Source organism: Numenius arquata, chromosome 3 (assembly GCF_964106895.1).
Source record: "Numenius arquata chromosome 3, bNumArq3.hap1.1, whole genome shotgun sequence".
Taxonomy (NCBI): Eukaryota; Metazoa; Chordata; class Aves; order Charadriiformes; family Scolopacidae; genus Numenius; species Numenius arquata.
In genome coordinates, this window is record NC_133578.1 from 71,605,270 (window position 1) to 71,893,627 (window position 288,358).

Genomic DNA, 288,358 nt, shown 5'->3' on the forward strand with positions numbered 1-288,358 from the left:
GAGATTTTACGATTTAAAGGACAGTCAGGTTGCCTTCCCCTTTCCTATCCAGACCTTATCCAACCCTCAGGTTGCCTTTCCCCTTTCAAATCCAGACAGCTGTCTCGGCTAAAACAAAGTATATTGTAACTTAGGGGAGTTAAACTTTGCCATTGTGCACCTGCTTGGGGGATGCAACCCCCCCACAGTCTGGATGGCTGCAGCATCATAAACTGACTCCCCTCAGGGTTTCTGATGATGCTTCTGAAGAGTCTCCTACCTGCATAGGGCCAGAGCCTGGGGCAAGCGTAGAGGACACTGGCTGTAGGACTCTTGAAATGGGACACCGGGCTCAGTTGATCATATCCTAAGACAGCACTGACTTCCAAGTTGGGAGCAGGGTGGAGTATCAGAGTCATAGAGGAGGTGAACATTCATCATGCCTGTTTTTTTCTGTTTTGTTTTTATTTTGCTGTTTCCATGGAAGTGACTGTCATTTGCTGTAACCAATTTAACTTACCTCTTTCCCAGATTTCAAGGCAGGAAATTATACTAACACCCCTTGGAGAGGGTGATGTGATTTTCACTTTACAGTCTTCAGTCTTTCTCCCAGATTCAGCTTCCTTCACAGGGGAAATTGATACTGAAGTGATATTTTAGTGATTTAAATAGTATCAGATGGTTTTTGCTGGAGAAAAAGAATCACAAGTAGCAATTTACCCTCTACAAGAACAAATCTGTTCTGTGTAAACAACAGCTTATTTCAGGATTTTATATAAACTGATGCCTGGTTAAAAGGATTTTCCAGGTGGCCACAGTGAATGTAGCTCCATCCATTAGCACTCCTGACGTGGTGGGAGAGTTTTTTGTAATGTGAACGGAACACGTGTTTTGTTGGATCACCTCTTTTCTGTCCATACCTGCAGGGCATCTTGCCCTGACACAGCTAACAAGCATTGAAAGGAATTCACGTTTTTGAATATTGGTTGGAGTAGGTGTCTATAGCAGAATCTGTCACTGCACACAAGCATGGGGCTCTGCTTAACAAACACCAAAAACTCAGTGACAAGATAAAATCAAGCTTCTACTTTGGAAAAAGCTTTAAAAATCCTTTTGAGAAATGTTCTCGTTCACAAAGCTCTAAGTGAAAAGCTTCCCATCCTGGGGAGACTACATGATGAGGGATCATGCAGATACTGATACATATGCTGGTTTCTAACTTCTGAAGAATGACCCTGCACTTCTCCCGGTCCTCCTGCAATACATGTTGATTTTGTACTTATCAAGGAGCTGCTTGCTCTATCAATCCATTCATGAATCCAACAGGGACTGTTTGGGTTATATTATAAAGCCAGAGTGACACTTCAGATCTTTGGTGATGGTCTTGATCCCCCCTTAAATTATTTCCATTCATTGGAAAGGATGAAACAACTCGGCCAAAAAATGTGGTCCTCATAAGCCTCCCAGTCCTTATTCAGAGATGATTCTGGAACAAGGAAATGCAGAGAAGGACAAGGAGGAAGACCGAAGCCAGGCCAGAGTCTTGCCTCTGCCTCCAAAAACCTCTCAGCAATGCTGGGTAAGAAGAGTAGGCAACTCAGCTGGGGCCCCAAGGATTCAAGCTTGATCTTAAAATCCTCTGCGAAGGTTACAGTCAGAGCACTGCTCCACTGAGCACCTCACAGGCTCTTTTGGTGCTTACAGGACTCTCTAAGACAGATTCTTTGTTAATGCCATTGCCTTAATTCATCTATCAAACATGCTGAATTTCAAGCCATCTGCTGGCCACATGAAAGTCTTCAGCGCCTCTGACATAGGGACCATCTTTTAAAATCGTGCTTTTAACAAAGCTATTCTCCAATTTTTAACTCTATCTTTAACCCAATTGGATTGATCATGTGATCTAGTCCTCTTCTGGCCTTTGAGGTCCCTTTGCCTTTCACGGTGCTATTGATATTGCTTATTTGAATGTATGATTTGGACGCAATCCTCGACGGGCTGCTGGCACCTGCCCTCAATGATCCGACCACACTTTCCCTTATTAAATCTGCCATCCCTTTCATTCTGCTGTTTTCAGGTGTTCATTTTCCTTCAGCTTTGTCCAAGGATTAGATTCCCCCTGACATGGAGTTATCCCACAGGATACACGTCCGCAACTGTCAGTCCTGATCCAGATGGTGGCTCAGAGGTGCCTCCCAATCACGGGAAATCTGTACGTATTCACAGATGTGCTGCAGCTCTACTCCCAGACTCCTGCACATTGTATTTATTATTCTGGTGAATAGGTGAAAAATAATCACCAATGACTGGTTTTAGTGGCGAACCATAAAGAGTATTATCTGAGAGCCATTACAGGATATCTGAGTCACAGCTACACTGTTTTGTGACTCTCTCTGCTTGTCTTAATCTCATCAATATGGTGTTCATAAACCCAGAAGGAGCTCACTGTTTTTCCCAGTATGCACTGAAGGCAAAGCATGTGGCAACCTGCTCCCACACCGTTACAGTCCTAATAAGATGTTGCAGCAGGAGATCAGAAAAGAAGAGCTAAGAATCAAGTTGGACAGGGTTTTACAAGTATGTTAGAGAAGTGGGGACAACATAATGAAATTTGAAATTTCAGTTCGGAAAATCTGGGGTGTATGGTTTGTCCAGTAGACCAAGTGCTGCAAGTAGGATTTTCATCCCAGTGGACTGGTAGAATTCAAGACATTTCTGGTAAACACAGAGATGGAATTGTGCTCCTTTCCCAGATGAATCACAGCAATCCAAGATTGAGGTCATTGACAAGACAATCTGGGACACTCCTGGTTGGTGAATAAAATCAGTACATCTGTTCCCTGCAAATATAATCCCCTAATCTCGGATTAGATGTTTTATGCTATAAAAAAAATCAAAATAAACCCCAAAACCCCTACAAACTCTCAAAAGTATAAGCAGTCATTTCATCTAGAAATAGAAAGAAATCTATTCAGTCATTTCTGTTCCTAAATACCCCCCAGCCAACTGAACAAAACCCATCTGATATAATTTAAATCATTTACATGCAAAGGTTTTTCAAGGTAATTCTGGATATTGCCTATCCTGAATGTAAAAACTACACTTGGCAATGTGGCTTCATTTCACCTTCCTCTTCTCTCCCTTTCCTTCCCTTTCCCCCTCCTCATCCTCTCTCCACCATGCTATGGAAGTGGGCTCTGATTTTTCTTGTTAGAGGAGTACTGGAATGGGACCACAATGCTGGGTCTTCTTTTCCTGTTAATAATTACATAAGATAATATGAAAATATGACTAAAGGCAGGTTAGCTTGGCTTTGGGTCTTCTCTCTTTCATGCAGGCCAAGGTTTAACTAGGAGGTATCCCAAACCTGGTCTGAAGTAGAATCCGTGCCATAGTTCCCTCTGAGGAAATGGAGGAGCGATGGTGCCTTGCGGTGGCAGAGTTTTATGTGTGCCTATGACTCGAACATCACACATCAGTACTTTGCACTAATACACTGGTCTAGTAAACAGCCCTAACATTCCTAGAAGACTTCACACCATCCCTGTACTATGCCTGCTCCAGAGGAGTGTTTGATACCAGATGTCCACCTAGAGTGGAAGGCCCACAGTTCCATCCCTGCTGCTTTGTGCCTGACCCTGCTTTGTCACACTTGTCCCAGAACTGCCACTGTTTTGGCTGAGCTGAGCGTCCCTTGGTTGTTCCCACCTCTGGAACTCTGATTAGTAAACTAGGCATCCCTAGCCTAACTGGAAAAGAAATTTCCAGTTAATTTTAAGTCAAAGATACTTTATATATACAAGGGATGGCTTTCAGGCATGCTCTCATCAGTACTTCCTAGTAGCTGACTTAGTTCTTCCCTCACCATAGAGCAATTTTAGGCCTCTGATGCCAAGTTCATGCATTCACCTACATGACAAGAAACATAAAAGTTAAGTATTTACATGGTTCAGTAAACCTCACTCCTAGAACATTAAGCTTACTGACTCTGAAAAGGTGGCTCTGATGCTTTCTTTTAACATAAAAACCAGAGCACATTAAACTCTTACTTATTGCTCCAGCGGACTTTAGTGTTGTGGGTGGAAATAAAAGCTTTGCTACTAGCTTAAGCATGGTGAGAAACCTCCACTGTTGCTGCACTGTATCCTCTGGGCACACTTTCCCTAGGGCTATTCCCTTTGCTTTTCCACAGGGTCTATGCCAGCCCCATCACCAGAGCATCTGGATGCCTTCCAGTAGGGGATTAACAGCTGTCACACAGCTGCTTTCTATCTTGTTCTCGTGCCTGAGGAAAACCAGGCTGTCAGCCTGGCACAAGTACCATATCTGACTTAAATCATCATTTCCCAGAAACAAGATCACTACTCTTGTATTTAAATTAGTGTAAAGAAAATTACACTCTACTAAATAAATCAGTCTTTCTTCCTCTCTTTCTCCTCCCTCCTTCCCTCACTGCCTTCTTTCTTCCTTTCCTATCTCCCTTCCTGCCTCCTTTTCTTCCTTCCTTCCCTCCCTCTGTTATTTCCTCTCTCTATCCCAGATGTACAGATATGAACTGATTGTTGATTCTACCTGCAAAACCCGTTGTAAGCTATCAGTGAAGTTTCTATAGAAAGAAACAGACACATAGTTACTGTATGTTTCATGATATCTGTGGCAAAGTAATCACACACAACCCTAAACAGAGAGATTCCTAAGTAGAGTACTGCTAAAAGATGCTGCAGGACTGGGATGGGAATCAGGACATGCAATTGGCTTTTTCCCTTTTTTTTTTTTTTTTTTTCCCCCAGAAGTCTTTCTGTGAACACTGTGAGAAAATAAACTAGTCCATTCACAGATGTAGCTGCTTTATTAAATCCATCTTCAATCAACCACAAAAGTGAAATGTAATTCACCCTCCTCAGATAGAACTGACAGTTCAAGAAAACGTTGAGGGCTGGCGACTGACCGAGGACGTTAATGCATTCCACCTTCTGCTGTACGTTCTTTCTTCTTGAAAGTCATCACCCCTGACCTGACCCAATTTGAAGAAAAACATACCCAGAAGTCCACCTAATCTTGCGAGCAGGCATCGCAGCTCTGATGAGGGTGACAACTTCTCAGGGAGGAAGGTAAAACAGGCTGATTTGTCCTGCCACATGAGCAGCAGCTGCACGCTCTTAAAGCAACAACTGACATCGGATGTGCGGAAGGGAAGAGCAGGATTTGTTCCCTGTCTCCCCTCTCCTGGCAGGTGTCACGGCAATATAAATATGTCAGAAGACTTTGGCTGCAACAACAGCAGAAAAAAAAAAAAGTGGGGAAAATCTGTCAAGGAATTAGAAATGGGAGGATAATGTATTTTTTGTTTTCACCACAGCTTTGTGTATGTGTCTCTGTGTGTTTAGAAGGGACAGAGAGAAACCAAAGAAAAAAAAAAAAGAAAAAAGACACTTTCCTCTCTTAAAGGTTTTCTTAAAAATGTTTCTTGAAAACTCAGTTCTCCCCACACCTGGTATCATATAAGAAAAGTGTTTTTCCTTCACAGTGAGATCTCAAAATTAGTGCTTACCAATACAGCACTTATCATCAATCATGCATTGTCCATTCTTTATTGAGCTAGTGTCTTTACCACGCCAATATTTTCATATTTTATTAAACTCTCTTGATTTTTTATTATTCATTCCCTCAAACACTCACTTCCTCACAGTTTGCTCTGGTTGTGGTTTGCAGCATTCAGAAGAAATAGCACAAAACATCCAGCATGTCAGAATCAAAGAACTTTCCTTCAGGAAAAAATCCCAAATCCCAGCAAATAAAGCCCTTTATATAATACCTTTTATATGTCCTCCATAGGAAATTCACTGTCACACAGTCTTCTTCACTCAGACATTATTGTAGTTTGGATGGAGAAGGACCATGAGTACTTCAATATCCCATCCTTAATCTCCTAAGATTAAGCCTTAATCATCAGGCAATGAAGTATCCTGAAGGGAAGGGAAAAGGAGAGGGGAGGAGGACATAAGCAACTCAGTTGCTTCATGGAAACTCTTGCATTTTAAATTAAAATATTTACATAGTAATTGAATTTCCATTCCCTGTTTCACAAGGTGACTCTTATCCACATGGTAAAGGTCTTTCTCGCCATGAGAAGGCATAGCAGGACTCTGGCTTTACTGGTATCCTGTATCTGTCAGACATGGAAAGATGGGGAATCGAGCCTTCTTTCCATTTTGTTAGAGAGTTTGGGCATTGAATTGCCAAAATAAGTGAATCCTGAGAAGAGAAAGAAGAGTCTGGGAAGCCCAGAGCTAAACTCCCAAATCTCTGAAAGAGCTGTATTTTCAGCTGCCTTCTCAGCACTTGGCTTTTGCTGCTCTCTGTCCAGGATAATGTCTTTTGCAGGTCCCATTTCTGTGTTCCTACATCTTCATTGTCACTGTGCAGGGAATCCAAGCATCTAATTCAGGGTTGTGAATTAATTTAGGAGCCGGGGAACCTGAATCTCTTGAGATGCCCAATGTTCATTTGCTCATGCAGAATCCTGGAGGAGTGATTTCACCTTTCCTCTGCCCTCACCAGGAATATACACCATTTTAATAATCTCTAAGACTTCAGAAGGTACCAGAAGTATTTAGAGCAGCATAATGTATTAGCTCATCCATAATTTCTGACAGAATTTTACTGGTTTGTGGCAGCGACAGGAAAAGAGAAGGTGTGTTTGATACTAGCCTCTGTCTAGAAGAGTGCAGTTACCGTTGGACCCAACCCAAAGCTTCTCAGAAATATAGGTAAACCTGTATTACCACCAACACCATTATGAAGAGGTACCAGCATCCAGCCTGCCTTTTCTGGGCTCCCACAAGAAAGCAATGCTTTGCTGCTGCTCCCAGCAGTCTGCTCTGGACTTTATACATGTCTGGAGCAGGTCGCCTTGGCCCTTCACTCCTCAGTGCTGAGGAACTGCCACCCCAGGGACTAGGAGAGGGCTCTCACACCCGTTTCACAGCTACACTGACCCCAGCATCGGTCTGGCACTACAGAGCGGTCATGGAGAGACTGAATGTGCACATAGACTTGGCTTACGAAGGCAGAGGGAGAGCACAGTCAGCCAGAGGGAGAGCAGCAACACACATAATTACATGAACAAACTGAAGCATCCCCTTGCTTTTTGACCCAAATTGGCAAGGATTCTGCCACAACCAGCATGTAATTTCTCCCACTAACCAACCATAAGAGGAAGATAATATCAGCTCAGTAAAGACAGGAGACTGCTGGTTCCTTCAGATCATAATTTAATTAACTGTAACAAGCACTTTTCTTCTTTTTTCATTACTACAAAGAAAAGGACCCAAGGCTGATCCCACAGGCTTCCAGGCTTTAAGGACAATAACAACTTAATGAGAAAACTGCTGTTGTGTTTATCCTCCTGCCGCAGGCACAAACACTCCCCGGGCTGGAGGGGATGAGCTGAGAATGGAGCCAGCCCACCTAGGACTCAAGATGCAACTCAGACCTTTTCTGTGAGTGGCGTCCAATTTGGAGCCAAATTATCCCGAGGTTTTTTCCTGTTGTGGTGTTAACAGCCCGGGACCTTTTTCAGATGTGTAACTGTTTAAGAACCTGGCAAAATTAAAAAATGTAGATTATTTTGCCAATGGCCTCCAGTCTGTCCCCCTTTATTCTCCCCAAGGAGACGCTCTGCTGTTTCTTTTCTGTCTGGGGTTTAGAGGGGGGCTGTTGGAAAAGTGCGCCATCATTTTAAGTTAATAGTGCCATCTAGTGATATAAGGGACACATGCACCTCTGAGCCAGGCAGCATGCAACGCTCAGGGTCTTCCCCGGGAATTAACCATATTTAATAATGTCTCTGTGGCATCAGGGTGACCCGTCCCAGAGGCAGGCAGAGTCTGCACACACTCCTGACAGCTGCCCTGGACGTGGGAGCAAAGGTGAGGAGACAGTATCCAGAGCCTGGGAAAAAAGAAAACCCATGGAGGTCTGTGTGTGAGGTTTCCAGATACTCTGCTTAGCACCTACAGGAGCCGGAGAAAATAACGCAACTGGTCCAGTGGTGCCCTTGAATATTCCTGCTCGATACATACACCTACGTTCCATAGATATATATATATGGATATTTGTGAATATATGCAGCTGTATTTCCCCAGCAGCAAATATAAATATCTCTTGAATCCTCAAAAATTAGCAACCTGATTTCCAGAGGCTGTCTTTCATTAATTTATTTCCAAAGAGTGGAAAAAGGTACGTGGACACACAGACACAGAGCAACCAATCCCACATGACAGCCATATATATATGCATGATCATTTGAACTATTTCACTATGGCAACATAACCAAATGTATGTAAAATCTCAGGGGCTCTTTAATACGCCGCAGAATTTGAATTTTCAAGAGTAGGTACGATGAAAGTTTATTCTCACTCCCATTTTGAAGCTTTTTCTCTATACTCTCTCCATGTGCCGTTCAGAGTTTGCCTTCCTGCCTGTCCCTTAAGATATGAATAAATATCCGAGGACCCCTTTTTAAGCCCAGAGCATGCAATGACAACACTCTCTGTGATTTATTTTAATGATAAGGCAGAGAAGTATTACGAAGCCAGACTCCAAGCGAATCTTTCATTCCAGCTGCTGAAGGGGTATGCTGGATGACACCTTTCTGTGCCTCCTTAGAGCTGAGGGAATGAAATGGGGTACAAAGGTGTTCTCATTTTCCTAAATAAAAGGAAAAGTGGGTCTTGAAAGAAGGTCTGCAGGGATTTGTACCAGTATGCTTGTGTCAAAACTCTGAAAAGAGACCTGGCTGCTCTTTGCTTGGCTTGTATTTATTGTGTACCTCATGTTTCGCGGTTTCCCCTAATGACTTCCAACCACTGGGGCAAAAAAAACAATCTGCCTCTTTTCCTTGCCCTGCTCATCATTTCCTTCTGTTTTTAATTACAGGTGGAGTTTGTTTGTTTGTTTCCCACTGACACTTCACAGTTTACCCAGGGGTGCAGGGTGGGATGTGCTTATGACAGGAGCGATACAGGAATTCCTCCAGAACCTGGATGGCATTTCTTCAACACACACTCAGGGCTGAAATGAGTTTCAGGCTGCAGGAAGAAGGGAATTTGTGGGACAAAGCTCTGCAGACCTGCAAAGTATGGTTTGCTTCTAGAATCATACATGAATTTTTCCTAAATCATCGCCGGCTTTTGCAGGAGGTGAGTATACTGGCAGTGCTCAACAGCTCTCACATTTATTTTTTTTGACACATATTTGGAAATTTTGGTCTCTCACTATAAAATTTAAGTTTCATGTAGACTGTTTGAAAGTATTTTCTGCCCCAGGGTTTGAAGTATACGTTCTGTGGACCAAACATTAATTGCATTGTTTCCTGTGAGTTTGAGGACTGGACTTTATGACCCTGAAAGTCGCCTTGTACTCCTAATATAATTTTCCTTTCCTATTATTTTTGCAGCATTGTTTTCTTTAAATCTTAGAATAGCTACAGCATCTAGCTTGAAATCAAGTTGAAAAACTAGGTTACGATCAAAGAAAGCCTGGAGATATATATCCAGGGACTTGCTTTCTGTCTCTCCCCTCACCATTTGTTGCCCAAGACTGCAGAAAATAAAGGCACTCCTGGAAGACTCGGTCTGAAAGGCTCATCTAAGGAATAGCACATGGCTACAGTGAGGAGCTGCAGGGTCTAACTGTTCTTTGCATGATTCAGACAGGGAAATTATGTATATATGTGACACACAAAGGCTAACTGCAGTCCTGCAACCTCTAAAGATCCTGTCGGAAGAACCTTCATGCATCCCGCTGTGTATAATTTATTACACAGTGGCCTTGGGTTTTAATAGCTATGTGTGTCTAAAAAAAAAAAAAAAATCGCCCCCCAATTATCCTCATCGGTGGGTCTGCTGGGTGTAAAGAAAGCTCTGATGTTTTTTTGGAATTAGGAGAGAATTTCACACCATTCTGAATGCTGTTTGCCTGCAGGTAAGGTACGTTACTATACCAATTAGAGCCAATTACGAACTGGTTGACCTGCGGTGACATGGAGACGTCAGGCAAGATTTAGTTTGCCTTTACAGAACAAAGGAGGTAGAACCCACACCGGTGTGCAGGTATCTGGGGTATTTGCATATCTGGATCTTCTACAGCCTTTGGATATATGTTGCCTGACTTCATCTTTACAGGGTCCTTCTTTGGGCCAGGTGAAAATGTACCGGTGTGTGATCTTGTAGAGGATCATGTCTTCATGAGGGGTTGTCGTGCTCTGTGTTGTGGCCAAGGCCATGCAGCAACACACCGATTGCCTTCTCTTTCCCTTCCCAATATGGATCAGCATTGCATCTGTCCCGGGTGAACAGACATGTGAAGATAAATATCTGGCTGTATTTCCTGCAGATTTTTAGAGCTGATTTTCTGTCTAAGGTCAAAATTGAGAACCAGACCCTGCCCCCTGCCCCACACAACCTCAGTTCTCATAGTCCCATCTATTTTGTCAAGATCAGTGGCAAATCCATTATGTGAGGATTTGAGGAGGGGGAGTTGTGTAGCTTATAATGTTTGGGACTTGGGGTTATCTAGGGTTTTTTGATGGGATGCCACCTTCTGTTTGCTCTTCACAAAGAGTGTCAGACAATAGGTTGGTAAGCAAATGCCTGCAAGCGTGTCAGCCCTGTGACTGTGACACATATTGCTCTTATCCCCGAGTGTGACATGTGTGCTCAGTAACTGTTGTTCCCAGCCTTTCCCAAAGTACTCGTGTCAGCTTTCAGAAGAGGAATGTGCTGCCATGGAACTGAATGAGGTAACACTTGTGTTTGGAGGAGTGGGTGTGAAACATGGCTACAGAGATGAAGCCACTTCTCTAAAATACATTGCACTTAGTTTCTCTATGTCTGTGCTTTGGCTTGTTGATTTCTGTATTAATGAAAAGATGAGGGACTGAACATGGTCTCCCTGTATGTGCAACAATCTCCCGTAGGTTCTAAGCGAGGGGAGGACTGAAGCTGTGCAAGCTGGTGGTGGAGCAGTTGGAAGGCCAAGACTCAGACCCAGACATTCCTACCCCTTTGCCACCACTGCTCTGCATCCTGCAGGTCTCTCGGGGTGTGAAGCAGGCAGGGCCGTGCCACAGGTTACCTTATTCTCCTCTGGGAGAGTCACACTAATTAGCATTCACAGGTCTGGGCAAGGACTCTTTCTCATCCTCACAGCTGACCAATGGCCATTGTAGCTTGCAAGTCATGGTATCGTGCCCTGATGAGAAATAAAAATGTCTTGTTCACAGAAGGTTTATTGGGTTCAGAGGGGTGGAATTTTACCTACGGCCTCCACCAGTGTGGCTTGAAGAGTTAGGTATCCATCTAGGATAGCAATTTAAGAGGGTGATTCACCTGACCTGTTTTAAACATCAGTCTTAGGACAACATGATTCACCCTGTGGAGGAGCATCTCTCTGTCTGTCACAGACTACTGAGGAATCCTAGACACCTACCTTGCATCTGCTGAATGAACGTGTGTGTCTACCATGCCGGTATCTCCATATGATCGTCACACTACGCTCCTTGTATGGTCAGATGTGTCAGTAGAGTTTAGGGACCTCCTACCTTCGTTGATTGTATGAAATTATCTTTGTTAACTAAAATAACAATGAAGATTCCATGTGCAGACACTTGCACAGTAAACATACAGCACTGGATGAGATGAACCCTGCACTAGTTTGTACTAAACTCCACATCTTTAAATGGATAATGTTAGGTGAGAAGAATCCCACTCTTTGTGGTCATCCAGCTACCATATCTGAGAGGTCAAGTTTTTAAAGCAGAATGCTCTAGGCAGGACTATGGTCTTCAGTTTACATTTCTACTACTCTGCACAGCTGTCTCATATGCTTTATGGAGAGGATGAGATATATATAACACAGGTACAAAGGTGTCAGAGTGCTAAGACTCATATCCTTTCCCACTGACTTCAATGGAAGCATGAATTACAAAAAACACCACAAAACAAAACAAAACAAAACCAAAGCAAAACCAAGAAGTGAAACTGTAAATAAGTAAAAACCTGAGTAAACACAGAATCTGTTTCTATGACTGGAACAATAATCGTCCTTTCAATAATGCAGTATCTTTGGATCATCAAATCCATTTTTTGAAAAGAAATCCTCTTTGGAGCAATTTCAAATGTGTGTTGTTAGTCTAATTAGCAATGGGTTTGTCACACTCCCAGCTTATTCACAGGAGAATGCATTCTAAAGGGTTGCTGCCTTTGTTTGAATTCATTAAGATTGTATGTGAAACTACAGTTACAAAACTTATACTTTTGCTTATTCTTTGGGGAAAAAAAAAAGTAGAGATCTTCTTGGAATAATCTCTGACATATTCAGACCGCATAAATAAGTTCTTTTATATATTCATGATGTCAATACCTTGTCTCATTTGTTCTACTTCTACCTACATTTATAGGAAACACCTTCAGCCCAGAGCTAACAAATACTACAAATATTACCATTTCTTTACCGTTTGATAGCTCATGAAAGAGAGCATTTACTAGCATAAGTCTTGCTTTTCACAGGACTCTTATCCTCATTTTCAGCTATGATGCCAGACTGAATTGCCGCTGAGCAGGGCTACAACTCCCCCTAATGCAAGCTGTTTCCCAGCAGCCTGGAAGCAGTTGTACAGAACTTAATGGAAGGCATGAACTAATATGGATAAGAATGCACCAAAATACCTTAGTCTTTAGTCTCAGTGCTTTTTTATCCTGTTACAGACTAGTGACATTTTCAGACCAAAATATCTTAAAAAATATACATGTAAACCCAAATCAGCAGTTTATTTTTGTCATTTTCCTGTCTTTACATTTTTTTTAATCTTTTCTTCAAGAACAGGATGGTATGTACAGAACAGTGTATATAGATACATGCATTTACAGTGACACCACATAACTGAAACCTACACACCTCTCTTAGAACGTTGTTCTGGGACGGTAAAGACACTCTTTATTCCTTGAATCCTAAGATAAAACAAGACAAAAGATGGAGAGGAAGACAAGGAAAATATGAGAAAAAGAGATCACCAAAAGCAAACGACTTCCCTAAAAAAGGTGTTGATACACGGAAATTGAAACCAAAGCACATATAACAGAAAAAAAATCACAAGCATGGCAGACTGCCTGTATTAAGACCCGGCGGAATTTATTTTCCGTTTATTTGAGTGGAATTGGGATTTCAAAGCATAGTCTGCTGCCACTGAAATCACCAAGAAATCTCACAGCAAATGGGAATATAATTAAATACATTAAGGCACCATGGGTTAACTAGGACCATATTAGAGGTTTCTACAAGGATGGACTCACAAGCTCCTTTTAGAAGGAAGAGGTAGCAGGGTGACCATGATGGACACCTAAAACAGAAACAGCCGGGTAGAGACCTGTATCTGCAAAAAGGTGTGAGCAATACTGAAGTGATGGTAATACCCTTCAACACATCCCTCGTTGAGCTAAAGTTCTGTAGGTGGACTGCAAGCTTCTCGGAATTAGAAAACCAGTGACAGAGAAAGGAGGAATCATAATTCTTTAGCCACGTGTGAAAAAGAGAGAGTAATGAATACCTAAAGTTTTAAGAAGAAAGAATTCCAGAGATCACTTTTTATTTAAAACTAAGGAAAGAGTGTATTGTGAACAAAGAAAAGGATGCCATTAATGCAATTACAGCTTTAGATTCATGTTGCAGTCAGAATTGGGCCAGGTGTTACCAAAAAACCCAACATTTATTATAATTCATTTAGAAAGGAAAATCATGCTTCTGAAAACTCAGCAAGCCAGTGGAAAGGAAGTAGGACCCGGTGAAAAATAGTAAAGGAAAGATAATCAAAGACCCAGCCAGAGCTTCATGTCACTCTTGTTTCATGGCTTCAGACCCAGATCCCGAGGAAGAGTCACCTTCTCTGATTAGTATCCATATTCCCATCTTGTACCCTGGAAAATACCCTTAGGTAAAAAATAGATTGATACTGGGAGAAAGAAGAGAAAGCGGTCATAATTTCTGTCAGTTCGAAGGAAAAGAACTGAATATATCCATGGTATGCAGATGCTTTGTCAGCATTAAAACAGCAGCCTCTGCCTGTTTCACCAAGGATACACTCAAACACTCCTCTTCATGACAAGTGTAATGATGGTTTTAAAGTCCAAAGCGTTGATTCAGTGGGAACTGGAAAAAACTGGTCACGTGTCGCTTAGTGTATGGAATAACAGGTCCTCACTACTGTTTTTTAGTCTGTTCTAGATATGAATAAACGGGAAGAATGGTGAATGCATCATGAAAAAGAAAGGATGGCCAGATACTTTAGGGGAAAACTTGTTGAGTTCTGCCTTTTTTTTTTTTTTTTTGTCTAAAACATTACTTTCTTTTTAATAGTTTGCATTATCCACATATTTACTATCCATTCATGCTACCACACTGAAATCAGTTTGAATAGGAATTTCTTTGCATATAATTATAACTCTTTTGTCATGTGTTAGTGGCAGGAAAGACAACAAATATCAGTCGCTCAGGGTGGGTATTTTATTTTTAAAATAAATAAGATGAGAGATCAAGCCATTATACAGCCAGATTCCCTTTTCTGTCCTGGGGAAACTGAAATTTCACTTTTCTTGATAATATTTGTAAATGTCTCCTTTTTCACAGTCACTCACAGCTTTGAAAACATGAAAAACTTATTTTTTCCTGCTTTTTTTTTTTTGAAAAAAAGATAAAAACAGACAAGAGAAATATGGAAGCCATGTAGATGGATTTAGGTACGATTTCAGGTGTGGACACCTCTGTTCTGCATTGATCAAAAGGCTTGACTTCCATGAACAGAAGGCAGGCAGAACTCTTGTTGACATGACTTCTTTGTGTGGCTTCATGGGAAATATATTTGGGATACAATCATCAGAAATTATTAGAATTTAACGTATTTTAGTCATCTATGCTCAGTTGAGCATGATAATTATTTCTCTTTTCAGAGGCAAATTCTTATTTAGGTGAGTAAATGATTTTCCTTAAATTCTCCAGCCTCTGTGTTTTCAGATAGCAATGAAAGTCTTTGCTTCCTTTCAGTCTTTTGTGTGCTGTAGGATCCTGTTTTGCTAGAGAACAACTGCTGTCATCTGAAAAATAACTGAAAATGTCCCAGAAAAAGAGAATGAACCCAAACTAATTGTGAGCCTGATTGTCTGTGGCTATAGACATTAGCCCTTTCTAAAATTGATCAGAGCCTCAGTGCAGGATGACATGTTTCAGCACTAAGCAGACCGCTTTTCTCTTAACCTCTTCCTTTCTTGCATGTGCTCCATGTTGCTCACATGAGCGTGTACGTGCATGTGCGTGTCAGTGTGCGTTTTTGCGCCTGTGCGAGTGGTTTGGCTGAATTTGGGCTCAAACAATAGACCACAGAGTGGTGGTAGTACTTCCGCTTACAGCTCCTCAAAGCCCTTCAAGAGGGTTTATTTCATTCCTTTGCACAGTGCTCGTACCAGCAGTATTGGCATTTTAGGGTCCTGTTATGGCCTAATTCCTAAAGACTAAATACCTGAGGAAATCATAGCTTAGCTTATTGAAGCAACGTGAGAAAGAAGTACAGCTTTTTCATCCATATTTACCCAACATGCTAATCCTTGTGTAGTAGATGTTGGATGGCTCATGCAGTTATCTACATCAGGCTGTGACAGCGTGCTTCCCTCCAGACCCCAACCTGACCTTGATCGCCCATAACCCTGCCCAAACGATAACCACCTATGGTCATCACAAGGGGTGCTTCTAGTCGTGGTGGCTCTACCTGGCTCAAACCACCTGGTTTTGGGGAGACAGGTAACAACACAATAGCCAAGGGCTAACTTGAGCAATGTGCCCACCTCACTACAATACTGGTACTGTGGTCAATATGTAAATATGACTATCGGTCAGTCATCTTACCCCCATAAATAGTGAACAACCCAAGAGCACTTTAAGCTCTCCTGCATGGTAGTGGTATGCACACCAGGATCTCCCCTTGAGTAGGGACACCACTCAAGGTTACTTCTCGAAATTGAGAGATTCTTTGCCATGACAGATCCTCAGTAAGTGGCATGCTAAATTGAAACCTTTGCTAAGTGTTATAAAGATTTGATTGCACATAAATAGTCTTTTAGACATAGACCATTGACCAAGTCTGGGACTAAGCTGCACCCTGACTCCTCTCTGAGAAGGAGTTTAAAAGCAAGGGGGTCCTTTCTGAACCTTGATTCAATGGGAGAGTGTCCCTGACAGTTCTGTGTGACTCTGTCCTCTATGCAGCAAATAACCAAATAACCAAGTGTGCCTTGCTATCAAACCTTGTTAAACACTGTCACATTTAATATCAAACTTTGTTAAACCCCTGTTTTATATCAATAAATGTATCACTGCTTCTCTTTACAAGTGAAGTGCATCACTCCACCCGTGACACAGTGTACTTAGAGAGTTGGAACCCTTCGCCTCCTTTTGTGCAAACTGTCTCATTAAATAAATTTGTGTTGCTATGGAAACACAATACCTAGCACATGAACTGTGTTGGCAAGGAAAAAAGGAAACCATGCATTCCTTTAAACTTCCTAAGGGTTGACCATTCCCGTAGGGAGGATCTGCTGCAACAACATCTCTGACTCATTTATATATGTCATTGAAATCCCTACAGGAATCACAGGACTGGATGCTCTCCTCCACAGTCCATCTTCCCCCCCCACCGACTGTTTATCCTTCCCCTGTTTTAGACCTACAGTTAGTTCAGAGAATTGGATCTTCTTGCTTGACTTTTAGGACGTGAAAGACATTGATTACAGTCACTCTAAGGCATATTTTTATAAACTTAATGAGTCCACGACAATGTTTCTTTTCAAAGAAAATTCAGACAGAGACTTCTAAATTATTTGTTTTCTCACATTTATCAGAACCAGTGTAGATGGAGTGAAAATACAGAACTTTCAGGCACCACCCCTTCATTATCATATCCACAACTCAGAACACACCCCTGTTTTGTTCCAGCAAGAAAAAAATTACCATACCTCCTCCAGTTACCCATGCAGGACATGAAATATGCACTATGAGAAAGTGCTTATCAAATCTGAACAGAAGTTGATGTAAAATTCTGGAGAAACAGCAACTGATTTCTTTTAGTGCAGCACAGAAATAGTACAGGCAGCACAACGCAAGCCTGGAATCCAGAAAGCTGCTGAGGCATTAATGTAGAGGCAATGGCAATGAAAGGACTGCGCTGAAGTCTTCAAAACATAAGAAATGGTTCACCTTAATACTTATGTTTACACATTAGTAATGGATAAGAAACTGAACTACTTCATTCTTCATTATGACAGCTGCATGCATTTGTATTCATCATGTTTTATCAGTTGAGAGCAGACACTGAAATAATTTAAGAAGTTGTTTAAGAATATGTAGCAAGCCAGTGGCGTAGCCAGGAGCGCAATTTGGTAACAGCACTATACTACCGGAGACCCAAGCCTGGGCTAGCAGCTGTGTAAGCACATAAGATGTGCTTTCTTCAAAGAGTTTGTGCTGATATCGTTATGTGATTAAAGCCTAAGCAAAGTAAACATAAGGACCCGGCAAGGATAAAAGGAACAATGACAGGTGAAAGAACAACAGTAACCTAAGCAGTGAAAACCTAATCATTGAAAACCGGAGCCCTGAAACAACTGCTCCTCAACCATCAAAGGAGGACTAGATCATTGTCCTGATGTGGAACCTACCATGAGGAGCCAGCCAAAGACAGTACCTCCACAGAAATCCATGAAGACTAAAGGGGTTATTCCCTAACACAGTTATCACCATAGGGAAATGTTGCTTTATCCTTTATCCAGCAAAAGAATCATACTTTAAACTGTAATGGACATTCAGCATCTTCACTGTCCCCAGTAGCTACACTTAGCTCTCAGCGGATTGCCTGAGTTGCAAAGATGAGCATCTATTTTCATCTCTGGTCTGGAGGCAGATGTTGATGGGCTAGAGCCTGGATTTGTAGTGATGGTTTAGAGGAAAACCTAGTTACCTGAATCTTCTTCTTGTGTTATTAAGATAGCTTATTTTGTTGGTACACATGTACTTTCAAAAACAGAAGTAAAAGCATTCATTTTCTTCATAAAATATATATAAAACAATAATTTAAAAAAGAATTTCAGATCTTAAGCTCAAGAATGCCTCCTCAAATAGTTCCTCAACAGCTTCTTCCACAAAACTTTATTCTTAGGCATTTAATTTCAGATTCTGCGAAGTAGCACAGTGTCATAATCACCATTTAATTGATGTTTTAATCCTTCTGTTTGTCTGAGTGATGGTAAAGGGAATGCCAATTAAACAGTAGTTTTGCTGGTATATTATTTAAAAGCCTTGTGAAAAAAGAAAATAAAATCTTTGACATTTCACAGCACTGACACCTACCTGAAAATATGATATTTAATATTTTAGTGAAATATGCAGTGAAAATGCTTTTTTTATGCAGTATACAGTTCTCAGTTGAATTGCAGATTTTTTTGTCCTTTGAAAAGAAAATGCCAGGACCTGTTTGAACAGACCAGAGATTAGGTCATAGACCTAGTGCATGCTGTTTGTCAAATGCATGGTTCTATTTTCTTGTATAACTACGAGAAACTTTCTTTATTGCCGTTTTTCCACATAACTTCCACATATAAAATGGAGAAGGCACTGACCTGATAATGTAATCTAATGATACATATTACAGAGAAGATAAATAATTTTTGGATGAGAAGCTGGAGAGGAGCCTTGTGGAAAGAGATCTGGGGATTTGGGTTGCAAGTTCAGTATGAGTCAACAGTGTGCCCTGGCAGCCAAAAGGGCCCACTGTGTCCTGGGGTGCAAAAAGTACACCAGAGCCTTCCAGTCAAAGGAAGTGATTGTCCCAGTCTACACTGCACTGGTGCAGCCCCACCTCAAGTACTGTGTGCAGTTTTGGGCACCTCAATATAGGAAGGACATCAGACTATTAGAGAGTATCCTGAGGAGGGCGACCAAGATGGTGAAATGTCTCAAGGGCAAGACTTAGGAGGAGTGGCTGAGGTGACTTGGTTTGTTCAGCACGGAAAAGAGAAGGCTGAGGGAGGGGTGACCTTATCACAGTCCACAACTTCCTCAAGGGGGGCAGCGGAGGGGGGGATGCTGATCTCCTCTCGCTGGTGACCAGCAGTAGGACATGAGGAAATGGAACGCACCTGCATCAGGGGAAGTTCAGATTGGACATTAGGAAAAGGTTTTTCACTCAGGGGGTTGTTGGTCACTGGAACAAGCTCCCCAAGGAGGTTGTCACGGCCCCAAGCCTGTCAGAGTTCAAGGAGCATCTGGACAATGCTCTTAGTCATACGGTTTAGTTTTAGGTAGTCCTGCAAAGAGCAGGGAGTTGGACTCAATGATCCTTATGGGTCCCTTCCAACTTGAGATAGTCTATATTTTTCCTGTAGGCAGCGACTGAAGTTTTTGCCTAAAATTAGCTTTGGCTTAGACATTAAAAAATTCTAGTTATAAAACATTTCTACATATATATTTATTATAACTATCTGGTTGTAGTGATATTTCAGAATAATCATTCTGCATTTTTTTCTTTCTTGTCTGTGGAGTGCTACTCAATGCCACCCAGGTTTCAGTTCAGACCATCCTGAAGCAGACACCAAGATTTAGTCACTTCTGTTTTGTCAAAGAAGATTGAAGGATATTTTGTTTGTCCTTGCAAAACACGAGATGAGAAAAAATATGATTAATGACAGAAAAAATGAATATGTAGTTAACTCTGAATTAATGTAGGATATTTTTTCTGATAATGAGACCAGTATTGCCATGGAACATCTGACGCTGTCTAAAAAGTTACTGCTTCACTTCATTTGGGGCTGTTTGGTGACTCCAAGAATTGCATATTACATTAAGACTGATTATTGGATACTCGGTACTTTGTAAAATTTGAAATGCTTTGCTTCCTGCTTCTGAAAGAAATCTTGATCCAAGTTCCTTGTAAATTATAAAATGAAAACAAGATAATCATGTTCTTTTTTTTAAAAAAAAAAATAAAGATAATTTACCAAAATGTGAAAATGCAGGTATTTGCATTTATGGTTTATATCCCAACCTTTTATTTCTGAATGTAGACTGCTCTCAAGCAGGTAAAATGCCATGTATTTAATTCATTCCTTTTCAATTTGATTTAAAAATTTTGGTAAATACAAACAAAGGTGGTATTATTTAACCAATGCAATTTTAATTATTTTTAATTAGTCATCTTGAATATCCCTCCATCTAGAATGAGTAATATAAGCCTAGTGCCACCAGTAGGAATGCGAATTTACAAGTGGACTGACCATGGGATGCATCTAATCTAGTGGCTTTTCCTTTCACATTTGTTGGAAGTTTTTTTTCCTGTATCTAAACCTCCAGTGTCACAGTGGATCAGTACAAGCTTCCTGGTTTAAAAGGCCAACTATTGTTAATGCTGTTTGTATGCAATTTGAATTGTTGTATAGCTATCTATTAATTTGCAGTTAGCTTTTTTTTGTTGGACTAGACCTTGAGATGCACTGGCATGATGTTTTTAAGATCTGTGTGCTCAGCAGCCATGCAGAAAATAAGTAGATGGGCTTTTTTAGCAGGATGGAACATACGTAATTAAGACTACATCATTCACATTAGACAGGACAAGAACAGCAGATATTATTTTTTTCTGAAATAAATGTTCAGGTAATGGGAAGTGAAAAAATACACTTGTTGAATGGACTGATGATGTACCAGGATGTCCTGGTACAAATGGACAAAACACTTTTCCTTTCTCATATTTCTTCTTCCCTTGTTATCCCCCTGTCCCTGAATCATAGAGCAAATATAAAATAACAATACCAGTAGCGAAATAAAAAAGGGCAGCCCTCTACAACGATCACCCGAAGTTCTCCCACACACCACTGCCTGCTCCTGCCCTCCCCTCGCCCCAATAACCGAATGTCGATCTCTTTATATAAGCAAAGCCTTGTATCTCAGGAAATAGCCCGGCTGCTAAAAATCAGCTGAGCTACTTACAGCAAAGTGGATTTGACTTTATCACTAAATCGTAAAAAAGCAGGATTAAGGATTGTTTCCTTTTCAATTTCTCAGGCTTGTGCTTCAAAGCATGCAGAAGCCTACCATGAAGCATGGCTTCAGCGCTGAGAGCTAATCCCTTTCCTTCGTGCAGTGGTAGGGGATGTTTATTTATTTCACTCTGAGATACTGCCTTGTTTTTACCCATCTCTGCTGCTGTCACTAAACAAGTTTTCTTCCTCCTCTCATCCCTCACCACATGGATAAGAATCCTGTCCTCTGCCTGCTTCATTAGGCATCAGGCAGCCCCAGTGAGGGTGGTTTTTTTCAGGGGAAAAAAAAAAAAAAAAAGAGACCATCCTAGTGAAAGACATAAGGAAACTGTAATTCTGAAGTTACGTTCCTGAGCGGGGGTTTGAGGGATGCGGGGGCTAACAGGGGAAGAGGAACCATTAGGGCCACTCAGAGCATGCAGACATCAAAGTCTCCCTACACACTCAGGAGCTCTCGGAGCCAGAGCATGCTGTTAGCTATCTCGGCTTCATGTATTATGCAGACTGAGGAGACTGCTCTTTGATCAGGGGGAAACTGAGAAGAAAAAGCACAGGAAACAGCCCAAGAGGGTTGCTTTGCAAGTGAATAGCTGCCTGCTCTTCTGCAGTCACCTCTACTTTCAAGGCTTTCTCCCTTTTGTCTTACCAAGTTCCAAAGGACGGAGAAGAGCAGCTTTGTGTGTTTATCCCAGGTAAGGTCCCCTGGAAGAAAAAAAAACCCACGGAAAACCAAAAACAGCCAAGGAAAAAGCAGAAGACTGAAGGCCTACTTCTGTGAAAGTGTTTGTGTTAGCTTCTTTGCTTATATGTATTGTCCTAGTTTTAAAAACACGTGAAAATAGGCACAATTTAGAGCAGAGGGGGGCAGAAGAAGGTTTCCTGCAAGAATCATTTTGCAATCCTTTGTTATTGCCCTACCTTGCTGCCTTGCCTGGGCAAACAGCGGATGTACATGGGGAGGGAACAAGACTCTTTTGAAGGATGAATCCTAGCTGTCCTGGCCAACAGCTTTCTTGCAACTATGTGTTATTTAACAGATTTCCCCTTAGGAAATACAACATCCACAGCACCAGCCACCTGCTGTATCAACATACTTCAATTCATTTCAGCTCTTTGGTTGACTTCCTCCTGCCATTCCAGCTCTGCCTTTTCGGCAGTGTGGCTATTGCAAGGGGTGGACTCCACCTGCAAAGGAAGATTCTTGTATTTTGCTCAATGCTGGTCCAATAAACCCTTCGAAGTTTAAGGACTGTTGAAGCTGGGTCCATTTAAAAGCCGCCTCCACTGAGGTGGGTCCATTTAGAGCAGGATAACTTCTGGTTGCCCCAGATACTTGGCAGCCCTAAAGATCAAGAGCAGATAATCAGGCCACTGGTGGGTAAATATACATCTGTTTGTTGGGCCATTTGACTATGTCTATATTCTACTTAGGCAGTGGCAGCAACTGGCTGTAGTATACTGTTGATTTGTTAAAATAATGTCTGACACAGTTTTGGTCAGGACCAGCTAACACTCTCCAGGCAATTCCCAGGCACTTAACCAGTCAATGTGGGCCACGGGCCATTTCCAAGAAGCATATTACATGCAGCCATCCTGTTTTGGAAGGCAGGAGAGTTTAATAGTATTGATATTGACCACTCCATGCCAGTAGTATCAGTGCCCGAGGAAAATCCCAACACATTTAATTACATGTAGCCTTCACTTATTTCTGCTAAACAAGCATTGGCGACCAACCTGAAATAATCCAAGGGCAGGGATGAAAACTGAATGCTTCCATCCCTGTTGATTATCCTCACTATGAGTTTGTGCTCTTTCATGATTGTTTTCCTCCTGCAGCCATACATTTCACATTCCCATGTCTGCAGTATCCCAGATTCCTCCACAGGGAGGATGGTAGCATCTCTACCCAGACTCTGGGTAGCTTTGGGGTTCTCCTTAGGGATATGAGAGATCTCCAGTGAAAGAGGGCCTAGGACTTGCCCCTCTGAGCTCTCCTTTCTGAATATTTTTGTACAGGGTCTGGTTGGGATGGAGTTTATTTTCTTCATAGCAGCTCGTATGGTGCTGTGTTTTACATTTGTGACCTGATAATGCTGATAACACAATCATGTTTTACCTATTGCTGAACAGTGTTTGCACAGCATCAAAGCCTTCTGTTTCTCCCCTTGACCTCACAGTGAATGCATTGGGGGTCCACAAAAGGTTGGAAAGGACACAACCAGGCAGATGATCCAAACTAACCAAAAAGACATTTCATGCTATCTAATGTCCTGATCAGCAATAACAAGGGGGGTTCAGGGAGGTGAACCATCTCTTTGACAGGAACCTGCTGGGCATCAGTCTGCCCATGGGAGGTGATGAGTGATTGCCTTCACATCACTTGTTTAATTTCATTTTCTTTTTCTCCTCTTCCTCTCCTCCTTCAGCTATCAAACAATTTTTATCACAGCCCACAAGTTTTCTTGCTTTTTCTCTTCCTTTCCTCTTCCCTTTTTCCGTTGTGGGTTGGAGGGGGGAGGTGAGTGAGTGGCTGTGTGGTGCTTGGCTGCCCACCTGGGATAACCCACAACAATTTTACAGTGCACAGGTGAAATCAACACCTGAAACCCTACTGCAGGCTTAGTACTGTGAATGCCACACCTGGAGCTGGGCACCTAATTCCTAACTGTTGGAAAAGAGAACAACTTTTTATTTAAATTCATCCATTTGTTTCTGGATTCAATCCATTTTCCCTCTATTTCCCCTTCTTTTTACAAGAGTAACTCTGCAGAACTGCAGCAGAAGTAAAGCAAGTACGAGTTATGAAATTCTGAAAGCGAGGACTCTAGATATTTCAATTCTATCAATTTATAACATACATTTCTTGGATTGTTTAGAAAATTCACCTTAATCAAATGTTCAGCTATTATAAGTATTAAAATGAGTAGAATAAATAATATCCAACTCACCTGGAAAGCACTCATTACAACAAATAGCATATGCCAATCTACCCCAATAATAATATTGAAGTTTACCAAAAAAAAAATGAAAATCTCCATGATGTTATTTGTGAGGCACATTTACAGAAAAAAAACATGATGTGTGCTCCCCACTTATTTATATTTTTTAAAGGACTTGACGGCTTCTTTGCTTGCCGAGAAGAGTCCCACAGCAGATGTCTAATGGCACTTACTGAGGTCCTGGAGACCAAGTTGATAATAACTAAAAAGTGCAATTACAATAATTTTCTCCAACTGCCACTGGGTAAAATCCTCCCTGTTACTGTGCACAGGCTTTTAAGCAATTTTCAATCTGTGCCTCATTACACAGTTAGCAACATGTTCTTTCTCACCCTCAGCCATTTGGAAAGATAAGCAGGAGTGGAAGGGCTTTTACCTCAGCACTATTTTCAGGGTTATTTTCCCATTTCATTGTGCTGATGAGGCTTTTCTCCCAATGTCTACAGATTGCATCCTGTTTTGGTCCCAGTGGAGTGAAATCAAACTCGAGAAGGTAATTCAATTGCACGTCTAGCACATGAAAGCTGACAGTTTTCTCCTGCGTAGATTGTTCCATTTCTGAAAGTTCCCAGTTACCTCTTGGTCATACTTTGAAATTGCAGGGACTTGAGGGCAGAAACTGCCAGTTATTCTTTGTAACTTTGTTAAGTTGCAGTGTTTAACACAATGCAGTCCAAGGGTGGACAAAATTAGGACATAATGTATTGCAGCAGCAGGTGAAATTTTACTGTTGGTAGAAAATTCCCTGTAGAGTCTCAGTGATTCCTGCTGGGCATAATATTTGTCAATGGGTCCAAAATGCAGCTCTTTGAGACTAATTTTAATGGTATTGCATGCATGACTGGATGGTAAATTACATATCCTCATTGATGACCGGTTGAAAAGGCAAGTTAAATTTTCAGATCATGACATAAAGATTGAAACTTGAAAGTCCAGGGTTTTAAGTGACAGATCAATAAACACAGTACCATGTAGTCATATACATGTTTTAGCAGGCCTAGTAATTTTCTTTTTTGTATACTGTACTGCACTAGTATGTGTTGAAATGACTGTAAATAAAATTTTTTCTTAGTGGCAAAGGATTAGGAATATTTCAAGTCAGCATCTCATATTCACAGCTTTTTCTGCCCTGACACAGAGTGCTGTGAAAGACAGCAGCATAAATGAGAATTTATTTTTTTTTAAGGTATTTGAATAATGTAGATTTCTGGATCTTTTTGAAGGCAAACAAAATTTTGATTTTCAAATAATTACTTGAAGACAGGATTTGAGTTAAACCATTCATGTATTTTGCAAACTGAAGCCATGAATATCTTTCCAGAAAAAAACCCTACTATTCTCTTGAAGCAAATCTCACATTTCAACTTATTTGTGAAATTTGTTATGTTTGCCAACTGTGAATGTTTCTATTCTTTCTTCTTCACTCATAGCTGATCATGACCATTTTTGTAAATTGTCAATATGAGTTTCCAGTCTCACACCTTTTTTTTGCTATTCTTGGCCTTTCTTTTAACATCTGAAAAAGATTTGCTGAATGGGGAAAAGTTCTCTGCTCTGAGACACAATAAGAATGAGATTGTGATTCAGAGAGACAGGTCTATTTAGGAGTATGATATTTGATTGAAAGGGATTCCTTAGCTTGTAGAGCTCAGCTTACTTTTATTGCAGAAAATAGTGTCCTGGTACCTCCATTATAAAATCACCGACCAACACCTTGGGGCAAGCTCAGCTTCCACTTCCCTTGACTCTCGCTGGAAGGCTGTTCCAGACCATAGTGCTTGGTAGCTGGAAGCCTTTTTTTTTTTTTTTCAGCCAAATTGCATCCATAGTTAGTTTATAAGAGTTTCTTTTTTTTTTTGTATTCTGTTGTTTTTCCTACAACAAAAATAGCTCTTCTCCCTAAGCGTTAGCTCCTTATCGTTTACAGGCAACATTCCTTCACAATTTACCATGGGTTTTTTTGGTGGTTTTTTTTAGACTAAAGCCAAGCTCTTTAGGTCTTGCTCTGTTTTCATGTTAGTCTATTTATACATTCCTTCATCTCCTTCTTTCAAATAATCATTTTTGAACATTGATTGGACAGAAGTAGCCAGAGCCATACGAGAGCCAGAGCCATTTCAGACGAGATTTCACTAGTACCTGATATGACAGATAAGATCTATGACCTTTTCTCTGTCTTTTAAATTAATTGCTGTGTTATTTTGTCTTGGCTTTTTGTTGACTTCTGTTGAATTTTATCTCAGTTTTGCAAGCTCCCTTATCTTTATTCTTTATCCTTCAAACATTGCATGCTAATCAGATGCAAGAAACTGATTTGTATCTATTCAGAGTTACTTCTTTGCCTCCAGACCCACTTCTGTCCTGTGAAGACATGCATCTAGAATGTATGTATAGCACTTTGAGAGCAGCTCAAATCTACTCCTCCGGAGCACACTGGAAAAAGGGGAGGAGGGCCAGGTGCTTCCCACCCGTTGCCTTTTTGTTCCCACAGGAAAAGAAGAACATAATGCTGCTGCAAAACCGACTCTTCTTCCTCCAGCCTGATTATTCAAAAGAGAACATTTTACACATCCATTGTATACATCCTGGACTTTTTTGTATGATAATCTCCATAGAGTAGAAGCTATCTTCTTTGGTTATCTGCTGTCATGCTTTATCTGCTTATTTTCCCTTCCTTCCTTCCTTCCTTCCTTCCTTCCTTCCTTCCTTCCTTCCTTTCTTCCTTCTTTTCTTCCTTCCTTCCTTCCTTCCTTCCATGACCCCTTTTTCTCCTGCTAGAATAATCTCAATAGTTCTTTTAAACATGCATGAACCTGAGAAACCATGAGGTTTTGATCAACTCCCCCGTAATAGATGAATCCTCACAGTGAGAGGAACAGCAGAATCAGCCAGCTGTTTGGGATCTGGTTTGGCTTCCCAGTCACATCTTGTGTGTCCTCAGACACTGACTGACTTACGAACTTCCCGTTGTGTTCTAAGGAAAGTCTGCAGGCAGCCTGACAGCATGAGGACAGGGCCAGCCGGGACTGTTGAACAGGCTATACGTTATTATTATCACATGGCCCTTGTAACAGCAGGGATGGGACAAAATAACTCTGCTTCCTGGCCAGAGGAACAGGCACAGACCAGGTAGAGCCATATTCTGCTCTACTGAAGCAAGCACGCTATATAATTTAGGTCTAGTACTAAACAATTTACAGTCCTCCCCCAAACAGCATTTCATTTGTGAGGATTCCCAGCCAGCTCTGTCAGAAAGCATAGTTATTGCTAAGCATAAAAAAGCCCCAGAAGAGAAAAGATAACACAGACAGTTTGCTATTCATCATGCCACAGTGTTGTAGAAAGTAACAGCCAGGAAAGCTGATTTAACTGCCCATTATACAAAAGCTACCATGCCCATGCTACAAGCTTATCATCGGCAGTCTTCTGCATCTGAGAGCTTTAACGGACACAGGGACTTTGTCAAAAGTCATCAGATCCAGTTTGATGGCAACCAAATAACAAAGCAGGAGTGGGTTTTGTCTCTGGTTTGGCTCCAGGACAAAACTTTCTCAAACCTGGTGGGAAGGGACAGTAGGTCAGGCTGACAGTACTGACCTGCCTGTGGTGACAGCGGGAGCTGTGAGGTGAGGTTTGGGTTTCCCTCAGCCTTTCCAACACAAAGTAAATATTTTGATTCGAAAACACGCAGCTACTGCAGTGAAGAGATCGAGTACCCTGAACAGACAGGTATCTCAGGAAAAAAATTTCTCCCACTTGCATTTGGTGTGGTTGTTTATAATCCCGCAAAGGGCATGTGACACACTGATCAGTGAGGACATTATCCACCTCTGCCACTGGTGAAGGTGGAGTGGATGAACAAGATCTTTGGTGACTTTTGTAGCCTTTTTCTTTATTGCAGAGCGAGAACCAGCCACCTGTGAGCCCAGACTGAACGCAGCAATACGGGACATCAATCAGAGAAATTTTGGAGCTCGTCTTTTGCCTGTATCTTTTACCTCTTCTATCTTTCCTCATGACATACAAATTTTAACTTTGTAGCATCACGAGATTTTAATCCCCTCAATATATACGTAGTGTACGTTAAGGTTGGTTTAGTGTTCAGATGAGCACAAGTGGCAACTCAGCTACTAATGCCAACTCCTTGCAGAGGAAAAAAATATTGCCTGCTTACTAGCACTACTAGGGCAGATGTGTTTTTAAAATTTAAGGGGGAAAATGAGAGAAAGAAGAGAGATCACTTAAGTTTACTTCATCACTTAAGAACCCTGGAACTACTCAATAAGTTTAGATATCTTAATGTTAGGCATTAATTTAAAAGGCAATAAGTAATTATTACTATAAACTTAAGTCTATATTAATGTTGTTACTCTGCTGCTATTAAAAAAAAATGAGCAGATGAACATATCTAATAAAGACAAAGCTTGAACTTTAATAGTTTTTGGTTGGTTTGTTTGTTTGTTTTTTTCTGATGGTATCTCCTGCTTACAAAAGAAGTGAGAACTTAATACTTTAGTCAATTCTATCCTCCCATCAAATTGAGATTAAATTTGACTCCAGCTGAAATGCTTAGCAGGACTGCACGAGCCTCATTTCCTCAAGAAAATAGTCTGCAAAATAGCTGGGGGAATTCTGAAACACTTTTATTCTGAGAGCAAAAGTGGAGCATTGATACTTGTTCACCACCACTCTACTCCTTCAGGATTGATTGCAAACCTCTCCTGCGTACACTGGCAACCAGAGGATGTGGTTAATTGATTCCACTTTTCCATTTTTGTCTTGCTCAAAGGAGGGGTCAATATTTGCACTGATTGGGGAACCATTGAAGAATCTCTGTTAAAAGCCTTTAAACTGGAAAACCTACAAACACTCTTGCCTAATAGGAATATTGCTTCAAAATCACCCCAGTGAAGATTAATCAGGTGGTTAAAACATTGTGACTAATATGAGTGTTTTTAGGGTCTCTCTTTTTTTTTTTTTTTGTTCCCACTTTTCTTGTTTCTTTTAGCACTTCAGCCTAAGAATGTGTTTCTTTCCTCTGTGAAGGGTGGGCACTGCAGAAATATCTGAAACAGTTTTGATTAATGTGTCTGAAGCTTTAAAAACCTCTGGCAGAGTCTTGACTGAATGCTCCTTAAACAAAGACCTTTTTTTCCTTTTTTTTTTTTTTTTTGTTTCCACGTGAGCTTTTGCTCTACTACAGTATTCTTTATCAATTTCCACTACTCCATGTGTTTCATTCTACATTAGGACTGCACTTGGTCTGGCCCCTGATATCTTTTTTCAGCCTTTTGCCATCTGAGTTGGAACAAGGAGGATGGTGCACCTAACCCTTGAGGAAATTGCACTTGGTTGGACCTACAAAAATATCCTATCAAATAAAAGCTAAGGGAAGCAGAGCTTTCTCAGTGCAGATCTAAAGTTGTACCACAAACTCTGCTAAGAGCCAAGGACCACCACGTAGAAATTGCACTCCTGGAACCCGCTTCTTCCTATAAACTCATGGTAGAGAATGGGAATAAAACTGATAAACCCCTTTATAGTAAAAACTGTCCTACTCAAGGTACCGAGTTCCCCTCTGTATAATTAATGACTAATTTGTACTCCTGTGGGAAGTGCACTAGACAAGAGGGAGTTCAGCACATGCTGCTGGTGAGGGCCATCCTAAAGAGGGAGAGAGAGTTAGAAGTATGTTTTGGTGTTTGGGTCTGCATAATGGGACCTTGATTATGTGGTGGAAACTTTCTTCCAAGACAAACTGCAGGGCCTTGCAGTATGCCTAAAATGAAGGTAGAAGAATTGTGTGCTTGGGAGTACTTTTCATGGCTTGAATTTCCCTTTTCCTTTTATTTGTTTATGAAAAAAAGCCCATATGCAAGCCTTTCCTAGAGAAACTGTAGCATTCACTATTTTAGGTTGGTTGAAAGCAAGATCACTCCTTTCACTTGTCCCTTATAGGAGTAATTCCACTCTTGCTGTTATATCCCAGGGTAATGCAGAAAATAGTGTCTGAATCCTCCCTCCCCCACCCTGGACTAAGAGGGAATGGAAGAGGAAGAACGGTGGTATAGATCCCATCATATACTGAGGAAGCCAGAAGGGCTGAAGTACTTCCACTTTAGCTCTGACACATGTTGACTTTGGATTTCATTTCTGGAGCAGAGCTGTTTACTGTGACACTTGAATCTGACCTGACCTAAGGATGCCAGCCCAGTAATTGGGCTAATGGACTTGTTCCATCTCCGATAAGTCAGTAATATCAAGGCTTTTCCAGAATGCTTCAAGAGAACTCTAGCTTGGAAAGACCTCAGTGTTTCTAACAGCCATTAATTTCCTTCCATTTTAACAAAAAGAGAAGGAGACACCTGGAAAGCTGTTGTGATACCCTTAGAGAACAGCCAAAGTGGTTGCTGATGGCAGCAGAGGAACAGTGAAAAGTCATACCAAATGATGCATCTGTTTTTCCAGAGAAGACCAGACTGAAAGACTTTTAAACAAATAAAATGCAAAAAAAAAAAAAAATAAAAATCTAATATTAATCTAAAATAGAAACTTGTTGCTTAACTATAACAACTCCAACAGCTGGCTGCCTACTAAAGGGATTTAAGAGGATTTCAGTATTTAACTATGATTCGTCTTGTTGTTTGTGTTTATACTGTCAAAACATGGCAACAAAGAAAACATGAGTTTATATACCATGAACAACAGAGTTGTTCTAATGCACTGCTAATCTTTCTCTGTGTAGGAATCATTATACAGGAAAGGAAGTGTAGAGCACCAGAAACCCAAGAAGTTTTACAGAATGTATCTAGCATATGCTTTCACCTGAGCTTTGACATGTTACCAGTAGAATGGATTAAGCTTTTCAATACAAGCTCTCCAACATAATTTCTTAAAAAGTTGACAGATATTCAAGCCTGAAGGAGAAATCCAGGAATAGAGTAGCCGAGTAACAGATCTGTTCCTTTTCCAGGCCCATATTTGCATGCTCTTCAATGAAAAAAATACATCCAAGCTTTCGTATAAACTTCATGTCAGACAAGTATTCCCTTCTGCTGGAGGACATGTCCATATCAAAGTTTCACTGGCCATTTTAATGGAAGTCTGTAAGAAGCACAAAGGTGGTATTTGACTAATGCCTCATGGCAATTCCTGTGTTAAGAGTTTGATCCATTGAAATCTTTGTGTTAAATTCCAGCAGGCTCTGTGCCCTCATGCTTTTTGATAGTACGATAGCCTGAGCTCACAATTTTGTTAATAAGAAGCAGCAAGTGCTGAACAGCCTGTAAAAGAAATCAGATTTGTAAGAGCTCAGTGGATAACTTCTAAGAAAGTCATGAGGTAAAACACAAAGCAAGCCCATGGGCACTAAGCTTAAATTTGCCACCTGCTGGGTCTGAATCTCAAGTTTATATGTGGTCTGCAGTTGAAAAAACATAAGGAAACAGTGATTCATATACCCTTGGGATACATGGTGGGAGTCTAGAAAAGAGAAATGATTTGCCAGAGGCGAAATAGCACATCAGAAGAACACGCAGCTTTGCCTTTACAGCCATCCTGTTGTGCACCTGGTTCTGTGCTTAGGCATTGTGTGCCACCTGCCTGGGGTTGCTTTTAACATCATATCCTTGGCCTGTCACAGTCCTACTAGAATTACACGATGACAGTCAAGGAAATGCACAGTTAATTGTATTTGTATGAACTAATACTGACATCGTGTGGCTGCCTGGCAAGAGGAGGAGTTGTCTTCCTCGGGCTTCTCCTGTGACTGCCCACTGACTCTAGGACTAACAATCCCTGTGACTTTTAAAAGCATCCGTTAGCGATTTGCAGCATGGTAAGCCAACATAAAAGTGACAAAAACCGAGTCTTCCCTCCTGTTTTCCTTCTGAAAATTTCCAGTGGCAAGGGCGATCCTTTTTGTGTCGTCACAAATGGATTGTGTGGGTTATTGTGGGACGGTAGCGACACCCCCCTGATTCACCTGTGTAGTAGGTGGCATGTCAGCTACGAAGGGAATGACAGGGCATGCAGGTGCTGTGCTGCATTCAGAGTTTACTGCAGAGAATAGAAACAAAGATTTGCTGCCTGTTTAGCCATGCCAAAGACGTTCCCTTTCAAAGACGTTCACAAGGAGACAAGGCAGCGTTCCACTTTCACAGCCACATCTCCGTGTAGCACAAACTGCACTTGGGAAAGTTCACATCTAACCCAGACACGGAGAGTCTCCAGTTACTGTTACTGGTGATTTAAAATAACTTTCATTTTGACTAGCTGTGTCTCCCTGCCAGGTAGAGATTGCTTTTATGATTTATCAAAGCTTCTTAAGGATGTTCTTTCTGAGCTGCCTGCTGCGTCTTTACAGTTAGCACAGTAGTGTATGGCACTAGAGAGATATTGCTGTGTATGTTCCACATTAAAGATCAGACAGGGTAATCCCTAAATAACTCTGCAGCTAAAAGGCTTGTGGCAGCTTTGGATTACACAAGCAGGCAAGATGTGTGCTCGCGGCAAGAGGTTGTACAAGTTAAAGCCAGACAATTCTATGATTTTCATGTCCAAGTCCACCAAAATAATTTGCAATTTGGTAGAGAAGTCACCAGACCTGTCTAACGAATCGATGGAGCCCAGTCAGTGTTTCCTGAGCTAATCTATCCCTACTGCACAGGACAAGGCAGACTCTCCAAATGTCTATAGAATAACACCGTCACTCTCTGCAGTCCCTGCAACGAACCTTGTTTTGAAATCCCAACTCATGCTGCTTATGGGATGAACCTATTCTAGATGCAGGAGCAACAATTGCCGTTGATGATTAATTAGTGACTGAGCTTGAATACGAACTGCAGTAGGCATGCAATGAGAGGGAGAAAAGGCAAGCAATGATGAAAGACGGCATTTCCAATTTGTGTGTTGATTCTTATTTGCAATTTCATGGCTGGAGGAAGAAAAGCACAGCCCAAGTTTCATCTGCCTCTCCAAATGTGTGCGATTTTGTACGAATATGAAGCTATTAGTTGCCTATGGGGACCAAGGCCTACAGCAGAATTAACTCTAAGTAAAGTAGATGCTAATGTTATCTCTGTGTGCACGTGTACGAGTGGGTGTGAATACGTCTCACTCCTCTGACTCAGAAAGGAAACCTCTTTGGGGCATAATGAAAACCTGATGAGGCCACTGTGAGCTTTTAGGAGCCATCCAAGCTGAAGAACGGGTTACTAATATCACCACTGTACACGTCAATGTCTGATCAATGACACCTGGAAGGATGAAATGCAGAAAATCCAGGCTCTCATTCTTCTCCTGAGTAATTAGGCCTCAGTTCCAGGAGAGTAATGAACTCCAAATCCACTAGACACATTTTGGCTTATTAGTTTGCTAATTACTGCCTTAATTGTGTCAATAGGTGTTTGGGTCTGCACTAATTCAATCTCTTGAATTTTAAATTTGCCTCCTGACTTTTTAGTCGATTGTCCATCACGCTTTGTACTATCCTTGGTAATGGGCAGGGAAGAAGGGTGTGTTTGGGTTGGGGGCACAGGTCGGAGGAAAAGGAGAGAGAAAGTGGGATATAAAGATTATGGGAAGGAAGGATCACAGATTGCAGCTACAGGTACAAGTTACATCTGGGAGAACAAGACCAAAGCCCAGCCATACGCAGGCTGGTGCCGTGCAGAACACATTCTGCTTCCAGGTGTTTCAGAGGCTTTAGACCAAATCCACTTTGGGCTATATACAGTAACATTTTACTAGCCTGCCTCCTTGCTTTTAGCTCTCCAACCATAAAGGAAAAAAACCCAAACCACTGACTGGCCCTAATCTTGAGAAGACAAGCCCATGTGACCTGTTCTCTGCTTCACATCACTGCTGCCTGCCGTGGAGTTATTTGTGATTCACCCTGTGTCTCAAAGGCATACGTGCCCCTTGCTTAGTTATACCCCCCTAAGAAGGTATCCAAAGGGCCAAACAGAGCCTTTGCCCACATATAGGCATCTGCCTTTTAGGAAATGGGGACCTGTCTTTCAAAACATTGCTCCCATCTTGCTTTACTGGTCTAGGAAACCCACGGGTCTCTGACGTGCAGATTAAAATCTAACAAGAGTGTGAACTGTACCTACTTCGTCTTGGACAGTCATGGCAATAAATCATGGTGTTTCTTCACTGGGAGACCCCAGCACAACACTAGAGTCTGATGAGGATACAGTTTACCATAGCTGCCACCATTTTAATAAGGTGTACTTAGCTTTTTTTTAAAAATAATGGACTGAAAATACCAATTTGCACCAGATATGATGAATCTGGCACTGGTTTGGCTTTCCAGCATAGTTGTGGCAACAAGTGTCTCATGATATTGACAAGAGTATCTGCTTATTTGCTTACCCTAATCGCTTTGAGGTGTGTTCTGCCAAATCCCAGAAAATTCCTGTTACATTTTGAGGATGGACAAATGACTTGCTGGCATTAGGGTGAGGCCAACTCATCTTCTGCCCATATGAGCGGAATGTAATTGTAATCAAAAGATAAATGCATTTAACCAGTGCAATATTTATTCTCTCCCTGCTGCTGGTCCCTTTGTCACTTAATATGATAGAGAAACGAGTCAGAAAAACCCCTATCTAACCAGATACAGGCACAACACCACAGCCCTTTGTTGGCTACTAATCAGTTTGCAACACGAAGGCAGCAATCCCCTAAATTTTCCACTCCCTCCCTTCTTGTGTCCAGGCTTCCATCAGCTTCTCCATGTATTTGCTGGTTTTTGGAATCTCTGTGGAAGACACCATTGAACGGTTCTTTTTCCACAACAATTGTCTGAAATAGCATAAAGATACAGTAGTTAGGGTCAGGAAATTTCTTCTGGGACTGTGCTCTGCTTCACTTCCTTCCTTTCCGTTTCCCGAGATGACATCCCCAGCGGTGGATCCCAATGTACCACACTACACCACTGATGCCATCAGCAGTCTGTGAATACCTCTGGGGTAAAATTACACAAATAGACAGAGAGGGATAGAACCTTGCTACGAGGTAAGGATAAACAGATGCTTGTGTTTCTGATATACAGCTGTGACTAATTTTAAGTACAGATGTATTTTTTCTGGAAATTCGTGGAGTAAGACCAGAATTTATGGCTGTCGTCCCTGTTCACTTGGTTGGAAAAAAAACGGAAATGTTCTTTCCTTGTTCTACCAGCTGATATAGACATTGGCATAGAAGCATGAAGAAACGGCAAACCCTCCCAACCCCACCCCACCAATTTCTGTCACCTCCTGATGACAGTGTACAGCTGCGTGTAAGGAAGTTCGTGGCCTCGATGTATGGGGGCTGAGAAACTCAAGTCGTCTTATGAATTACATTTCTGAAACAAGTTCTTAAGCATCAAACTCAGAAAGACCTAGAAAAAAAAGTGTTCAAGCATTTACTAATTTGCTGCCTTCAAGGTTTTGATGCTTCAAGGTCGCATTCATTTAATCGGTCAACAAGAGCCCCACGTTAAAGGACATTTAGGCCATGATTAGTTTATTTAATAACTACTGAGTCAGTATCTCAGAGCTGTTTGGCATTCTTCAAACACGACAGTCTGAATCAGCCATGGTGCTTCATACAGCTCATCTATTCTCCTGCTTCAGACTTGAGAATGTTTTCTTCTGCTTCTCTTTATCATTGTCATCGTGTTCGCCCCATGCTACATGGACAAAAAGGAGTTGGGGAACTTCCTGTCTAAGCATCAAGAATCACACAAAGTCCAGACAAAAGGAAGCAAAGATTTTATTGACATTTCTTTACACAGAACACAAGCTACACAAAATGCCACAATAAAGCATATGTAGAAAAATAGTAGAATCATATTGGCACTGATGACTATTATTATTATTATTATTATTATTTTTATTATTATCATCATCTTATTATACAGGTTTCAACATAACCATAATAAATAAGCATTAAAATTTCACAGTGGCATTATAAGCTTTACATTCATGATCTTATTTGTACAAGGGACCATGTCAGATTTCTTCAGCTTTTTTGTATGATCATGATTCAAAGTAGTAGATTTAAAAATTAAAAGCCCTTTCCCTTAACCTATAAGGATCTGTCCACATGAATCCATTGACTTGATCCCTTGGAGAGGTCTGCATTTGTCTAAAAAGACGTTACTTTGAAAACAGAATTGACCAACTGGAAAATTGGCCTTAAAAAGAACCCAGGACGTTTGCTGTCTTCTGGTGGTCTGCCTGTGAGACGCCGTGAATGCTACTGGCTGCTGTTTGCCAGGATCCTTAGGCTGCATGAACTGCTTTATCAGATTAATCCACACGAGGATCTGGCCCGTTATATCAAAAGTGCATTTGAGCAGCATTTCTCAGGATCAGACCTTTAGTCAAGACCTTGTGAATGCTGTTGACTCAGAACCCACATTTCAAGAAAATTGATTTGCATCTCTGTTTTTCCCAAAATGTCATGGAATTGACTCAACTTCATTTGTTTCCACTTTGTGAGTTCAGTTTTGGTTTTTTTGATATGTCTCACTTAAATCTTGACAGACATAGTTAAAGAAAATGGAAGTGTATGGCAGTTGACAAATGTTCATTAGGGAAAGGGAAGTAAATTAGAGAGAGGCAGAACAGAGCATGTGTTGTAAATCTCGGTGTCTTAAAAATAAATAAAGAAACAGCACAGATCTTCCAAGCTCTCAGCCTCTAATTATTGCCTCTTCTGTCTGAGTTGAAATATAATTTGTGAAAAACGTAATTGCCTCAATCAAATATAATAATGTGTCGTTTAAAAGCGCAACCTCTAGAGTCACATGACAGAATCAGTTGTACTCACATTCAGACCAGAGAAATGGTTATAACTGAAAATGTCATAGACTGCTCGTCTGCAAAGTTCAGCCTCACCATAAAGTTCCTGTCTTTAAATCCAAATTTGCAGAAGAATTTGTACCTACTGTTACATGCACCGGTTACACCATGCATATTGCTTGCCCTCAACAACCAGCCTTAAAGGAAATACTTGGAGAAGGACACATCTCTGATCGCCGTGTGCACAAACATGGGCATGTACACCAACGTCAGTATTTTACATCCACTATGCATGGGTCCAAATGGTTAGTAAATCCAGGGCTCAGACTCTTGATTTTTTATAGGTTTTTTTAATGAAAAAAAAAAAAAATTGACCCGCTGAAAGTTGAAATTAATTACTTGAAACTCAGCCTAATAGTATTCATCAGTTTCTTATTCGAAAAAAACATATTATTTATTTTTAAAAGTTTTCTATCCTTGTCCTTGTTAACCAAAACCTGTATGTGTGCTTAAAGAAAACCACTTTCAGAGATAATTACTTGCAGGAAACAGTACGTTTTAATTCTAAGGGAAATCTTATCATTTCATAAAATAAGTAAAATATAACTCTTTAAAACATAGGATAAGGATCTTCACAGAACTGTGATCCTGTCCACTGAATTCTATTCCACATGTCAGTTGAGGAACAGTGAAGGTCCAATTTTAGGTGTTACCATCGCGCTGAGAATTAATCCGGCAGTGTGAGGTGTTCCATTTGAATAGATACTGTACAACAGAGAAGTTCCTTCTGATGACGTTGCTAACTTTAACTGTTCAAAAGTTAGAGCCTGATTTTGAGGGTTACAATTTTAACACACTTCAAAGAGAGTCTCATCAAGGTTTCCAAGACTCTCAAACCAAGACAATGGTTTATCAAACCAGAGTAATTGTGTTTGTACGTTGCATACAGGGAAAGATATGGCATCGATCAAGACCTGCCTCACAGTTACTTTTTATTTGGAATATAAATCAGAATTTTCTAATTTTAAGTGCCAGAGTGTAAATTTGCAGCGTTGAATAAGAGAGAGGACAGCATTCATCTATTTCCTTGATTTGTCTAAATGAGAGACCAATTACCATAAGCTCCCTCTAAACAAGAATGAAGGTCCCCCAGCAGGCAAGTCTTCCCAGTTAAAGCTTGTACTGTTCACTGAAGGTAATTCTGTCTATAGAGAAAGCTTCATTTTCTGATATCTCAGATGATGTGGCTAATTATCTAAGCATAAGTGGAAAGATGGAGATTTAAGATCAGATTTTTTTTTTTTTAAAGGACTTGAGTCTATATTAAGGGATTTATGAAAATGATTGAGACCTGAGTCTAAGACCGGCTAAAAAACCCCTCACTAATAAAGGGATTCATTGTTCAAGACCAAGAAATCCATTCCTAGGTTAAAATGCTCAGCATTTAAGAAAGCTTACTATTAGAGACAAATCCAAGTAACAAAATATAGACACAAGTGTCAATTTATTTCTGAACTTTTGTGTTTTGGAATATACTGATCTGTGTTTTGATTTTGACCCAATACTTTTCCCAAATATACAAAATCATATTCCGGAAGTATTAACTCTGATGAAGTGGATAGGGTTTGGGAAAATGTTCTTTTTGCTTTGTCATTACTGCCATCTTGGTGGGGTTGACATCATAGACAGAAGGAGGATTTGTCCTGTATCTTTGCTTTCTCCCATCCTTAGTCTATCAGAGCTTATCTGGATTATATCTGGCTTCTTACTCAGCTGGAGACCCTAAAAGGCACGGGGCAAACCACCAGTGTATCTTCTTTCTTGGCAAAACAAACACAATGGAAAATAAACATAAAAACCACTACAGATTACTAGTGGGGTTTTGGTGGGGTTTTGTCCAGACATGCAGTCGCAAAAGAGTACCGTGTCTTGTCTAGACTGATCTCCCTCATACCACATAACAAGATTTAACGGCAGAAGAAGGAAATAGCTAATTTCCCAAACTAGATGCATAGTCAAATATATGCAAGACTAAAAGAGAAGTCGAAAGCTGATAAATCATTGGTGTATCACCTGAAAAATGAATGCTTGGTTGAAGAGGATGGATGTCAAGCAAAATTAAAAAATGGCAACAAGCTTCCTGTCTCAGGAAATGGGGCAGCTCAGTGTGACATGTTGCATTGACCATGGGAACCATGGAGGTAGTAGATAACACACATCAAATTCAAGACTGCTTAGATAAGATTAGTCAACTAAAGGTGTGCCAAGAGGGTGACAAATCACTGTACAAAATAATCGCTCTCCTCCCATGAGGTGGATGAAGCCAGGAAACCCCTCCTTCACAGGAGCTCTGGAGGATAACCAAAGTAAACTCCCCCAAAAGGAACAGAAACCTGTTAGATTCAACAATCACCACCGGCTTTTGAGGACGGTACGACATACATAGACTGCATATGGGAACACACATTCATTACGTATGTGAATATAACATACATTCCGTAAGGGAAAAGATATTTTGTGTACACATATGTATGTAGGGTATACCACACATATGGCGATTTTGCCTTATCATTTTAACTGAAAGTGATGACATACCTTAGATCAAAAAGGTTCCCATACTCTCTTCAACCTTTCCAGTGCAGGTACCTGCATATATGATAATGTACCAGAAATGCCTTGACATCTTTCCACGGCTAGGAATGATGCAGGTAGTCTTATCCATATGAAAACAGTAAAGAGTAAGAGAGCATTTGGGACAGGTAGATTTCTACTACCACTTATGCTTTCAGGAAGGAATGAAAAAGTTCTGAAATTAGTTGCTAGAAACTGCTATGAAAATTGAAATATTAGGGCTTTCAGCAGCAGAAGCTGTTATACTTATTAGCGTAACCCCATTTACGGGAAGGCTGTCACATTACTCAAACCACCCACTGCAAAAAAAAAAAAAAAAAAAAAAAAAAGAGTTGTTTGAGACTGGACTTTTATGTGGAGGAGGATTTTTTTGTTCCTGTTATAGGATAAGCTGTTTGTGTTTGTAGCTGATAGGTTTCAAAGACTGAAAAGCATGCTGGATTGCAATAAGAGTAGTTCTATTCACTGTGTCACAGTTTCATATTTTCAGAGGCAGAAGCTAATTGAAGATGCGCAGCTCCATGCACGTAGCCAATGGACTTTTGGCACATATATGTATGTGTGCAAATCAGGTTTGGACAGATGTGGTTAAGTTCGCTACACAGATAATAGGATCTTGCAGCACGTTGGGTGAAAGCAGAAAGCTCAAGTTTCAAAAGCAGAGAAATCAAGTTTCAAGGTTGTAAAGTTAATTTAGTCTGACCTTTTGCATAAGAAGAGTTTATACATATTTATTCTTTATGCTTTTATCCTGTGCAGGGAAGGACTGACTCATCTGCATTTAAAGCAACTCTACGCTGATTAAACTGTTTCCATAAGCTTTTCTATTCCGTGTGTGGATTTCTTTTAGGGAAGTGCATATATATTATATAGCCTTACTAAAATAGAGAAGAAACGGTGGCAGCAGCAGTTCTTTCAAACCAGAGGCTGTGAGGAACCAGCACACCATGGACCTGATGATCACAAGAAGTGATCATCCCTGTCTGTCCTGCAAGGGTGGAGCAGACTCACATCAGGCTTCCTCACTATTTGTGCCTAAAGCTCACCAGCCACTAAGATGGCCTCAAATAAGATGTGCAAAACCAGGAGGGAAACAATTAGCACAGCAGTGAGCATGCTGAGGGTGCAATGAGGAGCCAGACGTATTGTGTGCTGAAATAGAGGCCCATAAATGGGGTGGTATGCCACACGTCACAACACTTTGCCCTTGCCGGTGCGATTACCTTAACCAAGACAACACAGGAGCAAGAAGTAAAGTTGAACTCACAGGGCAATGTAAGATGGAAACTTGCAAGTTGTGTCAAGCAGAGCTCTTCAGATTAGAACCTGATTTAGGAAGAGGGCGTGATGAGAACCAACAGCCAGTGAGCCCCTCTTGCGCAGGGAAAAGGTACCAGTCTGCACCAGAGCTGTCATCCAAGGAAGTTTTCCAGTACCTGTAGCCTCCTAAACCCAGTTCAGGGATGAGAAACTGGAAAGGGCACAGCAAAGGGCTGTCAAGATGGTCAGGAGCCTAAGCACATGGCTTCATGGCTTCCGAGGAAAGCTTAAGAGTCAGGCTTCTTTGGTCTGGCAAAGAGGAGACCAAGTGACAACCTAAGAGCTGTCTGCAGGTATTAAAAAGGGAGTTACAAGTACATCAGAGACAAGTTCTTCCCCACAAAATAAAAAGGTGGTATAATAAAAGGTAACAGCAAGAAGTTGCAGCTTGGAAAGTTTGAATTGGATTTTTAATTACTTTTTTTTTTTTTTTTTTTAGGAGTGATGTGCAACAGTTGAAAAGATAATCCAGAGTATCCAGAGTAGTTGGAGTATGTACATCACCAGAGGTTTTCAAGACTCAGCAAGACAAAGACATGGCTGACCTTAACACTCAGGTTTTTCAAATGCAGAGGCAGAAACTTTTTTTAACATGAAGAAAACACCAGAGGAACCTACAAATGCTAATGAAAACTTGGCTTGAAATCCCAGTTTTCAAGTCGTCTTGTGATAGCTTTCTCTATCAAGCATGGCTCTTCTCTGGCAAGTGAACAGTGAAAAGGATCGGTCAGTGGATATTTTTGAAGTGCTTTGAAGTAAAATAGTGCTCAGTATTCCTGTTAGTAATTTCCAAACCTCTGTGCTAAGATTTCAAGCCTTTAGAATACAATCCTTTAGAGCTAAGCAATTTCAACTTCCTCTATTGCCAGTGGATAGACCTGATTTTGAAAACAAATTAACAGTTTCATTAAAGAGAAAATGGGCATCCATTGGAGGCTGGGAAAAAAACCCCACATTTTCTGCCAAATTTTAAAGGAGCCTGATTTATCTCTTCAGTGTTTGTTTTTTATTAAGCTGGACAGTCAAATCTTGCACCAAGGTATGAAAAACTGAAGTGCTAATAATTAGGGGTGTTGTCCAGTCCACAAATGCTGGGCCTCTACTTTTTGTCTACCTCTTAGACACCCAAGAAGTGAGTCTTATAATAAGTTCCCTGGTCAGGGAAGAGAGGTAAGTTACCCTGAACGCCACCAAAGCAGAAAACAGGATCACTCCTGCAGACTTTCAGTAGTACCTACCTGTCTTCACTGACTACATAGAGAAATTAAGACATATTTTAGTAGAAAAAAAAATATTTTGCAACTAATTTTAAAACACAAATTAGGTGATGAAATTAGACAGGCTGTATTCTGTCCTCGAAGCAGGAACACCTCCAGAAGTTTCTCCAGGTTTTTATGCAGGTCAGCATACAACTATTATCGAGAGATGGAAAACCAACCCCTTGAAAATCCTCAGCCCAACTGCAGAACGAACTAGCTGTTCTGTCCCTCATCTACTCACACTTAGTCACTGCTGCAATTTTGTGTCCATCCGTATTCAAGAAACAAATCTTTCATTTCAGAAGAGACTAAATTATTTCAAAAGTGGAGCTCAATGGGCTCTAGGAGTCCCATAATAGTGGAAAAATTTAATCTAGCTATTAATAAAGTCATGATATCTGCTGAATTGTTATAACCACACTCTTTTCAAGTGCTTCAAATTTTTTAAAATAGTTAATGCCTGTCTTTTTAAAGGCTATGGACTGCTCTTATATAATTTTATTTAAAGATGAAGTAGAGACTGAAAACAAGTCAAGGCATCTTTGTGGTTTTTACCTTCTATGAACTTGTCAATAAAAGTAGGTAACATCCCATTCAAAAGAACGAAAGAAGAAAAAGAGGGGGAAGCTATTCTGAGAACCTTAAAACGAATGCTCAGCTAGACCACTACTGTCAGTATTTCCCACAATGTTCTATCAGCATAAGGAAGATAAAATCTGCGTCTCATCATTTCACAGGAATGCCATCTCCCAGATATTTCTGAGGCTCCACAGAAGCTCTCTGCCATAGCACACAAGGAGCAAGTTGTATGGACAGAATCCAACTTCATGTACAATCCAACTCCAACTCTGAAGTCAGACTCTCAGCCATGGAAAAACACTGTACGTACAGGAACATGGAAACCTTTAGGTATGTTAATCCATCAATCAGAGAACTGATAGCAGTACAGAATGTGAAAGTGAACATATTGAAAGGCCCACTAACTTCTGCAGCAATACAAAAGAGACCTTTTTGACATTTCCCTTCCCTCACAGCCATGCCAACAGAAGTCCGGGAATGCTGTCTAACGTACAAGGCAAGGCAAGAAACCACCCATCTGAACGTCAGACCAGCCACACTGGTGTATTGTCAGACTCAGTAAAGTCATGATTGAGAAAGTTGGGGTGTGAGACCTTAAAATAAACACACTTCTTCGTACAGACTGTGTGTGTACACACTGTGTGTGTATATGTATGTATACATATACACACACATATGCATTAGGTACATATCAATGTGTAAACTAACCTTTCTCTTAACATTTTTCAAAATTTTCTGTTGGCAAATTCCTGAACATTTTCTGAAAGAGAAGCAGACCCTCATATACCACACTGAAGCTTACTGATGGGTAGAGATTGCTTTTCTATCTGTTTTTCACGTACTCCCTAGAAGTCCATGTCTGTGGCCCAAAACACTGCACTTAGATTAGATATCAGGAAGAAATTATTTACTGTGAGGGCGGTGAGACACTGGCCCAGGTTGCCCAGAGAAGCTGTGGATGCCCCATCCCTGGAGGTGTTCAAGGCCAGGTTGGATGGGGTTTTGAGCAACCTGGTCTAGTGGGAGGTGTCCCTGCCCATGGCAGGGGGGTTGGAACTCGATGATCTACAAAGTCCCTTTCAACCGCAAACCATTCTAAGATTCTATGATTAATCTACATGTCCCATTATATTTAAAATTCTGTAAACAATTTACCAAGGTAAAAGTAAGCTGTGATATGTAAGTGTAGATGGCACTAAAATGTTGAGGCCAAGAAGTGACAAAGACTTCCCAAACAAGAAGTGGGAACCAGAAGTTCTTGATTCCTGACAGAATTTATTTGTTAACTGCGTAAATTCAGCTTTTAGCTTTAAAATGTCAATTTATAAAAGGGGAAAAAAGAGAAAATAGTATCTACCTACTTAATTCCAAGTACTGAGGTAATGTTTAAAGTTTAAAAAAAATTGTCAATGTTGAAACACACAATGTAACTGTTTCTATACAATTTCTGCCCCTTTGAGGGGAAGATGATTGTTAAGTGCAATATACCTTCCTATTTACTGGTGATCTTAATTTCACTCCTTTGTATATTCTTTCTTTCTCCTTTCTATTTTAAAAACATGCCTAGATTATCAAACCAACCTTGTTCTTTAGCAGCCTTCAACAGTTTGGTCGCAACTCTTTTCTTGAATTAGCTCTGTGTAAATTTTCCACTTTTCTTCTTTGTAAAAAAAAAAAACAAGTTTTACCTTTTGCACGTACAAATATTTCCCTGTGGTTGCGAGGTTTTTTGTTTTCATTTTTCAACTCTCTCATTTCAGACATCTCCACTATATTAGGGTTAGGGTTAGGGTTAGGTCTTGATTTACTGATGAGAGTCTTGACACCTGAAACCATGTTTGTGATCTTTTTATAGTCTTTGTCCCAAGATATAGGAGACTGGTCACTCCTGTTTTCAAACAAATTATGTTTGCATTAAAAAATTGCCTGCCTTCCAAACAAAAATAATGGTGAAGAATTATTCACTTTCTCTTTTTTGAAAAAACTGTTGTGACACTGAAAATTTATCAAAATGGTATGAAAATGTATAGAAAGTTATTGAAATTTTTCATGTTAAATCTGATAACTTTTTGATAGAAATTTTAATTAAAAATTTGGGGAAAAGACCACTAAAAAAGTGAAAAATGAGTTATTTTCTGAACTCTTAAAAATAATTTGGATATCTTTGTATGAATAAAGTTTTAAATGTTTCAAACAACTGTAACCATACAATAATTAGGACCGTATATAGCTCTGCCAATGGGCATTTGTAAAGCTTCAATAGAGCATTGCAGAGAAGCCTAAGAGGACATCATTATGATTTTGATGCTTTCCACAGTCCTTACCACTCTGTGTCTCCAGCCTATTTTCATCTGATTGACTGGGGATTTTTTAGGGGTATGACTGCTTAGATTTTGAATTACATATCAGAGTAACAAATTTTAAAAAAATAAAAATTTTGTTGGGGTAAATGTACTTAGATGCAAGTAAAAATTGTACCTCTAAGGTGATAACAAGCACAATAATGATCCTCTATAAATGTAAACAGAAGAAATGTTAAGAGATGCCACTGATATTTCACAAGTAATCCAATAGACTCCTCTTGGTTTTGTAGCTTATAACTTGAACCAAATTCTTCCCAACGTAAAGTTTGGGTTTTTTTAAAAGACAAATATAAAGTTTTCTTCATTCTATGTTAAATATTTCACTCCTTTCCAATAGCTGAATGTACGTATGTTACAAATTATTACCAGTAATGGAACCATCCAAATATTTTCTTTCAACGAACAGAAACACTGAAACTTTCATAAATGTTTTTCAGACTTCTCAGTTCATCACAAAGGAGGTTTTAACCTGAGTTCATATATGCCTGTTTCCTCTTGTGTTAACTACCCCAAAAGTGCTACAAATGTATAGCTTTGTTAATAGGTAAATAAGCATTAAATCAAGGACAGCCGAGTTCCTGGGTGTATTCAGGAGAAATGGGAATCATATTGATCCAATCACATTTAGAGAATTAGCCTTCTTATTCTGATTCTGTACTTCAGAAGTGTCTCATGTCTTTATGTGGACAAAAACCATAGAAACTGAAGAGGAATATTTATTTCTTCCAAAAGCACCAATATTTGGAAGCTTGAACGCCTTAAAGCCATAGCACTTTATTCTCTGAAACAGAAATGGAAATGGAGAGTTTGAAAGTCCCACCTGATCTCATTTCTAACACTGCACTCTTTTGGCAAAGGGATTCTCCTCCACTCGATGAAAAGTTTTGCCTCTGTTATCCCGTACTTCAGGCACTATTTGAAGTAGTTGAGTCCTGCCACGAGGAAAAACTTCTCCAGGAAAAGTTCAGAGTCCAGCACGGCAATGTGGGCAGCTCGGCCTATCAACGTGTTGGCGGTGTTTGGCAGAGCGTGGAACACGTTGTGCCTTATCAAAGTGCAGTCCTTCGCCCCAATCAAAGGCTGGAGCAGGTTGTTAATCATTTCTGCATAAACAGGACCTGCAAAAGAGTTTAGACGTCACACCTACGTGACAAAGCTGCCGGATCCCCTCTTTCCTTACAGTTTCGTTTAATTGCAGTCACAATGAGAAGGAAAATGGAAAGAAAATTTCAAAGATTTGCCAAGTGCTTTGATGTTGTTAATCTAATGGAGGCATTGGTTATCTGAAGAGGTGTGCTGAAGGTGCTAGCACGAAGAGTGGGACACTCCTCAGCATCTAGTCTCATTTCCTCTGTGGTGGAAGAAAACACACTTGTTTCCTTCAGGGGAAGGGGGCTGGACTCATCCTGCCTGTGAATTCAAATGCTAAAGGGGCTGGCAAGACACAGAGGTCCATTCAGGTTTCTCTGGGGAATCTAATGCATCATGCAGAGATGAAGAGCATCATGAAGAGCACCATGCAGATAGTTGAGGAGCTGACAAGGAAAAAACAATGGCTCAGGACATAAATGATCTACACTGAATGTAGATCCAGCTCCTGCTAGGCCAAACATCTCCCTGAGGAACTGGAAGAAGGTGTTAGAAAATCACCCTTTAATTCATATCTGAGGTAGGGTAGAAAGAGCTGTAATTTAAGTAAGATGTGTGAAGGCAACCATGTTGATTAATGGGCCTGGGTATCTCTTTCTGCTTCCAAAAAGTACCTCCATTTCTAGGTAATCACATGTGTGAAACAGGTATGAAATTACACTGAACATTATTTCTGGAAGTGGTATCAAACAGAGGCCATGAAACATTTTATAAATGAGGGAGGGTGCTCATAACAAAGGCCAGACTCGGGACAATACACAGCCTTAGCTCACAGGAGGGCTAGGCCTCTGATGGCATGATGGGCTTTACAGATCTTATTACAAACCAATATGTTTATAGATCTGTCCCTGAAATTACCTAGCAATCATGTAAACACTATTGAAAACAAAGGGAAAACCCCCTGACTTTGGATGTGCTGAGAGAGATTTCATTATGTGAAACAAACGTGAGACAATCCTGGCAAATCACTAGACTACAGAAAAACATTGTCAAGAGCTATTTCTATTATCATCACTTTAAAAAAATAAATTAGAGGGAAGGAGAAGAAGCAGTAAGAAACCTTTGATTATGACCTGATTGAAAATTGTTTTCATCAGACAAATAGCTTCTTAAAGAGCTTCTTTTATTGATTTCAGTAATTTGCTGAGGGAAGAGAACACTTTCTTCCTTATCAAATAAACATTTGAGTTTTCATCATGCTGATGAAAAACCATTGTAATGCAATGACCTCAGTTACACAAAAACATCATTCCTCAACAGCTTTGTAAATACAGAAAGGATCTTAAACATACCTGTATGTCTGTCCTTAAGTGCATTTTTGCACATTTCTATTCTTGCAGAATGAAAGGGGACGTATCTGTCTTGGGGCGAGGCCACTAACACAACATTTTTAAAGTACTGAAGACCTGTGGCAAATGCATTAAATACATTTATCACAATGACGCACAGTGATGAAAATACATACAGTGTCAGCATGACTATTTCCCGTTCAAACACGTTTGAAAACCTACAGTGCAAAATAGATTATAAGAATTAAAACATGCAACACAAGCTTGGAAAGATTCATAATAGCTTAAACCCATTTTTGCTGCTTCTGAGAACTATTTGTTACTTATCAACACTCATACAGCTTAATTGTATGTCAATAAAAAAAGTAAGAACTGTCTGTTCAAAAAAATGTTTGATTAAAACCTTAATCTTGCAAATATTTGTGCCTCTTAACATGTACAGCCCCCCCATGTCAATGAGTGGTTTTGGATAAATAAGTGTTCACAGGAATGGGGATCACATTAAAAAATAACACAACAAATTACTACAATTTTCAAACAAAATAGAGAGGGAGGAGGAATCAGCTTCACTGCTATAATGTCATACTAATACATCAGTGTTGAGGGAACCTTGGGATCCAGCCCCTGTATTCAGCAGTCCCTTGATAAATGCACACTGCTGGTACACGGACTGGAAACCAGGAATCTTCCCTCTTCCCTGGAGGCAATGGAGCCACTGGTGGACTCTGGAAACAGGGTCCCGCTGTTCACCCTGTCAGGCAAACCCACCCACATTCAGCCAAAAAGGAGAAAAACAGGCACAGATGATCTAGTCTACTAATCCAGAGAACATCCTGAACACAGAGGAGCTGTTGGTTTGACCTTCATCTTTCCCTCCCCTTTATAGGAAAGGGGCCCAGAACCAAGTCCTTTGATTTCCAGATTTTCATAGAAAATTTGACCATCGCCACCACAAAAAAAAGTCCTTCTGGATGCCTTTATTAAGCCTGGCTGAAGCTGTCTGTCATTTTCTTCTTGTGCAATCAAACCAACTCAGTTTGTGACTTGAGTCCTAGGTAAAAGGTAGGAGAAGCAGCAGTGTTACAGTATCTAAAATATCATGTGAAAAGTTTCAATAAGGAATAATGTGGGTTTTTTTTTTCTTTAAAGACAAACACAAGGGACATTTAACGAGATTGAAAAGTAGCGGGAACTTCCACTTTAAGAATAAAGCCAGAAATTGCTGGAGGCTTAAAGAGTTATCTGGGAAAGGAGACACAACACTGCTTCTGATATTTCTCCCAGTAGGTTCTCTCAATGACTTTGGGTGCTAGAGTAGTGGCACCTCTATTTCAATTCAGTATCCCAGCTCATATGTTCACATCTGGACCTACCTACTGAAGATTCTGACTTTACAGACAACCCTCTTCACATTTAAATTTCTGCTTTCTGCTTTTGCAAGGACAACACCTTCATTTATGGCTCCTTAGATCTCCAGTCTACCAAGCTAATGAACAAAAATTCGCTTTGACTCACAACACATGCTTAGGAATTCTTTGCTTGGGAGGGAAGTTTTGATGTGAGCATCCTGTGTAGACCCAACTGTCTTTTTGAACATGACAGCAGTAAAGCAGACATCAACTGTACTCCACAGAAATGAGAGCCAGGGAATCAAAAGTAAAATTCAAATACAGAAATTCATTAAATGCAGCTTCCAGTCACTGATTATGTCATGTAGTGTGCTCATAGAATTATGAAACAGCTCTATGTCTGTCAGACTAAGAATTAAGAAGTTATATTTATCTTAACATAGTCTGTTTCCTATTAGCAATACACCAAAGTACGAGAAAAGAATTAAATATCAAGCAGTAACCTTGTGACTACACACTTAGCACCACTTTGCTCACACACAATATTAAAAATAACTCTTAAAAGAAACCATTTACTTGAACAGAAGGATCATGCTTGTTTTCTTTTCTTAAGAAAGCCTGACTTATTTCACTGAGGGGGGACCTCATTGCCCTCTACAACTACCTGAAAGGAGGTTGTAGAGAGGTGGGTGTTGGCCTCTTCTCCCAAGGGAATAATGACAGGACCAGAGGAAATGGTCTAAAGCTGCGGCAGGGGAGGTTTAGATTAGATATCAGGAAGAATTACTTTACTGAGAGAGTGGTCAGGCACTGGAACAGCCTGCCCAGGGAGGTGGTGGAGTCGCCATCCCTGGAGGTATTTAAGAAACGCGTAGACATGGCGCTTCAGGGCATGCTCTAGTGCCCAAGATCATTGGGGGTTATTTTTGTGTGTGTATGGTTGGACTTGATGATCTCAAAAGTCCCTTCCAACCATGAAGATTCTGTGATTCTGTGATTTATTCACGACAGACCAAGAAGGATAAAAAGATCTCTATTTAGACATCATTTTTCCAGTGTGAGGCCATACATCTCTCTTTGTAGTACAAAGTTGTCACAATAGACATGAATAAAATTTGCTCTTCAGCTGACAGAGTCATATTTCCTAGAGACAAGAGATGTAAAACTTAAAAAAAATAATAAAAAAGGAAAAATGGTTTTCATCTAGCAGCATAAATTAAGCAATGGTGGCCTGTCAAGAATGATATTTCTTGCTTGCAGACTATAAACTTACGTGCATGTTTACTACAGCACGGAGGTCATATTTGATGCTAACAGTTGGGCAAATATATTCACTGATAACTGGCACAGAAAAAATGCACCGATAAAATAGATATTAGATAGAGCAGCCCTTCTCAAAAGGAACGATCGTTAAAGAAAGACTATTAACAAACTGGAGGTCTCCTTTACTCTCTGGAGGACCTGGCAATCCGTCACAATCCTTTGGAATAGCCCTTGATATTTGCACAGCCACATCAACCCCTACTCACCCGTTTTTTGGCTGAGCTGATAGAGGAAACACTTGCGCAGATCTGCATTGTCCCTGAAGGTCAGCTGCAAAAGTGACCCTGACTTTTTCAACTTCTGCATGAGCCATAGACCTGAAATGAAAATCGATGCATATTTTTATCCTGTTTGCTAATTATCAACCACGGGGATTAAAGATGTGCCTACAGTAAGGGCAGTGTTGTAATCCAACGGAAGATTTTGTTTCCTCTTGTATTGTTAATCAACAGGGAGAAAAGTATAAGGGTCTCACTTATTTATCCATGTCATGGTAGCACAAACGCTCAGGAAGGCTGAACTATGAGACATTCCATTCTCATAGCACTATAAGTGTCTTCTCTAGCCTTGCAGATGCCTCTTTTTATTGGCATTATACAGTGTGAGCAAGGTCATCCTTCACTGCTGCACACCCTTTGGTTTCCCAGGGAGCGCTGTGCTGGACCTTGTAGCAGATACTGAAAGCCCCTCTCATTGCAATTTTTTTCTGTGTGGGTTTGAAGTCTTCAGCAAATATTTCCCACAACTGCAGTGTACATGTTGTCATGTTGTTACGATTTATTGCTACCTCCACGTGTTGCTGTCTCATGCACTCTGCCGTGGACTGCAGCTACTCATAGCTTTCCCATGAACTCTTACCTGTACTAACCAAGGTACTGTTGTTGTAAAGGGTTCCCAGGTGAGGCCCAGAGAGGGACAGGAAGGTGTGCAATTTGTTGAGGTAATAGCGAAACCTGGGGCGAGTTAGTACCGATCGAATAATCACGTTACCAAGGGAATGTCCAATAAAACTGTCGGGAAAGAAAGAACTACATTAACACAAAAACCATCTGTATTTTATTTAAATTAAACATATGAGTGGCATAAATTGTTCTTGACGAGATTCTATCAGGGTCTAGTCACCATATCACATTTTTTTCAGCCTAGTATATACTCTTCCATCTATAACAATGTAAAAATTCATTTCACTGATTCAATGGCTTTTGACACAGGGCACTTCTGGAAAAGCTAATTTCACTGTATATTGCTCGTGTAACTCAAACAGTTACAGACTGTTAACTATCAGAAGGCTTACCTTATTCGGGATATGGAGAGGTTGTACAATTGGATATGCTGAATAATTTCATCCAATAATCGGTCAGTCATTGTATCAAAATCAGCAAAAGTATCAGTCTGGTGAAAAACGGAATGAATTAAAATATATTGCACATATTGCAGACTGATGCTATTTTCAAAGCAAAATGCAAGCAGAAACATAATAACCAGTCCAAATTTTCTTCACACATGCTCAAGTGGGAAGGAGAGGGGGAATTTTTCTCAGTCTCCAGGTCCTCTAAAAATTGAGATTCTCCTTTGAAAAGAAAGTCACGAAGTTTCACTTTAAGTTTATTGGCAATAGCTTCCAACTCATACTGCAAACTTACTCAAGCCAAGTATTTTCTTTCCCACAGAGCATCAACAGTAACAACAGGCCACAGGTCAGGATGGGTCCCATAGCTATCATTACAGCCCATGTGGAAATTTACTGTCTTCAGTGAGCTAGTAGGTAAGGCAAGACAAAATTCTTTGACTCTGTATTGTGCCTTTTAGCTTCAGGAACACAATCTGAGAATTCAAGTTAGGACTAGAGGAACCTGACACTTCGTAGGGCATGGAAATAGGGCCCTCTAGAAGGCAATTCATAGTTTAAGGGGATTAAGTTACCGCCTGTGGTTGCTCCTCTTTCTCTACTGACTGCCTCTAACTTCAGCACACGTCATGATAGGATAAACCCAGACCTACAGTTTATTAATGGTAAGATTAACAATATTAGGCTGAGTGATTCCAGAGTCATAAGTATGATGTTAAAGCAGCCTCACTTGACACTTGTAAGAACTGGTAATGCTCATCCACTCTAGACACTATAGTCTGCACACAGAGAAAAAAAAAAAAAGCTTTTGGCATTTAGGATTTAAAAGATTACTACAATAAAATAGTTTACAGCATTATACACTGACACACAGCTTATGCTGATGCTACAGATGTAATCACAAAATTATTTGGCCGTCTTAATGAAATGCTGTGTGTTTGTTATTCAACAGTTATCAGTAAGAGAATGAGTGCTAGAGAGAGACAATTTTTTCCTTGCAAGAGTACTGCCAATTGTGATACAATAAAACAAATAATATATTGTCCAGTCTATATGATTGTAGGCAGATCTTATTCAGAACTGTGTCATTTGGCAATCCAATAGGACTCTAAATCAAATTTGTAACTAATGAGATGCCACAAAAACGATCATCAAATGTTGGAACAGCTATTCAGAGCAAACAGATCAGTAATTAATGCTTTTGTGACACAATTCATCTTGCTAATTGCAGCTCTTGCAAAGGAAAACATGAGGATATTCACTTTCCAATATGGCCTTCAAATAAATGTTCTCATAAACTACAAACAGCCCACTAACCTCCTGCCTGTTTGTTTTGCTTTTGTTAATAATTAATGATTTCCTCCAAGGCTCATTATCCCAAATCTTTCAGGTTATTTAGAAGTGGAAGAATACCAGCCTGAATATTAATCATAAACAAAACACATCAAGCATCATATTTCACCTGGTTATATCTCCATCCTTCAGTATCATCTCAGCCTGATTGAGTTTGTCAAATGTATCACAAACGAATGCCTAAAAAAAGTAACTTTCATTTTCTTCTAAAAGGCAAACTCCAGTTAAATGACTGATTTCTCGGGTCATTTTCAGTGTGGTTCTCAAAGGAGGGAAAAAAGGGTGACAGGATGCTTTACAGCATCCAAATAGTCATCAAACCACATCGGTCCAATTTCGATGGGAACTTCCTAGCCTTCCCAAACTATAAGAGCACTCAAAGTTCCCATTATAGGCTCTGGATAATGTTAAATAGAGATGTTGTAAGATGTTTCATCCTGTGAAAGGACAAGAAGAGGCTTTGATGCAAGTCTGAAGTAGCCTTCCCATTATTTTCATCTTGCTCATGTTCACTGTGCAGGTCTGCTGCTGGCAGAGGTGTGCACTGGAAGGTGGCAAGTTCACAGACTAACACCAACCAGCCACTTCAAAATATAAAAGCTGTTGAACAAAGAAGGTTGGACAGTTTTGACTCAAGTTTCTCAGCTGCTCATAAATCAGAATAATGTTTCTTGCTGGGCACTGGAAACCCTTATTTTGTGCATAAAGTTAGGCCTCTGTGTCATAAATATGGGTTCATTGCAGAGCAAAGCACAGAATTCATTTCTGTTTCTCTGCCTAGACTAGCAATGAATTTTTCTGGAAGACATTTCTTTATCATTCAAGGAAATAAATCTCACAAACACTGCAACGGGAGAAACAACGGCTGATGCAGCAAAGGAAGCTGGCAACACCTGCTGGATATTCCACATCCTCCGGAGAATTTAGCATCACTAAACTTTCTGCTTTCTGCCGGTGCTGTGTTTCCTGGCATCCAACAGGCAGAGGCACCAGGCCACTAAGTTTGCAAACTGACAGGATAAATCGATTTTCTCCTTCTAAGGTCTAATCCTGTAAGTACTAATGTCACTGCCTTTGACTTTAATGCCAGGAACATTTTCTGGTGGGTCTGAGCACCCTATCAAATTAGACAGGAACAGGAACAAGCCTTTGCACTAAATACGACATCAAATTCCTCGAATTCCCCAGTGCTTTTGCTTCATTCAGCTGGTGAAAAGGCTTTGCTGAAGGCCCTGTTTCAGCAATGTCAACAGCATGTAGGAGATCTAAGGGAAGACAGAAATTAGCTCTGTACTACCTGATTTCTTTCAGACATTAGGAAGTCCAGTTTTCCACCAGGGAGTCCCAGTTCTATAAAAGTCTTTACCAGCCGCAGATCTGCACTGTTACCTAGAAATTAATGGCACTTTATAAGATGTAATTCAACAGAAAAATAACTAATATAGAGTCAATTTAATACATTCATCTTCCTACAAACCTTGACACCAGGAAGCTCTTGCTAAGTGCTGCTAATTCAGCTCACCACACCATGGGATCGTGCATCGAAACAGTGGGAGAGCAAGAATAACCACAGCCTGCACAAGGTGGGGCTGGATCCCCTGCTGCGGGGGACTGCGTAAATGGAGGGGGAAGAAAGGGCGAAGATCAGGCCCAGAATAACTCTGTCTCCTCTTGGCTGAACAACAAAGGTAAGACAAAAGGACAAAAAGCTGAGGTCTGTCCTTCAGCCTTCACAGCTGTTGAGGCTCCCAGGGGACTCTGCAGCCCTGCCAGGGACGCCGGCACATGTGCTGGGGTATAGGGCTGCACCTTCAGATGTAGAGCAGCCTGACTCTGCGTATTCACAATTAGAGATGGTGCTGAAATACTTTCAGGCTCCTAGTATTTTGGGAGGTGCCTGATTCCATACGAGGAAATTTGAAAGTCTTCTGAAATGTTTTGTTGGAAAACATTTGGCTGAGAGAGTTGGGGTTGTTCAGCCTGGAGAAGAGATGGCTCTGGGGAGACCTTACTGCCCCTTCCAGTACCTAAAGGGGGCCTACAGGAAAGATGGGGAGGGACTCTGTCAGGGAGTGTAGCGATAAGAGAAGAGGTAACAGTTTTAACCTGAAAGAGAGTAGATTTAGAGTAGAGACAGATGGAAGTAGATATCAGGAAGAAATTCTTTACTGTGAGGGTGGTGAGACACTGGCACAGGTTGCCCAGAGAAGCTGTGGATGCCCCATCCCTGGAGGTGTTCAAGGCCAGGCTGGACGGGGCTTTGAGCAACCTGGTCTGGTGGGAGGTTCCCTGCCCATGGCAGGAGGGTTAGGACTAGATGATCTTTCGGGTCCCTTCTAATTCAAACCATTCCATGATTCTATGATGTCCTGTGCAGGTTCCTTGACCTTACTTTGTTTTATGACAAAACCATCTTTCAGAAGGATTTGGACTATTTTCTTCCCTTTCTCAAAAACTTCTTATGCTATTTTACTTTCCTTAGACTCTCCATTCTTTCATACCTGCTGAATATCTGCCCTTTTTTTTGTTTACACCAAAATGACCTGCAAACAGCAATTCCTCCTGGCCTTACCATCCAATCCATGGACACAGACAACCAGGTGGATTCCATCTTCCAAATTTTCTTCCTCTTCCTCTGGTGGAAAATATGGGATATCAGAAGCTAGTACCGATAAGTCACTGTACAGAAATCCTTCAATCTTCATTTCTTTTTTAAACTTTTCTTTGGCCTGATAAAAACTGGAGAATACATTAATTAATCACAATAGAACTGGGTGTTCAAAAACAAACCTTCAAACGAGAAACAAGAGGGCTGGTATTTGCAAGAAGTTATATTTGCAACTTTCAAATAGAGACCTGGATACTATTCTTTATCTATTCTGATTGAGAGAAATCAGGATGCAGGGAAGAAAATCTGTGTCTCAGTGATTTGGCTACATACAGGTAACAGCTAAAGCCTATATGTTGGAACTCGATGATCTTTAAGGTCCCTTCCAACTCTAACCATTCTATGATTCTATTAGCACCTCACACCTGCCAGAGGAATGAAGGATTTAAAATACCATTTTCTGATGGTCCATAACAATGAGACTAAGATACAGAATTAGCAATTTTGCTTCTTAACAATGTCATCAGCCTTAAAGATACTGAAATGCAACATGTATCATTTTGCTAGCATCGGATGCATTTATAGGCAGGTAGAAGGTGTTCTCCCTATTCCTCAGACGGTGGAGTTAAAGGATGCACCTCATATGGTAGATATTTTTGGTTTTGTTTGGTTTCCAATTCTTTTGAAAACTTTTAGTAGCTACGAGGAAAAGTAGCTCAGTGCTGAAAGAATTAAGCTAGGCTCTACAATTTGGCACACACAAATTCACCCTGAAGCGTTCTGCTGGCTGAAGATGCCAAACTTCAGTGGCTTTTAGGAATGAATAATCACAAAAGTGTAGAATTAAGTAGAAAACTGGGATGGACCAGGTTAGGAGATATAAACCTTTAAAGGTTGGGGATTGCTTAAGGCCACAATATAATGGTGAGCAATTATTTACATCAGTCCTACTACTTTAAAGGGACACAAAAACGAAAAATCTAGTGTTTCGGCCATGGACCTGGAGGCCCTGGATTCATGTGCATGAAAACACGCTTAATTATTTTGCTTTACAAAGAAGGAGCAAATTTTGTGCTTAGATTAATCAGGATTTACAGCAGGGTCTATAAAAGGAACCTCAAGGTTAAAAATAAATCCTTGGGTCACAAATGAATGCACATGCAGAGAGCCAATATTTTGGGTGGCTCAATGGGCTGAGAAATTCCCATGCTACAGTATTCCCTCAGCACAGCAGAGACCCCAAAATATAACCGAAGTATACACGTGCTGTGTGTCAAACTGTGAAACGGGCCACTGTGACATCAAAGCCATGATGTGGCAGTTTTGCCACGGGCAATGAAACAAACAAAAAAACAGGGCCTCTTCTCCAGCTACCCAGGATGCCAGTTCTCCCATTATCCAGCTTGAGAAACTGAAGCTGAAACCCTACCAGCCAATCTCTGCTCCTGTTTCGTAGTTAAGCTAATGAGTGCAATTATTGAAGCAGAAGATTAAAACAAGCTATGGCACTGCCATAGTGAACTGACTGGGATCAATACTCAGATCTGGGTAACCTTCCCTTCATGCAGGAGGGCCAGACCTTAAATGTTATTTAGGCACCTAAATCCTACTGATTTTCATGAGGATTAAGGACCTAATGACTTTGATGGTCTCAGTGTTTCCATCCTTTCTGTCTATTTGGATTATTTATTCTATATAAACCATTTGTCTGTTTGGATTATTTATTTTAGATGACTCTGAATGCAGGCTTGCCATATGCTTACTCTGTTAGGGCCCTCAACTTTGTCAGGGTATCTTGGCATTACAGTAACACTAACGAAGAAAGCAATTAGACATTCTTACTTCAGCATCCTTTCATTGGTCTCTTCATCCACCTCATTTGAATTCGAGGAGACAACTCCGAAAGAGCCCAGAGGCTGGCGTGTGATGGGGAAGGCAGCCTGCTTTGCAGAGAAGCCGACCATAGCAGGGGTCTCTTTGAGCACAGAAGAAAAGGGAAGACACGTGGCTGTGCAAGAGACGGACAGGTTGACCACATCAACAGCCTTTCTGCTTTCCAGGGCTACTCCCTCTGTTGTCGCCGAATGAAATCCGGTGCCGTTAGCTACAAGTTTATGCTCTTGGCTGTTGGGTTCGTGAGAATGTTCAGACTGGTAGGATCCTGCAGCAGGGTCTGCTGAGGCAGGTGAGTCGTTGAGCTCAATTTCTTGTAATCCCTGCATTTCTGCATACACTGCCGGGCTCTCATCAGCAAGAGAGCTACCACACTCTCCCTGCATTGAGCCAAATTCGGTCGAGGTCTCCGAAGGAGCTGGAACGGGATAGCAAAAATCTGGTACCAGCTTTATGCTTTGTGAGAAACTCTCCTCTCCTGAAATTCTGCTATTTGAGTAAAAGCCTTGTTGTGTTTTTAAACTGTCCAGCTGAAGTTTATCCTTTGGATCCTCGATGCATGTATCTAACTTACCTATATTTTTGTCCAAGTAATTACAAGCCCTTGGTGTTTTTAAGTTGCACTCACCATTGCTCTCCAGTGACTGGCATTCAGAGATGTCATCTCTGAGCTGCTTTGGACAAACGGGTGGTTTTCCACTTTCCAAACTACAGAAAGTCTCTGGAAAATCTTCCTTCTCCTCCTCGCCTTGTAACTCAATGTTACTGCTACCATGTTTGACAGAGGGTTCAGGATGTCCTCTTGGTTCTAGTTGTCCACTTTCAGTGGTGATTTGACACCCAGGAAAGTCTACGACTAATTGCCCATCCTCACCATCTGTTTCCACGCAACTTTTTAAGTTTCCTCCTGAATCTCCTGAGGATACTTCACCGTGTTTGGATATATCCACCTCCTCTGCAGGCTCTTCTGGGCTACTGATCTGAGGAGCTGAGACGGATTTGGTCAGCTTGGTAAGCTCCACTTCCCTCTCATCCTCCTCAAAGGGCAAAGAGCTAATGGATGTGAGCGATGCTTGGATCCCACTGGGCAAGCTAGTATTGCTTTCTGTGTGGCCACCCTCCAGGGAATTTCGGTGGATGGCGTGCCTCCGTACCAGGTGGTGCAGGATCTCTCGATCGCTGGGCAGCTCCAGTGCCCGGCTACGAGCATCAGACCACGCCACCGAACTTGGTTCACTTTCAATGCCGGAATCGGATATTATGGAGGAGGATCTTTTTATAACCCCTGACATCATGGTAAATTCTTCACACTCCTCACCTCGTTGCTCCTTTGTGAACAATTTCACTTCAAAGCTGTGTGTGGGCAAAGTTTTCACAACAGGGAGCAGAGTCTTGGTGTCTGGATCTCCTGTTTTGTCAAGACTGGTTAATTCATTCAGTGCAAGCTCAGATGAAGCGAGATTATTCTCAGATTGACTAGATTCGTCTGTTTTATGTATTTCGGTCCTGTCTTCCAAGCCATCAGTTCCACACGCTCCGCACTCATACTGAGCACTGACAATTAACATGGGCTCACTTTTGAGGGAATCCTTATTGCTAGGTTTCGTATCTTTACAGATAACATCCGCCACAAGTCTATGGTCTTTTAGTAAAACTTCCTTGGATGTTTTAAAGCCTTCTGATGTGCATTCTGTACTGCCTGGCTCTGAGTCAGAAGTAGTTTCCCTACTTAAAACAAAAATACTTTCAGGTTTCCTTTGGCCTTCTTTGTTCACTGTACATACCTGAGAAGTGGAGTGCTGGTTTAAACCTTTAGCTGTATAATCAGCACCTTCAGTGCCACTGTATATGCAGGAGGAGTTCCCGTTTATCCTATCTGTGTGTATTATCAGACTACCTTTCCCAAAGTCTCCTTTCATTACTGCAGCAGCATCATTTGATGTAAAATCTTCGTTGTCACCTATTACATCCATTTGGGTATTTGCAGGAACCTCAAAACCTGGGAAAACTTCCAAATTCTGATCTGAAAGAAAGAAAAAAAGAAGTGGTACTTGCAAGAACACAACAGAATACCCCAAGGTGATGTGGAACTTTGAAAAGTGATTGTAAGGCCTAAAAAAGTATGTAATATTACAGAAATTATACATACATTAGAGGCATATTACATAAATGCCAGAGTGCATTTAACTGGAATTATAGTCACTAAACCATTATAGTTCAGCCAAAGAAGAGAATATCAATAAAATATACTTTCCTGAGTATAATTGTATCTAAACAGCTAGTTTCTCCAGCATAGGTAAGGGAAACAGAGCTGACACTTCTTTGTATTCCTGCTGCCTTACGACATTGTTCATAGTACATCTCTTATCTCTTGCTTGTGAGTTAATTTAATACCCAGTTTAATAGTTTAAATATTTGTAATGAGCACTGTCAAAATTTATGCAGTTGGATAACGCTGGAAGAGAGCAAGTTTTGGACCACAGGTCATATTTACTAGAGTATGGTCACCTATAATATTAATAAATTTTGCTTCCTTGCTTCTTAATAGTTGGGTAAAAAGAAAAGGGAGCAAAGGGCCATGAGGTTTTAGTAAAAATCTGCAGAACTGAATATTTTTTTAATTAAAAGTTTGATTTGGATACTCAAGGGAAAAATTATTTTTATTTGGAAAGCAATGCTGCCTTTCAGGGACAGTGTTGGACTTCATGCTAAAATTGTGGGGTTTTGTTCTGAGATTTCTTACCACTAGATGTCACACTGGGGATGAAATTCATAGTGCCGTTTTTCCTTTAAATTTGTACTGGAACAAAAATCCAAAAGATTTTGTTTTCTTCCTAGATTTCGCCTCCAGCTCTTGTAATTTAACAGCTTACTTTGAAGATGAAAAATACGAAGTTACAGGAAATACTCTAGTTTGCTACTAGGGAAAACAGAAGGATTCAACTATATTACATAGCGGATCACACACTGATCCAAGCCAGAGTCAGACCAAGGGCTGTGAAATCGCTTACCTTGGGCTGGGGAAGTGAACCTCCCTCAGCTCAAGCTGTCTCATGAAGCTGTACCTTGTGGTGTTTCACTCACCTTTGCAAGGCATATCCATGTACCTATCTTCAAAGATAACTGGGAGCGTGTTCCAGTCCCCGTCTATGTCGAGGCATTCTGCCGGAAGCGGGGGCATGCTGGTGAAGTACTCCGAATTACGAATTTCCATAGAAATCTGTCCATGACTTTGGATCCTGGCAGCAAAGTACAAAAGAAATGGAGTGTTTGAGTAGTTAACGTGCTGTTTCTCCATCACTCCGGCAAGCCCAGCAGCAAAGCTGGGTGTGCGGGCAGAAGACAGAGGCAATGTGCTTGAAAGGAGGGGACAGTAATGTATGATGAGGGAGTTCCCAGCCCTTGTAGGAGGTCTCCCATCAGTTCATTTCTTTCTCAGTTAGATACCTACAACTTGCACACTCCCTCACTGCAAAACCTCTGTCTTTTTTGAAAATTGTTCCAGTTGCTCCTGCCACAGGCTCCTGTTAGCTACCATAACTCATTGCTCTCCTCCCAGAGGTCACTGGATCTGTCAAATAACTTCCTGGTCAGCAAAAGAGGTCCGCCACTCTGGCTGTGGCCAGGGTTTCAAAACCCAGGGGCAGGAAGCAATAACCAAAAATTTGGTTGAGCAGTATAGGGAGGAATGAGGCCAAGAAGGACACATGGCAGGCCCTCTATCTCACGTATACCAGTCCTCAGAGCACTGCGGTATCTCACATACGTATGCATCTGGAAGAGCTAAGATACATCAATTCAGCTACTGCCTGTTGACAGAACTAGGATGACTGTTTCCATCTTTTGGGCGATGTAAATTGCCCTCTGGCTTTTATCAAGGAATGTGACGTTAAACTGGCACATGGCTATGGGCTTGGCTATAATAAATACAATAATTTTTACTTCTCATGAGCTTTCCTATGTAAGCATCTTCCTCAAAAAACGAGGAAAACGTCAAAGTTTGTTTATTTGTGTTGACTCTTTGATGAATTAGTCTGTTTATCCTAAGGAATAAAGAGGAAGGCAACAAGCTTTTCATAGCTGGTCAGCTGAAAGCAATTCTGCACAGGTCCCATAGGACAGCACAATGGCAATATTTCAGATTATCATTGGCAGAAGGCAGGTAATCACCACGTGGCAGTTAACTGGAAGAGACACGCTTTATACATTATGAAGCAAAACTCAAACAGATTTGTAATTCAATTGGTCTGTCCTCATGCCAGCATGGAAGATTCCTACGTTCAGACACAAATATCAGCTTAAACTTCAGAACTTAACAGTTGCTGTCTGTCATTTGCTCTTACCTGTAGGCCAGTTATTTTTTCCTCAAAGATAAGCAAATCATCGGTTGCTAAAACATGACTCAGACAGGAATCACAACTAGCTAACTGCTCATTATTGCCTACAGCAACACCTGCGTGTTTGGAGTTAACTCTTAGAACCATAATAGGTTCTCACTGACTTATTAATTAATGGCATCAGTGTTTTACTAAAGACCAGATGCAAAAATAATAAACTAAACTTGCTTCGAGACCAATCTCTGGCACAAAAGATGAACCATTGATATTGATAGCTGTGGAAAAATTCTTTTTTTCTGTAAAATACTGGAAGGATATGTCACCTACTAAAGCTTCCCTCCCTGTGTGATACCCAGCCTATTGAAAATGGTGTGTCTTCCATCTAAGCAGTCAAATGCTGCCAGGCATGTATGTGCGTGGCCTCACACAGAACTCACAACAGTGTTATGGGATGCAAAAAAAAGCTCCTGTCTGGCAAGAAGGAAGAAAGAACTTGGGGGAAAAACTGTTAGTGTTTGAAGTGGCTGCACAGCACCTGGCACGCTGAGAGCTGAGCTCACCTGGAGACGCTGTAAACCTGATTAATACTCCCTAGCACCACCCCCAACATTAATAAGACTCTGGCAGCCAAGACTCTGTTTTTCCACCTACATCATCTAGCAAAATCAAGAAGAAAACATGATTCTGCCATGATGCCTGTATAGACGAAATTTACTACATGGACCAACTTTTATAGTTTTTAAACTATTTTACTTTATTTTACTCAGTCTCCTTGCTAATCACTGAGGAAAAATTACGTTTATCTGTAGGAAATGGGCTAGTTCTGTGGCTGCCTGGAGAAATAAAAGCACTGCATGCAATTAGGCTTCACCCTGGGCAGGGTTATGTTTGCTTGAATGGGGCCAAAAGTGTCCGTGCCCTCACCCCAGGATCCTGACACGGGGTTTTCCTTGTACGTAGCTCACTCAAAACCTGACAGGGGAGGACTAAGTGAGCACAGCTGGGTCCCTGCAGCCAGGGTGCTGCTCTAATTTGGCAGAACGAGGTAGCCTTGTACAACACATCCACTAATAAAGTCATGGCCCTTTCCACCAACACTGAATAAGCCCTAATAACCCTAGTGACAGCTCTGAGAAAGTAATTTTCTGCTTTGCACTAGGTCAGAAGCAGATGTCTCACTTAAGCCTTATCATCGCGACAGGACCTGATGCCATGGCCTTTAAGCCCCTTCTGAAAGACGGGTTTCCATGCAGGTAATGTTGTGGTCCCCCCATGGTGACAGGCTGTGTCACTGCACAGACAGTCCTTCATTATTCATAAATACAAATCTGAGCATCTTTCCTTGAACTCTGCATTCAGGGGTCAGGTCCTGAGTATCATCCATGTACTTGGGATTATTGGCTAAAACTGAAGGCAGGATTTGCCCTGGTCTAGCTTTAAAACTGACTCCTCATACTGCCCAGCTTGGCTCCAAGCAAGAAGTATCAAGTAGAGGGAAATACTTACCTCGCCAATTTTTTATAGCATATTTTTATGAATACAGCCCAGTACAACATTTGTGTTCCTGGACTATTTTGCACTTTTGATTCTTGGTCAATTAATTATCAGCCCTGAGCTCACATCACTCCCACAGCTCCTCCAGCTAACGTGGTGGTATTCCCTATTACCATCTTCAACTGCGGCATCTAATGAACATTCACAACTTTGCATTGGATGTTTAATCTCCTCGCTGCATTTAAATATTCTTTCTGCTATAGAAAGTAGGGCTGGACTAAACACCAAAAGAAATCCATGACTGCCTACCCTCAAAACTGTACATTAGGAATAGTAAAAAGCAAAATTTTAAATGTTAAGCTTTTGTTGCTTGTCAGCAGTTATTTCGCATTAAAAGTGTGAGTACTGGATGTGGTATAGTGAGTTTAGGAAGTTAACTGAAGAAAGACATCAAAAATTATTTCTGCCTGCCCTGAGGCTGGTGGTGTTGGTGGAGATACGCTCTGAAGAAAAACACACGCAACTGAGAAGAGAAGTGGGGAAAGAGATCTCCTGCATCCTATCCCTAGAGTATAGGAATCTTGAAAGTAATAATCTCCGGGGCCTGATCAGAGTCATTTACTTTTAACAATGATTTCAATGGTTTTCCACTGAGCTAGAACAGAACCAGTGGCTTCTCTCAAACTAAACTCCTCCATACGCAGCAGAAAAGACCTCAGTCACGATTGCAAAATGTTTTAAACTACATTTGCAGTCGTTCCAGGGAAGGGTCAGTGGGATACTTACAGGCCTTCCTGGAATGTGAGCACAGCGAGTTTCTGGTGCTCGGTGTAGAAGAAGGCTTCTGAGAATCTTCTCACCTGAGGTAGAAACACACAAGTTAAACTTAAGACCTGCCGAAAGGTGCCAAGGACAATCAAGCTAATAACAGAGCAGTGACTGTCAGGCCCAGATTCCTCAGTGTGCTCTGGCTGCTTTGCACCACTCTGGTGACAGAAAGAAACAAAGAGCAAGCTCAATTTTGCTTTAGTCTCCCAGTCCAGCACAAAGCATCTGGTGTCACGGTGTATGTTTCTGGGAGGTAAGAAACGTCCCTTGACAGTAAATCAAGATTTGCTTATGTGCATCTTCTGACCACTTTTCTGAAACTTCCCGTTTTCCCCTCTAAGCTTAAAATTGGGAAGCTTTTCTCCTTTCCCACCATGCAAATCATATGGCAGCAGTGGAGTGAGTTACTAAATTAGAACAATTCATAATTGATCATCTCTTCTATGGGAACATCCACAGTGACTCCCAAGAGAGTCAGGGACGCCTTATACACCAGCCCAGAGGAGAATAAGCCCTATCATGGTAGAAACACATCTGCCCATGTCATGGTACTTACAAATGAGAGTTCTTCAAATCTCTTCATGGACATTAGAGCTGTTCAGCATTGGATAATCAATTACAAAGAGCCACATATCTGAAGTGGCTGGCAGAGCACAGAGTGTGAAATAAGCTATAAAAAATTCAGTGCTGCTATCTGCCCTGGAATAAGCTTTGAGTTTCAATGAATCAAGTATAATATGCAATCAAATGTACTAAGCTGTTAAACTGCAGCCCATACATTACTAATAATATTTGTAAAAGTGACCTCTGTTACAGTGTCAGAAAACGGTAGTGAAAAGCATACGTCATAGCATCTCTCTAAATCCCAGCTGTGCTTCAGCAAACGACCTTTCTAAAAAAGGACTAGCATCCCTTCAAAAAGATTGCATCTTAATAGTAAGTCTTTTCATCTGGGGCTCTCAAACTGTTTTCCAAAGCTGGGAAAGTATCATTACACACAGGTTATATGAGGAGGAACTGAAGCACAAGAAGGTATGCAATTTGCCAAAGATCAAGCAGGCAGTCGGTGTCAATCGAGGCTGGAACCACAGACTGGGATTCGCCTTGCATGGAGCTGGGAGCCTACAGAGCGAGTTCCTTTGGCTGAAAGTCAAAATAACCAGGGGAATCTCAGCATCAGTCACCTCTTCCTGAATTCTGTGTCTCCTTTTTGCAAACTCAACCATGCCCTTCAGGAGAGCAACCAGAACATTTTACTTGTTACTCTGAGGAGTAACTGGACCTCTACTGACTTTGACAGGAACCATCTACACTGTAGATGCCTAAAGCTAAGCAAGGTGAATCCTACCCTTTTCTTTAATGATTAGATCAGACTATGAGTTCAGTTCAGGTGATGTGCTGAACTGATGGCTGGTCAATAACCAAACCATCCTGATGGAAGACAAAGCACTTTCTGAACTAACCAGATAAGCAGATCTGACAAATTTAGCTCATAAGACAAGTGCTTTTGTGCATTCTTTGTTATTTACCATGACACAAGTGCAAGAAACAATTTCCACATGAACAATGTTAATATTTTGTTGTGTGCACCTCACCAGGAGAAAGGCAAGAACTAGCTATACGTGTGTGTATATATATATATATGACATAGTGAAGAAAACAAATCTATATTTCTCATGGTAGTTTTGTAAAAGAAGTTTAGATAAATTTTTTTCTGGTTATTCGTCATTGTGATGCTTGTGCTTTTTAAAACAAATGTTTATGATTTATGGATATCTAGCACATACAGGCAGTATCTACCTCTTCCCACCCACCTCCTCTTCCATGTTGGATTCTGGTGTTCAAAGTGCACTCATTTTACATAGGATCCTGGGTCCCATAGAAGCAATGGCCTTCATCTCAGAAACGAAAATCTGTAATTTCAAATTTCAAACCTCTCCTTCACCTCTTGTCCTGCTCACCTCATCTCCAGTAAATACTCATATGGGCAGAATAGTATTGGAAACATATACCCAGATAAATCATTAATGTCTATCAGGAGGTTGCCATTACTGAATTTGCTTTTAACTTCTTAACGTTACCCTTAGCATGTGATGTTCCTGAGTCAGATAAGCTGTGACTTCTGGATGGAGAGTTGCCACCTCCAGGAACTGGGTCCACAGGGCCAGAAGGTGGGAGCAAAGCCAGGCAAGATCCTTGCTTATCTGTTCTGCTATCTTCTCTGGATTGCTCAGCAGCTGGAGGAGAGAAAGGACATTTTGAGATCAAGACAGTGTCATGAAGGAAAATCAGTTCGTAGGTTAGATTAAATCCTTTTAGGCACAACAACAACAAAAAAAATTCATCTTGATTTAGAATTATCATTAAAGCTACTTTTTATTTTACCTCAAATAAAGCTGGTGAGACTTTTGTTTTTACTCTTTAAAAGCCACATATTTTAGCACAAAGTGTCTCAGTTACACAACTGCAGAGTAAGGAATGGGAACAGCCTCAACTTTTGCAGACACTTTACTGCAGATGTAGCAACTGGGAAAAAAAAATCAAAGACAGCAGGTTCCAAATTATCCACCAGATGGTGCTGGGTGCTCTGAAATAATAAACCATGGCCCCCGTCATCTCCTTTCTGGTAGCAAAAGAAGCCTTCTCAGCCACGTCACACTAGGATACCAGATGGGCGATTAGGAGGGGTGGGGGATGAACAACAAACCCCAAACCAAAACACTGTGTCCTCAACACATGATGAAAACAGACATCCCAGAATCTGCTGTTGCTTCTCTCCCACTATAGGAGATACTGGGGCCCTCCCTGCCCCCCAGCTCTGGGCTGCAATTCTGCTTTAAAGCTCTACAGTCCAGGAAGCGCATGTCAGCAGCAAAGTCTCTACATATCCATCCCCCTGGTTTCACAATTTCTTTAACAAGAGACAGACACTGCATTTTACCTCCATGTTTTGGTATAAAGAGCACAGAACTGAGCCTTCATCTATTCCTAGAGTCCTTACATGCTTCCACGAGACAGGTAATACTACCAGAAATACTCCCGAAAAGATACCAGAGGAATCACTTAGCAATTCTTAGCCAGGTTGTTTGTTTTCGTTTTTTTTTTTTTTTGTTAGGTCTGCAGTCCAGCTGAAAGCCTGCTTGTTTTTCACATTTTATTATGCAGGTAGTTTCCAGGTTGGTGACACTGCAAACTAAGCCATGATTAAAAGCAAATCGTCTGTGTGAGAGAGACAGAAACACAGAAAATGTGCGCGTGGACAACACAGATATTGTCAATGAGTTTTCATTGTTTGGATGGTATTTGTTTTTAACAACTTGTAAAAAATGGTACAAGCTCCAGTACCCATTCTGGTACTGGAAAAATCAGAGGGATACTGGTAGACAAAAGATCCTGCCCAAACATTTCTCTTTGCAGAGGCAAACCAAACTCATGCTCTTTATCTACTGCATTCAATTTTATATGCTGTATGTCGATTTTTTTTTTTTTTTTTTTTTTTTATTTACAGAATCACAGAATGATATGGGGTTGGAAGGGACCTCTGGAGATCATCTAGTCCAACCCCCCAACCCCTGACTTATTTATTCAGTAAGCTGCCCCTTACACCAACTGAAAGCACAGTCTTCAAAGAAGATGCATTACTAATGCAATACCAGGAATAGGTGTATGATGGCTATTTTTCTAGTTTATTGCTTCTTAACCTTTTGAACATATTAGAGAGGAAGGCAGGAAGACAGGAAGGAAGGAAGGAAGGAAGGAAGGAAGGAAGGAAGGAAGGAAGGAAGGAAGGCAGGCAGGCAGGAAGGAAGGCAGGAAAAGACAATGCCTACTTCTAATTGTGAGACCCTTCCTGCACTGCCACACACAGGACAAGAGTTTGGCAGCGCCAGCGACGCAGGTCACGTCCCAGGGACTCAGCTCCTCAGAGCAAAACCCAGCAATTAAAATGATCATCAAATGTGATTCTGGCTACTCCATTCACCTACCTGCTGCTGGGCTGTTCCCTGTGACTGCACCTTTCAAGCCCCACTCAGGTAAGCCTGGCTTTAACAATACTGTCACGCAAAACAAATTGAGAGGGTTTTTTTTGAGGAGTTATTTGTTGACAAATCAATCACAATTACAAAAATATTTCCCTTCCACTTTCTCCTGCATTGAATAGCTGCTGTGTTCTTGGGCTGAATACAAAGCTATGGCAGGTTAAACTCACTTTTTTTTCTTCTTTTGTTTATGTTTAATTTTAAAAATGGGCCTGGTTCTGGCAACACAGTGGTAATGGGAGACTAACCCCACAGGCTTCTCTCTGTATGGTTTTTAATAGCATTTTCTTCCTTTATAAATAACTGGTTTCTGTATGTTCTGCTGAAAAGAAATGGTTTCAGTTGACATACTCCTAGAGGCAAAATACAGGGAGAGCATTGCCAATACTAATCTGTACACCATACAGAGGCAGATGTGACTTCAGCAGTTACACTGCAGGGATGGTCGATGCTGGGCCCATGTCCCACCAGTATTGTACAAGAACTCAGCATTTATGTCTTGAGTGTCTCCAAATTCACTGTCTTTGTCATCAAATCATGCATAGATGGATCAAACCTATCATCCCAAGGTGCTAAGACAGAACGTTTTCATGGCGTACAGGAAAACCGAAGGTTTTATAACACCCCAGGTGAGCAGCTGTTCTAGTTGTTGTGTTCAACTATCTGTTGTTACGCTGTTCCCAGCAACTACCAAACAACAGTCAAAGCAGTCTGGCTTTATTTACACTGTCATGGAAAACAAGTCAATAAGGTTTTTGGGAGAACAAGAATTGGACAGGAATTTTAGAAAATACAGAGAAATTAATGCTGGCATTTTCTGATGTATGCCAAGCCAATTTGGACTTTCCAAGAGAAATAGAAAGTAAGTCCAAAGGAGACATACATAGATTGTATGGCGTGACCTCCTATACCCTTACAGCTTCTAAATCCAGTAGGGCTATATTTCTCTAAATTAAATTTATATTAAATCAGATTTCTTGCAAAATATTCAGGTTATGACTTAAAATTTTAAAATTTGCCATTTCAAATATTTTTTCACCTATGGGCGACAAAAATTAGCCCACCATTCGTAACTGGAGTGTGAGTGTACTTCCAGTTTGGTTTGGCTTCAGCTTCTCTCTGTTAATTGTTATTTTGTCATTCTTCCTTATGTTGTCCCTCCTGCTAATAAACTGAGCAAATCAAATCTATTAAATCTCTGATTATAAAGCATTTTCCCCAGTGATCAGCCGACGCTTGCATTTTTTCCTGGTACCATTGACGACTTGTTTGCATATCACTTGAAATAAACACGGCAGAAGCAAGTTCAAGAGAGTAGTTCAGTTGCTTCTGTGCCAAAAATCACTTTTTTCTTCCCATGAGCCTCCCTACACATTTAGGCACTTTTATTGGAAAAGATATGGTTGTACAACCTACCAAAGGACCTTTTCTCCTCCTTACATAAAAGCTGTAATTGCAACCTAGCCCCAAACCATTTCTTTCCGCATGCTCTGATACCCAGGACTAAGCTACTCAGGGCTAAGCTACCCTACTCAAGGTTAAAGCAACCCAGCTGGTGACTTGTTAAAAGTGACAGAAACATCTTGTAAGTGACTAATCAAAATGATGTGAAATTGTTGGTGGAAGAGAAACATTCAACAAACTTTCTGCTGGCACCAAATTTCCCTTTCTCCCCGCTCTGATATGTGACTGGGCTGTCTCATTGCACTCCAAAAATGGACTTGAAAAACATATGGGCAGATTCTGTTGAAGAAAATACCTGCAGCTCCGTACAAAGCTGAGATAACGTCTCTTCCACAGATAGCTCCTCTAGGGAAAAAAACACAAAGACAGACATCAGGTTTGAGAACAATAAATCTGAAATGTTAATGATCTGCTGTTTATTCATGTGAGGAATAGATCATTTTATATTCTTCCCTGACAGACAAGTTTCTGTTTGGATGTGGGCACTCCACAACCCACTTGTACTGGTGCAGATACAACTTCTACAGGTTTAGTGGTCCAGGTTAAACGAGCAGAAGTTCTGGAATGGTGTCAGGACAAAGACAACAGAATTTATCTTTTCATTTTCTACCCTTCCTTTTACTAGAAGGTTACTTATTAGCTTTTGATATTTATGGCCAAATCCAGAACTGGAGTCCCACCAGCCTCTGTGCTGCCTTGTGCAGTGTGTAGTACCTCTCCATCCCTACAGCAAAGCAGCCATACTTTGAGGTAGTCCTGAGAGAATCCAGCACAGGAACACTCCACTTTAAATGCACCACAGACTATAAGGCAAAAGAGGACATAAATCAACTCTCCGACTTTGGCAGCTTGATTTTGCAACGCGGAACTTTCTAATAGCATCCGTAAAGAAACAAAGCAGAACAGCCAATGGGTCAATCCCCTCCCCAATCCCCAAATGACTCTTCTTAAATAGTACTAAAGAATGGGAAAGGACAGACTGAGATGGGTAGTGCCTTGAAAAGACCCATCCTCAGCTGGTCAAATTTGGGAAACAACCATTCCCACTTTTAATGTCTAAACAAGGCTATTGTTTTTTTTAATATGCTACTCAGGGAGCTAAAAAAAAAAAAAAGAATTAAGAAAGTCTGCAGAGATTTATAGTCTTGGATTTCTCTTAACTATCTTTAGAAACCTATGACGAGATTAATCTGACCAATAAAGATGTTTACAACTGAATGAGTCATTTACACTCTCTCCCTGATCAGTGGAGAAAAATGAGCAAATACAAGGTGCGGTTCATGCCATCCCAAGGCAGAAAGCACTACTTGTCAGATAACATATTTTATTGTCCTAAATAGGCCTGTTTCTTCCCAATGACTGTAAGGAGACAGATACAAAAATTTGCTTCGTATTTGTCATACTGGGTGAATCTTACACCCCATGATTTTGCTGAGCTTTGCAACAGGCATCAGAAGATTAGCCTTAAAACTAAATCTTCAGAAGTTTTTCAGACTGTGAATAAAATGATGCAAATAGCACTTTGCTCAAGAGGCTAAAAAGGGTATTTGAATTTAGCAAATTTGCATGCGTTACAACAAGTACATTTGCAAATTAAGTGCCTGCTTCAGTACCAGTAGTCATTTGAAAACCAAGCTAATTGTAATTAGAAAGCCCATATGTGCTCTGGTGTAGTTCGAGTTGCGGTCAACCAAGCATACATAACTCTGCCATCTCCCAACCTATAACCTGTGCAGGTGAGACACAACTCATCTATTATATCTGCCTGATAACCAAGATGCCTGAAGCATGAGTTTGGTTGCATGTTGGATTCTGTCCAAGAGCTCATAAATTGCAAATAAAAATGCTGTAATTTATTTCTTTTCTTGTAGCTGGACTGAATAACACAGTATGTGCTCTTCCCACCCTAAGAGTTTTAGCTTATCTTGAAGGGAAATATATGTAGGGCAACAAGACATGAAGTGGAAAATAGGAGCTATAAAGCTCATAAGTCTGTAAAGTACAATGTATTATGTTTGATAGTTCTTGTACACAAGCACTACACAGCGAAACTGGAAAACGGTTTTTACTTCCTTTTTAAATCTACTGGCCAATGCAATCGACTCTCCTAAAATAATTGTCTCTGCAAAATAACAAACTGATAACTTCAAAACCTGTATTCAGAAATACAAAGACATAAAAACACAGATGTGAAATCATGAGCCACATTCCTTGAATTCATAGAAAGAGGTGGGAGAGCAAGAATTCGTCAGGGACGTGCCTCATTTTCACAGGAGCTCATGCTGTCATTACAAACATGACTAAACACAAATTACAGAGCTCTGTCACACAAATCCAGCCAGCCAGCACTTCCACATTGGACCCAACATGCCTGACCAGCCAAAAAAAGCTTCTGCCAAAACCAGAAAATCTATTAAACAATCGAATTAGGAAGAAAAACAGAATCATTTTAAAAAGCAAGTTGCAATTATGTAATTGGCAGGGAAGAAATACATTGCAAATTGTAGATCAGGGAATATGTTTCAAAAACACCCATATCACCTTTCAGATTTTTCTTTTCAGTTTTTAAAAAAATGTTAGAGTCTTCCCCAGATCTCATGGCAATTCAGAACTGGATGTTCAAGTCTTCAAAAAGCAACTGAGACCAAAAATCACTGAAAGGCAAGTATTTTGACAAATTTATCAAAACATTTCACCCCTCTACACATTAAGCCACCTTCAGTTCTTATAAAAGGATGTACATAAGCTGAGAAGGCACGTCTAACAGTGTGACAAAAAAAAACACTAATCAGAAAACAGGGATAAAAATCCTCTAAAATCTATGAACAGCCCAAGAATTTTGGGACTAAAATGTGTATTGAAAATGCAGCATTATACAATATTTAGTGATTTTAAATGTCTGTTCACCTACCCAACTTCAGCTGCGGTAAATCAGGAATCTCCTTCATTATGACAGTGTAGTACACGTGAAGTCCTCTTTGAGCATTCAAGAGCAGAAGGCAGAGGTCCTTATGCCATTTGTATGCGTGCTGCATGCAGTTTTCAGATGGGACGTAAAAGCTGCCCTGCGTAACAAAAGATCAAGAAAATGAAATACAGAGATTAAAAATTCACGGTCTCCATTTGCCCTAGAGGTTTCCACAAAAATCCAGTTGTGGGCAGCCTTTCATTTCTAATCAAGCAACAGAGAGAGATTTTAAGCATCCCTACCTCCTAGCCACCTAACAAGCTACGTGTTACCCTAATAGTACCTCATTTTACATTTATGTTTTGCCCAAACCATACTGAAACTATCATAGAATCACAGAATGGTTAGAGTTGGAAGGGACCTTAAAGATCATTGAGTTCCAACCCCCCTGCCATGGGCAGGGACACCTCCCACTAGACCAGGTTGCTCAAAGCCCCATCCAGCCTGGTCTTGGCTATTAGGCCCCAGCAGCGCTGTTACATGTACAAGGACCCTCAGTCCAAACAGTCCGAGAAAGAAGTCTGTTTCTGTCCTTCATGCATGTCCCACTGTGGAGTCGATGTCTCCCCACAGCGTAGGTAGTGCTGTGCAAAAACACATCCTCTCTGGTATAGCAGGAGGGCTGGAAAGGACTATAAGGATGGCTACATTCACTTTCCTTTTTCCTCATATCCTCTTATCCCCTTCTGCTAATATTGTAGCTTGATGGCACGAGGGTGTGCTTTGTTATGATTATTAGTGAAAAAATTGCATATCAACTAATATGAGCCACTCTGTACTGCAGGATCAAAGTCTGGATTAGTGTATCTCTTGTGGGAGAAGATGTAATTAGACAGATCACAATGTGTTTAATACAAAAGTTTCCCAAACAACACATTTACACTTAGAACATAAGGTGAGTTTGCATTAGGATGCCATAAATCAAAAGTTTTCACTTCTGTCAAAAAAACACTTCTTCTATAAATTACTTGTATTTGAAATTTGTACTGCTCAGATTGAAAATAAAACTATTTATCAATCTGTGGTTTTGTGCCCAGGATTTCATGGAGAGTTGGAAGGAGTAGTATGAAAACTATCAATAAGAGCTCATATTTCTGAGGTCTCTGTATATGCATCTTATAATTTTTATCCAACGATGCAGTAGAAAAGTGTGTGAGCACTTGCAATCAGTGCTTATATCTGGTTGTTGTTCCCCCAAACAGAAGCAAGTTATCTGTATTGCAGGAGAAGAAAGGGTTATGAAAAGAGCAGTGAGAAAGCCACCAAAGTGCTCTGTCCTTGAACTCTATGAAACAACAAGTAAACAGAGAGTATGTCTGGATCTGCTTTTTACAGCATATGGGCTGCACCAAGGCACCAGGATAGGACTCTTCACTGTTGCACGACTATGGAGAAACATGAACAATCTGCAATTTAGTCCACTACTGATCACCGATGGGGTAAGAATACAATTCCTACATACCAACTAGGTTCTGACTGCCCTTTTGGACCCTGACAGTCCCAATAGCTATGCGTCTCCAGGAGCAACAGTGAAGACTCACCAACCACACACCAACACCACTCCTGTGTTGTTAGAATCATAGAATTGCCTTGGATGGAAGGGACCTTTCAGATCATCTAGTCCAACCATCAACCTAACACTGACAAAAAACATCACTAAACGTATCTCCAAGCACTACTATGTCTACCTGTCTTTCAAATACCTCCAGAGATGGTGACTCAACCACTTCCCCGGGCAACCTGTTCCAGTGCTTAATAACCCTTTCAGTGTAAAAGTTTTTCCTAATATCCAATCTAAATCTCCCCTGGCGCAACTTGAGGCCATTCCCTCTTGTCCTATCGGCTGTTACCTAGGAGAAGAGACCAATCCCCCACCTCTCCACACCTTCCTTTCAGGTAGTTGCAGAGAGCAATAAGGTCTCCCCTCAGCCTCCCTTTCTCTAGGCTGAACGACCCCAGGTCCCTCAGCTGCTCCTCGTAAGACTTGATCTCCAGACCCCTCACCAGCTTAGTTGTTTTCCTTTTGACTTTCTTAAAACCTGTATTTCATGCCTCTCAGCTGGAGCTGGGATGTTTTTCTAAGCTTTCTCATGCAAATCTTCAAGATGTTAACTAGCATTCTGTGGTAGACACAAAGAGAACTGCTCCTCTTGACCCACAAAGAAATGGCTGATGATAATTGAGGGAGGTGGTTGTTCTTGGAAGGTTTCAAAACCCCCAGCCTCAGCATGAATCTATTTTACTCTCACCATGGAATATAGAAAAAAGGAGCATAAAGCAATGCTGCTGGAAACAATAGAAAATTGGAAGTGGATTGATACACAATGTCATGAAAAAATGTCCTCTTTTATAATCCATTGCTGAATTTTTCAGGCAAAAATTACTCTGGCATTTAAATGCTGCACTGACAAGCAGAAGAAAAAATGTGGGATAATTTCATAGTTCATACCAATACTATAACGTGGCATTGTTGTGCAAGGCTACACTTTAATAGGTCTATTTTCAGCCTTTCTTGGCATAGATTACTGTTTAAAACTAAAAATAAAAAGTAATAGGAAAATGCAACTGCACTCAAAAAATGTGTGAATTGAAGGTTTTGAAAATCTGTTTTAAATTCTTTAGTATTTGCCCACTTCTCTTATTGCTTTTTCAAATTTGACCTCAGTTGAATTAATGAAAATTCTTAGACACCAGATAGTTCAACCTACCGAAGCACAGGGTTTAGAAGAGTACACTTTGCAAAGATTCACACAGTAGTAGAACACAGAATGGGGAAAGAACCGTTACAAAAAAACACATAAAACCAGTTCATTGAGCACTGTATGTTACCAACATAACTTGGTCATTATTGTAGAAAATTAGAATAATTTAGGCCTGGAGGGACCTCTGGACATTATCTAGTCCAACTGCCTGTTTAAAACAGGTCCACTCCGATCAAGTTGCTCAATGTTGTGTCTTGCTGAGTCTTGAACATTTGTGAGGAAGTAGATTCCACCACCTCTCGTGTTTCAGTGTTTTACCACCTTCACAGTATTATTTTTTCCTTGAATCAAGTAAGAATTTCCCAGATTTCAACTACTGTGTGTTGCCTCTCATCCTATTGTCATGCACCATCAAGACAAACATGACTTCATCTTCTCTTTGTTCTCAGAGAGTTGTAAACGGCAGTAACATTCCCCCTGATTCTTCTCTTCTCCAGACTGAACAAGACCAGTTTTCTTGGCTTCTCCATGTACATCATATGCCCTGCCCCCTGACTATGTTAATGTCTTTTCATAGAACCATAGAATCATTCAGGTTGGAAAAGACCCTTGGGATCATCGAGCCCAACCATCTACCCTACTCTACAAAGTTTTTCCCTACACCATATCCCCCAACACCACATCTAAACGACTCTTAAACACGTTCAGGGATGGTGACTCAACCACCTCCCTGGGCAGTCCGTTCCAGTGTCTGATCACTCTTAACTGTGAAGAACTTCTTCCTAATGTCTAGTCTAAACCTTTTGCTGGACTGGATCCAGTAAGTCTATAGATCTCTTGTATTGGAGAGCACAGAACTGGACACAGTACTCCAGATGTCTCACCAGGGCTGAGGAGTGGGGAAGGATCACCTCTCTCAGACTACTTGTAATGCTCTCAGGGATGCTGCCAGGACTTATCCTTTTTGGCAGCACTGTTATCTATACCAGAGAGCTTGAAACGTATCTGCTTTTGTTGAGAAGTATTTAAATTTTACTGAAAAGATGACTCCTAGATCTTCTTTCTCTTCCTGTCCCAGATCTCTGGGAGGAATATCTGTGTCAAAGAAAGGTTCTGTGCTTTGGGAATACCATTGCATGGTGGGAACAGCACTGGACAATTGCAATTCAGGGCAATATCGAACTGGCGCAGTCCAGGCCATGCCACGGATGAGTAAGAGGCCATATCATTAAGCTGAAGGATTTTGATGAAATTGTTAAACGACAACTGACTTTGAAACCCTGTTGTTTAATAGGAACATCCATCCTAATTTGAAAAATCATCTTGTCAAGGTGGAAAGTGAGCGTGATTGATAGAAAAAAAGACACCAAGCTCCAAATCTCTGGTCCCTCAGTGACTTTAAGATGTTACTGCTCTCACAGGACCGTTTCTTCTGAAAGTTGTCACACACACAGAGGAGGCAGAGCAGGACACAACAGTGATTATTAAACCCACCTCAGGGACAGTTTAAGCTAATGTGAACTAAGGTCTGAGCATCCTCATCTGCAGGGATCCCAGCAGGACAGGCATCTGTCAGATGATGCCACTACAAACTGCTTCAGCTAAATCAGCTTATCTGTCACCATCCAGTAAGCTGAGAAATGTCAAGAAATGTCTTCCTTTGGGATGGCCCGAAGATTGCAAACCTGCCACATTTGTGATTTTAATTGCATCTTCTTCCGTGCATTAATTTAGGTGGTCCCCTATTTCCTAAGTTATAGCCTGAAACAGACACTCAGTCTACAACACCAACAAATCAAGTTCAGTAACAAACATGATACACGCTATTCTAAGGAAAAACACTGCTGTAAAACTAGCAGTCAGGAAAACGAGTGGTTGTGACCCATTAAACAGCTACAAAGTGTTCAGTTCTCTGGGTTTCTTCAATCAGGAGGACAGGCATCTTATATTCCAAAGAATTTACTTCTGGTTAAGACAAAACTCCTATGGAAACAGAAGTTCACACTGAAGCTGACAATGCCAGCTTCTGCAAAGCATGATGGCTGTCCTGGCCTTGTAATATCCATTGTAAAAATACAAGTTAACTTCCTTTGTAAAGAACCTCATGACCTTCTGAGTTACTTCCTTCAGTCTACTGTTATTTTAATCTCATTAATTTGTAGGTAGACAGATTTTTTCTACGCTAGTTGTAAAATGCACCCGCATTGATTTCCTTTTCCCAGACCCCCTCTGTCTGTAACAGCAGACTGTATCTCTGGCTTTTGCCCTTTTCTACTTCTGAAAATTTGGGGAGCAAATGAATGCCTGACAAACCTTCATTTCAAGATTTACCACCTAAAGGTACTCTGATAGCAGTGATGGATGACAACGCAGAAGCTAATAGTACTGACACCAGAGAAAAGTATGACTTCTATTGTGCCAACATCATCAGAGGCAAAATAGATCAAAAAAGCCAAGACATGATGGCAACAGAGGCAGTCAGGAAAACAATGCAAACAACTGCAAATAATGTGGATAACTGTAGGCTCTGCACTGATTTGCTTAAAGAACTGTTCCTGGGGTGTTTTTTTTTCCTGTGATGTTTGAAAGAACATCAGCTGTATTGATCCCAGATAACAAAAAAATAAAACAAAGTTGTCCCATCAGCTGCCAAATGAGATTATTTTCCAGCGCCTATCTGATGAACTCAGCAAAGATTCCTTTCTTGGTTGAGCAGGTTACCAGCAGGGAGGTAGGCATATTACCAGTACTGAACTAGTCCTGTGAGTATTAGATTTGAAAAGATGGAGACAAGGAGGTTGATAAGGTTGTAGTTTGTCTAATCTCCAATAGAAAATGATTATTTTTGTTGTGGTCCCCAAACTAAAAGGGATGCATCAAACTGAGTGTATTAGATGGAAAGTAAAATTAAGAACCTCATCCTCATCCTTGATCACTATGTTACCACTCTGCATATCATAAAGGATGGAGATATATCCCCATATAATAAAAGATGGAAATTCTCCTTAGCCCTACTTTTGTTGTGAATGTATTTATAGAAACATTTTTTATTGTCTTTTACAGTAGTAGGCTGATTAAGTTCTAATTGGGCTTTGGCCCTTCTAATTTTCTCCCTGCAGAACCCCACAACATCTTTGTAGTCCTCCTGAGTGGCCTGCCCCTTCTTCCAAAGGTCATAAACTCTCTTTTTTCCTGACCTCCAGCCAAAGCTCCCTGTCCAGCCATGCCAGTCTTCCCCACTGGCTCCTATTTCCACAGATAGGGATGGCCTGCTCCTGCATTTTTAAGACTTCCTTCTTGAAGAATGTCCAGCCTTCCTGGACACCTTTGCCCTTCAGGACTGCCTCCCAAGGGACTTTGTCAACCAGGCCCCTAAATAGGCCAAAGTCCAGAAGTCCAAGGTACCAATTCTGCTAACCCCCTTTCTTATGAGAATCAAAACCGCTATCATTTCATGATTGCTGTGCCCAAGACAGCCTCCAACCATCACATCACCCACAAGTCCTTCTCTGTTCACAAATGACAGGTCCAGCAGGGTGCCTTCTCTAGTCAATTCAGTCACCAACTATCTTTCACACACTCCACGAACCTCCTAGATGGTTTCCTCTCTGCTATATTGTATTTCCAGCAGATATCCAATAAGTTGAAGTCACACATGAGATCATGGACTAGGAGACTTCCCCCAGCTGCATACAGAATACTTCATCTGTCTCTTCATGCTGCTTGAGCGGTCTGTAACAGACTCCCACCATGACATCTGCCTTGTTGGCCCTTCCTTGATTCTTACCTATAAACACTAGACCCTTTCATCACCATCGTCAAGCTCTAGACAGTCAAAACACTCCTCAACATACAGGGTTACCCCACCACCTCTTCTTCCTTGCAGAAAGTCTTCTAAAGAGTTTATAGCCATCTATCGCAGTGCTCCAGCTCTGTGAATCATCCCACCAAGTTTCCCTGATTGTAACTATATCATAGTTTTCCAGCTGCACAATGGCTTCCAGCTCCCCCTGTTTGTTGCCCATGCTGTGTGCATTGGTGTAAATTCACTCCAGTTGGGCTACTGATCCCACCACCTTCACTGGGGAAGAAGCCCTAATTCCTATCGGACTGTTCTCAAGTACTTCTGTGGTTTCTAGTGCAACGACAACATTTACTTCCTTGCTGCTGTATGTATCTCCATGTATCTCCATCCCCTGAGTTCAACTTCATCATGTTCTGCAAAGCTAAATCCCAACACAGGACTGTCACTATCCCTCGTCCATCTCTCTTCTAACATCTTCTTCTAGATTTACCCAGCCAAGTGAAATAGCCTACAAAATCAACAACTCCAAACAAACTGAATATTCTTGACAGTATCCCTGCTGAATACATTTAAATAAATCAGCCTTTGAAATGAATAGGTGTCCTGTGCAATGGTCTTTTCAGTCAACAGATTTCTGCTATAATTAGAGTGTATTACTTTATAAATGTACTTTTCCTTTATTAGAAGAGAAAGGAAAATTACTTGAGAAAAGCAAACACTGTAATTAAATAAGGTTCATGCCAATTCATTATTCAAATGCAGAGAACAATTTGTGAATATCCACTTCCAGTGTAGTAAATCCATCTAATATCAAAAGGCACCAATTGGATTTTACGCTTTGTAATATACAGTAAGTTGCTTGTATTTGTTTTGTATTAAAGTAATTTCACAAGCTACGTTAACTGTGCGCAACGTTCAACAATAGAACTAACAGTTGGTACATCAGACCCTTTATATTTAATCTAATTCAAAACAGCATTTCATAATTCAGATTCAAATTCAAATTGCTTGTCGGGAATTTTAAGATACTAAAAAGCCATTCAAGACTAAACAGACAAGATATGCAACCTCCAGCGGTATTTCATATGTGGCAGAACTAGCCTAGTTTGCCTACTTCTGGTGAAGATCAAGAGAACTGCTAGAAAGAGAGGAGCAAATCTCAGCATCCCGAGATGAGTGCAGTTGCTGAGAGCACAGTGTCTGCCCATTTGTCTGCATGCCCATGTTGGTCAGCTAATATATAAATTTTGTTCTAGCTTCAAACCCACTGACCGAGGAGTTTCTTCGTCTTTACTTTGGAGAGCGTTTTCTAAGATAGGAGATTTCCTGTTATTTGGTGGTTGGAAAGGAAATTATTGTTATGGCTTGAACGAATACATTAGTGTTTACACCTCATTATCATTTTTTGAAAAAAGAAAGAGGATTAAAAGATAACAATTTCTGGTAATTAGGGATATGACTGAAGCATACGAGCATGTGAATACTCTTTCACATGTGTAGGAACACAAGTGACAGAAAGAGATATTTTTATTTTATAATTAAGAAAAAAAGGGCAAAATCTGAAACCATGCCATAGTTCAGAGACATGAAAGTCCAAAGTGGCCAGCTTGTGGATGGCATCCTGTGGTGACATCTCCTTAGCCTGGTTTCCTCAGCAAACACCGCACGTTCAACCCTGATCTCTGTGTCTGTGTCACTCTGACAGGGCAGCCCGCAATTTATTCTAAACGGTGGCTGAATTTAACCTTCTTAGAGAGACATGAAGAAGTCCCCAAAACATTAGATGTCTAAAGGTGTCATGAAAATGGGCAGCCAAGAAAGAAAAGGGACTTGAAATATTTGTCTAACAGAAAGACTGTAGACTATATATAACAGGCACAGTACACAAACCTTGATCCTATCTGACGGAAAAACAATACATCCCTGTGTTCTCCATCTGTCAGCAGCAGATCTGTGAACACAGAACTTTCTCAAGGGATGGGTGACAACCACTTAAGCCAGCTCCTATAAAACTCATTCCTCTAATAACTGCTAACAGGAAGACAACATGCTGATGGGAGAAACAGTTAACGGAAAATTGGGAAAATTAAGTACCTTCCATCAAACAAAGTGAAACCTAGAAACAAACATGTAAGATAAACAGATATACCGGACTAGGATGCACACTAGAATGTGCGTATTCTATCAACATAATCAACTGCCTTTCTTGTATTGATTTACAAGTCTGTTATATGACATGATGGTTCATTACCCAAAGCTCTAAAAGAAAAATAAAATCACTTTATTATATTTACCTTTGATTTATATGACACTAGCAACACTAATCAAAAGTGTCCATAAAGGACAATAGTTAGAAAGGCATTGACGATGTATGGAACGATTTATGCTTTGCTTCTCACTAAATCTGTTATGTAAGAAAATGGTATTTCATAAAATACAAGATGCAATTTAATACTTATATTAACTCTTAGAGTTACTTTGTCAAAACCACTGGGATAATAATACAGTAGAAAAAATATGTGAGATTAGAGTCAGATTTTGTGATAATTTACACATTGTACAAAATTAGCAGGTACAAAGTATTTGACTTGAGATCCATGAAAAACAGGAACCATTAGGTTTGAAAAAGAGCCATCCTCTGAACAGGCAGAAGATAATTATCCTGGTCAGGTCTAATGGTTGTGTCTCAGGGTTTCAATACTCTAGGTTACTGTTCAAAACACAAGCTGTAGGTTACTACATTACAAGTGACTGAGAAAAAAGTGGTCAAGAAAGTATTTGACAGGAGAATTTCCATCTAAAAATGGCATTCTAGCAAAACGAATATGCTTCACAGGTCACATTAAAGTTTCCCTTAAAGTCCTTCTAGAAGAAAAATCTACTGAAACACTGATAAAGTTCCAAATGTCTCACATTGACACTTTTAGAATAAATTGTTTTGATTTGTAATTTTAAATACAACTTTTGGCTTTTTTTTTCATTTTCTATTTCATCAAGATCATGTTTAGATAGCAGGATATCCTACAGTTTAAAGGTCCAAAACAAAACGAAAAGCTTTCTTCTATGCACAGGAGTTTTTGTCTATTGTGTTTTTTTTCCAGATTTTTCTTTTAGGGGGCACTTCACAATTTTTTAACTTCTATTTATTAGAAATGAAGCCAATTCTGAAATCTGCTCAGGTTGTATTAAATCTCTTTCCCACATCACTTTGAAAACTGACTGGATTCTGGAAGTCAAGTTACATCCTAATATATAATCACAAATGTCTACAATCGTGACGGCTCTTCATATAAAAGGACACATGAGTATTCTATAGAAGTCTTAAAAAGTTCTGATGATGATGAGTAAGAAGGGAAAAAACTACACTTCCTCCACCTGATCTCTAGGGTTATACACCACCACAGGGAAAATTAAAGCCATAAAAAAATTTCTTTAGCAGTAAATTAAGCACTGGGGAAGATGCCTCATGAAAGTTAGAGCAGGTGTCTGACAGGAGGCATACTTCTTCCAAGAAGAGCACTGAATCATCTGGCACAAGAAAAGTCATATGCTTTCCTTTCCCTCTGTTGGATATATGCATGAAAATTAGACGTATTAGTCCATATTTTCATCTTGTTGTTATTAAGAGTTTGTGTAGGGAACATTCACAAAGCACACTGAAGCATACTTTGACTAAGAGGTGATACAGCAATACTAAATAGTTATTTTATGGGGAAAAACCCAGTAGTTGATTTTCAAACAGCTTGACAATAATTATTTATGCAAAAAAGGGGTCAGCTTAGATGTATAGATAGAGGCATAGACAGATATATACATATACAAAAGCTGGTCTTTATATGTAATTTTCAATTTAATATTTATAAGTACACACACAGACACACTCATACAGTGTGTATTCACACCTCATAAACAAAGTAACACAGAGGAGGCATCAAAAAAGGGCCTTAATACGTTGTCCTTTCTGATTAAAGAGAGTCCTTGCTGCTCACTCGCAGATAAGGAAAGCAAATCCACTCCTGTTGCTGCGATCAAACAAGGACCCCTGAGCTGAAGACCTGTCTTGTTATCACACACCGCTGCAGGCAGCAGGCATAAAACCAGTCAGGTTTTAAAAAGGACACTTGTTAACATATTTTTGTCTCTCCCACCTGAAGGTACACGCTCACACATACAGGAGGAGATTCTGTTCCGTGGCCAAGTGCAATTGTGACATTAAAATTGGCATTCAGGACAACAGAAAGTACCAAAAAGGTTTCGATTCAACTTTTACACACAGCAACAGGGAAGGATACGTTCCGCTGCTGCTCTGGCTGGGGTGCAGGTTGCTTCACACTATGAGGTTAGCAGCTGGAGGAGGAATTTTGCTCTTTGCATCAATGCTATGGGCTGCCTGATACTAAATACATGAATAAATAAATAAATAAGTGCATCCCAGGATTTTACAGCATCCTAATAGTTTGGTTTTGTTTTTTTTTTTAAACTTTGCCATCAATTACATAGATGGCAATGATCAAAGCTCTGACATATATCCCAGTTTGCTCACATAGGAATAGTAAGGTTAGTTGCCAGCAAAACTTTGGACTGTAAAAATGTCCAGCTCATCTTATCACCCTGGACTGCCTCCATAGCACATAGATAAGCAGGTATTTTTGGAGCATTGTTCATCCCCTCTGCTTCAAATATTGATGTTATAATGCATTATTCCCTAGAAATGCTCCTTGCATCCTTCCACGGACTGTGTATGAAGGAAAATTAAACTAGAAGCTTGGCTGCAGACAATTGAGAGATGTGCAAGAAGTTCCACCCTGGTGCTTACTTAAAAAAAAAAAAGGAATTCATACAGCTTTGAACTGTCCTTTCTTAGTGATCTGTGACATTTTAGGTCTTAGAGGTAACAGAGCTTTTAATTTAATTTACTTTTTTAATTCTCCAGCTTTTGCAGCAAGAAATCAAGATTTAATTGAGCGTTTGTATTTATGTCAGCCTGGAAATACTGAAATATCAATGGCAATGAAAACAACACATGAAGATTAACAGGCCCTGTTTTTATATAGTGCTTGTCATTTATAATATCTGAAGTGCATCATAAATAAGTCAGTACCATTTTCGGTGCTTTACATTTGAGAAAACCACTGCTCAGAAAGATCATCTGAGCAACTCTTTTCAGGTGCAGGCAGAGGGAGAGACCTGCAGGACACCCTGAATTTGAATAGATATTTTCTTACCTCAAGCAGTAAAAATGTTTCAGACATAATGGTGCAGATTCTTCACCCAGTGGTAACCGGTGACTCCAAGAAGGTGACAACCAGTCCCAGGGCACGTGTCTGTCTGAGTTTCTTGGAAATCCTCTAACTTAGAGTAAAAGCAGGAACCGGAGGGACCTGAGACGGAAGTGAAGAGGTGTGTAGGGAAGTGAAGATCCACCTTGTGTTGTCACCGAATTTCACTGAATTTCACTGAATTTTTTAGAGTTGGAAGAGACCATAAAGATCATCTAGTCCAACTCCCAACACTGTCCTCACAGTGTTGCCTGCAGGAGGGTATGGCCATGGCTGACACAAGAGCCAGCTGAAGATACTCTGCCAGAGCACGTGGGCTAGTTTGGGCCTGACAAACAAATTAGTTAAAACCAGTTCTCTTGCAGATGCCATTTCTCTCATAGTCTTTGGCATAATATGCTATTAAACATAGAGAACTTCTATCATACTGCAGGCACCAAACTACTTGGCTCAGTGTTGCTTTCTGACGCACAGAGCCAGAGCAAATGGTCACTCTGAAATGCTCTTTATTTAATAAAAGCAACAACGAGGACCACAGCTTCCTATTTAGAAATTCCAGGCTCTATTAAATACTGCCAGTCACTGCCAGAGAGTAAGTGACTTCAGGCTTGGATTTCTATTCACGGATGACTAGAGCTACAGGAATAATTGATTTTACAGTTCGATGCCCAAACTGAGAAAGTAAGATCCAGTTAGGTCAACTCAGAAAGTAAACAGTTCCTTGTTCAGAGTGAAATGAAACACACTTCTTTTTTTCTTCTTTTTTTTTTTTTTTTAAAGACATTTTTAATAGTGGTTGCAAGATATGTAATCCTTGTGGCTTCACATGTCAAGACTTTTTATTTAAGCACCATAACAAACTTTGCACGCTCTCTTAATGCACTACATATGCAAATTAAAACATATCTGAAACTCATCTCCACATTGTGAAGCTAGATAAATTGCCATGTGCTGAACCATGTAACATAGCACAGGATGCAATAGCAATTTTTTAAGCTGGGGAAAAGTAAACAGTAGGATCCAGAGAGGATGTTCCTATGGAAAATATATTCCAATTTACTACAATACATGCCTACTTCACAGTTTCCCACAAAGGCGGTAGGCTGAACTCAGCAATCGCATCAGCCCTTCCAATGTCTGACCACAGTATTTGGGCTCTCCCACTTGTTAGGAAAATGGCATACGCATGGGCTACAACATATATGAGAAGAACTAGGCTGACACTGCATCATCTGACTGTCATTCAGTTTTGAGAAATAACCCAAGTCGCAGAGCAACTGTTTCACCTCTACTCCATTTGGGCTTTCTGAAATTTGGTTCCTTTTTTGTCCTTCCAAAATGTTCGCTTAAGTTGCCTCAAAATCCAATTATCACAGTGACCAAATACTTGATGAGTCCTATTTTTAAGGTGGAGTTTTATAACTGGGATCAGAGGAAGAGCATCCTGACTGATATCCTGCCACTAAGCATAGGATCAGCTCAGCAGCCTCATTAAAGAAATCTCCCTATAGCAACCAAGCTCGCCTTGTTTATGCAGCAGATCATGACAATGAAAACTTAGCTTGGGCACAGAGAAACTTCCCAACACACTTTGCTTGAGTTGTGTGAAGACCTTGAGACAGAAGCACACGAAGCTGCCATTTTAAGCCTAAAAACCACAACCACTTTGCATCCTGCTACTCTATTACAATAAAACTATACTCAGCTACAAATATATCCATATATGGTGGAAGAGTCAATTAGTTCAAACACTGGAGCACCAACTTATAATAATTTAAAGGATGGATTTTTAGTGTTACTACAGACTGAAAAAAGTTGGGGTTTTTTGAAGAATATGTTCCAAATCTGGAGGTCGAGTAAATGATATCATCCAAGAAGTTCTGGTATTTATGACCCTGGTGGTGTGCAAAACATGGCCAAGTTATACACAGCAGTAGCCCGAGTTAGAGAAATGTATTTGAATTGAAAGGCGAACTCACTGGTGCAGCCCACTGACTATGTTTCAGCATTACCTATAAACTGAGCAGAGGGAAGAAGAGCCCACAGGTAGCAAGCAGGGAATTTGGTGACCAAGTGGACATGGATCCTGATCTACGGAGAAATTAGATGGAGACATAAGAATGGAGTCTTATTTTGTAAGAGGTATAGTAAGAAATGGGAGGAGATGGATTGCTGGTAACTCCAAGAATTAGTATTCTGGTTTTGTATCTCTTCTTTCATGACTGATGTAAGACTTACAAGTAGAAACAGAATTTGCTTCTCAGATATCATTGAGATGGGTGTGTTTGACATTTCTGTAGAAGGGAAGATTCGAAGGCAAAGACAGGGATCCTCCTGTCAGGACAGAATTGCAGAAAAGATACTAGAAAGACTATAAAAAAGAAAGTCCCGCTTTAAATAAGGTGATGAATTTCCTCATTTCCAGTTCACATTTTGCAGAAGACATCTTTACGAGTTTGATGCTGCCACGAGGAAAATCTGAGGACCGTTATTCAAGCATCATGCATTATAAAATAAGAGATATTTCCTTTTTTGGGGGAAACTTGAATACAAAGAGGCTCGACAAAAAACAAAACAAAACAAAAACAACAAAAAAAAAACCCAAACCAACAAAAAAACAGAAAGACAAAACAGGATCTCCATGCATTACAACATTTGTATCTATATTCCCTATCAAGCTAGCAGCCTGAGCCTTTTCTTTAATCAAGACCCACTGCTATTAGCTGTGGGGAACACATATCTACTGTCCTGCAACATGGCATGGTGACATTAAGAAACCAAGAAGGCTTATGACTTATTTAATAGGAAGAGTAATAGGGACATGAGCCTCTTGGGATTTGTGATATGTTGTCATTCCTGCCTATGAACAGGACGTTTAAAATTGCACTGTTCTGTTTTCAGGCTACTTCTGCAGGTGGCCAAGACGTCTTTGAATCCCGTCATTCTACTCCCACTGGCTTGGCTTCTGAAATTGCTTTTACAATTGGTATTATCTGAAAATAGCTTCCTAGTGGATCATTTTAGTTCTTGGTCACACAGAGCCTCGTAGGAGAGAAGGGATATGGCACCAGCCATGTCCACCCTAATCTATTTATTTGAGAGCTTTTTGCAGAATTTATTGTGGAGATCTCTATAATCAGGGCAGTTGCTGCATGCTGGCTAATTAGCTTTGTCTTCACAAATGGAGATAAAAATTAGAACAATCATAACATTATTTCTGATCTCTTTCTCAACTTGGTAAATTTAAACATTAGTAACGCTGTCAAACAATGGCTAAAGAGGAAATATTTAGTTATCATTTGGCAGTGACAAATTACTTCAACCTTTATGGGTTCATTTTTTTAAGCAGTCTGACATTTCGTTACTAAGGCAGATCTTTTATTTTATTGTTTCTTTCAGTCTGTTCCACAGCCACACTGCTACCAAGTAGATTCCAATGACTCATATGCAGGTGGGAAGAAATCATGTCTCTATTGATAGAACTATTATTTTTTTATTACTATTTGCAAATTTTCTTGCACATTCCCCTCTTTCTACTTGGTTCACGATAGACTTTTTTCCCCAAAGATGTGAGCACAATATGCTGGTTTGTATAGGGTCTGTCAGACTGGATCAGGACAGATGTCCAACAAGTCTTGTGTTTTGCAACTGATCACAGTTAAGTATCAAACACTCACTGAGGAGACACAAAGAAAACCCAAACCTAAGCCCTGACAGCTTCAGAAATTGCATGCCTTCAGGAAAAGTCTTCCTCAGATTGCCCAAATACTGGGTTATGCCACAGCCCTCACAGTTCCCATCCTTTCTGAACAAGGACTGTAGGAATTGTCCATGCTGTCATTTTGCACAATTGTGGCAAATACTATAAAGTTCACAGAAGCATCTTCTGTGATGAAGCAATGAAGCAATGTGTTATACCAGCTACCTTATGGTCTATAAAACTTGAGAAAAAATTAATCCTTTTGTTGATTCTAAATATGAATCCTTTTGTTGGTTCTAAATATTTTATTTTTCAAGTTACCTGAATTTTGGCCATTCTTGTATTGTGAAAAATAATCAATAGATCTCTTGGAAGATCTTACTCCAAGGTTTGTTGTAAAATGAAGTAAGATAAATCAATTTCCATTCCTTTCACAGTTATTTTGGTGAAAATAAATGTGTGGCTCAGAGAGTTTCATCACTCAGATAATTCAAGTTTTCAAAGTGACCAAATGAGATCCATTGGCATTTTCTCTTAGCAAAGCCTCAAAACTGGTTCTTTCTGGAGTATGACTTTTTATTTCAACCAATCACACCCCAGAATAATAATTTACAGCCCTGATTACAGGCATCTTCCTTCCTTCAAACAATTATTCTGCATAAAAAATGCTCCGCTGTGGTCTAGGTGTTATATTGCTGGTCTGTTTTCTTTGATGTGGGGGGATGTCTCTGCTGCCAGGAAACAGCTCCATGTCTAGCGCTGTCATTATGCTGCATTCCTGAAGTCTTCACTTATGACACTCTCAGGCAATGAATCATTTATAGCTCTTTGACATGCATGCAAACATATACCAATTCGTAAAGCCAATTTTACAACAATATACAGTCCTTTTTATCACTTGAGAAATCCACAATTTTTGTTTAACACTGAAACAGAAGTAATGGCTAATCAGAAACTTTCCTGGGCATGTTACTTTAAGGCAATTATATTAATTTTCTATAATTTACTGTGACAAAACGGGGAACTTCTGAATAGCTGGAGCTGTATAAATTTGCATAAGTATTACATTTTCACAGCTTCATTTTCCTAGCCCAGTAGTTACCTCCTGTATTATGCATAGTACATATACCAGCCCTCAAGTAATTTACACTCAAAGACAATGAAATTTCATGAGCCATGAGTAGCTTACCATTTATTCTGCAGGACATCATTTTATGGTTTTAAATAAAATACTTCTAGTGAGTTTAGTAGAGGAGAGGCCATTTTTTTTCTGTTTCTCAGACTGCTGAAACTTGGCTGATCCTTGGAGAACTCATCAGCACATTGGAGCAGGGACAGTTGTTTATGCACAAGCTGATGTTGTGGGGACTGTGCGTCCAAGCTTTCCACCCAAGCACTGCACCACAACTTATAACTCATATTAGCTGTGAAACTGATTCTTGGGTCAATATGACTAGTGTGATGGCTTTGAACAGAGGTACAGGCTTTTACTGTCACAAGAAGATTTGTTCCCACAAAACAAGACAAAGTGGTTGGAAAAAACGGGAATCTCTTTTCTCATTCCCCAGTCCCTGAGCTGATGGCTGGGACACTTGCCAATAGCAAAGAGTAGTGAGCTTCCAGATGATGGATCTTGACTGTGCTGTTGTTGGCAACTGTGCTCCTGTTGGAAAGGCCATCAGCTGGGAAGCTATGAGAGTTGATTAGGTCTCCTTTCAGGAACCCTCTCATCATCAGTCAGTGGGAATTACTGTAGTGTTCTTTAGGGCATATGAAGATAATTTTTCAATGAAGTACCACTGGGAAAAAATACTGAGAAGAAAGAAAAACTGAATCATAGAGCAGTCTATCAAAAGGCAGAGAGCAGCCAAGTCCTAAAAAGTAAAGAGTAGAAAGACTGTTCCTGCTGCTCGTGAGCTCCATTTCAGGGAAGAAAGAAAGAAACATCTGTCCCAAGCCCCCTCCTATAAAATTCCTCAGAAATCAATGCTGAAATCTTTAGAAAGGGAAAACTTTCACTGAAGGAATGTCAGTCAAGTTAATGACTGTACAAACCACATCAGTGGATTTCAGCCCCAAAGTCAGAAATTATGGTGATGGAAGTCAAATAAGTTCTTCAGTATCTAACTGTAATAGCAGCTGTAAAGAGAAATAAATACTCCATGCTTAATCTGCCTTTTACCACTCTACTCACAGCTACTCTAAATTAACCATAAAATACTTTTTTTCAGTTATACAAGTCTAGGTGTGATCGACTTTTTCACAGTGGTATGCAGAGAAACAGGGAGATTTGTAAAGAGAATGCAGCTGTCTGATTGCAGAAAAATAGCAAAATATAGACATGAAAAGTGGAATTTTCTATGCAGTTTCTATTGATTTTCAAAAGGAAACAAATATCAGTCCAATATGAGGAATTCCTGAGGATTTTCTCCAGAAGGAGACTCCATCACCTTCCTGTCTGGAGTTTCACACAAATCTCCAGGTGATTGCATGACAGTTCATTGAACACCCACAGTGAAAAGATTAGAAAGCTTTTTCAACACGTTTTAGGCCTAATCCCCAATTAATCTCAGTTTTGAACTCTATCATAATGCAGATGATTGCCTTGCTGTACCCTGCATATGGCAGATCAAAAAGTAAGAGCCACAGAAAAGAAATATGCCAATGATTAAAGAAACCAGTTATTTTCACATTATTAGTTAGCGTGTTTTCTGCTGCAGCTAGAAAATCATTTAGTTCTTTCTAAAGATCAGCCGTTTATCTTCAGGCAACTGAAGATTAAAGACTTCATCAGTAATTATCACAAATACTGCCCTGAACACACTAATTAAAGATACTTGTCATTATACCTTATAAAGAACAGTATATCAGCTCTCTTACTATTTCAGAATAATTATGTGTTGGACACCTGCTGGAGTCCCAATCACAACTATTCACCATTTGCAGAAGCAAGACACTGAAAGAATCCTCTTACTTTAAAACCACCCATTACAAACACATGCTAACACATGAAAGACATGCTTTCTATACCACACACACCAAAGCAGAGAAGTTCGAGACCAAAAACAAATCTGTTTCCTTGTAAAATTAACAATTCTGGGTGAAACTGTGATCTAAACTACACTTATGCAGTCTGAATTAGCCTTTTGCAAAGCTTTAGTTCTTTTGAAATGCTAACACCTTTATTTCCCTTCCCTTCCCTTCCCTTCCCTTCCCTTCCCTTCCCTTCCCTTCCCTTCCCTTCCCTTCCCTTCCCTTCCCTTCCCTTCCCTTCCCTTCCCTTCCCTTGCCCTTTCTCATACAATTTTGTTTTGTGGTCAGATGCCCTGGGGGAAAAAAAAGAAAAAAAAAAAAAAGGAAGAATGGGATTAAGTTAGAAAGATGTCTGCTGTGCCAATAAATACAAAAAAGGGTGACAGGAAGCTCTACATTAAGGTTCCTATGTCTGAAGAGGAATGAAGTTTGCAGCTATGTGTTCCTCTTCTCCCAGCTAAGCTGGGATTTCAGGGCCTATTACAATTCCCACAACGGATCCTACACAGGCTATTTTCTGACGCCTGCCCTTTTTTTCAAGAGCTGAAAAAGTGAAGTATTGCGGCCAAAGAGCCATAACTATACAGAAGAAAAGAAGAATAAAACACAGATGACTCCTGTGTGACATAAAACTGCAGGTTTGAATAATGTTTTGGTGTGAGGCTGAAACACCCTGGTTTTTTCACATGTTGCTGGAAAGATGAAAGTATTAGCAAACTGTCTGTGGAAAAAAACTCTTATCATCAATGCAATTTTATTTGAACGACACTCCTGATTCTTGTATTACGCCAGGCATAAACTCGATGTCTTTTGGGATAGGTCCATCAATGCTAGATGGAAGAAGAACACTTCTTATCAAACACTAGTGCCTTATTAATGGGAAGTCACATGATTAATCAATCTGATTACTTAGAAGTCAATTTATCTGCAGCGCAACTGCTATCCAAATGAAAATAAGATTACCGTGAGTACAGTTTATTAATAACCACCAGTATGTCATTGACTCAACTTGATTATAACACAGCAGGCATGTGAGGCACAATATTACTAAGACATTAAACCAGCCCGACAACAGCGGCTACAGAAGAAGAGTATGGTACAGGGTAAGGCATAAAACTCCTGAAGTGCAAGTGACCGTTCAATTTTCAGTTCTGCAAGGAACATTTTCTTTTTATTTTATTGTAGTTGTAGGATCTGTAGATATTTTTCAGTGTCCAGCTCCTGCAGCTGCTGAGATCACCTGAAAGCATGAGTCAGCGTGACATTCAGAAACAGACCTTGTAACATCCGAAACAACCCCTTGAACTTCCTCACAGGGAAAAGCAATTTAGCAGACCCAAAGGGGAATTCAGATGCTCCTGAGGGAAGTCAGTCACAAACAGCTCATGAGTCTGTTTCACCCCACTGGATCTCCCAAGCCTGCAGTAGATATGATCCTATTTTGAACATACTGTTAATCTGCTGTGATATATATTCCCTGTGAGTAAAGGTTATGGGCTGAAGAGAGCTTGAGAAAGTATTGGCACATTTTGTTATTCTGTAGGTTGTTCTCTACTAGCTTTTTGACCTCAAAAGCACTTTCCCTCATATTTATCTGACAACAAAAAATTCTCATTTTAATAAGAAATATCTTTGTTGTCTTATGCTTGAAAGGAAAAGTGTAATATAGATAGAAAATAGAGAGGTAGAGAAGGAGGAATAGAGAAAGACCCATTTGCTGCATAGAGTGGGAAGAGTGGAAGACTTAAAAAAAAAAAAAATCACCAAGGCTTAAACAGGATTAATTATTATAACTACTCTGCTAAGACGGGATATGAGGAAACTGTCAGTGCTTTTCAGAAGTCGCTTGGGGAGAGCTACAGAAAATGCACATGTACAGTCTAAAGCCGCTGGCATTTAATTAGTCTCTGCACTGAGAACTCAGAAGCACGGAACGAGGAGCCTTCAGGATCTATCATTAAGCAGTGGCCCCTCAGCAGCCCAAATGCAGAAGATTAGCTCAGGAAGTGGCAAGAAGAGCTGACAACTGATACGGACTTTCTTTAGAAATGAAGGCAGTCACTTATACCTTCAGTAAGTAAAAAGCAAATCAACTACGTAAACTAGATGAGAACTTCCAGTAAACTACATGAGAACTTCCACAATCTATGGGCCTAAAAATAAAATTAGCTCTCTGATGCACCCATGTTTTATGAGGAAGAAGGAGGTAAAATGGGATGTATGACCTAGAGATGATACATCAAAGAAACAGTCCTCAACTTTGTATTCAAGACATGTCTGGAAAACATGACTTGGCAGTATTGACATCAGATTTCATCACAATTCTGGCTTACTACTGTAAATAGAGCCACTACTCTACTGAAGCTGTGTCTTCAAATCTTGTCTGAACCACGTGTGGTGGGTTGACCTTGGTTGTCTGCCAGGTTCCCACCAAGCTGCTCTATCACTCTCCTTCCTCAACAGGACGGAGGGAATAAAATACAACAAAAGGCTCATGGGTCAAGACAAGGATAGGACTGGATGGATTGCACTTACCAATTACTGCCATGGCCAAAATATGGGGAAATTACTACTTGGGGAAATTGATTTAATTTATTACCATTAAACAGAGTAGAATGAGGAATAAGAACAAATCTGAAAACACCTTCCTTCAGGGCACAGCCACCTGCTCCAGCGCGGAGTCCTCCACGGGCTGCAGTGGGGCAACCTGCATCATTGTGGTCTTCACCACAGGCTGAAGGGGAATCTCGGCTCTGGCACCTGGAGCACCTCCTCTCTTCCTTCTTTGCTGACTTTTCTGCCTGCACTGTCGTTTCTCTCACATTTTCTCACTTTTCTTCCTCACAGCTGCTGCACAGTATTTTTTACCCTTTCTTAAATATGTTATCACAGAAATACTACAAATGTTGCTGACGGGGTCAGCTTTGGCCAGCAGTGAGTCCACCTTGGAGCCAGCTGGTACTGGCTCTGTCAGACACAAGACCAGCTTCTGGTGTCTTCTCACAGAAGCCACTCCTGCTCCCATCCCCTTCTGCTACCAAAATCTTGCCAGATAAACCCAATACACCACTCCACTAGTCCATCTCCTGAGTATGATGACATTAGTGAGGGCAAAGTTTACTTTTGTGAGCCAGTCTGTTTCGTGACGTTGTACAATTTATGCCAAACCTATGAAATTGAATAAATTGTGGAGTTAGTAAGTGCCTCACTCAGTGAAACACTGGGGTTTTAAGCCATGCATCTCCTAGATGAGGAGAGGGTGCAATAGGAATTATTTAGAGTTCCTACCAATTACAAGCTTCCACTCAAATGGAAGTATTCTGGAAAAATAATCTGGCTACAACTGTGGGGGAAAAAAGCTCTTTTTTGTTTACTCACAATAGGTAAACCTCAAATAAGGAAAGTCTCAATTGTTTGCTGTCTTACAGAGAACTGAATAATCAGGTTCAGTTCCCTAGAACAGACTTCAGACAGAAGGCTCTTGCCCAGGAGATGCATCTTAAGAGCTTAAGCCTTGAGACTTCTCAGATCAAGGAAAATACAGAAATGTACATGAAAAGTAGAAGGATCCAAGCTCAGCTTTGCAGAGATGAAAATAAAACAAAACAAAAGAAAAAACAGGATAGACTAACATTAACTGTTTCACAGCATTTTATGACATAAAAAGGAACTAACCGAAGTCTATTTAAAATTAATTTTCCCATGTGCTGCCCAACGAAGCTTCGTCTGCCTTGGAAGACAAGATGCCTTAATTGTTCTAGCCTAGATTTAGCCAGTTGTATCAAATCAGAGTAGCTAACAAAGAAAAAAAAAAAAAAAAAAAGCATGGTATGTCTTGAGTTAAGGTATTCAACAATTACTACTTTGGACATGCACTAGGCAAAGTCCAACAAAAATATAAAATAAAGTGAGTAGAAAGGCCTGCAGTTTTCATTGAATGTCCAGACCGTGATTGCAAAATTCCCCAAACCTAGGCATGTCTATAGTCCAGCTGAAGTTACATTTAACAACCAGGAATGGAATGTACAAATTTGTAAAGGGAAGTAAACTTGACCCAGTGCAAAGCATTGCAGCACTGTAAGAAATAATATTATTCCTCTTCCTTCAATCCCTTATGGCTTGATATAAACTCCCACATAAACCAGCAGTCAGTCATAAGGCCCTCACCTGGAGTTAGGTTTACCCCCACAGCAATTTCTTTTCAAGCTCCGAATTCTTATTTTTTATATTAAACCAAGAGAAATAGTCTTCGCTCATTATCATACATCATGGATAGCATATGCAAAAAGGCCATCACAATCTATTAAATTAAAACGCTCAGATCAAGAGCAGATGTCATGACGTATAGAGGTTTTGGAAGCTAAACAAATGCACATCTGACAGTGTGGAGGTGGAGTCTGCAGCATTACATTTATGATTGTTTGGTGTGTGACATTCTGATGACCTGCAGGGTAGCAGAGTGCTAAAGCCAGTTCACGACAGAGTGCTTCCATTTTGGTATTTAATAAGTCACCTGCTAGGATAATAATTATGCTGTCATTTAAAAAAAAAAAAAAAGAAAAAGAGAAGAAAAAAAAGCCTACAATCAAACAAGATCAGTCAACAAGGACAGGTAGAAAATAGAGTTTGCAGCTAAGGAAAACATTTGGGAAGGAAATAAGGTTTCCTAATCACAGCAGACTTAAGATTTTTCCATGGAGAGTAAAAGGAAAAGTGGGAGTGGAGAGTCAGCCTTTCCATCTGTCTTCTTACAATAGAGTTTTGTCCAGAGCATAATGAAAAGTAGGAACCACTCTCCGAAGAAACCTCTCTCTTGTGTAATGTACAGAGATTAGTCTACAAAGACAAATGCTTGAATCAGTTATTTAAATTTATATGATGTGACTGTCTACCAGAGAGGCAGAGGCTGAGGTCAGCTTGTTTGCCAAAAGCATACAATGACCCAATGGTCCAGATAGCAGCCTCAGGCCAAACATTCTCTCTGCCTGAGTTAATTCCCTGGTAGTTCTTCTGCACCAGATGCTCTAGGCTAGCATATTTTTAATATTTAGACAGAATAGAATAGCTTCAACAGGAAAGGTTGAGGGAGGCTGAGGGCAGCATGTTAATCAGAACCCTTGAATTGGGGTTTCTGAACAAGTGAAGTTGGGTTGACTTTCTAGATCTGAGGAAAGATTTCAGACAAAAAAACACTTCAAAGCTAGCACTTTAAAAAAAAAAAAAACCAAGAAAAAAAAAACAAAACAAACACAAAAAAACCCAACAACAACAACAACGGCCAAACCCTAATTAATCATTATTTTCAAAACGAACAACTTTGTACTAAAAATGGCACGACAAGCTCTCCTCTTCACCTATAGGAAGACATACATTACCTGTGGGACCTGCCTTGAGTAAGGCAGTGTGTGTAACACCCCATCACCAACACACACAATACTCAATACTCCAGACACAAACCCTTCCTTCAAATATCCTTAATAACGACTCAAGTCCTCTGGCTGTTGAACATGACACCTGAAAGCAAGGATCTTGTACTGAATAATTAATTTCACCTTACAGCAGACACCTGGTCAGGTGAATCCCACCTGAAAAGTGTCACTGGCAGTCAGGGGTATATCCATACATCTGGAACTTTTCCAAAATGGTTCATGTAGGTGGGGGCTGAACACCCAGGAACTGTGTATCCAAGTCCCAGGTAGTTCATGCAGAAATGTTTGAAGGGTTCTTCTTCCAACAAAATCCTTCTACTAGCAATATAAACCAGATATTAACAGATAATGTGGATGCTCTGTGTGACCAAATGGAAGAAAGACATCATCATTCACCCTCCTTACCTCTGAAGAAGTGGGTTTGCAGTAGCCAGCTCCAAACACTAGATTTTCTAATGACATACTGGACTGGTCTGGTCCTGCCTCCAGGTTTCCCTTACCAAGCCATGAACCTTTCCCTGGACGAGCAAAGCTAAAAGAAGAAAAATTGAGAAGAAAAATAATGAGAGTACTATTGTTACAGAAGAGTAATTGTTGTCTCAGTGCTATTTCCTTCCTTAGAAAATGTTTGCTGATTTGGTTTTGGTGGCGGTGGTTTTTACTTTTATTTATTTCAAGCTGACACTTTAAGTCCACACATTTTCCTTTCAAAGTGAACATTGTCCAGTATGCACTAGCTCAAATGATGTGAATGAAATTTGCTTTCTTCACATTCACTCCAGTGGCTTGAGTGTTATCTCTCACTCAGTTCTTTCTCCGCTGTCTTACAGATCTTTTTCCAGCGTAACATCTCAACAATACAACCGTTCCATCTGTCCATGTAGATAATACTCTTATCTGACTTCTCCTCAGCTTGTATCTTAAGTGATGCAACATCCTTCTCTCTGGCTTTAACCATATCACCCTTCCTCACTGAATTATGCACAATCTCTGTCCACTATAAATGTCCTTTATAGCTCATCCCAATCTTTTTTACAGATTGGAAGTTTAGTGTCCACATAAGCTTCCAGCATCAAAATGACAAGACTTAAGCCCAAAAACTGCATTTCCTTTTGATGGGTGCAGTCCATTCACTTGGGATGTGTTCTCCCATACCCATGTGCAACATGAATCCACTGATACTCAAATTCTTCCTCAAAAACCTGATAGAATTTAAGTTGGCTTAGTGCTGAGGTCATTCCCTCTCAGTGCTGAGTATTATGGTCATGGTGTTCTCTTCTGACTGTATCATTATGTCTCCTCTCTTACAGCATGAACCCATTAAGAGTGGAACATCTTGTTTGGAGTTTTCTCACCACTGAGCCCACCAGAGGCCTGATGCACAGCTAGGACTCTTACTCTGGATTAATCTGAGCAAATGTCTACATCCCAGTTAATGATGTAGGCTGCCTTTATATTCGCTGGAGGTGAATCGACATTTCCAGGGTATGAGTCATCTCTTTCTGGAGTAGTGATATCAAACAGGTCAGATGAATTTCACCCTCAAAGTGCTTATTTCTTATTGTGGGCCATAAAGAGAGGCCAGGATGACTGCCTCATAAACAAATGAATGTAGGTGAGATAAACCCCACTGTTAGTCCCTGTGATAACATGTTTCGTGCATAAACTGCATCAAGATTTCAAGAGAGAAATCAGGCTACTTGTGGCAAATACAATGAGCCAATTTACTGAACCATAATGGTGATGCAAGGAACCATAAGTGTTCTTAAAAAGCATGTAGGCAAAGGTGGAATTGTAATAAAGAACTGCTGAGAAAAAAGAAAACCACATTTGTTGTTCATACTCGGTGCAGGGGTGATGCCACTGAAATTGTGCTACAGCTTTCTGACAGGGATCACCATCCACAGGCACATGATGCCCATCCAGGCATCCCACTTTACATCATACCCGGGAGACGGACTCTCCTTGAAACACGAAAAGCCTTCGAGATGGGAAGCACAAAAAACATTTTGAAACAATAATGCGCCAGAAGGCACAAAGCAGTGACAATCATTCTGCCAAGACTTTCCAGTCTGAGGTTATTCCTCTATGTAGATGTGTATCACGTGGCCGAGTCAGCTCAGATCAGCCATAATTCATGAATATCTATTCCTGAATCAGTTTTTAGAGACAGATAAAGAGTCCTGGCTGCTGTACAGAAACCCATAACAAAAGAAAGGATGCTTACGCTAAGGATAAAAGACAAAGGAAAGGTGCAGCAATACTTGTTATCACCCAAATAACTGGTGAGGTTCTGATGTGCAGGGAAACTCAGTGATGTGTGCAACACCAGAAACAGTATCTCAAGCAAAACTAGGAATTTGACCAGTTTCAGGAGATTAATCGCAAATCCCTGCCTCGCCCCTAAGTCAAAACTGTTGCTTGTTATATATCACCTAGCATTCATATACTGACAAAAACGACAACACGTAACAGGGAGGATGGTGTAGAAGACCTTAGCATGTATTTAGCCTTGCTTACGTCTCTACAAATTTCCGTGATGCAAGAAATTTCCAGCTGGCTGCTTCTAAGCAGTATCAAGTCTTTCCATGTATTTCCTACATGCAATGTTTAAGATAAAAATAAATAAATAAACTAAAGCAATTTCAAACAGCCAAGAGATAAACACAGCTCTGAATAATTTTTGCTGTTATTGGATGACGTTGTCTGCCCTGGTCTGCTGGAAAGGCTCAAGAAGCAGAAATAAAAAATGATTGCTGTGGTATCAGAGAGAGAAGCTTAAACAAATGTTGCCTGCAAATGAAAAACTCCTCATTTGAATATTAGCAAGGCTTTCAAAGGTTTTAAGGGGCAGAAAAGCACTATTTAATGCTTTTTTTATTTATTTATCTTTTGCTTTTACAACAGAGAAGGGATTTTAATCTGTTGGTTTTATGGAAATTGATTTCACATAGAACCATAAAACAAAAACCGTTTTTGGGAAACCTGCCAAAATGTCATTTGTCTGTTGAGGGAAAGTTTAGCTGGAAGGTTTACAAACTGCTGAGGTTCCCCTAATGCTTCCTGAAGTACATAGTACTTGAAGAAAAGTTTTATTAGCAATAACAGGTTAACTTGCTAGACGAAACTTTGTTTTCTGTATTTATTTTTTCCAATTACTGCTGCAACTATGCTCATTTTTGTGAATCTTGAACCCTGGTTATTTACACATCCATTTGGACTATCTATTTAATAGCATTGATTTAATATCAAGATTTAGATCTTTATCCTGTGTGTTAACTTTAGCTTTATTTGGAGTCAGGATAAAAAAGGTCAAAAGAGGTAATATGTGCATGTGCAGAAGAATGAACATGTCTACAGAATTATTAATATTTTCAGTGAAAGAAACGCATTTTTTTGAGCTGCATTTTTGATGACCTTATCTGTGAGATGCCTTTATCCTGCAGAGGATTCTCATAGCTCTTATAGCAGCCATCTATGGATGCAAACTATAGTTAGCTGCCTTGAAAAGTCCAGTTTTTTTCCTGTGCTATAACCTGCAAGATACCAGCAATCAAAATTGAAGAACTTTCTGACTTAGAGATTATATTCAGGGAATTCTTTCCAGCAGCCATGGTTACCTTCTATGAATTTTTGTCCATGGCTTTTTGATTTGTACTTTTGGCCTCTGCAATATCTTTTGGAATGAACCGCATGTTGTAATACGCACTGCACTTTCTGTTTGTTCTGAACCTGCTGTTGGAGAATTGAATGTGGCACTTCTTAGCTCTTGTATGGCACAAAATATTAAATAATCCTTCCCTGTTTTTTATCTTCTGTGGACAATTCTCTAACATATAAACAAGATGACAGTTCCCTAGCATACGAAATGGATTGGCCTTGATAAATGTTAATTTTAAGGTGTGATATTGAAGTAATTCAGAATAAATGTTTTTTTCCAGTTTAATAAAACATAGTATTCCCCTTGAGATTAAACTGCCCCAAAATGAAATAACCTTTTTTAATTTTGTATTGACTTTTTTCCAGTGAATGAAAATTTTCAAGACCTTTTGGCTTTTTTGGTAAGCAAAACTTAATTTCTTCAGGAATTGTAGTTTCCAGCAGAATGAGGCAAAATATTAACAGATTGGGGTCTGAATCTCTCTTGGGGAAAAAAGCTATCTTGCACTGTATGAAATGTTGAAACTAAAAAAACCAACCAAACAAAAACTACACAATCATCACATTTCTAATTCCAAGAAATTATGACTGTGTGACTGAACCAGGAGTGGAAAGTCAAGAAATGAACTTGCATCCCACTGAGGCCAGATCCTACAAAGAAATCACTTCTTTTTCCCTCAGTCCCTTACGCATAAAACCTTAGTGATTTAAAGAATGAAAAATATAGGTAAGCCCCATAGAAATAACACATCTCAGAATCAAACTCTCACATCCTCCACTGACAGCACTGCTTGCTTTTCACCAGGAACTTCCTTCTAATTTCCCCCAGTGTTTTAACTGAAAACTTTAATATATATTTTTTGGCAAATTACTACTTATTTTTGAGAATAATATGTGGATATTTACATATTGTGCTCATCTAGACACGTTTTTACCTTACACAAAGAGTTTCAATAAGGTTATAATAAAATCAGTGACTGTAAAACACTCTGAGCTTCTTGGGTAAAAGTGATAAGATTTATTAAAATAAAACTTGTAATGTAAACAGGTATCTCTCCCTAGATCCCAAACAGAGTCAAGGGCAGAATGTGGCTTGATATCTCTAGTGATTTTGATTGCTGGAAAACGCTGGTTCATTTGTGCTGAACTTAAACTTAGTTGCTATAAAACTTGAAAGCAGGTAAAGTCACGTGGTGATAGTTATTTAGCATTGGGTGGGAGTTTTTTGCTTTTTGGTTTTGGGGTGGGTTTTTTTGAAAGTTTGCCTCAAACAGTCAGGTTTTTCTTATGTGTCTTCTCAGCTGGTAGCTCAGGAGAATGTCATGTCAAAGTGGAGGTTTATCATTGCAGATACGTAACAAAAAGTAACACATAAAAGAAAATTCAAAGGAAAAGGGAGGGGAGGGGGAGGGTGGGGAGAGGAAGCAAGGAGAAAAAACAGTTGTGGGTAGACATAAAGACAGTTTAGTAGAACAATAACAGAAAAAACAAAATAACAATAATAATAGTAATAATGGTAAAAAAATATACAAGATAAAGTAAAACAACACAAGTGACTCTTGGGAGTGAGTGTGTAAAACAACACTCACACTCTGTGGGATTGCAGATTCCCGCCCCCCGGCCAACCTCCCTTTAAATATTGAGCCTGACATCTGTGGCCATTCCATCATTCTGCCTCTGCTCCTTCTCAGCTTCTATGGCAAGCTGAAAAAAGTCCTTGAATGGTATAAACATCCCCTAGCAACAACTAAAACAATATGCATAATTGACATTCTTTTCATATTGACATTTCTTTTCCACAACAACCCTGTGCATTGCTACAGGCTTGGGGAAGTGTGGCTGGAAAGCTGCCTGGAAGAAAGAGACCTGGGGGTTCTAATTGACAAGCGGCTGAATATGAGCCGGCAGTGTGCCCAGGTGGCCAAGAAAGCCAACAGCATCCTGGCTTGTATTAGAAATAGCGTGACCAGCAGAAGTAGGGAGGTGATTGTGCCCCTGTACTCAGCACTGGTGAGGCCACACCTGGAGTATCGTGTCCAGTTTTGGGCACCTCAATACAAGAGAGATATTGAGGTGCTGGAGCGAGTGCAGAGGAGGGCAACGAAGCTGGTGAAGGGCCTGGAAAACAAATCATATGAAGAGCGGTTGAAGGAGCTGGGACTGTTTAGTATGAGGAAGAGGAGGCTGAGGGGAGACCTCATCACTCTCTACAACTACTTGAAAGGACACTGTAGAGAGGTTGGTGATGGTCTCTTCGCACAGGTAATTAATGACAGAACAAGAGGGAATGGCTTAAAGCTCCAGCAGGGTAGGTTTAGACTGAACATTAGGAAAGAATTTTTCACAGAAAGAGTGGTCGGGCATTGGAATAGGCTGCCCAGGGAGGTGGTTGAGTCACCATCCCTGGATGTGTTTAAGAGACGTTTAGATGTGGTGTTGGGGGATATGATATAGGGAAGAACTTTGTAGTGTAGGGTAGATGGTTGGACTCGATGATCCCAAGGGTCTCTTCCAACCTGGATGATTCTATGATTCTATGATTCATACCAAAGCTGGAACATCGAAACAACTAGAAAGAAAATTAACTCTATCCCAGCTGAAACCAGGACAAGAGGGAAAATAAGTCATGAACTTTACTACCCAAGATTACATCTGTGGCAGTTTCAGATATAAGCTGCCCATAAGTAGGTGCCAGCTACACTTACAATTGTGGGAAAATTGACCTGCATAATCTGCACCCAGATTCAAGGTGCACAGGGTAGTACAGCATGTGTAACACATATAGATATATCAGTCATGCTTTTGAGGAACAGGAGGATGCCTGGGAATAAAAGAATTTGGCGAGATGAAATTGCTCAAGAATGGCCAGGGTTGACCTCATTCCTCAGTGCAGTGGAGCAGAGAAGAACTAGGTCAGGGCCGAAACCTTTAAATACCCTGTGTCCCTTTGATTCTCTTTCCTCTTCCCGGAGCAGAACAAGCTCAAGGCACTGAAAAATTCAGCATCTGTGTCTTGGTTTCTCCACATGCAAGATTTGTATTATATTATTTCCCCATCTCGGATGCCACTGAGATTTCTTGTGTCTCATACAATGATTTGGATGTGGGCAATTAAGAATTCAATGTTAACAATTAATATCCTGAAGTCTACTTTGTTTTTTCACACAGACATATGTATGAAAGTGAGGAAGAGAACAGAAAGTTGAGGAGAATCCAGAAAGCTGAGGAAATGAAACCCTTTTCTTGTGCAAACAAGAGAAAATAGGTTTGCCAGCTTCCTGTGATGAAGGATCTTGCTTTTTCTTTTTTTCCACTGGGAGATTTTTTTGTGTGTTTCATTTAGTTTTGTTTCAGATTGAAAATGTTTCCAGCTGAAGCCCAAAAACCAAAGTAAGACTGCAGGTGCTGTGGACATCGAGGGAGCTTGGATTCTGCACAGTCCTTAGACAAAGCATGGCTTTGGGGAGACCAGCCTGTACAGATAGCAGCAGTCTATGTGCTGAAACACAGCTCTGCATTTCCAGAAAGCTTTCAGGGGAAGAGAGTGTATACCATCTGAAGTCATTGGATAGATTTTCAGTAGAAGACATGCCAACCAGATCCAATTGTCCATGATCCTTAACAGGAAATACAACATATAGGGCACTGTTTTCAGTGTGGGGAACTATGTGTGTGTGTGAAACGATTTATTGGGGTACTTGTTTCAGAGATTATTTACGATTATTTATCTTTTTACTTATAAACAGTAGCATACGGTAACTCCTCTCGGGAAAGAGGGGTGCAGAGGACGATGGAATTAATGAAGCAGGTAACCATGTTTCTTGCTGTTTTGCTGCCTAAATGAGTCCAATATAAGAAAGTCACTGAGCTTGGAGCATGTCTGAGACTAAGTAGACCTGTACAACAGAGGCACGGATGGATCCCTTTGTGAAAAGCAGAAATATTTCTTGAAGTCTGAACTATCCTGGAGCAAAGCTCTTTTTCTAATAGCTAATGCTGGGCTAATAAATGCTGGTTCCACTTACAGACTAGACCAGTTGCGAAGCCAGTGACAGGGAACTAAGGGAGAAGTCAGTGCCTCAGGCCAGAAACCAAACTGATGTATACAAAACAGAAAACTGGAGTCCAAAAGCCCTAACTCCTCCTCACCTTCCTCCTGCAATTATCTGCTCACAGTTAGCCTCTGGAGCTTGGGTAAGAGAATAAAAAATGGTATTTAAGCAGTTTGTAGAGGCTAGTGCATTCAGCAGGGGAGTACTCTCGAGCTTGAACATCTTTCACTTTTTCCGTTTATCTTTTGACGGACTTGCTGGGATTATCTTCTGTCATCCAGGCTAAAATGAGGTCACCAGAGGCAAGCGCTTTACTTTCCAAAGAGAACCGTCACTTCTGTGATGTTAGGAGAGACGTGCCAGCCAACTCCTGCTCTAGATTCTCCTCCATTTCTCCCTCATCCCAAAAGTCAGAAAATACAGCTCCAGGATCTGCAGCTGCCAAAAGCATTCCCTGCAGATGCTATCGCCCTGCTCAGCAGCTGTCACCATGGGAGAACAAGGGGCTTGGGGTCTGCAGCACCACAGCTCCAACCCTGTTGCAAGCAGCGGTGTGACAATGTCCTGCCGTGTCTGGTGGAAGGGTTTGGGTGTAGATGGGTGCAAGACGCAGGTGAGGGGAGCAGTATTTCGGTTCGAGACAATAGTTATCCCAACCACTGCACCCTACATCCTGGTTCTCCCCTATTATTGCACTCCTGCCTGGAAAACCAAAGTTTTGGACTTGGGCCTGAGCAGTCCAGCTTTCCCAGCCACTTCTGGGGTGATTTTTAGAGAAATCAAAAGGTCAATGTGAGAATTTTTAGCCAAGCTCTGGCTCAGTGCTCTGTAAGGACAAGTCAAAGCCACCCAGCTCCTTCCCTGCTGCTCAGAATCCCCTCACTCAGAAGGATGCAGCTGCCCAAGAAGCCAAGAGAGGAGGTGATCCAAGCCCCAAAGCACAGAATCATAGAATGGTTAGAGTTGGAAGGGACCTTAAAGATCATCAAGTTCCAACCCTCCTGCTACGGGCAGGGACACCTCCCACTAGACGAGGCCTCAAAGCCCCATCCAGCCTGGTCTTGGAGCATCCCACCATGCTCCTGGTCTTCCCACATCTAGACCAAATATGATTGCTGTAGAGATAACAGAGCTGGAGGTAACTTGTCTGCGTGCCTATCTCATCACCTTCCTACCCAGTCTCTCACCTCCTTAGTAAATGCATAAAGCAAAAGCAGCTGCCATGAATTGGGACCCCATTAAAAAGCTGAGGATTATACTCTGTAGAAAGGCTGAATCACAAACTTTCCATCCAGAGCCCTGCAAAGGATCCCAGAAACATGAATTTCACTCATTCTCAGTTTGGTAAGAGGTGAGGGCTTCAAAGTATCAAACCTAATGTAATATTTATTATATAACAATTATTAACCAGGACAAACATCAGTATCAAGATGTTCACTTGTCAAACAACAGGAGGTAACGGAGGCACCCCGGCAAGGTTTGTCCAGCAGGAGCTATTTGGGGGTGTACGTTACCCTGCAGGGAAAGGCCTGAATCAGTCTTGCTGGTTGCTCTACTGTTTTCACTGTTTTAAGTACAGGCAACAGGGAAGAACTTTGGGGAAGAGTATCTAATTTGCCAACAGAGCTAAGAAAATATGAAAAGCTGAGTCCACAGGGCATGTGTAAACAGATAGCTCTGCTTCAGGCAAAGTTGGTTTCCAGGGCAACTTCAAGACACCAGTGAATTTCAATTTTATATAATGTGTGATCTTTATTTTCAGGGTAAGTCTAGAACTGTTGCTGTTGTTTTACATTTAAGTGTATACATATGTAGAAATAATATGTATATACACATAAAGTATGTACTATGATGGAACAGTTCAAGGTAGCAAACTAAACCAGAGTGAAATACTGCATAGATATTTTTCCCAGACAATGTAACTATCTTGTATTTAATTTCACTATAATATGACAAAAATAGACTTTCCAGTCATTCAGGTTCGATTGTATCAAAATAAAGATCTGATTTTACAATTAAATCTTTTTTTTTATGTTCCTAGTACCCTCCAATGATAAGTGATAAGCAGGAAAGCTCTGAGCTGTGAGAAAAATAAGTTTTAGTTGGTTGGTTTTGTTTCAGAATGCTCAAAATTGGCATTTCCTTGAAACTACTGTCTTCATTCTGATTTATATTTAGAGAATGCATGACATAAAAACTCTTTGGGTTTTGAATATTTATCAAGAAGAAGATAAATCCTCAATATCACACTTTAAACTGATTTTACTGGCCTAAGCAAATGAGATTCTACATTGTGTTGTCAAAATTCTTCATTCCACTGCATTAAGTAAAAATATTGTATACTTCGTAAATGTCCAGAAAATCGTATTTTAAAAGCTATAATGATCTATGTTGCTCATCATGCGATTTATGCCTAGTAACAGTAACAAGTCTTTGCAGCCCCATTCATTAGAGGATAACAAAGCACTGAAACCAGTGATTAAGCCTGATAACTGTTGTTCTTTCATCCTTTTACACAGTAGAACAATAGGCAAATTATCTGAGCAAAATTATCTGGTTAGAAGTAGTCTGTTACAATCTAATTCACAATTTAGAAAGTCAACACATAGCAGAAGGGAGATAAAGCAGTTGCCTGTACCTCAGCAGCAGAAGAAAAGACAGATATTTCACTCTGATCTACTAATACTACTCACATTACTGTCACAACTTGACCTCTTACAATCTTAATTCATTCTATGGCATCGTGTACAACCAGTGCCTTTATACAAATGGAGAACTGAAGCAAAGACGTATCAAGTCAAAACACGAAACCTGAGAAAAAAAGGGTATACAGGTTCATCTTGTCTTTTCGACACAGTGCTCTTTGCACAATATTTGCCAAAATTAAGAGTATCCTGGTAAACAGCAAGGACTTGCTGGAGGAAGGGAAGCTGAACATCGCTGAACGCTGCATTTTGCTTCAGGACCAAAGGAGCTCCCTCCCTCTCAGCACTCTTTATCTCACACGATGACAAGATTGGACACAAAGTAAATTGCCAGAAAGACCTTTGCTTCCCCTCGCCTGCTCTAAATATTAGAGGATATTGACCTCCAGCCTTGTTTTATTTGAAGGAGTTCTGAATTATTTTCTTGTCATTACGAATCAGATAACATAAATCACACCTAGACACCATGGCAGCTAGTATTATACTGCTGCACGCTTACATCAGATGATGCTGCGAAGGGAAAATTCAGCAGAGCCTTATCCAGGACTGACTCATGCATTCCTCCTTCTAGTCATGTTATGAGTTATGCTAATGCACAGAGGCCACAGATGAGATTAGAGTCCAACTGTCCTAAATGATTTGCAAAACAACAGGTGAAAAAAAAGTAAATGCTTTTAACTGCTGTTAGACTAAAGAGGAAAAACAGTCAAGAGGAAGAGAATTTTCATTTTCCTCATGTTACAGATGGGGAATAGGGAGATCAAGACTAATCAAAATTTCTGAGCCTCTTCCCAAAGTTTTTGCTAGTTTTTGATCACACCCCAAGTGTTTTATCAACGGAAGGAGCCAGTGTGAGAGGCTGGCTCTAAACCCTAATCTCCAGAATCCTAGCCCAGGACCGAAAAACTTGAAATTAAATTATCCTCTCTGCTTCTCCTATACAATAAGCAAATGAACCCAGAAGAGGAATCTCCTCTGCCTTTCAACTGACATTTCTGTCTCCTTTACCTGATCAGAGGCTGGTGTAATGCTACCAGGGATGCGTGCACCGTGACGGATATCACTGACAGGTGGAAATAGTCAAACATGACAGGAACATGATGGTGCAGACCTCTCCGGGGGTGGAAGTGAAGACACAGTGTGCGGCTGCTGATCATAGGGATTGCTGGGACATCTCTCAGCCTGCAAGAGAAAGGGGTTCAGAATGGTTAGTGAAAGCTTGAGTTGTCACAGCCTGTAACATGCTACAGGCAGCAGACTGGGAGATGGCTTGAGGTGAATTTTTATCACTTCCCAGCTTCCTAATGGTCTACATAACTGATGAGTATCTTGTGTTGTACTTGTGCCTAGCAGAAATAAATATAAATATAAATATAAATATAAATATAAATAATATAAAGATGCATACACATGTATATACACATGTAATGATACATACACATGTACATGTATAGATACAGAAATAAATAATAAATAGCAGATGTAGAGATATCTATAAATATACAGCATAAAAGAAAACTAGATGTGATGTAATTCCAGTTTCCACTGGTTACTGTCCTTGATGTCAACCTATGCACTAGTTCTGGGGACATCAAGAACTAAGTAGCAGAAGGAAATCCATTTAGCAAACTGCTCAGCTTATTCGAGGACAGCTCACTACTTGTGATTTTCAGTGTAAGAACAATCAACTCGGGCAACCTGTGAAAGTCAGCAGCAGTCCTGTGTCAGAGAGCTGAAAATATTCAGAGTAGCTTTCCAGAGAGCTGATCTGCTGAAAAAAAACTTCTTAAAAGAGGCAAAAAAAAAAAAAAAAAGTAGGTGAAATAACTGCAGAGAAATGATACAAGTTGGACTGGCTTCTCCTCTTTCCAGTAAATAAAAACGAAGACTTTAATTTAAAGTTTGATTATAACGATTCCAGAATAACTTTCCCAGTGTGCAGTCAACCACATGACATCTGAGTCACCTATAGGGCAGGTGATTGAAACATAAACCTGGAACATGCCTAATGAAATCCTCCCAATGCAAGTGAAACTCACTTCTAAAGAAGAATTCTTTTACAGTATTAAAGACCCTTTTGAAGCCAACTGTTTCTCAGAACTAAGAAAACTTACTATGAGCTTATTATGAGATGGTTGAGTATGGTACACGGTTAGTCCCAAGAAGTGTTTCACTGAGATTTGCAGAACATCCTTTTATAAAAATCACTGGTTTTGTTTATAGTAAATAGGATTAATTGTTCAGATGATAACAGAAATTATATGTATGTGTTAGAGCACAATTTCATAACTTGAAAACTTTAGCTCTTTTTATCCGTGGTTATCACTTCATGTTTGCTTTTTCTCTCTTCTAGACACATCAGCATCACAGCTGATGACTGATGGTGCAGTCCCCCCTGCCTGAGAGAACAAGTTTTCGCTTTTTGTATTTTGAAGAAAAAGGAAACATGTTCTTGAAATTTGTTTACATGGACATGAATAAAATCACATGGGGACAGTCTGGGTATGAAACAGTTCAGATGATTTCTCTGCACCTGCTCCCACCCCACCCCCCCCATAAATTCTGCTGAAGTCATTGGAAGCCTTTTCTGTGATTCAGAGAGGTTGAATAATGTCTGTGATCACACTTTCTGCTGTGTCTCAGGAAGGGATGCTACTCCCTCTTCACGTAAAATTATGGAATCAAATGCAGTGGGAAGCGATCAAAGTCAATGAGAAGACTCTTTCCTCCTGAAATATAGAGCCAGCTTTGGTTCTTATACAAGAAAAGTGCTTAGCACATTCATATACTCATCTTCAACCAGAAAATACTTTGCTGTCTCCTGAAAGAAATGCATTCCTGAACCACAGCCCCTGTTCACATGGAGGTCAGTGATGATATTCCCTTTGGCTTTAACAGCAGCAGAGATAGAGCAACACTTAACACCTTTGAAAACCTCACACTTAAAGGAGAAAAAATGTTGTTCCTTTAAAGAGGATTATGAGATACACTCTTCAAACACAGAGAGGAGAAACAGAAGGACTTCAACACTGAGGCAAAGGAGAGACTTATCAAAGCTATCCCTTTTTTCAAAGGGCTCTCACTTCATCGAAGTAATTTACCAATTGAACAAACCCCTGCATTACCAACTGAGCTTTAAAACAGCACTTACTGTTGTTCGCTATCAGTGAAGTGCAGGTCCAACTTGAGCTGGAAATCTGCCTCAGTCAATGCATCTTCCACCTACAAAAAGAGTAAGGCGAGGTTACCTTTAGAAGTCAGCACCTACAACACAGGAGGCAAAGGTGGATGGGATTGTCTGCTAAGAGGAAAGTCAAAAATATGCAGCAACAGCAGCACCCTGCCAAAGTGGTGGAAAGGAGCAAATGAGACAGCAAGTCAAGGTAATTGCTGAAGGAGGCAGAGGGAACCAGAGCAGTCAGAGGTGTTATCTGCTCCCGGGTGTCCTGTCACATCAAAAAAAAAAAATCACTCCAGACAAGAGTAGCCAGAGTATGTAGAGCACAGCATTTGTTGGATGCTCTTTGCACATGACGAGTCAGTGGAGTATTTCTGAAGCGGAGCTCCCTCATCGAGTGAGTATTCACTTGGGTTCTCTTGTCAGCTGAATGAGAACAAGGACCAGGTTTTCTTGGCTGAGAAATAGGCACAAATCCTTCTGGTCACCTGCCTGTAACTAATGCAAGGTTCAAAATTTACAGCTTAAACCAATCAGTAACGGCTCAAATGATTCTGACGATTTCTGATCTTTCACCATTAGCCTTTTAGTTTGTTTCTCAGCAAATTGAGGCTTTCCTGTCTCCCAGTCTCTCTTTCTGGCCTTGGACAGATTCATGGAGGAAGTTTGTCATTGGTTCTCATCTAGACCATGCAAAACTCAAAGGCTTTTGTTGTTTTTAAAGCTTCAATTAACAGAAGCTTAACTGTTCACTTTGTTGCAGGGTGCTGAGCATATTTATACACGGTAGGATTCAGCTTGCTAAATGCACTGAAGATACCATGTGTGACCACAGGCCAACTGACAAGTACCTTCATCTAATATGTCTCACCAGCAATGTTACCCTTCTTTTATTAATAGAACACTTTCCCTGGATTTTCTGAAACAGTACAAGAAGGGGGCTGTCAGATCATAACCTTCACCTGGAAAGGACTACATTGGATAATGCGTCTCAGCCTGGCACATTTAAAGCAACTATAATCAATGGAAATAAATAATTTAGAATGAAAGTAGGATGAAGCTGCCCAGCATTTTCTCCTTCACTCCTTTGAAATGTCTTTTCTTCCCCAGCAATGTAGGTTTAGTAGAATAAAAAACGTTCTTCTTTCTACCAACCTAAATGGAAGTATGAACAAAAAAATCCTTCATTTTATTACCAAGATAGTCTTGTCCTGTGATTGTAAACATCCTTTTATTGTATACCAGAGTATAACAGGAGATGCACAGGAATGCGGGTGGAAAAATGGAGTTGTTCACTGGGGATAGGGTATTATAAATACAACTTCTTTTTACCCACTTTTTGCCAGAAAAAGGTGGGGTGAGACCTCTAGGTTCTGTCTTTTGTTAGTGGAAAGCAACAAGCAGAAGCATAGAGTGAGCCAAGTCATCCCGAGATACACATCTGAAAAGGACAAGTGATTTCTGTTGGTGCCTGTCTCTTTCCACTGACAATAGATAGAGCCTAGAGAAATGCATTGGTCTAGATACACTTGAATTTTAGACAGCTTCAGTTAGGCAAGATGAATTCTACTTTCTCCAGCTGATTAGCACCTTCTTAGCTGCAGACTATACCAAAAATGCACTGAAGGCAATGGCAGAGGCATTTCCAAAGGGGAAACTCCATCTACAGTGTGTCTTTTTCTGTTAAAGCAAGAAAATGGAGAGTCAGGAATTGATTGTGCTTTGACAAAGTTTATCAAAGATGTAAAATTTAAATCTTTCTGAAGTAACATGGTATTTCTTCTAGCATGACCACAGGCACAGAGATGTAAGGAGAAAATTCCAGCTTTTGTTTACTGAAAATGTGTTTTCTCTTTTGTGTTTATCGCAAAACAGCTGGAAGTATGTCTTTCAGAAAAAAAAAGAGACTTTTTTAACAAGTTGTTGTGACTAAAAATCACAGTTGCTGGCAGTTGCAAAGGAAATAATCATTATTGAAGCTACAGTCTGAATTTAAACTAGGAATTCAACTCAAGTATAGTGCTTCAGACAGAGAAAACCTCATCCTCCAACAGAGGGGATGAAATTTTGGGTCTGTGCCTAATACTGCTGAGCACCTGCAACTGTCACTGAAATCTGAGTCTGTGTTTAAAACAAGTTCAATAGGAAGTGACACTAACTCAAAACACCTTGAGGCAATGAGCAGATGTCTGAGAGACTTGGAGATGCTCATCACCGCATGGGGTCATGCATTAAGGTGCAAGTATAGGATATTTTTAATCTCCAAACTGTATTGAAATCAGTCTGCTCAGCATCGTGCAAAAACCTGCATAAAATCAAAACACAGTTCTCACTGCAGAGTTTACATATTTTTTTTTCTTTTTGTACATTGGAGGTATAAATATTAAGACAAGTGAAAATTGGACAGTTGTTCAAAAATCACGGAACTTTTCATGAGAAAATATCATTAAAAGACTTATACATGGGTTGAGACACAACAGAATTACGTACAGTAATTACATGACAGAAGTTACTATACAGCTTTGATACCTGCTGAACTTTCCTGTGGTTTACTTCCACTTGTTAGAACCACAGGTGTGTAAGATCCTTTAACTAGGAAAAAATGAAGTGGCCTTTCCATAGCTCATACAGAAGAGGCACTGAAATTTCTATCATTCCTCAGTCTCCTGTATGAAATACTATTGTCCTTAAATGAAATAATGGCAGCATATTTTAGCACTACTGGGATTACTATGGTGTTTTCCACAGTTCTCATTTACAGACTGTACAATTTTCCAAAAGTTTGATAGACTATCAGATTTAATTTTTTTTCCCCCTGAAGAAAAGCTTTAATATTTCACACTAACATACTTAAGAAATTAGCCTGAAAAATTTCGCTGGAGTATAATTAGTTCTTGACTGGCTAAGCCAAGCAGTGTCCTCCCAGATACTCTGTGAAGTGCCTTCCAGTGGCTTTTACGAAGTTTTTGACCTTTCAACTGTGTTAATGATTAAAATCACAACTCATGAAAGAAAAAATGAAAATCTGTGTCTGTGGAATACATTCATGGTAAACAAGGAATATAATTTGGTTCTGTAATATTCCACTCACCCAAATAAAATTAAAAGGAAATTCAGAATGTCTGACCTTTGGGAAATATTATTGTGTTTTACATTCTGATCTCACCTCCACTGAAAAATAAAATAAGTAAAGACAGTTCTGAACAAAAATTTTGAAAGCTTTCTTTGAAATCGTACATGCATTTCATTCTTTTTTTTTTTTCCCCTAAAATTAATTTTGTCATTTCTGATTTGATTAATTCTTCATTGCTTGCATCAGCTTAATATTACTCTGCATTTACTTGTAACATCATCCCGTATCTTGTGGAAAGTAAAGTCTGCAAACTCAGATCTCGTTCTCGGTTGCTGGGGTGTGCCTACATTTCCCCTAGTGCTCCCTCCTTGGGCCTCAAAGCTTGTGCAAAAAGACCCCATATTCATCTATGAGCAAATATAATTTTGCAGAAGGCAGCATCGGGAATTCAGGCTGCTTTCTAACCTCCACCTCTCTTGCCACAGGGCTGCACTGATAGGGAAATGCATTTTATTAAACACTGTTTGGAATCTGTACAATAGAAAGTATTTGTACCCCAAAGCTAAAAATATCTATACAATAAAAGTATATGCAAAGCAAAGTACGCCGATTTCTGTTGAACTGGCCTGGAATCAAGTGTATCATTTCAGTTTTGAATTCTAATTTTTCAGATTTACGTTTACATCTTTGGTTTAGATTTTAAGAGCTGCAATAACAGTTATAACTGAAGTTTCCATAATACTTCGTAATATTCATCAATTTAGCCAGAACGTCAGACTGGATGATCCAGATATCCCATCTCACTTCAACTTCTCTGGAAAGTACAAAATCTAATATACTGTGCTATCCCAGCATGCCTCACACTGTCCTCTCCCTGCTATTAAATTGTCCCTGTATGGAGCCAGCAAGCAAGGAGACAGACAAGTTACCTGTTTTATTGCTTGATGAAAGAGGCAGAGCTCCTTCTTCAATAAGAATGAGAGAAAAAGCTTATGAAAATAAATTAGACTTCTTTGTAACACTAAAGGGTGCCTCAGCCCTGCAATATTGTTTCCTATGAATTCAAAGAGTTCTGTATTCTGGGATAATATAGAAAAAGGCATCTAATAAACCAGAGAGTTTTAAAGCACAATTTCTACGGTCAAAGGTATGCTCAAATTCTAGGTGTATAATTGAGGTTTCTTCCATTTAATGCCAGACAAAAAAGATGTATTTCCATATTTAAGCCTATCTAGGGTTATGCAAGAGGAAGGGGGGGAAAGAAAAAAAAAAAAAAAGAAAAAAGAAACCAGTAGCAATAATCTAATCTGGACATGCACATTGAGTGTTGTTTTTGAGGTTTTTTTTGTACTGAGGCTATCTCAGCAACTTATCTCATCAACAAAACTACCCTAGAACCATGAGGAGAAAGCACACTGCTCATTTTGGTATAATAGTTGATAATTCCAGCTCTCACAACAACAGAAACTACATGGAGCATGTAAACTCAGCACTTCTACTATCCACTCTAACTTCCTTGTCTATTTATCATAACTTCCATTTACAGAAAAAGCAGTGAACAGATCCTTCACCCTCAACCAGAAAAACTCAAGACAATTGGCCTGAAAAGGATTTGTATCTGTTGTGTGTTAAAGAAGTTAAGAAGGTCTGAACAGAGATAGTATTTAAAACACTTTACAAATCTTTAGGTGTTTTGCCAACGCCACATTGCAAGGATCTCATCCCAACACATGAGATGACATGACAGAGACGCAAAACCTTCTCTGAACAATAGCTCCGGACATAGCAGGTTTCTTCTGAGCATGGTGTCCAGTGGAGTGGCACATTTTAGTCTCTCCCATATTTATATCAAATTTTTAAAGTTGTGGAGGGCAAGACATCAAAGTAGGCCTGGGAGCATTAAGAAGAAGTGAACTGTGTGAATCTGCTCAACATGCAAAAACTTTTACGGACTTTTATTTCTTGCATTTGATTCTTTAGAGTTTCTTCAGCAACTCATCTGGGACAGACCTGTTTACCCCCTTCTTCTACACACCTGAAAACCCAACGCAACTTCATCACACAGAGATAAAGGAGTTTTAGAGGAGTGCAAAACCATTCTGTAAGTACAGAATTGGGCAGCTGTGCTTTTGCCAAGTGTTCTCCCATGAAAAGACAAGGGCGATGCACACAGAACATCGAGAGTCAGAACGCGGTTTAGCTGCGAGGAATCTTGCGGGATTTATTTTTTTTTAATTTTGTCAGGTGCACGACTTTCCTGAATATTAATGCAGAAATCATCAGAAATCATCCCTGCTCAACACAGCAGAAACTGCTATAATTTGAGAGCAGGGACTTTTAATCAGAGAAGTTCCACTGAGAAAGCATAAAATTAATATTCAATTAAGCATGTTGGAACATTTCCTTAACGAATATTGATAAATTCACATTTAGTATTTTTTCATAAAAGCACAAAACAACAATTCTAGGGAGGAATAAACTGATGACACTATGTTAAAAAAAAAACACAACCAAACCAAAACACCAAGAAAAAGGTGGGAGGGAAAGGGAAGCATGTGAAATCAGCTTAAATTAGGTTCTCCTGCTGTTTTAATTTAGATCTTGGCTTATCTTTAGATAAGCCACGTATATATGGGTAGAAATGAGACAAAACAGGAATTTTAAATCTCTTCATGCTCCGAGACAAACTTATATAAGGAAGGACAGGTGAGAATCTCTGGCCCCAAGTTCAACACACAGCATTTGATTCACACTGGCTGTATAATTAATTTTGATGGCATAGTGATTTTGCAAAAACAGCTAATATCATAGAATCATAGCATTGTCTAAGATTGGAAGGGACCCTTAAGATCATTGAGTCCAACCACCCCACCAACCTAACACTGCCAAAACCACCACTAAACCATGTCCCTCAGCACCATGTCTACCCGTCTTCTAAATACCTCCAGGGATGGTGATTCAACCACTTCCCTGGGCATGTGTCTCTCTACCAACAGAAAGCAAAGGGGTCGTACATGGACTTTAGGGAGTCTAAGCTCCAGCAAATCTGCCATGCACTCCTGCAACCAGGAGTGGTGGAAAGGGACTGTAGCAAAAACCAGCCTTAGGGAGGGAGGAGAAGGAGAAGGAGGAGGAGGAGAAGATAGCAGTAATGGATGGCAGGAGTAGAAGCTGGTCATAACAAGACGCAGAATATTCCTGGTTTTCTCAGGTGAGGTTGATCTACATAGAAATGTAGAATGAACGATCGAGTGCACAAATGACAAATTGTGGTTGATACGTTTGAATTTCTGATATACTGATTTACCAGTATATGTCAACATTTTATTCCACCGGAAAGACAAAGTGTAGACTACCCTTCCTAACAGGCACAGTGCATAGGGTCTATCTGAATAATGCAGATGCTCGTACAGTTGGCATTTACAAATAAACAAATCACCCCAGGCACCCTTGTCAGCATAGGTAATGATGGGTACAGGATGGTCAATCGCCTTCTAATGCAGATGCTGGTATTTGGTCAGATAAATCATGCTTTTACCTCCACCAGCTACATCGATGAGACCTGTGACAGCACAGGGACCCCATGACAACTTCTCAAACGGAGATATCTGTGCGATGGACACCTAAAGTTAGGTAAGAGGAATCCCAGCCCTCCTAATTTTTATGTGCATCCCAAGACAACTCACCCTTTCGCCATCCAGAAGCAGGTGCACTCTGAAGTTCATTGATTCATTCAGAATGATCTCTTCGTTTCTGTACAAAATCTGAAATATTCTGCTGTAAACGTTGTTTTCATGAACGCAGGCTGAGCAAAGGCTGGAATCACCTGCACAAAACACAGACAGACTCCTGGTGTGATTTCTGCAGGGAGATTATTTTTTCTCCTACACTTTCACTCCAGGATTATCTAGGCCAGTTGTATTAGTACTTGTAATTAAACACTTGCATTCTCAATAATTAATGGCAATGGAGCAGATTGATATGTTGGTTTCAAGTTCCCAAACATGGTATTTAAAGAAAATAAATATTAAACTGTAGGCAGGCTGGATTTCAAAATGAGAATAGCTGACCCTGTAACAGCAATTACCCTATTAACTTTATTTCTAATGACAGCTAAAGCATCCAATGTCTTCTAGGGACGTTTGCTACCCAGCACCATGAGGACTGCGAGTGTTCACCTGTGAAATTTCATCTTTTATCTGCAATGGGTATCTTTCAGAAGAGGGCATTTTCTTGTCATCTCTGGTGCACCCAGAAGCTACTACCTGAGAGGGGAGAACAACAGCCAAGACCACATCTTGAATGTAGAGCCTGGAAGTGCAGAGGCATCTTAAATTAAAATACAGAAAAAGTAGCCATTTTTTCAAGTTGCCAAAAGTCCTGTGCAATCCTTCAGGCCCTTGACCCATGTTAGAGCTGCAAAGTTGGCCAATACAATTGGGACTTACCCGAGGAACTCTAGAAGTAAACCCCTAAGCTTCTGCACATGAATTCAGACAGTCAATAGCTTCATCCGTGTGCTGATGTATCACAGCATCACAAATGAACTTCACATAAACTCAGGTGGGATTTGTCCTTCCTAACTTTTAGGTGCCTCCAATGGTGTAACCTTCTTATGGTTACAGTGGAGACTATGGAATTTAAGACATCATTCATGTAACGAAAAAAGCGCAGATTGAGGCAAATTTTCGCTTGAAGTCCAGTGCTTATTGAGTAATTCTTCTTTCACTAACAGGAAAAGAATGTGTACAAAGCGACATTGAAGGCAAGAATGTTTACAATTAATTCCTTCTAGAGGAGTCTGTGATGCCTGTGTGACTATTTAATAAACAACTGGGCATCAGAGTTGGGATGGGAATCATGTACTTTCAAGATGTGTTTTGGCTATTAATCAGAATCCCCTGCTATTTCCACTTCCATAGCCCCTGAACAACAACTTCTTGCAAAATTTACTCAGAGCCAGTTTTGTTCCTTTCCAACATTCGGTGCTGCAGGAATCTGAGCTTTTGAAATACAGCCTTTTAGCAAGTGGTATTTTGGAACTCTCTTAATAAGATGTGCACAAAAAAAGGTGTAGCAGATTCAGTCCTTCAGAGAGAGACAGATCTGTGATCATCATCAAGAAGCCAAGAGGCACATGCTTTTTACAAAGAATAATAGCTTTTCAGAAGGTACTTCCAGGAATTTGGGCCTTTGCAGAATTGTTTTGAGTCCATGAGCTGTGGTAAGATAAAAGTCCAGGTCAGAAAGTCTTAGGGACTGCTGTTTTTTCAAGAGTTTGAAATCAGGACAGGTCTATTCTGCTGTGCTAAAGCTACTGCTTTGCTTTTAAGTGGAAGACTAATACGTAATTTGCAATCAGAAGTCAGTGAGTTGAGACTGACAGAGAACTAAAGATTTCCTGAGGTAAGTTTTGTTTAGGAGGAAAAAAATAAAGAAAAGAAGAGAAAGTACTTTTTAAAAAAAAAAAAAAAAAGTATTAAAGGCCCTGGTAGACAAGTGAATGGAGCTTTGTCGTTATAATGATTAGTTTTTGTGGCGTCGGTCTGCTGGAACTGGAATAGTGCAGACAAAAAAAGCACCTTCTCAGTAAAAACCAAAAATTACATGGGGCAGAAAAAAGAGTTGTTTAAACACCAACAAGACCAATAAGACTTGAGCTAATTAATTAGCAGAATCATAGGGCTGTCGTCCAGACTGCATTCAAATCATTTTCCTGTTACTGACTTTTACCAAGCACACCCAGGAACACCCTAAGTGTCTCACCCTGCTATTGTCTTCCCATCACACATCCTGCACAACAGTTACGCGTAAGTCCCGGCAGCCTAGAAAACTACACATTTATTTCTTTGTGCTACACCACTTAGGCTAGAACGTTTCAGCCTGATTAGCTCTTCAAAAGCATGCAGTCATATTTATTTTAATTTAAACCTCATCGTATTAGAGACACGGCAAAAATCATATTAGATGTATAATGCATTCTTATTCCTAGCTGGCAGACAAAGGAAGCTTTATATTATTTGATTTGGATATTGATATACTGGTACTCTTCTAGGACGGAAGGTTTAATGTCATTTTCTTTCCAAACACAGTCCTGTGCAAACCACCCCTAGTGCGTAATTGCTTTAGGAGCGAGATTTGCAAGGTGGCATAAAGAGTCATTTCTCTTGCTGGAAAGGTCGAAGTCAAAGACATTCTACAATGCTTGGGGTTGTCTCAAATCAGTGAGTGCATGTGGTACTACAGGGCCAAAAATTGCTCAGTTTTAAGCACAGAGATCTACCTTTGAAGAGATCTGGCAGAGAACTACAGCAGATGAGTGCCTGATCGTCTCATAACCACAACCCATCCCTGCCTATTTCAATGGCCACAGCCTGCTTCTTTCCCTCTTAAAGCACGACGTAAGGCTGTGGCAGGAGGTTCCCCAGAGGAGCCCTTGGCAGCATGAAGGTAACTCAGTAAAACTGTCAGCAACGCAGGCATCCTGCCCCTCAAAGCAAAGCGGAGCGATAACATCTCCATAGATACCACACTTCAGGCAGTAGCACTCACTGATGTATTCTGTGCTTTAAGGTACAGACAGGGATTAGGCTGTATGACTGTGATCAAGCTTAGCCTGGAGAAGAGAAGACTGAGAGGAGACCTCATCAAGGCTTACCAACATCTAAAGGTTGGGTGTCAAGAGGATGGGGTCAAGCTCTTCTCAGTGATGCCTGTTGACAAGACAAGGGGCAACGGCCAGAAGCTGGAACATAGTAAATTCCATATGAACATGAGGAATAAAATTCTTTACTTTGAGGGTGCCAGGGCACTGGAATGGGCTGCCCAGAGAGTGTGTGGAGTCTCCTTCTCTGGAGACTCTGGGTGACCCTGCTATGGCAGGGGGTTGGACTAGGTGATTTCCAAAGATCCCTTCCAACCCCTACAATTCTGTGATTCTCTGATTCTTTCACTAACAAGAAGTGGTACCTGCACCACTAGGATTGGGACTATTTTCTTCTCTTTCTCAAAAGCTTCATCTGCTGTGTTGCCCCATACGATGATGTTATCAATGTACTGCAGCGTTCAGAGCTTCACCCTGTTCCACTGCAATCTGGATCAGTCCATTGCAAATGGTAGGGCTGTGTTTCCACTCCTGGGGCAGTTAATTCCACGTGTACTGGATGTCCCTCCAAGTGAAAGCAAACTGTGGCCTGAACTCCGCTGTCAAAGTGATTGAAAAGAACACATTAACGATATCAGTTGTGGCATACCACCTGGCTGCCTTTGACTCCAATATGTTTTGAAGTTCTGGCATGGCAGCACGCAGTGGTGGCGTGACTTCATTCAGGCCATGATTGTCTACTGCAAGTCTCCACTCTCCACTGGACTTTCACACTGGCCTTATGGGACTGTTAAAGGGTGAGTGAGTCTTGCTGATCACTCCTTGGCTCTCGGGTCAACAAATCAGCCTAAGGATGGGAATCAGGGAGTCTCGGCTGGTGTGATATTGCTGTCAATGCACCGTTGTGGTAGTGATTGGCACCTGTTCAGAATCAGAATCAGAATCGTAGTGGTTGGAAGGGACCTCAGAGATCATCGAGTCCAACCAACAGTAAAAAAAAAAAAAAAAACAAAAAAAAACCACCACAAACAAAACCACCACCCACCACCTGAACACACAACAACAACAACCAAACCAAAAACCATCACCCACCCACACAGCACCCCACCACAAACCAGTAATCTTGGACACTAGAGCATGCCCTGAAGAACCATGTCTACACGTTTCTTAAATACCTCCAGGGATGGTGACTCCACCACCTCCCTGGGCAGCCCATTCCAATGCCTGATAATGCCGATGTTGTTCTTCGACCCTCAGCAACCACACAATAGAAGGGTCCTCCGAGAGACCAGGCAAAGTAGACAACTGTTTAAGTTCCTCCATCTCCAAGGCCACTATACCAAAACCCAATGGCACCCTTTTGGGTCTTTGAAATACCCTTTCCTGAGACCGCCTATGCCAAGGATGCACAGAGCCTCTGGGCCAGTCACGATGGGGTGCATTTGTCATTCATTCCCAGCTAGGCTCGCTTCAGTCTCTAACACAGTCAGCTGTTACAGGGATCCCCCATCACTCCAGAAATACACATGGATTCTGACCATTTATATCTTGATGACATTAGAGCAGACTGCCCACCAGTGTCCATGACAGCCTTATTCTCCTGAGGGTCCGATGTGCCAAGAATATTCAAAATTCTCAAGAGCTATTGTAACTAGCCTGGAGGAGAAGGGGAAGGTGAAGGAGCTGGGGAACATTTTCTTCCTTGTCTTCCCCATAGATTGGCTCGCCAAGGAGAAAAGGTAAAGAGCGTAATTATTAATAGTTTCCGAGAGATGGCTCCCGAAGTACAGAGGTGACAGCAATGCTTAGAACAAATATCAGATCAGTCTCACGACTGGTAATTTTATCATATCATAAAACAGTGTTACACAGTACAGCAAAATGATAACCTTAATCCAGCCCCCAGAGGTGATAAACAGCATCACAGGGGGTATATACTGCAAGTAAGGTGTTGAATAACACAACTGACAACACGCCCTGAGAACAAATAAATCGACATTGTGACCAGCAACTACTAAACTAACATAATGAATGCTTATAACAAATTTGTTTTAACACAATCTGGTCAGGTCTCTCAGGGTCTCAATCCTTGTGCCCCACATTGGGTATGAAAAAGGGCTGTTGCGGTTTAACCTGCCAGGCAGCTAAACACCGCACAGCCATTCACTCACTCCCCCACAGTGGGATAGGGGAGAGAATAGGAAAAAAAGAAGGTAAAAATTCATGGGCTAAGATATAAAGACAGTTTAATAAGAAAGAAAAGGAAGGGAAAACAAGAATTATTATCATTGTTACTGTTGTTATTACAAAAGAATATACAAATGATGCACAGTACCATTGCCCACCACTCACCCACCGATGCCCAGCCAGTCCCACAGCAGCGGCTGCCACCCGCCCCAGCCAACTCCCCCCAGTTTTATGGTTGCATGATGTCATATGGTATGGAATATCCCTTTGGCCAGCCAGGGACAGCTGTCCTGGCTGTGTCCCCTTCCCAGGTTCTTGTGCAGCCCCAGCTTCCTCACTAGCAGGGCAGTGCGAGAAGCTGAAAAGTCCTTGACTTTGTGTAAACACTGCTCAGCAACAACTAAAACATCAGTGTGTTATCAACATTATTCTCATCCTAAATCCAAAACACAGCACTATACCACCTACTAGGAAGAAAATTAACTCTATCCCAGCTGAAACCAGGACACTTTTACAAATTTCCCCTTGTTTCTGGGATACCTTCTGACACTCCTGCCTCTCTAAACCCACAGACTTGTCTGCTAACAGAGAATGGCAATAAGGTTCATTCGCCACAGCTGACATTGTTCAGAGACATAGCAGATGTACACCCATGTTCACACAAGCACAGGATGTTGTGAGAGAGAAGCTCGAAACTACAGGCTTTCCCAAGTCTCTTTTTAGCATAATTTTGCATACGCAACCAACTCTGAGCTGTGCCTGCACTGTCAGCGGTCACATGCAGTCCAAGGAAGACAGACGCAATGCGTGGAAACTGCTGGGAGCTCTCACTCCCTGGTGAGAGCTGGAACTAAGACTGTATTGACCTGCATTTAGCATTTTTTTCCACAGTTTCAAAGGCTTGATCTTCAGTGAACTCAACAAGGAAGGCCTAATTTTGCGGTAATGAGCTTCTACTCAGTGAATTTCCTTGTTAGGAGATTTATTTGTGACACTTGCACTGTCCCTTGAGCTAGAAGGAATCCTATTTTCCTGTCTCATTTTCGTAAGTGGCTATTCCATTTACTGCTTATCTTCTTTGGGTTGAATAGGTCTTCAAATTATCTGGAAAGTGCAAGAGTTCTCAGGACTGTAAGAACCATGAACAAGACAGCTGTGCTCCATAATGATTCGTTTAAGAGAATGGGCAAAGCCTGTTGATGCAGGTCTGTCTCTCTCTTCTTCCCACAGGAAATATATTCCCATCCCACCACCACCTCTAGCAAACCCTTTACAGACTATGAAGTAATGGCATTTTTAAAAAAAAGGAAGGGAAAGAAGGCTCTTTGCAGTTGTGCGGAGTTTCATACACATAGCACAGGCTGCCTGTACACACCAGTCAGTATATCATGTCCTGCTTCCCCACTGTCTCCATCTCCAGTCTACCAAGCTCCACCAGATACATACTAGTCTACCTAACCTTCCTAATCTGGAAGTTTCTAGAGATGGAGATTTCTAAATATTATTGCAGCATGTCATACAGAAATTGTTCATGCCTTTAAAGAATCAGAGAGAGACATTCCTATCTAGATCCTGAAGGCCCCTGAAAACATCTGTCCAGATAATCTTACAAGGAAGAAACTGATGGACAGGAAAAGAAAAAGTTTTGCACAATGTCTCGGAACGTATAACAAGGGTTTGGACAGGAAAGTAGAATGAAGTAAGCAACGCATAAGAAAATTGAGTTTAACATCTTCAAGAAAGAGCACCAGAACCAGAAGGACACCACCATCGTCCCCTACAGAGTTATGTGACATCTGGTCAAACTTACTTAACCACAGCTTTGCAGTTGGTAGTAGGTATAATTTGATAAAGCTGATAATTAAATCAACTTCAGTTAAATAATGTGCTACTCTATTTGTGTTTTGAATTGGTATAATAAGACAGAATAGCTTTCTCTCCTACTTGAAGGACCCACTGGTTCATCAACTGAAAGCATTGCCTGGCTGGACTGGCAGCATCCCTCAGTTGGTGCAAAGCTGTGACAGGGACCTACATTTCCTGATTTTCAAATGTTCTCATTTGTATTATTTTTCCCGACAGCACCCTCACACCACTTCTGTTCATGTGAGGAGAGGAAAACATTTCTGGGGAAAAGTAGTCAAAGATGCTGATAAAATTCTCTGACCTTTCTAAGATCCTAATACATACACCAGACAGATTATTACTCCTTCTCCCAAACTCCAGTGGCCAGTTATCCCAATTGTCCTCTCCAGATAACCCACTGTCTTCTTTTTCAACTCTGAGGTTTTATAGCATCCTCCTCCTGTTTTCACCATGACTAAATTATCTCCTTTCTTCCCGTTAAATCTCCTTTATTTGAACCATCCTTTACTTACTTTTTTTTTTTTTTCTTTTTAACCTCTATAAAAATGGTTTGAGCAGTTTCATATTTGGTTTATGTCAATAACATTTCCACGGAGCAAGCAAACAATGAACTCACCTTGGCAGAATCAACTGACAATGACACACGCATATCTCAACCTCTGATTTCTGTCAAGGAGAGACTTTGAAATGGCAATGTCTTGGTGTACCTGAGACTTGATGATGAATTATTTCCCCAGAGCCACCTAAGTCATATGAACCCTTGCTATTTGCAAAGCAATAGGATTGGCCAGTTTTTATGCCCTCTGCAATCTGTTTGGCATGTAAGTGATTAGCACATTCCAATCTCAACAGCTAGATTCTTTCCATAATTATATTTTCAATTGTGCTTCCTCCTGATGTCTGTAACTGCCAAAGAAAACTGGAATTAATGTTAACCGACAAACCTTTTCAAGGATAGCAGACATTCTGGTCTGAGACCTAGATTTGCCCAAGAGCATTGGTATAATTTCACCTTTGAGAAATGCTGGAATTCTATTTATATTAATTTTTTTCAGGGCCTTAAAAGATGTAAACGCTTAATCACACAGCCCCTAACTCAGAACTCTTGCATGAGGTAATGTTCCTACAACAGGAGAGTATCTTCAAAGCTATGAGTGAAAGGCAGTATGTTTTAGAGGGTTTCTGAAGAAAAAACAAGTCAGAAAGGAAAAGATTCTCATTTGTAGTACTACAGAGACCACGCACAGCAAGCGTGATCATCAATACATCACTTTGCATTACTTTCTAACTCTGCTTCCAACAGGTGCCAGAAGCATGAAAAAAGCCTTGGAATTACGTCCTCGGTTTATTTTAAAATTTACTATCTTGCTCAGAGTAACTTTAAATAATGTTAGATTTCCCTACCTAACAAAGAGCATGAGATCTAAACAATGTGTGAAAAACTGTGTTCTCCAGAGGAAACACATTAAAACCTCCTTTACAGCAAATCTTCTCCTATACAACTTTTCTGTTAAACTTGTAGGACTTGACTAATTAGAAGTGAAAATATATTTTTATATATATATATAAAAAGTGAAATATATTTATACCCCTCCATTTAGCATATTTCAGCTGCTGGGTTTGACAAAGAAAGCACAGAGATAGGATTTACCCTGAGTCTGTCCTGTCTTCAGGAGCCCAGAGAAGTAAGATTAATTACTACTTTTTCAAAATAAGGAAGGAGGAAATGTGACGACTCAGTCCTGACACTGCTGCTGGAGAGATTACATCACTTCCTATCCCCCACGCAAAGCAGAGAACAAAGAAAGTCATATTTTTTTTATTCTAAATATAAAATTACAGCTCCAGGGAATATAGCCTTTTAGAAAGATGACTTCAGGTTTACATCCTGCACTCACCAGATTTATCTCTCTACGGCTTATTGAGCATTGTGCGACAGGTCTAAAATGAACAGGGAGCGATTATACAGTCAGGAAAAAATCCATATGGAAAACAGATTTAACTTCAGATCTAGCCTCTTTAATGCCTTTATGACTATAGCACTGCAAACAAGATAATTACTCAATTGCTGGCAACTTCTTGAATCTCTCTTACTGCCTGAGAAAAGCAGTACTATTAGGCTGCTGTTCATATAAAAAGAAAAGCACGGTTCTGCTAAGTTTTGCTTTAATGAAAGAGATGCTCTTCAATAATGTGGGGAAATCAAGATGCTGCAGTTGTAAAGAGAGCTTTACTCTAAATATTTCTTTATGAATAACAGCACACACTAAACATTCATATTTCAGATTAATTCAGAGCCACAGGAAGTATATCATAGTCTCTGTACTTGGGCTCCCACATAAGAACATCTCAGAGTCAAATGATAACCTGAAACGTGGATGGGTTCATTCTCCCAGATCACTCGTGCACAGACAGATGAAGGGCAGGGCAACACACTCACTTGAGAAAGAGCAGTGAGCGTTTTGAAATCTTCCTACCCACAAACCTTATGCCACTGCCCACACAGACATGTTGTGTCAGCGGTTCATGTGATCTTTCCTAATCTGCTTCAGTGGAAAGTCAACTGTTGGTAAATCACAGCAGAAGGCAGTTTAAACTGAGCTAGATCTCCTTGCCCTGAAGCGAATGGAAAGCAATCACATAGTCTATTAACAGAGGTGAACAGGGAGGGCGATAATAAACGGGTATACAGTATTGCCTTTAAAATCTCAGTCTGGACTAGCTGTAGCCCACCGACCTGTAATCTGAGTGATCTCTACAGCACACACCGTCTTGGTTGGTACCACCATAAACATAACCCAAATCTATCCAGTGGATGCCTACCTCCCTCCCCCATCCAGACACACGCTTTGGGCTGATCTCACTATTGGTCTTCAGCACCTGAAATCCCCACTAGTTTCACAAGGAGAGCTGGTTCTTGTTCAGAGTCCCTGCAAAACAGGTATGGATTTTCTAATTTCTAAGTTTCATTGTCATCTAATTTCTACTCTTGACAAAATTCTTAAACACTTGCAGGCCATACTAATTTTGCTATTTTTTAGAGAAAATTAAGACGTGGGCATTCCTCGAATGAACAGTATGCCATCTTGCTAGAACTTAAGCACTGTACTGCAAAATATAACCAAATGAGACCAGAAAATCTTGTGCAAATAGCCCCGTTGATCTAACTTGCTTTTTTTCCTTTACCATCTGTTGGAGCCATATGCCTCCTTAAATAAGAGCTAATTATAGGTCTCTACCGCAACTGATCAAATACTGGTAACTGTTGCAAACTTCAGCTGGAAATATCATTTCTTCTTTATAAAAATTCCCCCAAAACCAGACACTGAGCTGGTTGCTTCTCTAGTTTTCTGGACTTGGGTACACAGTAGTTACAGTTGATGCACATATGCCTGAGTTAACATATGGGAGACATTCATAACAAGCTGGAGAAACAGTAAGAGCCAAAGTACAGTTCCCGCCAAGCATATTAGGAGGGGTGACTTTGGGACAGAAAGTGACTGTGTCTAATAAATATCCACCGACAGCTACTGTAGCAGGGCTCTTGGTGTTTTGAGTTTTCCTTTACTGCCCCTGTGCTGTTGTACTGAGTGAAAGAGAGAAAAAAACAACCCCATCACAAAATTATCTGGCTTCTAGCACTGAGGAACTGGAGCAAAAAAGGATCCAGTACTAAAATTAAATTTTGGAAGAGAGATTCCAGCCCATTTAGAGAACAATAAATCTCCTAATGAGCTCAAAAAAGACGAGATTTCACTTTCACGTCCAACGGGCATTTGTATAAATGTCCATTTGTATAAATGTCAATTTACACCATTCAGGCAAATGTTTTATAACTGCCTCCGGTATCAATGTCACTTTGCATTGCTGTGTAATGTGAAAGGACTGAAGGATAAAAATTAATCCAGTCCTAAATATAGCAAATAAAGAATTGAAGTGCCTTTTACAAACCCCAAACACTAAATAGCTCTTTCAGCATCACAAGACTGTGGCAATTTCAGGCTGACACGCTGACCTTTCAGGAAGTTTTGAACTGTTCTTGCAGAAATTAGGATTTAAATAAAAAAAAATTACAAAAAAGGGGGGAAAAAAAAAAGAAAGGAAAATGGAAAGAATATGTTTTAAGTTAATTCATTCCAGCCATCAGGCAGGCACTTGTTTCCTACTATAACTGCCACAACCTCTTGGCGCAAATGAGTGGTGTGTATAGAAGAAAGACAACACCTCCAGGATTTCATTTCAGCCAGTCTTTCCCTCTGGCTACCAATAGGAAGATTCCCTTCCACTTTTCTCATCACCGCTCACAGGATGTTTTGACAGCCAGAACACCACAAATGTTTAAAGATCCAGATACGTAAGAGTTGAAATAGATATAAAAAATATGAATATATGCACTTTATGGACACTTCAAGCACGTATGTAACGTTAGGACCCACCTGTTATTCCCTCAGTGCCACACAGCATATCTGCCATCATCTCATCGACAAATCATCAACTGAATCAGAAAAGTCCTGAGCTAAAATCACACACTTTGTCAAACTGGAAATTAAAGATTTCCCAGATGGGACTGTAGCACTTTCAAGTCCTCTGATCAATGGTATGGATTGGGAACTAAATGCTCTCCTAATATACTTATGAAATGCCTGCTGTGTTCAAGAAGGTGATGGATGGTGGTTGTACATTTACCAAACCTTTATCTTCAGCATTACGGCCAGTTGCACTTTGCTCAGAGGGTACATTACTGTGAATTAAATATGTAAAACATTTTGTGACAGTCTAATAAAAAATCTGAAAATAAATCTAATTTGTCAGATGTAAGAGGTAGTCCAGAAGATCCCACTGTGAAATAAAAAGCCTGAGGATTCAGAGTGAAGGACCTCAGACTCCCACTGGAAGAAGCCACCACTGCTGGTTAGTGTTTCTGAAAAGCCAGAGAAGTTATCTGGGTATTTACATACAGGTTTCTGAACCCCACTCTGGATCACAAAAGTAAATATAAAAAAAAAAAAAAGGCTTCTTGGTCCTAGAGTTTTTTTCCTCTTTGAGTATAATACCAGTCAGGAGGTCTTTTATACCATTTCTATGATCAATCTTCAGAGTTCAGTTAGATACAAGAGACCTGATTCCTCAGCTGCAGCCGCTGCAGCCAAGGATCTTCTATTTTACAGGCTGCAGGTTCAATTCCTAGGGTGATGTTCAAGGCAGGTTTGTCACATCCATGTTTGTGAGGTGATCGCTCCATATTATGTTCTTCCCCCACGTTCAGGTGGACCTGATCAGAACCCTTGCTTATTCAGGAGAGACCTGATCCTAGTGCCCAGGTGGTCTTTGGTTCTGACCACTGGATTTGGTATTTGTATGCAGTGGGAGAGCGGGTAGAAACACATATACCTCCATAACTGCCCATGGATGGAAGAACTCGCTGAGTTCCCAGGGCAAGATAATGAGCTATAAAATCAGATGCTCCTCTTCTGACTCCAATTCTTTCCACAAACTGCTATACAGTCTTTGTTCTGGAGACATCTCGTATCTATTCTCAAGGTGAAGAAATACAAACCAGCCTCTGGAAAGACAGTCAATGTGATGGAGATTGGCAGAATCAGACCACAGGTAAGTTATGTCAAGGCCTCATATTTTCAACACAAGTGCAATCACAACCCTCGAAGCAGACGGGTGGTGCTTAGATATTCAAGCAAAACTGTACAAAGACAATTTTGTCTGCTTAGTAAAGAGGCTAAAGGAATAAAATATACTAGCACACATGCACACAAAAATAAATTGCAGTTCCATTTGCTGAAAAACAATTTCTGTTAAATATAGAAACAATGTCTTTATAAAGTAGCTTCCAAATAAGCAAACTATATTGCTAATCTGTAATAGGAACTGTTTCCATATAAGCCATAAGCTTAATTGAAACCCAGAATGTTCTTCTGTATGTTTTGTATCTTTTAAATGTTCCTTTGAGCAGATATTTTAAAACTTCCCATCCAGCTGAGACACAAGATTGCTCCTTTCCTAGGTCAGCCCGCTCTTGCCTGATTAGTGTTTTAATTGCTGAACTGTTTATATAGCTCAGCACAAAAATGCAACAGAATTATTTTTTCTTATTCATTTATTTCTCCAATTTGTTTCTATCAACCTCTGCCACTGCATCGGTAAATATTTTTTTTCTTTTTTTGCTTTTTAATTATGCACATTATCTCAACTGAAATCCTGTAGCTTCATCTGGATCACACATGCACATAAATCAGCAAGAGACCGATCATACTTTGTCGATGCATGTCAGGCACAAGCCATTTGGCTTTCTGTCTCGGATTTCATTAAACTCCATTAATGTTCTCTCTGTCTGCAATGTGCCAAGAGTATCATTAGCTGTTCTCTTTCTTTGGGCAGTTTTCTGGTAAGGCTATTCATTGCCTTCAGTCTGAGTTAAGGGTCATTCAAGAGAAGGATGTTATCACTTTCTCAACAGTCTGTCTTTTTATTTGGCATAAACTTTGCATACATATCACAGTCCTGCAGTAAGCTCTTAAATGGACTAATACAAGACAAAGCGTCCTGAATCTAATCCTACTTACCTTCCTCCACAAAACCCATCTAACACTTTGAAAATGAAATGGCCCAAACCTTGTCTATCCAAAAAATCTCACATAAACTCCCCTGAACTCAAAATTTTAAATGCCTTTACCTCTCTGAGAAAAATAAAGGTGCTAAAAAAGTCTTATTACCACCACACTACAAAGAGTAAACTTGCTCAAAGTTATGGTAGATTGCTCAAGATAATCCTGAAAACAACAGAAAAGCTGGGAACGAACTCGAATCTAGCGCAAACAAAATCCTGTATTTACTACCAAACACACACACTGCTGTTGTATTAGACATCACATTGTAGGGGTACGTGGCCACACTAACTCTGCTTAGACAGCACTCGAGAGATCTGGATTCCCGTCCTATCGCTGTCTTCTTAAGAGACATTAGACAAATCATGAGGCATCTCTGTGCCCATTTCCCACATATTAATTTCTCCTTCGCTTTGTATCTCATTTAACCAGTCTGCGGCTGCCATTTTGAGCTCTGGGGTTTATTACAATACTTACCACACTGCTCTCAGCTGTTACATCTAACTCAGTTGAGAAATCCCACTGAACCCAGAATGCAAGTCTTTAATGGCTTTCACAACAGATAAATTGTGCAGATATTTCCCTAGATATTTTTTTTGCCTAGCGACAATCATGCTCACCAGTTTTTCTAAAGATTTAATAAATTCTTGGCTGTTTTTCTTCATCCTCTAAACTTATCCATCAACATTCCTAATAATTTTGGAAGTAATGATCCCAAGTGCAGTCCACGGAGACAAAGAGACCTCCCTGACATGAGCTGATGATATTCAAGACACATGATTTGCAAGATTTGAATTGAAGTCCATGGGATCATTTCCTGGATATATTATAACTTCTTACAAGGCTTGTAGAAAATGATAGATTAAGCCTGTGTTGCAGTTGCTTACAGGTCCCTAAACTCTTTCCCAAAGAATAATAAAATGAATAGTATATATTCAAGTGACATAACTTTGGAAACAACCCATCATTTCTGCTGCTACGTTTGAATTAAGAAAAGGAACATGTAAGTGCCTTGTACCTCTGGATATCAGTGGTAGGAAAGTCTGAGAGAACAAGTATTGGAGATCCCAACTAGCAAATTTTGCACTAGAGTTACCAGAAAGGTACCTATAAAGTAGGGTAAGAAGCCTCAAAACTAGTAGAAACAAAGTTCCTTCTCTTTTCAATATTTTTACAAATGCTGGAAACCAAGAAGAAGTTGTTTTCCATTACCCAGGGAATAGTTAAGGTTAAGGTTATTCTATAGATATTAAGAAGGAGAAAAAAATTACAGTGCATTTTGCATAAGGCTTTTCTACATGCCCATATCCTTGTAAGGACAGCTGTCCTTGAAAATGAGAGCTATGGGAAATCATATAAGAGCCCGTGGATATGAATCACGGGGAAAAGACTAAGAGTTAGCTTGTTCTTATTTAAAATTAATAGAGGGAATTTAAAGACTTGATGGCAACTTTTCACGGAGGCAGAAAGAATGAAAAACTGTGGGGAAAGTGGAAAGCATCCAAAATAGGTTTGGCAAGAACCTTTAGCAGAAATGGTAGAAAAGCTTCATAAATTATAAGCAGAATAAAAAAGAAGAAAAAAAAGGGGAAAGCAAGCAAGGAAGGAAGATTTTCATTTTTCTCAGGACTAAATCATCACTGCTGTATAACAAACACCTTATTACATGAGGTGTTCAAACTTCCCTGGTTTCTGAGGAAAGCTGTGGAATACTGTACTGGACATCTACTTGCTTCCTTAGTGTTCAAGAAGCAGGTGCATTTCTTGAGGCGTCCATATGCAGCCCATCAGTTCACTTTACTTTTCACATCCCTATTCAGGTATCGGGATATTTTTATGCATCTTTGTCCACTGTTACTGAATTCAACAGTACTTGGTGTCAGTGAGCTTCAGAGGCTCTTTATCTTGCGAAAAAATTCCTTTGATGATGCTTAAGTGTGTGGTGTTTCAGCATTCTGTATACTTTCTGTCTGAAAGGTTGAATTCAGAGGTCAGACATGATGTTTTTTACAAGAGAGGTGCAGACAACAAGTCATGAGTTGAAGGAGCTTAGCAGCTACAGACATTCAGAACTGCAGAGTTTATCCATACAGCGTGACAGCCATTTCCGTGCAGGAGTTAATACTTACCTGTTATAGACTTTCTGGACAGACATTTTAGAAACTCTAACTGAAATTCAGTAGTTTTCTATCACATTGCTCTTCCTGTGTTACTCTTATTTTCTTGCACGCTGAAGCCAAGTACTTCCCCCTTGCACTGCCTACCACATATCTACTTTATATTTTAAATCACACTTCTGTCTGGACACTTAGCCTTGAGTAAGTAAACAGCAGCAGAGGCTTAACATATCAGTCTAAAACAGTAGATGTAACTTTTTGCAGATAGCTCTTCAAGAATTTCCATCACATTGCCTCTCTACCAGTTTGTGAGCCAACCTTGTAATGATAAGCTAGAATAATCTCATTTTTGGAAGATGACAGTGGGCGTTATTGTGAAACCTCTTAACAAAATAAGCTTGAAATATAAGACATGCACAGTCAGACAGGTGCTTAACCGGTGTTTTGTGAAGAGTTTGTACTCCTCTCTTATTTATTACAAAAAATACAGAGTTGAGAAGGACAAAATAAAACCACGGCACAAATGCTAATCCTGTTCCAATGACCTCAGTACTGAACCTGAAACTCAAAACTCCTGTTCCAGCTTTATCAGATACTCGATCTAAGTAATTTACTTGTGACTGGATTAAAATCCTGGCTTCATATTACTAAAGCTGGATCGTTAATACACACCTCCTCACCCAATACTCTTCTACACCCAGATCTGGGCAAAGGCAACGTATCATGGTTTTCTGAAGCATTATGCAGCCAGTAGACCTTTCTGGAGCCAGAGGTGGTTGTTAGAAGCTCAGGACTTTTGGAAAAGTTTTCAGTTCAGTAAACTAGCACCAAAATAAATCAATTAGGCTCTTTTTTTATTTGAAAAAGAAAAACATTCTTTCTCCGTTTTTTCTTAGTTGCAGCTGAAGTTCTGCAGAGGCTAAAGGCAAGAAGCTTCTTTGCAGGATTGAGTCCTGCAGAAACTGTGTCTAAATCAGCCGGAGTTAGGGCTAAGCAGCTGACTGAAACTTAATTTCTAAAACCACATGAATAATTTAAAGCACACTAACATCAACACCTGGTAAATGTTTCTTTAATATCTTGTTGCCATTTTCTTAATTTCTACACTTCTCTTACTCAAATTCAACTATTTTTCCCTCATACTTTTAATTTGGACTTCAATATCTTTTTGAGAAAATACCCTGTCAGGAAAAGAAATATAAGTGCATCAGTTTCAAGCATAATTTCATCTAAAGCTGGGTCAGCACCTCTGAAGAGAGCTCATGTTGGAACAGCAACTCTTTCTTCAGTGCAGCTGTGCTTCTCCTGATTGAGAACATTGTCGAATCATTTATGATTGGGTCATTTCTGGGAACTCTCTCAAAATATATGAAAAAGAGATGTTTTTTCAACTCAAGCCTGCAGTTTTAAAGAGTAATCCTTAGTGGAGTGGTTTTTTTTCTCTTTTGCTACAATCTACTGAGATGTTTCATAAGGTTGAACTCTTCCAAGCTGAGGATGATTTTTCCCTTTCAGCCACACTTGTATACTAAGGTCTAGTTTATACTCAAAAAAATTGCAACAAGGAGTTGCTGATCATCTGGTGAAAAAAAGTAGACACTTTGGTTGACTCATCCAGTCACGTTTGTTACTCATCCTTTAGCTTTTCACTTGTTTAACTCCACCTTCTCATTTTTTAAATCAAGGATACTGCTGAGGTCCCCTTTGACTATGTTGAACTATATTTGCAGAGATGACAGTGATATCAAAATCAGGTGCCTTCAATGTGAGGTTTGGGTCAGAGAAGAATATGATTTTCAGTGGACTATAAAGTACATGAGCCCCATGACTAATCCCTATGGAGACACTGCTTCCTCCTGTATTCTTTTAGGGAAAGAGGATGGAATTTGATAATTTCTTGTTTGTACAAAGGCACCACCAACATACTGTTTACCCATCCCCTGGTGATGGATCAGCCAGTTGAATCAAAAAGTGAATGCAATGAAACTTCTGTGCAGGAATAGGCTGGATACCTCAGGTGTCTGCATTCCCCCTTTTCCCCAGGCTGCTGATTAAGCCTTTAGGTCTAAGAAGGAGGGGGTTTTATCCAATATTATATTCTACATCATGACTCAGGCTAAGCAGCACGTATTTAGTTTATGGTGATCACACTGTGTGAATCTTCCCATACTTCCCCAAGTTTGTATTCACCATCTTGTTTTGCTGTACAAGTGCAGTCACCAGGCTCTTGTCTACAATCACCAGGCAAGCAATTTCCCAGACACAGGCAAGCACTAAATTCAGATCAATTCACTTGTGTTTTCATTAATTGGCTGGCTAACATGAAATGTATCCCCTAAGACCACCCACATCCTGCAACTGAACATCACGTCAGGGAGCACTCTCTCTTCTGAAGACGTTTGTTACTAATGAGCTCAGATTCCTTCCTTGCATAAGCTAATTTCCCATTCCACATAGCAATTATGTAAATAAAGGTGAAACTCCTGATAGCTTCCATTGGTTCCTCTCAGCTAATAACTAAAAAAATGAAAACCATTAAATAACTTTAATTTCAGTCTATGGAAAGAGCTGGCTACCCAAACAAACACACACAATAATTTTTTAAAAAGGATGTTTAAAAATGGGCTTTCCTCTTTATCCCAAAAGGAAAACAATAAATGGATAAAATCCCACCTCCAGATGATATTGTTCAAAGAGCTTACTTCATTGTGTGTAGTTATTCAATTTCCTGTTCAGCTAACTGCTGCCAAAATCAGGCACTGAGCAACGTAAACAGTGAGCCACATTCTAGATGAAATTTATTTGATATGACATGAAAGACTTCAATAGTGTTCAAATGGCTTAGAGGCAATCCATCATGTGAACATTTTTATGGCCTTCACCACAACCTCACAGAATGAGTTCTTCACCTTCTTCTTTATCTCTCACAATGCTAATTGTACACATTGTTCATACCCCTTTTACAGGTGGGAACCTGAGGCAGAGCATGACTTTGGCCTGTCTCCTCAGGAATATTCAATATAAGCCAATGTAAATTAGGCCTTTGAGGGACTTAGAAGATCTGAATCTAGAGTGTCTTGCCTGTTTGATGGAAAGCCTGTTGGAGAGTAGGAAATTGAAGCCAGATCTCACAGTTCAGCGACAGTCTAGACTCCCTGTTCTCTTCCTCTCTTCCTGATACTGTATAAACTTCTATTACTGGGAATTAAAAAAGACGTAACAATTTGCAGTTTAATTTGGTTTTATTAAAACCTAAAACCCAATTAAAAAAAAAAAAACACAAAACAAACAAATAAGAAACAACCCCAGCCTTCCTATTGTAATCCACAAACAAGAGAAATTCATTACACAAGTCTAAAACTCTGCTTTTGTTTCCTGTGTGCAACCCTAGTACAAAAGCACAGGGCAATTCCTTGGATCCTGTCAGAGATCGTTTGTAGTCTCTTCTAATCTAAATCTTGAGACTCTGAGCTCTGGTGAGTGTATTTTCAATCAAGTATTATTGTCTAGTAACACTGAGATCCTTATTTTATTTGTACAAGAGGTTTTTCATCTCCCACAAATATAATACCTGCTTTATTAGTGGTCGAATGGAGTTATTACACTACTTCCCACTACTTAAAAGGGAAGGAAATAAACCTTGGTATTTCTGACGAGGTCACACGGCGGAAACTCAAATCCTAACTTCCACATACTTTTTAGAACAGATCCTACTGCTGAGACTCCCCAGATCCGCATCATACCACAACTACCACTCAGTTGCACCCACTAGAGTTGAATAAAATTCTTAGTGTGGGATCTGTCACGTCTCGTTTTAGTCACAGAAAAGGCAGGCAACTAATTTAATTTGATTTATTTTGTGATCAGTGGAGAAAAATCACTGTAACCTAAAATTCATTCTTCAGATATGTGGAAACTTGCGCTATCATCTTAGGCTACTCCATCTAAGACTATGCAAGTCTGTAATTATTGCTAAGATCATGCGAGAAACTGCCTTTCCTCCTCCTGAGATTGTGAGTTGAATTCCAATGCCAAGACCAGCAGAGATGCAAGAGATTCAACCCTACAGTGGATATCGTAAAAACTGTAGACACATATGTAAAAACTCAACTCCAAAGCAAAGCGATACTCACTTTTGTAAACGGTTTCTAGGTGAAGTGTAAGATGAGAGGTAACAGATGGATAGACATAAACAGTCAAATCCAGGAAATAATGAGACAATATTAGTCACCATGACTGGAACTAGTCCCAGCACAACAGTAGGCTGGACTTTCATGAAGCCTTCATGTTCATCAAAACACCATTACTGTTGGAAAACCTTGTAATATTCAGTGGAAAGACAGGAGGTTCAGGGAGAGTTGCATTAAAAAGCCTCACTCAGTACTTTCCATTATTTCCATGAATAAAACTTGACCTCCAGTTATACCGTTTTCCAGCTTCTGGGATGGCTTGCAGACAAACCACAAAATTTTTGGCCTACATCTGTGTGGGGCTTTGGATGGCTTTTTTTTGGTGAAAATTATGGGGAAAAACTTGGCATGATACTAACAACGGCACAACAGAGCATGGTGCAAATACACCTAAGATGACAGCCAGCAAACTTCCATCTGAGCAAGAGGTAGGACGAATAATGTACAACGTGCTGATGAAGAAACATTCAGCACAAGTGCACTGCTCTCAGGGGGTAAGATAGTTTAGAGAAGGTGTTGTATTAGGTCACAGAATGCACCAGGTCAAAGCTAGGCTACAGATCTTCAATACGGTCTTGAGCTTCGCAGTACAGGCATAAGCTCTCCTCTACTTACAAGAATTTGGCTGAAACTCATAATAATAGGGCATGTTGAAGTGTGCAGATGGAAAGTGCTATGCAGAAGTGCCAAGACCTAGCAGCTGTTAATGAGAAAATACCAAAAATCCTTAATCAATGTATCTGAGCTGTTTAAAGAGTTCTTTGTCCCCACATTTTTAATTGGTTTGCTCTGTTGCTTCTGAGGGCATAAATACACATCTTCCTCCATATACATGACTGGCATTAAGTTTAAGTTTCCCAGAAAGTGAAAGAACATTGCCCAGCAAACAGGAAGATGTCATCTGCCCTAAGGTGAAGAAGGTGTTAAAGAGAAAATATCCACCCAGATAGTATCTTCCTGTATATATTATGCTACTCACCGCGCAGAAGAGCTGTAGCTAAGCTGGTGGGGGAAATAATTTTTGCTTTTTGAGGCTTAAATGTCCTTCCCTCTGGATATCCCTTAACTAAACACTCAACTGGTCTTTGTTTCATATTCAAAACAAATTGCATAGCCACAGCGTCCCTTCAGCTTCAAGCTTTGATGGGCACAGAGGGTCATGGAGCAAGTGAAGTAGTGTAGTCTCCTGTGATGGGGTGGCAGCCAAAGCTCCAATGAAGCTCTGCATTCAGCTCTGAGCTCAGGCTGTGATTCACCTCCTGGACCTGGATCCAGAGGTGTCCATCACACACAGCAGACACTCTGAGGCACCAGAGACTCTGACAGGAGTCTCCCATGTTGGAGTTCAAGTGAATTGACAATAGTTTTGATGAGCAGATAGAAGAAGTAGTTTTATATTTTCCTTTGTACATAATAAAAGAACAGGTCCTAGACACTCCTCTACTCCCCACTCCCTTACAATGCCACCTACGCTGGAATGCTTAGGGTCAACACCTTCCATCAAACTAATCCTCATTTCTCACCGTGAAGGACAATGAGGCTGGTGACACTACAGAGCCAGTGTGTATTCAGATTCTGAAAAGCAGAAGCTGGTCCACTGCTGCAGATTTTCCACATGCACGTTAGTTATTTCTGGCAGGTTAAAGTGCAGAGGTGGGGGAGAAATATTTTCACAAACAGAATTATTCTCCTAATTTTGGATGTGGTACAGCAGGTATGATGATGCTGCAGCATACTTCCATTTAGGACATAAGCCATATTCAAAAACCTCCCACCTAGAAGAAAAGTCAGTGGTTTTAATTACATTAACAGACTCCCAGATTACTGTTATTATTGCAACTCATTATGCAGTGCGTGGTAGAAATAGTAGGTCAAACATTTCCCTCTTTGGATCCACTGTATTACTCTCTAAAATGTGAACCGACCATAAAAAATTTCAAGACCATAAATAATTCTCTGCTCTCCTACACTGTCACATATCCAAGAATATCAAAGCTCTTTATATTAAGTAATTAAGTTTCACAATACCCTTATGATACAGATACAATTAACCCCATTACACATACAGGGAAACTAAAACAGAGGGAGGCTGATTGCTTAAGATCGGGGGAGGAAAAAGAGCCCAGCAATCACAGGAATTAAGGACTAGTAAATCCTTCTGGGTCCTCAAACCCTCCAGCTATCATGTGCCACATGGGCACTTCTATAACTTCAACGTGGCTCAGTGCTGCAGACACTCAGGGGTTTTGTTTCTGTTAAGCTTTGTCCTGAGGTTTTGTTTCTGATATTCACTGGTTTGAGTGAGTACATTGGACGTGTCATATTGGACATATACTTTGTCTGCTATCCATATGTGCCACAGTTTCATTTTTGTGTTATTTATTTGCTTAACCAGGTGAAATGCCAGTAACACAAGGATCTTCTCTACGCTATACTTTAAAGTGAGTTTCTTTTGTAAAAGCAACAAATGCTGAAGTAAGTTTCGCTGAACTAAATATGAGTAACACAATTTCATCTCCAGAGGTCCCTTCCAACCCTATACCATTCTGAGATTCTGTGACTGTTTCTTTTAACATGAGGAAGCTTTATTCTTACTCTTAAGGGATATAGTGTTTATTTCCTGGAGTTGTGTGTGTTTTGTTTTTTTTTCCCTAATTTACTTTGTTGTGGTGTTTGGGTTTTTTTCTTTGTTTAAATATCAGCTTTTGTTACTAACATCTGATGCCTATTAGGTAATGTGCAATTTCATTTCTTTAAGAAGACAAAACAGAAGGTAGAGTACCACCCCTCAGTTATATGCTTTTTTTTAATAATACGTTTTCTTTTGCTCCTCAAACATCATTCACAGAATTTATAAAATACTCTTGTGAAACAGATCTCTCAAAGTTATAGCCTGCAATACTAGAGTGAAAAATTATGGCCTGTAGTGGCTGGAGACTGACTTTACCACTTTCTGCTCTGACACAGAAAGATGTAGTGAGTTGTCTACTCTACTGATCTACCAACTTTACGTGCCATCCCCGGGAGGCACATTTAAATGGACACAGTGAAGTTTCAGGGAGTTTATGATCTTACCAATGGAGGGTGTTGTGGTAGCAAATTTTTAATATGCATTATGACTTCCCCCACATGTATGCTAGGGAAGACTACGTTACACGGTAGAGGCAATAGGAAGGTGAGTTTTTGCCAACTGTCTGTGAAAGCCAAGTCTGTCATTTTGAACTTCCTTAGTTTCTAGAGAATGCATGCTGTTACACCAGGTATTTTTATGCCTCCAGCTACATAATTTGAAAGCAAGGTGAAAACAGTTTTCCTAACATTTATCCCTAATCTATCAAACCTCTAAGTAGGTGCTTATTCAATAAATGAGCAGGATCTACTTAAGCCAATAGGATTGTTTTCAAGCTTTAAGTCACAAACCAGCATTTTACTACACAGAATTTTAGAGCAGCCTCCAGAGAAAGTGTCTGCTTCTGACAGATCAGGCCATATTACAGAATCACAGAATATTTTTGGTTGGATGGGACCTTTGAGATCATCGAGTCCTACCAACAAAAAAAACCCAAACAAACAAACAAAAAAATCCCAGAACACCAAACACCAAAACAAATGCCCACAACCACACACCACACCACAAACAAACAGAAACCAACAGTCTCAGGCACTAGAGCATGCCCTGAAGTGCCATGTCTACACGTTTCTTAAATACCTCCAGGGATGGCGACTCCACCACCTCCCTGGGCAGGCTGTTCCAGTGCCTGACCACCCTCTCAGTAAAGTAATTCTTCCTGACATCTAATGTAAACCTCCCCTGCTGCAACTTCAGACCATTTCCTCTGGTCCTGTCATTATTCACCTGGGAGAAGAGGCCAACACCCACCTCTCTACAACCTCCTTTCAGGTAGTTGTAGAGGGCAATGAGGTCCCCCCTCAACCTCCTCTTCTCCAAACTAAACATGCCCAGAATATTCAGAGGCTCCACATAGTCTGGTGGAAATTGATTGTTTACGGAACATGAAAGAGTACCCAAATTTACATGACTATAGATACAGAAAAGAAGAAAACATCAAAAAAAGTGTGGGTTTTGTTTGGTTGGTTTTTTTCCCAGGTGGCTTGCACCTGTTTGAGCCATTTGGTTCATTATCCTGCTTCAAGTGCTTTTAATCATTCATGCAGGTGCAAAGACAATGCAAATTGTTCCCTGTTCAGGATACACATCGCTTTTAATCTTCGGCAAAGGTATGAAAGGTTTGCATGAAATCCAAGTCAAAACGGGTATTTAAGTAAATGCATAAACACACACACAACATCACTTCTGCCTGCAGAAGTCTGTAGGAAATGAAGTGTTGAGCTCCAGCACTACCTGCAGGCTCTGTGGTGTCACACCAGCAGGGAATGCAACTGTAAAGAAGGAAGAAGAATCATAGAATGGTTTGGGTTGGAAAGGACCTTAAAGATCATCGAGTTCCAAGCCCCCTTCCCTGGGCAGCGACACCTCCTACTAGATCAGGTTGCTCAAAGACCCATCCAGCATGCCCTTGAACACCTCCAGGGATGGGGCATCCACAACTTCTCTGGGCAAAGAAGGGTTTGAATTGTTCTACTCTTCAGTATGTTATACAAACCCGAGGTCTCATTTACCTCAGGCCTCTGTCTACTTCCCCAGTTTGTTGTAGCTCCCTTGACTTCCTAATGACTCCCTCTCAAGTTTTTTTTTTTTTGTCAGAGAGAGGTCAAGATCAGGCCTCGTAGGCAGCAAATGGTTCAAGGCTGCTGTTCAAACCAGATTCACTCCCCACGCGAATCGATGCTGGCAAGCAATGTTTAAAGCAAGACTGGGGTTTTCCCACTGGGACATATGGTCCAGTTCCATGATGGATCAGTGAATCATCAGTAGGTTGCTAGCCACTGCTGGATGGGTTGCCTACATCATGTCTTAAAGGTCCCACTACAGATGGGAGATTGAAAGATATGAGAGCACCTACACAATGAGGTCTTTCTTTACGGGCAGTACACACATCATTAGTGAGAAAACGATTTAACTCTAGGCAGGGTTTTATACCATCACACACATCCCATCTGTGCAACTTAAACATCAAAATGAAGTGGAAGTACTTAAAGGGCGATCTCAGTCCAGCAAAAATGCTTATGCTTAAATGAATCAATTTATTTACTCATTTCTTCTCACACTTAATAGGTATATAAGGTAACTGTAAAAAGAAAATTGAAATTACTGCATTCAAACCCATATTCTTTGTTCATGCTGTTCATGACAATTCATACTTAGAATCATAGAATGGTTGGGGTTGGAAGAGACATTTAAAGTTCACCCAGTTCCACCCCCTCTGCCATGGATAAAGACATCTTTCACTATATTAGGTTGATCAAAGCCCAGTCCAACAGATTGTATCTGATTTTTTTTAGCTTCTTTCAGCAATAAGGAGAACACGAAGAAGATTAGCTAAAATCACAAGGAGACATCAAATCTCTCTTACTACAGCTGCTAGAAAAGCAATGGGTGTTCCACTTGTTTCTAGTATAAAAAAATATTCATAGAAGGCAGACAAATCCTTTCTCTCAAGTGGAAATAAAAGAAAAAATAAATAAAATAACACGCCTCTTTCTTAAAAATTAACATTGAACATCCTTCTACGAAGATATCCCACCACTGACTGAAGTTCTATGACTTAGGTTCAGAGGGCATCAGAGGGTATGTCCTTTCTGAATATGAAAGAATCGATGAACAAATCCCCCAGAGCTTTTCCCTCTCATGGTGACATCGTTATCCTACCTGGGACATAGCTTTTTTGCTGATGGAAGATTTTGAATTACCTGCTAGAAGCTGCATCTCTCTAGTTGTTTGGATTCCTGTTATTTATCTCACACTTTTGGAAAGTTAATAAGTTACATATATATATTTGCATCTTTGAAGCAGTACCATCATTTTACAGATAAGGCAGTGACAAGGACACACAGTTTGTTCTGCTGTCTGTGTTCCCTGTTTTAATCTGCAGGCCGCAAGACTTTTCGGAGCCGTCCCTGTCAGTGTTATCAACGGGAAATTAAATCAACCAGCATTCCTTGGCTGGAATAGTAAATTAAGCAAACACTTCTGAAAGGCTTATGCGAACACTTAAATGCACAGATAATTATCTCATTTTTCTAATTTATGGTCCCATCTAATACATAATGTTAAGCTTTAGAGCTACTGACCACGGCATAATGTCCTAGAGAACCATCGATAGCACAGAATGCTTTGCTGAACCTCAAATTCAGTCCCTGGTTCATCAAAATTCAAGCCTGCCTTACATTTCCCAGTATCTTCTTTGTTGATCTTTGAAATTTATGGTCAAAATATAATCATAGTTTTAGTCTTACAAAACAGAAATAAACAAACTACACCACTTCCACAATTTCATTCTCAATGAATAAATCACTGTGTCATTCCAGAAGGAAAATGTGAATTCATTTTTGAACATTTAGCTTTTTTTTTTTTTTTTCTGCCAGGGGAAAAATGAGGTCCAAAGAAAATAAGAAAATTGTTCTCACACTGGAGTCTTTTCCATGGTCTCATTTTTTGCCCCGAGAAACCATTCAAAAGCATTATGCAAAATCTCAAATCAAGCTATCACCTTTGATTATTTGCTAGGAAAGAAAAGGGTACCATTTTCTATCTCTCTTGACTGTGTCACCTTCCCTACTTTTTATTATTACTTGCCTAATTTGCATACATACATAAAGCCACAAACTGCAATCACAGTCTTTTTGTGCCAGGTCTTTTACAAACACAATGAAAATGTCTCTCTCTGCAGAAGTTCCTGCAACTTCTTCGATAGTAAATGGACAGAAATAGGTGTGATTCAACTCATCTTAAAATAGATATGTTAAATTACTCCCTCAAATTACCTGTTTCTCTCCTCTGACTATAAAGGGAGACTGGTTGATTAGCTTAGGTGGAGACACTTACAGCATAGATATTAGCAGCTGGATAAGGAGATTTTTACCCTTAGTCACAGGTTCCCAGGACTGCTTCCACCTCACAGCCATAACTCAGGTTAGATGATTTTATGTCCTGCCCTTAGAATACAACTGAACACATCATTACAAGACAATTATTTCCTGCTAGTATAGAAAACTTGGTGAAATAAAGTTTCTTAGAAAGCTTATATATAAATCATGTAAGATACCATCCCCAGGGCAGAATCTCTGTGTAACAGTTCAGAGCATATGCATATGTTTTAACTAATGAATAACTACTTCTTACACAGCAACTGTCATCTATAGATCTCAGGATATTCAAATCCTAATTTTTTTACGATCTTCTATGTCCCATAGTCACTAGGACAGCCTGACGATCTATACTGTCCAGAAGCCATCATTCCCTGCAGCATGTCTGTAATGATTTGCAAAGCAGAATACTGGGACACAATCCACCACTCATAAGTATTTTTAAAGAAAGGCTTAGAAATACTTGTAGTCCCCACAGAAAAATACAGTTGCACCTTCCTGAAATTATAGTCATGTAGTTCCTACAAAGACCCCAAAGTTTTTCAGCTCAGATGACTGGCGAGACATCGTATTTATCACCTTAGTTGGATAGCAAAGTCTTCGACTCAGAATTACCTGCTAAATCTAAAGGTAAAAGTTATGAAGAGGCTGAGGTGATCGAGACTCTAATCATGCCAAACAAGGTCCTTACTGGGGAACCCCTCTAACACATGGCTACAGACATGTCTATGACCCTTCTTTTAGGAGCTGAACTGTCTAAAAACTGTAGCAAACATTCAGTTGCAATGATTGCTTATTTCTTAGCTAACATAAATCCAGCACAGTAGCACCTTCTGCAGAATTTTCTCGTATTTTTATAGACGTCTATTCGGTATGTTGTATTCCCTCTGATACATCTTACCTAGAGGGAATATGAGGTTATTACAGCTGTCAGTTAAACGTGATACTGTCCTAAATTCACACTGAATTCAAGAGATACAGGACAAACTTTCAGTTTTCTCTGTTATATCTGTAGAAAGACAATATATTTCCTATTCAGTCTTAGCGCTAACTGCTGTACCATCCTTTCAGGCACTTGGAGCTCACAGGAATTTATAGCTCACATGAGCTACTAAGGCAAACCCATTCTGGTTTTGGCTCTGATGGCAGACTTGAAGGAGCTTTGCTGGTAAAACAGGGTTGTCTCCTGCTTAGAATTCGGGGTACATTTTGTGGTTTTTTTTCTCCTGTGATCTATTCAAAATTGCTATATGCTAGTTTGTAACAGTCGACTGTCAAGATTTTCATGATTTGTCGCAAGCTATCCAGTTTTTAATGCCACTTCACCTTTTTGGCAATCAGTGAAAAGAAAATCTTAGATTTTGGTGCAGATTTTAAGCTGTGGTAGGTTATTCAGTTAGCACACTTTGATATCTTGGTTTCAGAAGTACCTTTCAGTAACCAACCAGTGACTTCTAAAAATTTAGGTTCTAAAGGCAACAAACCAGGGTTGAATGTGCCATATTTATCTGCATGTACTGAGTAGCACATCTGCTTTTTAGGAGGCTTGAAAACTCAGTTGCTGAAGTTTGAAAATATGCACTCTTTAGGAGAAGAACACTCGTGCAGACTCTCCATTTTTACAACTGAGCTAAAATAAGTCTACTTTGAAAGTGCAAAGACAACATTTTCCAGGCACAAACTCTTTCAATGCCTCATCATTTTCCTATTTAAATGTTTGAAGAGACTTGTTTTAGTTTTGAAATATTATGTTTAGCATATTTAAATTTGGAATAAATGCAGATTTTATATTTAGGATAAATAATTTCTAAAGGAGAAGCCATTATTTTTAAATTGCTTGATCAAAAAGTTCAGAATGTTTTCTCCCTCATTGTGACTTTTGATTAAAACTGCACATTTCTGAGATAAATCCTGTATCTTAACCTTGCCTTTTGACATTTTGAATTAGCCTCATGGAAAGAATTACATAAAACTGCCTCTCTACCCATACATAGATTCAGTGACGATAAAAAACAAGATGTCCTATTAATTTCCTTGTATGAAAGAGCCTAACATAAAAGCAGTCTCTTATCACTGTATTGCTCTATAAACCAAGGTTCATTTCTCAGACATGCTGAAATGTGAGATGATAGAATAACTGACCCACTTAGCATCAGCAGAAAGTTTTGTCTTTTCTTTCTTTGACTATTTCATGTCAGAATCTATGCTTTTTGTAATGTTTCATTTCTGTTTCAAAACTTATTGCCAGTCCTGTAAGAGCCTTGTTCAGTCTGAGAATTCACTTCTGAAAATAATTCTGTGCTTTGGAAACTTAGGTGAGCAAATATTCATTTGTTGTGTCACCTACCTGTGTAGCTGTCACTCCATATATTTATTCCAAGTATTAGTTCAGATGAGAAAATCCCCCAAGTAAAGTACAGGACATCACATACGACACCACAGTTTTTTTCATCAGTGGAGAGCAGGAGGAAACAGTTCTCTAGACGCAATTTATCTACTGAATTATTGTAAAAGACTATTCAATATTTAGGGAAGTGGTGGCTTTTAAAGGACTTGCAAGATTAAACCTTACATTGGACTGAAGGCAGTAAGAATGTAGGGAAATCAGAGACATGTAAGTAAATGTGGAAGAGAAGAAAGCTCTGTGAAAGTCCAGTTCACATTGGAGTGGCAGGTCTGAAAAAGCTGTATTGCCTATTTAACCACAGAGCTGAAGCTCATTCCTGGCCTTAAGCAGCAGAAATATTGTGTCGGATCTCTGCATCTGAACAACTGGATTCTGTTTCTACCATACTTTCAGGTGGCCACTGATGATGAAGTTTTGTGTCTCAGACTCAACTCTCTAGAGGAAGAGACTTGTGGCATGTGCTCATATTTACAGGCCCTTCCTATTTCTGGCTTTCTCCACTGACCAGGTCTCTATTTTGCGTTGGGATACTCTTCAGCATCTCCAAGACCGTGGCCTGCCCCACTGCATCTGTGTGATCTGCCCCAGCTTCTGAAGGGAGGACAGCAGGGTGTCCCGGAGACCACAGGGTCTGCAATGGAAAATCTCCCAGTCAAAAACACATCTTTTCAGCTTCCATTCTTTGAGGCATCTATGAAAGGCCTTGACTGGAGAAAGACTGAGACACGCCTACAGAAGTAGCGTGTTAGTCTGCAATAACTTTGGGTTCATTCTTTTCACCTTTTTTCTCCGTTTCTTTCTTATCTCTTGGAAGAACATGGAATTAGTTCTGTTTAGATTGTGGATTAATAACTCATAAAAAGTCTCACCATCTCGTAGGACTCACAGCTAATAAGGTTTTCTAAGACAACTCATCCTCAAAATAACTTCTCTCACAATACAGGTCCCCTCTAGATATAATTTGTATTTGTCAGGTATGCTTGATTTTACATATAAAATACAGATTTATTTTCAGATTAATAAGCTCTCAAAAACAAAAGCATGTGTTTGCTAAAACATGAATCTCTCCTCCCTTTTCTCATGCTTCAAAAGCAGTAAGCTTATCTTCACTTAATGGAGGAAGAAATTACCTTTCAAAGAGTGATTGAAAGTAGTGACTGCAATTTCATATTGTTCCACAAGTCATTGTGCTGTTTCTTCTTGCTCTAATGAGCAACTAACTGCAAATGCTTGTTTTGACTGCATTAAGAAGCCATTTACAAGAAAAGGTTTTTCTTTAATAATCAAAGTAGAATTCCTTTACCAGTAACTTCTTTGAGATATCCAAACACTAATAAAGAGATTAGTATCACTAATCGTTTATTAAAACCAGGCACAAACAGTTAGTTAAGGAGCATATCAGAAACATAAATAACCCTTCAAATTAAGTCTTAGGTGCAAGATAGTCACAGATCAACATTTAATTTACTGGAAAAGGCATTCAGTGTGGGTGATCATGAACTTGTACAGCACAAAGGAGAGGCAGGTTACAGCAATGTTCTTCATTTTCTGATGTTCTCTCCTACCTTCCTTTTTGCACATCACAATTTAAATCATGCTAATTTTTTCTTGTCACCTAATGTCAGATTCTCCAGATGAGAAAGCATCAGAACTGTGTGTACATGAAACATCTCTACATCACCAATCAAAACAGTTAATGTGTCATGGCAGTCACAGCTACTTTTCTTAACTTCTTTGGAACAAATATTGCATCTTTACTCCCCTGCCTTATATGAGGTAGATGAAGAATGAAACACATTACTTGTCTGTCTTTGGCTTTCAGCACTCTTAGACAATAACCCAATTTTGCAGACTAAAATTAGGTGGAACACTGCTTCAATCTAATAAAGATTAGCCTGACAGGTAATAATTTTTCTTAAATACTTTGTATTACTTGCGATTAGATTTTCAGGCCAACTTTTCAAAAATATCTGTCTATTTGAAAAGTTTTGAAAATTGGTGATGTCGTACTTCTGGACAGGAGAAATAAAGGAAATCCGGACACAAAGCAAAGTCTTAGGCAATTTCTTTAGTTACATGCCATGCAAAATAATTTTTTTCTTAATGTTCACCCACCAAAAAAATGTCCTTAGCCTGTAAGGTAAACGGCCAGGCAAGCAGCTACCCATGGTTGCCATACATGCAAATGAGGTACAGTGGGTCTAAAAACAGAATTTATAAAAAAAACTGACTGCAACTTTCACTAATAAAGAATAATTCTCTCTCCAAACAGTAATGCATCCAGGTGGTGTGTAGACTACTGCAAAGCACTGCACAGGAAATTGAAATTTATACTTTTCCTAAGATTTGGCTTAGATGGCATCTTCAACAACGTCATTCACACTCATATTCTTCGTAGGCAATAACACTGCTGAGATTTAGACCGTGCATACCATGTTCCTTAAGTAATCCTCACCACTACTATTCTTCTGATCTCAACCATTCTCTACTCTTTCAGGTGGTGCAGGAAATCAAGATAAAACAGCTAATCCTGTTCTCTGCCCAGTGTTAATTTCTCCCAGTATTTTGACCAATGATCTTGTGTGCTTATAGGTAAACTTTAAAATAAAAAATTTAAGCTCCTGCAGTCTTTCATCTTGTATCTCTAGATTGGAAATCACTGAATGAGTGCGTATTCGTAACTTCTATGAGTCCTTGTCCCAAACTTTATGCAGTAGCCTAAAAACTTACGGAAAACATTTAGTGGATCATAAAACAGCCCAGCCAAGGAGCCGATAACACAAATGTACTACTGTGAGATGGTATATTCACTTTCCTGGTTCCTTTGGCTGTTCGTGTTTGAGTCATGCAGATTCAGCTCACTGTGTGCTGCAGGTGGACACCACCACACAGCAACTTTAACAAGCCATGCTGCTCAAGCGTACGAGAGGCAAAAGCCCCATAAAGCCGCTCAGAAAGGTATTTCTAGAGTTTAGCTTTAAGACATGTCTGCATTAGCACAGCCCTGCAGAACTCATGAGGAGGCCAATGAAGTATGTGCTGTTATGAGCTGCACAAGAACACGCAGAGAGTGTAATTTGTTCTTTATAAGCCAAAAGCAGGCTGCATCAGTCATGGTATCTATACAATGACAGGAAGCTAATTTTCATGGGGTTTGAAAACCTGCATGAGAGCAACTGAAGACTGTGCATGTTCCCTTTCCTTTTCATTGCTTAAAAAGTCATCGGCCACCAGTGTCCTCTTGTCTTTAAGGAAGTCCACCTTGCTAAAAATGTATAGAACTATGAAGGAAATGTATATATTTTTATAAATATATATGTGCATATGTATATATGCTACATGGCATATTTATGTTCGTACAGCCTGGCTCAATACAAGTTAATGTGCAGTCTTGATGACCTAAGGGACCAAACCACAGGAGCTACTGGTCTCCAGCAGAGCTCCCCCTTGCTTTTACTGGGGCAGATAGCCCGTTCTCTTCCCACAATGCAGACAGGATGTGGCCAGCACATGGATCATGCTGTAGGTCATCAAGGCTTCCTATACAACCTGGCAGTCCTGCACCATGAATGGAGTCCTTGCTGTTCAGATGTGGCTGGCAACCACCAAGGGAATGCCCGATACAGGCTTTAGCTTCCCCTCTGCTGAATTCTTGAAAGCTACTTATTTTTTGCCTCTGTTGCTGAAAACATGTAATGGGAAGCAAATATTGCTAAATGCTGTCAGTTCCCATGGTTTTATTGTAAATCCTGCAAAATTTAATAAAAGGCCACATGCACTGAAAGAGAAGTACTACTTCTTATTTCTGTTAGATATTTACATATTTTTTATTACCACGTATATTTACAGATTTTACTTTATAAATTTACATAATTGTTTTCAAAATATATCTCATAGGTGCTACAAATCTGATAAGGAAAAGATTAAAAATGTTTCCTTTAAACCAAAGTCATGAATCCTACCTATTTTATATTCATTCTTTTTGGTGAGGTAGGAGTTTATTCGCTCTTTTATAACAACAGCCTCGTTTTGTTGTAATGCGACTTTAAAAAGGGTGTCTTATTGAAACATACACAGCAATTTAATTAGTCCTATCCCAGCTATCCGAATACTGAGAGAGATCAGTGGCATGAGAACAAAAAGAACACTACAGCCTGTTTGCTTTTAAGTTCAATCCCATTAAATGATGCTCTCTTGCAGGCCTATGAAATCAATTAAGAAGTACTTGTGAAGATAGCCAAGGAAAAAACTGTTTAAATCCTTAACAGCTTAAATACCCCCTGTCTTGATGTTAGCCCTATAAAGATATTAGACTCCAGTCTGGATTGCATTAGCACTATGAAAGTCAGCTGCTAATCCTGTAACTGCAATGCCAGCCTCGCCTCTCTCCTGCCCATGCTTTTACAGGGACTGTTTTGAGCAGATGTGAAAGAAGACTGAATAAAAAAATAGAGAAAATAGTTGAGTTTCTTCTTTAAAGAACGTAGCCATCCCTGCTTAATGAAGAATAGGAATAGTGGGGTTTATTGTTTGTTGTTGAGGGTGTTTTGCTCCTAGAAAATAAGATTCTAGATATCTTCATACTGAAAGCATTTCATTAGACCAAGAGGGCCTATGCCAGAAACTAATGGAAATTGAGGATATTTCCAGAGAGTAAAGGTACTTGAGGGGATTCTGGATACACCCAGGGCGAATTACACAGGAACATGATGAAAAATAAGTTTTCTTTCTTCCTTGGTGACTACAAAGTTTGCCAAACCTGGAGTAGGTTTACTTGTGTGTTTGTTTGTTTGTTTCCCAAATCAATTTCATTACTCAGATTTTGAGTTTGTAAATTTTTATTGAGGTGATTTCTTCATGTTTTTGTATAACCCTTTGCATTTTATAAAAATATAATTTGTACAACAATTTTGTGGTTTAATGTATCTAGTTAATTGAACCAGACTTCCAACTTGAAAAGAGCATTTTTACTGAAAGAGAGCCTTTAACCTACCAAATAATGATAAACTGGAATATTTGAAATTTAAAAAGGAAATAAACCAAAACGTGACATCCAAGCTCAGGAACTCATTAATCTTGCATTTACATTTTTCACAGAATCACAAAATCTCCATGGTTGGAAGGGACCTTTGAGATCATCAAGTCGAACCATAAAAAAAAAAAAAAAAAAAAAAAAAAAAAAAAAAAAAAAGCACACAAAAAAAACCCCACCACACAAAACAAAAAAAAAACCACACCACACCCACCCACAAACAGACAATCCAACAATCTCAGGCACTAGGGCATGTCCTGAAGTGCCATGTCTATGCATTTCTTAAATACCTCCAGGGATGGCGACTCCACCACCTCCCTGGGCAGGCTGTTCCAGTGCCTGACCACTCACTCAGTAAAGTAATTCTTCCTGATATCTAATCTAAACCTCCCCTGCCGCAGCTTTAGACCATTTTCCTTCCTCTCTGCACAGTATTGAGTCAAAATGGTTCTATAAATTGTGCTTTACAAGTTGCCATTAACACTGAAACAATTTTCATCCAGAAATGACTTTAAATAGTACGCCAGCTCTTTCCATTGTCAGCAAGGAAAGCCACATATAAGAGAGACTGCTTGCAGATAAGATGGTAAGAACTTCCTCTATTTTTCTGACATGAAGTCCCAACAGGAAAAGCACAATTTAAATTCTGCAAGAAGTTACAAGACCTATGCTGGTAATTATAATGTTGCAATAAATTAACAGATGTGACAGACCGTGATGTCTGTCCAGAAATGTCCAAATAATGAAGATAGACCTGGAGAACAACCAGCAGAGAAAGATCTGCAAGAATCCTATGGTACACCATTGCTCTACCAGTGAATATCTTTATGTGAAGGACCTTGCATCCAGCCTGAACTTGGGTGTGGACTTAGGTTTCTTTCAACACTCATGAACATACTGAGATGCTCCCACTTCTGCAGTACCATGTGACAGCACCCCATGTTACTCACACACTTAGGGCACGTTGTAAAGAATTCTCTTTACATGCACAGCTTTTCCCCAGTATGCATTTTTGTTTTCCCTTTTTTCCAGCCCCAGCAATTCATAAGGCTCCTGAGGTTTTGCAAATCCAGAAAAAAAAAAAAGTCTAAGTAACATCTAGATTGCTCAGTGCTCTCTGGGACGAATTCTGTCCACCTGAGCAGACTTTCCTCCTTCTGCTCTTTTCACATGATGGCAAGGACTGCTCTTCATCCACCTCCTCCAAGCATGACCCAGTTTGAAACCAGCCCCCTTGCACATATCCAGAGATGACCAGGGAAACAGACACAAGCACCAAAACTCAAGCTCAACTCAGTAACAACCCATACTAGAGCAGGGAGCTGAACAGCCTCTGATCATTAGGGAAATTCAGGTTTGGATCCAAATCCTGGCTCATACTTTGAAATTCACAGCCTTACTTCACCAGTTCCTACACACACCCTCCTCCTCCATCCCACCCCACCTCACACCCCCCTGCTTACCTGTCTGTCCCGCAATCGTAGCAAACACCCTGTGGGGAATCCTAGATGGGATCTTCAGTCCAGCTCTTATCTGGTAATACCTGGGGAGAAAGAATTAAAAATGACGTGCTGTTATACAGGCGACCACTTGATTCAACCTAAAAATCTGTGCAAACACATCCTGGGCATCCACACTCAAATAGAAGTGCTCAAGAGAACAGAAATGCTCAAATACTGAGCCTTTTCTTCTGCTTTGCAGTTTTAATTAAATTGGGTTTATACTGATTTTAATTAGGCCCCTCTCATTTTGCAGTAGTTGGAGTAGACACACTGACCTGATGTGTGACTAATGAGGAAAGATTGTGAAAAGCTCTTGGCTTTTTGTAGGGAAGAGAGACATAGAGAAATATCTACAATAAAAGGCAGCGAGATCAGACAAGGTGTGACAAAAAATTAACACAAAATAAAGAAAGAGGAAACTTCTGTGGAAAGAAAATAAATGTGTTAATCTCATATCTAGGAAAATCCAATTTATACATAGTGATTATCATTCTGCTGTTCCATATTGAAGCTACCGTATCATCAAAGTGTTAGCATTAATCACATCTAAACCAGCTGCATTCTAGTTATTTTCTATGCCATAGGTCATCACTATGTTAGATAAAGGAAGACAGAAAAATAAAACAATTCGACAATTTCACCGGCTTAAGTTACATGTGGTGCAGGTTACTTTGCATAGATATGAGCTCAGTCTAAAGAGAGAAAAAAAAACTCATCCCAGTCTTCCCTCATCATCACTTCCATGAAGAACAAATAAGAGGCAGTGTGCAGGACAGCATCTGATCCACTGCATGGTAGCCCAGGATACTTCCACCCGTTCACTGGTCTCCCACTGACCTGCTGGAACACTATGTTGGTGTCAATCCCCTTTTCTCTGCATTTTCCCTCCTACTCTTTGTTTGGTCTATTTGTTTATAAATTCCTCATATCTCATAAATGTTTGCAGGTATTTTCGGCCTGATTTTTGTCTGAGACTCTAAAGACAAAAATAAAGATTAACACAAAAAAAATAAAAAATAAATCCAGATTGTTCCCAATCTGGGAACAAAAATCCAGGTTGATGCAAACACAGACCCGCCTCCAGTGAAGGAAGAGCTGGTGTGCAAACTATTACAGGAGCTTGACCCCTACAAATGGATGGGCTCTGACAGTATCCACCCAAGGGAGGAAAAAAAAAACCCACCCACCTCAGCAGCAGTTGTGTTATGGCTGTGTCACAGCTTAAAGTTCATGTTACCCTGCCTACTCCAACTGGCAGATCCTTACCAACCTGGATATAATTCCAGCACAACCTTCAAAATTTTTAGGTATCTGTTTTAGGCAAGAAATCTCTCCATTTACATTTTAGTTTTCAGAAAAGAAAATCACAGAATCACAGAATATTTTTGGTTGGATGGGACCTTTGAGATCATTGAGTCCAACCAACAAAAAAAAACCAAAAAAAACCCAAACACCCAAAAAATCCCAGAACACCAACACCAAAACCAAACCAAAACGAACGCCCACACCCACACCCCACCCACAAACAGACACAAACCAACAATCTCGGGCACTAGAGCATGCCCTGAAGTGCCACGTCTACACGTTTCTTAAATACCTCCAGGAAAATAAAAGAAGCTCAGATTCTAAAGACACACAAGCATCCAGTTAAAAGTAACAGCAACCAAATCCAAACTGCCTGATCTTTCTCTCCCTTATGCTGTCCTTGCACTATGGTCAGAGTTTTAACAAATTAATGCTGTCCTGCTAGGCTCCTGGTTTCTTCCAGAGCAAGTGCAAGAGCTGCCTTAAGACCCTCTGTATTTTCATTACAACTATGTGCAATACAATTTTTTAACTAACAAAAATACCCTATTTGGACTACCCATACAGTCTAATCATTTCCAAATAACAGCAAGGAGGACTGCCACAGCAGTGTAGTGATACACTCCTCACTATGCAGATATTACTGTTCTACTACATGTCCATTCCTAAGAATAACATCCTATAACTGTCTCACTACCTCTCTTAGATTTTTACTGCTTAATATTGTGGTGGGTTGTCCTTGGCTAAGGGTCAAATTCCCATCCAGATGCTCTCTCATGCCCCCTCATCAACCGCACAGGAGGAGAAAATAGGATGAAAAAGAGGATGAGATAAAGGCAGGGAGATCACTTACCAGTTACTGTCACAGGCAAAACAGACTCAATTTGGGGAAAATTGATTTAATTTACTCACAATTGGGTACTAAGAAACAAAACTAAACATTAAAAAACCACTTCTCAACACACTACCTCATCTTCCCAGGCCCAACTTCACTCTTTCTAACTCCTCTCCTCCCAAGCAGCTCACGGGGATGGTAGTTACAGTCAGTCCATAACAGCCCCTCTCTGCTGCTCCATCCTCCTCACACCTTCCCTGCTCCAATGTGGACCCTTCCAGAGGCTGCAGTTCCTTCAGGAAATACCCAACTGGCTTCCTACTGCCACACTGTGATAACGTCTGCCTTCCCTCATCATGCGTCTCACGTTCAGAAGCACCTCAAGCAGCCCTAAATATTTTCATTAGGACACTGATTTCCCGTGGCTTGGCTGGTGCTCCAGATCAAGTCATGTAAAGCTGAGGAGACTATTCAAAGGCACCAGTTTCAATGACCATGTAGTCAAAACTCTCAGTAGACTGAGAGACATTCAGCTCCTAAGAGAGAATGATGGACAGATCTTGGCTTCACTCATGGTCCAGAGTAAAATTGCTGACTACAATACAGCCTTGGATACCCAAAACACATGAAGATACCTCAATACTGGTAACTTCATAACAAGGTTATTTCCACCCTTTATTACTGCCTTTGCAAACTGGACTAGGTGTAATGACAGAAAGGAGCTAGGTCTTCATCTTATTTTAACCTTTCCCTGTTCAATCCCCTAATTTTTGGCAAATTCATTTGAATGTCAGAGATATTGTAGAAGTCACAAGTAGACATCTTCCTGTATACCCACCAAGTTCAACTGCTCAAAAACTGCATAGAAAAATCATAGAAACCTAAGGAACGCTCAGATTTAGGTTAAACTCTGAGGTTAAAGGTCCAGAAGTAAAGAGAATCTGGAGACCAGTAAGGTCTGCAATACTAAGGAATGCAGCCAAAAATGCTGCTCATATTTTATACGCGACCAAACATGTTTTCCTTCTTAATAAAAAGAATGACACTAATTAGTTACTAATAAATTATTTATTGCAGATTATTTGGCACCTGATGCCAAAAGTCCTGGCCTTGATAACACAATGGCATAAAGCAATTCCGGTATAAACCATCATGGAATTAGATAAATTCATCCTAAAGAAAGACCTTAGCAAATTGTCCTACGCCCAGGAGACACAAGAGGCTTCTGAATATCCTGTTGTTTCAACATCTGTGCAATCGCACGTAAGTGTGCATTGCAATGCCTTGCACCTCAAGATGGTGACACTGTTTGTCATTTAGACCAATGGCAGAGGACAGTGATAGAGAGGACCTCAGACTGAAGCCTCTCAACACCCCAGTGACAGTCATGGAAATCAACACACAGGGCAGTGAAAGTGCTAAAGGCTCAAACCCAAAGATTACATTCAAAATTAAATAAAAATAAAAGTGCTCAAAATTCATCTGTTTATACCTTTTAAAATTCAACAGTTTCCCTGAAAATCTTTGATAACAAGTCATTTTTCAACGCAAGTTTCAGGCAAAACTTTAGCAGCTCCAAAGGAGGTTATAAATATCACAAGCAGAATATAAGCAAAGATCAGCTTCACCTCGGGTGGCCAGAGAAAGCCAAAGACTTCCTCAGTTGGGTTTCATCAGACTTCTTGTAGTCCAGTTACAATAAACAACCTCCATACAGGACACTGAATAAAACCCATTATCTGGGTTTACTTTCCTATTTTTAAGCCACATATCAATAGATAAATCATAAGACAGGCAAATATTATCCATTCCTCCTCAGAGCTTCCTAAGTCTTTGCAGGCAGGGAGGAACTGCCAAACAGTGACTTTGTGCCTAAACAAAAGCATAAAAATGAAGGTTCCTGTTCCCACACTGTGAAGTTTGATTTTACTTCTTAACAGTGCATTGTAAGGAGGGTTTCCCTGATCAAAATACAGGTCACTGCAAGACACTCTCCCATAAGCTTTCCTCAGCAACAAACATAGATAAATACCTCTGTTTCCCTGCTCCCCTGCCCCACACACCTCTTGACTGTACCAGTACAAGTAATAGTGAGACCAAGATGTAAACTAGAACCATGTTAACGTGAGCGCAAATAACAAATAAAACACTCTTTTTGTCAGTACCTCTACAAAAATCCATACTGTCATATGACCGGATACTGTGCTCAGTCCCTGCTAACAGGATGGTACATGGAAAATGGCTTTGCCATGCTAAAACCACCCATTCTGTTATAGTGAGGTACTATCTGAACTAGAAATGGCATTAATTGTGCTGAGAAGCACAACAGACCATAGCTCAACGTGACCATACCGGGCTTCTGGTTTTCCTCAGAATGGAGCAAACCATCTCCAGCTGGCTCTAAATACTCCCATCAGGAAGTTGCCTTGTAGGCTGGTCCTCCTCACCAGCCTTTTCCAATCCACCCAATCAAAAGAGGGATCAGTTTATTGGCCTGAGCTCTCATAGAGTCTGCATGACCTGTTCTCACCTGAGTGGGACATTTGCTGTGGACACAGCAGCAGGAGAGCTGTGAGGGTGGGCTGTTATCCAGGTGGAGGGAATTGCACAGACATTACTTCTTCCTTTTTGTATAAGAAGCTGCTGGGCACTTCAGGCTTGGGGAGAAATTCTACAGACAAGGGCTTTGTCTCTGCCCAGCTGAGTGAACCTCTTCAAAATGATATGAGACATGAACAGAAAAACTACAAAGAGTAGTAACAGGACCTGGAAGTCAAAAACTACACCTAAACCTGGAAAATCAGGCTCAGGTAAACATTGCAAAAACCACCAAAAACTTACAGGATGTCCTCCACCACACAGGTGCAGAAAAGGACTGCCTGATAGTGACATGCGGTTGACAATAATGATAAATGAGAAATTGCCTCTAAAAATAACAAGAGTTTTTGTCCTCCTGCTTACCTTTTTCATGAAGAGCACAGGCAAAGGCTAAAGAGAACGTTCAAAGTTTTGAAAAAGATCACAGCCAAGGTGCTAAAATAAAAGAGGTCGGCATGCTTAGTGAAGATGAAGCTGGAGAACCTTGGCAGAAGTGGCATGTGAACTGGACACTCAGTAATACAGGTTTACAACAAATCCAAGAAATCGGTAAAGGTACAAAGGGGCTGGTGATGAGCAGGAGCTAAACAGTCATTTTGCCAAGGTGCTGAAATGGAAATCACTGTGGGTTCCTGAGCGTGGCCCCAGGGATACATAAGACTTTATGGTAGAGTTTGAAGGAAAGAATAATTAGGATATAAATGAGAAATTGCAATACAATTTCTGTTTTACTATAATTAGGCTAAGTCTAGCTCATTGAAATTAGGCTAGGTAGTACCTTTCTGAGTAAAGAGCTGTTTTGTGGTTTGTTTGGGGTTTTTTGTGGGGTTTTTTTAAGACAAGAGCAGTGCAGAAAAGCTTATTTAGACATCAGTGAAGTAGGGAGACCACAGAAAATTGCAAGTTAATGTGGAACAGGCACTGTGAAGGGAAGATCAGGAAACAGCAAGCTGATTTTAAGAAAAGAAGTAAAGGAACTTGGCACACTTAACTCAGCAAAACACAGAGCAATCAGATCCCCTCTCCATCTATAAATACACTGGGTGGAAAAACATCAGGAAGGAAGAAGTGAGGTACAAGAAAGTACAACACTGGCACAAGAACAACGACAGAAACTGCCCGTGAAAAAATGCAATTTAGACATAAGAAGTTGTAGCTGGCAAAGGAGTTAGACTGTGAAACAACCTCCTAACAGAGCAGGAATGAAAAAGCCAATTTGCTTTTAGGGGAAGCTCTGTAAATTTCGAAATGATTTAAAGGACATGGATCCTTCTTATTTGCAGGACCAATGCTATTTATGCAGGCAATGCATACCACTCCAAGCCTCTTCTCTCTTGCGAGACAGACTGCATAGGTCGCCCTGGTAGCAATGAATTTGCCATCACCGCCTTCACTGGCCACTTCTGAATTGCTCATCTTTAAATTTAAATAGCAAATTTGAATATTAACTTTGTTTTCCTGTGCCTGGACACATATTAATCCCTGATGTCACCTAGCACACTGACGTTAAAGCCCCCCTCAGGAGCCTGATTCCATTAATGGATGTGTTGGGTGACACTGCCCCCCCTTTGCCTCCTCTTCAAGAGGCAGAGCTACTGACACCTTTCAGTCTCTTGGCACTGTGGTGGTCAGACCTCCTCTCATGAGTACCAAGATCACTCTCAGACGTTAAGTGCTCATTGAATGATCAGGCAAGGTGCAGAGGGTTGGGTTGGGTTTGGTTTTTTCTGCCTGCTAATTATTACATTGCACTCAAATCAACAGAAGAAATATTTAATTTTAGGAGAACAAAATGTTTTAGCTTCAGATAACTCACCATGGCACCTTTAGTATTCCAACCATACCCCAGGGCATTACCTAATCCCAAAGGATTTACATCAAAAACAGCAGAGAGACATGGCATGTCAAAGAAGCAGGTTGTTACTGACACTTTGGACTTCATCCTTCCCTTGCTTCTTCCTCTCAGGTCAATGCCAGACCATCTCAGCTCTCATCTACTCCCACAAGTTGTCGCCTGCTTTTCTTCCCTTGATATTGGCTGGTGATGGCTTTGTAAAGCCCAGGTTAAGAAGAGAGGACTAGTTTGAGAGAAGCAATTTGTTGGATAATACTGATGCATCGTACCACCAAACCAGACCACTCCCACCAGGAGCCCCGACAGATGAGACTGCTCCTCTCTGATCATTCCTGATACATGGAAGTCAAAAAGATTGGCTCAGTAACACTGTCGTAGGAGCCAGCCAAGTTCAAACTTCTCATCTACAAGGAGGCTGTAGCATGCAGACACAAGGAAGCATGACAAAGGGAGTTGTACATCCAATAAGAGGAAATTGTTCAATTCTAAATTTATGGCAGCCCTCTTTTTTGATTTTTTTATTCTGACAGAAAGTCTTGTTTTAACAATAAATGCTGTCCAGTTCTGCAAACATGAGAGGTACTTGGTGTTTTCATCCTCACCCAATCAAACAGTTTGCAAAGGTTCTCAGCATCTTCTGAAGGTGCTCAGCATGTCCCAGGATCAAACACAGATAAATATGTTTTAATTCCAGGACTTAGGGCTGGAAGCCTTAAAGAGCTGAGTGCGCTGTGTACAACGTAGAGAAGATATAAACATCTTTTAGCAAATGAGAACTAGTGTTAACAGGAGACCTCCCGTATTTCAGTGCAGTAGTGAATCAGAGCCTACACTTGATGCTTTGAGGCAAGGCTTCCATTTGGATCCAGGTAAGCCACAACCTTGATCATTTTTATATTTCTAGCTTCTCGTAGCTTTTCATCAGATCATCTCTTCTCTGCGGAAACTTGCAACCCTACAGGCCATAAAAGCTCCAGCCCTTGCATCCCTGCAGCTCTCTGACAATTACACCAACCAGCACTCTAGATCTCCTTTTATGCTCACCTCAGGGTCTCTTGCCCTTTTATGCTCACCAAGGTAGCAACAGTGCCTTTAATTCAGTCCCATATCCATACTCTTAAAGCAATTTGCCCTTTACTTCCCTTTCAGAGGGCACAGCAACGTAGGGGTGAAGAGGAGTAGGCGGTAGAATGGTGAACAGCAAAGTAAAATGAGAGAAACATGCTTCATTGTCGGAAAAGAGAGACAGGGGAAGGAAAGGGCAGAAAAAATAAGACCCCAATAAGGATACGAGCACTTACATCCTTGTCTCAAAGGCAATGAGAAACCTTGGAAACATAGCTTAATTTAGTCTCACAGTCAAGTAGTAACCTTTCTCAATCTGCTCTTACGTTACACAAGCAGCTAGAGATCGAGAGATTTTGTGCTCTTCTAACTGAAGCACCTGAAAAATCTTACACTGTGATAACCTCAGAGAATTAAGTCACCCTTAACTGTTCTGGGTGCAAACAAGAGGCACTTTTTAGCACTCATTTAATAGATATAAAAGGATATATATTTCTGAAAGTCATTGTTTTTCTTTCTTAATTCAAACTCGTACATTACATCTTTTTTACTAGAATAAGATTAATATGGTATCTCATGAGAGTTATATAGTGTTTTTGTAACGTTTATAGACTGCAATGCATAAACAGGTTTGGAGAAGTGATTATACTAAATTTTGTTAGGTTTTGGATGTCACTGCTGGAAAAAGGAGACAACAGAAAATAATAGCCAGGGAATGGCTTCTCAGAGTAGACAAATCTTTTCACATTCCAATTCTCAGAACCTTCCAGAAGATTGAAAGCCAAAGTGACCTTGAAACAGAGATTGTTTCAAGATTCATAGATTCATAGATTCATAGATTGGTCCAGGCCGGAAGGGACCACCAAAGGTCATCTAGTCCAACCTCCCCGCAGTCAGCAGGGACACCCCCAACTAGACCTGGTTGCCCAGGGCCTCGTCGAGCTTCACCTTGAATATCTCAAGGGAAGGGGCCTCAACCACCTCCCTGGACAACCTGTTCCAGTGTTCCACCACCCTCATGGTAAAGATGTACCAAACTGATTGGTACATCCAATCCAGCAGACCAAGGGAAGATTTTCACGTCTTTCACAGCCTGGCAATTGCCTAATCCCAAATGAATACAAAACTCTAGTATCTTCTAGCCATTGACCCTGAACTATTTTCCAAAAGAAGGCAGTTTGGGGACATGAGCAAAGCAGAGATGCAGTGTGATCTCACACACAGTGAATCATGATCCCAGGACAAGTTATGACACTTAGTCCATCCAGCAGACCCCTAAAATCTGCTGTCACTAAATTGGTCAGTTCAAACAACTGGAAGTCTCATACAAGTTGAACGCTTCCTATGATAGAAGAAAGTCATGTGATTATGTCAAGCTGCATGGTCTCAGCTTAAGACTTGCTTTGTCTCAGGGCTATGCCTGTATCTCTCACAGCTTGAGGATGGTCTCCTGGTCCATCACCCAGCCAACCATTGCTCTGGTACTGTTCTGCCATCACTGGATTTTCAGTCATTTCTGGTGGGCTGGCAGAACAAGGAAAGGAGAGGAGCCACATTACCATACTGCAATTGGAAAGTGCCTCCTACTAAGGCCTGACGTTTACCGGAGCCCAAAGGGAATTACTGCATCCAGCTCTTGAGTCCTCAGCACAGGAAGGACATGGACCTGTTGGAAAAAATCCAGTGGAGGGCCACAAAGCTGATCTGAGAGCTGGAGCACCTCTCCTATGAGGACAGGCTGAGAGAGTTGGGGTTGTTCAGCCTGGAAAAGAGAAGCCTCTACAGAGACCTTATAGCAGCCTTCCAATACCTAAAGGGGGCCACAGGAGAGATGGGGAAGGACTCTTAATCAGGGGGTGTAGCGATAGGATGAGGGGTAACAGTTTTAAACTGAAAGAGTGTACATTTAGATTAGATATCAGGAAGAAATTCTTTACTGTGAGGGTGGTGAGACACTGGAACAGGTTTCCCAGAGAAACTGTGGATCCCCCATCCCTGGAGGTGTTCAAGGCCAGGCTGGATGGGGCTTTGAGCAACCTGCTCTAGTGGGAGGTGTCCCTGCCCAGTGCAGGGGGGTTGGAACTTGATGATCTTTTAGGTCACTTCCAATTCAAACCATTCTATGATTCTATGAATTAACAGTCACTGCTGCCTCTTCTCCCCATTGCAATTTGGTGTTACAGTCCCTGCTTCACATCAGTGACCCAACACATCAGGTCTCCACTCTGCTTAGGTGCATCAGCCAGTGCAAGGCTGAAACACCTCACAATAGCACACAGCGCACTACCCAAGGGCAATGCAGAGTGGCAGAAAACTGAGCCTAGTGATGGCAGATCGGTACCAAAGCAAAGAGAAATTCAAGACAAGACACCCATCATTTCTATCTGGGTCTAGCTGAATTCTTAATGTACCTGTCAAAAACACAAATTTATCTCAGAAGCGTATGAAGACATACATTTCTTCATTTCAGAAGAAATGAAGACATTGTTACAGTGGTTTCTGCTGAAATTAAACTTTATTTGTTCTTGTTGGGTATTTTTTGGGGGATAATATTTTTTGCATTCAAATCACAGAATCATAGAATATCTCAAGTTGGAAGGAACCTGTAAGGAACATCGAGTCCAACTCCCTGCTCCCTGCAGGGCTACCTAAAACTAAGTCATATGACTAAGAGCTTTGTCCAGACGCTCCTTGAACTCTGACAACCATTTCCTAAGAAGTCTCAGGTGAGTTTGAGAGAGGAATTTCATCCTGTTCTCTTTTGGAGCCTGATTCCTAGAACTTATTACAACTCGATTTTTTCCTGTTAAAGAAAATGGGGTTGCATTAGTTCAGCTCCTCTCAAAATGAGCTTCTTAATTCAGATAGACAGCCTTATTTATGAGGGTAACTCCTACGAGATGTAAACACAGATAAAAACATGACTGTGTCATACATGTAACAAAAACAGAAATAGAGCAAAAAAAAAGGCAGCATTCCCAAATCTGAAAGACTAAAGATCTCCATACAGAATCAGAAAAAAACACTCAAACAACAGCTAGGAAATGTGGACACTTTTCAGTGTTTCATGATTCAAATGTGAGCAAAAACTGTACAGCTTTTGTACAAACAGAGCATTAGGTTTTTTGACAAGTTTCACATATCCAATACAGCTCCATAAGACAAAAAGAAAGTGATATGCCACAAAATAGTAAAAGAAATAATGCAACCCCTTGGATCCCATTATAAATACTTTCTAGAACTGAAGATGGAATTTTTAGCAAGGAGAAATTACAGCTTCACTGTCCAGCAGGAAAGGACCATTCAAGCTTGTCTTCTCAAATGAGAAAACAGGAGGTAGAATATGAAGAACAACGGCATAGTAATTAGGCCTTGGCTAAGTCATTAGTGGAGCCCATGTACCTAAACAAGCAAATTCCAGTCCTTGAAAAAAAACTTGAAAACTAGTGATAATTGATACATAAGTAAGATATAGGAAGGAAAAATTAATGGGATGCAAGAAATTGAGGAACTGGAAGAACAGTTAAAACTTAAAGTAGCATCAAAGATTTCTTAGATGAAAGAATACAAGGTAGAAGTTTTGCAAGCAGAAATAAAATAGAAGATGGATGAACACAGTAAGTTTTTATTAGAAAAGGAGGAAAACAATCAAGAATTTACAGCTTGTGACAAAGACATAGAGAAACTGGTGGCACAGATAGAAGCACTGGAGAACAGACAAGCCTCAAAGACTGTAAGCTCGTTGGAACAACAACTACAAAAATTAAGAAAGAGGAAACAGTTAAAACAAAATGAAGAAAGATTACAACAGCAACAATACAATAACCTGACTCAGATGTCTGCTCTACAGTTTAAATTGGATGATGCAGGGCATGGCGTCCCTACAGAAGGCAGTTCTGATCAAGTGCTAAAGGAAGAGTTAGAGGCAGAACAGGAAGCACTTGTGACAAAAGAGAGAGATTGCAGCCTTATTAGACCAAATAGAGCAGTATAAAGATAATTTGATCAGTAAACATTGGGAGATATCACAGCTGAACCTGCAGTAAGAGAGGCAGGAAAAACCACAGGACTTCCAGCATCACTCAGCTTCAGTCAGAGAACGCACACCTGAAGGTGGACCTGGGCGTTGGGGGCTGGCCTGGGCCAGCTGCCCAGCCCCTGTCTCACTCCCCCACCTCAACAGGACAGGGGGAGAAGACAAAAAAGCGTTTGGATCAAGGTAAAGAAAGGGAAATTACTTACCAGTTAACATCACAGGCAGAACAGACTTGATTTGGGGAAAAATAACTTATTTAAAAGTAGAACTGGATGCTGAGAAACAAAAACAAAGCTCAGCCTGCTACCCTCTTTCATGCCTGTCTCCTCTCCCTGCCTTTTTCACAATCTCAACCCTTCTCCTTCATTCCCAGCTCCTCTACCTCCTTGCTCCTGCCAAGTGGCACAAGGGCTGGGGATGGGGGTTGGGGTCCCTCCATGGCAGCCCCTCTGGTCCCTCCTCACCCCTCTCCCTGCTCCAGCGCGGGCCCTGCCCCGGGCTGCAGTCCTTCAGGGACACCCTGCTCCCGCCTGGGCTCTCCAGGGCCGCAGCTCCTGCAGGAAATATCCCCCCTCCCCGGGCTGCAGGGTGGGTCTCTGCTCCAGCGGGGTCTCTCCAGGGCTGCAGGGAATCCCTGCTCCGGGCCTGCAGCACCTCCTGCCCTCCTCCTCCTGCGCCCTCGGGCTCCCTCTGCTGCTGCTCCCTCCTTGCCTTCCTCCTCCTCTGCCTGGGCCGCCTTCCGCCCTTTCCCAAACCTCTTTTCCCCGTTCCCGGCGCCCCCAGCTTGGCTGAGGGGCTCGGCTGTGTCCTGCGGTGGGGCCCTTGGAGCCGGCTGGGACTGGCTGTGTCCGGCTGTGTCCGGCACGGGGCAGCCCCGGCCGCTCCACACACAGGCCACCCGGTAGCCCCACTGCCAATGGGCGCCTGATACACTGGATAACAATGTCTTTTCAGCTTTCCTTTTCCCACAAACACTGTTTCAAGAGATAAATCAAGAAATTCACCGTTTGAATGAGTAGATGAAGAGACTCCAGACTTTCAGACAAAGGTGCATTTCTCCCACACCAGGCCTGGGGATGACCAAATCAGTGCACCCCAAGGAAAACACCTTCCACCTCCTCCCTTTCTCCTTATTTTCCTAATTTTTACTCTTTCCATCATATTTTCTTTCCTACTTTTTCTCAGGAAATGGGTCATCTCTATTTCCACCCACTCACTCCACACAAATAAAACTAATTGCTAAATGTGGGATCTTACCCAAATTTACCTATTTTTCTCACTGAGCTGTTGGCAGCACTGGGGGGACTTTTCCCCCTCTTCCAAGAAGGATGAATACTCTCTTCTAAAAGTAAACTCGGTGCTGGCAAATGGAAAAAAAAATGGAAAAAAAAAATGGAAATCCCATTTTTTGTGGATGCATCAGAACCTCTTTTCACAATGTTCTTGTCAACATGAGGCCTCTTTCCGTTAGAAAAAATCTGTACAGAGAGGTGACAGGAGTTTTCATTCCCAACTATGTCATGAATCTGTCCCCTCTGATAATCCTATAAATATTAATATTAATTATGTAAGAATTGACAAAAACTTGTCTTTCAGAAGTTTTCTCCCAGAAGAAGTTTTTCACAGAAGACAAAATAGAACCAGAGCAGTATTGAACAACACAGCAGTAGAGACAAATGATGTGTCCAACTCAGCTGCCACTGAATCCTGGAAATGCCGAGAGTTTGTAGCCACTTAGCCTTACACTAGTTAAGTCTCCACGTTGTTTGCAAATATATTCTTGGTATGAAGAGGACTTATTTCCAAAACAGCTAGAAGTGGAACCCATGCTTACCTTCTATCAGGATCCACAAATCAAATACTCTTCATACGAGTCACAGAATCATACCCTAGCCTGGGATGGAAGGCACCTCAAAGGATCATTGAGTTCAGCCTTTCATGGGAAGGAGAGCCAAGATGAAATTACCTAGCAGCCTGTCCAATAACATCTTGAAAACCTCCAGCAATGGGAACTCTACTATGTCCCTGTGGAGGTTGTTCCAGTGAATGATTATTCTCACTGTAAAAACTTCCTTTCTTATACAGGGATGAAACCTCTTCTGGTATAAATTGTACCCACTGCCCTTTGTCTTCTCCATGTGGCTCCTCATGAAGAGAGAGCCTCAGTCCTCTTTGAAGCCACCCTTTAAGTACTGGTATACTGTGATGATGAGTTTCTCCCTGAGCCTGCTCTTCTCCAGGGAGAAAAGACCTAATTAATTTTTTGCTTGCCCGCTGTTCCAGCGTGTCCAGGTCTCTCTGTAAGAGGTCTCTCCCTTCTCACTTATCCACCTTACCACCCAGCATGGTGTCATTAACAAACTTGGTGAGGGTGCTGTCAGTGCAATCATCCAGGTCATTTATTAAGATGTTGAACAGCGTGGGGACTAGTATGAATCCCTGGGGGACCCCACTTGTTAACAATGTTAACAGAGGAATGCACTTCCCTGGGCAGCCTGTTCCAATGCTTGATAACCCTCTCAGTGAAGAAATTTTTCCTAATATCCATCCTAAACCTCCCCTGGCACAACTTGAGGCCGTTCCTCTTGTCCTATTGTGAGACCAACCCCCACCTCACTACAATCTCCTTTCAGGTAGCTGGAGAGAGCGTTAAGGTCTCCCCTCAGCCTCCTTTTCTCCTGGCTAAACAACCCCAGCTCCAGTGGTTGAACAAGCCAGGGCTGCTCTTATCTGAGAATCTTCACACCCAGACACTTTTTTTAAGCTCTAGTAGGTCTATTACATCAATGTATTTCTCTCCACTATTTCACAAAGTTTATTCCTTGAGGAGGACATGTGAGTCCTGGCAACATCTAAGCCAAAGCGAATATGTTAAACTGGTTCAGCAAAAAAATCACAAAATAAATTAAAAATCCACAGCTTCCTCAGCATATTTGGTGTTGGCTGGTTGCAGACATCACTCCAAACAGTCACATTATAAACTGACTTCTTTTGTTGCAGACATCATTATAAAGATTTCTCATGCAGAGCCAAATGGGAACAAGAGATTACTAAAGAAGAGTTCATTTTTCAGCTGCATTTTATTTGTAATACCTTTTTTTGGCAGATGTTATCCTCACAAATGAATGAATGTTCTGAAGTAACAAAGTGGACAAGGATTGATGGGAGAAATTGATCTGCATTTGTTAATGTACTTATGCTGCAGCAAGCACATTAAGTAATTAAAGTGCTAAAAAAGATCTTCCTATCCAGGCACACAATATGCTGAACTCCATTAATGCAAGGACAAAGGCCAATTGTTTTTCCCATTGCATCTCAAGTGCACCTTGTCTGCAGCGTACACACCATATTGTTTGATTGCATCCATAGAATTAAATTCTCCAGTTACACAAACCGTTATTATCTCAAGGCGACTCAAAAGGATGGAGTGTCAAAGAAGAGTAATGGTTTTGAGTTCTCAACATAACCAATGTTAAAAGGATCTAGTCCAGAGATTGTGTACCTTTTTCCATTCTGAAAAATAGACTTTGGGATGTTTTAAGGTGAATACAAAAATATCTGACAACCAAAATTCAGAGGCACTCTGGAACAATTTTTTCCCATCCTCGATGATGTTTTCTACTATTGCAGCACCTGAGAATTTGTGTTTGTACCCTGTTAAGACCAATCTTCTGAGATATTATTACTACTCCCCTGTTTTTAGATAATAGCTGATGAGCTAAAAGGCTGTTCAAGCTCATCTCAAGAATTTTTGCAAACTCATTACTCACTCCAACAAATAATAACAGTCATAGACCGTTTGGATTTGGAACAGTTACATTGAAATGCACCTTACAAAGCTGTGCAGAAGTGTGTGGACAGTATTGCCAAGAGAGGATTTCTTCAAAGGGAAGGGAAGTAGATTTCCCTTCATAGGGCAGGGAGATAGAGCTGAACCCAGCCACTCAGCAGTGCTTCCTCTCTGAAAATGATGGGCATGCGGCAGTAAGTTAGGGACACAACAGTAAGGAAATTACTGGTGTGGTTTTCTTCTCCAACCCTAGTTTGCATGGCAATGTGAAATTTTTCACATAGAGTTCCCAGTAGTCATTAATACAGAGTTGAAACCAGGCATGTGCAATATCAAAGGGTCTGACATGTGCAATATCTGGACAAGATGGTTATTTAAAACAAACACATGTTGGAGAGCCCAGAAATGTTATATTAATTTGAGAGCTCATGAGAACTCCAAATGTCATCTTATCTCTTCTCAACCCACATGGGCCAGACTCACTGCTTGTTCTGCTCCCATTTGGTGCCCATGTAGTGCAACAAAAACTGGCTGAGTCATATGTCAAGAGAGTGTGCTCAATTCACTTCAGTCACCTTTCACACATGGGATGCCAGCTGATTTTTCTTGGTCCTGAACACTAGAACAATAACTAGTCATCAAAACGAATTAGTTAAAGGTCCACATTGCATAACATTCAGCAAATTTGCCTCTATTTAGCCATAGATATCAGGGGAAAAAAATTTAAGTATAATCTAGTGAATCAGTGCATTCACTGCCTAGCTTGCTTTCAGATCCTTCTTACAATTGTCTTGGCTTTTTCCCATTTGTAGAATATAAACAAGTAGGACTTAAGAAAGACATTTTGAAGGATACATAAAGGTTGTAAAGTGATTTCCGGTCTGAAGATAAAACTTGGTGATGCTTATGCAGAGCACAGTTTGGTATAGATACTCTGGCTACCCAGGTGGAAAGCTTTGTACACACCAGGAAAATTCAGAAGTCAAGAGGTAAGGATACAGACACAGAAGGAATTCTATTTGCTCCTGGAAGACAAACATTAAAATATATCATACAGACAGTGCTAGCCAAGAGGAATGTCATGCAAACAGATGGGATCCGCTCTCTTAAGAAATAAAATGAAAGGTGTGATGTTAGATTAAAACCTTGGGTGAAAAAATATAATTAAAAAGAGAAGAAGAAACTAAAATGAAACATTTGGGATATAGCCAGCTTTTAATGCTCATCAGTCATCAAGCTGGAAGACAGCTCATTCTATCATATATAACATTAAAAATTGACCATCATAAGATTTTCTTCAAAGCTTTTGGTGTGCTTTGCACATTTTTGTGAATCCAATTCATAAAATAAAAATATTTCTGCAAGCAGAGGCCTTAAATTTAAAGCATTATCCTCTAGAGTATCACAGAGTGGCTTTGATCACCCCTAAGGAAGTTAATTAAGTTTTAACTTGAGCAAAGCAAAGGTTTTCATTTAATGGGCTAAAACCATGTCTTTGAGATTAACTTCTACTTGAATCAATAGACTTTATACAATAAGTGGTTGCTTTTCATTTGTGGGTCTTCTAGAGACAGCTGTGATCTTCATTGATGCACTCAGGTCTAACTGTTTTACCCTCTGAGTATTTGTGCTTAATGATATCATGGACAATTGATGACATAAACCCCATAAATTCTTAGAATCAGGTGGCATTAAGTGCAGCATTAAAAATTGGGCTTCTTCAGGATATGAAACATTTGTTGAGGAACTGGAAACAATAACATCGAATCATAGAATAGAGTCATCGAATCATCAGGACTTAAGATGTGAAGCATTGCATATGCAATGATAAGAAGCAGAACTTAATTTTGTTTTTAAACTGCATTTCTCAGCTAAAATCACTTTTTAATGTTAATCAAATAAACCTATTTTGTGCTGTAAGCTAAACAGCTAGATGAATTGCAGGAGACTGACGATAAATCACTAAAACATAGTGTCTGCCGCGTGGGCTGAACCAGAACGATGCAGAAGAAAGCGGCACAGGGTTGTTTCAGTGCTGAGGAAGACTACGGTCACACTCAGGGAATCATTCAGGTTGGAAGAAAACTTGGGTGGTCTCCAGCCCAATGCCCACTCAAAGCAGGACGAATTATTAAATTTGGACCAAATCGCTCAGGGCCATGTCCAGTCAGGTCTTGAAAATTTCCAAGGATGAAGATTCCCCAGCCTCTCTGAGCAGGAAATCCCAGAGCTTGATTATCCTCGTAGGATTTATTATTTTTTTAAAATCTTGCAACCAGGAACTGTAGGAAGGGACCAGGTCTAGCTGTTCTCTCAACAGCTTGTCCTATATTTAAAGACAAGATTTGCTGCTGGTGATTATGCCATGCTTCCTCTAGGGATATGCACAGTGTGTAACAACGTGATAACACATTCTGAACACAGATAACTTCATCTGACTCAATTAGTTGCTGTTTGCAAAGTGCTTTAGGGAGGAAAATTGCCAAAAGAACTGCAAAGCACCACAATCGCCCTCATATGAAAACTTGGAGAATAACTTCACATTCCCTGAAAATTGCACACAAGGAGCACAGTGGTTTTTTTGAAGCATCTCATATTTATTTTATTACCAGAGCTGCTCATTCAGTAATTTCTGGCACCCTCTCTTGTTTAGAATAATTGCACTGACAGTCTGTGCTGGTGTCATGTTTCTGGCTTGTTCTAGTTGAGTTCAGTGCATTAAAAATATGTCACTTCACTTGTTCTTAAGTAATAAAATGTTGCAGCACATACATATATATCCTTCCACATGCCTGAGGGCTTAAGACTCCCTTCTCCTACACACTTACACACAGAGTTGAATGATTCCCAGCGGGAGACACGGGTCCATCTGTAACTCTATGAATTAGGAACTGCAGTCAACATTTGAAGTGTATAAATGTAAATCGTGTTAGGTGAAACTGAAGCTGCTTTCTGACATAATTCACTCAGAAAGTCATCAAAGCAGCAAGGTAAATGGCACTTGGATTAGGGTGATATTTGCTGTCCTTAGAGGAGATAGTGTCCAGATGTTAAGGGACAAGGGTTATTTTTTTTGTCAATCAAATACAACAATTAGCTGAGTTTGGGTTTTTGTTTTTTTTTTTTCTTTAAAAAAAAAAGACCTGCAAGGAACACACTTCCTTTCCACTTTTCCAGCAGTCATTACCAACAAGGGATTTTTTAACAAGTGAATGGAACCTGGAGTTAATATTTTAAAAATATTTTTAAAACTTAATAAATATGCAGTTATTTTTGAAGCATTGGGATACAACCTTCCATGTTTTTCATAGCAATCATGAGCATTAAAAGGCTAATTTTACAATAGTTTCTTGTCTAATTGCTTGACTCCAGGAAACATGGGTTAGAAAAAAAGGAGTAGGACCTGCATTGAAACCATAGACTCAGCCAAAGGCTCAGCTACAAGCTCTGGCACAGAAATCTTACTACAAATGTCCTTACTTAATATTAGGTATCACAAAGATGCTTCTTTGGAGGCATGAGTTACAGAGGTGCACTGCTTGCCAACCTCTAAATCAGAGAAGACACAATCCAACAAGCTGATTGAGAGACTCCCGTTAACATCAGTGGTTTTGAAGAAAGCTATAGAAGCCTGATTAACAGAAAATACCACATGGTTTTAATTGATTTGCTGAGTGCTTAGAAGTCTTGAAAACTGAGGCTGGAAGAAAAGCGAACCCCCTGTATTTTCTGAGATGTAGAGGTTTGTATTGCTTTATTTAGCTGTCACAACCCATTGCTAACAAGATCACTACAATTTGTCCATTCTGATATGGCACTGGCTTTGTCTAAACATCCAAAATTTTATAGCTTTCTTTAGTTACAAACATGTACATAAACTTGAGGAGTAGAGTGTTTTCTATTTTAACTCTAATACTTTGCACTCACAAACACTCTAGTGTATGCTCTTGTAATTTCTAAGGTGCCTGACCCTTGGAGATGATCCCCTGTCCCATAGGGGTTCACTGCACTGCTCCAGTCAGGTCCCAGAGAAGGGACGATCCTTCAGGCAAGTGCATTTTCCATTTCTGACACAAAAAAAAAAAAAAAAAAAGGTAAAAAAGCAGCTTCCTATATGATCCAATGTCCAACGTGCTCACAGTAACCTGTGGGGCTGAGGAGGTAACGTGTTTTGTAGCATTTCCCTCACGATGACATTTCTGCAGCTCAGAAAAACTGGCATCAGGACATCAGAGCAAGAGGACATCATCATCTCCTACGCAAAGAGCGATAGTAGGAGTATCAGTCATACCTGTTATGGTTATTATCAGCAAGCAGCCAAGGGACAGTCCCAAGCTGCGGGCCAGACAGGCGAGTTATGGATATACATATATATATCTCTTCAAAGGGTAGTGTCACACTCTACAAGAGGTTGTCACCTACCTGCTAATTTGTGTCTTGCTTAGGTTCACCTCTCCTTTTTCCCTGCTACTCACTGACCCATTATAGTGTGACATGCTTACACACATCAGATGGGTACACATATTCTCTGCATAATGATGTCACTTGATTTTATGTCATCTGGTTAATTGTAGTCAGCAATTAGTACACAAAAATGGCAGAAAGGACACATAGGGAACTGACTGCAGTAGGCCACAGAAGAAGAAGAAGCTCTAGCAGGCAAGACACAATTTTTGGCCCTCTACACTGCATTTCAGACAGGACACACTAAGGTTCTCTGCCACATCTAGCATATGAAACATTATCTCAGGGTTTTGAGTACTATCTATCCAGGTCCCTTATTTCTGAATCTAGATTGTACTAATCCTGTGATATTGCCTTAGTTAGCCAACCTATTAGATGAGTTGGCCTTTAGCTTAGTTCTCTGTAAGTAAAGAAGTGACACAGAACAGTTACCTAATGTATTTAGGGTAAGACAAGTCAGGGTATTGCTTATCTGAAGGAGGAAGATAATTTCCAGATACAAGAGTATCTTACTTTCCACTGACTATTTTGATCATCAGTCAATGGAATTTGTTGAGATGCCACTCTTCACCTGCAGAACAGTCTCATATCTTAGGCTTCACTCAATTTAGTTTCAATCTTTTCCCCCTACCACTGGCACTGGAAATCCCATCTCTCTTCAGTAGACACAGAGTGCCTTAAAATTAAAGTTCGCTCCTCTAACCAACCAAATGAGAGACTTGTTTTCACCAAGTGTCATGAAAATAATTCATCATACATGATTCTCCTGGGTTAGGACCTTTGCTACACCTTGGGACATTGACGTTTAGCTTACTGAGGACCAGCACTTCAGCTACTTTCATGAGTACAGGTTTGTGCTACACTAGTTTCAATCCTGCCAGTTCTTTGCAGCAGGTTCTCAACTATCACTGCGTGACCATGTAGACAGTCATGGCTTTCTTACTTCTGAGCTTTTTTTTTGGAAGGTATCTGATGCTGCCTTAAAGTGAAGGTCTGTTCAAGAGTCACAGAAATAATATGTCTTCATGCCAAGAAAAAAGTCAATTCTGTCAATACATCTGTTCCAAGGGACAGCACTAATTATTCCCAGAAATGCATCACTTCAGCATGCCTGTTAACCTTCTTCCTTTTCTTTTTTAATTTTTCTTTTTTTTTCACTCCATTTATATTAAAGAGAATACATGCATCGTAAATGAACTGGATTGGTATTTTCAAAATTACATAGGTTTACAGTCCAAAAGTCAGTTGTATTTCATTACAGGTGAGAAGTTTGAAGAAATGTGTATTGCTATGAGCAAAATAACAAGATTTACCTCTGTCCTAGACTTTAATTTTTTATATATATATTTTTTTTTCATATCCTGGCACTGTACCTCAGAATACCATGTGTATTTTCCAGGTATCCATCCCGACAAGAAAGGCATTGGTTGATTGCCATAAGCTGAGTGAAGGAGCTGCTGCATTTTGTCTCTGAAGAGGATGATTTAATGACTAAGTACACTGAAACACTGTTGTCCATCTGGTAGGCAACAGGGATGTTTTGCCACATAAAGGCTTTTTCTGTTAAGGCAGAATGTCATGTTTTCAGCAGCTCTAAATGCTACTGGTACTTGGTCTGATACTTGTAGGGTTTTTTGGAAACTCTGAGACCACTGATCTTTTCCCCAGGACTACGTTACATTCATTTTAGAAGAAGCTGGACTTCATTTTTCCACTCATTTCTAAACGCTACCACCCCTTACATGCAAAAAACACCAGTATAAGTGATAGACACTTAAAAATTGCAGCCTGGAATTTGAGGAGTGAAAAGACTGATAAGCAGTTGATTCACTCCTGTGACTGGTAACAACTTACCTTCATCCTTGCTTTATAATACATCATTGCCAGAATCCCAGCACTATTAAGTCACTGTTTCACCTTCTTTGTGCCCTCTATTCTCTCACAGACTCCAAAAGTTATTTACCCTCTCAATGCAGTAGTTGTGGGTTTGTTTTTTTTCTCTGCCAGATAGATTTTGAAAAGCTTTAAGAAAAGAAGGTGCAGAAGGATTGCTTCTGACAGAACCAGACAAATCAATTAATAGATCTCCGGCAGTCAGGGATAATTTTATTTCCTACTCTATTAAGGAGAATCAGAATCAGTTAGCTAATTTCACTAGAGAAAATATCTGTCACCAGTTATTAAGCAGCACATGATGGAGAGAATTAAGGATGGAAAACTTAAAAATGTTTTTCTTCCAGAAATTGCATTATCTATTACTCAACCTTTAGAACTCCGGCATCAAACAGCATTGCAAATCCTTTGGTTTGACCAAATAAAAGGTTCTTTCTTCCCCTATAGTAGCAGCTACAACATTTAACCTTTGATGTCTATAAATACTGACATTGTTATGTTTGTGCTTCAGAAGAAGAAAAATTTAACACTAATAGACCAAAATAAACTACCTGCAACGCATAATTTACTGATGACTGTTCCTGTTATATATACCAGAAACATACAACCGTAACAAATATTTTAATAAACGCCTCCAAACTGATTACTTTTATATCAGAATCTCTTTTCAGTATTAACCACTCATACGAGTTAAGAAACATGATTCAAATATAACAAGGTGTAATTCAGATAGATTAAGGAGTTTCCATTTCTTCTGGGGAGAGGGAGGTGGCAACTGGGCTGTGTGTGCATACAGGATTCAAAATAGCTTCCAGTGCAACCAGAAATAGAACAGGACCATTACTGAAGGCCTGACATTTTAAAGCACTTTGAATCTGTGGCTTATGGCCAGCAAATCATGTCTTTAATCAAGTTTGATAATTAACCATCACCTCATGGCTCCAGACAGGCTGATTCTCCCAGGATTCTCTTGCTATACCTTGTTGATTTATTCATTCCTTTTTTTTTCATGGAGTGCTCTTCTCCCAAGGCCTCACTGTTGGCCCAGCCATGCTCTCCCTAGAGGTACTGTCTTTAGGAGGACAGTTAGCCAAGACCAAGTGTTTTGGAAAATACTGTCCTTATTTCTGCACAATTACACAGGTCCAACCCAGGAATTTCAACCTTATGACAATTAGGCATACAGTAGCAGAACTGCTATGTATTTGTGGAGATACATGATCAGGGTTTTGATTATGTTTTTTTGTTTCATTTTTGTACCAAAGTATCAAGAGGAAAAGTAAGTAACATAAATTATTATTAATAGTCTTCATTGTTTTTCTTGATTTTGTTGTTAAAAAACATAGCATGTTAGGTTCCCACAGAAATTAAGATTCATTTCAGCTCCACTGCTACCCTGATGGACAACATTTCATACATCACCTTTCTGGCCTTCATCAGGACAGAATGATATTGGCTCAATTTACAAGGCGGTCAGAGAAGAAAAAACTAGTTAAATAGAAAATTCCCATCATTATTACTTCAACCACCCTGTCATCTGGGGAGACCATATGTCAATCCAAGGTATCCCAGATGTCTATAGTGAATATCAACAATGGCAATTGGGGAAAAGATTAAAAGCCTGCCCAAGTTAAAATGAAATTTGGCAAGCTCATTTACTCCTTTTCTTCACATTTTCATGCTACAGTGAGAGGAGCTGCTGAAGACACAGAAGATACTGATCAGCAAATATGAGACACAATAAAGCATTTTGTTGGAAATGCAAAAGTTAAAACTATGGAAAGAAAGCAAATGTAATACTATGCAGGATACATAGAAAGAAAAATTACTGTAAACAAATTAATGCAGTATAACCTATAGTACCATGTGTTTGGAATATTAATCAGTAAAGCCAGGTAAGCTCCAGTGGGAAAAAAAGCAAGGGTAATTAGGAACTCATTAGTGTGACAGCAGAATATATTACCTGTTAGTGCTAGGTTTATCCCCCACCAGAGATCTGATCTGACTGTCAAAGCCAAAGAAAGCATTTTATAGAAATTAGTGATTGCAAAAGCACCCAATATGACAAAAAACAGGCAGCTCGTCACACAGTAACATGAGAAGTGGGAAGCATCCTGGCCTTTGAACATCCTAACATCTAAGTTCAAAAAAATCACTGAACTCACAGATGGGTGTGGATTTTCAAATGTGAGGTAGATCAAAGACATACACTGATCATCAGAAGCCAAGAAAAAAAACCCATAGCTAGGACTGTCTTCTAAGATCATAAAGACCAGAATACACATGAGATTTCTTTTATAACTCAGACAAACCAAACACCTCAAGCACAGAGGATTTTTTTGGTCCTATTTAACACAAGTACTTGGTTTAATCCGGATACCTTCTAACATAAAGTTGGTGGATATTCGCTTGGAGACAAGAACAGAATGACAGATGTCAGCTGTTAAAACAAAATGTTTCCTTCATTCAAGTTCACAGCATCTTTTCCACGTAGTTCATCATAGTGACAACAAATACCAAAAAGCCAGTATACAGATGGGAACGGTTCTACTTAATCCATCCCAATACCTGAAAGAATTCCATGGTTTTCTTGATTGAAACGGTGCTCGAGATGGACAAATCAGCTGTGAACCACCCCTGTACCAAGCTAAGGCTTGAAAGAGAATATATAGTGTGCTATACACATAAATCCTCACAGATGAGAGAAAATAATATTCCACTAGACCCACTATTGTCCATTAAGTACATTCTTTTGACCCATTTGGGTCTTCTGGTTTCCTTAAAAGGTGTTTTAGTAACTTGTGGTTTCCTCACTGAAAAACACCTGTGGGATCCAATATGTAGAGTAACAGCTCACACTGGGTTAGGCTTCTTCACTTCACAGCCACCGGGTTGTTACAAAAGCTATTGGGAAGAAAGCTGTACATGTTCTTCTAACTTACAGGGACATGAAAAAAGCAATGTGGCCACCAGAACCAGAGTTTTAGGCAAACATGAGTATTCATGTTCCTTTCTGAAATGGTGGGATTCAGCTAAATTTCATGAAAAGAATAGAGTCATTAGATTTGTGAGCCTAAAATAAACATGTTTTCATTATGGTTCAATTCAGCTGTCATATAGCACAGAGGCTCAACACCCGTCCAGAAACATTTAAAGCAGCTATTGTGGTTATATCTGAACAGATGCTTAAAATAATTTGGATCATTAAAACACTGTATTACAAAAACAAGTCAGTCAGTCTGACTTTATAGTGAAAAGTGATGTACGTTGATCTTCCTTGACAGCAAGGAAAGCCCAGTGACATCCTTCCCTGCCCTGGAGATTGCATGAAATATAACTGCATTTGACAGAAAAGAACCTGTTTTGTAGTTTAACTCTTTTCTGGAAACTACTTGTCTGTAATCAGCTGCAAATTCATGGAAACATCAACTCACCCTCTCTGGAAGAGGTCCACATTATGGAATTTGTGTAGCTCCACAGAAAACTCGACCGTTCCCTGGACCTCAGACATGATTTTTTCAGGTCATCACCTAAACGACACATGTATAGGCATTATAAACATTTGAAGTATTTTTCTTAACAAATCCATGAATGGATTACTACAGTTTATTCAGCATCTTGGAGTTCATGCAAAGCTTGAAATTCACTGAAATCAACTGGAATCTTTCCAATAACATCATTGGGCTCCATCTTCAGGAAGACTTTCTAAAAGCCAGATCAAAGCAGTAATTAAGAGAGGTAAAAAGTCTAGTTAAGCCTGAGGACAGAATGATAATATTATGGAAAGTATAAGAAGCAAAAAGTAAATAACATATTATGTGCAAGAATCTCACAGCAAATTTTAATTAACTCTCTTGCTACTCTTGTACGGGAAATTGATTTTTTTATTCCCATTTTACCAAATGGAAGATATCCAGGGTCAGCACAGCTCATTTCTGTAAAAGCAAAAGCCAAAAAGACAAAAACCCTAGACAGATGAGAGCAGAATTCAGAATTCTCTTGCTTTTGACCCCTCTTATGACTTAACTAAAGTCCCGGAAGGGAAGCTTCTGAGGGAATATGAATAATTTAAAGATTAATGAATGGGAGTGATTCTTCTAAGGAAAATGCTGACAATCAAAGCACTTAATAGGCCACCACAGTCAGATCAAGATTTTGAAACATTACAGCCATTTACAGATAATAACTCATACATTCATTGAATCACGGAATAACTCAGGTTGGAAGGGATCTCAGGAGGTCATACCTTACTCAAGGAAGCTTTGCAAAATTAAGTTTCCAAACCAGCACTGTTTAATACATCAATGTAAACCCTTAACATTTCCCTAATAGCAGCAGAGGCAAGCCAAGGGCTTTTAGAGCTTTTGGACAGATTTTGAATTTTCTATTGCCCTTTTCTCCGTGCAAGTCTACTTCAGGCAATCTGCAAGCTGTCTGGAAATGGTCTGCAGCCTCATTGAGAAGATAGAGATCAGATTTGTATAATTAACACTTTGAAAAGCATCATTTTGGTAGCTGTTTGACAGCAGCCAAGTACAATATCTGAGGAAGACCCGTGTCAGGGCTATTAATAATTCCCTGTCTGAGACATACAGGGCTTTAAGGGAGCATCCAGCTCAGACTGAAAGGTGGAGAATTTCTCCATATTTCTAACCAGTAATTTCCATAGCACTCAAAGATTTCATCATTTTCTCCAATGAAGCAGGAATGAAGTGGAGTTTGATACATGAATTCCTCAGACAAGCATTAGGCTGTAGCTTTCTGATAAGTCTCAATGCTCAGTCCTGATTAGTAATTTTCCAACTGACTGGCTTATTACACCCATTATTTTAAACTACCTTTTTTTTTTTTCTGACTATCCTCTCAAGCACTACTATTTTTCAAAAAGAGCTCATTCCAAAGTTAAAAGATTGTTGATTTTTCATTCACTCTCCTCGAAAACAAACATTGCAGATGTTGACTCTGGAATGACAAGAATGGGACATAAGACATATGCAATACATGTAACTTATGTCGATAACTGTGAGGAAGAAAAGAAGGACAATTGCTGAGCTACCCGTCTGATATACCTCCAAGGTAAGGAACTCTACATTAACTTGTGTCAGGCCATGACTTAGGAGCAGTGAAGGTAAACTCAAAAGTTTTTATCACTTGACAAAGTACTATTCTTTTTTTATTATTATTATTTCTTTTTTGTTTTTTTTTTCCCTTCCATTTGCACAGGGGTGACACTAATCCTTTCTTGTTTTGCCTTTCTGCACAAAGGAGTTACATACCGTTTGTAAGTCATGTATATCACATATCCACCCGGTTATGCATGTGATAGTCTTGTCTGAGTGTACAATATCAAAGCAAAGCAGACTGTGTAGGAAGCCAAGAGAAAACTACACGATACCACAAAGCAATGCCCTGACAAGGTATTTAGCCTTGAGGAGGGTGCTAATTGGAAGAATTGCCTCTGGGTAAATCTGCATGTTGTGCTGAGGCGTATCTCCCTCGACCAAAAGCTCAGGATCAAAAGAAACTCCATGCTTTTGAAGCCACCATTTTAAAGAGGAGAGGTATGAGTGGATGCCCAACCAGTTCACACCAGTGCCAATATTGTCAAAGACAGAAAGAATGATGTGAGGCTAAGGTTAGATAGGATAAACGAAAAATTAAATACATGGAAATACACACACAGGTCTTAACTGTATTTACATTTCATTTTGCATGCTTTATACCTTTTCAAAACAAATACAGAATAATTGTTCAACAAAAGAAAAAAACTATTTCTGTAACTTTATTTCTCTCACTCATCACCAGAATGAAAGAGTAAATAGCTACTGCATCAGGTTGGACTTCCACCCACCCCACCAGCACACCAGAAGACCAGAGCACGTATACCTACAGCAGACAGCAATAGGGACTGAGCCCCCAGCATCAGGGCCTGGTACTTCAAGTAACACCCAACAAGAAATAAAAGGGGCCTCTGGTACAACTTATCATTATGACACTTAGCAACGTTCAAAAAAATCCTGCTCAGAGACATGAGCATCATGCTTCAATGAAAGAAGCTATGAAATTTGACAAAACAGCTGCAGGTCAAGAAAACACAAGCGCTTAAAATGAGGCATTAAGTTTTCAGTGCTGTACCAGGTGCCTGCTTAAAGGAACCTGATCACAGCCCTTGAAAATCCAGGGCTTCTGAAGGACCTCTGATGACCCGTTGCTCGCTGATCACTATGTGGGACAACGTTGGGTTATAAATAGAGGAATAGTCAGTAAAAATAACACTGAAGTGAAGGATGCCATTACGTCAGCATTGTAAACACAAAAGGGAATGTTGCCAATAGGGAATGTTGCCAGTACTTATAATATTATCAATTTATCTAATAAGCAGTTCAAAGAAAAATGGGTTGATTCTTGGGAAGGCTTTAGTACATTGTTTTTTCTAAAATGTCTGCTTTCAAGTCAAACGTTTTGCATTTTCCGGAAGGGGACTGAAGACAACACTAGTAAATATCCATGTGATGCTACTAAAGCCACACGGGAAGTGCTTTGGCCCTGTGCTTCTGTAAAAGCATCCCCATGATGATTCTCATCACTCCAAAGCCCTGGATTGCTTCATAAAGTGCTGCCATTGTCACTGGTTGTACTGTGCTGTCCTGCACGCTCCAGTGTTATGAGCCAGACCACCACTTTGACAGTTTGTCCTTCCAACTAGAGTGGGTGTCCTAGCAAGAGACAGTCAATTTCAATTGTCATTCTACTTGTAGCAAGGAGACACTAACTGAAGATCAAAATCCTTTATTTATATAAAGTCCTATGAAAATCAATATGTTTACAGATTGGAGATTGTCTCACTTGCATTTTTAAAGGAAAGTCTGACTTTACTCCCACATCTCCATTGCTGTCAGTGGAGATGCCTTCTGGATTGGAGATCGTTCAACGTATGATACTGGCCAAAGTGCAGTAGCTTTATTCATCTTTCTCCTCCATTGCTCTCTGCAATCATTTTGATTCACAGTATTTGTGCTAATGACATTTTAGAGATACAGTCAACTGACCAAGCCCTCTGACAGCAGGTGATTAGTTGGTTACATACCACACACACACAACTGTTAAACACCTTGAAGCTAAAAATGTGTCTGACAATTCCCTGCTGAGATAGTGATCAGCATCTGCACAACCAAAGGGAGTAGAGGAAGGTGAGATAGGGACAGAGCAGGGTGAAAGTAAGGACAGGACTCTATATACTCTGACAGTCCATGAACTTTCTAGCATTTATGCAATTACATCTGAGTGAAAAAAAGAAGACCAGACATTTATTTAGTGCTTTTACCATTCTTGTCCATATCCATCACAAAAGCCAGAAAAGAAGAAATAAAAAAAAAAATAAAATAAAAAAAAATAAAAAAGGAAGAAAAAAACCACCAAGGACAAAAGAACAAAGCACTGTGTGATAAAGGGCAATGACTCATAAACATAGAAACATTTATTTAGGAGAATAAAGCTGCCTCTCAGGAAACACAGCACATACTATCTCCAGGATAGCACCACTGTCCTTACTGCTTTTGAAGCACCTTTTATTTTACTGTGAAGTTTTTCAGAAGCTGGTGTTTGCTATAGGCTGGGAAATCATTTATTTATTTATTTATTTATTAAGAATTCCTTGCTTAAGTGTGTAGAATGAAGTCACAGTGAGATAACCTTATTCTCCTCTTCCCAAATGCCTTCACCTGCTGTAAAATTCCAAGTAAGAAAGAGGAATAAAGTAAAAGGGGGACTATAAACATAACGCAAATAGACTCTGAGACTAACACATTAAAGCACATTCATTAGATCAAGTCTCTTTTTTTTTTTTGGTTGTTTTTCTTTTTTAATTAAATTGCTCCAATGTTCACCTTCATGCAGCCAAACTGGATCCCAGTTCTTAGGGCAGTGATGGCACCTCAGTAGCCTTTTTCTGTGCATCCCTTAATTGCTTGAGTCAAAGCAGTCACAAATGTCAGTAAGTCCTTTCACTACAACATTGTCATTAACCATTCTCCAGTTTACAGAACCAGTCATTTTATTCCTGTCAGCACATCAGTAAAATGGGAGAGGCGAGGTCTTCAGATAAACAATGATTTCCAAAGTTAACATCTCATTTTGTTGAAATAAATCATGCCAGTAATTCTCTTCTAAGATTTTGGGTTACAGCAAGATATCTCCTTTACTCTTTTGAAAGGAGCCCATCTAAATATAAGACTAAAGATACAAAGAAATGACAAGGCTTGTTAAACAAAACTATTTAAAAAAGTAGCTCAGCGTGAGCTGGCAATGTGTGCTCGCAGCCCAAAAAGCCAACTGTATCCTGGGCTGCATCAAAAGAAGTGTGGTCAGCATGGTGAGGGACGTGATTCCACCACTCTGCATTGGTCTGATGAGACCCCACCTAGAGTACTGCACCCAGCTCTGGAGTCCCCAACAGAAGAAGGACATGGGCCTGTTGGAGCAAGTCCAAAGGAGGGCCACAAAGATGAGGACGTCCTCCTATGAGGACAGTCTGAGAGAGTTGGGTTTTTTCAGCTTGGAGAAGAGAAGGCTCTGGGGCAACCTTATAGCAGCCTTCCAGTACCTAAAGGGGGCCTACAGGAGAGATGGGGAGGGACTCTTTATCAGGGAGTGGAGTTATAGGATAAGGGGTAATGATTTAAACTGAACGAGGGGAGATTTAGATTGGATATTGGGAAGAAATTCTTTACTTTGAGGATGGTGAGGCACTGGAAAAAGTTGCCCAGATAAATTGTGCATGCCCCATCCCTGGAGGTGTTCAAAGCCAGGCTGGACAGGGCTTTAAGCAAACCGGTCTAGTGGGAGGTGTTCCTGCCCATGGAAATGGGGTTGGAACCAGATGATCTTTAAGGTTCCTTCAAATCTATGATTCTATGTCTTTTTCAGAAATCATGTTATTCTTAGCCATGAGAAACCTTCCAATGCTCTGTTTAGTCATGGAAGTAACAGGGATTAATTTGTAAGATCTCCATTCTTTACAATCACCTAACGTTACCCAGTATAGTTTACAGAATGAGATTGTAACATAGCACAAGATAGCAACAATCCCTTACAGCTATTTTGCTAAAGATGTTAGGTTTCCAGTCTGTTGTAATCCTTTGAATTTTTTCTTCAATATGTAAACAAAAGTAAAAACTAGTGTTACAGGTTAAAAAAAAAAAACAGGGCACATAGTCTTATTCAATCTTATCTATTAAAAATATTTTTCCACTGCATAAGCATTTAGCCTCATTCAAAATGTTAAAGACATTTTTTTAATACTCTAAAGAGCTAACTCAGTTTGGATGCAAGCCATGAAAATAATCTTCCAATATTAAAAAAAAAAAAAAACACTTTGCTGTTTAATATTCTCAGGAAAATCAATATCCACAATTTTGTCAGATGCATTAGACATATGTTCATAAAGAGTGCCACAGCATTAATCACTTTTGCCAAGGTTCGTTGATTGCCACTGCCCAAATGCTATGAGTTAGAGACACAGAAGACAAATAATAAATGATACTTTAAAAAATTACTCATAACCCAAAGAGTATTCAGAGTGGAGCAAATAAGAAAGGAGATGTTTTATTTTATGTATTTAATTTTTTTTTGCACTTAAAAACTCCACTGTGTTTTGTCTTTTGCCAGCACAGCTGGAATTCTCAAAGTACCAGTGGCATCTAGTTCATTCAGCCTCTAGCAACAAAATTAGTGTTATAAGTAAAACCACTTGCACCGCACAGTTGAGAACCTTCCGTCTAGATCAGGAGCTTCAAATATATGGTCTACATAGTAATAGTCATGGGTGCAAACAATTGTACAGAAGGGATCCAGAGGAAGTCACTTAGGAAAACAAGCCAACAACTTCAATTCCTCTCACATTCTGTTTGTGGGACCAATCCATATTGGAGAATTTGCACAGGTCACCAAATCCAAGAAGGCTGGAAAGCAATGGTCTAGATTATACCCTTCATAGTCTGGTCATTTCAAGGGTATTTAGATGGAGGAATTAAGCTACTAGGGAAAAAACTAAAAGCACCAGGTTGTGCCAGAGGATTTGTAGGGCAGAACTGAATGAGGGCCAGAATACATGTCAGGTGCCAGTAGGCTGCTCTTACGAGATATAAAGCCTTTGAGCTATTAGGCAGGATTAAATGTGAACACAGCTGTGCAAATTTAGGTCAGACCACTCAAAAAAAAAGAATGAAGAACAACCTCGATTTGTCCTCTGTTTGCACGTGCCTATAAGGACAGCAGTTCTGAGTTCAGCTCAGCACAAATCACTATCTGCTTACAACAGTTAATAATAACCTGCTGTTGGTATTGTGCACAAAATGAAACAGCAGGGAAAAATCAGACAGAAGAGGAGGGAGAGCAAAACAGAAGGAAAAAGGAGATAATACAAACTTTCACCTGGACTGGCTTCCCACTGCTATATAATCCTCTCTTTTTCACCCCTTCTCTAACTTTTCCTTCCCCAACTTATATTTCTTCTTTATGACCTTCAAAAGAAAAAGAGGTTTTAAAGTTTTATGTACAACTGAGAGCTAAAACTCCAGACTCCTAAGAACATCATCATCTTCAATCTTCAGCAGTTTTTGTGTCTTATACCTGTTGTCCACCTGAATCTTTTTTTTTTTCTAATATTCCCATTGTCAGCCTTAGAAACAAAAAATGCATCAAAAAGCAGCAAGTTATTTGAAGCCTATTTAGGACACTCAGACAGAATTATCCACCATTCTCACGTTTGACTGTGCTCTCCTCACCTTTATATTCTTCTCAGTCTGGTCTTTTTTGTTGGTTTCATGGAGGAAATTAGAGCTCTTGAGGACACGGCCCACATTTTATTTTCCTGTACTCGTAAAAGAGCCCCACTATATATATATATATACATATTTATTTTAATTTTTTTTAAGTTCTACTAAAGTTCGTACATGACTGATCTCCAAACTGCATGGACATAGGTCTATACTAAGTCCTTGGGAGTGTATCAGGATTTTTGACCTCATTCAAATCTTTAGCAACACCTAAAGGTCAATTCTGTGTTCTGAATAGGTCACATCTGGACATGACACCCAGCTGACCTAGATCCTCCTTGGAAAGATTCCAGCATCAGGTCACGTAGGGCTGGTAAGAAGATGGATGAGATGCATCCTCTTGTAAGAGCCACGTGCCTGCCTGATGAGTGAGTAAAGGAGCTAACTGCTTTTGAGCACAAATCGTCATGTCAATAGAGACATCACCAAAGAATCCAAGTACATAACAGAGGGACTTGACCGTCATGATGATGCTACTAACTAGTGACAGGTAATGAACTAGTGACAGCTAAGACAGTGAAAGGCTTATAGATTATATGGGTGTTGGCACTGTTCTGACTGCATTTCCATTTCTGGTCATGAAAAATTTCATGGCACTGTCTAACTCTGCTGTAAACTCAGCTGTCATCAGAATTTAGATGCTTATATGGCATTTTGCCTGATCAAATTCACTCCAGAGTTTCACTCGGACAAGTTACAGACTTCAGGTGTTCTGAGGACATTCTAAGTAGGCACATAGTTTACATTCATCACACTGGTTATCCTTATTTGTGAAAAATTTTAATCACAGGCACTTGCCTATGAGATTCAACTGACTAACTAGAATCGCCTTCATATGTATGAGGTGTTTAGAGTCACACTATAGTGAATAGAGATCTAGCAAGGGCACTCAACAAGATTCATGTGGCCACCTACTTCTGTGCTGACTACCAAGGGAGCTGAAGGTAACTTGCTTGGGTGCAGCCATACAAGCCAAGCCCACATCTAGTTAGATGAATGTCATTTGCAGCAAAATTGCACATATAAACGGCATTTTGAACGTGTCTTCAGAATCCCACATGAAAAAGGTGAGAGGCAGAATGTGTGTGTTTGTAAAGATATTATTGCCCTATGTGTTTAAAAACACATTTTGCCTTTTTTTCCCCTACAATATTTTGCCTTTTATGATACAGATGTAGACATCTAGCTGGAATCAATGGAGTATCAATGGATTGAAATGTGTTCAGCACTCAAAAGATAGGAAATGCCAAAGATAATGTTGGCTGTGGAGTCTCCATTCTCTCCTTACTTAACGCACGTGCATCATGTTATGATCAGACACTGATTTACAAAACTGCTTCTGCCTTTTACAGCGCTCAGGACAGACACATTCAGGGAGTGAATCTGGAATTTTTAGAGGTCTCTTCCCTTTTTCAGATTTCAGAAGATCTGTTATAAAGGAGATAAGTGAATCCAGGAAAAAAGAGAGGACTCTGCTGGTTCAAGAAAATATGTGCATATTCATCAAGTCAGGTTCTCTGACGTCTTGATCTCTTGATCCAAGTTTTGAGCAAGTTAAAGGCTTTTAACACAGCCCTTTTTATTTAATAAAATTTTCTGAAATTGTTAACACAGTAAACGTTGTCAGAAGCTGCATAAAGGTTTGATGTGGAATCTTTGGAGCTACTGATGCTCATAAGGAGCTGTTGTGTGTTTGCAGGGCTGGGGCAAAAGGGAACAGCACAGCACGCAGTGTCCTACTATCACACACTGGGTGAGATGAGCTCAGAGCATTGGAAGTCTGACAAGAGGCTGTGGGTTGGATTATTATCACCAAAAATACTCACAGGCTGGGACAGTGTGGGGAGAAGATAAGGATGTTGGTGAGAGAACTTGACAGAGAGAGACCATCAGAGCAGCAACAGCAGAACTAGGGTCTTGGTACTACTGGAAGAGGGAATATTTGTAATATAGAATTTAATACAGCATGATGTTTTACTTTCAGGCTCACACACACAAAAAATGTTGTAGACACCCTCAGCTGTAAATATTTAACAAATTGCACTTAAACTTTGAAACAGATATTTGTTTTAAGGGACATTGACTTGGAACTAAATAATCTGTAGACCATTTTCCACCATGATAGGTCTTTGGACAGGCAGCAACTATTAAACTGGAATGTGGTGACAGAGGAACAGGTACTGGGTTAGAGCAGCATGATTTAAATATAGGCAATAAAATATGCAGAGCCATAATCAAAATGTTGACTTGTTTTAAGTGCTTGGGGCCATGTTGATATAAATAACTGCACCAGGTTTTGCTGTAGAGCAAGAGCTAAATTAAGCGGTTTACAAACAGAGGAAAAGGCTGACTTATTTGTCATAGCATTGCTTGGTGACAAAAAAAAGAGAGGACCAAGTGAGCCGCTGCTAGACATGGAGCCAACACAACAGGGCCTGAGGTACAGCTGCTGAATAAAACGAGGTTAGTAGAGTCTATCAAAATGACAGGAAAAGCATTTCTTTCTCAAATTCAGGCCACCTTGGTAAAATTCACCAGAAGGATGTCTTTAAACAGCTACAAAGTGTAAATTTACCCCATGGAAGGGCTGTAATTTCTCATGGAGGCCTTGGCTCTTATTCTAGCTTCAGCACAGATGTCCCTCAAGATTTGCCTGACAAGCTGTCATGCTGCAAGTGTGCTGCTTGGTCATCTCATGGAGCTAATGACCTTTATCTGATGAGTGAGGGCTTGCAGGATGGATGTTGAGCTTTTGAGTTTCAGGGAGCTGGATTTCCCTTTGGAGAACTGCAGGCACTGGCAACCCATCACATGGTTCAAATCATTGATTCTCCAAAGCATCTAAGTGTCGGCTTTGGTCTTGTCCTTAACACGCTTACTTGAGTAGGTACAAAGTAAACGGTGCCTGAAGACGAAGGAGATGCGCTAACAAGATAAAGATATCCAACTCAAGGTTAGTTATTCCCTGAAATCCTTTTTGCCTGTGCCCATATACTTCCAGACAAGCAAACGTGGGCAACGCAGACACAGAGGTTTCACAAAAGTCAGCTGCTGGGGCACCACCATCCTGCCACTCCACCTCTGTGGCCCTTGAAATTCTGCATTCCTAGCCCTGATGAAGTGTGAGCAGAGTCGATGCCCATGGCATGCTGCGGAGGTACACAAACCAGCAACAAACTCAACGCTTGTGCTGCAGGTAACGGTCTGGTGGCAGCAGCACAGCAGAAAAACACCCTCTTTCTGCAGTCATTTTGCAGCCAGTTAATGAATTATGTACTGCCACAATTTACACTGGCCCCAGGGCCCAAGCAGGCTGGTTTGAGGCAAGTAGGGTACCCGTACCCTGAAGTTACAGAGACCACTATTTAGACATACCCCTCAGTTTGTAAGGTCTAAGCAGATGGCAGCAGGAGATGCATCGTTCCAGAATCAGACAGAACTGCGTTGCTAACAGCTCTGCACCCAGGAGAGAATCGCCTGCTGAGACGTGGGCAGCGGAGAAACTTTCCCCTTTCAAATGGGGTTTCTGAGGCCACACTTCTTTCTTGCTGAGTTTAACTGCACTCATGGCTGGCTCTTCCCAGAGACCAGAGCTGTTATTCTACCGTTCTGCACAGACCAAGTCCTGAAATCTTATGGGCAGTGTCCTCCTTCATGGTCTTCAGTGGGGTTAATAATGAAGTAATGGAAGGAATTCGATTTTGGATCCAAATGGTTGCTGGGGCCTTTTGTGGGAACTGATCATCTTTACAACTAATGGAAAGGCCTGTTATGTACAAACTTCCTCCTTCCGTCTATAACCGAGTGCCTTATAAGCAAAGTGTTTCAGGCTTCTCCAATATCGTCTTGATCTAGGCAAGTATCTAAGCTCTCTCCTAACTCCTTTTTCATAGACAAGACTACACACAGGACAACCAATATTCCAATAGCAAAGGTAGAAGCTGGAAGCAGCAGAGATTTACTTTCATGATCACTCCAAAAACTGAGGCAGAGAGAAATGACATGAAAGGCTTTATAATCTTCTAATTACAACATCAACACTATTGCAAAATATAAAAATTATGGGCAGCAGTTTCTCTGACGGTCACTGGAGAACGAAGGGAATACAGAAACATATGTAGCAAAACCATCTTGCTTAGTGTCCCATCTCTAGGAACTCACAGAAGAAAGTTAGGCAAAAAATGGAGTTGGTAGAAGAAGTTTCATATATCAAGTGTGTTTTGGGTACTGTGCTGTTTACAATATAGCAGTGATGACTGCTTTTACTAGTTTGCCATGGCTTACAGCTAGTTATCTCATAGTTCTATTTAATTTTTTGTTGGTTTAGGTAATGCAGATGCACAATTTCAATCAGCACTAAGAATCAGACATGATGTGAACGTACCAAATATTGTAATTTTATAGAAACTCCAAGACTTCCCATATAAACATTTATACCCAAATAGACATAACATGGGAAAAGATTCTAGGAAACCATCACACGCAAACTCCTCCCAAGGCAAAATATTGCAAATTTGGAAATTATGGAGGAATTCCCCCAGCTACATGCCTTTCCCACACCAGAGTCCTGCTTTGTGATTTCAGTAAGGACAGAAAGTTTACTACCACTCTTTCTCATGTCTTTAGAACACTAGATATGCAGCCAATACAAATACACTGTATGAAGATACTACTTGGTATCCATTGGTCCAGCTGGATATTTTCATAAAGCTTCAGAAAAAAACAGATGGAAATGTGTAACTCTGCCTGAAAAAAATGAAATTAAAATGTTTCCTGTTAGACCTTTTCATCTTTTATGGGATAATCTCAGCAAAATGAAGTGATGCACCCAACACCATGTACTCCCTATGACCAATCTGCAGCCAAAAAAGGTGTCATTTTGATTATTCTGCTCCCATTTCACTAACACAACGCAATTCCAGGAACAAGAATATTTTGATGAAAATATATATCACCACAAGTATCTTGTACAACACTGCAATTGCACAAACACGCACCAAGCTGCTGTGCTAAAAAAACAAAACAAAACAACTTCATGTACTCCAGGCCAGGAATTCAGTAGGAATAAAACACCTAGTCAGAACCAGAGAGGTTATTGATGAGCAGAGGAAATTTCATCGCCCAAGCAGAAACTGAGATGGTATTTTGGATTAAACACTTCTTTTTCAGAGAAGGAATCTTTAGCAAATAAGGATGAGACACGGCCCAATTTTTGAGTTTTATGTCAACCAGAAAGACAATACTATTCAGATTTCCACTGGCACATCAGGACTCATCAGATCATTTGCTTCTTACTAGTTTGAAATTGTGTCATCTCAAAATTATTGACATTATTTCCAAAGTAACTGAATTCTCTACAGAGGACTAGCCTCCAAAACCTGACCCTGCTAAATTTTTTTGCTCCTTGCATTTACATACCTCACAGGGAACATTCAAGATCTCTTAAGAATGAAGACTCAGCTTAGGAGAGGCACTAACAGTTTCTGGAGCAAGGCGGGACATGACTGTCAGGCACAGATCAAGCTTCAATATTAAAACAAGCAGAGGGTTTTTCCTCCCTCTCCAAATGAGAAAGTGAGGTGTGCATGAAACTGAAGTCAAGTGAATGTAATTAACCATAAAGTTATATGCAAAAATAGGTACATCAACATCTAAATAAAAGTTCCCGTCATGTGAACATCCCTGTTTAGAGGAGCCATATTTAGCACAAATGTCTGCACTGTTCCTGTGGCTTCTTCATAGCCTGATTCTTGGTAAGAGATGAATCATTCCTGGTGTCCCACAATCAAATGCTTAACCCCCATTCTTTTTAATTTTTGTATTAGAAATGCAATCAATGTGTAGAACATCAGGAGAACTTACAGTGCACTCAGCGCTATATGCAGCTTAAACATGAACAAACCCCAGCAAATTTCTTGGATTTCTTATGACCTCGTTTTACCTCTGATGTACAGGGTCCAGCTGATTTAAAAATTCTGCACGGCTTTTGTTAGAAGCGTAATTTTGTTTCCAGAACTTACAGTAGAAGTGATGATGGACCCGCGGGGCTGAAACTAGCTTCATGTTTACATCTGACTCTGAATTTTAGATACTAGCTTGTTGCACAAGCAAACATTTCATATTTCATCTGAAAATCAACAAGATGCAATGAACAGAGAACCTCCAAGGTCTTTTTATTGCCTTCTTAGAAGCAATGGCATTTTTGCCTCTTATTTTGACCCCTGAAAATGTTTAAATCTATGTAAGATGCTTTGGGAAAAGGGTAATTTTGGACATCTTGCAGACTCAGATGCGTAGCCAGAATGTTAAACTGCTACTATTTTCACCCATGACACTAGATACGAATGTATTAAAGCTCTATTTTCAACAGCAATTAGACACCTGGGGAGAAATTCCAATGCCTAAACATAGAGATCTAGTGCCATTTTATACCCCCGAAGGTGTAAAATAAGACATCTATTCTCAAACAGCAGTCTACCCACGATGTAGGGGAGTCCTATTTCCTTTTGAAGCAGCAGCTGAATACCAGATGAGACATCCTAAAGTATCACACACTTATGGTTAGGCAACTGAATCTTCGCTCTAAAGTCTACAAACAAATAAAACCTAGAAAATGACTGAACTTAGCCTGAAACAGTCACCCAGGCTGAACTAATTCAGCCTCTAGTGACTGCAACTCTTTTGGCTGTATTGGAAGCTTAGACACTTGGAGCTCTACGTATGATGTGTGCAGTAACAGCTAAATGTTGGTGTCTCAATGTGGGAATGCATCCTGTTCTCCAGCTGAAATTCGTCTCACCTATTTTAGGTGTATACATTGTCTATCTCTACATATGGGCTGCTTGTCTAACAAAGAGAAAAAAAAAAAAAAAGTAGGCACCTTTAGAAAGATTCTTCTGACCCATTTTTCTACATCCATTTTACACTGAAATGAGTCACACCCTTTCTCTCCACACATTAGCAGGGGAATCTGGGTGCTTATCTCTGATGTAGAATTCTTAAAGATGAGAAATCCGACTTCTGGAAAAGCGGGTATTGATCAAGGACTAGATGCTTTTGTCTCAGAAATACCACTAGACCTCCACACATATCTTTAGACACCTAAGATGCATTTGAAAAAAATTTAAATTGCTGTAATTCACTGCTCTCCAAAACACAACTCAGAACAATCCCCTTAAAGGAAACAGAATTTGCAATTATATATATATCAAACAAAAAAGCCTGTTGCTAGGCCTCTAAATACAACTTTGACCTATAGACCATATACCTCAAACAGAAAAATAAATCACAAGATTGAAAAATGGATCCAAAACTTTGAGGTAGGGACTTCATGTATGAACATCAGACTAATCACTCTCAGTAATTTTAAATGGAATTTTGGGGTTTTGTCTTCTTTATATTTTACTAATTTCTAATGACTCCATAGAAAGGAAAGGTAAGACTAAATAAAAGCAAAAAAGACCCTAGACATAACAGGAATTGTACTAGGAAACTAAGTCCTGTCTGCTCACAGGAGGCAGAAATTCCATTGCCCTTCACCTAACTCCCAATATAGGGAATTACATTTTCTGGCTAATATATTTTCCACTGCCATGTTGTCTGTTTCAAGCCAATTTCCAGTTCTGATGCTATAAAATAGCTGCTTTCTCCACCTCATAGAAAGTAATGAAATATATGTATGCTGGAGAGCACTTTGGTGCTCCTCTGGGTTCAAGAAATGTGAATTACTGTTAGAACAAAGTAACAATGCAGCAAGCCACTTCTTCCCCAGGAGCGATGGCCTGTCATTCAGGGCAAGAAAATATAAAGACTTATTTTCTCCAGCTCATGTTATCGTCATCAACATCAGTTTTCAACGCCTCAGAAGATCCCTCTCTTAAAAAAAAAAAGCTTAAAATCTGTAAAAAAAAGTGTGATATCAAGGGGCAAAGTATCAACGAGTCTTCAGAGTTTTAATCATAATCTTGAATTTTTTGTATTGAATAAACTTTCATCATGGATTTCTGATTTCATCCTCCTATTAGCAGCCAGATACCTATGAAATTTAATTCTTACACAGCGCTGAAAATGAGGAAAACAGACAGAACGCACGGCTCTGGCAGGCCCAGGATTTCATCAGGCCATAAATAGCAAGTTGTAAAATGTTCTGTTCTTCTGCGTTTGAATAAATATCCCTATGAAGCAGATGAAGACAGGTGACCCAAGCTATTTTACAACTTCTGTCATAAGGAAAACACTGCCATGTTTCCATAATGACCTGACAGCAGAGACAGAGGGTGGCAGAGCATCTCCCGAGTGTGCGCTTCATGCTTTATAGCTGCTGAGCAACGCTCGGGCTGCCAGGTAATAAAATCAATTGTGAGCCAGGATAAACACTTCACCTGGTCTAGAATCTCACCCCGATCCTGCAAAGGAGAGTCAGAGTCGCCGAGTCCTGTGTGCAGGACCTAACTCTCACAGGATAAGCACGTTTTAGGCTGCTCCAGCACTTTTTACTTTGTGTTTATACCCAGAAACATGCCATCTGTGTGTCTTCTGAGACAAAATCTTGGCAGCAAAGACAACATCACACACTGAGTAATAGCCCAGTGATTCCTGGAATATACCAATTGCAATAAGAGTAACGATGTTGGGTAAAATTCTGGTCATGCTGGCATCAACAGAACAGCTTTGTACTCTGAGTGTTAAACACCTATTCAGGAATATAAGAAAAAATGAGAAAATAGAAACCACTATATCTGCCCTCTTCAAGGTTGCATCTGAGGTCAGCGTTAAGACTTTATCAATAGCAACACTCTGTGCACCAGAGAGCGCAAAACACTACTATTTTAGAGATCTAGATTCTTACACAAATTTGATGTTGAGCATCTGAAACATCAAGTGAACTTTGATACCATATCCGTTAAATTAAAAATCAGCGTCAGTATTGTAGAAGTAAAATCTTTGCAGGCTAAATAACACATTTAACATTGTACACTCTTCCGGGACAGTGTACACTTTGACATTTACCCATCTTTCCAGACGTTTCTCATTTAGGTAGAACAACTTGCAACAACTTGTGTGAGAATTACTTTATTTTTCTGTTTTTCATGATCGTGAAAGACGCTTTTTTTTACTTGCATGATCAAAGTAAGGATATACTAAGCCATAAGAATCAATTCTACTGAAATCTACTTATTGCACATAATCTTATTTCATGCACATGCTAAGCCAGAAAAACTGTCTGTTGAAGTGAAAAATAACTTAAATTCTGCATCTCATTTATGAAACATTCCAAATTTAGCCATCAATAAAACTTTCTTCAGAAAAGGTCCCACTCCCATCCAAAGCAGTAACATGGCTATTTTCAGAATTTTTGCATATAACTATGTGTCACTATTAAAATCAGGAGATACAAACGACTCTGAAAATTACAAAAAGTGTTCTCACGAATCTGTCAAGCTGAATAGGTTTGTGGGCTGATACTGTACAAAGAACATTAATTATCAAACAGCATAGAATGTGAACAACATTATGTATATGGAATATTTCTCATCATAGTCAGGTGCTCAGCCAGTGAGTATCAGTATAATTTGTCTGAGATCAAGGGATTTTTTTGCCTACTTATACCATGGGAGGACATTTCCCACTATATGTTTAAAATATCTTGTCCTTTTCTGTTCTTGTATAATAAGGCATTATTTCTGCAGCCTAGGCTCCTGAAAAAACATCATTTCTGTGTCTGTCAGAGGGATAAAAATATCCCTGACACAATGCCGGATTTCATTTAGAAAAGCATCAGAAGATTCACAGTTTGAGCTGGAATTTATTATTGATCCTTTCGGCTCAATGCAAATTTGAAATTGTGCTCTCAAACAAACAATCCATTTAGTCAAATTCTTACAGCAGCATTAAGAAAAAGATCAAAAAAGTTCTAAAATTAACCACTGTTTTTAAAGTATTTTATGGATCCACCATTAGACATATAGATTAAAAAAAAAAATAAAATACAGGAATCTGATTTGGATAAGAACTTGTAAAACTTGCATTTTCTTCCTTTTGGTTTGTATTTCTCTGATAGGATTGCAATTTGGGTGCCTAACTTCAAGCAGGTCGACACTCCCACTCAACTTGTTGTCTGCAAACTTACTGAGGATGCACTTGATCCCCTCATCCAGATCATTGATAAAGACATTAAATAGAACTGGCCCCAATTCTGAGCCCTGGGGACACCACTTGTGACTGGCCGCCAACTGGATTTAACTCCATTCACTGCAATTCTTTGGTCCTGGCCATTCAGCCAGTGTTTTACCCAATGAAGAGTATGCCCATCCAAGCCATGAGCAGCCAGTTTCTCCAGGAGAATTCTCTGGGAAATGATGTCGAAGGCTTTAGTAAAGTCTAGATAGACAACATCCAAACCCTGTGGCTGTGAAGAAGCAACCTATTTTGAAGCAAAATCAACGTACTGTGCCAGTAGAATCTTCTGCACAAAAACTGAACTCCAATTTGGTTTTTATGGGGTTTTTTTAGGCATAACAAAATGCCCAAATTTCTCAAACATTTAAAATCCAGAAGAACAAACTGGCTTAGGTATTTATAGCCCTACTATGCTAAAATTAAGGTCAGGAACCTGTCTTCTCACTGCCCTTTTTCCACCCCATCCAGTTCCTTATCCAAGTTTTTTACCAGCAGGGCTTTCTTGGTACCTGCAATTCTGTATAAGGCCCAACTGACATGATTTTGGCTGGGCTGAGCAGCTTTGTTCCCATTTACCAGCTGAATGGGACAGGGCAGCTTCAAAACATGCATCTTTTTGATGAGGTCCCTTGAGTGGCCCAGTCCAGAAAGCGTCTTCTGGGCATACGTAAGCATATGGTAAAGAGCAAACTGTACCCTAAACACAGCGTCCAAGAGTGTTTTCACCCCAAACCCAAAATGCAGGTTCCAAAGGCTGTAAAGGGAGAGGGTATGGGGACTGAAGGAAGCACCCTAAGGATAAGAGTGGAGATACATGGTATAAACATTGTCAACACTCATTTACTACTATATATCCCCACATTATGCCTTGCCTGGCAGCTCCTACATTTAAATTCCTGGCTTTGGCTTTGACAATCATAGTCTTGATGCTCTAAGCAGTCCTTGTCTGTCACTCTCAGCCTTCCACCAGAAGTTTGTCTGCTGGAGCACAGGCTGCAGAATATATTTGTGCTGTGAGTTTCCAACACACTTCTTTAGCAAAAGACCACTGTCATCAATATTTCACCTAATACGATGGACTCTGAAATGTACCTCAGATACCTCTCAACCTCACTGTCCTTGGCTGGTGGGGCAAAAACTTCCCATAGAGGGACAGAGGAGACATGAGCATAACAGTGTCCTTAACCTTCAGAGATCTAACTATAGTCCTTCATCTGTCAGGGACCTCATTATCTGAAACTCCAGCACTTCAGAGCCAACAAAAATCATTACTGGTGCCCTTTATTTTCAAGCTTCCTAAAATTTGAGTATTTTAAAAGAAAAACCACAAATGTGGAGAGAGTAGGACTTTCCTGGGGAGTATCATTTTTGGCAGCAGGCACAGTCAGCAAGCTGCAGCTGGAACTTTCAGTCTTTGAACACCTCATTTACGACACGGTCTTTCTCCGGAATAAGCCTTTTAGAGATGTTACAGCTGTTAAGGTTGTAATTCTACAGAACCAGCACATCACAGACTCCCTCTGAAATCACCAGCTATTTCGGAGGTGTAAAAGAATGCACTGGATTTCAGTGGGAATTCAGTACACTAGAAAGCGTGTGAGGAAGCCTGCTTTTTAACAAGCCGGTTTTCAAAGAGACTGCTTTTACAAGGGTAGTTTGTGAACTGCTGGCTAAGCAGCCAGGTGCTGGGGCTGATTCCAGATATAGCAGGTCTTAAAAATTACAACAGCGCTGTATAAAAATAAGATGGGGAGAGTATAAACTCTGAAGAGGACAAAAATTTGTTTCCACGCTTCAGGATTCTGGGATGTCAGTAGCAACTGACCATGTGTGGCCTCTTCTGAGCAAACCTATGAACACTTATGCATAAAGATTCCACTATAAAACACTGTATTTCATTACTATTCCTAATAGGAGGGAAAATATATCAGTGGAAAAACCTAGTGGTTCTGCAAAACCCAACCTATGGGAACTTCAGCAGTGCTTCATCTCCACATTCCCCTGGGAAGTAAGCTTACATTATCATCCTTATTCTATAACTACATGTAGGCAGTGAAATGTTTGCTAAAAGCAGACCAGGAAAAAAGTGTTGAACAGAGAATGCCATAAGCACAGTCATAAATAATCAAACTAAAGGTCCCTCTAGGCCTGCAACATGTTTTTAGAGACCAAGAGAGTCAGAAAACACAAGGAGCCATCCTCCTTGCAGATCCTTCCAGCCCCCTGCAGTAATGTCCTGGCTCCCCAGCAGTTCCTCCCCAAGCTGAATACACCAGTAACTGTTCTGTGTTTTTCTGATGACTTGTGCCCCACTCTCTACGTTTTCAGAAACAAAGACAGAAATATAAACTATTTAAAGAGACCAAAATATAAACTATTTAAAGTGCGTACTCACTGTTGATGTCATACAATACAATGACATCATGAATTTCTGACCTTGGTCACTATTAATTTCTTACTACTTCCTACCTCTGATTTGCCTTTTTGCTTGCTCAATAGTGAGCTGATTGCAAGAATTTTTCACTGTCTTTCCAATATTTCTTTGTGGTCTAAGCAACTACCTTAGAGCCTTAGTTTTGTTTAACTGCTGAGGTTTTGAGGATTTTCTTCCTGGGTCATTTTTCCTCATCAACTGACACAGAAATCCTGCTTCTACAGAACAGCTCATCTGGGCTTGACTTGACTTTCACTGGAATCAAGGACAGGTTGAACATTAAACAGCACTTGTGTTTTGATGGTTCCCTTGTCAAACCAGGTGTCAGCAGAAGGAAAAATCCGTCTCTCATACCACAAGGAAGATGACAGAGAAGCCAACATACGGCTAGGAATTTCATATCAGGCAGAGGATGATACTACAGTGATAACAATAACAAAGTATAATCGTCTTTTCAAATCTAAAGGTAAGTACCTTTCTAAGAGCCATTTAGTGGATTATCCTAAAATCCTCAATATCAGCATGTAGGTCGGTTAATCCAGGGTTGGGGAAAGACCCCAGGCAAAAAAAGAAAAAAAAAAGAAAAGAAAAACAACCAGAAAAAAAGAGAAAAAAAGAGAGTATCGGAGAACCATAGAGGCACAGCTGTGAGTACATAAGCACACACAGGGACATGCATCTCCTCTCTGCTCATAGAGCAAAACAACTTCACCTCTCACCTTATTTGAACCAACAAAAGCAAATCTGATCCGAGACGCATTCTGCAGTAGGAGTATAAAAAGGATAATTGAAAGTTTATTACTTAATGCTTGGCAAAGCTATTTCCCATGGCAATTTGATAAATACCTTGTCTTTTCTGCCCATCATAACCTCAGACGTTTATTGCCTCATTTGCTATAACAAATGTTCAGTTATCTTCCAACTACCCAGACTATATTTAACAGACTCTACAGCGGGAATGTTGCCACGGTAGAAAAAAGCCAAGAGATAAGACTGGAAGTTCGGGTGATGGGAGAGATGACAGCTTTCCAGAGAATTGCACCTATCTTACACAAGAAAAGCTGCTGAATTTAAGCAGAATTCCTGCTTCAACAGGCATGGGGAAGCAGAGGGTCTTTTCTGTTGAGTCTCTCCTCACGCTTTCCCAGCTACAGGGAGAGCAGAGACCCACATCTCCACAAAAATACCGTAGTACAGCCAGAAGAAATCATCATGGGTCACGTCACTTGGACTGTTGACATGAAGTATTTATTGCTTTATTTACTGCAAGCTAGTCCTTGCTTAGGCAGGGTGATCTTGGCAATCAGAAAAGAATTGAGGGATGGGGAGCATAAAATCCAGTCTTGGCGTGGATTATCAGCCTCCACAACAGTGGGATTTTTATGGCCAAAAGGATAAACAGAACCCTTGTAGCAACTTGCTATGCATCCTCCCTTTGGTTAATGCAGGCTGACACTGCCGCCAGTTTGAGCTCTCTCTGCTGCGATGAATTAATTGCTTGGAGGCAAGGGCTATGGAGAGCACCACCACGGTAGAGCAGGACAGGGTTCTCCTCCTCCCTGCTGGGAACCAGGGCAAGCGTGTCCCCAGCCAGCAGTGCAAAATACGTACTACAAGGCTGAGGGCATTTTGGAGAAGAGGTGGAAAGTTGTCCCGATGCTCACTTGAGAACGATGGGGAAAATAGTGCCATCAGAGGACAGATCCAGATTCAGTGAGGCTGAGTACCTCATTCATTGCAACTCACTCCAGTCGCAAGGTACTTCTGATCACCAGGTATATGTGCCATCTACACGGTGAGACACAACCTGCCCTCCTCACAGAGTGTCTGTGTGTGCAGGTGGTGATTATGAGGCAAACCTGACCCAAGTCTTCTCCCAGTGACACTAAGTGACACCAAGTGACGCCCATGGCGTCCATCAGGGCAGCACCTACAACTACGGCATTCTCCACATCTGGAGAGGTTTTATCTTTTGTGTAAAGAAGTAAAATGGAACAAATTCCATTCCCAAGCCAACAAAAACCTAAAATTTCTGAAAGAAAACAGATAATACTCATTTAAGGGGGAAAAATATGCACAGAAGGTGATTGTAGTGTAAAACATCGGTCCTGTTGTTCTCGATGTCTCCTTCAGTGCCTGTATACTTCCAGCAGCCAAGGAAAGATCAAAGGATCCCAAGTAGACCAATGGACTATAATGTTCTATGGAGCCAGTATTAGAAGTTCATTCTTTGGTCTGCACTTCTCTGATACTATTCTAATTAGCTGTATTATGAATGTGGTGCCTAGAGGCTCAATTATTTCATTTCACTAGGGATGGCTGCTGTATTAATTTTTAAACAGTACGCTTTAAATATTTACTGAAGTTGTTAAGAACCTGCAATGAGATGCCAAGAGATGCCAAGACCCTTCTTATCAATAGGAAGAAATCAACTGTTTTTAGCAAAGTTCTGCTTGTTTTATCATTCAACCGAACTCCAAAACTTAACAGGAAATATTAACCTGTCTTGCTCTGTAATAACTCTCCAACCTGAAAGAATTTGTGATATTTACACGTTTAACCTGAAGACATTTTCTGCAATAAAACCTTAATTCTTTCCGTGATAAATTCCACACCCTGAAGAAGGGAGAGGACAAAGACAAAAAGGAGGAAATGATAAAAGTGATTGATTTCCAAATATTTGGCTATTTTTTTGAAATTCCAGATCTCAAATGCTACTGGATACAGAAATGTTCATCTTCAGTTACACAAAGACAAAACAGAAAAAAAAAATAGTTTTCAAAGTTTTAAAGGAAAATTATGAAAAAAAAACCAGAATTATTTAATTCTGAAGTTCAAAAGCAAGTTGACAAGTAACAGAAATGTTTATATACTTATATCTATATACTTCAATCAAACATTTGAACAGGTGCTCAGAGTGGCTGTGGGATCTCCATCTGTGGAGATAAAGTTCACCTGGTAAAAGCCCTGAACAACCTCACCTAAATTTGAAGGTGGCTGTGCTTTAAGCAGGAGTTTTGTCTTGATCACCTATAGAAGTCACCTTAAATCAGTCTATGATTCTATGTATATAAATGATTTATTATTTTGGAGGACCTTCAATGAAATTACAAAGCATGGAGTAAATCTCCAGGAAGGAGACCCTTCCCTGTATTTCTCTGTATATTTAGAGATGCAAGCATATGGCTGAATGGAGACCCTGAGCAGTCCCCTGACCACGTTGTTCATAGACCAGATGCAAACAGAGCAACGTTAGGTCATTCTTCAGAGATAAAGCTTGGGTTTTGAATCATAACCGATGCTGAATTTTGAAGTTTCCTATGGTAGACTTTCAGTGAAACAATCTTGTGAGACGTTTCTTCTTCTACTACTACTTCTTCTTCTTCTACTTCCTCTTCTTCTTCTTTGAGAGGTACAGAATATTTGTTGTTGGTTTTGTTTTGGAATGAAAAGAAACATCTAATACTCCTTTTTTTTTTGAAACAGAGGATTTTGGCATTGCTGATGTGTTTCGGTATGTTTCAGTTCTGTTGTTTATTTTTCCCCCTCAAGACAAAATTTCATCACAACCAACACCTTGTAAAATTACTACCTTTTTTGATAAAAACAGCATTTTTCTGATAGGAAGATATTTCACCACATTTTTTTCCTCCAGCTTGATATGTGATATTTGTTCTATTCCTCACACAGTAACTGTGATATCACTGTGCCATGGGCGCTAAATAAAAATGAAAATAAACTAAGAACAAAATGCTCATCTAGCCTGAAGCAGTGGAGATGGAGGGAAGTCAATAGAACTATGCTCAATTACACATATGAAGGGCCAAACTTGCAACGTAATGTACAAGATTTGTAGTGACACCTCAAAATCAGTCAATTTATCTCTTAAAGAACTCCCATCTTGACCATTTGCAAGGAAGACTTCTCATCCTCTTACTCAGCTCTGCAGAGTCATACTTCACTTATTTCCTTCTCTACTAATCTAAATATTTCTGTTCATAAGCTATTTTAACATCAACACCATCAAGGTAATTTATAGGACTTTCTTGTTTCACAGATGGGGAATTAGGTGGGTCTTGTAGGATGGTAGGACTGAGCATTCAACAGTTGAAGTGATTCTTCATGGTGCTAACACCTGTGTTATCCTAATTGATATGGGCAAAGCCAAGGATCTGCACCTGCTGCTGGAAGCTATGGATCCATTACAATTTTAGCCTAACAAAGGGGACACTCAGATCACCCAGGATTTACACAAAAGGCAGGTTAAATCCTTCACCTCCAAGTTCTGTCCTCGTTTTCTGCAATATGGAGCTTCTCTATAACAATATTCTCTGTCCACTGAGAAATCTGCATAAATAACCAAGGATCACCTTATATATGAGACAGAGTTGATGACTTCAGCGAAAGTATTTAGAGCTTAGATGCCAATGGGCATAAGTTGAAGCAAAGGAAATGATGATGAGAGGTAAGGGAAATATTTTTCACCCTGCAGGTCGTTGCACACTGGCAACTTGCCCAGAAAGGTGATGGAATCTCCATATTTAAAATTCAACAGGACATGGTACCATGCAACATGGTATACCTTCAGAGGCAGCCCTGCTTTAGGCAGGGGTTGGACAAGATCTTGTCCAGAGGTCCCTTCCAACCCAAATTAGTCTTTAATCATATGACCAAGTTTTGCAGTCTTTTGCAGCTGCGCCATGCTGACAAACAGTTTAATCTAGCCACGATGCTTGTTTAAATTGACTGTAAATCTACAGCATAAGAATAATCCCCTCCCAAGAGGCATAGCTAAATCAGGGCATTTAAGACTACACATCTGTGTTGTTACAACAGGAAGGGTAAAAGAGGAAAGGGTACCATGAAGTGCCATATTTACTGGCATATGTAGAGAAACGTCATCTACTGTAGAGAAAGTCATCAATAGAGCTATTGTGGCCCTTTCTTCAGGAGCAAGAACACTTTAGAGCAAAAATTCAATGCATAAACTCAGCAGTCATAACTGTAAGAAAAAAATCTTCAAGTGTTACACAAAGGCTATCAGGTCCACCTCCTTGATGTCCTTTCCTCATACCCCAGGACTCTGCAATGTCGAGATTAAAACCTGAGAACATCAGACAAACAAGACGAGCTGTAGGTACTATCTCAAGGGGGAAGTAGGTGGAAGCTCTGCAGCTCTCTGAGCTTTCACAGCAGGTCCCTGGCAAACACCTACACAGAGTTGCTCATGACTGTGAGACTCACAGCTTGTACCGACCCACCCGAAACTCTGTGTTTCTCAATCCCACAAGCCTGTGTGCAGAAGGGCAGCTGAAGCAGTGCACATGCAGAGAGCAGAGGGAAAAGATGAGGGGAGGCCAAGGTGGAGACGAGCACCGTAGGCTGGTGGTAGGACAAGTACACAGGTCTTTGGCCTGGGAGGTCCAGGGGTGATATAAAGGTGATGGATTTGAGGATGCCCAGCCTGACATATCCTTCTCATTCCTTGTCTCATATTGCCCATGTCAACCACGTTACAAAGTTAGGTGTAAGAGTAGGAGTGGAAGAAATGAGACTGAAAGACCTGAAGACATTGGTATGAGGCAGACTAGAGAAAAAGACTGTCAGACTTGCGAACTTAAACACATACCTGTGCTTATACACCGCAGCAATATGTGGAGCAATTAACAGTCAGACAGGGTCAGCCCTATCTGAAAAGCTTTCTCATTGCTTTAAATTACTTTCTGCTTTTACACTTTGAGCCTAATTGAAAGAATATTGAGAGAAGATGAAACCTGAAAATACTGACTAGTAGCTGTCATCTCCTTACTCAGCAGAACTGTATTTTAAAACAGAACATTAGCTCTGAAATCAAAACAAAGAGCAAATGTGTTAATTGTAAATTATGGTTTTCTCCAATGCTAACATCCATAGGCTGGCCTTTGCAACAAGAAATATCAACATATTTTTCCTGAGTGTTCTCTAATGTTTGTGTTGTGAAAGAGATGAACAAAGGAAAATACTCTAAAGGATGAATGAGAAGAAAGGAAGAGGATATATGTTTACTGACTGAGTAATACAAAGATCAAACTAAATAAAAATGTTGTTCTTCTCATCACCCTATACTACCCTACTCTAAATGGATATGGGAATAAATATAAAACACATATCTCAATATTTTAAAAATGCTAAGTGAAACTTTTTTTTTTCCTCTTCTCCAGGGCAGTTTTATTAAAAGCAAGAGCCTTATTTCATAAAAAAGAGGAAAGAAGAAAATTAAATCAGTGTCAGTCCTCATCCCAGTGACTAGGTCACTCCTGAGAGACAGAGTGCTGACCTTTATATCCTCCACCTTCCCCAAGCAGAACAGGGAGCCCAGGACTCACCGTACTCACAGTCCCGTCATCAGGGGGAAATTCTAGGATGGTTCATCCCAGATTTTGCCCAGTGGACATGTTCCAATGCGTACCAATAATTGAAAACTTGATTAGTCAGAAAATTTGTCTTAAAGTAGGGAGACTAAAGCATTTGGAGAGGGTGCAAGAGACATTGGCTCCAACCACAGTCATTAGTGTTTAATTTTTTAAATACAGAGTAGAACATTTTAAATAAATCAAGAAACAGCCATTCTAAAACTGAAAACCATCTACAACACACTGACAGATCTCTCTCCTGGGAAATAGGAGACTAATTTCTTCTGCAGGTAGTCTTCCCTAGTGAGCAAACCACCCGAATAGAGGATTTACAGTTCCTACAATCTCATGGATGGCACTTGAGCTTTGCTGTTAGTTAACTCTAAATGTGAGGGGAGGCATGGGGGCTGCAGCTGCAACAGCACTGCAGGGAAATTAGAGTTTTTCTGGAGTCTCTTTACTTACCTCCCCTTTAAAGAGCTTCTGAACACCTGCAGCTCACATTAACTGCAATTTGTGGAAGCCCAGCCAGTCTGGAAATCAGCCCCTACGCCCACACCGCAAAGTACATTAAAATGAAGCACCCTGGCACTTTAACATCAGCAAGTCTCTAATAGTCTAAGTAACTAATAATTACTGAAAACCACCTGTATACAGCCTGCCTGAAAGTCTTCTATTACTGAAGTATGCATGTGCCAAGCAAGCAAATGCCTAACCCTTTCAACACCTCATTTAGCTCAATGCACTATCTGCACATCTGCTTTTTCAAGTAGCTGTTAAACAAATTATATTGTGGTACATCCTTTTTTTTTTTTTTTTTTTTTGAAACAACCCACAAATTCAGAACTCACTCCCATCCCTCTGTATAATTTTTGTGCCAGAAAGAGACTGAAATACCAATATAGCCATTTCAGGAGCTATTCACTGTTGCTAAGAGGACATCAAGACAACTGGTAGCCAGCAGCAGTAACGGTACAGATTAATGTTTCAATGGATTTTTGTCTAGCTTCATAGTCTAAATCGAGGGAACAATAGAAGCTATTTTCCTTTACTGTAAAAATCTCCCATTAGTAATTCAAAGTCATTTAGTCAGTTGAACTGGCATTTGTTCTAAACACATCCACCAATGAGCTGTTTTAGTGCAGTCGATATATCACCGTTAGTTTCATTTAGGAAACAAAATATGATTTTCAAAACAGAACACAACCACTCATGTTCATTATAACAGGTGTGTAGCTACCCTCCTAACAGACGTGTGATCACATAAACTCTAACGTACTCAACACTGCTGTGTGTGCAGAGGAGCAGTATGGTGCATACGTTTCCATTCCAACTACTGTGTACCCGCACATGGCAAATTTTCAAAATTTCATCATGTAAATGTACTGGTTGTAGGTATCCCCGGCTGAAAGAGGTGTTCAGCAATGCATTTTGATACTGCTTTAAGGAGAACACTCTGCAACTTTAGATTTGTACAGTAAAGCTTTCATTCATTTACCTGAGTTGAAAGCATCTGTGATGTGGTCAGAAGACAATAACCTTCCCCCAGGATTTTTAAGTGTACTGGTGCTGTCCTATCAACAGTAATCACTGGACATTAAAGTGCTAATTGCTGCAGACTACAGAGCAAAATGTTGAACTCGTCTTTTCTTGCACAAAGCGAACATCGTGTGGCTCGTCGATATGTGAAAGCTTCTCTTAACATAATCATGATCTACAATATAGAAACTCTGCTTAGTAAATTACTTACAGTGCACCCTAGTTGGGCAGCATTTATTTAAAAATAGGGATTTTTTGTTGTTGTTTAGAAAAGAGAGAGGACAAAGAGAAACTTCCTTCTGTTATTAGAAGTGGAGAAGGATAAAGGAAAAACTGAAAATGCACAAAGTGTCATCTGACACGTGGATGATTCCCCCGTTCATGAACTTAGATCTATAATCTGCAGCTATCTATTCAATAACATTGCCACTGAGCTCAAATAGGAGCAATGCAGGTCAGAGTAGGATATGAAGCTGCGATTGTACAAAGTCTCAAAGTCTTCCATTACAAGAAAATTACTACAAACAGGATTATAGGACCACCTTTTTGTTTCCTTATTCTGAGATGCTGAGTCTCCTGTTATTATTATTTCTTTATTTTTTAATTGTCATCTGAAGATTTAACAACCAGACATTTGATTCAATGTTTGGGAAACAAAAAAGAACTAAAATATATATACATATTTCCACAGTGTACAACATGCCTGGAAAAATGTTGTTAATCTTGGAGGGTTAGCAATAAAAACATTCCAATTTTGAAGTCCTATTTCATTTTTTCCTGTTGCTGCATGAAAGACTGAAATAAGCAACCACTTCACTGAATATAAACACAAAATACTAAAAAGGTTTGTAAAAAAAAAATACATGATGTAACCAAAATTTAAGATATTGGTTTCTTCTTCCTTCTTGATTTTCAGTTCAGAGAACTTTTATACTTTTCATACCACCATGGTAGAAATATTCTGAGGAAGATGTATGACTTCAGAGGGCAAGGACAGTGCTAAGACAAGAGAGACAGACAGCTGCACATCCAGCCTAGACAAACTGATATCACACAATAAAGGTACCTCACCAAAACTGACGATTTTAGAGGGACCGACTCAAGTCCTTTCAACCTTTCCCTTATGTATGAACGTGATTTTTTAAATTACAGAAAAATTGCTAGTCATCCACTTAATCTCAAGACTAGCAAGCCACAACAGCAGACTACAGGAAACGTGAATATTAGCCCAACCTGAGCTGTAGGAACAAGATAGGATAGATATTATCCTCCTTCAACCCTGGAACACATGAAAATAGAGCTGTATTCTGTTGGCCTGCAGACATATGGCACAAGCTGGGGGAACGGGACTCTCTACAGTTTGAGAAAGCAGTTGTTGTTTCCCTCTTTCCCCATGCTAAAATTCTCCCTCCACCCTGAGGAAATGCTGCCTCTTGGTTTGATGAGTCAGAAAAGACCCCAAAAAAGGGGAGGAAAAAAGGTGAATTCTTCCTTTCCAGTGCATTATTTTGGATGCAAGAGATCAATATTCAGCCACAGACTGCATCTGATCTAGCAGCCTCAAACCCAATAATCCACTACTGATGCTTCAATCAAGACCTCAGTAAAGAAAGCTTAGGTTTAGTCCAGACACTAGGTACTCTCTCAACCTGGCATACAAATATGGTGATATACATCTAGACATTTAACCAGCAAAGATGAGAGCTGAAATACCAGGGAGCTGTCTTGAATTTGAAGTACCCAATATAATTCACTTTTAGGTACATTCATAATTAAATTCTTAATCTTGCTACACCCAGTCAACAGCTGAAAGCAATGGAACAATTCCCATCCCTCCTTCTCAGGGATTTTCACACTAAAATATATAAATTCTTTATATTTGAAACATATAAAATTCCAACTGAGTTGAGTGAGCAGATTATTACACTTTACTGCAGCAAAAAGTGCACACAGGAGGTATCTACATGCTGTATTTTGTAAAGTCTGTTGTCATTCCTCTCTGACTGTCAACAGCCCAGAATGTTTTGTCACTACAAAAAGGTGGCTAAACGTTTTAATAAGAAATAGTATTTTATTTTTCAGTCCTCAGGAGAGGGAAGGAATAGCTGGGTATTTAAAGATTGCAAGTAGGATATGAAGAAATATTACCATTGAAGGCTTTCCTTAGTCAACAGACCACAGACACTGGAAGACAAGAAACCCCATGGCTGAGGCTGATGCTTATTTAAAATATGTTTATTCCAGACTGAAAGAAGACATATTCCTACCAACACATGTGAATGTGTACTCAAAGACACATGCACAAAATTATACACACAAGCTGAGATATATAATGTGAATGCAGGACAACCCTTTATCTCATTTCCATGCTTGTTGCTTGGATGATGATATCTAATGGGAAAATCTAAATGTCTAGAAGACCATATTCCTCTTGTTTGTGAGTGTGGCTAGCAATCCCTGCCTCAGGCCTGATAATAGCCGGGAATTTATCCATATCTGAGCACATCCTCTGCTACAGTGTCTGAAAATAACCCAAGTGCTTATTCGAAGCACAGAGAGATGGTGAATGAAGACCTGTACAAACATGCCAAGTGCATGTCAACACTGAAAAGCAGACCCGCAAGTTCTAAGAGGTTTTTTTTTGTCATTTGTGCTGAAAACACTTCAAATTGCAGCCAGTCACCATGCTGCTGTTTCATCTCTCACTTCACCGAGCTTTAGTACTTGCCGCTGAGGGAGCACCCCTTTAAATTCCTGTCTCAAATCCAAAACCAAAAGGGGCACCCTCAATTTAATTGATCCTGACAAAAATGAACAATATTGAAACAAGTTACAGAAGCAAAACCAGTCAGAAATCAAAGCACATCTCTACTAAAGCCTGGGTTCTGCAGCAAGCTTAGTCAGAACTGGAGTCACTGCCTTTCTCATACAAGAATTGCTCAAACCCAACAGAAGTATCACAACAATTGTGACTGCTGTTTCAGAACCACAGAGGAGTTTTCTGGCTTCGGACTTTTTTTCTAATTTTCCAGTTTAGTTGCTGTTAATGGGCATTTGTGAGACTATCTGAATTGCACAAATAACATTAAAACAAAATATTTATTACAGACAGAACAGTGAGACTTATGTCAGACCTTTGCTGATTCTGGAAGGTCACTTTGTGGCTTTCCACTGAAAAATTCCTCTCTTACACACATAACAGCTTTTATTCCATAGAGATCAAACAGATCAGAAGAGCTGTCTAACAAACTATGTTTTTCATCATCATTAGATGATCTCCAAGGTGTCGTGTAGCTGTCTGATGCTATTGAAGACTAAAGTGTTTCAGCTCTTCTTGGACAGAAGATAAAATATATATGCCTGGTGTTGGCTGCCTGATGTCTCTGAAGATACGTTTCACTGTTCTGTATAATTTGGAGCGTCTAAGGTTTATGTACAGAAATATCACATTTTCATAACTCAGCTGAGAAGAAATCAAATTAATATCTGTCCATCGCCTGCCAACAGAAAGTGGATTTTCATAGGGCCAGGGGTAACTACCGGCACCCTTGGATGTTGCTAAGAACTCAGAAAGAATTAAATAGCCAAATTTCCACCACTCTCCTGTGAGTTTTGCCTCTGTTCTCCTCATAGTCACTTCAGCCAGTGTAACCAGTTAGAGTCACTAGACATTTACTAAACATTTGTGAATGTTCCATCCACTAAACTTTTTGATGAAATTACCAGATCTAGTTAGCTCTTGCATCTCTCCACCATTTTTTTCTTGGCTGGACCGACAGCAAACATGATCAGCTCTTCAAATCTGTGCTTACCGACTTCCCTGTATCCTTTCAAAACTTCCTTTCACAGTCCCACTCTTGCATAGACATTTGTTCAATACAAAATAGCCTGGCATCCTGCTCTCATCTCAAGGTGGAAGAATGATTCAATGAACACTGTGCAACCTTGTGATACAAGAAATCGGAATTCGTTTCTGTGTTGCGACACATTTAATAGTTGACTTCGGATGAGTCATTTAGTTTCTTTATGTTTCTAGTCCCATTATGGAAAAAAACCAAAACCAAACCAAACAAACAAACAAGCAAAAAACCCCACACCCACGGGAAAAATAACACTCACTTGGCTCAAAAACTACAAAGAAATGCTCAGGCACGAGAGCTACACGTCCCAAGAAAGTACTTCAGATACTGTTTTCCTCATGCTACTCCAAACACTTTCTTCTTCCTCCAATACACCAGGCAATTTGTGCTCCAGCATCTTGCTGGTATTGAACTGCTTTCCGCAAATACCCATGAACCATTCTTACTTCATTCCATAAGTGCTTTCCTTAGCTCATATTTAACCAGAAATCTTTGGAATTGGCAAAATGGAAACCTGGGCGAAGGGCTTGGACAACGACTACCAAATCACATTTATCCCTACTGGATTTCATGATATTTTTTGCAGACCTGAAATCTCTCCTTGAATACTTTTGAAACTCTTTTGCATAACACCGATTACAGGCAGACAATGGGAGTCTTTCAAAATATTTAATGCTTCAATCAAGTATCATCTCTTTTTTAATTCCTGGTGAAACATATACAAAACATTGCACACAGCATGACTGTTTAGGGGAGCGAAAAACCAGGTCAGTTTATCACTTCAGAGACAGATCTACACTGAGATCTTCAGGCAATCATCTGTACAACTGTAGTTTTAAAACAGCTTCTGTCTGACAATGCAGCCAAACAGCAAGGAATTTTAGAAAAAAAAAAAAAAATCTAAATAAAACAGTGCAAGACCATTTTAAAGATTAAATGTGGTAAATTTTATTCAAGAATTATCATCATGGAATGGATTAATTCTGCACTGGTTTATATTCATACAACCTTACCAGCTCTGCTATGAAGTGAAGAAGAGCAGAACTTGATTTTTTGAAAGACAGGGAACTGTGAGTGCCTTATGAAGAAGGCAGGTTCCCCCAGGGTCAGTGTCTCTGGTAACGATACACAATGAGTCCAGGCAGCCGTAGTTTCCAGGAAGGGTCACAATCTGCATTCCCATTAAGTGCTTTCAGCTATGAAAATGCATCAGCATCTCAAAAAAAACCCAAAAAACAAACCTGAACCTGCACTTGCAGTGCTGAAACTGTAGTGAGCTTGACATGTAACAGAGTAGGATCTCTATTAAAACAGATCCGTGTCCCAGGAAAGCTATGGTTCTCCAGTGGGATACATTCAAGTCATCTGAGGACTTCAGGAACTTGCTTCTTTATAACATCTGAGTGAAGGGACACAGATTGAGGAGGCTCTGATAGACAGAGAGTCACAGGAATGTCACTGGGCTTTGGATCAAACGATGCAAAACACGGCTACTACAGATTGCCAGCACTGCTGAAAACCACGACTACAATGGGACACGGAGGGACAAAGCAGCCATGATATGACTATTGGTCACACCATGGTATTAAAATTCCATGGAATACCCATAGAATGGTGTTGAAAGTGAATGTGGAAAACACCCTAAATAACAATATTGACACAAAGAGAAAGTGTTGACCAACAAGCATGTACTACTATGCAATGACGAAGAATATTTAATGAACCTCTTTCTATGGGATTCGGCTCCATATTCAAACATAAGAATTTACATGTCTGTACGTACACCTCAGTACTCTCCCCATTGCAGGCAATAGAATTGGCAGAGTCTGGAGCTCTAAAATAGGAAAATCAGAATTGCAGCCAGTCAGCTGAGTAGATTGTTTCTAAGTTTCTCGTTATTTCCAAGAAGTTTAATAGTTTTGGAACTCTTTTTAAAACCCTTCATTTTTCCATTTGAAATTAGAATAAAGTATTCCAGTAGTAGTCACTGACCCTCAGTGAAGACTCAATGCTTCCTTCCCATTGGTATTGGTAGTCCCCCTCACACAAAACCCAACAGAAAACAAAGCCACTTATTAAAGCCTGGATCTTCATATTCATATGTGAAAATATTTGCTTTTTATTTTATTATTAACTTAATTCCTGAATGTATTCAAACAAAAAACATCAAAAAAGTGAGCACATATAGCGCTTTTAAAGTTATATAAATCACAAATCATATTTGTTAACTTAGCTGACCCTAATATGGTAATTAACATAGAATTAATCTCTCTTGAGGAGATATAAACATATGAAACCAAGACAATCTGGAATGCAGCCCAGTGAAAGAGTTATATAAAGAGGATGTACTGAACCATTTAGTCAACAACTTTGCACTAATCTTTTAAAATAAGGTTCTAAATGCTAAATTTTAAAGTGCTAGAATAAACAAAAAAATTTGAGGGTTTTATTCCTAACCCCACGAAGCAGAATCTTTATTATATATTCAGAAAGAGATAATTTCATATTTATAAAGATTGTTCACAGGTTAACCATCCCTTTTGCTAGAGGGTTTTGTCAGATGGAAGATTCATTCTTTTAAATAAAAATATTTAAAAAATAAATAAAAAAAATGCCTGACACATGCTGTCAGTCTTATTGTAATGTAAAGGAAGAAATCTGGCAAGAGCATTTAGTGGCCAAATCATTGACTCAGTCTGTCTAGCAAAATCTCCAGCTAAAAGCTGAAGAAGAAACACGCTATTGGAAAAAGATGCAGAGCCTGCTTTTTAAAATAAAAACAACACAAGTGTTCCAAGGAAGCGGAATACATTCATCAAGTAAGAGCAATGAATGAAAGAAGACAAGCTAAGGAGAATAAAAATCCTTTACAGGAGGACCCACAGCCTCACAGAAAGAACCCATAATCTCAAAGTGATGAAAACTGAGCAGGTAAATGCTAGTGTCCACCCTCTGTAACTTCCAGGTACTTTTTTTTTTTTTTTTTTTTTTTTTTGGTCAGGGCTCATCACTTGTTCCTTTGCAAACTTTGGATCTTCAGTTTCTTTGAGGCTTCAAAAATGTTGAAATGTCATCCTGAGATGAACACAAATAAACTGGAAACTGGGGAAACTCAAATGAAACTGAAGACTAAAAGTGTGATGCTGCAGACTGTATCATCAGGAAGAATGCAATTGTGTGCACAGCATCATATTGGCAGGGCACCATCCAAACCCAAACAGGAATGTATTGCTTTCTCCTAGTGCCTCGGAGCTCAAACGGACATAAAGGAAGTCTATGTCTTTCAAGAGATGTATGGTTGTATCCTTTAAAAGGCAACCAGTGATTTCTAATCCCCCTGTTCTATTAACCCAAATCAGCATGGACCCATTACACAGCACAGGCAGGAAGCATAAGCAAGCTATTAGACTGAGAAGCTGCTTTTTCATGCCAACAGTTTAAATATACTCCCATCATCACACACAAAGGCTAAACACACACCTCAATCTCAAAAAAAAGTCTAAGCAAAGTTATCAAAGGAAGCCCTAAAGATGCCTAAATATGATAAATACATTTAAATAGGCACATCTGCATTTTAAACATTGTAGACTTTGTAAGGAGGGGCACAGAAACTGGAGCTTTATTAGGTACTGAACAATTCCCATGTCATTTAGATCTCTTCTTTGCCCTCAGCAAGCAGCTCTTCCCCTTGCCTGTTTGTACAGCCTTGGCACTAGGGGTCCATCATTCCCAGCATTTAGCTCTCGAGGCTCTGACAGCCGAACATATTTAGTCTTATAAATAGAAAAACATTTGCGTCAGCCACTACACTATGTTAATTCCCCAAATTGCCATATTTTCATTACTCGTTATAAAACATCCCTTTTTCCCCCTCATCAGGGAATGATCTCTTGTGTAAAGGAGATAAATGTGCTTAACAGTCTAATTAATCCTCACATTAGATCATATTTTCTTAGAAAGAAATACTTAAATTTGTAGAAGGCAAAGAACGAATATCAATGAAATAGAAGATCCCCTTTCCCTAAAAGACAGTTCAGATTTTCTGTCCATTTATAATCCTTCTAATTGCAACACTTCAGGCATTATTCCTTTCATCCATAGCATTCCCATTCCCATTTCTCAGGAGGAGCTTGCAAAGATCACAGTTCTCTGCCCGTTAAGCCACATTCCCACCACAGCACATTCCCATACGAAAAGAAGAAGATACTTTGCTCCCATGACTGGACAAACTTCCCTTCACTCTTCTTGTTCTCCCCAGATCATCTGCCACAACACAGGGATTATACTGTAGCATTGAATAACCTTTGCAGTAAAACCATTCATAATGGGTGGTCTCAGTCTCCCCACTTGGCAAGAATTTCTTTGAATTTTCTACCATTTATAACCTAGTCTTATAACCAGTATAGTTATTCTCCTTTACTGGAGGACCAGATAATGGGATAACTATCAGGATATTTCACAGGGCAATGAAGCAGCAATTAATTTGTTAATAATTGCGCAGTGCTTTGAAGAGGTAAATAGCTGTAAGTGATGGGTACTGTAATTAAGAAACTGCTAGATAAACTCAAAAACCTAAATTTCCTATCTGGAATTGCTATAGAGCTATTCACCCTCCATCTGTGGATATTGTTCTTGCAGCAGCTATTGATTGTGCAGCAGTAAGCTTGAGAAGGCTTAATTCTAGAAAACTTGCATGTGAAATGCTGACCTTTTTCAAGCCAATAAACACCTTACCCTGACCTCAGAGGGTCCCTGTCTTGAGAAACTGACTTCCACGGCAGTCTATTTCTAGTTTAGGCACCAGCAGGCCATGCTAGGTAAGCAGATTTATTTCTCAGGAAGCCACTTTATCTGCATGCAATGATTGACTGGAGTCATTGGCTGTGTCCACCTCAGGTGCTTTAGCATTATTGTAGGGGGAAGGCAGGTATGAAGAAAAAACGTCCCTGCTTCCATGCCTGAAGATCAGTTTCAATAGCTTAAAATACCGGTGGAAACTCTTTACATTTTCATCGTGCTCACAGGTGGCAGCAAATATACTGACATTGCAAATCAGACTTAGTTTTTGCTTCAAAGCAGGCCCTGAACTCTTTACTTTGTCTCATATTCACCAATATCATTAGAGTCACTTTGGCAATTAATTGGCCACAAAGTGCTGCCACCTCGCTCGGCATTGATCAGCAGAGGACCGTGACCTGCAGTAAGGAGTGACTTGAGGAGCAATCAGCCTGGCTCACCACAGGGTTGTTAACGATTTGCATCACTGATGGAGGAAGAACAGTATTACTGTAGCCCAGACACTGTAAAAAAGGTCTAAGGGAATTATCCACCATGGTCCACTGGGTTGAGAAATCCCAAAGAATTTCATCTATTCTTTACATAGAAGCAGAGAGCTCAACGAAAATGTTGTCCCTCTACACAAGAAATCAAGTAAAATCATCCCTCCACTAATGAAAAAATACTGAATTAAAGGCAATATGACTTGTCTTATATGTTCTCTTCCAGTACAGTGTGCAAAAACTGGTCTCACTGGTTGGGTAGGGAGGATTTATACAGCAAACCTGTTTGCAACATCTAAAAAACCAAAATCTGCTTTTCCAGACAGAACTTGATACTGAGGTCAACCTGGGTCCATACCAACTCAAGTCCACTTGCAGCCTAGCCCAATTTTGAAGGCACAACAGCCAGAGTAGAGAGAGTGCAGGTTAATAGTGCAAACCCGTGCCTAAACCCAAGCCAGCAAATCTTCAGGGGGTTAGACTTTTCTACCCACAGTACACTCTAAATCACTCTTCTTTGTTTTGTGATATTTCTTCAAGTAGTCTGTCAAATACTGAGTTGGCACCACTGGATTGATTACTCCCAAAATGCGTTTCCTCACATTGCTAGAAAAAATTAAACAAATTTAAGCAACAGCTCTGTTTGCTTTCAAAAACATGCACATATCTACTACTTTATTTGATTTTGAGGCAGTCAAAAAGATCTGCAGCCCCTCCCCAATCCCCAAAATAAATCGTTGAGCTGAAAAACAGCATTTGAAGCATTATGGGTGAACAGTGACTTCTGATAGTACAAGCATGTGGAGTGCAGCCACAGAGCTCGGGTACATGGAAACCCAAGACTCTCCAGGGCTCATTACAACAGTAGGGATCTTGCTGCGGTAAGAAGAAATTTCCAGCTCGCATGCAGTTAGGTAGGTAAAAAATAGATCTGGTTTGCTCAGCACAAGCTTTCTTTGTTTTGGGAGAAAGCCACTAACATCTAGGAAAATGAAATGAAACAGAATAATCCTTTGCACAAAGAGATTCGGCCACATGAGACTGAAAAAACACTCTGAAATACCAAGAACAATTCACCGTTCCTCATTTTTTGGTCAAGTATCATGTGATAAAATGGGCTGCCCCAAACAGACTCAGATGAGGTGACATCTCAAGAAAACACAACTTAAACCTACACCACAGCATCTCTGGAGACACAGAGCGCAAAGTTCTGCAGGAAAACAGCAGCACGAAGAAGCCATTTTTCACGTTGCAGATGCCCAAATAAAACAGAAGAAACTGGATTATGCAAGTTCCCCACAGCTTTACAAAGACTTCTGAAGTACAGAAATCAATCAGCAGGGTTTTTTTTTAATCAGTCTCACACTACTGAAGGCATCCTATGTTTTTTTTTCAGTTTTGCACTGGAAGTTTCCTGCCTCAGTGCACTACAAAGACAGTAGACTGTTTTAAAGCTACATATGTTCATGTCCATGTTGCCATTCCAAGACAGAATTCTCATCATCTACTTCACTTGGTAAAGCTTGTTAGCATTTCTGTGTTTTAACCAGTCTAATTAAGGCTGCTTTTTCCTTAGTGGAAAGATCACAATTAAAAAAAATAAAAAATTTAGCACCTACTCTTCACCTCCCAAATTTTTGTATAGTTTTGAGAAACACACAACGCTGTGTAGCAGTTGATGTATTTGAACAACTTGGGGGGGGGGTTGTGGGTGAAATACTGGCTGAAGCACAATCAAAGATAATAAATTTTCTACCCTGGGTATTGCTACCACAATAAATAAATAAATGAAGCTGAACATGAATTCAAGATCACTATTCATCAGAGCTTCACTGCTACAAAATATGACGAGTTATTGTGTCCATCTTTCGTCCTCTGAAGCTCTTACCACCACATCTCTAGGTGTTCAAAGACAAACCTGCAGATCTAAAAATAAACAGATCCAAGACTGAATAACTGATTCATCTTCTCCATTCTACACCAATCGTAGTAATGAGACCTTCATTGAAAAATAAACAAGTGACATAATTAGTCTACTATCCTGAGTGTCTTATATTCCTCATTTTAAGGAGCATCAGTCATGCGCATCCCACATATTACTTCCATTCCATTCAGGCACAGCGTCCTTCTCACTGCTACCACAGAGCATTAATTCTGTTAGAAATGCCAAATCGCACAAGCAAAGTGATACAGAACATTGTTTACAACACTGTAAGGAATCCCATAATGTTTTCTATTTCCTGCCTAAATTATATATATGTTTCCACTTCACATTTCAGCATTGGCAGGCTCAGAATTATGCTTAGCAGCTCAGTTAAGAGATCAGTTCACGCTCTCACGAGATGCTTGTATAATTCCAAGTGAACCAGTCAGGTGTTGGAAGATACCTTCCAGATCACAACCGCACAAGTCAAGGAACACAGCACACTTTAAAAAAGCTGGCTATTAAAGGATATCAGAGAGGAAAGGAAAGATGTAATCTCGAACCTTAAGGGAATGCACACCATTTAGCTATCACCGACTCCTGGCTGGCTTGCTGGCTGATGACAAGAGCTACAGATGGAAACGGTGGGAGGGAGTTAAATGGAAAGCTGTCCAGCTCTTACACTTCCCAGACTGTCAACAGCTCTTCTCTGTTACTTTTTATGAAGCTTTTTCAATTTCCCTAGGAAGAGTCGTTCATAGCTTTAATTACTCTAAATTTCTAAGAAACAACATTGAAACAGAAAACAAAGACACTGGAGTTCTTCTCTGCTCCTGAATTCAGTAAGGACCATGTCATTGACTCCCACCAGCTTCATGGGGACCCTCAGAAACAATGAAAATAGGTCAGTACAATTTAGGGACAGCTTCTTTCAGGGCTTGGCTGTCTAAAGCTTAATTATGACCCAGAGGGGCCCATCTTTTTACATGATCCGCACATTTCTAAATTGATTCCTGTTTCTCTGAGATCCTCCAGTGACGTTTTGTCCCAGGCTGAAATTCAACAATTCCCTCAGATCAGCCTGTACAACTGGGGATATCTCACTAGAGTAGATTTTAAACATGAGATTGTTTTTCTTCCTTACCCTTTCCCCTCCTATCTTGAAAAGCCAGTTATGTGCAAACCAAACTGAAAAGAGAGTAATAAGGTTTGACAGAGATCTGAAGCCTAAGATAATATCTCACCAAGGCGTTAAGTCTCATGAGCCTTTTGTAATAAATAAATGGCATACTGTAAAACACAAATGAGCATCACTGCGGCTGTGATTTCATTGTCCCAATGGGGGACCTGTGCCTGGCACAAGGCCAGCTACGGAATTCAATACTGAGAGAGAGCACACAAATGGACCTCAGGAGGAGGATCGATTTTAATGTAATCCCATCTACTAATCAAAAGAGACTGAGGGATTAACATTCACTAGGAAATGTCTGCTCAAAGTTGTCATAGCTTATTGATAAAGATAGCTTTGTTTTAATTAAGATACAAAATGCCAATTCCAGGTCTAATTTTAGCTGCAAATAATCAGTTATTGATGATGTGTCTGGCTGAATCATTTTAACCTGCCCTAGAATGTTGGGTTTTTTAATGAGAATGGCCAGTTTGGATTGGTTTTTCATACTGCAAGGAGACCACATTCTCATACTGTCTCCATCCTCCAGGCATGAGTTGTCCATAGTTTCTTATTTTTACTATTAGCATTTCCAAAAGCATTGTTGGCTCCATGTTAAATCTGACTCATGACTCTCCATCCACTGTTGTCTATCCACCTGCAAGGGTCTATCCAGCTTTGCCTATCCTCTGACGTGAAAGCAGCAAGCCAATATGCATGCCTCAAAAGGCTAGGTGACGTCTCAAAAACCCTGTCAAGATGTGCCCCAAAAGGCAAGTACAATATCTTCTCAGAGAGAGCAGAAAACACTGTAGCTGGTCTAGGATGGGTGAGATTTCCAAGATAAGCAAAACTAACTTGCTTAAGACTATATTCAATGACAAAGCATGAGACACACATCTTCCGAGCCCCACTCTCCCCATGACTCTTCATATTACCATCTGTAAACACTAATCCTGTAAATCCCTCTGGCTTCACTTGTCTTTCAAAAATACAAATTGCACAAACAGCCATTTTCAGTGGAACATGGCAACTTGACACACGCTTTTACGACCCACAAGAAGCTTCATCCATCAGTGGGGCAGTGATTGCAGAAGATGTCCATCTTGGACATGCAGAAGATGTCCATCTTCTGCACCTTGGAAATCAACTGCAGGCCAAGCTTAGCTTCAGAGGGCCAACAAACCTCTGCTGATGTAGCGCTGTGACACACAAACAGCAGTTAGGCTGAGCAGCGACACGTGGAAAGGCAGGGTGTTTTGCTGCAGTGATGTGTACAAAATCATTTTCCCTGTTTCCTTCATTCTGGGCTTTCCTCACTCAAAAAAAAAAAAACAAAAAAAAAACTGCAGAGTTTTGCTGCAAATCAAACACAACATACCCTAGTCTCTGCAAGATTTTTAGGGGAAATAAGGATTCTCTGACATAATTTCACCCGATCTTAGGCTCAGACCCAGGTTCAGAACTGACTTTGGGGTCTGAAGCCTCTGCTGTAACAGGCCACGGATGCAGGTCATTTCATCACATTGATCTTAAACACTAAAACTTGAATGTGTTTTCTGATTTGACTCAAACCACAGTGCATTCCTATTGCAAAGTTTGGTGTTCAAGGAGCTACATACAAGTAGTTGGACCAAGGCGCAGAGACTAAATCCTACACCGACTGCACTAAAGCACATCGCCCCACAGCCTGGCTGGTCCTCCGCTGATCTCCCACTTCCATCGCTCAGGTGGGTTGCTTTCAAGGTGTGATTTAACTTAAAAGCTCACGCTTTACTTCTTTGGCAAGCACTCGGGTGCCTCCATCTCCCTGCCGCAGAGCCGTCACTCCAAATTCACCCCTGCTCATTTCCCAGGCCTGCTGATCGCTCTTTTTTTCATACCCTGCCAGTACAAAGTACAGGGCCTGTTCCCCTCCCACCCACTTATTTGCAATCAGCTGGTGCAACTATGACTCATCCACTTCTCATACAGACTTCAGAGACCTGTTCAAGGAGTTTATTAGCTGATCTCACAGTAGCTGTAGCCTTCGTAATTAGTAGCGACCATTTAGGGAGGAATAATTTTAAACATTGCCATTTTCTTTCTCTTCTTTCCCTGGGTTAGAAGAGGATGGGGTCCTTCCAGAAGGCAGTGGAGATAAGAACGTGGTCCTGCCTGGGAAAACTGGTCCCCTCCCTGCTACAGGGCATCTGGATGGTTAGAACTCTATAGGAGGAGAGAGAGATGAGAAAGAAAGCCCCCTTCCTATGGAAAGATGCTGAGATTTTAGAGAAACAGAGATTGGTTATAGGTTGGAAAAAAGCAGAATGAAGGTATAGAGAGGGAGGCCAGTAATTGAAAGGAAGAACATAGATGATCCATTTTCTTTTAGCACTAAATACAGTAATCTCAAGCCCACCTAAAATGAAGGGGCTACAGATATCAGTAAAGATATGCCATTTATTTCTGCATCACTTCAATTGCTTTCAGGGACCTGTTCAATCCTCAGAGCTGAACAAGCTTCTGGGATGCAGAACTTGCACTCTTCTTCCCAGAGATCAAGCCAAAGGGGGGAAGGAGTTGAGCATCTCTTATGAGACAAAGAAGCACAAGGATACAGCCACCTCAAGATCACCCTTCCCAAACTGGACAGAAGGGGAGAAGAGATTAAATTTTGAGGGTAAGGGAAGGACGAAAGGGAAAGCAAATACTTGGGATCCATGCCCTAGCAGTCAGCACGGTGGTTTGCTGGGCTTAATGCTGAGATGGAACAGAAACGTGGAAGGTTCCTATGGAGGCGAGGAGAGAGGAGATGAGTACAAGTCCGCAGGAGGCAATGGTCAGCACGTGTCCATGGAACTGGAGATGAACAGGCCAACCCTGTGCTCTTGTGGCCAGGAAGGCCAACGGAATCCTGGGCTGCATAGGGAAGAGTGTGGCTAGTAGGTCAAGGGAAGTCATTCTCCCCCTCTACTCTGCACTGGTGAGGCCACAACTGGAGTATTGCATCCAGTTCTGGGCTCCCCAATTCAAGAGGGATAGGGAACTACTGGAAAGAGTCCAGCATAGGGCAACAAAGATGATTAAGAGATTGGAGCATCTCCCTTATGAAGAAAGGCTGAGAGAGCTGGGACTCTTTAACCTGGAGAAGAGAAGGCTGAGGGGAGACCTTATTAATGCCTATAAGTATCTGAAGGGTGGGTTGAAGGAGGAGGGAGCCAGACTCTTTTCAGTGGTTCCCAGTGACAGGACGAGGGGCAACGGGCACAAGTTGGAACATAGGAGGTTCCACTCGAATGTGAGAAAGAATTTCTTCACGGTGAGAGTGACAGAGCCCTGGAACAGGCTGCCCAGGGAGGGTGTGGAGTCCCCTTCTTTGGAGATTTTCAAGACCCACCTGGATGCAGTCCTGAGTAGCATTCTCTAAGCAATCCTGCTTCAGCAGGGGAGTTGGACTAGATGATCTATATGGTCCCTTCCAACTCTAAAAAAAAATTCAGTGAAATTCAGTGAAACCCTATTATGCGTTGAAGTACCATTGAAGTCAGGACCTGTTCCACTCAGGGAAACATACCTGGGCAGATAAGCAGCACAATGGCGGAAAAGTGGCTATGAGACAATTCTCCTTGTTTCTGCATCAATCCGAGGTATGGGAACATGGAGATGAAAATGGGCCCAGGCTTTATGAGAAGTGCATTATACTGAGAGCTATTTTGTATAACTTTGCCTCCATCCTAAATATGACCTAGGAGAGGTCATAGAAGATGCTGGCAAAAAGGGAAAAGAGAGGGGACAAGCTGTGACGGGGTGTTTCCAAGATGGGGGGAAAAAAAAAAGAGAGAAAAATGCCTACTGGAGTTTTGCTACCTTTAGTTTTCCTGTGCCATCATGAACACTGTGGTTTTTAACAACTGCCTTTTACAATCACAGCTACACAATAATGGCAAATATTAAATCCTACTATGGCCCAATGGGGATTTTTCTTGAGAAAGACACTGAATGTTAAGACACTGTGGTAAAGCAGATGGGTCTCCTTTGAGCTCTGAAGAAGAGATTGCTAATAATCAATTTGTTGTAGGACAACTTCACCACACAGGTGGAGGAGAGAAAACTGTTTTCAGTTTTATTTTCTGTTGACACAGGCATTTTATTTCTCTGTGTATATACTGAGCCTTGGCTCAGTATATTTCCTCCTTTATATTTATATTTCCTCCCCTCCATTTTCCGTGTAGAGTTCTCTATTCTTATTTTCTACCCATTGAACAAATGGAGCTCTCATTTTTACAAGAAAAAAAAAAAAAGAAAAAAAAAAAGAAGAAAAGTGCTGAGAAAGTTAATTAACAGGTTTGGGTTTTTTTTTTTAAAAAATATCTTGCATAACACAGTATGCAGCACCAAACCCAAGTTTTCTGAATGTTTTTAGCAAGGAAGGCACTGTGACATTTAAAAGCAAAGCAAAATACAGATAACATTCTGTGTATTAGTGTTATGTGCACAATGACCTGACAATTTCAGCACTGAAAAAAAAAGGCAAACTACAAACAATGTCTACATATGGATAGGAGTTTATGAACCAAGAAATAGATGTCAAAGAGTTCACCTTTTGACTTCAGAGTACTGGAGGCAAATCTGGCATGCAGATATGCAATAGCAAGACCAATGACAGGGGTTTCAATGAAAAATAAAAATAGTCCTGTAATAACAAACAAGACAAACTGTATCTATGAGGCAAACTGGCAAGATACAGACTTGTATATATTATATACTGAGTCCAGTACAGGTTAGGACCTGGGTGCCTGGGAAGCAATCTTACTGCAAGGGACCTGATGGACAACCAGCTGAACAGCAGTTAGCAGCGCACTGCTGCAGCAACAAAGGCAAATTGGATCTTGTAGTGCATCCACAGTGGTATTATTAACAGAGATAGAGGTGTGATCAGCCCACTACTCAGCATTTGTCCAGCCTCATTTGAAGTACAGTGTCCATCTCTGATCCCCACAATTCAAGAAAGACATGGATAGACCAGAGAGAGTGCAAAGGAGGGCCACAAAGATGATCAAAGCAGGATTGGATCACCTACCCTATGAGGAAAGACTGAAGGAGGTCTCTTCTGACTAAACGTTTCTTCTCCCTTGAGAAGTGCCAGGTCAGGGGAAACCTAATCACAGCATTTCAGTACTTAAATGGCAGCTACAAATAGGATGGAGGCTTTCTCTTCACAGGAAGCTACATGGAGAGGACAAGGGGGAACCATTACAATTTGCACTGGGAGAGTTCTCATCTGTATAAAAAAGAAATTTTTTACTGGGAGAACAATCCATCACTGGAACAGCCTCCCCATGGAAGTGGTAGAGTCCCCATTGCTGGAGGTTTTTAATATGTGACTGTATAGGTTGCTAGATGATCTCATCTCAGCTCCCATTCCCACAAAAGGTTGGACCAGATGATCTTTTCAAGTCCCTTCCAGTCTGGGCTGTTCTGTGATGCTATGATAATGAAAAGTCAGAGAGTGTATTTCCCAATGGGCAGGTTTCGTCATAGTTTCTCACAAGTACTGCTTGATACAAAAATTAATCTGATGGGAATCGTTCAATTTTTTTTCAGCCTCTGTGTCAGCACCTGGGGGACTTTTAAACTCATCCTGTAACTGCAAATATTTTCATTGGCTGTAAAATGAGCAGTACTTTTACCCCTCTTCCCCATTTTCTTTTTTAAAGTTCTTCTAAGCCTTGGCCTCTGTTTTTTTGTTAGTTAGTTTGGTTTTGTGGGTTTTTTTGCAAACTTTATGAATTAAAAATGTTTTTTAATCTACATTCAGTGTATTCATTTTCACAGAATGCTATCTTCCTCTTACATTTTGGACAATAGAAGAAACAAATGTAAATTGTTTCACCTTTTATTATTCTAGGTACTTGCCATTTAGCTCTGCAGAGGACTACTGCACCTAGCCTGGCATATAAGCTACCTTGCTGATATCAAAACTATGGGTGAAAACCTTTCCCCATACAGGGAGAAGTTTTTCCATTAACTTTCCATTGACCAGAAAATCCTACCAAGGAGCTGAGACCATCAGTACCTGGCCCTTCAGCTAAGGGATTTTCTACATTCACAACTGAAATAGCAGATTCATTCTACTCAAATCCAAAGCACAGGAAAGTCTTCATATCAATAGTAATTCTGGTTGCCTGCTTCTGAAGCCTCCTACTTATGATGTAGACTCCATAGGAGACAATGACCAGTATTTAAGGAGATGCCATGCTTCTGGTAAGACATTGTAATGTTTTGGAGAGAACACCCATGGGACCTATAGCAAGCAATTCTCCGACTGTGAGTGGGTGGATATTTGTGTTCAGACACGAAATGAAAATCCTATATTTCCCACGAAATAGCATTTTTTGACAGAAATAAAAATATTTTGATGGATCTGAAATACTGTGTTTCAGTGAATCAGCACATTTCATTTTGAGGTTTTGGGGTTTTTTAATCTAAATAGCTGATATTTTCAAATTATAATTCAAATTATAATTTGAAATTAAACATGGCATTTCAAAACAAAACAAACCCTGAACTTTCCAATAGGATTATGGAACACTTAATTTCCAGCTTTCTCCAAAAACAAATTTTAGAAGATCAATACTTCCCACAGGTTGATGTTAAATTAAGGGAAAGCATTTTTTTAATTGACAAATATTTCACTGCAGGGAAAAAAAAGATGAATTCTTATATTCAGAAATAATCCTCATCTCAGTTCTTACACACCAAATATTCTATGTAGTCACAGAGGATTTCTCACGGATATTTCCTGAGATAATCATACATGTAGAAAGGTTTTCTGGAGGATCTCACCTCAAGTGGGAAGAATTTATTTAGAACCCAGCAAGCGCAATGAATTGCTCAAATTACTACATTGTATGTTACTTTACATTCATCAACAGAAAAATTCATTTTCCTTCATACAGCTTTGTTAAGTTTCCGCAAGTCTCGCCTCAGCATAATTACTCTGCATTTTCTACCATCTTTATTACTTTATTGATCAATAAATCAAAGATGTGGGAAAAAAAAGGTATGTATTCATCATTGATTTGGGACTTAGAGTAGATTTGCAGAGATTTGACAAAAACTCATAAATAAAACAAGATAGATATGGTCCTTAAAATTCAAAGGAAGGAGTTTCCATTCTCTCTCAGTCATTCCCTTGCTCCAGATTGGAAGAGACAAAATTGTTATATTAATAGTTTTGGTCCCTGGTGAGCACCCACCCACCTGACCTGCAAATCCTACCAAACCAACCACAGAGGTCAAGTGAACAGCAGCTGTGTGAGATCATGTAGTGCATTGCACAAGGGCAGAGAGAGAAGAAAACAAGCATTTAAGTTGTCTCCTCAACATAATGTCAGCAGTGTCTGGGACACAATTGTCCCCAGCAGCTATAGCCACTCACGTCAGCAGGTGCAGCAGCAAAGCATCTCAGCCTCCTTCCTGGACCACCAGTCAGTGTTGGTGAGGGCACTGCAGGCTGGACCAGCACGACACATGCCCGAGCGGCAGAGCAGCTGCCGTGAGAGCCACTGGTGTGTGGTGTGGCACTCAACGCCAGGGCAGCTGGAGGCAGAGGCAGGTTGACTATATCTTACACAAATCAGGTTGACAGGTGGGGGAAGACCGGCATGGGTCTGGGGCTGAATTTACTAAGCCTGATTTTTCAAATTTTTTTCTCATTTTTACACACCTTGGGCTTTAGGTACTCATCCAGCATCATACTGCTGCTCTCCTTGACTTCATCCAGCATCATACTGCTGCTCTCCTTGACTTCATCCAGAGTCAGAAAGACTGTTGTGGATAAGCCAGGAAAAAACCTACAGCCACATTAGAAGTTTAGGCTCCAGAGTGACCAAAGGAATAGTCCAGGTGGGAGTCCTGAAGAAGGCAATAAGGGCCAAGCCTCAGCAGGCCTCATTGTCACTCTAATAGCAGTTAGAATCATAGAATGGTTTGGGTTGGAAGGCACCTTTGAAGGTCATCTAGTCCAATGCCCTCTGCAATGAGCAGGGACATCAACTAGATCAGGTTGCTCAGAGTCCTGTCCAACCTGACCTTGAATGTTTCCAGGGATGGGGTATCTACCACCTCTGCGCAACCTGGGCCAGTGTTTAACCACCCTCAGCATAAAAAACATCTTCCTTATATCTAGTCTAAATCTACCCTCTTTGAGTTTAAAACCACTACCCCTTGTCCTGTTGCAAGAGGCCCTGATAAAAAGTTTGCCCCCATCTTTCCTGTAGGCCCCTTTTAAGCACTGGAAGGTTGCAATAAGGTCTCCCCGGAGCCTTCTCTTCTCCAGACTGAACAACCCCAACTCTCTCAGCCTGTCCTTATAGGAGGAGTGCTCCAGCCCTCCCTAAGGTGCAATTCTTTTCATAAGGTGGTTGATTTACTTACTACCAGACATACTTCATCCCTTTGGGAATCAGCTTTCAGCCCTTCTTCTCTCCCTACACAGAAAAAGCTACTAAGATACAAATAAGATATTCACATATTCAAAATTGAAAGTGTTCTCTGCAAAGAACTGCTGGTGAATAATGGAAATTTCCTTCCACCAAAATATCTTTTTTTTTTTCCTAATGTGCAACCATAACATCTGCAAATACCAAAAACATGCATATTTCTTTAAGAGAAGCTGTGTGTTCTCATAAATGCACCCACACAAAGCACTAAATTACTCCTCCAAACAAAGGGTACTGCCCATCTGAACCTCTGCAGAGGTGTGCTCAAGCTATGTCTGATCAGATTCTCTCAGGAGCAAGGAAAGGATGACTCTCTGCTTGGGCTCAAGGACCCTACTGAACAGGAACGGATCCAGTGATGTCCTGGTGCAGCTGAGCAACAGGCTAAGACAGTTAAAGTGCCTCTGTTATCACAGATGGCTCATGGGGTTTGCATCCTCAAAGCTCAAATACGTATTTGAGCATGTTACATTTTTGCCAAATATGCCATTTATTCGCTGACTATATCTTACACTAAAATCCTTCAGTATATGTACTGTGAAGAAATGCTAGGGGCTGCTTCACTATTCTTTCACTGTGGTGGTACAGCAACCAACTAGTAGTTCAAAGTGGGACATCATACAGAGGAACATGACAGCAGATCAGAGGAAAGGTGGTCTTGCCATGGAAAATACCACGACAGACTGGAAACCTGAATGACAAAGGCAGGAGGCCTGCATATGATCCCTCCTGCAAAAAAGATCACTAAACCACACATCTTAGGAAACCTAAAGACCAGCGACAAGGCTGTCTGGAGAAGAGGGGCAAGGCTCAGGATGTCCATGCTCTGTTCCATATTTTGACAGTAAAAGAGGTGGGATACACTTGGTAAAATGACAGACAATGGAAATGGCTGTTCCTCAATTACTTGTCCAGGTTCACATTTAAACAGTGGAGACAAAGTCTGGGTGTGATCTTGCTGTCCTAAAATAAACATTTAAAAAAGGTTGTCTCTGTAGTGCCTTGGAAATATCTGTTTCTCTGCCCCATCCACAAAGAGAAACTTGGCGGCTACTTTGGATGAAGTTTACTCTGCTGCAGATCACTAAAGCGAATTAAATTCCACCCCTGACAAGGATCTCATACAATATGCAAACACTCCTGGGGCTGTATCTTTCCATATGTGAACTAGCATGGAGATCCTTCATAAAAAGGTGAGGGGAGGATGGGGCTCTGTGTAAGCTTCTCAGTGAGGGAGAGGAGCAGACTCCGTTGCAACTCAAAGAGCTCCCAGATTGTGTGACTCCCCCAAAATCAAGGTGGGTAGGGAAGGCAATGGTGTTCATCCCTCCCCCAGTGGTTTGGCTGCATAAATTAATGTCTCACAGGATGAGGTGGAGCCAATGTCTCTCCAATTTTCCACCTGCGCAACCATCAGAGGAAATATTCTCACCCAGTGCAAGTCTGCTCTCCACAGTGGGAGTAAAAGGGAGACACGTTGACTCCAGATGAAGGTGGGATGAAGGCAGGAAAGAAGACTACTGATAATGAGACCATCATCCCTATCACAAATGCACCACAGCTGAATAACCATCTCCATTTAGAAAATGTCTTGGAATGGAAACTACTCGTGACCAAGACTGACTCCACCACTCACACCGTATAGCTAGTGGTATATACCTATTTTAGATCATGTCTCTGTCTTAAGACTAAGAAATGCGGTTCTTTCTATCCAGAATAGGCTGCAGGGATTCTGTTGCCAACCATAACATATAAAAGAACCTATAAAATTACAGTCACACACTAAGGCATATGTCTCACATTTAACTTAATGTTTATCTTGTCAGGAAATCCAGCTAGACCATGCCAACATTTTGTTTCATTCATGCTGTCTTCAAAATCATCTGTTGTTGAGGGAGGAAAAGGAAGAGGAGAGAAAAGAAAATGCAAGAGAATTATCCAAATATATAACAAAAGGACAAAATTCAAGTTAATTTCACAAACAAGGCTCAAAAATGAAAGCATTGTGCAAGAGTCCATCAGTAACATCATTCACTTTTACTCCTCTCCTGTGGATTGAAGTCGTCATCCCTTTTCTCATCTAGAAAATAAACAATGATTCTAAAATCTGCCCTTTGCACATCTACAATAGGAAGTGGACTCCTCGACTTCTGATAAGCCTTATTCTGCTGAAAGGTTTTGTAATTTTTGTTGCTGAGGAAGTCACCTTGACACGCTACAGACCTGCTATCAGCCACTCCTGAGGAACACACTCATGACAAAAATCAATTGCAAAAGCAAAAGAGTGAAGTGGCAGCTACTTCTTTCAAAATTATCTAAAATATCTGCGTTTCCTTCACATTAAGAAAAGCATTTCCTTATGTAAAATACAGCTTACACAACTAAATAATTCATCATGATGAATTATTTAGAGAGATGTGGACCCAGTGTGTTTACAAGTCCCAAGCTGTTTTACAAAAGAGGAAACATTTATATAATTGGTCCTCAAACTCTTTTTTGTATGTTCTTACGACGAGAGGTTTTTGGTGATTATCAGTAGCACTGGTCCTGAAAGCAAAGCTTTTATGAACTGAGCTTTTGGTGGGAAGATGGGATAAGAGGGAAATGACTAAATAAGGTGATCTTTTCTTAGTAATCAGTGATTATTGCCGCTGAACAGATGATTCTTCCAAAAGCCATCCTTTAAGCCTTGAGTTATCTCAGGTATGGTAAAAGGTCTCCAAACAAGACATAATTAAATCACTGACCTGAGGCATTATCTCCCAGAACAGTCATCTGCCATGTACAGAAGCAGGGCAAGCCAGACCCATTTCACTATAAACATCAGCACTTTCCCCCCAGCAACACGTATTCCACAAGTCCCCAGAGGAAGCCATTTATGCGTAGGAATAAACCTGCCCTTGACAGCCCGAGGATACTTTTGATAAGTTCATCTTCACCTCTGTCATGCTCTGCATACTGCTCTCCTCTCCGAGTCTCTGCCAGCTTCCTCCTGGGTATCTCCACACTCAGAAGCCCTCATGGAAATACTCTTTGCATGTCTCTCAAAACAATCTCTCTCTGAAAGCTCCTGCCAACCCTAGTCCTGACAACCCAAAAGCTTTTACAGGCCACCCACTTTTTGCTGCTGACAGATAAAAAGCTGGACTGGATGAAACCCTGAGAAAGCTGGTCTGACCCCACAAGTGATCCTGATTTGAGTAGGTGATTGGAAGAGAGGTCCCTTCAAACCTGAATTATCCTATGAACTTTCCTTATGAACAAAAACAGCTTTTTGCTATTCACTTCATCAAAAAGTAGAATAGCAACCCCAGAAAGGAGCTAGGACTGGCTATGAAGAACAGGCAAGCAAACTTGTAATTCCTGGTGCTCCCTTTATCTAGAGTAACCTCAGCCCAGAGAAGCTATGCAGGAGGCACCTATCACAAGAGAAATAACCTCCGTGCTTTGCCTGGCCTGTCTACAGTTGATCCCCATGCCTCCAAAGAGTCTCAGATGAGACACAATATTGATGTCCTCAGATTTACTGATTGTGATATAGCACAGAAGGAAAATAGGGAGAAGAAAAGCTAGGGTGCATTGAGGAAAGGGCTCACCTGTAGGTTGAATCTTTCAAAAACAGTTCTAGCTACACTTCTTCATAGAATACACTGCCATTTTCTGCTCTGAGGGAAGCACCTGTGCTTGTAGGGTAGGAAGACACCTGACTTTGGGAGAGGAAGCAAGGCAGGAGTGCTGATGCACACCTCCTGCCTGCAGGTGTGGTGACCAACGTAGCTACAATCATATCCTTACCCGCTGCTTTCCCAGCCACAGCTGTGTCTGTATTCAAATGAGGGGAGGATTCCCACCACAGCCTGGGTTTTATCACCTGTAATGCAGGAATTTCAAATCAAAGCATTCATTCATTGCTTCTTGTCTTCACTCTTTCAGCACTATGTTGTGTTTGTGCCCTTTATCCAGAGGCAATGTCTCATCACTTGTGCACAAAACAGTCAGCTCTTTTCACTGAGCACTTTTCTTCATAGGCAGTGTGTTCCTCATCTTTGATCTGCCATCTGACAATGCAGCAGGTACTCCATGTTGCACTGCTGATTCTGGCATTAGGTGTGTCCTGATTTAGTCTAACTAAACTATTTCAGGGTCCCCCATCACCACTGCATCTGGGCCGCTCAGCTTATTGTCATGGAGACTTCAAAGTTCATAACAGAAAAAACATGTACATGCTGAATCAAATTCCACGCTTGTAAAGCCCAAGTTAAGAGCTTGGGTATGCCCTGGGAGGCTGCAGAGAAAAATGGATAAATCTCTTTGAGCATGAACAACCCTTGCGCAGCGATAACTCCAAAGCTCATAATTCAGCAGGGATCTTGACATCTGCTGTTTATCCCCAGGGAGGAGCGTGGAGCAGAGGAACAGAGTAGCCATGGTTACATCCCTGTCCCTGCTGCAGGTCATTCCCACCTCCTCTGGTGCTACCATGATCACATAGTCCCACCCTGGGACAAGCTGGCTTCCCAAGTCACATATGTTGTCTGCTCCACCCTACCTAGTCTGTTTGTGGCTCTGGATAATTATTAACTTGCTGAGGACACTAATTAACTTGCTACAAGAGCCCTCACACATCTGAGGTGGAGTTTGGCGGTCACACAGGTGGGTGACCATGGAGCACTGCTGATCTAGGAGCCACCAAAACGAGGGAAAGCCATTCCCCCCCGCAGCCGGAGCCCGATGTGTGTTCCTCGTGTGCTGCTGTCGGCAAGAGGGTTATGCCGGTGTGTATTTTTAGTTCAACTAGCAGTGACTATTTCTGCATTCCAATTTCTGATGCCGAGTTATCCCACCTTCTGTTTCTCCATTAGGGTATTATTATTAGCTACACTGAACCGATGAGCTTCTCAGCACGGCAAGTTTAATAAAGCAGTAATGTCACCCACTACCAACGCAAGTCACCTAAAGAAAACAAGGCCTAATTTACAGCGCTACTAAAAATTAGGGAGAGTCTGCTGATCATTCCTCACTAGTTTATTTGCTGTTTCCCCCACACACCCCATACCCCCCCCCCCAATCATTCTTCCCTCTGCAGACAAAAGAATTGATGCAATACAAAATCTGTTCCTCCCTTTCCCACCATAAAAGACAGAACTTATCTAAGGGCTTGTCATATAACCTTCTGGAATTATTGTTTCTCTCCGTGGGCCAACCTGAAGATGTTAACTCCTGCAAAAAAAGAGTAGCCTTCCTGAAATGATGTCTCTCTCTGCCTTGTCCCTCTTCTGCCTCACAGTGCCCCTGACTTTGCTGCTCGGCTCCCCACACAAAGACAAGGAACGTTCTGGTGGTCATGACGTCCGAGGCTAACGCACGACTTTTGATGCATCCACAGCAGCCATCAAAAAAGCCTTTCGACTGACAGGGTTCAGGCTTCCACGCCTTTCTCCAACAACAGTCTCTTCACTGCCTTGTGCATTATCTTTCCTTCTGAAAAGACTTTTGTGCGTGGGGATGAATCCTGCTGTTTCTGAGGTCAGTGGCAAGCATCCTATAGCCTCCAGCGGTGCAAGGGCTGGGTGGCTGTAACGCAAAGCACTCTAGAACATAACACAATGCAACTTTATTTTCTCTGACATCTACCCCGGTAAACTGTACCCTCACACAGCTCAGCTTAAACACAGCTGCGAAGGGAGAGGGAAACAGAGAGAACACAATGAGGAGACGCGGACAGAAAAGAAATGTTTTCAGCTGGGATTTTAAACGAAGACAGTCAGGCAAAGAAAATAAATAGGGCTGTGCTGCTGCGTGGTGTAGAATAGATTTATGCAGCGTAGTGTACTCTGTAAGCACCTGTAAGAAGAGTCACTTGCAGCAGCAGATGCTGCTCAGCTCTAATAAAATCCATCTGCCTTGTCCCACAGAGATTCTCATATCGTAAGACATGGGATAGCTGGGTCCTAATAGCACAGAAGAGCTGTGCAGATCTAAGCTGGTACCTGCTGAACGCGGGTACTCAATCACACACAGGGCGAGCAGTTGCTACAGGTATTGGCAGCCAGCAAGCCTGCATCATAGGCTCAAAACCTGTAGCTCAGGGTCTCAATCCTCTGCAGAAGCCGAAATACCACTAAGAACCCAAATTCTGTTAGATCACATAAATCCAGAAAAGTGGTAATAAAAGGGACATGATCTTCCATAGTTGTGTGTTGCCCCATGCTTCCCCATCACCTCTGAAACAATGCAGGCCTCTCTTATGAAAACAAAATAATTTCATGCAGATACCCTCAAAGCTGAAACTCACAAGCCGAGGGCCTATTTAGCTAGACTGTGAAGTTATACCATCTACAAACACCGTCTGCCAACAATAGGGTCAAGTCACACCCACTGAGAACAACAAGAGGGGATGAGTGGAAAGGAGAAAGAGATAGTATGATAGAGATGGAAATTTTCACACTGAAACACCCCACTTGTACAGGACTCAGTGGAGAGAAATGCTGGTCCTTTTGCTCTGTTCTTTATGAAATCTTTCTCAGAAAATAGGTTTGCTTTTCTTATTGCCACAGCAGTTTTGATAGCATGGGCTGGAAAATTGACGGTGATACAAAAGTTTCACTGAAGCCACATCCTCCAAGTAATACTCGTGTTCTTTTGGGCTGTAAAAAAGTAATGGAACACTGCTTTCTAGCCTCAGAAGTAAATGCTAGATGTTAGCAGCATGTTAGGAACTAAAATTACACATTAGAAGATGCTGGCAGTGCCAGATTTCTTCCCAGTCTTGCAGATCTGGATAGTAATACAACAGGAAAGATTTATTTGCCCAACTAGCTGGACAAAGAAAGCACCTGCTGCTCCCCAGGCTGCTAAATGGTGGCATCGGGGTCCTAAGAGTACACATAGTCGCTGCCAAGCCAAGTTACTTTAAGAAAGTCCGGTTTGTCATTGTGCTGCATGTTGTGAATCCTTAAAAGCCACGCTGCTACTGGGAGGTCAGAATTTGAAATTTCCATGCAAGAGAGACAGACACCAACTTATTGTAGCACCTCTGCTACGCATTATCAATACAAGTCTGTCGTATAATGAGTAATATCTGCAATTCTGCCTTTAAAGTACAACAGGATGCATAAGGTGTGACCTATCCATGACAACACCACACAGCTAAGAACAAATAAGAACAAATGTAAATAAGTATATCTACTAGACACAGATCAGAAAGTACAACAGCAAGAATTTGGTAAGTGTATATACCAGCAGAAGGTCAAACTACTGTTTAGACTGTCTCATACCTATGATCCTAAGGATGAGAAAACACAACAGGTATCAAGAACATGTCAGGATATTGCATCTACCAACAGTGCCCCACGTGCAGTAAGAGACATAACCTTTGTGGACTCCTCTGTGTCCACTGAAAATGAACTTAGATTTCTCTGTGGACATCAGCAAAAGCAAAATCACTCTTTATCTGACACAGGCATAAAAATGTCTTACTTCAGTACTGAAACAAAGCCACATCTGAGGTGTGGGGGCTCCAGACACAGAGAAACCACACCAAGGCACATCCGAACATGGGAGAGAAAGAGAAATGCTGTGAGATTTCTGGCAGATTTGTAGGAGGACCAGAGAGAGCACCCACCCCCCTCAAAGCATTCTCTTTTGATCTGGGACAACACATGGGTGTCACCAGCATCTGAGTGTAGAAAAGAAAGGAATTTTCCCTTTTACACTTTGTTTGGGTGCTCCCTCTGCTGCAGTGAAACAGGGAAGAAGTAAAACTGCTGAATAACAGAGTCCTTAATATCACAGGCACTAATAATAGGATTAGAGAGAGAATAAAATCACATCTTCTTGGATTTGGAAGATTTGGAAGAAGCTAAGTTCTGACTCACTCGCCTGACAAGTTGAGATCAGGCATGTCGTGGTGTTGACCTTCTGGAGAAGGACTCCGATCAGCCCAGCAGCCACAACCGCTCCAGGTAGTTTCAGCCCATTACCTCCTGGAGGAGCGTTAGCAAAGGTCATGCTACATCGCAGGCCCTGGATTCTTTACAGCATGTCAGGCATTGCCAGCGTGCAAGGAAGGGAACCAGGTAAAGGGAAGATCAGAAGAAAGAGGCACAAAGTGAGACACCTGCACTGTTCCTGCTCTTAGACACACTTTTCCCAAAGTCATGCTGCTGGGAAGCACAAACCCACAGTCCGTCTGACTGGGAGGAGGGAATAGAATGTCCTAACCCATGAGCAAGGAAGCTGATAGACCCCAGGAGATGCTGAACAAAGAGACTGAGAGCTTCCGCTACCCAAGTCAACAGTCTAGAAAGGAGTCTTGAACTTTCCAAGTGCTGGTGAGGGTATCTACTGGGTGGACACAAAAGTCTGTATTACATGAGTATGGGTATGATTCAGACTTGAGGATAACTTGCCAAGACCAGACTGACCCCTCAAGGAGATTAATATTGGCAAAAAAATGGCTATTTCCTTGTCAGGCATGGATGCGCCACAATTCCTGCTAATTTCAAGGGGACCAAACAGTGTCTGATCTCCAAATAAAGACCTCACCCTCCCCCTACTCACTGGGAAAACTTTTATTTTCCATGGTTACATGTCTGTCTCATTAAGCAGCAAATCTAAGCAATCATCATACAGTGTAAAGGGGAAAAGTTACAGTATTGCAACAGGGAAAAGCACAGAATGTGATTATTAAATGGAGTAATAAACAGCAGTTTAAGCATAGCCTCAAAATAAAATGAGTAACATTTTTGAACTAAATGCAAGGCACAACATTCATCATCAAATCATCTCTTGCCTCAGGTTACTACAGAGTAGGATCTGGAAAACGGCAGCTTCCTTATTTAAAAAAAAAAAAAAAAAAAAAAAAAGCAAGCCCTGGCTGCAGCATTTCATAAATCCCTGTTTCAACCTGTTGGCAAACGCTGACTTTCGAAAACAGCAACTGTTGTATAAGTCTTCTTTTGTTCTAAGCTCCAAAAGACACAGTGGGTGACTAATAAAAATAAGGATTGGGATTTTAAAAGATGCTTAGTAATATCACTAGATACAAAAATAGCTTTTTTCCCCTAGAATAGTGCTAGTGAACAACACTAAGTGGGCATCAAGAGACCAGCTCTTAACAGCCATGCACAAAGCAAAAGACTGTGTTCCCTTCCATTACTAGAGAAATAAAATATAGTAGAACAAGCCATAAGTTAAAAATGAAAAAATCTCTCCTAAGCTTTCCGTTTTAAGCGAGGGAAAGAGGTGAGGGGGTGAAGGGCACTGAGCATTAAAAATTGGTTATCTGAGGTGGGGAACATCTTTGTTGTTTACACTGATACCAGACAGTCCCCTGACTTTCCATAACCAAACAGCCCTCCACAGAGGGCTTTTATGGCAAAGCAGTGCCCACGAAAACATCAACCTCTCCGGCGTTTCCCAGAGCCATTTCTAAGAGAAGTTTTGCAGCCCCTAGTAATCAAAAGTCCATGTATGAGTTCTGGCTTCCCGGTAATCATCTGCCCACAGCTAGCAGCAAAGTAAGACCACAGAATAATACTTGCAGGGTGTTAATGTATAATCCCATCAGCCCTTTGACCTTCAGTCGTTTGCTCGTGCTGACGAGAGGATCACCGCTCCGTGCATCACTGAGATGCCCCTTGATTATGCCCTTTACATCGCTGCAACACGTATAAATGGGATTTTGATTCTGCCACTGACATCTCGGTGTCAGAAGCATGATCAGATACGTTCTCTTTTTACAGGCATTTTTACAGGCACTTTTATTCCCTCTCTGTTATGACAGAGGAGAAGTTATGAGATTTAAATATTCTCTAGCTTTGAAGCAAGAAATACGCTGTGCAATGTGGCCAGGCTAGTCTAGTGTCCTGAGGACTGTAGCCACGCAGTGCCTCAGATTAATTAACAGAAGTATCCAAAAGCATCCTCTTCAGTTAAACTTGGTGTCAGTGAGCACTGCCATTAACATGGATCAAACAGCCCCTTGTAGGGAGGACCTGTTGTGACGATAAGGTCAGGCTCCTAAGGAAATTATTTTGCAAATCAAAGCACTGATTCCAAATACGTGTCTGTGTTTTCTTTTTCTGTCCCTCATCCTATCAAGCTCCCTTGGGATGAGACATAATTCCCAGGTAATTTTTTCAACGCTTCTGCCTAAGAATGGGGCATTAGGTCCTGCCCACCCAAATTCCTTGTTTTCTTGTAGTTTGCAGGAGGAGGACCCTTATAATCACAGAGAAAAGGTGGACCCAATTCTGCCTTCTATTTTATACCTATAATCTCAAATTATCTTCCAGCTCCTGCTGATTTTACAAGGATCTGCAGGCAAGTAGCAAAACACAGGATTGGGACCAAAAAGCCCTGTGATTTTCAAACCAGGTTTAACATGAAAGATAAGTACCTCTAAGCCTTTACTATATTACCTGGTGTCGGGTCATACCCAGGCTGTCCCCACAGTGTAAATAGGAAGCAGAATTAGAACTGTATCAAATCATGGGACAGGCTCAAAACCCTCCTATTAAAATGTTTATCATCATTAAAGCCAGCGGCATTTCCAGCCACACAGACAAGGATGGTTTGGGGAGGACAGGGGAAGACCAGGACACCAGACAGGGAGAGCAAGTGTTTAGAGAAGGAGACAGAGACAGCAGCAGCAGCTCTTTTTCTCCTTACTGCTGACAAAATAAATAAATAAATAAATGAAAATAGTTACGTGAAAGTGGAAAGAGCTCTCTGCAGTCATTACATAGCAAACACTTACCGCTTGGCTTAAACTTAGTTCTTATTCTCTCCCCCTTCATGCTCCTCAGACATGTACGCACTCATCCACGGATATGTGCCTGCACAAGGACACTCCACAGCTTTGGATCTCTTTTCTTTTTAAAATGACAAGGACTGTCCCCCCGTGCCATTGGATTAGAGCTATTCTTCCTACCTTTTTTAAATGTGTCCAGTACATGCTTTCTCACACACGGATGAAGTGAACATCTCTTCTTGCCTGGCCATCACACCCACATCTTTAAGAAGATTTTAGATATTTTTTTTCTTCTTAGAAGGTGTAAAGGTTTAAAGCTGTGTTTTTACAAATTTATAAATGCATATATTCACAGGTATGATTGTGTTGTTATTGCAATGATTTAGTCTGGCTTTAAAGCACTTAAGGTAAATGTGCCAGTTGTGGACTACAGTGAGGTTTCTAGTCTCGGCTCTTCATGCACCTCTCTGGTTTACAGCCCTCTGCTGAATATGAGGAGAGAGATTTATTTGTGGAGTGGGCAGAGACAGAAGTGCATTGTCGCATGATATTATTTTTTTTTAAGGGTTATTAATTACCATGTCAACCTTTGCTTTGCTGCTGCTGCCCACTTTTATTTTGGAAGCACAGCCATTCAACACTCTGATCACATCAGGTTCCCCGATCACCCCTCTTTCTACCAACCTTTTTGAGTATAATTTATTATTCCTTATGTATCTGGGTGGAGGAGAGGGAGAGGGACAGTATGGCAGAGATGGGAAACACGAGCCAGAAAACATGCTTGCCTTGAATTGTCATCACCCCACCGTTGGAAGGAGCGAGCCGGAAAACTAGCAACAAACACTCGCACGCAAACACACGCCAGGCACACACCACATCCATCACGGGGAGTTTGCCAGCAGCCCCACAGCCCTTACCTGGGTTGTCTGGGATCCCTCTGCAGTGCACCTCCCTCAGATCCCTCTCCCCTGGGTTTTTTCCCCCCACTGTGGGGAGCAGCGGGGTCAGTGCCGGTGCGGTGACGAGGTGACGGTGCAGGTAGGGGACGGCAGGCAGCTGGCTGCAGCCTCGGCTGACGGGCTCTGGCTCCTGCCAGGGCTGCTGCTGCTGCCGCTGCTGCTCCTGATGATGCCGAGGAGGAGGAGAGCCGAGTGAGGAGGAGGAGGATGCTGGCGGTGATGCTGTTGCCATGGTTACCCAACTCGGCGGCGGCGGTACCGCTTAGCGCAACAGCTGCCCCATCACCCAGATCTTCTCGGTACCCACCGTGACCAAACAACCCTCAGTGTACAGGCACGGATATTTCACCCCAGAGCCCTTCCAGAGGGACAGCGATGGTGGGGAGGATGGAGGTTACTCCTCGGCGCGGTATCAGGGCTCAGGGAAAACAGATGGAGGGATGCAACCAAAATGTTTGCATTCTACACTTGTGGGCAAAGAGCTCACTGCCCTGCAAAGGTCAAACACCAGCTTCTAGGAGGCCTGGGTTTCATTTTTTGGGGGTGCTTTCCATTTTTATAAGGAAGTGAACAAAACAGCAAAGCAGAGGAGGGGAATAATTTTCAAAGTTCCTGTTTTTATGTAATTTTAAACTTTTTTAAACTGAATGTCGACCCTCTTTCTTTAAAAAAGGGCTTAAAAGTGGGATTTTACTGCCTTCTTGTGTAAAGGTGTTTTCTGCATAGAGAAATCCTCTTATAAGTCAGCTCCTTGTGAGAGAGAGAGCTGCCTCTTACCACAAAACAGTGAGAAAAACCTTTCTGAAAGGAACCCCTTTACACAGCCCAGGACACTAATATTTTCGTGCCTAACTGCATGAAACAAACAAGCTGAACTTTGCCTTTCTCTAGGGATCTGAAAAATAAGAAAGGAAAAGGACCTCAGGTGGATGGGCTGCCACATGATCAAAATGCAGAGTCCTAACTGAGCGAGACATGTGAAATCAAGGCATTCAGTTGCCATTTATCTATCAAATACGCATGTCATGAGGCTCTCATTTTGCACGGGAAGATCACAAGACACAGCAAGGTCACAGCAATCAAATGTCACTTCCATCCAAAAATGTCAGCGCAAAGCTGTGTAACGCTCATGAGCCATGACAGCTCTTTCAAAAGCTGGTACTGTTCGCAGGATGCTGCGAAGTCCTGTCTAAAACCACCTGAAAGAGCAAAATCACTGGAGGAAACTTTCTGAAGGGATTTTCTTCCTACTGCCAGAGCTCTGCCTGCAGTCTGGATGCTGGAGGTGATATGAATCTATGAGCTTGAGGCACCCAATGCACTGGGTGGTGTTTCCTGTTAAAAGTACCAGACCTGGAGAAACAGTTGAAGGAGATGTGCTGGCAACACCTTTTCTCAAAGTGTTCTAGAAGACAGTGTCTCCACACCATGTTCATTTGAAAAGTCATATCATGGTACATATAAAGGCATTTTCTGTAAATCTCATTACTATGGGAGAACCTGAACCACTGAACTGAGGAGCAAAGTGCACCAGCCAGTATACATTGCCAGACTTCTTGGAGTAGTTTCCCATTTCCCAGTCTCCATGTATCTTATAAAACCAGCCATCATATAAATCACTCCACCTAAAGGTTTTTTAATTAATATCCTTTTTAGGCAACAATTCTGATGTTCACTCAGAGACTATGTGGAATAGTTGACTCCAAGGGCGTTTCTAACTCTCAAAAAAGAAATAAGCACGTTACCTATTTTAATCTTTAAAAATGACATGCGTGTAAAACTAGACATTACCCTGAACCGTTTCTTGAGAGGTAAAAAATAATATTCAGTGCGTGTATGGCCCAGGGGCTTCCCTGCTGGAATTCTGGGTGCAGGGGGAGAAGATCTCATTGCATTAATGATTATGAATGAATCCAAATCACCCACTCCATAACGAACTAGCTGACAGCAAAACCCGTGGTTATTCTGAATAGATCAGTGAAACCACAGACAGATCTTATTTCTGCTAAATCAGGGAGTCTACTGCAAAATGTGTCTGCTGAGGTACGTGTAATCAGCTTGCAAGCTTCTATTTTCCAGCTTTGCTTGTTAGGACTGTTTTTTGAGAGGTGCACCTCTGATTTCAAGCACATGCATAAGACTAGCAAAAGATAGTTGTCCACTTTGGCTTCAGGTGCTTCGGCTCAGCAGGGCTGTGCTGCACCACTGAGGATCTGCCCACCTTAATTCTCTTGTTGGCACAAGTCTGCAACACTGAGGAAAAATCCACCCCTAAGGATGTGCAGAGCCCACTGAAACAAATGGCTCCTCTACCTCACTGTCTGGACTCTGCCGAGTGCACATCTGCAACTATACCAAGGGATTACAAAGTGGATATAAAGTTCTAAAATGCAAAAACCAACCAACCAACCAAAAAAATATGGTCAAAAAAATTTCCTTTTACCTCAGTCATGCAAGGAGGTCCTGCATGGTGGGATCAATGACTCACACCAGTTCACTAGGGAAATGTCATGTGCAATATGTAAAGCATGTTGATTTCATAAGTAGATATGATTCTATAAAGAAAGGACCTGTCACAGCCATATTTGACAGAGCCTAGAGGAAAGGCTGCATTTTCAGTCAGAGCTTTCATCTTTAAGGCTAGAACCTACGTGATATCTTCCAGCCCTGCCTAGGAATCACAGACCCCTTAGGACATCTCAGATGGTACTAGACACCTGTGTTTATGCACCTTAGTCATGTCTAGATTATTTTCTTGCTTTAGATACTGAAGAGAGGTAAATCAACTTAGCCTGACACAGACTTCTAAAAAAAATCAATTAAATTTTCTCTTGTGTCTCCTTTCCTCTCCCCTGTTGTTAGGAAGACACCAAGGCTGACTAACTTAGCCATATTTATCTACAACACCCTGAGGTAAAACCAAATCCCATCCCTAACTCGTTTGGAAGAGCTATCACACCAAATCAGACATCTGAGCTGTGATGCCTGTCAGCAAATATTAAAACCAAAATGTACCTTCTGGAAACACCTTCTTAGCTGCCACCTTATCCCCACGGGAGCCTGAGGTTTCAGCAATGAAGATGCTTGTGTGCCTGTTTAGTTGCTGAATGTTCCCAGACTGACTGAAATCTCAGCAGCATAGACATCCTTGGACATACTTGGTGTCCCAGAGCACAGCATAGGCAACAAGTGTCATATTCTTAATTCTTTGTGTGGAGCCTTTGGGTTATTTAATAATAGCCTGGAGCAGATAATCCCATTAGGTAGTAAGATACTTAATAGGTGTTCAGTGGCGCAGTCCATCCTGCAGGGCCCACGCTGGGCTGTGAATCATATGGCAGGGAGAGACCACGACACCAAGGTTCCAACCGGAGCACCCAATGAGTGGTCGCAGTCAGGACCACATCCTAGCTGCAACAGCTTTCTTCAAGCTCCAGGACACAGTCTGCAGCACAAAAACCCTGTGACAGTGCACTGTGGATGTGTAACATGTCAACAACGTGGCCAGGGAGCAGAAGGTAGGGCCAAATGCATGCTTCAGGCTAGCAGTGGGAGACTCAGCAGCTCTTTAGTTAATGGACAAAGTTAAGCTTCTCTTTCAATTAACTGAGAAGCTGAATTTACCTCTTGGTTGTGATGCAGAGTTTCCAGGGTCTTTTTCTTTCTACTCATTCTTTATAATTTCAGGAAAAGGTAAGGTCCAAAGGGAAAGTGTCTGGCCCACAAGAACAGGCAGCACTTTCAGTCTTGGGGCTTTGATTTCTTCTGTAACCTCTATACTCTCTAGGAGCATTCAGATGGCCAAGACCCTTTTAGGAAGCATTGCACCATATTGCTACAGCAGGGTTTGAAAAACCCTGTGTTGAGACAGGCAACGCAGTCTCACATGATCCAGTTTCACACTATGCAACAAAGGACCAGTTAGGCAAACGAAGAAGGAGAAAAATAGGTGAGGGAATCATATGCACACACGCCTTCCATGCAGCTATTTGGTAAAGAATGGTTAACTAAAATATATCTATTTTGATGCAGCTTACAGTCAGAGCTTTATCATTCCTGTCCCATCATTGGAAGCATTCAAAGTCAGGTTGAATGGGGCTTCAAGCAACTTGATCTAGAGAAGGATGTCCCTGCGCATGGCAGGAGCACTGATCTATAAAGGTTCGTTCTAACTCAAACCATTCTATGATTCTAATAAATGTAACAGATTATTGGGGAGTACCACAATATAAAGGTGTTTTTTAAATCAATCAGCATTTTTAAAGTCATGAAGCATTTAAAATCATGCAGCATTTTCATGTATCATACAGAAGAATTAAAGGTAAAGACTACAGCACTCGAAAAAGAATAATCCCTTGCAATATAAAGTATAATTTATCATTTACTAAGTATGTATTTCACACAAAAACCGCATAGTATAATATATATAAGGATCACAAAGACTTGGCTTGCTTTAATAGTTGTGTCCAAGAAAAGCTTCAAGGGCATTACTTCTCCTTACAAGCCCTTACACTTATCCTGTCCTCAAGCCACAGAATCCTCATTCCATTTAATATTTTGTTTCATTTTGCCATTCAATTTGTAGCCCATCATCTTATTTGCCAGCCTGCCAAGTAAACAGCCTTGTTTTAAATAAGAAAAAGCTACATTTACCCACCAGTTCTTCCCTTACCTGCAAAGCAGTTGGAAATCTCAAGATACAGCCTTCACATTCAGGACTTTGGAAGGTTGCATACTAGACAGAAAACCCAGAGTAAATAAACTAAGCACATTTCAAACGCTTCAAAACGCTTAGTATGATACAAACATCTGATAGGACTTGAAGGAACTACGGCAGTATTAGGAGTTCTAAAATAATTTCTGAGATGTCACTCTGTACCATAGAATAAAATTGTGGAAAAACAACACATCTGCTGACAGTGAACCACAGGAATGAGAGATAAACACATTCTGGACATCTTTAAAGTGACCAACATCAGATATCTACTTAAGCCCCGTCTTTCTAGGGTCCTCTGCAAAACACAGTAATTTGATTTTGAGGTATGTTTCTTATCCTACCAGTGGCTGAAGCAAAAATGAACACAAGCACAGAAGATTATCTTCCACCGTCCTCAGCTTTATGACCACTGCAGGGGAGGAGGATTTTGTGAATTATCCAGCCCAGGCCTGAAAGATGACATTACAGACAGCCTCAGGAGCTGCAGAGCGCTTTGCTCACCACTGTACTACCTCACAGAATCACAAATAATCATTTTTCTAAACACCCGTATGAAAAAAAGGGATGTCACTGCAATTTACTTTTTGCATGAAAAACAAGGCATGGTCTTTCTCAGAGGCACTCACATGAGCGGTTAAGACTTTCTGAAGGTCAATGCTGAACTCTCTGAATACTGGAACAGGTTGCCCAGGCAGATTATGGAGTCACCATCATTGGAAATATTCAAAACTTAGTTGAATATTGTCCTGGGCAAATTGCTTTAGCTGATCCTGCTTTCAGCAGGGCTATGGACAATGTGATCTCAAGAGGTGCCTTTCCACATCAACCATTCCATGAAACACTGAATGAGTCGCATACCACCCTGGTCCCGGCATGCAGTCCACAGGTTCCTGATCTCTGCCCCCTTAGTTCACCCGCTGCTAACCTCTCCCTTCATTTTACACAGTCTCACTTTTCCTCCACACAAGCACATATTGCCATGCACATATAGTCACACCTCACTCATATCCATTCCAGTACATATCCATTCCAGTAGGGTATTCTACAATACCCTAAACCTAAATCACTTGGTCTCTTCCTAGGTCTCTTGTTACCTCCTAGACGTCCCTCTGCCAATTGTTCTGTAAATCACAAAGGCAACTTCCTCTCTTATTTACCTTGGGCACAGTGCAGGGAGCCTTCCTCCCACCTTGGATGTGCCACCTCCCATCTGGTGTCCCATCTATAGCATTCCAGAAAAAGGAAGGCAAGTTGCAGAGAAATTCTTTTTTGACGCAGGCTGGAAAACATCCAGTGCAGTCAGCATGTCGGGTGAACTTCGCTGTTTATGTCTAGTTGTTGCTGAACACCAGAAAAATGTGTTTATTCAAAAGTTTATGGGCCATCTAAAGATAGAAGATCTGAGTGATGGACACAACAGAAAGACTGTTTCTTCTTCTCTTTTCTCTTTGGAGTATCTGCTCCCAAGCACGAGCGCAAGACTTCCAAAGAAAAGCATACGATCCATTTCTAACATGGGCAAAACTGATTATTTCTCCTAGATATTTTTATGGAAACAGCTAAACTATTTTGGCTGCAGTTTTCTAAAATTAATTGAGTGCAAGGCAGATGCCCCAGCATAAAGAGTTTCAGCCCAAGCAATTAAGATACAGCAAAATTATAAGCAATAAAAGCTAGAGTATTATTATAAGAAATGCTGGACAACCTTAACAACACTCATTGGTCTCACTGCCGCCTAAAATACATATTAATTCACTAAACAGCCAGATGGGCTTGTTTGTTTAAGACTCTTCCCTAGTGGTTTTCAGCCTCTTTTTAATATACGTCTTTTATAATGCAAAATACCAATTGACAGGCAGCACCTTGCTATCAAGCGGAGTTTGCATATGAAGATTTAAAAAAAGAAAAAAAAAAAGTCAGAACCAAACACTTGTCTAACATATTACTTCCAAAAAGCTTCACATTGCAGCTTTGCACGTAAAGGAGAAACATCATCCTCATTTGTGTCTAGGTAAACCATGGTACAGATAAGCCAATTGTGCTTGAGGAAATTTCTGTTTCAGAGAAAATGCACAGGGTAGCAAACAGCTTACTCAAAGATATGCTTGCATTCAACACATTATGCAGCCACTGGATAACAATCGGTTGTACAGAACCTAAGCGAGTAGCAAACCAGCACTTTCAACAGTGGTGGAGGTTAATATTTGAGATCTGAACACCTGGTTTAAGTTGCTTTAAGTGCTGACCTATAACTTCCACCAGCCATATTGCTTTCTAGGTCAGCGACACTCCAAAGCCCATTTACACAGTGGTAAGATCAAAATCACGGGAGACATTATTGTCTTCCTTGGCTCAAGGGGGAAATACAATAGTATGAAGGAGTAGGATCAGGGAAAATTCAAATGCTAAACAGTTCTGACAAGTCTGGGCAAAGCAATTTAAGATGTCATTATCCAGACTGATGAGTCCCACCTTTCTACCGCAGCTCTATGGACTCCATTGCAGCAAAACCAGAATAGGATATTTTTCAGTGTCCAAACCACCCCTGTTAAGGATGGAAGTGGGTAATGGACGCTTTCTCACCTCATATTCAAAATAGCTTTCAGCAAATGGGTCATTCATAGCATTGTGTGGTGGAAGTTGCTCAGTGCAGCAATTTTTGAGGCATGTCTACGTTGCAGACTGCTTTGGAAGGATTTGCACAGCTATTGGATGGAGTGTAAATGCAGCAGTACGTTGCTTAAGTGAATCTATTGCAAATAGATATATATTCCCATTGATTCTCTCTCTCACTACCTTTTGTTCATTCTCCTCTCTTGAGTTACTAGTAGGCATGAAGCTTCAGCTCCTCCCTCAGCAAAGCAAGCCAAGTTAGCAAGTTGGTAACAGCTACAACAAAATAATCTAGGGGATGGTAGAGGGGAGCAATGAACCTATAACTAAAAGGCCATGAAGATGATATATGCCATAAAGCTGAGTTCTTGTGTTCTGGCAAGTCAGCAGAGCAGAAGCACAGATCAAAGTAACCCATTCACAAGCATTAATGGCTGAGAGGCTATTAATTCCTTCCTTCATTCTCTAAATGGCTAAAATTTCATGAAGCCTCACTTTAAAAAATATAAATAACAGAGGATTTCTGGTGTTAAAGCAAATTTCATTTCTGCTCTTCCTGTCCCTGAATGAACTCAGACAAGTGTCCATCCTGTCGTTACCCTGCCACAGCTATAGGAATACAGCTACTGTGTAATTGCTGTGCATTATAGCAAGAGCACACACCACACAGCCCAAGGGATAATCAGCTGTTGGGGACAAGATTCCAGGAACCTTCTCTCATCATTTTGTAGCACAGCCACTGGCTCATTTCAGGGGAGCTTTTCCTTTGATGCCTGCTTTCATTTTCTTTGTTATTTCCAGGGAAGGAATGAACTGGAAAATCAAAGAAAATATTTGGATGTTTTTGGTGCAGAGAAAAAATACAGTCCATGTAGAAAGGTGGGAGTTTAGTGCACGCAGACTTCTTGAAGTGTGCACTTACGATTTCTTACGATTTCTGAGCTTGCCTATGTAATTTGAGGACTGGAGGCAGCAAATTGCTTGCCATTCAGAGCATGGTGTCTGAGTCTCAGGCTTACTAACCTCTGAAATCCCACAGACCATGGCTACATAGTGCCATGGTCCAGTTCTTATCTGTCTCCTGGGTGTCTGGAAAAATTAGTAGGAAGAAACCAAACCTACCTGCTTCGTAGAGCTAATGCCAAAAAACAATCTCCTCTCTTCGCATGCAAGGCCAAACGTGGTTATCAAACACATGTGTGTCGTAACTTTAAGATAAGCTAAACATTAAAGGTTTTCATAAAGGGGGCTATGCAAGCTATATGATGCTCTTCGGTCTGTGGTAGTTCAAAGAAAGGTGAAAGATATTATCTTGCATAAGAAATCACAGAACCGTGTCTTAATATCTGTGTAGAAGAACATCTGCTGTTCTTCTTATAGCTTATTATTTATTGAAGAGAGAATGAAAACTACTACCACTCTAAATCAAGAGGTAAACCACAGGTGCAGAGAGCAACTGGAGGGCTTCAGGGATTTACTGTAGCATAGGATTTATCTTGAAGTCCACAGGTACACAATTCAAACACATTTCCTCCTCTTCATCTGTCAGTATGCTTCTGTTGAGCACATGACAACAAGAGTTAGTGATAATACTGGGCACCAAATGGTTTATCTCAATGGGGAGGACAAAGGCTGTGTAGATGTGGAGACAGAGCTGATCTGAGATGATAACAAAATAGCACACTCTCAATGCATGTCCCAGTCACGTAGGCATATATTTAACACTGAGACCATACAGCCTGGATATTGACACCTAAAGATATTTGAATGACTAGAGATGGAAGGACTTGGGCGTTTGTGTTCACCAACTTCTCAGCTGGAGGCTTGACGTGAACAGAGAGGGTTTCGGTTTCCCAGTAGACTGAACCCCCCAAGCAGAACCCACATTCAGCATTCACTCAAAGCAGAATATCTTTCTTCATGTTATTATAGAAAATGCTGATTAAGAAAATGCTTTATCCAGCTCCAAAAGGAAGAAAAAAGAGAATTGTTGAGGATTTTGCCTGCAGATTGCCCCTGTTATTCTTGAGGAGCAGCTGCAGTACACCTTGTATAATTTACTGTGGTCAGAGTCCAGGGGACAACTGCACAGGCTGGACATACATGTGACAGAAGGAAAGGCACTTTCCTTTTCCTTCTCTGCTTCCCAGATCTGAGGGAGAGGAAAAAACACATTTTTGTTGCCCCTGTCCTATTCCACCCCAGCAGGAAAAGTCCCCACCTGCACTAACAGCAACAGAGCCTTAATCAGAGCCAAAGCCCTGGGCACAGCTCCACCGTTAGAGTATATTTCATGGTCTTCCCTGCCACATAAGTGGAAGTAGGAAACTCTGTGTGCACACACCACAGCAGATGGCGTAGGTGGGAGCGTGAGGCACCTGGCACTACTCTGCCCACAGCAACATCATGGCATAACATCCAGAATATTGTTATATATAGATCCAGCAACCAATGAGGAGAACCGCAAAGCATGGCTCATGCAAGTGCTGCTGTATCCTTGGAATCACTGATTCAGTGTAGGGGATTGGGAAGGAAGAAACACTGGAAACAGCAGAGGTTGTGGCTGAGGGACTGCAGAAAAGGCTCAAGGGATCCTGGTGGATATTGAGCTGAATGTGAGCCTTGGCAGCAAAGACCAACAGCCTCCTGGGATGTAACAACAGGGCCACAGCCTGTAGAAAAGGGGAAGGGATTATCCCTCCCGTCCTTAGCACTCTTCAGACCACAGAAATACCACTTCCAGTTGTGGTCCCTCCAGTACAAGAAGAACATGGATAAACCGCAGCAAGTTCAGCAAAAGGGCACTGAAGCACTTGTTCAGTAAGGAGAGGGTGAGGGACCAGGGCTTGTTCAGCCTGGATAAGAGACTGCTTTGGAGATACTGTTGAGAGGCCACCCCCACTACCTATGGGGAGAGGTTATCAAGAAGATGGTAAAAGGTTCTTCACAACAGGGTATGACGGGGGGACAAGAGACAATAGGCACAAGCTTAAATAAGAGCGATTCAAACCTTTTTCCCATGACGACAGTCAAGCAGCAGAACACGTTGTCCAGAGAGGTTGTCTGGTCTCCATCCTTGGAAGTTTTAAAGACTGAACCAGATAAAGCCCTGAGCAATCTTAACTGACCCCACAGCTGACTCTGCTTTGAGCAGGGAGCTGAGCTAATGACGTCCTGAATTATGCTATGATACCTATGACTTGGCTCACTACGAAAGTCACTTCCCCAGTTTTCCAAATGTTGCCTTAGTAGCCTGCCTGCACTCAGTCTGTGAAAGGTAAAAACAGAGATTATATGCATGCGTACTTCTCAGTGACGACATCCTGGCTAACAGATTGGCACAGCAGGTATATGTCAACCAGTAAAAAGGAAAACTAAAGAACGTTAAAGATAATCACTGAGTTTATCAGAGCATTACATCACATTCTTTTTATTTTCCTTTCTTCTCTAGTCACAAACACAGTAATAGCTTGGCTTCATTACCCAGCTCTGAAATTAAATGGGGCAAGAGACTCAATCTCTTCAACACAAAGGGAAAAGTAAACATTTCCCTCTGCCTTGAAAGCTTGCATGACCCAGTTGTCTGCCAACACCCAGCTATGAAGGAGACATGAAAGAGAAAGGAGGGATAGATCAAGGTGAAAAGCAGTAAAGGCTCTTCTCATAGCTTGCCTGTTGAGAAGTGATGAACCTTTATCTATTGTTTTGTCGGTTTCCCATCACAGAGCATGCCCTTGTCTGTCCTGCCACATGGGACAGGGTAATGTCCCCTCTATGCTTAAATTAGGTGTTACCATCATCCCCTGCAATCGACATAAACAGCCCAAACCAGCACACAGTATTTGGATTTTCATGGGGCAAAATAAGGTCCTTATTCTTGAGTGGCCACAGAACAAACTTAATAAAAATCACAACTTGTTGGATATTGCATGTCACTGGACATAAGATGCCAGAAACCTTGAGAGAGTTTATTCTGATCCTGGCTATCTTGCTATGAATTCCACAGGCTCCTCCAGAATCCCAAGCCCTCAGAATCTAGCAGGCATGTTAATGTGGCCAGATATCTCACACCTATATTTTTGTTAAAAATGGAGAAAAAAGTAGGACCCTTTTTCTTCTGCTGCATTCTGTCACCAGAGTCATTACTCACTTCAAGGTGAACTTTAATAAATCCTCTGCTGAGCTACAGCCATGACATAAGGAGCAAGCAGGGTCAGGGTGGGTGCAAAATAATGATGTGCCACCCAACAAGCAGTTGGAAGTGATTCTGCATGGGGTGTAAAGAGATTGAAATGAAAGACTTGTCAAACCCAGCCCTGAGCAACAGGACTGTGTGCTTTGACTAGTCCCGCTGTGAGCACTTCACTGCAGCCCTGGGGAAGGAAAATCCCAGCAGAGTAATTCCTGCTTGGGTAGGAGAGCTCCCTCTTCTGCAGAGACCTGAGTCTCCAGAAGGCCATTCAAAGGACACCCATTTGAGCTTATCTCTAGCCTACCCTCAGGAGTCGCTAGGAAAAATATCAGAATCACACCATTGATCATTTTGGGCTACTTCATCTTATGGAGCCAGAAGACTGAATCCCTCTGGAAGACCTGAAAGGGCTCTCAGTTTTCAGGAAAAAGGAGACCAGAAACAGTGTTTACCAAAGCTAGAGACTTCTCTGCCAGTTCATTGAAGGTGGGTCAGCCTGCAGGCCAGACGGATTGGGCGCTGTAGCCTCCTAAGGGTCTCCCCTGGACAGCACAAGGACTGTTGGACATCTCTGCTTCCAGGGGGAGCCAAGAGTCAACTGTCTTAAATAGTATTAAAGTACCATAGTGGGAAACTCAGCCAGGTCTAAAATATGTGGCTGAGCACCTTGTTTGAAATCCTCCAGAACCAACAAAAACAACACAGAAACCCTAGTTTCTTATATTTTAGTGATCTACAATCACACATGCATATATATCCATAGATAGAAATATGCACACACATTCATACTTATAGAATCATAAAATCATTTTGGTTAGAAGAGACCTTTGACATCATCAAGCTGCCGAGTTACCACTAAACCATGTCTCTCAGCACCACATCTACATGTGGTATTTTAAATACCTCCAGGGATGATGACTCAAGCACTTCCCCTGCCACTGTTCCAATGCTTGATAACCTTTTCAGTGAAGAAATTTTTCCTAATATCCAATCTAAACCTCCCCTGGCACAACTTGAGGCCATTTCCTCTTGTCCTATCACTTGTTACTTGGGCAAAGAGACCAACCCTGACCTCCCTACAACCTCTTTTCACGTAGTTGTAGAGAGCTGTAAGGTCTCCCCTCAGCATCCTTTTCTCCAGGCTGAACAACCTCAGCTCCCTCAGCTGCTCCCCATAAGACTTGTTCTCCAGACTCCTCACTAGCTTTGTTGCCCTTCTCTGGACACGCTCCAGCACCTCAATATCTTTCCTGTAGTGAGGGGCCCAAAACTGAACACAGTGTTCAAGGTGGGGTCTCGCCAGTGCCGAGTACAGGAGGATGATCGCTTCCCTAGTCCTGCTGGCCACACTATTATGTCCACAGATACACCCTGTAAATATATATATATGAATTTATACAAAGGCATACAAACATTACATACATAAGTGTATACACACAATATAGTTTAGTCTATAATCATGTATTGACAAGGTATGATACGTGTGTGTGTACGCTTTTGTACGTACAGGCACAATCACAAATTTGGGTCTTACAGAACTAAGCTAGTTACCCACAGTTTTAGTGCACAATTAATATAAGTACAGTTTCAGTCCATGTTTCTAGAATGAGTTAATACTTTTGTATGCAAAATCTCTTTTCCTATTGAATTTGAAATTTTAAAAATATTTTGAAATGACTAATACAATGCTGGTTTTAAAGTATCAGCTCAGTTTCAATACAAAGTTGTTTTCTAAAATAGTCTCATATTTCTCAAGTTCTAAATTACCATAAATTTACATTTTAAATTACCCAAAAGGTATTTCTAGGAAAGTTCAGCAAATCTATTTCAATCACAAGGAAAATAATTTCTGAACATATCAATCTTTCCATAATTTCAAGTACCTACAAAGATTTTGTGATCTTAATCTTTTAAAAGACTAAGAAATCTGAGATGAGATTGGAGCTGTTGATCAGCTTTGCCATGTCGTTTTTTTCTCCTGTTTCTCTAATATGACAAATCAATGAAATAAACTGAATCCTTTAAATTCATACTGTGAAGGACATTAGAAAGTTTTTTCTACTATTTCAATTGTTATTTCATTTCCTTTTTTTTTCTGCAGTTCCCTTACTCATTTCCCATGCTCAAACATGTCCTTGGACATCAGCACGCACTAGAAGATAAAGGGTCCTGAACACTAGAGGGCAGATTCGAAACAAACCACCAAGTTTATCACTCATCATTCAGCCACTGGAATAAAAATTTTCTATGAGTAATTTTGACTCTTTCTTTTCACATTCTGTAATCAATTGGGATTATTTTATTCAGCCAGGTGCAGGGATGAAGAGGAGCAAGACCCGGGCACTTGACCCAAGCTGGCCAACAGGGTTATTTCATACCATGAACGTCACATTCAATATAAATTAGAAAGGTTGCTGAGGAGTTTTTTTTCCTCTTCCTTGATGGCTGTGGTCCACCTTGCCCAGGTGCCAGACCCCTGAGCCCTTCCCTTCCTCCCAAAGCCGCAGCACTCACAGTGTCCCACATTTGCTGTCCCCTGCTGGGAGTGCACAGCTAGAATGGGATGATCCTTCCATATTTTATACTGGTGTCAGGATCAATATTGGTTCTTCAGTATTATTAATGTTAATTATTTAGTATTATTCTATTAAATCTGTATATATTTCAAACCTCGGGTTTCCTTGTTTTTTCTTGATTCCCCTTCCCAGGCAGGAAGGGGTCATCAGGAAATAAAATAATTGTCTAAACAACAATAAATTGTTGTGGGTTCCTCAAACCATAACACAGCGATCAACACCCAGGGCTAAATGTTTACACATTAAAAATGAGATTCAGTTGCTTGGCACTCATTTTGCTGAATGCTTCCTCACGCCACCCTAGTCCTGCATTTCCTCCACCCCTGCAAACATTGATGAGCAATTATGTGTCCCCCTTCCTATAACATCACCCACTGAATTTCCTGCATTTGGGAGACAGAGATGAGATTTCTTTCACTCCCAACCATTGGTGGTCTCTGATACAGAGGCAGAAGCCACATGCACAGCAGAAGTGATTTACATTTATGAACATTAGAGGGTTTAACTCCCTCAGGCTGCCAGAAGCAGCCAGCTCATAAATGTCCAAGACAATTCACCTCCTATCTCAGGACAGCTTGGGAGAATACTTTTTTTTTTTTATAAGTCAGCCAGGGCCTCACAGAAAGCTCTGAATCACACCTGGGGTGAAGCAATCGTGCTTAACTCTTTTGCACATCCTTAGCATGTCTCTTCTCGCCACCAGGAACCCAGCAGACTGCTGTAATTCAGAGGGATGTCTCAGTACTATTTACAAACACACCTCCTTGTGCAGCACTGCTCTCTCAGCATAAATGCAAATACAGACTCTGCGGTATCTCAAGCACATAACATTTAGTGCTCTGCAGATCATGCCTAGATGTTTTGGGAAGCTGCTTTCTTCTGAATGCTGAAATAAATAATAAAAAAAAAAAAAAAGTCTGCTGTTCTTCAAGCCATGATTTTTTCCTGGCAAACCTCAGTCCAGGGTCACGCAGAATATATCTCGTGGATTTATGCAGGCAGAGGAAACAAAAATAGCCAGTCTCTGCTGGCTGAGAGTATAGGCAGAGACATGCAGCTGCATTAGCATGGCTCAAAGCCTGAACTAATATATATCAAGGGCTCTCAGAACGACTTACTAACTCAGGTACAGTGTACCCATGTTATATGGCCTCTGGCTCAGAGTGGGCTCTCACAAGCATGCAAAAATGCAGACCACAGCCTTCATGCTTCCAGCCTCTTCTCAGCCAGCAAGGAGAGCGAAGACACTTCTCTCAGCTGCCCAAAAATGGAGAAGAAATGCAGCAAGACCATGATAAAGGTAGGAAATATCCCCCTGCTGTGGCCTGGGGCACTCCCTGGGCTGCCTGGTGGATCACTGCTCCAGTGCAAAGTCCACCACAGAACCATGTCCCCTCAGATGCCTTTTCTCCAGATTAAACAACCTCAGTTCCCTCAGCTGCTCCTCACAAGACTTTTGCTCTAGACCCCTCACCAGCTTCCTTGCCCTTCTCTGGACTTGGTCCAGAATCTCATATGCTAATAAGGATAAAACCATGTCCCCTGGTGAGGAAATAAATGCCTATTTGTATCTTCATAGTCAACTTATTTCCTTTGTGGTCTACTATGACCCTTATTTCCACATAACCCACAGACTGCACCTTATTTTTGTTCATCTCCAAGGAGCTTCCTTTCTGTGCATGTGAGAGCTCAGACACATGAGCAAGTGCAAATGGCAAAATACTCAGAATTTGTTATAATACAGGTAAGGAATTAGACATACAGTTGTAAAAAAGCCTGGTGTGGCCTCAGATGGAATTGTATTTACATTTCTAAGCAGCTGTTTTCAAGAGAAAAGAACGTAAATGGAAAGAGGAACGCAAAAGGTCAACTAAGATCATTGGGGGACAAGGATACACAAAAAGCTCGACTTGGAATATAAAGGTTGAGGGAGAATATGGTGACTCACGCTTGTAAAGGATGAATGTCAAGACAGTGGAAGAGTTAGCTAACTTTAAGTACGATACTGGCACAAGATCAATTCAATATATAACGTTCAGAAATAGACTTAGGTTGGAAAATTACAAGGTGATTTCTAACAATCCAAGAATGGTGGTTTGCCCAGGCAAGCTTGATAAGGTTTGTCATGGACTGAAGAGAGAAAAAAAATTGCTTCTCTTGATACTCCTAGACATCGTCGTCTTCCTCAGATCTCAGAGGGGATTTGTTAGATTGGATTTCTGCTGCTGCAGGAAGATAGGGTAAGTGCTAACAGCCGTGTCTCCTGCTTCTTGAGGAGTCGTATCATAGCAGCTCTAGGTTTCGCACTGGGGCTGGCGAGGATACTATTACTTATCAAGTACCAAATGATTCCAGCTGTTCTGCTAAAAAATAGACTTATTTTGGAATGGTTATCAGCAAACCTGAGGGCAATTTATGCCTCTAGCCAAGACCTGGTATAATTTTTTTGGATGTCACTGGAAGCCAGTTTTTCAACTGTCAATTTGGCACTTAATTCACATTCATTTAAATGGAAGCAAGGCAACCAAATACCTTGGTAAAACTGGCTCTTGATTTTTTTCATACTTAAATCCCTGGTCAATAAATAAAACATAGAAAATCTGTGCTGCTCTTCTTTGGCCTTTCTCTAGACTCCGTTGTGAGCTCTGTGTTTCACTGCAGATGCCTCAGTCTTAGGATATGCTTGCACAGCAAATCAGTCCGGTGGGGACTCCTGTTGTTATTGTGAGATAAATAACAATAGGAGCTGGGAATGCATAAGTAATTCACACGTGCCAGCAAGTATGAATCCTCCACCCTTTATAATAAGAGAATACTCTGCAAAAATACCTCTAAACCTCTGTAAGAAACCATAAGGGGAAAAAAATATCCCAGCACATTCATTTGTTCTGGTTTTGTAACACTTAAGCAGATTTTGCCCATCTATTAATTTTGCATGCATTACGCACTCGAGCTAGGTACTAACTGCACATTTGTACTTATCTGGAAGAAAGGAGGTCAATGCTAGAACTGTCCTGGATGGCAAACTGCTTCACTTCCAACTTAATCAAATAATGAAAGAATTAAAAGTAATAATGAACCTACAATAAAGCAAGGAAATGTTATGTAATCAGGCCCATTCATATAAATGGATCCTAAATTCCTGCTTATTTAACATTCTAAATTTCCTCTATTGAATAATACATAGTCTATTGAACAATTTAACTTAGAACACAGAGCTGAATGTTACATATTAAATATTAAGCATATAGCAAGGAAAACAGTTGTGTTCCTTGCGGGCATCCATCTCTGGGCTGCTGGCTTAGTGGTTCAGAGGGAAGCAGGAGGGCACAGTCCCCATGTGGGGAACCCTGGTGGAAAATAAGGATGGAAGGAAACTAAAGGGAAGATTTCTGACTGAGACTTTTTTTACAAATTTAGTGAATCTACGTTGATGTATGTCATAAAATAAAGACATACCTAAAAAAATCATCTCTCCCACCCTACAGAATATTTTTCATGGAACAGTTCCTTTGGCAGCAAAAGGAGTTATAAAAGACTGATAAATCACATCAGCCACACTGATTGCAGGATGTTAGAATGTAGTGCAGTATTTCTCATTCCTTTCATTATTTTTTAACCTTTTCAATGGAAAAGAAAAGGTCTCTTTATGGACTATTATCTCTTGAAATGCAGAACTTCACCAAGTTGAAAGGATTCTGATGAGGCAATTCATCCAATTATTTTGGTACAAAAAAATTTATTTGACTGTGTTCACCTCCTCTGACCCCCTAAGCAATCAGCCTCAGCAGCAGCAGGTGTTTGAGAACACAGCGCACTTTGAAAATTTGGGAACTACTCAAAACAGTCAAAGAAACTGGGTGGCACATGAGGTACTAGAAATCAGAAAAATCTTACTGAAGGGAATGGCTAAAAATGGTGGATGGCTGAATATCAAACTCATATCAGGGTCTGTCAATGAGAATTTTGGAAACTTCCTATAAGGTTTGTTCCTTTAAATATTTTTGATCAGTGTTTAAATGCTTAACAGGGTGCACAGGTGTGCTCTACTGGACAAGTTTGATGAGGTGTACTGAACACCCTGGTCGTCTAAATTGGAAAAGGTTGGCTAATACCTGGAGATAGGGCAGAGATTCATCTTTCTGAGATCCAGCCATGGTAAATCTCCCATCCCAGTGTAATTGCAGGTGACTTTTCAGCTAGCTTTAGGACTAAGCACAGGCTAAATGGGTGAAACTTAACAGCTGTACGAAAAAGTACAAGGATATATTCTGGCTTTAACATTCTCAAACATTAGGAAGTTCCATCTAAACATGGAACTTCTTTTCTTTCAGAGTGGCAGAGCACTGGAGCAGGGTGCCCAGAGAAGTGGTGGAGTCTCCATCTCTGTAGATATTCAGATCCTGCCCCAACAACATCCTGTGCAACCTGCTCTGGGTGACCTTGCTTTGGCAGGGGGCTTGGACTAGATGATCTCCAGAGGTGCCTTCCAACCCCTACCATTCTGTGATTCTGTGAAACTGGAACTACGTTGCTTGCTTTGTACGACGAAAGAGTGACCTGCAGTTACGTTAACAGCGAACAGTGATGGATGTTTGCCTGGGCAATGTCAGAAATAGGGGCCCTCACTCTTTCACCTGAAGTGACTGTTCTTTCTTTCATAAACCTAATTACTATTCACTGCAGCTCTGATTTTTATTGAATTATTTAGCAAGATTTAGATGCTGGAAAAGGCTGAAACAACACTGCTACCATTCCCTTTATGAACCAATTAGAGGGATCATACACCTTGCTCTTGAGCAAAACACATCAAGGAATTTTTCTTGTCTCCAATACTTACTTGAAGTTGAAATTAAACTATAAAGTGTCAGAGAAATTCATCGTCCATCCAGAAATATACTTTCAAGAACTCAACACCTCTTATGTTTTGCCTCCTCTCTATACTTTCCTAGAGAAAGGATATAGGTGTGCTTGTACATTGTTCGGTCTGTAACTGTGTTGTATTAAATGCTGTATGAACAGGAAGAGAAACCCTATGTCTCTTGAAATACACATATCAACCATGTACAGAATTTAATCTATTCTTTCCTGCTCCACAGAATCCACACAATACCAAACACAGGGTGCCCACTAGGTTAACTGGAAACCTGAGCCTTCTCAGTGATCATTGACATTTTCATAAAGACAATATACACAGAAATAGAGATCCCATCAGTAGGATTAATGACAGTAAATTAGACATGTAAAAAAAATCCCCCTTAGATTAGGTTGCCAGGATATGAAGTTTTTAATTCCAACTGAAAGAGCAATGGGGATTCCCAGGTCACTTGAAATTTTTGTTTTGGTACAGGCATATGCTGATGTTGTGCAGATCCATTTAGAATGCAGCTCCTGAATTTGTGCACTACTGTAACAAAAAAAAAATTAAGCGTATGGCCAGCCACTTGTGATGGAGAAGCCATTGCAGAGGTGAAACCATTTTACTAAGCAGAAGAAACTTGAGGCCTGCCTGCAATATTCTCTAAAAGTGTTAGGGCTGAATACGCACTTTAAAACTTCAAAACATCCAGTGGAAAATTTCAAATTCATGCTGACTTCGTTCATTTTTTACAGCTTCTTCCTGTAACATTTTACAAAGAGGAGATTTTTCTTGACAGTAAACATATTCCTATACAACAACACATTTAAAGAAGCGTTTAATTTCAAGTACGTACTTAATTCCCATGGTTTGCTGAATCACATTCAAACTCTTAGCTGAAAGCCTAAGGCGCTTTTGCCTGATATCCCAGGTTACCATCCTGGATCAGAGAAGTCATCCATTTATTACACTATATTGTATCATCTCCCTGGTATTAGAGGCTTGAAGGGATGACACACTTAAAACCCACAAGGAGGAAATCTGATTCATCTTGTCTGATCTTTATCAGTCTTCTGGATGCCAAAGCACAAGATTTACCATCCACTCCAAAACATTTACCACCAACATCACTGAATTTCTTGTTATCCATGTACAAACACCTAATCCCTTTCTAATTCACTTTCACTGCTGTGCTCAGGAGTTTGCACAACTTAATCAGAAATTGTGTGGAAAAGAACATTTTTGTTGGTTGAACTTCTCATTATTTAGTTTCTTTGACTGCTTTGGTCCAAATGTTCAGATACAGGGAAAACACAGAAGCTCTTGATCTATTTCCTCGAGAGTATTACATATTGTTTTTTGTTTTATAGTATTAAACGTCATAGCTTTGCTTCAGAGGCGACCTCTCCCAGCACTCTAGTAGAGTCATTACTCTTCTTTGCATTCATTTGAGGTCTGAAATATCCTTTTTGAGATAGGGCATCAGTTCTGCACATAGTATCTCAAGAAAAGATGCATTTTTTTCTCAGTAGCTTTCAGCACAGTGCTTATATATCACAGTGTGTTTTCTGCTTTGCTGTTTAAAATTGCAGATGGCAAAACCAAAACTAATTGGATTTTTTGGTTCAATGAAATCTATTCTGAAGCAGTCAAAACTGTAAAAATAGTCACATGTTTCTCTCCAAATAATGATGACCATCACACTTTGGACCAAATGATTATTTGAGATGTCTTTCAAGAAAGTAAAATAGGTTGTTTGTACATTTATGGACTTATAAGAATTTATTTCTAATCTTCTCAACAGCAACTGTGATTCTAGTTGCAGTGGACGTAAAAGGAAACTGTTTGTTTAAAAGTCAGCCTTTTTGAAAAAAAAAAAAGCTGTCACACTGAATTCTACTTCTGTCTTTACACACACTCTCTGACACTCTTTATGCTTTCATAATAACGTTATCTGGATTTGGAAATATCTCCCTCCTTCTGTATGAAAGCCTGAGTTATGCAAAAAAAATCAATCAATCAATCTGCCACTCCTCAGTGTGCTGCTGAACATGAGTAATGGAAGCCAATGGAAGAAAAGGAATGATTTCCTCTGCCCTCTTTTCTAATCTGTTTCTTAGGATCATATTTTGGACAGTGCCTTTAGAGAGCACTCTGCAGTTTAATTTGACAGCAGTTTTTGGAACAGAAAGAGGACTGAATTTCTCAGGTGTGCGGGGCAGCTACACCTCTCCCAGCAGTTTCAGCCAGAGTACGTGGGTGTGGGGCCCTCCAAAATCTGGCCATTAATGAGTGTCCCTCAAACAGTGTAAAAAGTGAAGAGCTTCATTTTTGCCAGCTGCTTAGTGACATTGCTTCTGAGGGAAGAACAAGCCATTTCAAATTTGGAGAGTTAACCAGGCTTGGCAAGCTTGGTGGGGCTTTCAAAAGGAACAACCATTAGAGACACTAGTGAAAGGAGAGAAAGGTGGGAAGCAAAAGCTGACTGCCAGGGGCAGAACATAAAATTAAAACTTTCTGCATGGTTCTATTTTACTTTTTTTTCCAAATGTGAAGTTCCTGAAATAGCAATAGCTAGTGTGAATGCACTACAGATCCTTTTAGAGATGAGAGGGAGTTCACCTGTGTAAGTGAAAGGAAACAGTGAGGAACTAGTCAAAGCTAAACCCCAAAAAGTAATATATTTAGAGTATTCAGAGCATCTATATTGCAATGCTGTAGTAACATTTGGTAATGTCTCCTGCAAGGTGGTACTCATATTGGAATATGGAGTTTCCTCTGTATCTTAAAACTAATCTTTAAATAATTTGGGAAAGACACTTCAAGTCTGCCTCAAGACTGCTTAAGTCTGCCCCCAAAATTTTCAGACATACCAAATGCTTTACAGCAATTACTTTAGTGACAGACATTGTGACCCCAGCCATGATCTGCTCCAGAGTAAGGCAAAAGATCTCCATCAACAACAACACAAAGAAACCATAATTCCTTTTTTTCTTTTCAAATTCTTTGGTCCTTTGCTCATTTCAACTGCAATCTGATGGAAGACTCTTAGATGAACTGGACCTTTGGGACATGCCAAAAATCTCTGCAGTGGGGCACTAGCAATAAGTCTCCTCTCATGCTCAGCAGAATTTATCCACATGGGAGAAGATAAAACCTCCAACAGGTATGTAAGCCCATTAGAAGGCAGTATTAAGAAACAGGAGAGGGATGGATAGTTTTTGATGTAAGCCAGCAGAGCTCACTTGTAATTATGGAAGTCCTGCTATATCATAGAATCATAGAATCGTCCAGGTTGGAAGAGACCCTTGGGATCATCGAGTCCAACCATCTACTCTACAAAGTTCTCCCCTATACCATATCCCCCAACACCACATCTAAACGTCTCTTAAACACATCCAGGGATGGTGACTCAACCACCTCCCTGGGCAGCCTATTCCAATGCCCGACCACTCTTTCTGTGAAAAATTCTTTCCTAATGTTCAGTCTAAACCTACCCTGTTGGAGCTTGAAGCCATTCCCTCTTGTTCTGTCATTAGTTACCTGTGCGAAGAGACCAGCACACGATGTATAGAAACATACACTTCTCATCACCAAAAAGAACCAAGAGAAATTCATGTTTGTATGAAATAAAATGAAAATTTAATCTCTTCTCCTGGCTCTTTTTTTTTTTTTTTTTAATCAGCCCAGTCAAATGGCAAATACCTCTCTACCGCAAATATGGCTGGCAAGCCAGACTGTCCTTGGAGAGCTACACAGTACCATTACTATCCTACACCTTCAGGCACTGCAGAAAAACAAAACTGATCATCAGTATGGTCTTGCTAAAAAGTAAAATATTTTCTCACCCCTTCATTAGATAAGAACATAATCACTGATGTAAATCCACAGAATTCGAGTTTAAAGCCAAGGTCTCTGAAAGTCACTAACATGGTGTGCAGTGCTATTAGAATGTGCAGGGCTGAGAAACGATAAATTAACACAGACAACTAGAAGTCCTTGGGTATCAAATCTCATTGGGAATATAAAACACCAATAAAAAGTGAGATGAGGGGGAGGGCATGGAAAACTCCCTGAGGAACCTTCAAGAAAACATATTTCATCAGCAGATATGAAAATAAAATGCCACAATGAACACAAGGAGGTATCTAAAGTGGACGCTAGCAAAAGCCACAGGATATTGTCTGAAGCAAACCACAGCAACCACATGCCATGGAAATTAAAGCGATAAATAATCTTCAATATACAAGCAGGTACAAGCAAAGCATCAAGGAGAAGATGGAGAAGAGGGATCAGGATATTCTGAAGTAAGCAAGAAACAGGCTCAAGCCACCTTCCAAACATGGGAAGATAAACAGAAGAGAAATCTAGCTTTGTCTCTTTTCACCAGCAGCTCATGTTTCTGCTTCTTTGCTTATATCTCAGTAGAGTCTGAAGTGACAAACACCATTCTTCATCCTCTCAGCTCTATTATCAGTAATGATCAGGATCCCTTTCCCTCCTCTGAGACAGGGTTCAATTAATGTTATTCACTTCTTAGGTTACTTGGGTTATTCATGTGCACCTCTACTTCGGTAAGTATATTCACAGAATCATAGAATGGTTTGGGTTGGAAGGGACCTTCAAGATCATCTAGTTCCAACCCCCCTGCCATGGGCAGGGACACCTCCCACTAGCCTGGGCCAGGCTCAAAGCCCCATCCAGCCTGGCCTTGAACACCTCCAGGGATGGGGCATCCACAGCTTCTCTGGGCAACCTGTTCCAGTGTCTCACCACCCTCACAGAAAAGAATTTCTTCCTGATATCTAACCTAAATCTCCCCTCTTTCAGTTTAAAAACATTACCCCTCGTCCTATCGCTCCACTCCCTGATAAAGAGTCCCTCCCTAAATTAAATCCCTATACATGTTTTACTATTCTTTTTTAGCGAGAAAATGCACACAAATACAAATGTTTGAGACAATACAAACCTACAGCATTGGGTTTTCAGAGGTAAGTGGCAGAGAAAGAGACCAGGGAAAAAAACAAAGACAAAAACTTTCAGAGATTTTAAATAGATTTTTCTAAACTTTGAGATAGATTTGATAGAGTATATCAATACAATCTGAATTTTTAAATTCCCATTAAAAATTGTAGTATTCACAGTAACAAAATTGAGAATTTTATCTTCTTACAACACTGCAACAACGTTTTCCCCATTCTGTCTGCAAAAATGCTCATCACTAATTTTGTTTCCCACAGTCTTTTCAGAAAGATTCTGAAATTCTACAAAGAGTTCAATGTGAAGAAATGCGATGACTTTAATATTTCTTACAGTAGATAAGAAGCACTTGCATTTTCTGGGACCTTGTGCTGAGAGAGCACAAAACCAAGCCTGCCAAAAGGTCAGTAGCTATGTAGGAAAAGACCATCTGCAGCAGAGTATCTTTGGTGCACCTAGTTTCCCAGATACTCCAATATCAATACATAAACAATTTGGTAAGAAGGAGACTTGTTAGTTTTCCCGGGGCAAATCTTTGTGGAATAGCAAAGGGAAAGGAGGAAAGGAAGGGGATGTGATTGTTAAGCTCCACCTGCCTCAGTTGTAAAGAGGAAGTTCACCAGGTTCATAAGCATTCAGCCACATACAAATGGAAGCCTGTAAATATTTTCCTGACGATGTTTGCAACCCAGAGGACTGATTTTTCAAACACCAAGCATGATGTGTGCTTACTGCAGAGCCAGAACTAAGTATCTTTGCCTGGACTTACCTTTGCTGGGCTAACTTACTCTACACAGACAAACCTACTGCCTTTGTCCCATGAAATTCTGCATTCTTCCATTTCTGCATTCTTCACTAGTCAGCAGAGGTTTTCCTAACACCACTATCAATACAACACAACACCAGAGATAAGAAAAACAAAGTGATTTGTAAACATACTCCCATTACAAAAGCGTGGTTGTCCCGATCATCTGAGAGACAAAAGCTGCTATTTCAGAGTCATGACAGAGCATTTAACACTGCCAACTGCAGAGGAAACTGTTCAGTACAGATCAGGCCTTAGCTAAATTGCAAAATGTGCATTGTTCTAGCATGGCTATGCCTGTGGCAGCTTTGAATACAATCCATCTGAGAGAGTTTGTGCCAGCCAATGCACAAGGGCTATAATAAAAAAGCTATTAAACACTTCTTGAGTTGCAGTCTCAACCCTTGGCTCCCTCTTAAGGGACTTAATACAGCAATAATGTCTTGCCTGAAAATACATTCAAAGAATCATTATGGGTATTTCACATAGGTATTTCAGCTAGCAGACGAATGTTATTTGGGAAGATGATCTTGGCTTTCTGTCTGTAGATGAGATCATTACATGGAATTCTTTACAGCCCCACCACCACCACTTTTAATTTTAGTTTTTCTTCTATAACATGAAGTCTGGTTCCAATTGTTCTGAAAGAAATAGAGGTATCAAGTCATCTTTATTTTCCTGAGATATGGAACACTTCTGTTGACTAGGAGATCTTCACTCTGCACTTAGTGCTCTCCATAACTTCTAGGCAAAGTTTTGTGAAAGCTAACATTTTTATTCTCCTATTGCATGCTCCCCTCAAATCTACTAACTCTTGATTCGAACTGGTAGGAGAAACAGCTATTGTAAAAGGCTGTATTTGAGTATATAGGGATTTGGAGATTTGTTTGGGTTTTTACTGTTTTTAATCAAAAACATCATGTTTGACAGCATTTAATGGAAACTTGTTTTCAGCCTCCATTACAAAGGTATTTTCTGGGGAAAACAAATGAAAATAATGCAATACATCAAGAAAGAAGTTTTCTGTATGCATTACTCTGCATTAAATTAATTGCAGTGACAACACACGACATGAACAGCTCTAGAGCTTCTGCTGAATTATGCTAAGCTCATCCTAAAATGCTGGGTCCCAGTCACTCACTTTCTTGACCACTATGGATTTAATCATTACTCTGCCTGCAACACAAGGTTTAATCTAGCAAGATCTTTAACTTAAATGAAAACATCTAGGTCCTTACATTTAGGCTGTATGTTGGCAGTTTCATTCCACAGAAACTTTGCTATCTCTGCACACACCTAAAACTCATCCCCTGGCTCCCCTTATCTCACTCTCTGACTAGCAACAGCCTTTTCCCCGGCCTTGATGAATGCAGTCTTGCTGTGCTCATTGTCTACTTGGCATGATGTTTCAAAGGCCATTTTCCTAGCCTGCCATGGGGTTATTTTCTGCTTCAGTAACCCTTTACCTGTCCTCTATTGCCAAAAGAAGTTTGAACACTAACCTTTCACCTCACTTTTTGTACTTTCCCCACTTCATCCCTCATTCAGCACTAGTGAGAATCACAGACCACTGAAGTTTTCAAATGTTGTTTTCTCATCTTGCCCTGGTGTTCCTGCCTTCAAGCAATCTTCCAGAAACATGCAGTGCGCTACCTTATTATTCTCCTTCAAATACTTCCTTTGCCATGATGCACTTCACAAATATTGCATGGTTTAGAAGAAAAAGCATAAGACTTACTCAGACCCTAACAGTAACACTTGATATGTTAAAGAAAGATATCCTCTAATACAAATATGGTGCAAAATTCTTCTATCTGCCCTTTGAGAGGGCTTGGGTTAAATAACTATGATGACCCTTTTCAGCCTTAGTGTTCATAAATCAGAGTCTGCACATCTCCCCAAACCTCTTCCTTTCTAAGCCACAGAAAACAAGAGAAATCCCCTTTTTCCTCATGACAGTCTTTAACCTTTCAGGTCTGTCTTACATGGGCTATAGACAAACTTCTTGTTTTGCCAATTACCTGTGAAGCCTTTCCCTCCAAGGAAAATTTCTGTTTTGCAGGACATATAAAAACATCTGAATTTCTTGGTAAATAGGAGTCACATGAAGTAAGTGAGGTTGGCTCTCTAGAGAATTGCCTTTTAGCCATTTGGAATACAAAAGAGGAGAACTGAAGAGACCAACTGAATCCACAAACGTCATGAATAGTGTTCAAAGAGAAGGGATGCGTGGGAAGTATAACACACCGTCTTGGTTTAGTACTAAGTATGATCAAACCCCCCGCCCCCCCCCCCCCCATTTTCAGGCACACGGGTTCAGTCTAAACATTTGTAGGCATTTGTCAGGAGGTCAGGTTTCCATCTCACTGGGAAAAACTAACCAGGTCTATTGTTTCTGGTGAAACAATAAAACCTCAAGGCAGAATCCTAATGCCCCGCTTTGTCCTCTAAACTCATTTTGAGCATTGATCACTGGAGAAAGAAAATAAAAAGTGGGGTTTTTTTATATAAAAACACAGTTACTGTTGTAATATAGTCCTTTTTATGTCCAAGGGAACGGAGTAGGACAAATGAAATGGATGTTCTCCCCATGGCATTTTCTAGGATAGCAAAGCTTGTGTTGATCTGCAGTCAACACTTCCTACCGTTTTACTCAAACATTGAATCAAACAAGGATGGAATTAAATCATGCGTTTTCACTTCTTCACCCACTAAATATACTTTCATATACAGAATCCTTCCAAGTATATCACTTAGAGCCAGACACCATGCACCCCACACTGAGTCTATATAATCAAGTCTCCATTGAAAATACAAATATAGAGCTGGCTGAGTGACTGATAGGCAAATTAGTTCCTGATCTAAGCCCTGCAGGATAGGCTTGGCAAAGTAAGAGAGTATTTGCTATCTTCTAGAAAACCAAAGAAAAGAAAAATGCAGAAAGCTCTCAGTTCAGGAATTACAGCTTCACACTACTGTTTAGAAAATACAGATGCTAGAAATAGAAGCCTGCTTTTGCTGTCTTTGCCAGAGAAGGCGAGAAGCCATATTCATTATTTTGAAAGACTGCAGCTTTTTTTTGCACAGAGAGTCTTCATTGTGCTTTCATAGAGCTAAGGCGAATTCCAACCAATTGGGCCTAGTGAAAGTGCATTGCTCTTAAAAATGTTCAAGAACCAGGTCTCCAAGAAACCCAGACCCATAGCTGTAACCTAACTTTTAGATATGTGCTGGCCTCATCAGCTCTCATTGAATTCATCCTCAGTACCTTTGGCTCACTGTCAAGGCGGACAAATTATTTCAGAGCCTATTCCTGAAAGTGTGCTGAATATAGAGCTATAGTTCATATACCACCAGTTTGAAAACTATAAAGAATCAAGCAGCACCTCCACCAAATGCTCCTTCTTACAAACAGGTATGCCATCGCTATCAATTCTGTCCTCAATGAAGTAAAGTAGGTAGGAAAGAAAGTAATTCAAATTTATTATGTGATTGGACACCTAGGTGGATAGGCACAGTTGATGTAGTGGTTCATTCAATATAGTTGACACCTCCGAGGTCAGAAGAGAACAACATATGGTTCACTAGCTTTCTGTAGATAAGATCACCAATCTTAACAACTTAACTATCAATATACTTTCTTGCTCTAGAGAGGTGAGGAGAGAAAAGGAAGTTCAGGAGCAGGAAAGGGAATGGCTATTTCCCTGTAGGATTGCACAAGCTCTACTGCTCTTTACAAATGTGTCTATCATTGCATTTCTTTGCAGGTCTCCAGTGAATCACGAATGCATCAGATAAATAAGTAACAACAGCAAAATGGTATGCTAAGGTTTCATTTTGCCTTTGCTGGTCTCTTGAGCATATTACCTTTCACAGTCATCCTAAACAACAAAAACTCACTGAGGAAGTTTCATCAATCCTCAAAGTGCAAGAAAATAACCCCAGAGAAGAAAAAGCTAACAACACAATACAAAAGAGATGGTAATGCTGGAAAAAGTGCAAAGCACGTGGAAAACATCCACATGCAAGATGGAGTGAAACCAGCTTATACAGCTGCCTTTGTTTTGGAACAGTACCACATGATCCCAAGTGCCAGAGACTTGACCTTAGAAAGCTAGCAAGAGGCAATAGCAGAGCTCTCAAGAGAGTAAAAATGAAACAGCTATTTAAATCTGAGTGAAACTATTTAAAACCTCCTGAAAATTGCCATAATATTCCAAAGCCTTTGAAATAAAATGGACAAGGAATTTGGAGATGCTTATTTTGTTTTAGGCTATTTGATTACTTGATGTTTTCCTTGAGGGCTCACCAAGAAAATAATCTCTTCTACTGGAATCAAGTTCCTCAGCCAAAAAAAGCCATGGAGCTGATCAGATCTTAGCAAAATCCCTTTCTCACTCATAATATTTGTTAGGGTTTGTTTTTTGGTTTTTTTTTTTGGTTTTGTTTTTTTTTTAAATGCTCTATATGTACGAGAATAGTTAGTACATTCCCAGCTAAACGCATGTGGGAGGTTAACACAGACCTACAACTTTGCCCAGGAGCTGTCAAATTAGTAAAACTTGATAGAAAGGTATTCTCTGATCCCCCCAAAAAATAATCTGCTACTGACACAGTTCCTTATCAATGAAGAATTTTTATCGCATCTTCCTTGGTATCTTAGGCCATATAGGACACTAAAAGGGAAGGGAAAAATCAAAGCTTCTCCAACCCTTGCTGTCTTGGCACACACCTGAGTAATACTGGAGCCTCTTCTGTGCTCTCTCTAAAAAAGAAAAGATTTGTTTCTTCTTACTCCTTGCTATTTTCAAAAGCAATCCAAAGGGGAGAGCTAAATGAACTCTTATTTTTTCCCGTCAGCCTGGCCACCATCTGGCCTTTGGTTCCAAGAAACAAGGGGGGGGGGGGTGGAAAGCACAGCATCAATAGACATTTTATATTTTGTGATATATCACTTCCTACCCCTTAAGTATAGAGCTCCTGAAAGGTGCTAAGGTGTTGATTTGAAACACCTACAGCTCTAAATATTTCCCTTCCCATGAAACAACCATCCTGGGTTGCAACGATCCAGGCTTTTCTAGACTTTAGTTAGAACCATGTTGCTTTACTTTGCCTGTGCAAAGAATTGTGGGTTTGGGAGTTGGGTTTTTGGTTTGTTGGGTTGGGTTTTTTGGGGGGGTTGCTGGTTTGGGGTTTGTTGTTTTGCTTTGTGGGCTGGAGGGAGGAGGGTGTTGAACCAGGACTGGAGAGGGGCATTAGGTGCCTCAGAGGTAGGATGAATAATTTTGAGCAGGCACGTCTGCATGGTGCCAAAGTGAGATAGCACAAGCTCAGTGAAGAGAAAACCACAGAAAGTTTCCACAGGCATAGCAACCAGTTGTGGCTCAGAAAGTCTCTGAAGGTGAAAATAGTAAAAAGCTGGGAGAGACACCTGAGAGCGAGACATCGCAGGGATGCTCACCTCTTTTTACTCCCCCTTGGATATCCACTTCAAACCCCAGGGCCAGTAAGACCTTTGGTCTCACATAGTTTGGCTACGAGGGTCTAATGAATAGCTGATACTTCAGCACATGGCATGAAAAAACAGGTCTGTTGCATGCTATCTAGCACCTAGAGAAAAAAAAATTGTTTCTGAAAGAACCATTAACAAAAGAAGGTTGGACACTGAAGGTGTATCTATGATCTTCTCCGAGCTTTCTCTTGAGCCAACTGATCATGTGAAAACCCCATTGGTATAAAGGGACTCTGCCTTTTTTTGCTCAGTGGCAGTCTTCACTGATGTGATCCTCTAGGACTTAGAGTCCTTTTGCCAGTGGTAAAGCATCTTTGCTTTGTCAAAGGTAAGCAGATTGTACAGTGCATTGCTGGGTTAATGCCAGAATACACAATCTGGCAAGCCAAAGTTGCCCCTGTGAAACAATCTTTGTAATAGCTCCAAAATAAAACTTCCTGTGCCCAGGAAAACACATATCCTAGTGTCTTCCACCAGCTGCTCATAACACTTCTCTTCATTTCACAAACAATCAAGCAAAGTTCTCTTACAGGAGCAGAATTAAAGCCAGGATCTGGATAGTTAGGATCATAAATTAAAGAAAGTCAGGCTGGACAGACACTGTTTTCTATATTAGAAGAAGGTAATTAAGTATTGAAACAATTTGAGGATATTCATCATTGAATGCAGAAACTATATCAATTATCAGATGTCTTGCCATAAAGTAGCAAAAATTATTGGCCATATCTTAGAAGTCCTTTGGCTTCCTTCACACTGATGGTCAGACAAGAAGATACCAGGTCCATATGATTTCAGATTCTGTGTCTCTAGGGAAATTATTTGCTTATGTGTCAGTCCCTTCATTATGAAGAGATGATAAATTATTTAATAATGCACTGGGCCTGGGTGGCATAGAGTTTACTTTCTTCTTAGCAGCTCGTAGGGTTCTGTGGTTTAGATTTGTAACCAAAACAGTACTGATAACACACTAATGTTTTAGCTGCTGCTGAACAGTGTTTGCACAGTGTCAAGGCCTTCTCCGTTTCTAACTCTGCCACCCCCCACCCCACAAATAGATTGGGAGGTGTGCAATAGGTTGGGAGGGGACACAAGCAGGCAGATGACCCTAACTAACCAAGGAGACATTCCATGCAATAAAATGACAGGCTCATAAAAAAACAATTAAAAAAAATAAAAAAAGAAAGAGAGAAAAAAAGACGTTTTTACGTTAGCTAGCCATTTTTTGCTTAGGAAGTGGATAAGCATCAGTCAACCCGTGGGAGATGGTGATTGCCTTTGAATTGATAATTTTGTTGTTTTCTTTCTGTCTTCTTCCACTTATCCTTCACTAATTAAACTTTTTAATTTTTATTATTTCTTTTTTATCTCAAGTGCCAAGTTTTCTTGCTTTTACTCTTCCTTTCCTCTTGCCTCATCCCACCAGGGAATGGTGGAAGTGAGCAAGCAGCTGTTTGGTGCTTAGCTACCTACCAGGGTTAGTCCACAACAAATGGGATCAGTATTAGATTCACATAAAGAAGAGTTCATTATAGAAAACACTGAAGGAAAGTCTTGGATTTGTAACTTGCACAAAATAGGCAGTAACCCTTGATTTTCCACTACAAGCCTATGAAAAAGTCAGAAACTTATCTTTTTCTTTTTTTTTTTTTTAATTACTTCCAAGGTCTCAGAAATCCTAACATCTACCAACAGAGATCCACAGCCAAGACTATTGTACATAAAGGTACTTGACATAGGTGGATCCATTTTTACAGGATGGGCCACCTCTGAGTAATGGGCTCAGAGCAGCAAAGAGTGTGATGGGGTTGATGCAAAGCTGATGTTAATCATCTTTTCCCTGATGAATGCAGTTAAGCTAATCCATGCCCTGAAACGGTTAGGCCGTTGGACTAGCTGATCACTGTAAGTCCCTTCCAACTGGGGCTCTTCTATTCTATCACTGAAGACAATGAGGAGCAAAGATCACAGCTCAGGAACACATGTAACAGAAGTAATCCATGAGAGCCAGGATGATGGCTAGTGATAGGGAGATTTTGCCTTAACTCAGTCAAAGTAGGACTGCAAAACTTTCTGCCAGGGTGGCTTGTCCTAGAAAAGTAACTGGAAAATTTAAACAAGCCCCTCATGCAAACATGTAGTGGGAGAGGGGCATGGAGCACTTCACCAGGGCCATGAAATTGGAGCAGGTTTATGAAAAGCCAGTTTAGAAAAGAAGAGCCATGAAAGTCATTTGTCTTGGGTTTGATTTTGGCTACCTCCTGTTGAGCAGGAAAAACAACGTAAATTTAAATTAACATCAAACTAATGGCTTATATTTCACAGAATCACAGACCTTGCAGAAAGAATTCACTGCTCTGAATGAAAAACAGGACTCAGTAAAAGGTAAATTACTTTCAACAGACAGGAGAGAGTCTGATACAGAAGAAACATAAGACGATGGGAAGGAGGGTTTCTTTTTCATGGAATATAGAATGAACATGGGAAGAGTAGAATGCTACAGGAACCTGTCCAGACAGCCTGGTCCTAAACAGACAAGTCCAGTCTGAAGGCAAGTAGAAATGAATGGAGCCTGTGAGCTCCTTCAATGTTAGTAGCAGAGTCTTAACACAGTGTTTGTATGGAAGAGGCAGCTGAATTGCCCAAAAGCAGCACAGGTCTTTATTTCCTGAGTCCCTCATTTTCCTCTCAAACACTTCACTGGTGGAGCTTTCACTGCCAGACCCTTCACAGGAGGCTAAAAACTAGGCAGCCATGAGATAAAGTGAAAGTACTGAGGGTGTGAAGAACAAATGCAGGAAGGCAGAAGGACACCACAGTTCTCCACCATCCTCACCACATGAGGAGATGAAAGTTAAATACAAAATGAGAAAAGTGTTGTAGGTGTTATTATAATTGATAGGAAAGCTTGGACCCCTATCCCAGCGGGTGGGTGATGCTCTAGAAACATCCCTAACAGTCCTAGTTTAGCCATAAACAGCCTCTACTTTATGTTAAGTCCATTGTCCCATTCAATTCCATCTGCCCACTTGTATCCTTACAGCTAGGCAGGAAGCTCTTTGGCACAAGTGTACGTTTAGTCACTTTTAAAAAGTATTTCTGTGCCTGGAAGGTTGTCTATCTTTGTAAGTCCATTAAGAGACACTGCCTCTCCTTACAGACTTTGCTTTACAGAAGTCCCTCAGACTATAATAGTAATACTAATTCATATTTCTCTCTTTTTTATATAAAATATTTTTCAAAACTTTAGAGGAATTTCCTTAGCAGAACCATAACACAAACGAATAATGTCATTGTAAAGACATTATTCACAAATCACTCTTCACAAATGAACACGGGTCATTTCTAGCTATGAAGCAGGAGGACTGTCATTCTCTTGTTCTGACACTAGAAATTTTGGGTATCGTTTATGTTGCTTCATGTTTGGTTTCTGGATGGGGAACAAACACATCTACCCTTAGAAATCAGACCCCTAAAGCTGAGTTTTAGCAAGCCCTTGGCAGTGATTTTAGCTCTGAGTACTTCCTTTTAACATGAACACTTTAATATATCTCTTTCTGTTGTTGCTACCTGGCTGAGCTTCAAGAAGAGTGGGACAGCCACTTAGCAAATGAGATATTTCTAAATAGAGAGAGGGAACAAGAAATCTGTTATCAGAGACAGCCCTGCATTGCCTTGGCAATTAAAAAACTAATGACCGCATAGCTGGAGCCAAAAGACTTTATTGTCCTCTCCTACTATAAATCAGCCAAGCCAAATTCAGTCCAACTAATTATTATGCCTACAACCTACAGCAGAGAGTGCCTTATGAAATTACTGGCCATAGAAAGTAATCAGTCACTCTTTGGAGCCTCACATTGGAGGTGGACTCTGCAAAGCTTCCTTTCAACCATGTCAGATTATGAACCTATAGATCTGGGCTAGCAGGCAGGTCCTGGTCAAAGTCTGGTGTGGTCACAGAAGGGTTAGAAAGCAGGAGTAGGTTCAACAGGGGCCATACGCTGCAAAATGATGTTAGGAGTGCAGACAGTAAACAAACAGAGGAATCTTTGCTGAGACCGTATCTACAGAGTCATTTCAGCCTTTCTCCTGAAATGTCCACTCTTTAGCAACATTTCCAACTATTGGTACTACCTAACCAATTTATTCTCAGCCACCTATTTAGCTATTCTGCAGTGCTGTTGCCATTTTCCGTTCAGTGACATGTGCTAACTGAAACTACCCTCCACCAGTCTTGCATCAGCCAAAAACACATTTGAAAGGTTCACCCCCTTCCGAGAAAGCCCAGCTAGCTGTGCTTCAGCCTTTCTGGTGTGGAATTGCCCATAGAGCTTCCTTAACATGGATATCAGACATTGACCCTGTGTGAAAGGCACTCAAATAGAAATGCTTTTTCCAGTCTCGCTGTACACTGCAACTCTTTCTATAGAGTGAATTTTTCCATTAAAGTCCTTTGCAATCCCATTCAACAGATATACGTCTATCCATCAAAATAAAAATCTTAACATCTTTCTAAAAATCTACCTCTCACTCCCACAAATAAAGTATTGCCAAAGCCAAATCTCAGTATTTCCCCCCAGGGAATTTACTTTGCTGTAATTTTTTTCTTTAAATCAAGTTTATAGAAGGCAATTGTGGCAGCTTTGTCAAAATGCCTGCAAGAGGGAGGGGGGACATGTGCAGAAAAAAGTAGACCTTTGCTGCTGACACCATCCCTTCCATCCATTCCTGTAAGATCTCTTTGCTATCACAGAGAAGTCTCTAGGGAAACACTTCCTGAGAGAAAGTGGACTTAAGTGGGTTCAGGAAAGCACAGCTGAGTGGAAAACAAATTTTGAAGTGACCTACACAGCCATGCCAAACACACCAGTCTGGAGCTTAATGAGCTGCTGTAAAAGTCCCCTAAAGACTTTCCTGGCCACAGTGTCCAGAGCTCCAATTTCAGAAAAAACAACCATGTCTCACTCATACCCTTGACCTCAACTTCAGCTGCGAGATGAGGGTGAGAGATAGAAATCTCTGCTTCCTTCATGCCACAACCTCTAGGAGTGACCCTGCTGCTGCCTCTTACCCCACTTGAACTTGCAAGCAATTCACCATACACACTCTCGCCCTCGATTTGAGGTTTCAGAGTGACCCAGAGAAAGAAATAAGCTGCACATTAATTAAATCCACATCTGCTGCAGCAAATATTGCTGCTGCTAGCACGGCAGAGAAATGATCTAAAAGGACCCCAAGCCATTAGAGAGAAATTCACTTGATTTCCTTCCAGTGCTGCTGACTCAGAGCTGTCTCCCCTGCTCTTGATCTCTGTCTCTTTGGCTTGCACGCTTGACCCCATCACTCCAGGGTTTCTGACTGGCTTATTTCAGCCTAATTCTGTCCTTCTTATTCAATGCCCATCATATTCATGCCTGTCTCCCAAGTACAGCAAGAACATACTTTTCAACCCCCATCTTTGAACCCATGACTGCCTCTCCACGCATTCCAACTTTGATGGCACAGTCTGCTTCACAGTTTTAGTGGCCTCACCACCCTGTTTCATTGGGTGAGATGTGTTAGTACGTAAAAACGGGGCCATGGCATGGACTCAAATGTTAACTGCAAATTCATGGCTTTTTGTTGTCAGCACACACTTGCTCTGGTGTAATTAGAATGCCAATTAGCAGACTTTCAGGCAGGTTTAGGAAGAGCAATTTCCAGGGACCGTTACCTGAAGGCAATGTGGGCTGAGGGAAGGGGAGAAGAGGGAGTTTGGTTGAGTGGATACAAGCAACTCCTCACTGTTTGACCTCTGGGCTGGAGACCAATGCCTAGCCTGTTTTATTTAGCAATGCAGCAGTACCCTTGCAGTCTAGTTTCTTCTGTTCCCATTGAAAACCATCTTCATATCTTTACAGTGGACCCATTTGCTGCTGAATGTGGTCTTATTTATCTGTTGTGACAAAATATCCTCTTTTCCCTCTGCTATTTCACTGAGCCCTCATTCAGTTGTTTTGTGTTGTAACTCCTGTATCTCCTTGAATACATCACCCCTAGTCATGTCCCTCCAGGACCTGTTCTCAGTTCACCCCTTTGACATGTGTGGGCTTTCCTTTGATGACAAACGCTCAGAATTTGTTTCTGTCCCCCACACCTGGCAATTCCCAAAAGGTCAATTGGCCTCTGCTCAATTTCACATTCACATCTCCATGCACGCCATCCAGCAGCCAACTCTAATGCGGTTCACTTATCCTTCATGTCTGGCAGATTCATTTCCAACCTTGTGCTGCAAGATTAAAGAACTCCAATACAATTTTCAGTAGGATTTTCCAACAAGATTGTATAAAAAATAAAAATTAAAAAAATAAAAATAAATCAGGCCTCTCAACTGTTTTCTCCATCCTTTTTTCATCATCAGTTGACATCTCCATCTAAGAGGTGTACTGCAGCTCAGACAGGAACTAGAAACAACAGTTGTTGATTAGGGTTGAGGGCAGCTCTATGTATGAAATTAACATTGGTACCTTAATGGCCTTTTCCTCCTCACTACCTGTTAATTGATTATCCTTTTTCTTACACAGCCACAGTGGAACATCCTCTCTGTTGTTTTCTAAGTATCTGAGGCATATCTAAATTATTTGATTTCTTCTTTTGAAGCATCTAGCAACATGGACCGTCCACCTCAAGCATCTGGCCAACTTTTGTCCATCACTGCAGCTCAACTGCAGCTTTGCTTCTTTCTGAGGTCTTGATTCTCTTATTAAATTTGGAATAATCTCTTAGGAAAGAAACATCTATCCTGCCCAAAGCTTAATATTTGTCATCTAAACGCTTTAATGACTTTTATTGTTATCCTTTTGCCTCATCTTGCCATCACCTTTTTACCTTCTCCTTCCATGACCTTCTGCTTCCACAGACCTGAACCTGACTTTCTTTCTTCACTGCTTTTTCCTGAATCATTCTCATCATCTCCTATTCTTTGCTTTCCCACAGGAACCTTCTGGCAGCATCTATCTATCTGTCTGTCTATCTTCTTCATTAAACACATAAGAAATTTCACAGAAACATATATATGATAAACATTATTATATTATAATCTGAACCTGATTTGATTGAAAATCAAATCCACACAGCAGACTTGACTTTGTGTCAAAGGAGGCCCGTGTTTTATTTTAAAATAAATACATGATTGTGTTTCTAAATAAACACCCTGAAACTCCCAGTATTTTGACCTTCAGAGGTTGCATTAGCAACAAACACACATAGATGGATTTTCTAGGCTCTTTTTAAAATGAAAACACAGGCTTATGTTTTTCCTGTATTGCTACTTATATCTAATAAGCTGCACACCCTAACTTTTCATGTTATGTTACGTGCCTGTTTTCATTTCATATTATACTAGCAATTTATATGACACTGCAAGGATTGTTTGTGAAGATGTGGAATGATTAAGATAAAGCTACTTTCTTTATTAATTTCATCAAAGTATTTAATGATGCTTAGTGTATTAAGTGACAGAAAGGTAAATCACCTTCTGGTGCTGTTTCAGAAACAGAGGTATAATATGCAATGTGCAGACTAATACACACATCATCTCAGAGGACTCATATAATTTTCATTTTTCCTTGCACTGCTCTTGTTCTTCGTGGAAGAGAAAGGTTCTTCTATGATAAATTCAACATTAAGTTTACATTCTGCTGTTGCTTAATTATATTCAAACATTAATTAAAGAAGAGGTTAGTTATATTGGCACTAGGAACTACTGAGGGTATGTTAGTCTTGGTATTGCAGTCATTTCAGTTTTCTGAGTATATCTCCAACAAAAGGACATAAAATAACATATGGGATACTTCAGTTTAATACATATGTATAAGTCTGATCTTCAGAAAAGGTAAGCAATTATTCTATCAAAATTTAACAATTCAACCACCACAAAGCCTCTGCTCTTCTATCCACATTTAGTCTACCTTAGACGTCTTACATTTAAAGCAATATTCACAATAATAGCAACAAAGCATGCCCCCTTTCCCTGTTTAAGCTGTAGTCAGCATCATTATTACAATCATACTTGGTACTTTAAAAAAATCTCTGGTCCCATGCAGCAATGCTGCTTCAGACAGTTCAGCTAAAAAGAATGCGGGTCAATGCATCAAGGTTAGTTCCATTTCTGGGAACTGTAGAAACTGTTTGTGCCAGAACTAAAAGTTAAAACACCTTGCAGGACATTGGAAGATACATCATGGATTAGAGCATAAAATGGACTGCAACTGGAGACACACCTGCATGAACTTCAGCAAAAATGCAACAGATGAGTCACCCTTCGAAAGTGCCAGCAAATCTGCATGCCTGCAGCACATGGCACCATCTGACCGGAGAGGTCTTCTCCTAGCCTTTCAGACATTCCTGTCATATCTTAAAAATACAGTTGTTCACCAGGTTTTCTACCCATTTTCAGTCTGTGTGGATGACAGTGGTGCAGTAACATCTTCAGCGGGGACAACCTGTCAGGCACACACCCACAACCATTCTAATTCGGGTGTCATGAAGAGCTGCATCAAATTCTGTGTCTATTTTAGGGATGCACAGTACCCTCCACTGCTCCACCCTTCCTAGATGCATCCGTTCAACATGCCCAGGTTCCTGCTGTAATCCAGTCTTTTAATAGCTATACAGCACAAGGCAATAAAGGTGTCTGACACCGTGTTTCTGCTCTCCTCCAAATCAGTGCTGCTCAATAAGTACATCATCCTAATTTAAAGGCTGCTTAGAAGACAATAAATAAATAGGTAAATAAATAAAAATCATCAGGTGTCCCGGCTCTCCCATGAGTACTCCTGCTCCTCGGATGATGGCTCAGGAATCATGTGGGGACAAGTACAGCCAGCCCGTAACACTGCAAAGAGGCTGACAGTAATGCACTTGGATGTTCCCTTTGAACAAAACTTGGCTGCTGGCGTGCAATCTGTTTGAGACGGTACCAAGAGGACAGCTCTGACAAATGCCTTGAAATTCAGTGCCCGTGGCCCTGCCCTTGCCGTGCTGCAGTGTGTAGCAGGGGATGGTGACAGTTCAAATGGCTGGCTGGCAGATACATTCACAATACATTAACATTTTGCTAGAATCCTGCCAAGTGTCTCTCTGGTCTCAGCGGGAACCAACCAACTGCTTCAGTTACATTTGGATGGGACAGCTGCTTCATCAAAATATTCCATCTGTGGATGGTTTTGCAGGGTGTAGAACATAGTAATATCCTCTTTCATCCCTTTCCAAATGCATCTTTCATGTTAGAAAAGTCTAGTTTAGTCTGCATTTCTCCAATCCACAAGCATCTTGTTAATAGAATCCAAAGATTCTCATTTTCGCAAGGTCCAACACCAACACCATAAACTCTGTTCATCAGTCTCAGGTAAGCACCACCAAGACCTGGCTCATGTCTTCATTCCGCCTCCAGAATTATGTAGGGATTTCTTTAACGGAAGGTCAAATTACCTCGAAACATCTAAAGGTACTAGTCCAGCCACCAATGTGCACCCTAGCAGAACCTGTGAGGCAGCCCCTGAATTACCCAAAGGTGAATTATCTCACCTTGATTAGGTTCTTCACCTTGAAGGTTTCTAGCTGTGGAAAGACTTACTTCCCTGCAGGGAGCTCCTGGCATGCCCTCAGATGTGTGTGGGGTCAGAGAGGGGCAGAAACAGGAAAGTCAGCAAAAGCTTCAGTGAGAAAGTTCTTCCTCCTGACTCCGCTGGAAAAATAACACAACCTGGGTATACATTAATTCATCAGCTCTGTGCTCTGCTATGGAGAAACTCTACTTCCCATTCAATGGTTCTGGATCCTCCACTCCTGCTAAGCCCTTGTTGACTCAGGGCAGTGATGAAAGAGTTGAATTTTAGCCCAACCTGGTAACATTAAGACTCTTGCAAACTAACCAGGCTGGTGCAAAGCCACAAAACTTGGTGTTCAGCTCTGACATGCAGAAATAGAATTACAGGTAAAGAAACATCCGTTTCCCACTCTGCAAATGGTGTACCATTTGCTGCTTTGAGTTTGATACAAGATGCACTCTGGAAACCAAGGGTCCCGCTGTTACAGCACTGCAGCAATCCTGTTCCTCCTCTAACTCACGCTACACTGGGCATAGTTTTCTAGACTAAAATAGTCACAGGAACCATCAAGAATCAGGTAGTAGGTTGCAGTTCACATTAGGGTGCAAGGATCAGAGGTGAAGTTAAAGGAAGGTAAAGATTATGAAGAATAAAAAGGAACAAAATGAAGAAGAAAGACTAGGGTGCAATTGGACTGTTGGTTTTACCAGGCAGCACATCTGCAGGGCTGCTTAACACGTTGCAGTGTGAGCCCCTTCTTACCTACTGCACGTTAGACACTGAAAACACGGGGCAGAAGAGGAGGGAGGCAGCGTTCGGAGATCAGCCTTCAGATGGAGACAAGTTCTGTTTGGGTTTTGTACAGTATAATTTCAGAGAACAAATCAGATGTCATCTTAGACGATCAATACAGTAGCTCCGAGCATAAATCCAAGTCAGCAAAGCAGCAACGATTTATGCACACAGCTATCAGATCCATAGCATTTACTCCAAGTGTAACACAAAGAGCGTTTTGGCTTGGAGTCAAGAAGACAGACAGTATAGCAGAGAGGAGCTAGTTGAACATTACATTTTCAACTGGAAACTAATCCTCAACCCTTTAAGGTCCAGTTTCAAAGACAACTGAAATGAACAGAAGCAGCTAAAATGGATCACAGTGTGTTACAGTGTTATTCCTAAATGAGCCTGCTAGCAAATCAGCAAATTGATCTGGGTAAGAATGGACCATAAAGCAGTCTACATATATAAGGATAAAATAAATTAGACTTCATTGACCAGATATTGTCTTCTTTACCTCCAGTAGTAGCAGGCTATACGTGTGTCCATAACCTATTCTTAAATACTTCGATGTAAAACCTGCTACAGCCTAGAGATACAGCCTAGTAGATGCTTACTTATTGTAACTTATAAGTGCCTAGTTTTTCCTTATTTACTGGTGGCTCTGGTTGCCCTTGGCTGAAGGACTCAGCTGTTTGTGAACCAAGACCTAGCTTGGTGCAGAAGAGCTGTGTGACCCTGATTCTGTTTTGCTAATAAAACTGTTGTTGGGAGATGGTGGTGAATGTGTCCCTCCTCATGGTGAGAACATCCAAGAGTTAAAACCATGCAAGACCAGAAAAGTGAAAACAAAGACAGAAAAGTAATAGCAGAGATGTATTACCTAGCAGCTCCAGCATTCAAGAGGGAAAACATATTGACATGAAAAAGGTATAAGACCCTAATTAAATAAACAGGCAATCAGAAGATGGCAGCTCAGCGGCATCAGGGATCAGCCTGTTCCAAGGAGCAATGGAGATGAGCCCTTCCCCGTCTGATTGATGAGTGCCTTGCCAACAGAAACACTGTGGTGAGCATATTAATGCTGAACCCGCTAGCTCATTAATCCTAGCTATCTACTGTGTGTATTAGCCAGTAAAGAATTGCTGTGTACAAGTTGCCTACATCCTGCTTGGAGACTTTCTGAGCGCACACTAAAGTTGCCTGAATCAAGTATGCGGGAAAAGGAGAGTTACAGTTCACCCAGAAAACCGTCCACACGACCAAGTTTTGTAGTAGGCCAAGAAGCTTTCTCCTTTTGGTGCCTTCTCTCACCTGCAATCACCCTTTTCTCCACCCTGACCAAAGAGCAGGCTAACCAAAATCCTGGCTCTGAAGCAAACCTTAAGGAGGAATGGGTTAAATCAGCAATGATTTCTGGATCACCACTGCTATATTTCCTCCTCCCATCACAACTCTCCTACTAGTGCTCAGGTACAGTTTAAAAGGGGCAGATGTTCCCTCAGTCCAAAGGATCACTGAGCAGTAAATAATATTCCTTGGTTGTGACACAACTAGGCACTCTCAGACACCTCGCAGGAGAAGCTCATTCCTTCTGTTGGGGTGAAATCTAATCATTCATTGCTGCATCTCTCAACAATCTGAGGAAAAAGAAAAAAATCCACAAATCAGGCAGCTTCAGAAAACCAAACACTATGATGAGAACTGAAAGAAATATGAAGCAACACCTAGAAATCTCAGTGAGGAAAGAAATCTAAAAAGCATATAACTAAATAAAGGGCACTGAGATGTTAAATGTTTCAAACACTGCTGTAATATTAACAGTATTGAAACATGACTAGCAAAAATGATAAAAAACACCACTCATATTTCTTTTTATTTTTGTCCTGAAATAAAAGTGCTAAAGCCTGATACAAAAATAAGAATATCTTTTTAAATCAAGATTTATAGATTGCCACTTGGCTTCTAATTTATCTTCTTTCTCTAATTAACAGGCTGTGTCACTGGAAGAGAAGAACATTAATGGCACAAGACAACAGTGTCATCTCCTGCTACAGAGTAAATCTTGAAGAAAAAAAATCAAAGCAGTTGTTTAAAATAAATCAACAGCCTTGGCCGAGTTGGCTGTCTGCATGGCAGGTATTTATTGCCTCTCACAATCTTTACAGAGGCACAATATCTGGCACCAACTGGTTAAAAATAAATTAGGAAAGGTACTTCCAACAAAAGAAACAAATAATACCGTTCAATATTTCCTTTCTGATTAGGGTAGAAACAGTCTCTTGAGCAGAGGGAGCACAAAACGGAGATGTATTTAAATCACAGTGTCAGCCATGAATTCTACCCTCAGTCAATTCTGGTGTCAATTTAACAATATATATTGCTATTTCATTTTTATTTCATTTCATATTTCATTTTATTCAGGAAACACACTATCATTTTTAAAGGCCAGTCATTTGGAAGACTCCTTCAGGCACAGAGTGCTCAGTTCTTTCTGGGTTCCAGTTGGAGACACTTTAGATGTGACCCCACAGCCACTATGACCACTACAAAGCATAAGGCACCAATGTTTTTCTGCTGCCAGCCCCAAACCTATGGGGCTAAGGAGCACTTTGGAACACTTCTCAGCTCCCATTCTTCCCCAGAGTTGGCACTGCACTCACAGAAAGCTCAGATGTTTTCCAATTTAGGCAGAAGTGACTCCTTCTGCAGGTATCATCTCCCAACCCAGACCTGCTGGCAAGCGCGTGTTTTCAGTGCTCAGCACCCTGACCTGATAGATGGTCCAAAGTCAACTGTCATCCAGTCACATAGACTTTTAAAGTTTAGTGTACTTGGATTAACGAAGACTGCATTTTTAACCTTTACATCAGTAAATAAAGCAATCCTACAATCTGTTCTGCTAAAAACCTAATTTCAAGTGACACAGACTTAGTTTTTTGAGGGGAATTAAGTGCAATATCAACAAATATGGCAATGTAGCTACTCTCGGGCTAAATCTAAGAGAGGATTACAAAGTTTAGCAAAGGTCACAGATCTCCCACTGCAGACGTTTGTGGTTTCCAAGATAAGACCAGCAGGAACAATGCAATCATCTATTCTGAGTTACTCTGTGACGCTAGACCCTTTCACTCAGTGCAGCAAGGAAAACCCTTCTTCCTCAGCGTGTTCCTACCTTTGAGTTCTTTAAACTGCCATTGAACTAGGTCACATATATTTCTAGGAGAGATGATGCTGACCCTGTTTAAGATTTCACCTGGGCCATCTGTGTCTGGTGTTTATCTCGACCCATGAGCTTTTCATCTTGTTCTCCCCCCTGTCCTGCTGAGGAGGAGAGAGAGAGATGCATGGTGGGTACCGGATGGCCAGCCAATGTTAACCCACCACAGTGAGGTTTCTACAGTACAGCACTGAGTATTCAGTATATGCTTTCGAATGCTTGAAGGATGATGCATACAGGCAAAAAATGTGAAGACAGGGGGCTCAGCGAACACCACTGGGATGCAGAAAGGAGGATATAGCACAAGTACTAGTATGAGCAACATGTCTGATATTCAGACTAGAAAGAAGGAAGAAATTTTTTACAATGAGGGTGGTGAGACACTGGGACAGGTTTCCCAGAGAGATGGTATATGTCCTGTCCTTGGAAACATTGAAAGTCATGTTGGTTGGGCTCTAAGCAACCTCATCTAGTTGAAGATGTCCCTGCTTATTGCAGGGGATGTTGGACTAGACGACCTTCAAAGGTCCTTTCCAACCCAAACCATTCTATGATTCTATAGCACAGTGCTGAGCTATCAGCCTGGAGTGGTTAATCAACAGCAGGATCAGCTACCACGTGTATCACACCAGGTCTACCCCAAAACATTTGCTTATAATGAAATATAAATTAAACCCATAGCATAAATGTTATCTGGAATTTAAGTAAATGCTTAGCGCACAGATTAAATAGTTCAAATAAATGTGTGACAAACAAAAGCAGCCAATAGGAAAATACATGATATAATGTACAGGGACAGGTTTACAAGCTCATGACAGGGACCTGCACTATGTCTCTCACCCAGCAGCTGCTGGGCAGTTGCATCTCACGGTGTCCTGGTTACCAATGGATACCCAGGCTTGCTATTTACTGAATAAAGAAGCCTGTGACACAAATACGCTGTTAAAATCTAATTCTGTGGTGAAAGGTAAATAAGTCAGAGTCCTCAGCAAAAGGGGCACAAGTGACAAGCCAGAGGTCATGATGGGAGCCCATGACACAGAAATGAGTCAAACTCCTGTTTTCTGAGTGCACAGGCTTAACCACACAACACTGGAGCATCTTTCATATGAAACTCTCCAGAAGGTAGAAAATCAGCAGTAGCCATGAGAACAGAGAAGATTTAATTTGATCATGAAGTTGGCATGCAGTATTACAACTGAAATACTTGCATTTTCTTTCTCCTTTTGGCTTTGTATCGCTTTTGTTCACCCTCTTTTTCATGTGCATTATTGCAGAGGAACTGCTGACAGTCACTATTTCAGATGTGGGACTTTATCACAGCAGGATTAACTAAATCACAAAGGCAGAGCCCATACAGCATCAACCCCCTTCCTTTTCACATCCCAGAGGCAGATGGCAGTAAGAAATGAATTTTCTCATATTTTTAAAGCTTATACTTCTTCATCTGTGAGGATGATTTTTGCTTTGGTTCAGGGAGGAAACTTGTTTTACATTTACAATGGAAAAGATGAATAGGCTCTACATCAAGGTGACTAATATGGTCTGTAAGTCTGTGAAAAGCAGGGATTTTTTTCCTTTTTTTTTTTTTTTAATTGAAGTTATCAAGAACTGCTTTTGCTTTGCCTAGAGCCTTGTGCTAAGACACATATAGATGACTGGCATGAATTCTTGCAACACAAATGTATGATTATACAATGCCGTGTTGGAGATACGTTTTATCCCACACACAGACTGGGAGTTCCCATGATATTGACACATTTCTGAATTTCAGGCTATCACAGGATTGTTGCTGGTGCCAAGGCACTGAACATGATGTAGCCAGAACTAACTTTCTCAAGATCTTTGAGATACAGCAGAAAAGGAATCCCTGCCAGAACAACACAACAGAAGAATTGTGCAAGAACAAGTTGGAGATACAAATCCTTTTACAAGATTTCCCTCTGCAAAGATACTTCTTTAGGGAAATAGGGTATATCGCGTGTAAGCTATGAGAACAAGGATGAGGTTAAAACCCCTGTAATTTTGCTAAGGATACATCCTACAGCTGAATGATATCAAATAGGCCCCACAAATGCAGAAAAGCCATTTTTAGTTTGATGCAGATAAAAAAAAATAAGGTCCTTACTACTTTCAAATGCAATGCAATGAATAGCCATGGAAAACTGTGTTCTGCTTGTGGTTGCTATGGCAAAAGCAAATTTCTCCCAGACAACCTACTTTCATCCTGGTCAGCTCTTGAGAAGTACAGGAAAGCTGTTGTAAGGTGAACCCCAGCATGGACAGCCAGTACATCACTCCCAATCTCCTTTTGTGATGCTCCTCCTGCTCCAAGAGACCTTTTGAGGCTTTTCCAAGTTCAGTCCCAAACAGACATATGTTAACTAACACAGAAACACTGTTCTGAAGAAACTGCATGGGAAAAAGTCAGTCCGGGCAACTTCCTGAGGCAGATAAACTCTTAAAAAGCCATTTAGTCAGCATTTTCCTTAGGCTTTGAGCTTTGCATAATAGTATTGCTAAACAGAACGTTGTGACAGTACTAACGACTTCCTCCAACAAATTATTTAACAAAAACAAGGAGATCAACTTTTTGGGGCTCTTTCTGATATGTTCTGAAACTGAATCATGAACCACACCCTTCCTCCTCACAGTCATAAGAAAATAAAACATTTTCCTCTCTCATAAATGAGACTGGATTTGAGCTGGGAATGAGTGACAATGGGCTATTAAGTCTCCCGAGCCATTCTTTTTTCCCTCCTGCCCCACTTAATTTTTCTCTCAAGAAACTCTGAAGGATGCCCCACATGATTCATTGGAATTTAATCACACAAAATAAATAGCCAAGTACAATCTCCATCTTTCTACACATTTTTTTTCATTAGCATATTGGCTAATAATTGGTTTTCTTTTACTATACATCATATCGATTATGCATTAGATCTTCATAGCAGTAGTGGGAATGTGGGCATCATCTTCCATTACTGAGACATTCAATATAAAAAGATGTCTGGAACAGATTAGGTAGCCATGTCAAACTAGAATGAAGCTGCAGCTATTAAAAAAGCACTATTGTTTAACTTACATTTTTAAAAAAAAAAAAAAAAAGTATGTTAAAGTCTGTACTGGTGCCTTTATCATGTCAAATTTCATGTAGAAGACTGTCTACCTCATGGTAACTTGTTCACATAGCCATATGCATAAGCAACGTTTAAGCTTTTGAGTTGCTTTCCTACCACAACAAATTTATAGTAACTTATTGCTCTCTAAATGAAGGTTGAGCTTCCTTCCACTCACCACAGCCTTAACATGTATGTTGGTCATTATTATGAGGTAGTTGTGAGCTTCCACCCAGCTGATCTCCAGGTCACATGGCTGTAAACGCACGTACTTGTTTTGAGAGCTATTCCTCTATTCTCTGCTTACAGAATATCTCTGGTACATGCTACATCCTGTGTTTACTTAACTGTCAGTGCTGTGATTATGCAGATCCAGAGCACACTGGTGAGTAATGATTGAGCCTAGCTGTTCTGTCCAAATCCCACAGATTAAAATTGCCAAGGTACAGAAGGTAGACAGCCTAGAACTTAAACTGCTAGACATCTGATGCACTTTGGCACAGTATGCAAGTCGGCCTTAAGATTCACAATAAAGTCATATTTTTATTACAGTCTCATTGCCTTTTTTTCTTGCACATCTTTTCACATCACTAACAGCATCAATGAAACATATAGCTCAGCTTTATTTAGCAATTGTTCTCTTGAAATCCAAAAGAACTTCACAGTACAACTATTAGTCACTTGCCATTTTCTTTTTGGGCCTCACAACATTTGCTGGTTTTCTTAAATTACCCCACTGCAGAAACAGAGGTTTGAAGTGAAAATTCAGTTTTCATGTAGTATATTTAACTCTTGTTGTTGGAGAAAAATCCTTCACATGTAATCCATAAAAACTGAGTCAAGATAGAAAAAGAATCCAGTATAATTTAGCTCTGGACAAATCTGAAATGAGAGCATTTGTCTGTAGCTGTTTCTAAAAAAAAATTCCACAAGAAAACATAGGTATCTCTGCTTTTACTGATTTCTATCCCTTTTCAATGTGTCTGTGTTCATCTTTCACTAGTTGATCTTTCTTACTAATGAACTCTCAAGCTTCAGTGAACTCTCAAAAACAATTCCCAAGTTGTTCTTAAAATGGTTTGAGTTCACTCCCAAATTCAGGATGCACAACACACCCTGGAAAGCATTTTCACGTGATCTCCTTACAAAACATTCTTCAGTTAGTGTATAAGCACTAACTGAAGTGTATAAGTTTGTGTTACTTGAACACAAAGAGGAATAAGAAAGCTATTTAGAAAAAACTTATTCAAGTGAAGGAGTCAAAGAGCTTTAAAAATTGGTTTACTTCATCTGTCACAAAAAAGGTTGCTTTCTATGAACACTCAGAGCAGAAGGAAAAGAAGTCTACCTATGCATTTCTCACAGAAACATTCATTTATGTTTTATAGCCACACGTGGTGCACACCACTGAAACATTTCTACATCCCAGATGGGAAAAAGAAATTATTTGTCAAGTGGTTCCCAGTGTTTTTAGAGTAAACCTTCCTGGTAGTCTGTTATTCCGATTAGTCCATCCCAATTCCTCCCATCGTCTCTGCCTCAGCAGGTTCACCTCCTGACCTGTTTCTAAGTCCTCCCCCCAGAACGCCAGCTCTCCTCACGCTTTGTTCTCTTCTCACCTCCAAAACATGCAGGTGATACTGGAAATCAATGGAGATCAGGGGAGAGGAACAGAAAGCACTGAGCTTCAAGTACCACAAATTCACCTGATTAACGAAGGTATGAGTAACTTCAAATCAATTTGGGCTGACTAACTGTGGAGTAGATAACTGGCTAAGCGTAGGTGGATGCTGTGTGAGGACACACGGCACAGCTACCATTTCAAGATCATTCAAAGTCCCAGTCCAACCTCCTGTCTGGGGAAATGAAGGCAACAGTAGTGTTAGAACATGAAGAGAAAGTAGGAAGAAGCAAGAAGAGCTATTGAACCACCCCAGCCTATATTTTACCTGCAAGATTTCTTGCCTTAATGATTGGGTACACTGGATTAGACCACATACATTAGTGAAGAAAGAGGAAAATTAAGGCCAGGGTAGATGAACAAATCACCATGACTCCAAATGCTTCCAAAAGCACAAATGCTTTTAACACCAATTGAAATGAATCATAATCTTTCTCTTTGAGTAACAGCAAAGAGCAATGCTGTAAGTGCTATTTAAGATACTTTGACTGTACTGAAAATATTTACAGCTTCTGCATTAGTGCATATATTAATTGTCCTTGTAACTTTACTGTTCTATCAAAGTGTTCAGGAGTGATAGAGCCCATGACAGAAGCTGTTTTGAAGTTCTAATTAAACAAAATTAGAATTAATTTAATAAGCTCAGTTTTCAGTAAATATGTCAAGTAGCTTATGCTGAGCAAACAGGAGCTGCAACATCACTGATCACTGCTTACCTGTCAGATCTTAATGCTTTTCTGCCTCTGCCAACTGGTCCAATTCCACTTTCCTCAAAGAGACCCTGACATTTAGCCATTATCTCTCCCCACCACTATTCCAACTACTCCAGTCTTCCAACCCCAGTTTCACCTTCTCCACTGCAACCTTCTAGCTCTGCAATAACTTCCAAAAAGGGTATACCATGTGGTTTTTCCTGGAGAGGAAAAGGGGAGCATTTCCCAGGAAAATATTTTATTATGCATGGATGTTTCCATTAATTCCTTCTAAGCAACATGAACCTGTTAGCTTCTAAACATTAAAGTTGTTGAAGATCAAGACAAGTTTTACTGTCCCAGCAAGAGAACATGAGATATGCCTCAAAGGATCCTCAGTTTATTTGCCCTGGTGTTCCATCGTAATGTTGGTAATCTATTCTCGGATAGCATTGTGACAAATAGCACTACATAAGGCACTAATTCCAAATTGGTGCTAATAAAAACAAGAGTGGTAATAATTTCTAGCGTTTTCCCGCTGGCTGTGATTGTGCTGGAGTATAAATGACGCCTGGAGACTGTGCAGAAGGAGACAGGAATTTTATTTTGTTCTTACAGATGATTCCCACCATCTTCTTTTGCCTTTAGGATTGCTCCCCTCTAGTGATAGGAGAGACAGGCATAGCTGATTTCCTTTATGGCTACCACTTAACTCACATAAGTG

At 40.5% G+C, this 288,358-nt stretch overlaps 1 protein-coding gene across 1 annotated transcript; it reads right to left on the reverse strand.

Moving 5' to 3' along the window:
• Positions 1-45,973: 45,973 nt before the first annotated feature.
• Positions 45,974-178,005, reverse strand: FAM135B (family with sequence similarity 135 member B). Its single transcript, XM_074144951.1, has 19 exons — positions 177,929-178,005; positions 152,615-152,694; positions 116,807-116,946; positions 110,021-110,091; positions 107,878-108,051; positions 96,858-96,984; positions 72,448-72,601; positions 69,832-69,881; positions 66,114-66,269; positions 63,991-64,064; positions 60,458-60,612; positions 57,323-59,396; positions 55,445-55,611; positions 54,170-54,261; positions 51,466-51,563; positions 51,030-51,181; positions 50,378-50,488; positions 47,503-47,616; positions 45,974-46,179 (listed from the first exon to the last, which is right to left on the reverse strand). Exons 1-19 carry the CDS (start codon positions 178,003-178,005, stop codon positions 45,974-45,976), a joined length of 4,272 nt encoding a protein of 1,423 aa, XP_074001052.1.
• Positions 178,006-288,358: the final 110,353 nt, after the last annotated feature.

What these genes read in the sequence shown, in the direction of transcription:
- FAM135B (XM_074144951.1), bottom strand. Translation starts at nt 178,005, where the DNA reads ATGTCTGAGGTCCAGGGAACGGTCGAGTTTTCTGTGGAGCTACACAAA. An exon ending in TGCTTCTGGATGGCGAAAGG is followed by an intron (nt 110,092 to 116,806) that starts GTGAGTTGTCTT and finishes CTCTTTTTGTAG; the next exon opens with GTGGAAGATGCATTGACTGA. An exon ending in CATGGATATGCCTTGCAAAG is followed by an intron (nt 59,397 to 60,457) that starts GTGAGTGAAACA and finishes TCTTTCTTTCAG; the next exon opens with ATCAGAATTTGGAAGTTTTC.